The 283912-nt window shown below is 45.7% G+C and overlaps 13 protein-coding genes, 1 long non-coding RNA gene and 2 pseudogenes across 23 annotated transcripts; 6 read left to right on the top strand and 10 right to left on the bottom strand.

Annotated features, from left to right (window-relative positions):
• Window positions 1-4378: 4378 nt before the first annotated feature.
• Window positions 4379-11255, top strand: LOC101172738 (acidic repeat-containing protein). Its single transcript, XM_004072023.4, has 6 exons — window positions 4379-5349; window positions 7691-7764; window positions 7846-7914; window positions 8942-8993; window positions 9917-9953; window positions 10034-11255. The coding sequence occupies exons 1-6, from the start codon at window positions 4800-4802 to the stop codon at window positions 10092-10094; spliced, it is 843 nt and encodes a 280-aa protein (XP_004072071.1). The 5' UTR covers window positions 4379-4799; the 3' UTR covers window positions 10095-11255.
• Window positions 11256-13652: 2397 nt separating this feature from the next.
• Window positions 13653-17914, top strand: prmt1 (protein arginine methyltransferase 1). Of its 2 annotated transcripts, none has more exons than XM_004071871.4 (10): window positions 13653-13775; window positions 14674-14769; window positions 14846-15001; window positions 15078-15141; window positions 15211-15353; window positions 16429-16516; window positions 16592-16707; window positions 16780-16930; window positions 17059-17180; window positions 17254-17914. In XM_004071871.4, exons 1-10 carry the CDS (start codon window positions 13749-13751, stop codon window positions 17335-17337), a joined length of 1047 nt encoding a protein of 348 aa, XP_004071919.1. In that variant the 5' UTR covers window positions 13653-13748; the 3' UTR covers window positions 17338-17914. The 2 variants fall into 2 exon arrangements, with proteins under 2 accessions (XP_004071919.1, XP_011476959.1); XM_011478657.3 differs by having other exon boundaries at window positions 13682-13775; window positions 14683-14769.
• A 431-nt stretch (window positions 17915-18345) lies between these two features.
• LOC101155771 (protein phosphatase 1 regulatory subunit 35) lies at window positions 18346-21273 on the bottom strand. The gene is made up of 6 exons (XM_004071884.4): window positions 21000-21273; window positions 20455-20659; window positions 19989-20088; window positions 19330-19439; window positions 18886-18976; window positions 18346-18716 (listed from the first exon to the last, which is right to left on the bottom strand). The coding sequence occupies exons 2-6, from the start codon at window positions 20656-20658 to the stop codon at window positions 18412-18414; spliced, it is 810 nt and encodes a 269-aa protein (XP_004071932.1). The 5' UTR covers window position 20659; window positions 21000-21273; the 3' UTR covers window positions 18346-18411.
• A 714-nt stretch (window positions 21274-21987) lies between these two features.
• lin7b (lin-7 homolog B, crumbs cell polarity complex component) lies at window positions 21988-27760 on the bottom strand. Its single transcript, XM_004071877.3, has 6 exons — window positions 27531-27760; window positions 25769-25887; window positions 25154-25225; window positions 24694-24903; window positions 24409-24572; window positions 21988-22420 (listed from the first exon to the last, which is right to left on the bottom strand). The coding sequence occupies exons 1-6, from the start codon at window positions 27604-27606 to the stop codon at window positions 22399-22401; spliced, it is 663 nt and encodes a 220-aa protein (XP_004071925.1). The 5' UTR covers window positions 27607-27760; the 3' UTR covers window positions 21988-22398.
• A 111-nt stretch (window positions 27761-27871) lies between these two features.
• snrnp70 (small nuclear ribonucleoprotein U1 subunit 70) lies at window positions 27872-39569 on the bottom strand. Its single transcript, XM_004071876.3, has 10 exons — window positions 39365-39569; window positions 38852-39004; window positions 38715-38777; window positions 37536-37590; window positions 37389-37453; window positions 37259-37321; window positions 36953-37034; window positions 29850-29951; window positions 28997-29096; window positions 27872-28928 (listed from the first exon to the last, which is right to left on the bottom strand). Exons 2-10 carry the CDS (start codon window positions 38996-38998, stop codon window positions 28196-28198), a joined length of 1410 nt encoding a protein of 469 aa, XP_004071924.1. The 5' UTR covers window positions 38999-39004; window positions 39365-39569; the 3' UTR covers window positions 27872-28195.
• A 3871-nt stretch (window positions 39570-43440) lies between these two features.
• On the bottom strand, window positions 43441-53760 carry scaf1 (SR-related CTD associated factor 1). Its single transcript, XM_023957853.1, has 6 exons — window positions 53574-53760; window positions 48857-52288; window positions 48172-48254; window positions 47813-48088; window positions 44171-44299; window positions 43441-44084 (listed from the first exon to the last, which is right to left on the bottom strand). Exons 2-6 carry the CDS (start codon window positions 52215-52217, stop codon window positions 43926-43928), a joined length of 4008 nt encoding a protein of 1335 aa, XP_023813621.1. The 5' UTR covers window positions 52218-52288; window positions 53574-53760; the 3' UTR covers window positions 43441-43925.
• A 24002-nt stretch (window positions 53761-77762) lies between these two features.
• Window positions 77763-89443, bottom strand: orla-uha (major histocompatibility complex class I-related gene protein-like). Its single transcript, NM_001278900.1, is given in 5 exon segments — window positions 77763-77980; window positions 78662-78958; window positions 79388-79666; window positions 88817-89077; window positions 89357-89443. Coding segments are annotated over 5 exon segments (1050 nt in total). The 5' UTR covers window positions 89415-89443; the 3' UTR covers window positions 77763-77825.
• An 8352-nt stretch (window positions 89444-97795) lies between these two features.
• On the bottom strand, window positions 97796-122200 carry LOC100125501 (low-density lipoprotein receptor). Its single transcript, XM_023957852.1, is given in 9 exon segments — window positions 97796-98649; window positions 98728-99166; window positions 99169-99201; window positions 104239-104364; window positions 104560-104649; window positions 104771-104893; window positions 104974-105096; window positions 105174-105554; window positions 120651-122200. Coding segments are annotated over 9 exon segments (1575 nt in total). The 5' UTR covers window positions 120811-122200; the 3' UTR covers window positions 97796-98549.
• Window positions 122201-124542: 2342 nt separating this feature from the next.
• On the bottom strand, window positions 124543-135126 carry LOC101164031 (annotated as a pseudogene). Its single transcript, XR_002873736.1, has 5 exons — window positions 134981-135126; window positions 134778-134900; window positions 134567-134656; window positions 134246-134371; window positions 124543-129616 (listed from the first exon to the last, which is right to left on the bottom strand). The product of XR_002873736.1 is annotated as a low-density lipoprotein receptor 1-like (transcript).
• Window positions 135127-145077: 9951 nt separating this feature from the next.
• On the bottom strand, window positions 145078-146071 carry LOC110015537. Its single transcript, XR_002873735.1, has 2 exons — window positions 145672-146071; window positions 145078-145495 (listed from the first exon to the last, which is right to left on the bottom strand). It is a non-coding gene; the product is annotated as an uncharacterized LOC110015537 (long non-coding RNA).
• Window positions 146072-150854: 4783 nt separating this feature from the next.
• On the bottom strand, window positions 150855-153507 carry LOC111947808 (annotated as a pseudogene).
• A 455-nt stretch (window positions 153508-153962) lies between these two features.
• LOC101173789 (multidrug resistance-associated protein 1) lies at window positions 153963-189103 on the bottom strand. Of its 4 annotated transcripts, none has more exons than XM_020705549.1 (31): window positions 188889-189103; window positions 183785-183961; window positions 180784-180909; window positions 180397-180534; window positions 179706-179831; window positions 176480-176541; window positions 175532-175663; window positions 172810-173037; window positions 169662-169839; window positions 169421-169582; window positions 169084-169176; window positions 168797-169000; window positions 166311-166457; window positions 165986-166073; window positions 165838-165907; window positions 165628-165754; window positions 164373-164549; window positions 164083-164250; window positions 162950-163124; window positions 162556-162616; window positions 162127-162250; window positions 161852-162059; window positions 161400-161710; window positions 161128-161327; window positions 160925-161051; window positions 158931-159032; window positions 158400-158546; window positions 158177-158335; window positions 157929-158095; window positions 157233-157427; window positions 153963-155506 (listed from the first exon to the last, which is right to left on the bottom strand). In XM_020705549.1, the coding sequence occupies exons 1-31, from the start codon at window positions 189048-189050 to the stop codon at window positions 155398-155400; spliced, it is 4650 nt and encodes a 1549-aa protein (XP_020561208.1). In that variant the 5' UTR covers window positions 189051-189103; the 3' UTR covers window positions 153963-155397. The 4 variants fall into 4 exon arrangements, with proteins under 4 accessions (XP_020561208.1, XP_020561209.1, XP_011476957.1 ...); XM_020705550.1 differs by having other exon boundaries at window positions 162127-162247; XM_011478655.3 differs by lacking the exon at window positions 188889-189103 and adding an exon at window positions 184807-184968.
• Window positions 189104-189761: 658 nt separating this feature from the next.
• On the top strand, window positions 189762-211564 carry ap2a1 (adaptor related protein complex 2 alpha 1 subunit). Of its 3 annotated transcripts, XM_023957849.1 has the most exons (22): window positions 189762-189891; window positions 192184-192395; window positions 196109-196302; window positions 196394-196523; window positions 196869-196970; window positions 197115-197374; window positions 198203-198371; window positions 198476-198613; window positions 199769-199951; window positions 201936-202033; window positions 202106-202337; window positions 202421-202609; window positions 202693-202847; window positions 204221-204283; window positions 205875-205937; window positions 206428-206510; window positions 206751-206840; window positions 206937-207060; window positions 207290-207406; window positions 209451-209520; window positions 209596-209730; window positions 210134-211564. In XM_023957849.1, the coding sequence occupies exons 1-22, from the start codon at window positions 189825-189827 to the stop codon at window positions 210209-210211; spliced, it is 2952 nt and encodes a 983-aa protein (XP_023813617.1). In that variant the 5' UTR covers window positions 189762-189824; the 3' UTR covers window positions 210212-211564. The 3 variants fall into 3 exon arrangements, with proteins under 3 accessions (XP_023813617.1, XP_023813618.1, XP_023813619.1); XM_023957850.1 differs by lacking the exon at window positions 204221-204283; XM_023957851.1 differs by lacking the exons at window positions 204221-204283; window positions 205875-205937.
• Window positions 211565-213806: 2242 nt separating this feature from the next.
• On the top strand, window positions 213807-225896 carry LOC101171748 (rab11 family-interacting protein 4A). The gene is made up of 15 exons (XM_023957847.1): window positions 213807-214116; window positions 215987-216074; window positions 216226-216311; window positions 218288-218415; window positions 218499-218654; window positions 218757-218891; window positions 220456-220491; window positions 220584-220692; window positions 220779-220882; window positions 221505-221645; window positions 221732-221813; window positions 223210-223347; window positions 223417-223557; window positions 223646-223789; window positions 224784-225896. The coding sequence occupies exons 1-15, from the start codon at window positions 213964-213966 to the stop codon at window positions 224898-224900; spliced, it is 1758 nt and encodes a 585-aa protein (XP_023813615.1). The 5' UTR covers window positions 213807-213963; the 3' UTR covers window positions 224901-225896.
• A 2253-nt stretch (window positions 225897-228149) lies between these two features.
• Window positions 228150-239855, top strand: LOC105354666 (zinc finger protein 358). Of its 2 annotated transcripts, XM_023957845.1 has the most exons (7): window positions 228150-228496; window positions 231012-231289; window positions 231380-231626; window positions 236346-236435; window positions 237996-238184; window positions 238656-238835; window positions 238922-239855. In XM_023957845.1, the coding sequence occupies exons 1-7, from the start codon at window positions 228365-228367 to the stop codon at window positions 239087-239089; spliced, it is 1284 nt and encodes a 427-aa protein (XP_023813613.1). In that variant the 5' UTR covers window positions 228150-228364; the 3' UTR covers window positions 239090-239855. The 2 variants fall into 2 exon arrangements, with proteins under 2 accessions (XP_023813613.1, XP_023813614.1); XM_023957846.1 differs by lacking the exon at window positions 236346-236435 and having other exon boundaries at window positions 228154-228496.
• Window positions 239856-247796: 7941 nt separating this feature from the next.
• On the top strand, window positions 247797-283341 carry igf2bp1 (insulin like growth factor 2 mRNA binding protein 1). Of its 2 annotated transcripts, none has more exons than XM_023957844.1 (15): window positions 247797-248373; window positions 248976-249036; window positions 270886-270934; window positions 272988-273039; window positions 274072-274135; window positions 275405-275698; window positions 276451-276585; window positions 276723-276845; window positions 277912-278047; window positions 278142-278261; window positions 278374-278490; window positions 278573-278647; window positions 282637-282768; window positions 282923-283036; window positions 283123-283341. In XM_023957844.1, the coding sequence occupies exons 1-15, from the start codon at window positions 248184-248186 to the stop codon at window positions 283276-283278; spliced, it is 1818 nt and encodes a 605-aa protein (XP_023813612.1). In that variant the 5' UTR covers window positions 247797-248183; the 3' UTR covers window positions 283279-283341. The 2 variants fall into 2 exon arrangements, with proteins under 2 accessions (XP_023813612.1, XP_023813611.1); XM_023957843.1 differs by having other exon boundaries at window positions 247800-248373; window positions 278139-278261.
• Window positions 283342-283912: the final 571 nt, after the last annotated feature.

Genomic DNA, 283912 nt, shown 5'->3' with positions numbered 1-283912 from the left:
CAACTGTTTCTTGGCCATTTGGGTGAAGAGAGTGGCAGTGCTGTAATCTCCTATTGGTGAGCTCGTTTGCAAAGATATACGTCTACAGAATCTACTCAATTCCGCTGGCGTGTTGATGAAGTAGGGGTTAGGGGACCTAAGAATGGGCTGGTCAACTGAAGTCCTCTGGGTGGTCAAGAGCTTCTCACTCGCTAGGCATCAAGATGTCCACCCTGAGACAACCCCAGGTTGCTGGATGCAGTTTATTCTTTTTTCGATTGAGTAGCAGTCAAAAAAAGTAAGCTAGATCAAGACTGGCGGTCCTTTTTCAAGAAAATGAGGACACAATTCCCAGGGAAGCTTATTGGTTCTGTTCATAGATTTTTGGGACAGAATTCCAAGGCAAAACAAGGGACCTGAGGATATCCCGATGGAGAACCACAGGCATTCATTGCTGTTCATGGTGGCACGCTGTTCTACTGGTTTCCTCAAACTGCCTGCACTGGGCGGTTAGCAGTTGAATGGAAAGTGTTTGAATGGAGAGTTTTAGTCCATGGCATTTCACTGGTAAGGGTGGTTGAAGAGAATATATTGTTTGCTCTCTTAGGCTTAATGGGTTATCCAGAGCCCCCCGCTAGAAGACAGGCCGCGGGAGGGTCCTCCTACTACTATCCAGGAAAAAAGTTTCCTTCATGTTCCTGTCAAACTACGTCACCAGTCTACTACTCATTCATGTCAGGCCCTTATTGACTCAGGAGCCGAACAGAGTTTCATTGACAGTTTTTTGGTTGCAAAGCTCAGTCTCCCCACAGAACCGTTGGACCACCCTGTCAAAGCGGCTGGCCTGGGTGGTCAATTACTCACCCGTATCACTCATCGCACCAAGCCTATTCAACTGATCACCTCCGGTAACCACCACGAAATTATTCAATTTTACATCACTCAAACTCTTCAGTCTCCTGCCATCCTAGATTTTCCTTGGCTCCACAGTCACAATCCCCAGTTCGATTGGGTTAACCACCACATAACCAACCAATCTATCTGTGCTAGGTCCAAGTCCTCCAATTCACCTCCAGCCGGACTCCTCCATCCTCTACCCATCGCTGAACGCCCCTGGTCCCACGTTTCCATGGACTTTGTTACTGGGTTACCCCCATCCGAAGGTAACACAGTCATACTGACATTGTTGACCGTTTCTCTAAGGCAACTCAGTTCATCCCCCTGTCCAAGCTCCCCACGGCCGCTGAAATGGCTGACGTCCTGGTCCACCAAGTCTTCAGACATCATGGGATACCTAAAGACATCGTGTCCGACAGGGGTCCCCAATTTGTATCCCAGGTCTGGAGGTCCTTTTGCTCCGCCCTGGGTGCAAACGTCAGTCTCACCTCAGGTTATCACCCCCAGTCAAACGGCCAAGCTGAACGTGCCAACCAGGAGCTGGAAGACGCCCTCCGATGCCTGGCCGCTCATAATCCCCCAAGTTGGTCTAAATTCCTGGTCTGGATCGAGTACACCCATAATAACCATCCCTCTTCTGCAACCGGTATTTCACCTTTTGAGGCTTCGCTCGGCTATTCACCTCCTCTGTTCCCCTCTCACGAAATAGATCTGACTGTCCCCTCGGTTCAACATCACCTCCAACGCATCCAACGCATTTGGCGCCAGACCAAAGCCGCTCTCCTTCGCACCCGGGAAGGCAACTGCCGGATGGCTAACCGTCGCAGGAGAGCGGGGCCGGATTACCAATCTGGGCAAAAGTTTTGGTTGTCCTCCAAGAATGTTCCCCTCCAGGTCACCTCCCGTAAGCTAGCACCCCGTTACATTGGCCCGTACATCATTGACAAAATCATCAACCCAACCTGTGTTAAGCCACGGCTCGCAGCTGCATTGAAGATCCATCCCTCTTTCCACGTTTCCCAAATCAAACCCTTTCAGGAAAGCCCCTTGTGCCTGCCGTCCGCTTCCCCACCACCCGCCCGGCTTTACGGTCAGTCGGGTTCTGGACATTCGCCGCTGGGGCCGCGGTCACCAGTACCGGGTGGACTGGGAGGGTTACGGTCCAGAGGAGCGCTCTGGGATCTCGCGCTCCATGATTCTGGACCGTTCCCTCCTAGATGACTTTTTCAGGGCTCACCTAGATCACCGTCCTGGACCGCCTGGAGGCGGTCATTGAGGGGGGGGGGGGGGGGGTAACTGTCACGGTTCCTGTCAGTTCACCTCCCCCTCCCACAGCTCTCCTGCTCTTCTGATTGGAACCAGCTGACCTGCATCTTCTCATCACCCTGCCGGTCTTCATAAGGGAGCGTCTCACCAGAATTCAACACCAGTTCGTTATACTCACACCGGTGCTTATGCCTGGCCTTTTAGTCTCAGCTAAGTTTACCTAGTTCCTGCTACTCACCACGTCTTGTATTCACCTTCAGGTTCCTTCCACTGGTCACGCTGGTTCTGCCATCCTGGGCACTCACGTTTCGCTCCAAGCTGGTCCCGCCGTCCTCGGCGTCCACGCCTCGCCTCAAGTTGGTCCCGCCGTCCTCGGCGTCCACGCCTCGCCTCAAGCTGGTCCTGCTGTCCTCAGCGCCCAAGCCTCGCTCCCTCTGGCTCCACGGTCCGACGCGTCCTCGCGTCGCCCCCCTCACCTTCATCAGCTCTAAGGGACATCAAGATCATCCCACGGAGGAAATAACTTCCACGTTCCCTCAGAAACTTTATTTACCGTTGGCAAAATAAACCTTTTTTAAGTTCATCCTTGTTGTGAGTTACTTCTGGGTTTCAGCATCTGGGTCTGCTACATCTACGACGTCATGACAGTAAGACCAGTAAGACTACTTCTGGTCTTCACAAACCAAGGGCCGTGGCTCTCAACTTACCTGGGAGCTAGGGGTCCCCTTGGAAGACCTGAAGTCTCCATGGAAAATGAGGTTTGGGTATCTTTGTTTAGATTTGAACAGTTTAAATAAAAGTGTGCTTGTAGACAATTATCAGTAGAAAAATGTGACATCATAAACCAAAACAACTTGTGTTGTCATAGGAACATCCAACAAAAGCCTTGAGTGTCTTCTCCTCTGACTGAGACTAAATTCTAGTCTTTGTGTTCAATCAGTTTGTCTTTTTGGCAAATATGTTTTTCACTTGATGTGTCTAAATTAAATCCTGACACCCAACAAGGAAATTGGCTTCAGTACAAAACATTAACCTTTGTGGAAACACGACATTTTAAATGGAATAAATCATGCTTTCTTTTGTGTTTTGTAAAAGCAACGTCCGCATGGTGAGTTTAAAGTACCACAACACTGTGCAGATAAACTACTCAATAGCTGTGATCAATTGAATAACAGACTGACTCTGGAGGACTTTCAGATGTTCCTAGCATCAGAGGTGTGAAGGAGGGTGGGGGTGCAGAGCTGGTCCAGCAGCAGAGCCAGTGAGGCTCACATTACACTGACTCTGACAGTGTGCTGCTTTAAATAGGGTGGTTTCAACTCCTCCCAAATCCATCTATTTCAGGCACAGCATGGAGGGGGAGGGAAAGAAAGTTAGACATTCTGCAGACAGATCACTGTGGTTTTGGCCACATCAGCATAATTGGGGAACTGGGTTTATAGGACTTGTTTCGTAAAAGCAAGTTCAGAAAATGCTCCATTGTTGCCTGTATGGCAGAAACCTTCATCGCACTTCCCCATATGACTATGTTACACATTGAGTCACGGTACAGACGTTTGTGAGCTAACATTGCTCGTCCTGTGGAATGCAATCAGATCACAGGTCATTAAATGGATTTACAGCAACCGCCCATCCAATCTTTGAACCCTTTCAGCTGCAGGATTGCCAGGACTTTGAGGCCCATCAGCCAACCAATGTGGTCAGGAGGCCTACTGAAGGGGAACAATCCTTTACAAACAACGTTGGGTACGGTAGGGCCAGTTTGACACTTAAAGTGAAAAATGGTAATAGTAACAAACACGTAAGACCACAGTCACCTTTCAAAACTGCATGACTACTGATTTCCACCATCAATCCCTTGAAATAGGGGGATTCCTGGAAAACCAAACAGGTAGCCCGCCATCTAAACTCATTAATATCAATGGCAAATGTTGAGGAACTGTGTTCTGATCTTGTCAAGAACAAGACAGAGCAAACTATTTCTAACTCAACTCCTCCATGTTCAGCCAGAGAAACAAATGATGAGCCTGGTGGTGTTCACATTTCTTTTTCCTGAAGTGTGACTTTCTGAAGTAAATGTCTGAAGAGGATGAGAGAACAAGTTCCACCACCTCCTTCCCACCCCTCAACTATGCTCTTCTTCTCCTGGTAACTTAACTTATGGGTAGGACTGGCCTGCCCACCAGCATTTGCCCCTGTCAGTCAGCCCTGCTGCCCCCCTCCTTCTCGACTTACCCCATAGGTTGGTGTCACTCTTTTTCTGTCCCTCTTACATTAGTTGAGTCTGTGCCTTTAGCATTGACCAGTTAGTGACAACTGCCTCTTCTCAGCTTATTGCCACTGACTAAACTGACTGTACAAGGGCAGTTCTGGACTATCACAAGCTCCTGCTTTAACCAGGCCCCAGATTCAAGGCAAGGACATCTGCCAGTGTGAGGATATAGTTTTTCTAGAACTTGGAGGTTTCAGTCCGGACTACCTTTGGAGCCCGGGACCTTGCCTATCGGATGCTGATTCAGCAGTGGTATTAGGGGGCGCTTGCACTTCCGTGTGGCTTTCTTCAGGTGTGTGTGTGTGTCGCCAACGGCTGCAGTGCTGGACTCCTGCAGTGAATCCAGGTCATTTCCTCTTTGAGCGGCTCTATTCTGACTGTGAACATGGCATCGTTGAGAAGTTTCATTCTTGCACTGCTGCTGGCACTGCTCTGCTCCTTCCACACCCCGCTGGCCCCCACCGCCAAGGCGCAGGATCTGCCATTCCGTTACGAGCAGGGTCTGATGGCTGACGACGACGATGATGACGATGATGATGATGACGATGATGACGACGATGATGATGATGATGATGACGAAGATGATGATGATGATGATGACGATGACGACGATGACGACGATGACGATGATGACGATGACGACGATGATGATGATGACGACGACGACGATGATGACGATGATGATGACGACGATGATGATGATGATGATGATGATGATGACGACGACGATGATGATGACGACGATGATGATGACGATGATGATGACGACGATGATGATGATGATGATGATGATGACGACGACGACGATGATGACGACGACGACGACGATGATGATGACGATGACGACGATGATGATGACGATGATGATGACGACGATGACGACGATGACGATGATGATGATGATGACGATGATGATGACGACGATGATCATGGAGGTGAGTGGAATTGAATGCAGCTGTTGTCTGTCTGGCTCTGTGTCAGGAGAAATGGTTCTGCTGGTCCACTGCAGGTTCTCAGCCAGTTCTCAGCCAACGTTGTTCCAGGTCCCAGAGAGGATAGGAAACGCCGATGGCTGAAAGCTGGCTGAGAGAGGCTTATGTTACATAGGTCTATCTATCTGCTGATGTTAGGACCTGTAGCATAGTGGAACCAGATGAAAGTCCAAGTATCAGCTGTTGCTGACCACTGAACCCCTTTTGACTGGTTGTCCAAAGTGCCGTGTTTTACTTCAATCCAACAGCATTCTGTGCGTTCAGTGTCAGTGTTGGCTGATGTTGGAGGTTTTGGTGTTCAGATTTAAAATCAGAACAAACACCTATTAAATTTTGGTAAATGGGAGGGGCTAATCCAAACTATTGGCCCCTTCCCTTTCACCAACAGTGGTACAACCTCACCATCTCTGTCAGTGTCTTGTGTTAAAGAGCCCATTGGTAACTTGAGTCCCTCCTCCACCCCTTTCCAGCTGTTCATTTCCCTTGCTGTCTCTGACACTCTGTTCTTTTCCCTGCCTAACTAGAGTTATGAGCTCTCTGGGGAAATTGAACTGGCCCGTCTGAAGTCCAACTGTCCGAAGTCCTTCGTACAGTGCACTAGATTTGAACTCAAGGACTGCAGAAGCATTGATTTGAGAGAGAGAAAGAACCAAAATGCAATTTCACTCAAGCCAAGCCTGACTTGGGAATCAGTCGCCCGGGTCAATAGCCTGATTTCTTTTGATTTGTGTTTCATTTGATAAATATGGTTCCTCCTGTCTCATTTGTTTTGGATCAGACTGACATGTACTTGTGTCTTCATGTGAACCCGCAGAGAAAGAAAGAGAGACAGTTGATATTGAGAGTAACCAGGGCGGTGGGGGTGCTACGGGAACAGACAGGGGACAAATGAAGCTTGAGGGGAGGTGCAGGAGGGCCACCACCTACATTTATCCATTTCAAAGCTTTTAGTACCACCAGATTCAACGTTTCTCTCTTTCTCCATATCTCTTGATCTCTTTCTTTCTCTGTGGAGCATTGATGCCACTGACTGAGGAGGCGTGTGATGTACTGAAAACAGAATCTATCATGTTTCTATGAAGCCTGTTCTTTCATACCTCACTTCTTGAACCGCTAAGTGCAGACGTTCTTAAACACTAGACATACTTTTGCTGCGGCCAATAGGCTTTTGCCCATTGTTAGTCCCTGTTTGTTGAAAGCTGATTTAGCTGAAAATAGACATTTTGATCTTTTGTAAAGCTAAGCCAATCACATGTAAAGCACCTCAGATGTCAGAAGATGTTACCTCAGAGGATTTGCTGATGATTTTCAAAGCTTCAGGGAAAGAGTGTTTGGGAAAAGAGAGAAACATCTCTTCGTTAATCAGCTTGTCAAGAGATGAAAAGGTTGTCGGCTTTTCCTGTGTTTTGCTCAAACTGTGATGTGTGAACCATTGTGTGCAAAATTGAACTGTCCATGTATCTTCAACATCACATTCATTAAAGAATCAAATGATCACAAACTGCTTAAGTGCACGTGTTTGATGTTACCTGTCTGAGGCCCAGAGCTGCAGTCCTGACTGGGTGAGTATCTGCTTCTCTCTGTTAATGCAAACCCAGAGGACTCACGTAAATTCTTTCTTTCAAAGCTTTTAGCTGGTTTGGCAACCTGGTGCCAAATTTCAATCGTGAGCTAAAATTGTTCTGAAATGGTCTCCAATGACATTTTTTGTGTAATAGTTTATAGAATTGAGCAGTAACATTTATGTTATCACTTTGAATGACTCATCATACCGAAATAGTTTTTGTTAACACGGATGAAAATGGTCCCTTTCACTATTATTATAGAAGATCCACATCATTTAATATGAAAACAAATAAATAAAGTCAAACACTGAAGATAGACTACTGTGAGTAGAACACAAATCCTGGAAGAGTTTAAGTTTTAAGATTAGTTTGATGCACAGAAAAACAGAAGATTTGACACCAACGTTTAACCCTTGTGCTATCTTAGATGACCCCCCCCCCCTTCCATTGAGGTGTTCTCCCTACCATGACAAAGGTGGATAAAGGTGGAAAGATTTTATGTAATCCATGGACACCAGTGAAGATCACAAATCATAGAAGAAAAAAGGTTCAGAGCACTGTCTAGTGGGTCTACATGACCCAACTCCCAATGTTAAAGTGCCTAGGATAGCACAAGGGTTAAGATCAGAATTCCGAAATCCTTGTTTTGTTTTTACGAGTGAAAACGATAATTGAAGTTGCTTACAGGTTGACCTTTTTGTCTAATGTATTTGATGCAGATGATGCTGATGAAGAGAAGGAGGACGGTGCCTACCACAAAGGCTCTCTGTGCTCTTATTGTGAATTCTGTGAGGTAAATCTTCCAAAAGCTCTTTTTTTTGCCAGAAACAGCGGTTTTCCAGGTTTTCTCCAAATCTCTTGTGGTTTCTTCCAGCACTGCGACAGCTGTGACAAATGTCCCTGCGAGGAAGGAGACGAGTCCGAACACTGTGATGACTGCAAGGTGAGAGCCTTCACATGATCGCCCCCGCATGCAGAGGCTTGTTCAGTGGCTCTCCGTGCATGTCCTTCCAGCATGTGCGCTTATGAAAATGAGAGGATAAATATGGACAACCGGTCATTTCATAAAATCCTCAACTCCACAAATGTCTGTTTCTGCGAGTCACGTTAAGACGGTGATAGATATCGGTTCATCCATTTGCTGGAACTTGTGAGAATCTTCCAGACCTTCAGGTTGACCCCTGACCCCTGCTTGAACAATATCCAAGAAAAGGAAAAACATTTGTTCTGTCATGTTCATTCCAGTGCAACACCAAGGTCTCACTGTTACTGTATATGAGAACTGGACTGAATGACTCCTCCCCCCCTGGCGTTCCAAACAGGAAGTACCTCCCGGCTCCAAGAAGCCAAAATCCCACAGACTTAAAAGAAAGAAAGAAAATAAAGAAATAAACAGCTGTTAGTCAGTCATTCTATTGGTCAGAACAACCATTCTGGATCTGATTCCTTTTTTTAAAGTCTTTTTGATAATTCTTTATGATATTATTGTTATTCAAGTTATAAACTGACCAGACGCGTCAACAGAAGAAAATGATCCTTCTGGCCCCACATCCAACGTTCAAAACATTTGACAGATTTCAGGTAGCCTGCTTTCAATTGTTAGGGGTGTGGCCTTCCAACAAGCTCAATCGTGATTGGTGAGAGTGGTTGCCATAAATTCGCTGACCCGGACTCGGACCAATCACTGCTTACTTATGTCATCTGGCTCCAACATGGCGGTGTCCTCATCGCAAAAAAATGGTGACTAAAGTGACTTCAATTGTAGAAATTAAATCATTTTCTATGCATGACATCACAATCACTCAGTCCAGTTCTCAGATACAATCAATGGTTCTCCCAGAACAGACAATCATCCAAATGAAAAATGAACAGCTAGAAACTGCTCTAAATGGAGGAAAAACAATCAAATTCAAGTTCACATCAAGAAAACAGCTCCTCAACTTTAAATTTGTGTTTCTTTTTCCCCTCAGATGTGCACTTACTGCCACGTGTGTCCTCTCTGTGAAACTGCTTGCAAGCCTGGTGAGTGGACGTGGAGCCGCAGAGCAGGAACGACCACGTGTTGACCTCAGAGAGGACAGATTAGTGTGGGACACAGCTGTGTCAAAAACAACGTTTATGACTTTTTCTAAGTGGAAAAAGTGAGAAAAGTTGTGATCTGTCCGGGACGTTATCACAGATGTATCAGGAATGAACCACGCAAAGAAGACGTAAACCAACATAAAGCCAAATTTGGCCCAAAATGTGTGCGTCAGTTACGTAACTTTAACGTAAAATGTGCGCCGTAATTGCGATATAAAAGTTTTGGTTTCATGCGTGAAAAATCCGTTAGACATACGTGGAACAGACGTGGACAGACACACATTAGTGTATGGATCTCGAAAAAAATCACATACAACGGTGTAAGATTTACGTAATAATTGCGTATAAACTATGTGAAATATGCATACACTGCGTAGTTCTCAAAACCGAATTCACGTAAAAAGACTCGTCGGACGAAACCCTCAACGGACATCTGCGCACGATTGTCGAATGACGAACGCAAGAAACTCTTATGAATGACGTTTATCACGCATGGATCACGAAAGGCCGACATTTCATACGTTACATACATTTTAGTTCAAGTCAAAGGAAACACTCAACGTTCTTGCAAATGTATTCTTGGTGTTCTTCCTTCATATCAGCCTCCTTTCATGAAGAACAGAAAGTTCCGGCCTCTGCAGCCGGTCCGTCAGTAGTCAACACGTTTTCCCACAGCAGGGAAACATGGAGTCAGGCAGCAGCTGCGGTTTAACGCTCCACAGAAGCAGATCAATGCCTTCCTCCTATATTTCATTTGTGCATCAAAGAGAAGGCAGGAAAAGTCCAACCAAACGGCGGGTTTCTTTTGCAACAGGAACAGGTGGTTCTGGCTTGTTTGGTTCATCTTTTGTCTTTTTCTGCAGGAGGTTTTGTGGATGAAGTGACTGGATCCATCTACAAGTACGTCTGAATCCATCCTACTTACGTCCTGAGAGAATTTCAAACTGCAGCCTGTGACCTCTGCTTGTCTTCATCCGCAGGACTGTAGCTGACATCTTTGATGATGATGATGATGATGATGATGACAAGGATGCCAACTGAAGCCGAACATTTGTTGCCACCATGTGGCCAGACTGAGGAAGATCAGCTTCCTCTCTATTTTCTGGATACCTTTGTAACTGTCTTTCAGATTCGTGAACAAGTCTTCAGTAATATTGTACGATGGAGTTTTAGGGCCAATTTACAAACAAATGTTTTTTTAATTACGACTTTAAAGTCTTAAATTTACAAGAAAAAGTCATAAATTTACAGGGAAAAACACCAACGTTGTCTGTTTATCGGAGCCATGCTTGAAGATGAAAGATGTTGAGCCTTTTGGGCAGCTTTATTTCCTGATAGGTTTCAGAAACAAAGAAATGTTTAACCTTTTGCCGACTCAAAATCAGATCATTGTCAGTGTAGCCGTCTTTCCGGGCTTCGGTGTCGGTAAAGCAGAGTTTCATCTGTAAAATAAGGAGCTCAGAGACACGTTTGGATGTAAATGACCACTACTTTATTGTCCTTTTTATTCACATACCCAGAAGTCCATTTTGTCCCATTACGTCATGAACCTGTCATGCACACAAGACCAGAGAGGAATGAAAACTGTTCCATACGCCCCCTCCTCCAGATGAAACGTCCCGTTTCAACATAAAACAACAAATATGAATGAAAATTGTCTGTTATATTAGCATTAGAATGTTGAAAATGCTGAAAAGTGCTCCTCCTCAGATGGAAGCATCACACAAACGTAGAGATCTGGTCTTTGGTGGAGGAAGAAAGGATTGAAGTGGACGTCTGCAGGGACACCGATCTCTTCTTCAACGGCTGCAGAGATCCTGCAAACCACCCATCAATGAATAAAACATGAATAAATCATAAATCAAACAAAGGAGCTTCCCAACATTTGGAACGTTATCAATAAACATTCAGCTCACCTTTTCTACTAAGTTTAGACGCTCTGCTCTGCTGCTGCGTTGCGTTCACCTGCTGCTCTGTAAACTCACTTTCACTTTAATCTCGTCTCGTAAATTTATGAGTTTAAATCTCTTAATTGTACTTTTTTTTTTGGGGCCCTAAAACTCCGTCATAATATTAAACACAGATTGTCAACAGGAACGTATTTGTGTACTGCTCTTATCTGACAAGTTGCACTTTTAAGGAGAATAAGATTTCACTTGTACTCGGTTGTCTTAACTAAAACAGACAGACTGTTTTCACTGATCTGAGTCTTGGAGTTTGTCTGGACATACAGTTTTCCCAGCAGCCATTAAAGGCCTCACACAGATACAGAGCCTCCACGATTTTGAGTGACAACCTCACAAAAACATAAGTAATTTTACCATCTTCTCTCATTTTGTTTGTAAAAGCAAAGCTGGCGTTAATGCCAACCAGAGGCTCACACCGTTACACACTTTAGGGTTTCGGGTGTCCGGGGAACAGCGAGGACTTTTTCAAGGACCGTTTTTCATTTAAGTTTGTCACATGCCTGGAGATTGAGTGAGAGTAAAAGTAGCTTTCTGCAAAAAAATAGAGTTCTCTAACTGAAAAAGAGCTCAGCCATGCTGGTCCGGTCAAAAGGAGCACCTGTCGGGGGTGGGTTGTGTTCTTCGGGGAACCGGACTTCTTGAAAACGTTTGGTTGCTCGTCTGAGGAGATTCTTCAACTCTAACAGCTGATGGAGAATTCAGGTTCCTGTGGATGTGACTGCATCAGAGCTGTGCTACTAGTTCAGTGAGTAAACTAAGAAGTTGCAACAGTCAATGATCCAGAACGTATTAACTTATGTGGTTGACGAACAGGTCCATTCTTAGAGGAAGAAGGTGGGTCAGAAGCCCAAGGAGGAGTTTCAGTTTGTAAAAAGTACACTAGTGGGGATTTTTTAGGGAAATTTTAAGAGGACAGCCCTTTTATCTCAAGGTCAAAGGTCAAAAACACTTTGGGTCTGGCAGACTTAACCTGGTGGCATGCGTTTTGTAATAGAGTTTTTCTCAGTCGCTTCAGTTTCAATTCTCAGATCAGAATTGAAGTTTGCAAATACGTGTGTGCATTTCTCAAAACTATTTGTACAAACAGCAAAACACTATGGATTTCTTGCAAAAGCCTGTAACTTGCTCAAAATCTTTAGTTCATCTCTCCAAACTAAGTCTTTATGTCATTGAACATGTCAGTGCCATCAGAATGTCAAGTCCTTGTGTCATTGTCTACGAACAAGACAGTCAAATGACTTAGTCATGTTGTCAATATAACTGTGTACTTTAAAGGGAGGTTCTGATGGAAACTATGGCTAAAGTTTGGATGACAATTATTGTAAAATGGAAGTTACACCTTTTTTTTTTGATTGCAAGAGACTGGACAAGATTCACATTTACACTTTTATTGTTCATATTGTAATTTGTAGACAGACCATGTCATACCAACATAGAAAAAACCCACTGCAAACAGTAACACAAAGGGGAAAAAAGATAGGACAATATTCTGTCCAACAGTCCAGGCAGTGCAGTAGGAATTGGTGTGGTCTTCCTACACCTCTTGTCGTTCCTGTATGTTAGGCCACAAATTCTCATCCACATCACAGCGAATATCCTCTCTTGCAATGCAGCGAAATATGATTGTCACATTATGACAACTTGGTCAACCATTTTGCAGTTAATGACTTATACGATGAACTAATGACTAGGAGTTTTGAGGAGTAAGACTATTGCACAGTGAACTATATAATACATTTTGATCAACATGACATAAACAATTGATAATGTAGCAAAGAGCAGAGAATTGTACATAATCATTTGCATGGATGTACCAAAGCAATTGCAACTTGTTCAAAGAAGTGAGAAACTGCTTATATGATGTGCACAAGTGACATCATGATGTGAAGATTGAACAAATAGTTTTGGGAATTTCATTCTGATCTGACAATTGTACTAAAGCGACTGAAAAAAACTGTAATTGCTTAAACAAAAGTTTTCTTTTGCCAAATTGTGTGAAAGTGAGAAAATCGTTGAGTCCAAATCCCTTCACTATATAGTGCGTCTACAAATCTACATTTCAAAATCCAGGGCCCTAGAAATATCCCAGAAGTCTCTACGAAAAACCAGTGAGCATGGATAGATAGATAGAAAGATAGAAAGAAAGATAGATAGACAGACAGACAGACAGACAGACAGACAGACAGAGAGACAGACAGACAGACAGACAGACAGACAGACAGACAGACAGACAGACAGACAGACAGACAGACAGATAGATAGATAGATAGATAGATAGATAGATAGATAGATAGATAGATAGATAGATAGACTTTATTTAACAGTTTTTAATATTTTAACACATTTTGTTAAAATATTTTTATTTCATTTTTTTTATAAACCAGCAGTTTCATTATCATTACCCAGTGGATTCATAAATTGTCTTTTTAAAGTGTTTGTAGCATTTTTTTATAGTTTATTTTGGGAAAACGTTGGTAAATGTATAGTGAACAGGTCCTGTGGAGCCCATAAAATAGCCCTCACCCTCAGGAAGGTTAGTGATTCCTGCCCCAGATGGTGGTAAAAGGGGCAAAATGCAGAAAAAATGTCTCACGGGTAAAGCGGTATTTCCACCGTCTGTACAGTAGGTGGCGGTGTAGGCCTTCAACGCAGATTCAGATTAAATGTACGGAGGAAGAGAAGGAAGGACGGAGTAGAAGAAGAAACGGACTCTTCGCTGTAGATCGAAATGGCGGCGCCAGCAGAGAGGATGGAGGTGAGGTCTTTGAGCGGGAAAAACGCTCATTTGTGTTCGAGGAAACGTCCGCGAGTTTTCCCGCAGGCTCCGGAGCGGCGCTTCGCCGGTGTAGAGGGGGTGTTAGCGCTGGAGTTTCCGGATGCTGCCGCCGCTCATTCATCACAGTGTCGCATTTACGAGAAAAACAGGGGAAACGGTTAAACTCTTCAAACTGGCTTTTGTTTACGGTGGGGTCTGGTGTGTATTTTCGGTTCGACGCTGAAGCGACGGTGGGGGGGCGGCAGGCACGCAGCTGGCGGTGGAACCGGCAGAGCCTTCGGACCGCATGGAGACTAACGTGCTAGCTGCCGGGCTAATTAGCAGCTCGTGCTAACACGCTGATGCTGAGCTCGGATCCGCCGGACGTTAGTCTGCCAGAGTTTACGTTAAAACTCTCGATCAACGTGATCCACTACGGAGCTCCACGTGGGTCACTCCACCCGCGCGGTGCCGGTTTACCGGAAACCTGAACTAGCTTTTCTGTCGAGCCTGGAGTGGAAAACCGGCGAGCGGGTAGTCCCACTGTTTCATCCCGGACTAGACTAGAATCTTCGGTACCGGTTCTGCCGTCCTCTTGAGTGTCCCGGTCTCTGAGCTGGTCCAACAACAGAACCTTGTTCTGGAAGTTGGTCGTCACGTGTGGCTTTGTTACGACCGAACCGACGTTACCGGGTGGGGGTGGGGGGTAGGATAACTCTAACTTCCGGTGGTCTCATGGGGCATCGGGTCCACGTCCTTTGTTCCTCTGAGGCAGCGTTAACGGATCGGTTGTTTCTCTGTCTTCTGTGTTGCCTGGAACCGGACCGGCTCCTCGGCGGTTCCAGATCACGTGACTCCTTTGATCTGCAGACATTCATGGGGTTTTTCCTCCTTTGAGGTTTCTCAGGGAGAGAGCTCAGCCAAGCCTGCAGCTGAAGACATGACATCCAAGGACTACTACTTCGACTCCTACGCCCACTTTGGGATCCACGAGGTACGCCTTCGTGTCCCGTTAAACCTGCGGCCCCCGGTGCCCGCGTCCTCAATCGCCCTCTGCTCTGTTCCTGCAGGAGATGCTGAAGGACGAGGTCCGGACCCTGACCTACCGCAACTCCATGTTCTACAACAAGCACCTGTTCAAGGACAAGGTGGTGCTGGATGTGGGCAGCGGGACGGGCATCCTCTGCATGTTCGCGGCTAAAGCCGGAGCCAAGAAAGTCATCGGGGTAGGAAGGCGTGGACTCGGCTTGGCGGCGCCCGGTTGCGGCGCCTTGTCTCATCCGTGTGCTTCTGCCGTTACAGATAGAATGCAGCAGCATTTCTGACTACGCCGTCAAAATAGTGAAGGCCAACAACATGGATGACGGTGAGTCCACCGCCGTCCGGTGTTGACCGCTGAATGTGGAGGGAAGGTCCTGACCTCTTCTGTCTCTAGTTGTGACCATCATCAAGGGGAAGGTGGAGGAGGTGGAGCTGCCGGTGGACAAGGTCGACATCATCATATCGGAGTGGATGGGCTACTGTCTGTTCTACGAGTCCATGCTCAACACAGTCATCTACGCCCGCGACAAGTGGCTGGTGGGTGTCTCCTTCTGGACGTCAGCGCTTCCTCCAAACTAGTAACTGTAACCACTGACTGTATGTGAGACCTGGACTGAGGGAGCGGGACATGGAGCTGCATGGCATGAAGAAAATTAGCCACCAATATTGCAACAGACAAACAACAACAACAATATAATTGATATAATAATGAGATTTTTTAAAATAAGTCAACAAACTGTACTGCCAGTTCTGTCAATAGGAGATGGGTAAGCGGGTAAATGCCCCCATCTACCCGGTCAAGAACAGACTAGATAATTTGTGGTTGGGTGTGTTTTAAACATTTGTCTGACTGTGCATATGTGTCAACGTTTACGCCCTCTTTGCAATGCGGGATTGCTCAAGTTGATATGGCCATGTTGATTGTTTTTTGATTTTTTTTTTTGTGCAGGCCTAGAATTACGTCAAACGATAGAAAAGTTCAAAATTAAATTTTTTACGCTGCCATGTTGAAGCCAGACAATGTCAGTGAGCAATGATTGGTCTAAGTTGTTTCTATGACAACCAATCAGAAGAGAGCATGTTGGAAGGCCACACCCCTACCACTTAAAGTGGGCTACACGAAAATCTGTCAAACGTTTCTAACACAACCTACTTTTGAGGCTTCTGATTGGTCAGTTTATTGTTTGAACTACAGAAAAAATATTTAAATTATCAATAGATTGTTAGGAAAAGGCATCAGATCCAGAACGGTTCTTCTGACCAATAGAACACAGGACGAACAGCTGTCTGTTTCTCTATAGACGTCTATGGGACATTGGCTTCTTGGAGTCACTTCCTGTTTGGAATGCCAGAAGGGAGGGGTTACTCAGTCCAGTTCTCTGAAACAGTCAATGGTCTTAACAAAAGTACGACATTTCAATGATAAAAGTTTCTACCAAAGCTGAGCTGACGGCAAAGGTTGGCGGCTGGAATTCTGGGAATCCCTCAAAGATCCTCCTGGTGGCTCTAGAAAGGAGCTTCTGCTGTGAACACAGTCATGATCGGTTCATTGAAGATGTTTAAATGTAACCCCTGAGTGTGTTCCTAACACTCATGTCCCCCTCCCTCACAGAAGCCGGACGGACTCATTTTCCCTGACAGAGCTACTCTATACGTCACGGCCATTGAAGACCGGCAGTACAAGGACTACAAAATCCACTGTGAGTAGGTCACATGACCGGGGCGGGGCTGGCTCCGTCTCGGTGGGGGAGTCACGTTTGCGCGGTCTGTTTCAGGGTGGGAGAACGTGTACGGCTTCGACATGTCCTGTATCAAGGAGGTGGCCATTAAGGAACCGCTGGTAGACGTGGTGGATCCCAAACAGCTGGTCAGCAACTCCTGCCTGATCCGGGTGAGTCCTGTGGGCGGGGCTTCTTCCGTCACACGTCTGCACGCTCCGCTAACGCTCCGTTTGCCCTTTCAGGAGGTGGACATCTACACGGTGAAGGCCGAGGACCTGACCTTCACCTCGCCCTTCTGCCTGCAGGTGAAGAGGAACGACTACATCCACGCGCTGGTCACTTACTTCAACATCGAGTTCACTCGCTGCCACAAGAGGATCGGCTTCTCCACCAGTCAGTGTGCCACGCCTCCGCCACGCCTTCTGACTCACTCAAGCAGAGCTTTTCAGTTTGAAGGCAGCAGGGCGGCGGTCCTGATGAACAGCGGTGTTCTGGTCTCACCTCCCTGTCCGTCCCTCCAGGTCCAGAGTCCCCCTACACTCACTGGAAGCAGACGGTCTTCTACCTGGAGGACTACCTGACGGTGAAGAGCGGAGAGGAGATCTTCGGCACCATCAGCATGAAGCCAAACGTCAAAAACAACGTAAGCGGCGCGGACAGACTGACCGCCACTCGTCTCCGTGTTCTCTGTGTGACCTCTTCCTGTCGCTTTGCAGAGAGACCTGGACTTCACCGTGGACGTGGACTTCACGGGTCAGCTGTGCACGATGACCAAGTCCCTGGAGTACCGGATGCGTTAGGTGTTTGTCTTCATTATGGACAGATCATGATGTGAAAGTGGGGGCCTCTGTTAGGTCACGGCTCCTCGCAGCAACGTTTCAGACTTTTTTCCTCGTTTTCTTATTCCGACGTTAACAGTATTTAAAGCATTTCACGTCTTTGAGTTCAAACGTGATTCTGTGCCGTAGTTCCTTGAGGCGTTTGCTAAACATCTTCATGGTTTTGGGTCTTTTGCATGTGTGGGTTTGTCTCCATGGAAACGTGGTGGGACCCCCCCCCCTCTCTCTGGTTCCTCTGCTGTAGCCTCGTTTGGTTCAGTGTTGGTTTACATGTTCTGCGACCCAAAAGGCCGTTCTAGTCCGGTTCCATAAAAACTAAAAGGTTTTCTGTTTGTTCTGTTTTTTTGCTGCTTTTTTTAAAAAAATAAAGCGTAAAGCGTCTTCATTTTAACAACTGTACATTCTGAGCTTTGACCATCCATTGGGTCCGGGGCGGGCTGCAGTTTGGTCCTGAAGCTTCTGTCAGCTGTGTGACCATGAACGTACGTCTGCAGTTGATCTGATCATGTGACTGTAAATAAACGCATCTTTAACGCCACCGGAGAGGTCGAACAACCTGATTCATGGAATCTCACACACTTGAGTTTGGAAAAGGTTTGACCCGTCATTAAAATAAACTCCAGTTCACCTGAGGAAGCCTGACCCCCCCCCAAGTGAGTTTAGGGAACAATCAGCTGTTTGTTTGGAAGCTTCTTTCCAGAAAAGTTCCAATTTTGTTTTGTAACCCTAGTGGGGTCCAGATGACCCACTCCCAGCGTTGAGCACATCCAATTTGGATTTTAAATTGAAACAAATCACGACAGGTTTGGATGGAAATCTGGCTCCAAGACATTGACTGTAAATGAGACCTGGACTGAGAGACCACGCCCCTCCTGGCGTGGAAATGCCCTCGGAAGGGTTAATGTGATAAAACTGCTAAAACATGAAGCCCCTCCCAATCATTTTAATGAACTTAGTCAAACTGGAACCTTTAAATTTTAAAAACTTTATTGAAAATGACAAGACTTAAAAAACGGTGTGCAGACGTCCTGTGCGTCACGGCGCCGCCTCCCAGCATCTCTGCCGTCTGTACAGATCAAAGGCGAACCGGGGGGGGCATGGTGAGGGAAGTGCTTTACTGTCAAGAAGCCCCTCCTCTTGTGGGAGGGGCTTCTGGTGAACAAGGCTGCTGGTCTTGAAGAAGAGTAGTGTGGGCCCCTCGGCTGTGGGGGTGGGGGGACAGCTGGCCGTGGGGGGGAGGTGCAGCCGCTCCTTCAGGACCCGACTGAGGAGCTGCTCCTGCTGCACGTCCACGCTCACCAGCGAGTGGAAGAGGAGCTGAGAGCGGGAGATGTTCACCACTGGACGGACGGACGGAGACGCAGACGTCAAACACCATCAAACAGCAAGAGGCCGGTCTCTGCAGGCGGCCCGCTCTGTGTTCTGGGTCGGTGTGCAGAGACCGTGTCCTCCTGGAGTGGGGGTGCACTTTGAAGCACTTTCAGGTGCATTGTGGGAGCTCCGCCTTACCTTCAGTGGCTCTGGCATTGATCAGGTTCTTGGTCCTCTCGGACTTCTGCAGAGTCTCGTGAAGAGCCTTCTCAGAGTCAAACTCCGCCTCCTGCAGGGCGACAGTCACCATGGTAACCAGCTCAGTCATGATGGTGTAACAGCATGAAAGCCTTTGGAAGCAGAACTTCACTGTGGCTGCAGCATCAACAGATGTTTAGTTAATGTGAAACACAAAACCGGCAGGAAGTGGGGCTGGCTCCTCCCACTTCCTGTCACAAACAGGTGATTAGGCGGGACACGGCGAACGTTAAGTCCTGCCTCTACTAACCCCCATCCCCCCAACATATGTCATTAACAGGACAGAGAAGAGACTGGACTACACTCATTTTTGGAGGGAAATCAGAACCAAGTCCATAGAGCATTGCTCCCCTTTGCAGCCAGCATTCAGTGGAACATGCAGACCTGCAATGACTGAAGCTCCGCCTTCAGAGCCAGAGTGGTGTTTAGCTCCGCCCTCTCCAGACAGCTTGGGTCTTGGTTGGATGCAGAAGGTTCTGGTGAAGCTCTGTGGGCTCCAAGCAGAAACAGAACATGTTTAAACTCTGAAGTGGAGACGGCAAAGCTCTGCAAACGGAAACATGCATGAAGCCAGTTTGTGACTCAGAGTTGGCGGCGTGAGGCGCTGAGGTCGTCCTGGAACTGTTCTGGCAGTAAAAGCCATCATCATTCAGCTGTAGCCCCTTTCTTCTACCATCTAATGTGCTTTTACACACTTCCTATGTGTGCAGATGTGCAAACACCTGCCATGTGACAGCTATAGAACCACCAACCCTTTAGCTGGGGGAGGATGCTCAGCCCCCCCCGTTCCTTCACTTCTACGAGTCTTCATAACTCTGCTTCCTTTCCTTTGTGCACTAACTCTGTTTCAGGAGGAAATCTAGCAGCAAGTTCAGAGACGAGCCTCAGATGTGAGCCGGTCCAGAATGTGTTTCCATTTGTGATCAGTAAAAGCAGAAAGCCTCTTAGAGAAGCTCTCAGGAACGTCTTCTCAGCGTGAAGTCCTTCAGAACGTGTTTCATGAAGGTCTGTGATGTGTTTCCAAATGAAGCTGTGCAGGTTACCATGCTGACGGCCTTTGCTCCGCCCCCTCCCTGGCTGCAGGGCAGCAGCGACAGACGGCTGTTGCGCTCCTGCGACGACGTCCAGCTCTGCAAACGTCACCTTCAGCAGAAGAGGAACGAGTCAGAACTTTGTGGCTCGGTGGTTTTCCAGGCGTTGAACGGTTTTTCTGTAGGAGTGAGGCTCCGTCTGATGATGCTCACCTTTTCCTAAAAGCCTCACCTGTTCTCTCTGGGACAGGTGAGCACATCCTAATACTCATTAGTGCTACAGTTATTGCCTGTTCTTCTCTACTGACGGATCATCTTGTTCTCAAAGATGTTTTTGTTCAGGTGAACTTTGCTAAAAGGCACAACAACCAGTGATGACGTTGGGCTTTTAGTATTTAGGAACTGGAACCTGCAGAAACTGATTTTCTGTTTTCCTTCTCATTCCAAACCGAAGCACAGGTGATGATGAGGTCGTTACCTTTGAGTTTTTCCTCCTTCCAGGTGCTCCTTGTGGGCGTGCGCTCTTTGTCTGTGGCTTCACCTCTGTGTGGAGAGGGTTGGGGGCGGGGCTAGACGTGACCGACAGGTCAAGCTCAGGGCAGCAAATGACTGAGGAGGATGGAAGTGGAAGGGGAGCAGGTGAAGGAGACTGAGGAGGAGAAAGGAGGTCCGGGAAGCTCATCCTGATGGGAAAAGCAAACGTTGGAACCGCTTATCCCAACTGAGCATGCTCAGACAGACGTGCTTCATAAACATCTCGGTAAAGGAAGCGGTGGACCAGGGAATAAGTTATTCCACTGACATTTTAGCCAACAGGGAAGATTTATTTTTATGATTAATACCACCACTGCAGAGGGGCCCCATGTGTTTGTTCGCCCGTGGCCCCCAAACGGCTAAGTCCGCCACTGCCCGGATCTGTCCATCACGGTCTGTTCATCTAAACCCTTTAGGCTGTTTATTCAATGTCTTTTCCAGACTAAAGAGGAAATAAAAGAAAAAACACAAAAGTGACCTGCAGCTTACCTGTGAGGACGGATGATGGCGTGTTTAGAAGAACTTCTAGTTTCCACGCAGCTTTGCGGTTTTTCCCGTTGGTGTTCACGCTGGTCGCGAGCGCACAGAACCCGCAAAAACCGGCCAACACCGTTTCGTTCGTGTGACGTCACGGCCCAGAGCTCACGGTTTCCCTCCTGCGTCACTCTGTCCGGATCATTTCACCCTCTGGGAAGCTAGCGACACTTTGCCGCTACTCGTTCAACCTTCTCTGACGTCAGATCCCATTTCCGCTTCCGGTTCGCATCTACTTTTTTTTTCTTCTCTCAAACTTTATTTAAAAACTGAGTCCGACATCGGCAACACTTCAAATGTCAGCATTACAAAAGTTTCACACATTAACAGTGACAATGGTAGATTTTCAAAGAATAAAATAATTCGTTATTGCTATAAAATTTCCCACAATGCATTTTGACACACCACAGAGCTTCCAGTAGATTGTCCTTTGGACAAACGAGACAACAGTGGAGACATCAGTTCTTTGTCCAGCTGTAGAAATGGTTGGAAGGGAAGATTGTTCAGCTGAGAAACACGGAGGTGGTTCTGTTATGGTCTGGGCTGCATCTGACACACAGTGTCTTAAATCTGTACTCAGCAAAAAGTAATCTATTTAAGTGTACTACAACTACACTTAATCTGTCCTAAAAGTGAGGATGTATACTTGAAGTTTACTTTTATATACTATCTATTTTATATACTATCTGAAGTACAGGAAACGTTTTTTTAACCCAAATCATCTTTTAAATGATTCCGTTGAACTAAAATTCAAATCTGTGTCATCTGTGGATTGTCAGTCCACGTTTTTCTCTTTGTATTTGTGTTGTCATTGTCTCATTAACCACAACGTTTGCTCTTTTATTGTTTCCTGGTGTCAAATATCTGTTGTGCTGTTGAGGAAGGATTGTTGGGGTGGGGGCTGCAGACCAGGATGGGGGCTCTGAAAAACCGGACTCTGATGTGACGCAGAAGATTTGAAATGAACGTTTATTTTATGGAGAGTTATGCAAACACATGATTACAGGAATAAATACAAAACCATCTCAAAGGTAACTGTTGAGGTAACTGTAGCTCTTGAACTATTAGCCCTCTAGCTCAGGTTGGTGTTGGAGTGATAAAGGCTGAAGGCTTCGCTCCTCTGCTGAGAAACAAACAAACACACAGCTGAGCCACACGCACAGAAGAAGATGTGTGGCCAGAGCATGACAGATGCTGACAACGTCACAATGTCCAGGTAATTTTACAGGAATCATCTGACAGCACTTTCTGAGGAGCAGGAAGGAAGGAGGGAGAGATCCTGAACTGTTTGGGTGGAGACGGTTTTCTGTTCTTTCCCACCTTCTGGAGGCAGAAACAGGAGGGTGGAGATGGATTAGCCTCTGGACTCCAGAGACCTGGAAAGAGAGACCGAGTCATGAAGAAGCATCCATCCATCCATTCAGACACGCAGATCTCCAGAAGACAGAAGCTAGATCATGCAGAGCGGTGTAGAGGTCTGTGTAAATGCGTGTAAATGTGCATTTCGGGCTTCCACACTCAAAACTCTTGCATTCACACGTAACTACGCCAGTTTCTATGCCAGTTTTTGAGTTCTGCGTGCAAAAACATGCAGCTATTGAACGAATGCGTGTTGAAGGGTAAACAAGGTCAAACTTTGACCAATCAGGGACACAGGCTAAACTTGGGTTCACACGCGTCACACACCCGATGCCAAGCCTAACTCTTGTTCTATCCAAGACACATTACCATCCTCTCCACCTTTATCCACCTGTGTCATGGTAGGGATAACACGTCAGTGAAAGGGTGGGGTCATTTTGACCCCACAATATAACACAAGGGTTATGGGGGGGAAGACAATTCAATGCAGCCTACTCAGCGACCATAGAAGATCTTGAAGTTAAAAAAAAAAGCTTCTCCAAAGTTTCAGTTTACCTGTACCGGACCTCCTCAGATACAGATGGGTTGACCCAACCCTTAGAGCAGTGTTTTTCAACCAGTGTGCCGCGGCACACTAGTGTGCCGTGGGAAATTGTCCTCATTAACTGATCTAAAAACATTTCCCATCTCCAGGATTTCAGCTCTCTGTTCATCCAAACAGGCCCTGATAAAACACTGAGGAGTTAGGAATATAAAAGATGTAAAATACATTTTCTTTGCGTTTATTTTATTTTATTAAAGACATTTTGATAAGAATGACTGTACAGTACCGCGATTCAGCTGCACCTTCGGCTGTATTTTGGAAAAGTCCCGTCCCTTTAACTGTCTCCACCAATCATTCTTGGGGAGCTTAATCACATGTCATCGGTCTGACCAATCAGAAGTGGTTAAAGTCTTCACTTCCTTGTCCCGATTTAGCTCGTAAAGTCGCTCAGTTCTAACAAAAATACCAGCTAAAGCTCGTCTTTAGCGGTGTAGCTTTGCACAGAATCCGGTATCAGACCGTGGAACAAGTGAACAAAACACTGAAGCTCCGAAAACCGATCTCCAGCCGTTTTATGCACTACATCTCCCATGATGCATTGGGTCATGAGATTGACAGCGCACAAGGAGATCTGTTGTTAAACGTCTTGAAACAACGAACACGCATCAATCTGTTTTTAAATCTTCTAACTTAACTTTTATTGCATTTTTTAGGGAAAAAAACAGCTGCAGTTTCCAGCTTTTTCTGACACAATAATATCAAAAATGCATGTGAGATTGTGGAGGGACTGTAGATCAATACAGACCATGAGTTTCTCCTTTTTTTTTTTTTTTTTTTGGATGCTGGTGTGCCGCGGGATTTTTTTTAAGGTTAAAGTGTGCCGCGGCTCAGAAAAGGTTGAAAAACACTGCCTTAGAGAACCAAAGGGCTCCTCAAGACTAGTCCACAAAAACGCAGGTAAGCTGCTCATGCCAGCAGAGCGACCTGAGGACTTCATGTTGCCCTGTAACCGTATGGCATGCTACTTATTTGATGACCAAATCAGCTGATCAGGTAGTCTCCTGGGTGATACGGTACGACCGCCAAAGTAATGGAGGACCAACTACAGGAGGACTGGGATGAGGACAAACCCTACCCCTGTGTGGACGAAAAACAGGAAGGCGTGTTTCAGATGCAGCAGAGAGCTGCAGCCGCTGCCAACACCAGGTTCTAACTGAGGAGCAGCTGCCGAAAAACGCGTCTGGCACCTGCAGACCTGTGGCTCCTCCTTAAAAACGGACATTTTCAGGTGTATGTGAACCTCAGCGACCTCGATAAACGCCAGTGGAGCACATTTCTCCACAACCCTGGGCTGAGCGCAGTTTTCACTCCCCTGGTGGGTCAGTGATCCACCTGGTCCGATGAAGGTGGATGTCTTCATCAGACCAGGGGGGGGGGGTGTGGACTGACAAGCAGGCTCACGAGTAGCTGGTGTGCTGCTGACGTCTCCGGGCGCTCCTCATCTTCTCAAAGCGAGCCTCCATCTCCTCCAGAACCTTCGGGGTGTAGCGGACAACCAGCTTGACCGACCCCTGAGCAGCTTTGAGCAGCTCCACGGCCTTCTCGTGCTGCTCCCCCTCCACGCTCTGCAGGGACACGGCACAGTTCAGATCCCACCGGGGGTCTCCGTGGACCCACAGACACTTCCCCCCGTGCTCCTGAAGCTCACAAATTCAGAAGGGAGAATCGAACATCACACATACATACCACTCCATTGACAGACAGCAGCTGGTCTCCTCTCTTCAGCCCCCCCTGGCGATCGGCCACCCCTCCAGGTATGACTCTGGAGATGTAAATGGGGGAGTTCTGCTCTTTTCCTCCCATGATGTTAAAGCCCAGCCCTTCATCTGTCTTTGGCAGTTCCACCACTCTGGGGTGGGCGTGACCCTCGCTGGCTGCAAACGCCGCCACAGTGGCCTGGGAGGGGGGGAGAACAGTTCATTTGAATGGCGGAAGTGTCTCCTCCACCTCTGTGACAGTTGAGGAGTCCTTCAGCCTCCTTCCTGTTCTCTGGAACGCGCTAAAACAGTGGAGCTAGAAGATCTGCAGTGGCTGGAAGTGACTGAGTCTGACCACGCCCGTTTGGAGAACATTCGTGACCTTATGAACGGAGCGCCAACATATGCACAGGGGAAATGAGCTGCAGGTACTTTGTGGTTTCTTCTACCTTTGCCGTGGCTTGAGCTCGGACTTCTGGTCCCCCGACAATGTCCAGAGTGTCGTAGAGCTGCTCGTACACCTGAAAGACAGCAGAGCAGCTGCAGAGGAGCAGCTCAGGGGTCCTGAGAGACCGGCTGCATGGCAAGCAGCCGGAACACCACATGATCTTAAAGACCCACTCCAATGGAAATGCCGTTTCTAACATGTTCTTGTAGCATTTTCTGATGACATATGTAAAAGAATTTAAGCTTCAGTTTGCATTTCTGAGTTTCTTTATTCAAATCATTGTGGATGAGGAGCAGATGAAAAAATGCTGTGATGTAGAGAATGTGCAGCGTGAACCACGAGCTTCCTGCTCCGCCCCTTTCTGATGGATCCACCTGCAGACCTATAGATCCATGAAGGTCTTTGTTTTCCTGGTCTGAGCTGGAATCTGGGTCAGAACTGGACAACTGGAAAGCTACGATGTTGCTGCCATTTTTGTTGTTTTTGGATTTTAGCTAAGAACTGCATCATCAGAATAAAAAAAACACTGGGAACGCTTTGGAAACAGACGATGATCAGAGTGGGACTTTAAGGTGACTTTGATGAAAAGTGAAGTGCAACAACGAACACTCAGTACCTCTCTGATGGCGGCGCAGAATTTGCTCTGCAGGACTCTCTGCAGGGCTTGGAGTTTGGGAGGGGGGAGCTCACCGGTCCTCTGGAGTCGGTCCAACAGTTCGATCACTCTGCACACATCTGCCACAACACAAACAGGTGTCAGAGGCGACCCCTACACCACAGCGGGTTTCACGGGTCACGCTGCTCTGCTCCTGAGCTCAGACTTCCTGTCCTCAGATGTAGAGGCAGGCTTGGATCAGGTCACCAAGAAATGTCCTGGTCTCACCTGGTCATTTCCACCACGTTCCTGCTGAGGTGTGTTTTAGAAACTTGGAATGATTGACTGGACATACCTGATCCAGGTTATCAGCTGTGAGTAGGTCAAAGGTCACACCTGCCCTTGAAAACTCCACCCAATATATGAGAACTGGAGGCAGTGAGTGTGACGTCACCCATAGAAAATGTCTTCTTTCCGGCTCCAACCAAGTGAAGCCAATTCAGTTGCCATGTTTTTGCGATACGGACGGCGCCATGTTGGAACCAGACATCGGTAAGCAGTGATTGGTCCAAACCAGTCTAAGTCAACATTTCTACGACGACCACTCTGACCAATCAGGAAAAGCTGTCAATTATAGGTTCATGATTTTTGAGGCATCTGATTGGTCAGTTTGTAACTTGAATAACTTGAACCAAAGAAAAAAATTAAAAGCAAGGATTATCAAGAAGATGTTAGAAAATGGTATCAGATCCGGAACGGTTCTTCTGACCTCTACAATGACTGAGCAACAGCTGTCTCTACAGAAGTCAATGGGATTTTAGTTTCCTGGAGCCACTTCCTGTTTGGAACGCCAGGGGGAGGAGTCAGTCAGTCTAGTTGTCATATACAGTCAATCATGTTGCTTTGTAATTTTAGCGATTTCTTGACAAGTCAAGCTCATTTTTGGATCATGTCGTTTGTTCAGCCTTTTATTGTTGTGGATAGTTGGAGTGGGAGCTATTAAAGATAAACTATATATATATATTTTTAATCTGTCAGCGAGTCATCTTCTTCAACGTGAAATACATCACATGATTGACATGCAGAACAGCAAATCAAACATCCTCTGAAACACTTCACCATTTAACTACACTGAGTGGACTTTTTTTCTTCTCAAAGCTATCTCCTTACAAATATTTGTGTACTCTTACTGTGTAGTTTTTGAGTTATTAGTTCATAAACAGTATTTATGACCGAAGATATAAAAGTTGTCAACTTAGAAGTTGAATTAAAAGTGACTTTGTATGTATATGTGTATATATATATATGTATACACGTATATGTATGTATACGCACACACACACCTAAGTGTGTACACACATGTATAGGTTGATCTTTTGGAGCGTGTCACCTCAAATGTAGCTCACACACCATAAAATGTGCACTCATGTCGTAGATTCTCCAGAGAACTGCAATAATAATATTGTTGGAAAATTAAACAGGTGAAAGGGGAGCTGGGGGTCTGGGGATGTTCGCCCCCGTCCTCAAAAACACCCAACCAGGCCCTGGACCCCACAAGGTGTTTCCTCAAACATGCCTGTGGTTTCTGTCGCTTAGCGGTCCTCACGCCGGCGCTCGCGGGCCTCTCAGCACCAAACACGCACGGAACGCTCACACACATCAGCGCGGTGCGGGGCTCTTCAGCGCGGCATGGCGAAGGACTGCACCTTACCCCGCACGAAGCAAGGCAGGCCTCAGCATCAGCTGATCTGTGACCGCACGGCGGACACGCAGAGACCGTTACCTCTCTCCAGGCACAGCGGCTCCGCCATGGCCGCCATGTCCGCCTCCTTCCCGGGGTGGTAGAAAGACGACATCATCCTGAGCTGCTCCGCATCCACGGATCCGCCTCACAGCGCCGACTGCTGCTGCTGCTGCGGCCCCGCAGACATGATGAGCAGACGGAAGGAGCGCGCGTCTGCGGAGGCGCGTGCAGCGCGGCCTGACGCAGCCGCTGCAGCGCAGCTGCTCCCGGATGGACCCGCCTCTGATTTCTGCAGAACGGCCAATGACGTTCCAGCAGCTGATCCACCGTGTCAGGATCAGAACCGAACCGAACCGAGTGAAGACATGAAGCAGACAGGCTGTGCCGTCAAGTCACATCTTTATTAAAATGACCCTGAAAATCTACTGACAGCAGATATTCAAAAAACATGAAAAACAAAACGAGCAACACACACTAACGTCTTACAGAGACATGTTGCTGCTTCATTGATGCCCCCCCCCTCTGTAAATGAGTCAAACTGACAGGTTTTTGATGTTTTAACAAAACTGCAGAGTTCCAATGAGAGACCCCCCACCCCCCACTGCAGGAGCAATGATACAAACGGGCTGACAGGAGCATTTAGGGGCCGGAAACCCTGAAGGTCTGAGGCTTGAGGCATGCGGGGGGCGGAGTTTACCCCCGCCTCAGTACTCCTCTCCTACTGGCTCCATCTTGAAGCCGTTCTCGGAGCCGTAGCCGTCCACCGACGGGACCATCTGCTGGTCCATCATGGCCTCCTGGCCGTACTCCTCCATGTGTGTTGGGCCTCCATCCTCCTCGTTGGCGCCGTCTCCTTGAGGAGCCACCTCCTCCCGTGCAGAAGCATGCCGCTCCTCTCTCCGCTCCCCTCGGTCTCTGTCTCCACGATCTCTCTTGTGCTCCCTGTCTCTGTCCCGCTCCCCCCGACGCCTGTCCCTGTCCCTGTGGCTGCGCCTCCTGTCCCTGTCTCGCTCCCTGTCCCTTCGTTCCTCTCCTCCTTCAGCCACTTCTCCTTCCTGCTCCTCTGGAATGCGCTCACCAGGTTCTGGAACGCCGTCTCCCTGACCGGCCTCCTCTCCATCCAGCCCTTTGCCTCGCTCCCGCTCTCGCTTGCGATCTCGGCTCCTGCTCCGCCGTTTCCTGTCTCGACTCCTCTCCCTGCTTCTACTGCTCCCCCCCGCAGCGGCCCCCACCCCTGCAGCCGCTCCGCGATCCCGTTCTCGCTCGCGGCGACGGCTGCTAGCGCCGTCTTCTGCGATTGGTTTCTCTCTGTCCCTGTCCCGGTCTTGGGAGCGTATGTGGCGCCGCCTATCTCGGGATCTGGACCGGCGCCGCTCCCTTTCCTTGTCCCGATCGCGGTCGCGGCTGCGCTCCTTGCGCTCTCCACGGTCACGGTCACTGCGGAAACACAACCCGTCAGGTAAGAACAGTCTTCAGGAAGACAGCCCTGCTTAGCCGGAACTCACCCCCCCAGGGGACGGTCGTCGTAGCGCGACGCATCATCTCGTCCAGAGTGCTTGATGTTGACGTCAGCTCCGCCTCTCCTCGTACCTCCCAACCCCCCTCCTGCATAAACCAAGAGGGCGCCGTGAACAACAAACAGGGTTAGACAACCATCGTCGTCTTCCGGTTTTTGGGACGTCAGCAGCTAATCAGCAGAGAACACCAGTCAAATGCGACACAGGGCTCCGTTCTCCAATGCTGTGTTCACACCCGGCTCGGAAACATGCGTTCCAGCGACCGCTACCAGTGAAACGTCTATGGGAACGCTCACATATTAGCGTGTCAGGGGTTCGTGTCCAAAACCCTGGCGTTTGCACTCCGTTACTCAAGTTTTCCAGACTGTTTTCAGACCAGAAATGTTACAGGACAAGGACACGCGTGTTGAAAGTTAAACCTGTTGAACTTTGACCAATTGGGACCTCAGATTTGGTAGTGACGTTTGGGTTTTCAAAACACAGAAGTTCCAGTTGCAGTTTGCGTGGGTCTGGAATTCTACGACACCATTGGAATAGAGCTGTGAGAAAAAACTGGAGCAAGATTCACCAGATTTACACTGCTTTGTCATTTCACACTAACTGTGAGTACATGCGCTAGTATCGACCTGTGTGAACATTATTTGCTAAAAAGGCGTTGAAGGACCCGCATTCTGCACCCTTCTTGAACACGCCACACATCCCTGGTGGGCTCGTATCATAAAATGTTCTCACCAAAGGATCCCAGTCATTTCCCCACATCTACCGATCTTTAGCATCACCCAGGAAACAAACATCAACACGCTAATGATGCTTCCTTTGCATCCGTGTCAGAGCGGCTCACCTAGCCTTCGGGGCAGCCAGCCTTTGACGGTGCGCCCCCGCTCCACATCCACCAGCACCCTTCTGCCGTCGATCTTCTTCCCATCGGCATGCTTGTAAGCAGCTGGAGGAGAGGATGGGAGAGAAGGAATGAAGAGGTGAGCCGGGAGGGACCAGCTTCAATGTGGCCAAGGGAAAAAAACAAAAACGGTACATTATACTGACCAGGAGCAGGTGAAGCCGAGATGGCTGCTCTCTGGGCAAAAGCCGAGGAATAATGGAGTAGACTTCCTTCCACCCGTTGAGGGGTTGTTATGTTTTAACTTCTTCATACTTAGTCTATTTTTGAATCATCAGTATTTTAACTGTAAAGACCTACATCCATTCATTCTGCTGTACAGGCGGAGGGATGCGAGCCTTTCAGGCTTGCATCCACAGACACTTCGCCAGGTTCTGTGTTGATCAGAACCTGGCGATGGTACTTTCCCTGGACCCGCGGCTAGAAAACCGCCTTAAAGACATCTCAAGATCCATTTCTGGAGTGTTCTTCTGTTGGATCTTTTATTACACACAGAGGATCAGAAAACATTAGAACCAGATTTGGGTTTTTCTGAGATCCGGTTCTGTGAGACCAGCACCACCCGGTTTAAGACACCAAACTCCAGTTACCTGTTAGACTTCAACAGGTGGTTTGTCAGACATGGAGCTAAGCAGATATCTAAATTTGTGACGTGACTGCTTGTTGCTGCTCAGATTCTTCCAACGCAAAACATGCAAGTGAAGCGTTCTGTCTGCAGAGGAGACGGCTTCACGCTGAAGTAATGCACGTTCTACGCATTAGAGAGCAGAAACCAGATCTGGACTAGGTCTGCACGATACATCGGGAATGTATCCCCATCGCTCTATCAGTCTGTGCAACATGCAATGAAAAGTTATCCTCAATGTTTACATCCATGCTAAAAGGATCCCAAGAAAGTATTGAAGGCTCTGTGCATTTGATCAGATTGAGGCGGAGCCCATCACGTTGTTGACCAATCGGATGGAGCCCTTTAATGTTAGAGCCCCGCATCCTATGTAGGCGGGGTCATTTGGGGAATAATTTAACCCATAGGAACCCATGGTGACATTGGTGCAAAAGATAACATCAGAAATGGATTCTGTGGTCCACTTGGTTTGAGTTGGGTAACTCCTACGCTGATCTTAAGGTGGGCCCTAGCTATTCAGTCTCATCCTCCACCTGCGACTGGCTCAGGGACTTTCTAACCAACAGACTCCAGCATTTGATACTCGGCTCCCAGCTCTCCTCCACTCTTACCCCCAGTACTGCGTCCTGAGCCCACTCCTCTGCTCACTGCCCACCCCGAGAACATGAAATATGCAGATGACACAACGGTGGTGGCAAGGATAACAGGTGAGGGTGAGACGGCCTACTGGGATGAGTTCCTGCATCAGGAAGACCGAGCCTCAGCCAACAACCTGACACTGAACACGGCAGCAGCGGTGAAGAAGGCTCAGCAGCACGTCCCCTTTTTGAGGGTACTGAGAATGGAGAACTTCTGCTGGTGACTAACAGAGAGCCTACCAACATACACCATTACTGTGTGGTTCTCCTGATGCACAGAAGACGAGAAGAGGCTGAAAAAAATACCATTGGCCGCTCTCTGCCCCCTAGCGTCCCCCTAACCCATAGTGTCGCCAAAGACAGATTCCACCCTGGACTCCACCTCTTGGAGCTGTTGACCTTGGAGGCAATACAGGTCAATACAATCAGGCTAAGAGGCCGCTTCTATCCAAGTCTCAGCCCTGAATGCAGACAGAAAAATGCACCACATTTCTAACTGTTTACATTCTTACACCTCATGCATGTTTTCTTTGTCATTCCTTGCCCAAGGAAGCTGCTGCTAAATGTCGCTGTGTTCTGTATAATAACAATAAATCTATTCTGTTCTATGCTATAATTAAGAAGAAATGGGTCTGGGTTCTTATGGGTTAAGTTATTGGGACTTTTACTTAAACCTGTTGCAGTGAAATGAAAATGTTTTGCTATTGCCATACTGATTAATAATATTTTCAGTTTTCCCACATATAATCTGGATTATAACCAACATGGTGGTCAGTTGAAGAAAAAAAAAAACTTCAAACATGTTTTACAGACTTTTATTTCTAACTTTTTTTTGTTCATTTCTGAAGCAGTCCATGGTTCCATGTATTAAATTGACCCTGAATTAGCATTTACTATGAATCTGTTACTGCAGAACAAATCAGAAGCTGGGACTAGAGTCCAAACAAGTGTTTCCAGGCTATTCCCCGCAGCAGAATGGAAGTCATAAGTGCACTTTAACCATCAGCAAAGCGGTTTTCTGCCTGTGAAGAGGTACAGTTTCACAGAACTCCATGACCATCTTCAGGCTGATTTTGTGCAAGGCAGTCCCATCTGGTTCCTCGTGTCTGCAACCAGGAAGTGATGCAGCGAGGAGGACACTCACATCCTGGCGTACAGAGGGTCTTACCACATCCCTTCATTCACACAGAACTCTTCCCATAATCTCCCAATGATGTCCGCACGACAGTCTCTACCCCAGTGTATAACAGCTCCACCGGGGGCCTTACCAAAACCCCCCCCGCTACCTGATTGATACAACCCAGGGCCTTACCAAACCCACACAATGCTGGCAAAACCCACCAGACAAAATAAATCTTTTGCTGGAGGAAAATAAAGCACACATAAAGTGAGCTGGATATTGACAGGATCAGCCACCTGAGGAACGGCTATGAAGTCTGTTATGTACCTGAATAGTGACACTGATCCAGCCAGGCTGCACTGACTTCTCTAAGCTGCAGCTTGACCCGGCTCCAACTCATTTGAAGGCTACATTAATGGGTGCCTACCTAAACATGTAGGAGATGAGGCATGGAAAACCCATTGGACTGTATTACCAAGAAATTCCCCTCATCTGCCTTTTCTGTTAAAGCCAGCTCAGGCTTCTGGGATCCTTTGGAACAAAAACGGCTTCTGAACAGAAGCAGACACGTATCTCTGTCTGGTTTTCCTGTATTTAACAGAGCATCGTACTACAGCACGACAGTGGAAGTCAATCCAGCAGATGACCACAATCGTACCCACCGTGTGAAGCTAATCCTCTACGTTCTCTAGAACTTCTCTGAACTCAATCTTGTGATACTACCCCCCCCCGCACGGCATTGGTCCCTAACCTTCGTCCACATTTCTCCATTACGAGCTAAAACCACCAAGCACCTTTGAACTAATCCTGTAACCTGGTTTTGATCTCCATCATCAGTGACGGAACGGTTTCTGGCTTTGAACAAACAGGACCTAGACTTTAGTGGGGACATTTTTTAGGTGTGTTGGCCTTTACATTTTTACCATAGGAGACTCAAAGTTGCAAATATACAGACCTTTGGCTGCCTGGAGGTGGCTTTAACATAAAAGGCAAAGTCCCTGGGGAATGTTGACTAAGCTAGTTAGCAGGGGTGCGTTCAATGGTTAAAGCCTACAATCCAGTTTGCTGTACTTGCACCAAAAGGTTATTACAGAAGCACTTAAAGAAGATGCTTTAGCCACTGAACGTAGCCCATGTTCCCTATGTAGGAGATGGAGGGTGGAAAGAAATCTTACCCATCATACAAACCCATTATACCAACCATATACTGAGCTGTGGTAGTAGGGTGTAGATGTATCATAACCATCATCATCTGCCAGCCAGCTTTGGCCAATAGCCATCACAGATTGGCGGCTGCAGTGGCAATGAGAACAACACACAGTTAATATGCTGTTTAGTCCCCCGCCCCCCCACCAGTACACCCCCTGCTGTTTGCTACGATGCTGTGATTCAGCAACTCTGGTCTTGAAGAGCTTGTTGTACCGAAACAAAGACGGTGCCACTAAAGTTTCATTTCTGCTTCCACAGCAGGTCTCTGCAGGTCTGCCCGGTGCCTGAGCTCCCTACAAGAACCCCCCCACCCCGGACTCTGAGTCTGCTTCCTGCAGTGTCATCCTGGCTGGAACAGAACCAGCTGTGAAGGTTCTGTGAGGCCCAGTGGGGCCGCCTTTCTTTGAAAGGACTAAAGCTGGATTAAACAGGCCTTAACTTAACTGAAACATCACTGAATCAAAACAAAGAAAAACATTTTCTTAAAGTCAGTTTCTTTCCAAAAACAAATGTCTTAATTTCAAAACTTAATTTAATGAAATTCCCCATTTTCTGGCTAATTATGTCACAGATTTCAGAAACATTCAAAACTCAAAATGGCCTTAGATTGAAATGAAAGAATGAATCCATTTAACAAAATCTCAGATCGTAATTTGAGTTGAGTATTTGGACGCCACAGACGGCTGATCTGGGACGTGGTCTCAGTTTCTTGCAGACGTGTTCTAGAGGTTCTACCTTCAGACTTAAGTTGTATTCACATTGAACGCGATTTGCACATCAAGTTGGCTAGATTCAATGTACAGGCAAGGTACATGTACAACATTATGTACAACAGCAAATTTGACACGCGTTGATAGAGGCGCCAGATGCACAATTAGGGATGGGTATCGTTAAGGTTTTAACGATACTACTACTCTTATCGATACTGCTTATCGATCCGGTATTTTAACGGTACTCTTATCGATACTTTTTGAGGACGAAAAATAAATAAATAAATAACAAATTAAGAACAGTTTTATTTGTTTTATTTCCTCATTGTGCAACAACACTGTTTTTTAACAAAACATTTTACCTTATACATGAGAATGTTCCAGACAGGATATTTATTTAATCTAATTATTTTTATTCTTTATGAGCGTGATGTTTCCTTTGATCTTTTGTCCATTTTCCACAACCTTGAACAGACTTTTCTGTCTGTCAAACACCAGGGTTAGGATTGAGTGAGACGATGGAAACAAATTCACTTTGATGCAGCCCCCTTTCTATTTATTTTTGTTTAAATCCAGTAAACGCAATAAATTATATTAATTTTACGGATGACAACTATCATTAGTCGTTAATTATTATTAAGTATTAGGAAGCAGCTGATAGTTTGTCACGGGTCTGGCATCATAAGCGGTGAATCTAAGCCCCGCCTCTCTACCTGTTTGTTTTGTGTAGAAAACGCCGCTACAGCGTGTTCTACACAAACAGCGCAACATACGGTCATCGTAGCAGCTAGGTGACAGCATGGTAGGGGCTCCTTGACGCAAACTTCATTAATTTTACGCAGAAACGGGTGTTCTTACTCTAGGGTCGCTCACGTCTACCTTACGAGACTGTGTGTACGCTGCCTTGTCTTGTGTGTGTGTGCGCGCGCGGCGCGTGCTGTCTTAACAACAGCCCCGCCCCCCTTGCACACACATAGACAGACAGAGCTCTCCGCTTCAACGAGAATACCGAAATTAATATCATCATTAATTAACGGAAAATTGACTGACGTTTGCTGTCTTCTATTAGACTGCTTAAAATGTGCATTGGCTTTTTTTTTTTTTTTTTACTTTTTTCTGGTTTTGTTTGGCAAAAATTATTTTAATCCCTTCTTAGTTACAGAATAATGCACTTTATGATTTTTTTTGGTCGTTTTTAGGTTTTACCATGGCTAGTTTTAGTGCATGGGTGTTTCACAGACCAGGAAGCACCTTTGGAATTTCATTGTACTCGTGACAATGACTATAAAGATCTATCTCGATATTAAATCCAGAAGCAGGAACCTGTTCAGTGACTAGAGTTCAGTTCACTGTGAAGGCCTCCCACGAATCTGTTGGTCCCGCTTCATTCACATGGAATCTTGCAGCCCCCAACCAGGGAGCATCTTTCCCGACCCAGAGAGCACGTTCACAGAGAAGCCGGTCAGACTCCTGCTGGTTCCAGCAGCGATGCAAAAGACGCTGATGGAACTAAGCTCTGGAAAGAGCTCAATAAGTTATTGAACGTCGTGGCACACATCTACTTAAGACAGACTGGAGATTCAACCTGCAGGTCCTTTTCTCTTTGCTTGCCTCGCTGATGTTTTGTGTTTGGTAGGAAAGGAAATATCTGCTGTTTTGTTGTTTTTTTAAGCTGTTAACTTCGCACGTGAATGGCATCATTTTTAAAAAGTCGCAGTTGAACATAGACGGCATGAAAAAGCACCTCGTCAGCAAAACCAAAGACTGAACTGTTGCTTAACAGTCACAGCTAGGCAGAAGTGAAAGCCCTGAAGAGGTTCCAAATTTCACAGAATTTGCCGGATCCAATCATGACAGTTTTTATCATTGAAGCTCCAAAAACATAAGACTATTCATGCATGTGTGAAAACTCAGCAGCCTTCTTCCAAACACAGTTCCAAACTACCACAGAACTTTCTGCTCTGAATACCAATAAAACCATTTTGCCTTTTGACTGCTGCCCCATGAGCAGAATCTAGAACCTCCAGTTTTCCCCTCAGTCTAGTCTTTTGCTGTTCTGGTCTAAAGCAGAACAGGATCTGGGCTGACCTTTGGTGCAGACGATGTCTCGCCTGCACCAAAGGTCAGCATAGGTCACCAGGTCAGACCTGCAGGCTCTGTGTGAACCAGACCAGGAAGCAAAACTCAAGCATTGGGTCGAGTCTGGACTATGTTTACATTTGGTGGCATCCGGATCAGGAGAATTCTTATTCCAACATGACCAGGGTTGAAGACCACCACTCAAACTGACAGACAAACTCAAGACTGAATGATTAAAGGTGACGAGTGATTGGCAGAAAGCCTGCTCCGTGTTTGGTGTCCACCTTGAGCTTACCATCACAGTCCCACCGGGAGAGCGGCTCTTCCACTGAACTACAACTCCTCACACTTAAAGACAATGTGCCCTTTGACAAGCAAACATGTTCAGGTTCACAGATCAAACATTTCTGTTACTCCACCCCGACGCCTCCAATAAATGACTCCTCCCCCCTTTAAACGCAACTGTTAGTCCACCGGCGACACATCGAGCAGACCCCCCCCCCCACACACACACACACACACGTCAGACGAGCAGCAGACATGGATCTGGTGAGCAGAGCTCAGTTTGCTGGTCTCCTTACAGAAGCATCAGTGACGAGCAGTGCTCTGATCCACACACACCAACACAGACTGGCTTTGGTGGCCGATGCCTCAGCCGTACTCACAGTGCATGTCTCGCTCGTGCTCATACTCTATGAAGGCGTAGCCGCGGGGCTTCCCTGTTCCCTTGTTGTAGACGATGTAAATCTGAAAAGAAAAACTCCTGGTGAGACTCGGCAGAGCGGAGGCAGCAGACATGCAGTCAGCGCACGACGACACGCACAAAGCGGCGCCAAAACGCTTCACGCACGGCTCTTTACTTTTTTTTATAGTATTTTGAAGAGCCAGGAGAATTTTCTCACATTGTAAAGACAAAAGGGTTCATGTTTTGAAGAAAATCTGGACACAGAAAAATAATAATCAATAGCTACCCGTTTAATGGGGCCATAGACTTCAAACTCACGGCGAAGTTTGGACTCTGTCGTATCATAATTCTGAAACAAAAAGGTTTTAATTACCAGATGTGAACAAGGAGTGAGAAGAACCAAGACAAATACTCACCACTCGTGCCACAAACAGAGTCTTGAAGGCATCCCCCTGAGCATTGGGGTCATTATGGGGGTCCCCTGACATGGAACAAACAGGAAGGATGAGCACAAAGCTTTTCACCGTTTGAGGAGAACGGCGTGAAGAAAGTGACAAACTCACAGAGCTTCAGTTCTGTCTCCACTTCTCCCTGTCGCCTCTCAATCTTCTCTCTCCTCTGGAAACAGAAAAGAAAATGGTGACGGCCAACCGCAGAGCCTCCAACAGCAGAGCATCAGCACAGAGCTGACATAATCCCGCACTTGGTTTCTTGTCTGCTGCCAGCATGCACCTGTGCTGGGCTCCTGCCTGGTATAATATTTCTATAGACTTGAGAGGTTTTCACCGAGGCAGAAAATGCTGAATGAAGGAGTTAGGACTGTAATTCAACTACCCCTCCTTTGAGAATCTGCATTCATTAGGTCTGTGCTTCACAGCCAAACTCCTGCTTCAGTCAATTCACAAGTTCACAAATAAATTTCCTTTATGGCTCAAGACGCTCAACTGAAACGTTACAACCCCAACATAACATTATCTGTGCAACAAAAATGGCGAGCGATAAAGGAGCTATCCAGGCGTTGAGTTTCTCAAACAACAATACTAACAAATGCAATTTTAATCCTAATTTTCTGTATACATGCCTTCCATCGTTATCTACGCAGCACAATCAGAGATCCAAACAGTAACGACTGGTGGACGCTGCAGCACAGACAGGATCAGGTTAGAGGTTTATATAGTAAAGAGATGGTTGAGTGTGCCATGAGAAATTACTCAATTTCACCTATTTGTTCTAAAAAAAAAAACATTTTCCATCGCCAGAATATTAGCTCTACGTTCATCGAAATACGCCCAGGTTTCAGTTGGGAGTACTACAGATCACAGAAGACTTTTACTTCCTATTTAAGACACTTTGATTAAAAAAAATGTCTGCACCACTACTGTGCAGCAACTTAGGCCAATGGCTCTTATTTTGGAAAAAGTTTGTAAAACACCCCCAGTTCCTCACCCTGACAAAATACCAGCTAACAATGGTGGAAGTGTAGCTTCAAGCAGGATCCGGTGTCAGACCGTGTAAAAAGTGCATCCAATAATGAAGCCCGGAGATTTGCATCAGTGTCACAGAGTTTACTACATCTCCCATGATTCATTGGGTTGATGTGACAGAATCTGTGCTACTGCCAGCTGCCATAAAGCAAAACAAACGCAAATATGAAATCTTCTGGATGAAAGCAGAGATAAACCGTTTATTTATCCATCAGGTTCTGTATTTGAGCACATGTGCAAAGGGGGGAGGAAACTCACCTTTCTCTCCAGGCGTTCCTCGCGGGTCTCGGCTCTGGTTGGTGGGGGGGCATCTCTAGGATCCTGGTGGGAAACAGTAGGAAGGTGAGACAGAGGCATCGGGGGGACGGAGGCTCGCACGTGACAGCGACGCTCACCTCGAAGTGTCTGATGAAGGGGGCGATGCCGCTGTACGGCTGGTTGTGATGCTTCTCGTGGGGCAGCTTCTCCAGCTGAGGCAGGAACGGAATCGGGTCCCGGGGGGCGAACAGGGCCAACAGGTTCGGCGGGAGGAACTGCGTCATCTTTCACTTGATCGATAAGGAAAACATGCATGATATCAGACACGGATCTGCCGCAACACAATGAAGCAGCGAAACTAGCTGTCAGGGCAGCTAGCTAGCTAGCTAGCTAGCCGTAATACCCGTACTAGCTAGCTAGCTTCACGCGCTTATTGTTCACTTCCCCACAGGACGGGGGACGCGTTCAACGCATTTCATGCATCCAGAAGTAGAACATCAGGAACCCCCTCCCACAGTAGTACACGTTATGGTCTGCGTACAAGTTAAGAGTTTGGCCGTCCGGAGGCAGCCGGAGGCGTCTGCTCCGCTCGTGGGATGTAGCGCTCCCGTTAGCATGGAGCTAACCACTAACTGCGCCCTTACACTCACCTTCTCTCCTCCAGAGTCCAGCAGCTTTTAGTTCATGGACCTGAAGGAGGAGCGGGACTGTCCGCGGGTTCGGTGGCTCAACGTAGAACCGCCAAAAAGAGACTCCGTGAAGATAAAAATGCTGGAAATGGAGCTGAAAACAACGTGGAGATAGCTGGCTGCGTACTGCGGCTGCTCGGCCTGTTGAAAATATAAAATGGCGGGGGGGACCGCCGCGTGAACGTACGTCTTTTGACGTAACTTACGTGATGACGTCAGGACGCCGTCCAATGAGTTTATTATTGACAATGTGATTTCCATGTGATTTTTCCCATTTTGCTCTGAATTTTATTGAAATAAATATAAGTTTCCTTTGACATTGTTAAAAGTTTATTTTTTTGTTAAAAAAATAAATAACTTGTTAAGTGAGAATCACTATGGGTTTGGTTCTAATAGGTCTACAGGTTTTGCTACAATGAAAGTAGTTGAAGAAATTTCAACAGCAATTGACAAAAAGAAAAATACATTAAAAGTTATCATTGATTTAAAGAAGGAATTTGACACCATAGATCATTCTATCTCGATTTCTAAACTGCATGCGTATGGGGTTAGAGCAATCGCCCACCAGTTATTTACAAAACAGACAATACAGTATGTGCAGTTTGGAGGTAATAAGTCTGATCTCATGAATATTATTTGTGGACTTCCACAAGGTTCAATTATAAATGTTTGGGGTATTTCTAAGTTGTTGCAGTTTGTTTTATTTGGACATGAAGACAAATTTCTCTGTTCAGGGATAATCTAAAACCCTAACTTAAAAGTGTTAAAAAGGAAATGAAACTTAAAATGTGGTTTGATTATAATTAACAAAAACAAAGTTTATGGTATTTGGTAATAAAGAAAAAACAGAAGTGGCTTTATCCATTGACAACATAAATATAGAGCAGGTGTCTGAATTTAAATTTTAGGGGTTATGTTGGATGACAAATGAACATGGAAATCTCATATTTTATGTAAAAAATAAAGTAACCAAGACCCTTTTTGTTTTGAACAAATCCAAGTATATTTTACCATGTCAGAGTGTGCATGTGTTATATTGCTCTTTGGTTTTACCGTACTTTACATTTTGTATTGAAGTGTGGGGGAACACAGATTAAACTAATATAATACCCTTAATTTTATTACAAAAGAGTCTCTGCTTCAGCTGGTCCCAGACCTGCTCTATGGGGTTCAGGTCAAGGGTCATTGCTGGTCAGACCATATGAGCCTAGAGACTGGTTGTGATCATTCTGGCAGCATGTGGTGGAGCGTTATCATCCAAAACTGCAAAACTCTCACACAAAATAACTCAATAGGAGTGAGATTATATGAATTTGCTTTTTCCAACTCCTTTTTTTCCTAGCACTAAATCACTTTCTACTTGACTATTTAGTTAATAATCACTATATTTAAATGTGTCTTAAGTGTGTCTTTGTTTCTGTTTGTTTGTTTGTTTGAATCTATGCAGTTGATTATCTCTGTAAGGAGTTTGATACATCCGTGTGATTTTTCTCTTGTATTGACTACAATTAATACTTGAAAGAAACCAAACCAAATCAATCAATCAACCAACCAACCTATCTACCTATGAACAACTGACTGTATGAAAACTGGACTGAGTGACTCGTCCCCCTGCGGTTCCAAACAAGAGTTACCTGCTGGTTCAAAGAAGCCAAATCTGATAGACATCTACAGAGAAATGGTTTGTGTGGATTTGTCTACTTTGTGCTATTCTATGTTTCATGTCTTAATCTGTAATGTTTACTCTTCAATGAGGTCAGTGGTTTGGACGGATCTCCTTCACCTGCCTTTCGAATACAGAAATAAATGAGCTCTTTTGCTAATTCTAGCATCTATATGTTGTAGTCCTGCTAAAACATTGATGAATTTGTTTTAACCTAAATAAATTATAAAACAGCTATAACTCTGTCATTAAAATCGTCAGGATAACCATTCTCGTTACCTTTTTTAACATAAAATGCCATTTGTTTCACTATATTCTTACTTTATCGCATGCTGGATGGCTCAGTTGGTTTAGCCCAGGACGGCACATGGGAGAGCAGGGTTTGATTCCCATGAGCTTCATCCACTATTGCCTAACAGAACGTCCTCCTGTGCCGGTCCCTAGCCCAATAAAACACAGGGTTGTGTCAGGAAGGTCGTCCGGTTGAAAAATCTCTGCTTAACCATTTGTGCAAACCATTGAAAGATGATTCGCTGTGGTGACGCCTGACAAGAGATGCTCAAAGGTGAACATGATTTGTTCTGATTTTCTTACACAATGTCAAATTCATTCATTTTAAACAGCTTAACCTCATGTTGTTCAATTGCAGACATCTTAATGTCATTTATTCTTTAAATTTGTGTAAACTTAACATTGAAATGCTTTTATATATATATCTTTCCATGAAAGGGCTGCATGGTTGTATGCGTGTAGGCGTCTGCCTTCAACAGTAGCTGGACGGCTCCAGCTGCCCCATGGCCCCGATTCAGTGGGTTCTGAAGATGGATGGATGGATATTATGTGGAATATTTACTTTTAGAGAGGTTACATTTTAATTCCAGCAGTTGAAATGTTTGTAAAAACAATGTCTGTTTCTCATTTCAGATCAATTCTAGTTCAAAAGGGAGAAATTTTCTAACGTCTGTATAAAGTATTTTCATCATTAGCGTCTTAAATGAGGAAGTCCCAAATGAATATAGTGACGCGCTATTAATGCTAATAATAATAATAATGCATTGGATTTATCTGTGCTTTCCCAGACGCTCAAAGCGCATACATTGCCTCTATTATTCATTCACTCTTGGAGATGGTAGAGGCGTGGCTGCCGGTTCGCGCCTGCGGCCCCTCTGACCGTCACCGGGATCATCCATGCACATTCATGCTGGTAGGCAGTAGAGTTAAGGGCCTTGCCCAAGGGGCAATGATGGGTGATGTTAATTGCTCCACATTTTGGTCGCCATGGTAATTGCCCCATCCCCATTGTTACCATTTTTCATGGAACCCTGGATGGTAGCCCTTCACCTTACCAACTGAGCTACCCAGCCGCTACCAGATGATGAGCTTGTTACTTTAAAATCTTTGTAGTAGCTTCACAAATCCATGTCTCCTACTTTTTCGTGTGGATTCCTGATGAAAACCCGGATTAACAAAACAAATGTATTTTTCAAACTGACTCCTTAACATGAAGGGTGGAGGGACACGCACCCCAGTCAGTACTAGGGATATAAAGGACAGAGATACTGAAGACCCGTCTAGTACTGACAGTAACCGCAGTATTGCTTCAAAATAAAAAACAAGATCATGTTGGTAAAAAGGTATAATACCATTTAGGTCAGTAATCTCTTCCTGTTGGGTCTCTACTGTCTTTGCCTTTTCAAGTACAGGTACATAGGATGTTAAATAAAATAAAAAAGTCCAATCTATTCGATGTATGTTGGCTGTGGTACAGAGGTAGAGTGGTTGACCTCTGATCAAAAATATCACAGGTTTGCTTCCTACCGAAGTGTCCTTGGGCAAGACACTGAACCTCACGTTGCTCTGGGTGGTTGTCGGTTGGCATCGGTGTTCAGCATCAGTGTGTGCGTGTGTGTGTGCTGTAAAGCACTTTGGGCCATAAGTCAAGGTAAAACAACAACAACCACCAAATAAGTTTTTACCCCCATTTTACCAATGTGGGCCAATTATAAATGCGGTGAACTAACACACACAACTAACTACAGTGCGTTGTGTGTTTACTAAACAATAACAATAACAATAACCCTTTTTTCACAGCAACACAATACCTGAATAACACTTTATTTAACCTTAAAAAAGAACATAAAAAGACCCAAAAGCCGCTTTGTCCTTTAGTGCCAATAAGAGAAAACGTTTCAGTTTTCATTTATAGCTTTAAATACCGTATAAAGAATAAATATCTAGATTGTATCCATTTAGATGAAAGGATTGGACTGCATGGTATGGCCGCTGAGCTGAATGTTACGTATCGACCATGGACCATGTCCAGGATCACGCGTGACACGCTTTCATCCGGAACCGAAACAGAAATCCACAGATCGACTTTCCAGACACATTTATATTTGTAGGTCGTTATTTAATAAAGACATCTGCCACCTTCCTCAGCCGCGGTAACACATGCACACCGTACACAGACAGAATAAGAAACTCAGAGGGTTAACTGGTTTGAGCGTCTCTGCGGCTCCCGGACAGCAGGGGGGGTCGGCCCCTGCCTCCTCACAGACTGACAGGTTAGTGTTCGGCTTCATTTCTGCGCTGGCGGCGGTGGGTTTGAACACCCACGGCCCGCGTGTGCCTGACGTGTGTCGGCACCGTATGACCTTAAGCACATGTGGATCTTCGCTGGGGGGCTGTGGGCATGCAGCTCACCTGCGCCTCCCTTCCCGAAGGCTGCATTCATGTTGTGGTTTCTACATCAGACATATTTACAGCAGACAGAGGAGATCAGACTATGGACAGAGTAAACTTTAAGGACAGAGAAGGAGAGCTGTGAGTGGAGGTCTGAACCACGACACGCCGTTTGTCTCAGGTAGACGGATGCAACCCCCCCGATTCCCGTTCCTCTCTTTCTTCGTCATCCATCCTGCGTCCGTGTTTCCGGAAGTACTTGTAGCGTTGGACGTAAAGCTTGACCAGGTTGCTGACTTTGACCGGATTGATTTCTCCGGTGCGGCTGTGACAGATCTGCACAGACAAACCCGGTTACACGGGAAGATTCACACAGACGAAGGCGGGGCGCGTCCACGCCGCCGGGACGAGCCCAGACTGACCTTATGCACGGCTTTACGGAGGATGTCCTTGTACTCGTCCTTGTTGATGTCCTTGCGCTGATAGTAAGGTTTGATGGCCAGCTTGACCTCCTCGACCGCGCGCTCCTGCGTGTGCAGCTTCTTCAGATACTGAGGAAAGCAAAAACAACTTCATCAGGAGGAAGAGCTGGTGGTTGGGTGAACACGGGTGCAGTTCATCCCTGGGGTGTGCAGGAGAAGGGTCAACCATGAGAACACCGTGATAGTCAACGGTGGACATTGTTGTTGTAATAAAACACACAATGAGACTTTTCTTTAGTGTTCTGGATCCAGCAGAACTTGCAATGAGCAGGAAGTCGGTCAGAGCCCCGTCCTGGTGAATGGCCTTCATACTGAAACTAACTCGGTGTGCGTGTTACACCCAATGATCCGATCCGAACACGGAACATGTATCCGCATCTAAAGGTGAAGACCTTCCTTTTCCTCTTGTGTGGAGTCCGTTTACAAACAGAACTGGTTCTGATCCACAGGAGCCTCAAAGCTAAAGGAGTCTCTGGGGACCCCCCTCCTCTCAGGCTGAAGTGGACTTTATATGAACCCCCCGTTCTCCATCCAGCACCCCCATGGCCTACATCAGCTGTGCTGTTAGGGCTTCACTGGTGGGGAGGGAAACATTTCTGTTCATAATGAAACACAGCTCCTAATTTTTTTATAAACTTGCCTCAGTAAAAGCATGTGGAGCCCGCTGGCCCCCACCTCATACATTTGATTGACAGATTCTCTCGAGCCTCTTTCAGCAGAAGGGGTGTGACTTCCAGCAAGCCAACACATTTAGTTGCCATAGAAACGTCAACTCAGACTAACCAATCACTGTCAACTGGCTCCAAATGGCGGCGCTGTAGCGCGGCAAATGGTGACTGAACTGGCGATGATGGCTGGAGCCGGAGGTGAGGCCTTTTCTGTGGGTGACGTCACACCCGCTCAGTCCAGGTCTGCATCCAGTCCATGAAGCAGAAGCTGCTCCGTCTGAAGACACTCCTTCTATTATACGGTCCAATCGGGTCAATGTAGTCCAGGACCTGGGGCATCATTTCTAAACGTTGCGTACGCACAAAAGAAGGCGTACGCCACTCTCTACACAATAGTTGAGATTTATAAAAAGCAAACTTGACGGGAAAATGTGCGGTCCTTCACGCAAGCTCTGACCCAGGCGTACGCACAAAAACGGGTGAAATGAGAAACGGCGACGCCGTCGGCAGATGGAAGAAACACGTGAAAGTGAAAATGACAATCCTGCCTCTCAGAAATAACATGAAGACTTCACAAAGCAAGTCTTACAATTAACAGCTACACCAACACCCGTTTGATCGATCAGCAGTGAAACAAACAAAAAAATCAAACGAAAATTACAACAGAAATTCAAATGAACACTTATTTGCAAAAAGAAAAGTGAAATATGTTCTGCAATATTGGCATGTTGTGCAATTCATCCTCATAAATAATATAGTTAACAGAACGAAATAATGTACAAAACTGATATTCCCGTCAATGTGTCCGTCTGGAGGAGCAGATATAGGAGCAGACAGACAGACAAACGTATTAATTGTCCACTGGGGAAAGTTGTTTTCATAAAACATTTCTTCATAAGCTATGGAATTATGGTATTCATGCATATGCCTTTAGTTTGTTTTAATTCTGATAAAGCAATGTATGGCGTATGTCTCAACCATTCAGAAAGCCACAAGAAATTACATTTGCTGATCAATTTCCCATTTCCACGTGGATTATTACCGACATCTGCAGCTTGTCAGATGTAATTAAATGGAGGGAAATAAAATGCCCCATCACAATGCGTAATGACGCACAATGGCTGATCTTACGCTCTTAGAAGATGTGGCAAATGGAAGAATTCGGAGTGAACGCATCTGTAGACAGCAAGGAGACTTGCTGGCAAACGAGGACGAGTGGCTTATGAGCCGGTTCAGACTTCCTCCAGCCGTCCTGTTGGAGCTTTTGGGGGGGTGTCACCCGGTGCATCTGGCGCGACGGTGTTCCCCCTCCGCCTCAGTCACCACTCCACTTAAAAGGGATTCCCCAATAATAGCCGCCAGTCTCTCATCAAGAGGGGTCAGCTCCGGGGTCCCCCCCCATGGCAGACACACTCTGGCGATGCAGCGCCAGACGTTTTTTTGCCTCGACTTTGATGTCCGACCTTTTCTTTTTTATTTCGGCCACGGTCCGAGGTTGTGAGGCTACAGCCGTCTGCCGCCGTCTGCCACTCACGTGCCTTTTTGGCATTAGTAATGCCCACACTGTGCCCTCCAAACAACATTATTCTCCTCTTCTCCACCTCGCCAACGATAACTTCTACTTCACATTGAGTGAAGTTACGTTTTTTTGATTTTCTCTCTGTGTGCCATGATTTCGCAATCAATGAATATTCATTTGTGTTTCACGGACTATTTATGGGCAACTATGGGCGTGTCATGAAGCCGCAAAAACTGCGCTACATTTAGAATTGGTTGTGATTTATTAAGATGCGTAGGATGTGCGTGCGCACGGTTTTATAAATCCGAATATTTCTGTGCGTACGCACGTCCTATGTTTCATCTGTACGCCACTTCTGACGCAAATCCTACGCAAAGTTTTAGAAATGAGGCCCCTGACCTTTGGCACTGCCACAAAATCAAAAACTCACCAAAATTTGTACACACATAGTGAATGCTGAAAATGCCCCCCCCATGATGACATCACAGCGGATGAAAGTGCCAAAAAAGACGTCTGTTTTCTTTATTTAATTTCACACACGCCACCAGTTTGAGTCCATGGCTGTGTCTCAATTCCCAGCCTTACGACTAAAAAACTAGAAAGTGCTGGAATATTTAGGCCCCTGGATTTGAAAAGCAATAAAAAACGCCGTATATGACGTCATTGATTTCATGAAGTTAAAATCCAAATAATATGAGCGTTTTGAGACGTTTATTTATGAGTCGACTGTCTTCTAAAGATAAAAACATTGATCATCTATTTAAAGAATACATTTAAATACATTTTATTGGCAAAGATTGCTCAGACGCAATGCATTGTGGTCTATATTTGCTGATCTAGTGAGCATCATAGTGCACTTTGTAGAGAGTAGGGAAGGAATTTGGACGAAGCGTATAACCACAACCGGAGTTTTGTTGATCTTTGACCTCAGGAAAAGGTCGCCATCTTGAATTTAAAAAGTCTAAAACTCTTCCTAGGAAATTTTGATCCATCGTGTCCTAACTCCTCGAGTGTCATTGCGAGCCAGGGGGAGGGGGTAGCCGTTGCTCAGCCAGGAAGGGGGCAGTGAAGACGGGGGTGGCTGACGCTCCTGCAGACTCACTTTGTGGACTGAGACCCGTAATCATTCCATGGCTGAATAACGGGGTGAGCTTGTGGAAGCGGCGGGGACGCCGTCGCTCACCAACACACTACTGTGCTGCGGTTGTATCTATTAGGTTTGTGGTGATCAAATGCTTTGAGATCCAATGAAAAGGGTGGATTGTTGTTTCCACAAGGTCCAGCAAATGTTGCAGCTGTGAACGTGTAGGCGGCGTGCACTTCTCCCACTAATATCAGTTTGAAACCTTAAAGAGAGAAAGAAAGAAATGTAGCTTCTGCTACGACTCGTCTCACCTTGTCAGGGTCTTTGGACTCATTTTCCCATGCTGCATCACTGGAGCCCCCCGTCACCCCCAACAGCCCTCCAGGCATGATAGAGGGGGGGGTCTGCGCACACCCGGCTGTTATGGAGGCGTGGAGATGAGGGGGTGGCGTCTTGGTGCATCCAGCCAAAGGACGAGAGCTGTGGAGAATGAACTGGGTGGGGCTTAGACCAGGAGGGGGAGGGATTTGTGCAGAGGGGGGAGGAGCAAGCTGCTGTGCCTGGCTCTGATTGGCCTGTGAGAGGATCTGCAGGGGGACATGTTTGTTAGTTTGCGCTCTGCCTCAGAGAGGAGGAAGAGGAGAAGAGGCAGGTGGGCCTCCCAACTCACCTGGCTGGTGGCCTGGATGAACTCCTGAGCCTTTGCTCTGCTGGCCAGGTTGGCTTCTTCCATTTTGAAGAGGAGGGCGGTCACTGAGGGGGGAGCAGATGAAACATCAGCACAACAACCTGCAGCTGAGATCTTTTTTGTTTTTTTTAAATAGAGGCCAGGCTTTCCCGCAGACGCTAAGCTCCGCCTCCATCATGACCGTGTCAGCTGCCTGATCCTCCCCGGTTCCTTTTCAGACCTAACCTCAGAGTTTTTCAGCTTTGATGTTCTTCCAAACAGGCGACTCCTGCCTTCAACCACTCTGACGGGGATTTCTTTAAACGTCACTGCTTTTCACGGCGGTCCATCCGTGCTGAGCTTTCTGGGTAATGTGAGATAACATCAGCTAAATCTGCCTGGACGACCGAGTCACGAGTCATCGGATCAGGACCGAGTACATTTGGAAGAACGGTCCCAAACTCTTTACACTGATAAAAAAAGAAAAACTTGGAATTTTCATCATTAAATGATAAATTCTTCTATTTAAAAGTATTTTTTCCTGAAATACAGGAATAAACAATACTTCAATCAATGCTTCTAAGTGAAATTCAGTCTCAGTTTTTAAACCTACCCCTACAGGGGGTATTTATGCAGCCCCCCCACATGTTTCTATGAAGGCAGAGCTGCTGGTTACCAGAGGACTTACATGCCAGGACCCCCCCCGTCGTGCAGTCCACCCCGGTCTGCAGGCTCCAGGGGAGGCTGGATGCCGTCAGGGGAGGCGGGGGTGGAGGAGGAGGAGGTTTGCTGGCAGAGGAGGACGACACCGAAGACGAGGAGGAGGGATCAGACGAAGACAGGGGCAGAGAGAGAGAGTTGAGGCCCCCGCCTGCTGACGAAGACGAGGAAGGAGGAGACGCCACAGACTTCGGGGTGTCATCTGGAGGTTGGTGCTTTGCGGTGGGTGTGGTCAAGACATTGGTGATGCCGGCGCCCTGCGGCGTGGACAGGCTGGAGGGACTGGCAGGGGCCGGTGTGGGGCTGCTCCGGGCTGGACCGTCCTCCCCCAAGAAGGACGGTTCTGGGGTCTTGCAGCTACTGTCCACGGTCTGAGAGTCGGGCGACGACTCCCGGGTGTCCCTCAGAGGAGCGGCAGATGAAGGAGGACTGTGTGGGGGGGAGGAGGAGGGCGGGAGCACGCTGGTGGATGAGGACGTGGAGGAGGAGGAGGAGGGCGCCGGCCCGGTATGGCCAGTGTGAGGGCTGACCGTCTTACTCCCGCTCTCTTTAGCGACAGACTGACCATCAAAGGAGGCTCCGCCCCAGCCTTCAGGCGGAGGTTTTGATTGGCTACCGTCCTCTGCAGTCGAGCCAATGGCTCCGCTTTTCTCTTTTACCTTTTTGGCGAGGCGGCGGCGGCGCTTGGTTGCCAGAGAGGATGAGGGGGAGGACGCTGAGGAGGAGGTGGATGTAATGGAGCTGGGTTTGGTCTTTTTGGGTTTAAGCCCCGCGGGGCCGGTTAAGGACGATGGTGGTCCAGCCAAACCGCTTCGCTTGGCCAAGCCGGTCAGGTCCTTACTGCGGCCCCCCAGCGACAGCGGCTCGGAGCAGGGCTTGAGGAAGGGCGATCTGCTTTCATTGTCCCTGCAGAAGACCACAGCAATGGATCCTCCCACCACTGAGCCTCCAGCTCCGCCTCCTGCCCCTCCAGGACCAAGAAGGTCCATGCTCAGCTTCCCGGAGCCAACTCCGGCCCCCGTGGTGCTGCTCACCCCCTCCCGGACCAGCACGGACACCTTGGACTGAAGCTTGCCCTTCCGACTGCCGCCTGTCTCCTTCTTGGATTTCCCCGGCCGACTCGGGTCCTTCCTGCTGTTGTCCCGCCCCTTTTCCTTCCCGAGTTTTCTGGGTCGCTTCACTGAGGGGAGGGCTGGCGAGGCGGAGGCGGAGCCCGAAGTGACCGTCAGCGAGGACAGACATTTGCCGGTGGTTCTACTGGAGGAGGATTCAGACTTCTTCAGGATGCGGGACTTCTTTTTGGAGCGGTTCTGTCCAGTCTTGGGGGCCGACTTGGGTTTGGGGCTGGGAATATGAGGTTCTGGAGGCAGAGCAGCAGGAGGCGTGTCCTCTAAAGACGGGTAGTCCGAGTCTAGAGCTTCCCCGTCCAAAGACAAAACGTCGATCTCTAGTTTGTCGGAGTAGCGGTCTGAGCCGTAGCCATGGTATCTTGGCGGCGAGAGTGGCGGCGAGCAGCTGCGACTCCTTCGGTGATCCTCCACATCCACAGACGAGCGCCACTTTCTCTTCTTCCTCTTGTGGGGATCGGCAACCTCTGCGATGCGGCAGGGGGATGGGGGGGCGTGTCTGGGGGAGCCGGGCACCGTGGTGGTGGTGGTGGTGACCGTGATGGTTCGTTTGATGGCAAAGAGGTCGGCCCCGTTGAGGTCCTGGATGGAGGGCGGAACCACAGGGCGGCCATCGCAGCGACGCTCCCGGTCGTGGTGGCGGTCTCGGTTGCCGTCCCTCCTCTCCCTGCTCCTTTTGGCGCTCTGCGCTGCGGGCCGCTCTCTGCTGCTTGAATGTGGTTTCTCCTTCTTGTCTCTCTTTCTGGGACGACTGTCACGCGTTCCGTCGTTTCGTCTGCGGCTGCTGCTGCTCCGGTGCTCTCGCTCTCCTCTTTCCCGCCCTTTATCTCGGTCTCTAGACCTGTCCTTGTCTCTGGATCTGTCTCTGGATCGGTCTCTGCCTTTGTCTCGGGCTTTGTCCTTGTCTCTTTCCCTCTCTCGGTGTCTGTCCTCTGACAGGCTGGAGAAGGATCGCCTGGAGTGACCTCCCTTTCGTGAGGAGTTGCAGGAGTGGGAGGCCTCCGGGGTGCTCTGCCGTCTTCTCTTTCTCTTACGGCTGCTGCTCCTGCTGCTCCTCCTTGCTTTGACCTCCTTTCCAGCCTTGCCTCCTTGCTCTTTGTCTTTGCTCCTGTTCCGATCTCCCTCTTTGCCTTTCCTTCTCTTCTTCCTCTTCGTCTCCTTATCTCCGGTTTTGCGTTCTTTGCTTTTCTGCCGGTCGGGCTCCTTGGCGCTCTTGGAGGCCTTGTGGCTCTTGCTGGGCTGCTCAGCGGGGGGAGTGGCAGGAGAAGGGGGAGGTCTCGGCTGCTGAGGCGAAGGGGGCGATGAGGCGGGAAAGGAGAGATACCGCTCCTTCCTCCTGCTCACCAGCTTCCTCCTCAGATCTTCCACCCCGACCACAGGCTCGTCCTCCCGCTCTTCCTCCCAGTTTCCTTCGGCGCAGACCGACACAAACCCGTCTCCGTCCAGAACCCGGAGGATCCTCTCTGGCTTTGAAGCAAAGAAGGAGATCTTGGGGGAGCCAGGAGGCGGGGCTTCTTCGTTCAGTCTTTTTTTGAGCCCGTCTCTGTCAACGACTCCAACTATTTCTCCTTCCTCGATCTCAGAATTATCAGAGTCAACGGCGCCCGCCGGCCGCCCGGCTCTGAGGGGGCCACGCTCCACCCTCCTCCTCAGAGGGAGCTTGGTGGTCAGCTGGGGGCTCGGCAGGTCCGTCAGTGTGTCTGTAGAATCTGGAGGTTCTTCATCTTTCTCCTCCTCTTCATCGTCATCCCCCTTTGAAATCCATTCTTTGTCGCTCCTGTTGTCCTCATCTGATGCCGGGGAGCCGGTGGGGTCAAAGGGGTCGTACTTCTCTCCTTCTCCCCCCTCCACCTCCCCCCTCCTCTCCTTGTCTCCATCAGTGGGACTGAAGGGATCGTACATCTTCCTCCGACCATCTTCGGCACGGTCTCCACCGGACTGCATGGATGCGCGAGGGAAGTCCAGGGAGGTGGGAGGAGTGGTGAGCGTGGCAGATGTGGAGAACCCCGCCCTCTGATTTTTCACATGGTTTTGATAAGCCCCCACCGACGAAGATGAAGACAGGGGGGAGGACGGGTAAGATGAAGGTGAAAGGGACGAGGAGGGAGAGCGACGAAGAGTCCTGGCGGGCTCCCCAACTCCAGCGGGGGACGAGGGGGAGGCGAGCCTCCTCTTCAAACCAAGAGTTGGAGTCAAGTCCATGAGGGGGGGCACAGAGATCTCCCTGTGGGGCTGGGGGGGCGGCGGTCACACAAGGACAAGCAGGAGCGAATCTAGAGGAAAGAACAACAGAAGGATTAGAGTTCAGACCTGATGATGGGACCATGTGACCAAAGCTGGTTCTCCCTCAAAAGTAAAACTCCACCGCTAGCAAGCGCCGCCACACCCGCCACCGCCTGCGTTTTACCGACCAACAAAGTTTCCTTTGGGACCACGCACCGATAATCTGTGTATGATGTGATAATAACAAATATTCCGTTGTCGTTTACTTCGTGAGCACAGCCACTGTGGTTTCAGTGTGCACCGACAGAGCATCTGTGATTGGTCGATACACCAGCGAGGCTGCAAGCCTCCTTCACGCCATCCTCAGCCTCATGCTACGTTCACACCGGGCCTGTGCTGCGCGTTTGGGACGCACTAAGCTATCTTGGGCGTGCTTTTAGCCCATGCTGTTCACACTGGACAGCCGCTAGCGGATCCTAGTGCACGCACCTGGTGTGAACGGTCAAAGCGGTGCAAACCTGGTGAATCTGGCTCCAGGCCTTTTATTTTACAGACTTGGTGTCGTAGAAGCCAGGGACAAACCGCTAAAATAAGATTTCCCTTTCATGATCAGTGCGTCAGTGAATAATAAAGAATGCTACCCATTCATCAGCACCAAAGTTGAGTCTCTGACTGGACACTTGATGGTGCGTTTCTGGGACTAGAGACGTGACTCCATCCACATCTACAGATGGTCATGGATGTTTCTAGAGATGGATGGAGTCACATCTCTAGTCCTGGTTCTAGAAGTGTGACTCCATCCATTCATCCATCCATCCATCTAAGATTAGGAGCTTTACTTTGGTTCCAGCATCTGTTTCCAGGGCAACCAGGGTGCCGTCCTTGCACGTGCCTGCAGTCTCCTGCGGACTCAAACGTTCTGCAGCCCCGTTCTTGGATCGCACCGGGTTTTTTCGGAACCACCATGCGTGTTCTAGTCATTCCCGAGTCCGGACTGGTTCCCCGCACGCTTCGTGGGTGTCTTCATAAGGCGGCTGGCCTGTTCTGGGGGGGGCTGTGGCTTCCCTGCACCCCCGCTGCCTGATGTCAGCCGGACTGTTGACCGTGACGCCGGACGCTCCCCGACGCTGCCTCGTCTGTCCGCTTCCAGGCTGGAAGACGCACGTCGCTGTGCGCGTGTACGTACGGTGTGTGTGTGTGGGGGGGGGGGGGGGAGTCAGCAATAAAATGCGCGTGCCGCATTTCACGCACTTCACTGCTCAGCAGTAGACAGTCGGCTAATATAGCCGCCGTGCTTAGGAGGCAGACAGACAGACAAGCGCGTTCACGACTCACCGTCCGCGCTCCCGTTTCCCCTCCGAGGCCGCAGCATCCGCCCCGGGATCACCGACAAGCCGTCTAAGACACCGACTCGCTTCTCCAAGCCCCGCGCGGTCCGCTTTAGTCGTTTTTTAGAAACGCAGCGGCAGCCTTGTTCCACTTAGCGCCGCCATCTTCCCTCTGGTGAAACCGGATCGCTAAGGACGATGGGAAATTGAGTTTGTTATGTCATTCTTCCCTGTGTGGCTCTGAAAGATTGATATGGAGGGAAAAAATAAAATAAAATTTAAAAAAGACTGATATGGTGGGTACTTTTTACGTAATACTTTCTGAGTTCAAAGCCTACAAACAAACACGAAGCAAAAACGGAATTCACAATAAAAACGTTGTTTAAAAAACCTCAAAATATTTCAGTCTTTAAAGTTGATAATGTCTACATGTACTCATATATAAATTCTTCTGAATTATGGTGCTGACATTTGGACCTCAAGTCTTAAATAAAAAACAGATTCCATTCTTTTTAACCGCTATTAAAAACCCACTCCAATGAAATTTAGAAGTGTTTTTTTTTACAGCATTTTTCTAACGATGGAGGACATTAATAAAGAAAATTAAGATTTAAACCTCATTTCTGAGTATTTCTTTATTCAAATGGTGGTAAATCAGACGCAAATGGAAAAAATGCTGTTAGGAAAAGCTTGTAGTTTACCGTTTGTAAAGCTGCTGTCAAATATTAATAGCTAAAATATTGGTAATTTAGTCTGTTTTTGGAGAAAAACAGGTTTAATTTTTCAAATGCACATTTTCACTTTTTAATTCATGTATTTATAAATGTTACACTTACTTAATATGTAGTCAGCAAGCTAAATATTTAATTTAAAGTTAAATGTTTTTTTTAAATAATTACCGGTACATGTTAAGTTTACAGAATAAAAATTTTAGTTTGTTAATTAACTATTTAATTTAATAAAATAAATCATTTGCAAATGAAATATTAAGATCTAGCCTTAAAATTAATTTTCTAAACTAAATATTTAATATTTTTAACTAAATCTTCATTTGTCGTAATCCTGCTGGCAGCCGACTGTGCTTTGATGAAGAGGAGCATCACTGAAGCAGCTGTTCTTTCTACACCTGTGGAACAGACCCAACACCTGAACAGCAGGGAAGAACTTCAACCGGCAACCTCCGTCTCTGCCTGCTCATATGTTGAAGTGTCCTTGAGCAAAACCAACGCGTACGACACCGTTAGAAAACCAGAAGACGGGGGTGCAGCTGACAGCTGGACTGAGAATCTGAGCTGTGGGTGTTTGTGTTTCAGAGGGTCGGGTGTCATGCGGGGTGGAGCTGATGGAGGCGACCAGAGCTCACCTGAGTTTAGGCTGCAGCACGAGAAGGATGAAGGGTGGTGGGTAAATGTGAAGGTCAAAAGGTCAAGGAGATGTGTAAAAGACTGTGAGATATTCCCCATCATAAAACCAGAGAGCAGGAAGCTCCACATTCTTGCTTTTAGTTCACCAAAATGAAAACCGTCTGCTGTTCCGTTAGCTTTATTTAAAATGAAAAACAGAAACACCAGAGAAAAAAAATTCTTCAAAAACAATGTAAACCACAACACAAGTTCCAACGTACGGAAGCTCTGAGCCGCCACCGCGAAAAATATTTTTTGGAAAAGCTTTTCGTAATAACGAGAAACGTATCACGTTATAACGAGATACTGTTCTCGTTATTACGAGAAACTGTTCCAAAAAATATTTTTCGCGGTGGCAGCTCAGAGCTTCCGTAAGAAGACATCTGCCGACTCTCCGAGGAATTGCGACATAAGGAAGGATTCCTTGTTGCAGAACTACATGGATCTAGCGGGTAGTCAATCCCAGCGGCTAGCCACGCTAAACCAAACCCTCCAGGACTCACTGCCTTGGAATCCAGAGAAACTGCCGTCCTGCTCAACACCAAATGCGGGTCAACATGGTCGGAGGTGGTCGTACGTGGCTATCAAAAAGGTCCAAGCCGTTCGCTCTCAACTCAGGCTCCTGGATTGAACCTTGCCAATCGTTTTGCTGCTCTGGCGGATGACAACCAGGCTGGGGAATCCCCACAGCGTCCTCCCCTGAATCCAAAGCTGTCAGTGTCAGCTATGACGCATGAGGCCGAGCCCTCAGCAGCCCCACAAAAACCGGATCTGAATTCCTCGGCATCTGTGATCCCCCGCCGGCCTGGAGTGGAGAGGCAAATCAAGATGGATACAGAAATCAACATTTCCATAAGGTCTCCCGTAACTTTCTAAACGCAGCTCCACCTCTTCCTCATGGCGGAGGATCCTCCTAAAAAACGCCGTACTACATCGTCGCCCCGGGGGGCTCCAGTCCCTGGAGTCACAGAGGAGCGTTTCCCCGACGCAGCAGCAAGACAAGAAGGAAGCATCACCTGTCCAGCCAAGTGATGTGGACTCAGCAAACTCTGAGCCCCACATGCCTCCACCTCGCCCACTATTTTTTTTTTTCGTATACTTTATTTATCCCTCAATGGGGACATTCTTCTCTCCATTTGACCCATCCCCTGGGGGAGCAGTGAGCTGCAACTGAACTGCGCTCGGGAGGCAGTAGCGTTAAGGGTCTTGCCTAAGGACCCTCACTGAGTGATGTTAACTGCTCTGGTAATTGGTAATTGCCCCCAGTACCATTGTTTCTTCCCCTCCGGGAATCGAACCCTGGATTCCTGCATGGTAGCCGCTCACCTTACCAACCGAGCTACTCAGCCGAATTTGCTCCCACTACCCTGATAGTGGGCGACAGCATCAGACATGTCCCATTTTTCAACGCTGTCACTCGCTGTTTTCCTGGATCTACAGTTCGGGATATTTTGGAAAAACTTCCGGGCATACTAAACTCACTTCCAACAACTGTTTTCCGTCTGATAGTGCATGTGGGCTGTAATGACACCTCCCGCCGGGAATCTCAAGAAACCAAAGCGGATTTCATGGACCTGTTTAATTTTTTAAAAAACTGTGGAAAGTCGGTTTTCATCAGCGGTCCTCTGCCAGGATTCTCCCGGAGCACAGAACGCTTCAGTCGTCTTCTAGGATGAACACCTGGCTACAAGCTGCATGCATGACACAAAAGTGCAGTTTTATTGACAATTTTAATCTTTTCTGGAAACGCACTTCTTTTTATTGTCTGGATGGAACTCACCCAAACAGGATGGGTAGTTATCAAATATCAGATATGCCGTTCAGATGAGACCACGTGACTGACTGTTTTCACAACAAAGCACTCCTCCAGCTTCTTCTTCTGCTATGAGCTGGTAATGAAGCTGCGCGGTTGTCTCACCAGCTCCCCCTGCTGCTCAATTACCTCACAGAATCCCAACTGTTGTGCAATTAATTCCCAAAGGAAATCCCCTTTGTCAGTATACTATTGTTCATCACAATCTCAACCCATTTGTAATATAACTGTAATATAACTGTCATCTTAAAACCAGCTAAAGAACCATTATCCTCTTAAATATAGGAGATCTAGAAATCCTCATAACATGATCACTATTTACCCGTCATCAAACCCTGTGTCATATCTGACAAACTTTGGACTTCTGAATATTAGATCCCTGGCTAACAAATCGTTTACTTGCCAGGACCTCATTTAACTGTACTTCAGCCACTTTTGGTGATTTTAAATCTTTTGAGTCTTTATATTTTTATATAAGTGGTTTGAGTAAAGTTCTATGTATTCTTATTTATAGGCCCCCCAAATCAACCTCTGGTTTTATTGAGGAGTTTGCTGAACTTCTCTCCCTGGTTATGACAACACATAATAAAGTTATTATTGCTGGAGATTTCAACATCCATGTGTGCTGCTCAGATAATCAACTAGCAAGGGAATTTTTAAACATCATTGATTCTTTTAACCTTGATCGAGCTTTCACTGGATCAACCCATATCAAAGGTCACACACTAGATATTATTTTAACATGTGGGATCTCAGTCCTCAATGTGACATGTATGGATTTTGTCATGTCTGACCATAAGTGCATTTTGTTTTCTCCAGAACTAAATGGTAATCCTAAATGGTAATGAGTCTAAGCCTAATGTCATTTACTCACGTGTCTTCAACTCATCTACTGCAGCAAATTTTGGAAATGTTTTCTCGGCCCCTTTGGTTTTAAATTCTGATGCAAACAGTATTTTATCAAATTTTAACTCAGCAACTGCACGCATCCTGGACCAAATTGCCCCTTTCAGGTTGAGAAAAGTCCAAAATAAAAATCTGCCTTGGATAACTGATAGTATTCACAACTCGAAAAGAATCTGTCGCAGAGCCGAGCGCAAATGGAAAGCTTCTAAATCAACTGTGGACTTGGAAACCTTGAAAAATCACATGAATAATTTTAACCGTCAAATGAAAAAGGCAAGATCAGACTCTCGCAATTAATTGATGCCAATAGAAATAATCCCAGGGTACTTTCTAAGGTCATAAATCAGCTAAGTGAAGCCCCACATACTAGCAATTTACCGACTTCCCCAGTAATCTGTGAGCAATTTGCAAATCATTTTATTAACAAAATTTCTAACATTAGGTCCCAGATATCCATTACCAGATCTTCGTCACCTCCTATTCTGTCAACTCCACCTGCGAGGCCCACAGTGGTCTTTGAAGCCTTTCAGTCAGTCTCCCTCAACACTCTTTCTGAGATAGTTCATAAAATGAAACCATGCCATTGCTCTCTGGACATTATGCCAGTTAGATTTTTTCCAGAAATATATGGATCGGTTAGCTCCCACATACTGTTCCTAATGAACACCTCTCTTTCAACTGGCACAGTCCAGATGATTTTAAGGCTGCCATGAATCAGCCACTATTGAAAAAACCCTCCCTGGACCCAAGTTGCTTGGAGCACTACAGACCAATCTCAAAACTGCCTTTCTTGGCTAAGATCCTGGAAAAGTTAGTGGCTGAGCAGGTAATTTCCTTTTTAAATAAAAATAAATTATTTGAGACCCTTCAATCTGGGTTTAAGGCCAACCACAGCACAGAGACTGCGTTGCTGAGAGTGATGAATGACCTTTTAATGGCTGCAGACTCAGGAAAAATATCCATTTTAGTTCTTTTAGATCTCAGTGCAGCATTTGATACAGTTGACCACTCCATCTTATTACAACGTCTAAAATCTTGGATTGGTTTTTCTGGCACAGTTTTTAACTGGTTTTATTCTTATTTATCGGTCAGGTTTTTTAATGTTTTCATCTGCAATTCTTGCTCATCTAAGGTGAAAATGACATGTGGCGTTCCCCAGGGTTCGGTACTGGGACCTCTGTTATTTTCCATTTACATGTTACCACTGGGGGAGATAATACGCCAACATAACCTTAATTTTCATTTTTATGCAGATGATACTCAACTTTACTTATCATTTAAACCTGGTGACCTTGGTCTTTTAAAGAATCTCAATAGCTGTATTGCTGATATTAAAACCTGGATGGCCCAAAATCTTCTGCAGTTGAATATGGACAAAACTGATGTGATTATTTTTGGTTCAGTTGAGGCCCGAAATGGTGTGGCTTTGAAATTGGAGTCTCTGTCTAACAATGTTTCTTCAAGCTGCAGAAATCTGAGGGTGATATTTGATACCGATATGAATCTGGAGACACATGTTAAATCATTGGTCAAATCCTGTTTCTGGCAACTACATAGTTTATACAGGATAACCCCTCTCCTATCAAAAAAATGTCTTGAGATGGTGATTCACGCTTTTATTTTTCCCGTTTGGACTATTGTAATGCACTCTACACATGCCTTTCACAGCAGAGTGTGTATCAACTCCAGTTAGTCCAAAATTCTGCCGCCAGACTATTAACCGGTACCAGAATGAGAGACCATATCACTCCAGTTTTAGCGTCTTTGGACTGGCTCCCAGTCCGTTTTAGAATAGATTTTAAGATTTCAATGATTGCTTTTAAAGCACTCTGTGGTCTGGCCCCTAAATATATAGCTGATCTCCTCATTCCCTACGTATCTGGTCGCGATCTTAGATCTTCGGCAAGAGGCCTTTTAACAATTGTACAATCTAGATTAAAGACCGGGGGAGACAGGGCCTTTGCTGTAAGAGCCCCAACACTCTGGAACAGCCTCCTTAAAGAGATCAGGCTCGCTGGGTCCATGCCAGTATTTAAATCTCTTTTAAAAACGTACCTCTACAGGTGTGTTTTAATGATTTTACTGGTTCTTAAATCTAAATATTTGATTTTATTGATTTCATCAATTTCCTTGGTTTTTCTTGATTTTCTTGATTTTACTGATTTAACGATTGTATTGATTTTAACCACTATCACCATTTCATATGTGTGCTGGGTTTTATTACTCCATACTGGAAACTGTTTTTAATACTGACTTTGTCTCATATTAATTGTACAGCACTTTTTAATCTGGATTTCGAAAAGTGCTATATAAATAAAGTTTATTATTATTTATTTTAATGGAACAAGGGGGTTAGGTTAGAGGAGGGGGGGGGGTTGTCAATCCATCAGAGTGCAGGACTCAGAAGATTTGATGAAGTTTGAAAGATCTAAACAGTTTTGGACTTCTGGTCTCTATAACTCTTCTGATAAACGATAAAAGTTTGACAAAAGTATTGCAATCATTTTGTATTAACACAGAGAGTGAACTAAAAATGTAGTTCTAAAGAAAAAAGATGCTTTTTTCTGCCTCTTAACCCTTGTGTTATCTTAGATGACCCCCCCCTTCCATTGAGGTGTTCTCCCTACCATGACAAAGGTGGATAAAGGTGGAAAGATTTCATGTAATCCATGGACACCAGTGAAGATGACAAATCATTGAAGAAAAAAGGTTCAGAGCACTATGTAGTGGGTCTAGATGACCCCACTCCCAATGTTAAAGTGCCTAGGATAGAACAAGGGTTACTGAGAAATGATCTCTTCCAGCTGTAAATGCAGACATGCAACACGGCTGCTAAGGGACCGTAAACAAATTGCAAGTGTGAAACGACCATTCTGTAAAAATCAATAATAAGAAAATTCTCAATAATGAATAATTGTCTACATTTATATGAGCTGGTAATGAAGACTCGTCAGCATATTTAGGCTACAATAAATATTTTATAAGAAAGTCCATCTTTATTTTATTGTATCGATATATTTATTTTCAAGTTTGAATAGAGATATGCATCATAATACAGGTGCTCAATAGCTCTAAAAATACTGAGGCTATTATCACTAAACTTTCTGTACTAATCATGACCTTATTGTCCCAAAGATTATTCATAAATTCACTTTGTTTATGTTGAGAATTATTTTTACATGTAAATATGGATCATATTTGGTCGAAAATGCTCAATATCTCTAAAGATACTGAAGCCAACAAAGTAATGTTCTGACATAATCTCTGTTGTAGTAGAACAATAGGTTTGTGATCAGTCAGTACAGAAAGTTTAATGCAGTGGTTTCAGGTTTTATTGCTACTTTCATTGCAGTTGATTGCGATTTTGTTGCTTGCTTTCTTTGCAGTCATACTAGTGAGAAACAACATCTCGTCCCATTTCTCTGCAAATAAAATGTGTGAAATGACAATAAAACACATTTTGAAATCTTGAAAAACAACCACAGTGCAAGTTTTCTCTGTTCCGTTACATTCAAGAGTCTTTTATCTCTGAGTTTTGTTCTAATAGGATGAATTTAGTCAGTTTCTCATTAGATTCAGATTATATTCATCTTTCTTCTTGAAATGAGTCCCAGGAGTCTCAGAGTTTAGAGGAAAAAATGTAGAAACCAGAAATAAATGGAGCAAAGACTGTTCTGATATTGAAGGTATAGAGATGTATTCAGCAGTTAAAGAAGAGCTGGATAGGCTCCAGCATCCCTGGATGGATGGATGGAGTCAGTTATCCAACAGCATTTAGAAACCTTCTTGGGTTATCCCTGCGTTTGAAGAATAAATGACTGAAAATGTGAAATTAAAACCGGTTTTCTGGAGTCGATGAAGGTTCTCAGTCCTCCAGGTGACGTTTAGCTGAATCCTGCTGTCTGGACTGAAATTCTTCTTTCTGGAAACATTTCACCAAATTCATCTGTCTGGTTTTATTAAGGCAAAAGTTTACAAAGAAAAATGCATGCTTTACTTACAATGAAAGTTTTAGGTGAGCAGAGACGAGTAAATGGCGTATACTTATTTAGCGCTTTTTTTTTTTTTTTTTTTTTTTTAACTTGTCCTGTCCAACAGCTAGGCAAACAGATGAGAGCTGAGGGCCTCTTGTGTTGGACATATTTTATTTTAACAAGAGGGGTTATTCATCTTAAGACAAACCAAAGGTATGTCTGAATAAACCCCTTTTGTAATTGAGGCCAAACTTTATTAATTTCAATCATGTTTGAAAATCTTTGGTGTTGGACCGGACGGAAAAGGAAAGAGGGGAAGAAGAGAGAGGGACGTTAGAGAGAGGGGGGGGGTAGGAGGGTGATAATAGGAGGGGAAGGGGGGTAAGACCATGAAGCAGCATAGAGCAGACAGGTTTACTGGTTGTTTATCGTCACGGTACGGTTCAAATGTAGTACAAAAAGGGCGGGGCCTGTTCACACACACTCAAATATTATCAACACACCTGCTAGCCGCAAAAATGTCCACATGTCAACATGCACACAAAACAGATAGTGTTCACGAACGCATACCTATGCCTTTAAACCAACTAGTGTGAAATCTTTCATTCATTCAATCATGCAAACTATTAGTGCAAAGGTGAGCTAACACCTGTGCTCAAGTGAGTATTTATGTTCTTCTAAAATGGATGGTGGAATGTGAAAAGAAGGAGGAGGAGCGCCCAGCCACCCCCACACCCAGACCCCCGCCGCAGCAGCAGCGGCAGCCGGAATCCCCCCAACGCCACACGGGAACAGGCAGGGAACAACCGCCCCCCGGGCGACCAAGACCGCCACCCAGGCCAGGGCCAGCAGGACCGCCGCGAGGCCCCCAGAGCCAGAGAGCAGGGAGGCGCAGAGGGAAAGAGAGTGCCGCCCCAGCCCAGCCAGGAAAGCAGCCCCCCGCCGCGCCGGAAGAGCCCAACGCAGGGCCCCACCGGAGAGGGACGCCCACAGCCCCAGACGAGCACCCCACCACCACCCAGGAGTTCCGGGCATCCCCCCGCCCCGACCCCAGGTACGAGCCAGGACCCCCCAAGGGAGACCCGCTCCGCACTCCAGGCAGCCACCCACCCGGCCCACGGTTGGTCCAGGTAGGAGCAAGGCAGGGGCCCGCCGCCCCCGCCCAGGAGGGGGGAACCCTGGGGAAAAAAGGGCGGCCCACAAGGGGTGTTATAAATATGGCCCGACCAGGCTCGGCCATGTTGGAAGTTTGGCGGGGCCCAGCGCCCAGGGGCAAGGACCAGGACCCACCCCCCAGGGACACGAACACCCCCGGCTCAGGTGTAATATGAACCCCCCCACCGCGCGGAGAGAGCACCGCCGGGCCCAGGGAGCCGGCACCCAAGGGACACGGCCGCCATCGCCAAGGGGCCCGCACCCCCCACCAGGGAAGGGGTAGGGGACAGATGGACCCAGGTCCCACCTTCCTTGTAAAATGTGTGTGCGTGTATGGGTGTTTGAGAGGGTGTTTGTGTGCATGTGTGTGTGTTTATGTTTGAATGTATATATTGAAGGGGGAGGGGTGTGTGTACTAAGGGGGGTGCAGTTAAAATTGGCGAGTAGGGCACTAAGGGGACATCTCCTGATTACTCACAGTGATGTCCCCTCACCCTCCACACCAAGGGGCCCTAAATGTCTAAGGTGCGGTTAAAATTGGCGGGTAGGGTGCCAGGAGGACATCTGCTGCTTGCTTGCAGTGATGTCCAAGCACCCCCCCTACCAAGGACCCTACATGTCTAAGGTGCAAATAAAACCGAAAGAGGGGGGGCCCACTCCATACGGCAACCATAGGAGGGGGGCCACTCCCAAGTAGCCCCCCCCCAAGGCGCATCGCAGGCTAGACCCCCCACCCCCTCACCCTAATATGAGGTTATATAAGGAAGGGGGTAAGTTGGGGACAGCTGGTAGACTGTCCCCCGGTGGTCAAACAGCCGTCCCCCAGCCCACCCCCAGCAAAGGGGCCAGGGCCACCCGGCCCAGGGGCCCCACCCCCGGAGGCGCCGACACCCCAGGCCCGGCACCACCCACCCCACACAGAGAGAGAGGAGCCAGAAAGCGTCGCCCCCCCCGGAGCAAGCCCAGGCCCCCACCCCCAGACGCCGGCCCTAGAAGAGCTCTGGTCAGGCCTCGACGGGACCGAGGAGGCCAACCGGCCGAGGCAACCACTGATTGCCTCAGCGGAGACCCCGACCCGTTAGCCCCCCCGACCCGTACTAATAATGGGCCCCCCCTCCCCCCCAGAACGCCCCCCCACAGGACAGGGCCGACAAGCCCCCCACCCCACCCCAGACCCCGCAGCCGAAGCGGGTGACACCCAGAGCGACCGGGGGCCCCGAGAGGGTTGTCCCGTCCCGTCCCAGAGCCAGGGAAGGGCCGATCCCAGCCCCAGGTGCAGATGGGCAGCCCATCCGGCGCCGCTGGGCCCCCCCACCCGAGCAGGGCCCCCCGCCAACCCCCCCCAGCACAGGCAAAGGGACCACCCCCCAAGCCAAGCCAGACCACCACCCCACCCCCCCACCACGCACCCCCACACCCAAGCCCAGAGGACCACGCAGCGCCCCAGCCCGCCCCACCCAGGCACCGGACCCGACCCCCCGACCAACGGAGCCCCCCACCGCCCCCGCCAGGCACTGGAGGCCCCGACCCCCACCCCAAACCACGGCAGAAGGGCAAGGAGCAGCGACGACCAAGCCCTCCACCCCCTAAGTCATGGAGTCAACCACAGGAGACCAGAGAGACTGAATTCTTTCAAAGTTACTTGGGCTGACATTTTTTCCAAGCTGATATGATCAAACAGCAGATTTCTGTGTTGACTTATGTTTATATTTTTCTTGTTTTTCCAATTTATTAAAATAGTTTTTTTGGCAATACAAAGAGTTATGAAAATGATAGATGCTAATCCTTCTTCTATATCGATGGCACTCATGTCACCAAGCACACAAAGTGACGGTGAGGCAGTGATTGAAACCTTAAGCCAGACTGATAAATCGGCACATACCTGCTGCCAGAGAGCCTGGACAGGCGTGCAGAACCACAGTGCGTGCATGTAGCTGTCGGGTAGATTATTATCACAGTGCTCGCAAATGTCTGAGTTACTGAGACCCATCTTGAACATCCTCTGTCCAGTGTAGTAAATTCTGTGAAGAGTTTTGAGATGGATTAGCTGCAGATTTGGACTTTTTGTCAGTTTCAAGGTGTTTAGACAGAGTTCTGACCAGAAGCTTTCATCTGTGCTGATGCTCAAATCTGCATCCCATTTTTTTGTTGGAAGGGCAATATTGTTATCTAAATTACATAAAAGTTTGTATATTTTGGAGAGAGTTCTATTCATTGAAAAATTAATCAGAGTGGTAACTACATCTGGTAGCTTTAAATCGTCGTCTTTAATTTTATACTTTTTAGTAATACTTGATTTAAGTTGCTGATATTCCAAGAAGTTATATATTCCATGTTTGTCTTGAAGTTCCTGGGGAGTTATGAATCTTCTATCAATAATTACGTGCTCTAGTTGTTTTATGCCCCCTGTTTGCCAAGCTGGGAAGTGAATCATTTTTTTGTAAATAAGGATGTCCGGGTTGTTCCAGATGGGTGTCATTTTGCACGGTTGAATTGATGATTTTGATATTTTGAGAAATTCCCACCAGGCTGTTAAGGTGGCATTTATATTAATGCTTTTGAAACAATCCTGTTTTTTAACTGTTTGGCTAATAAATGGAAGATCTGACAGGTTGATCTTTCCACATAACGCCTGTTCCAAGTCTAACCATGAGTTGGTTTCTGGATTATTTTTTAACCATTTTAAGATATATTGTAATCTATTTGCAAGAAAGTATTTGTGGAAATTAGGTAATTCTAATCCTCCACAGCTTTTTGCAGATTTTAAAGTTTTTAGACTAATTCTTGCAGGTTTGTTGTTCCATAGAAAGCTTGATATGGATGAGTCTAATGTTTTGAACCATTTTAATGGCGGTTGTGTGGGAATCATTGAGAAGAGATAATTAACTTTGGGTACGATTTTCATTTTAACCGTGGCTACCTTGCCCATAAGGGACAGAGGCAGGTTGGTCCAGCGTGTTAGATCGTCCTGTATGCTTTTCAGTAATGGGGTGTGGTTTAGCTGCACCAGTTCTGATAGTTTGGGGGAAAAGTAGATACCCAGATATTTGATATTTCCTGTTTTAACTGGAATTGTGAGTCTTTGTTCCATATTCCTGTTGAGTGGTAATAAAACAGACTTATTCCAATTAATGGAATAGTCTGATATGGAGGAGAATTCATTTATGATCATTGCTGTTTCATTTACAGAATGTAAATTCCTTAAAAACAGTAATATGTCATCTGCATAGAGACTAATTTTATGATGGCTGTGTTTGGTTTTAATTCCTTTAATGCTCTCATTCTGTCTTATTGCTGCAGCTAAAGGCTCAATGAATATAGCAAAAAGAGAAGGAGAGAGTGGGCAGCCCTGTCTGGTTCCTCTTCCAAGAAAAAACCTGTTTGAAGTCTGTTTATTAGTTCTAACTGATGCATTGGGGTTGTGATATAATATTTTGATCCAATTGATGAATGCTTCTCCAAAACCAAACTTATGGAAGGCAGCAATAAGGAACTTCCAATTAACTCTGTCAAAGGCTTTTTCAGCATCCAGCGATAGTACCGTCATTTCCTGGTTTTCAATGGTGGCAAAGTCTATTATATTAACTAGTCTACGGACATTATCATCCGAGTGTCTGCCTTTGATGAATCCAGTCTGGTCGAAGTGAATTATGTGAGGAGTGATTTTTTCTATTCTCTGTGCTAGTGCTTTGCAGATAATTTTTACATCTGCATTGATTAGAGAAATAGGGCGATAGCTTGAAGGACTAGTGGGATCTTTGTCTGGTTTTAGAAGAAGAATTATGTTGGCTGAGTTCATGTTAGGTGGCATTGATTGGCTCTCATTAATAGATGTGACAGTTTTATAAAATGTTGGTGCCAGTTGTTCCCAGAATTCTTTATAAAACTCTGCAGGAAAGCCGTCAGGCCCTGGTGCTTTGCTGTTAGGCATAAGTAACAGAGCTTCATGAAGCTCAGACAACAAGAGCGGGGAGTCTAAGTTTGTGATTTGATCCTCATTTAGCCTGGGTAGGTTTACATTATTAAGAAATGAGTCAATACTTTGCTCTGACGGATTGATCTGCGGTGTGTACAAGTTTTTATAAAAGTTTTCAAATGCGTTATTAATTTTGACCGGGTCATGGGTGACCTTTCCTGTTTGGTCCATAATAGAGGTGATTGATGATTTTTCTCTATTAATTTTAAGCTGATTAGCCAGAAATTTGCCAGATTTATTAGAGTTTTCAAATCTTTCAAGTCGTAGCCTTTGTATTTGAAATTGTGTTTGTTTATTAATGATGTCATTTAACTGCAGCTTTAAATTTTTCAGGTCGCCCAGTATGTGTTCCTGTGCAGAAGCAGCATAAGCAGTCTCCAGGGTTTTGATTTTATTTTCTAATTCTAATAAATCTGCTTTCTCTTTGCGTTTTTTGTGCGTTGAATAAGAAATGATTTTCCCTCTCATGACTGCCTTTGCTGTTTCCCAAAGAACGCACGGTGGGATGTCTGGAGTATTGTTGAAGTCTAAGAAGGTTGCCCACTCTTTTTTAAAGAATTCAAGAAATTCCTGGTCCTTTAACAGAGACGTATTAAACCTCCAGGTTGTACCAGAGGGTGTGGATTTTTCCCTAGAAATGTTTACAGAGACTGGTGCATGATCACTGATAATAATTGGATGGATATTGGAGCTTTGAATATTTTTTAAAAGAGAGTTACTGATTAATAAATAGTCTAAACGGGAGTGTGAATAGTGAACTGGAGAAAAAAAGGTGAACCCTTTAGTGCTTGGGTGATATGAGCGCCACGCGTCGCAGAGACCCAGATCATTCATGTACTGCTTTAGAATACTTGCAGACCGCCATGTACGCTGATTTGCTGCTGTGCTGAGTCTGTCAAGTTCAGGGTCCAAAACAAGGTTGACGTCTCCTCCTATAATGATTGTGGAGTCAGAGTGAACTGAGAGTGAGGTGAAGAGTCTGTGAAAGAAGGAAGAGTCGTCAACATTAGGACCATATACACTCACTATACAAAAGTCCTTATTCTGAATGGATATATTAGTGATTACAAATCTGCCTTCTGGGTCAGTAACTGTATCCTTATGAGTAAAATTAAGATTTTTATTAATTAAAACAGCAACTCCTCGTTGTTTGGAGTTGTAACTGGCAGAGTATATAACTGGAAATTGTAAGCAGCACATAAGGTGATTCAAAGAATTTGATAAATGGGTCTCCTGCAGTAGAGCTATATCTGCTTTTAGACCATCCAGGTGATTTAACACTTTCAATCTCTTCACAGCCCCGGGAGAGTCCTCAGGCCGTTCACGCTTCGCGGAGGGGGTGGTGGTGGCGGTTCTGGGCTTCACCATGTTGCAGGTATTAAAACACTCGTCAATGAAATTCTCCAGGTCCTCCAGGCTGACAGAAGCTTAATACTCTTAACAGGTTATGTTAGTTAGCAGGAAATATTTTAATATGGCGGAAAAATGAAACAAGATCGAAAATGTTTGTTCAAATGCTTACGCGCCGCCAAGTCGACTCACCACACTCGTCTCGCTGGGTCTCGCGATACTACAGCATTACACTCTGCTCATCTGTCTCTCCATATTTAGCGCTTTTCTACCTTCACACACTGGTGGTGGCTCCGCTGCTGAACACTGGCGTGTTCCACCAGAGGCAGGGTGGGGTTCAGTGTCAGTAGCCGCCCTACTGCTGCACCACGGCCAGTGAACTTTTAATGAACTTTCTGTTGAGGGCACTCACCACCACTGACTGGTTGAATAGTTTGTGCTGCATAAATGAAAGGATCTGAGAACAGAAACCCAGATTAAGATGCCAGAGGAAGATTCCATTGGTAAATTATAGGGGTGCAGGTCCACAGCTCATCCATCCCCCAGCATCTCTCCATCACATCCACATCAACGCCATCACCTTTTCTTCTTACCAATTAGTGCCTTTCTGTCCAAATCAATTCAAATGACATGAACTTCCATCAGGCTTTTCAACTTTGGTTAAGGTCCCAGCGGATTGACAATCCTGTGCAGACATTCACACTGTGTTCCCCCTGTGAGCAACGTGGGACTGTCTTTCCCACCAACGTTAGACGCTAAGGCAGGCGAGGCGAGAATCAAACCTGCGGCCTTCTGACTAGTGGTTGACTGCTTCACTGCACCACAGTCTAAAGGCAGAAATGGAAACTCTGATTGAGTAAAAGGATGAAGCTGCTCTGCTGATGCTCCTGCTGGGTTCAGATCAGAGCACACAGTTGGTCTGTCCTACCACACAATGATGACACTCAGATGGCTTCAATCTTCTCTGCAATGTTCTTCTTCAGATTTCAATATCCAAAGCGAGTGTTGAGATCATGTTAGCAATAAACTAGGAATAAGTAAATATGTTAATTAGATGCAAAAGGAAGTTCAGAGACTATTACTGCTGTCACAACTTTGAAACCTTCACCAGCCCTTTACTCTATTTTGAAGCAGAATAATTTTTCTCTGAATAATTAAAGAAAGGATTGAAGTGGACGTCTGCAGGGACACCGACGTCTTCATCAACGGCTGCAGAGATCCTGCAAACCCCCCCATCAATGAAAAAAACATGAATAAATCGTAAATCAAACAAATGAGCTTCCAAACATTTGGAACGTCATCAATAAACATTCAGCTCACCTGTTCAGGTAAGTCTACTGCTCTGGATGCTCACTTCCACTTTAATCTGGTACTTTTTGGTTTTTGGTGATTTCTCAAATATCAGAGAAACAAGCAGCTGCACTGATGACAGTAACACAGAAGACAGCTCAGACTATCATGATCACACACATAAACACATGTGCACACAATGCAGACAGCAGCAACAACCATGAATGAGCGTCTTCTTCACTGGAAGAGATGGAAAAACACAAATGTTCACGAGTCACTCTAAAAGCTCTTTTGTGGAGCCTTTGGTGCAGTGGATCGCTCCAGATAGCCCGGACAACCATGGATAACCAGAACAAATGGACTAAAAATGAGATTTTATCCTATTGTAGTAAAACAGGAAACACCACTTCCTTCCTCTGTCTGCATCTGATTTGACCTCTAATGCACACAAATCACTGTCAACAGTAATTATTCTCTCAAGTGTTTTTTAAGGTCTATATCCTAAGAAAAAGTGTTAACTTGTATCCAGCATGTATTTCCAAACAGACTTCCATCTGTTTAAACCTGCTTCACCCTGTAACCAGCCACTGTACATCCTGGACGGTTCAGTTTCTATTGCAGGGTCACACAGAGACCATCTGCTCACATTCATACTCAAACATAAATCTGTTTGTCTGTAATCTAGCCTTAACTGTCAGGTAAAAGCTGGCATGACTGTCTTACGGCCAGGGCGAGTGTGGACGGGCTGCAGGTGAGTCGGGGGTCCGTCAGTCATCCTGCACACCTGTGGAGACAAAAACAGACCACCGGCCAGAGGACGCAATACCAGAAGCAACCACAAGAGGGAGGCAGAGATACAGGGACCTGCCAATCAACAACAACACATTTGAACATTGAGACCTTTCAACAGTCACCAGAAAAATGCCACAAATTCATCAATATGTAATTTTTAACTCTTTCAAAGCATTTGGGGTTGAAGAACTTCTTTGTTAAAGACACACACACACAAAAGAATGCATTTTTATTTTTTTCTTTACACACCAATGTAAAAAAAGGAAAAGTTTATTAATTAACATTAGAATTTACTTTGAAAAATATGACTAAGAATTAAAAAAACACAAAGTTTGTGATTCTTATCTTCAGGCCAGTCAGTGGAAAACTGACTTATTTGTGGAATCTACTGGTCTGTGGATAAAACTGTAGGTCAGTCGTGGTTCTAGATGTTCTAGACTCACAGTCCTGCAGTCTGTGGCTCCACATAGAATCACTCTGAGGGTTTTTGAAAGTGTTTGTTTCTTCAGTCACGTTGTTGACCTTCACAATAATCCTGTAAAACCTCCATAAAACAGGAAAAGCTGCTCTGGAACATTGGACCTGATATTTGATGCTGCAGAACTTCCCTGTTCTGGAAATGTTGTTGACCTTGATGATCCTGTTTCAAGGGGGAGGAGCCTGTCAGAGTCTGGGATGACGGTTTGAATGCTGAGGGGGAAATAATATGAAATAGTCTTTAACATGTTCAGAAAATGTGGAGTTTAATCAAACAGGAAACACCAGCAGATGGATTCCTGCAGCATTTCTAAACATAAAATGATAAAACAAGCTATTTTTCTAGATTCCTTGAACTGAGAAACTACTTTGACAGACATTAAGTCCACTAAAAAGAAAAAAATGAAATGGATCCCAACAGAATCTTTCTTAACTCAAGTAAAGGTAACATCATAAAATCATATCTGGACTATTTTCTTCTTCTTTAATGCCCTGAACCTTAAAATACAGCAAACTCTTTCCATTTAGACGTGTAAACCAGTTATAACAGCAGCTGAGCTGGAGGGTTTGTTCATTTGTTTACTGTTGTGAAGAAGACATGAGAGTTGCTGCTGCAACTTCCAATGATTTCAGAAAAGTACTTTTCCCTTGTCCTGCATGAGATTTGGTTGTAGGTGTACACCCCCCCCATGATGAACCTGGAGGTTTGACTTGTACCACTTCCACTCAGCTCTGCCTCTTGTGTCCCTGACCAAATCATCGTCCATCCAGGGAGATTTCTGTCTACTGTTTCTGATTGTCATCTTCATGGGGTGATGGCATCCAGAACATTCAAAATGCTGGAAGTTACAGAGTTCACTAATTCATTGACATCTGCACCAGAGGCCTTTTCAAAGTTGATCATTTCTGTCATTTATGTGTCTCCTTCAGACACAACTGACAGCATTTCAGTGAAATCATCAATGAAACTGTGGCTGCTGAGGAGGCTTGGACAGAACTATGCAGAGAAAGGAAGGAGTTTATTTGAAATCTATTTTAAAGGAAATGTCCTCAAATGATGAAAACAATATTATCTGTAAACAGAGCAGAAACGCCTCCAAAATACTCAACACAACCACAGAGGTATCTCAACACTAAACAAAATAAACCAACACTTCAACTGCAGGATCTGAACCATCCTCATGGATTTCTGTCACATTCTCCCTCCATTTGATCTCATCTATACATGCAAGATTGATTATTAACTATGGTATGTATGTGTTTATTAATATTATATCCTAAAATGCAAATATAGGATAAGATTTATTAATTATTATTTATCATTACTTCAGCAGAGTCCTTCCTTTTGTTGACACCGTCAGCAGAGCTGCTGCTTCAGACCACAGACATGGTTTTCACTCACAGATGCAGCCGTCATTTCATTCTCTAAAGATTCTTCTGGCATTCAGCCTTTTTCCCGCTCTGTGACAGGCTGGCCACCCGTCCACAGTGGATCCTGCGGCCTTCGCCCAACAGTAACCGGGACAGTCTATGGAAACCCAGCGGGTTAAGAAAATGGATAGAAGCTCAAGACAAAAGTCCTTGCATTGAGCCGCCATATTGGCTTAATGTTTCTATCCTTTGATCGAATCACTGAAAACATCAAGTTCTCAAGGTTGAGTCCCTGATTGGCTGAAAAATAAAAAGCAATAAAGCAGAATCCGGTTATTTTAATAGTTTTTCCTAAAAGGACGGAGGGTCTAAGGGCAGAGATGTCCAGTGTAGTTTAGTCTGTTTAGTTAGTTCAGTTTAGTATTTTCCTATTGAATTCTATGTATTTATGATCCTTTTGATTGTATGTTTACCTTACTATTTCCGGTATGTGGTGTTGTTATGGAGTGTCATTACACCTTTTGACACAACAGTATTTTAGATTTGCAGCAGTATTGTCATACTGGAATGGAACTGGAAAACGAGTTGTTTTGATATACTCATGTTTAGACATTTTATTTGATTAATTATATTATTGTGTTTGCAGCTTTACTCTTTGTTGAATGCCGTACATAAATGGAGCTTGGAAGCTACTCCCTGCTCGACGTCTTTCAGCAAGAGTTACGCTTACTGCTAAATCATATTAGAAACCCATGAGGAGAGCAGGAAACACAAAAACACAGAGGTCCCACTCTGAAACTCTGATGAAAAATTAGAGAGATTGTTTACTGGGTATAATCTCTGTTGCTCTCCTCGTAAAGGTACCTTAGTCGGTTTGTCTTTCTTTCCTTTTTAAATTGTTATGATGTTTCAGGTTGTTTAAACCCAACACTTAGTTTTAGGTAGAGGACCACCACAATCTAGGACAAGATGTTCAAGGGGTTCCCCGATCACAGGAATGGGGTTCAGGGGAGCGGGAGGAATGATTTGATTTGGTTTTTCACTCATGTGACACACATGTCATGACCGGTAATATGCAGATACACCAGACTTCAAACCGGGCCAAAAGAAATGTAGAAGAATAAGATTCTACGTTTTTTTTTATAACTGAATGACCTGCAGAACTATCATGAGCTAAACTAAGGATTTGGCACCAAAATTTCTGTGGAACTACCACTTGCTCAACAACTTTCCAGTCTAGGTCACCAAGTGCAGGGGGGGGGACCAGGTCCGCACCAACAGATCATATGAATGTTGTATGGCAACTTCCTCCTGCCAGAGTCAACAGCAGTTACAGTTTGCTAACAGCTTGAGCTTGAATAAATTCCCTCTCGTCTGCAGCAAAGGTTAGAGTAGAATCCACAAATGACAAATGATCATTCACACCCTTCTCAGATTTTCCCCTTCAGATTTAACCTTTTCATTTTTCACAACATCATTGCACAACAACAGATAGATTAAGAACAACAACCATCTTTCGTGCTTGTGCACGCATGACAACACAAGAAGGGAAAACAATGGAGGAGTTGTCAGCAACAGAATAAAAAGAAAAAGGAAAGTAATGCAGCCACCGCTGTAACACCCCCTACCCAAGTTAAGACTTCCTTTCCAAAGGAGTTTTTACATTTGGCATTTAATTTACTCTGAGCTGCGTTCAGGTGAAAGGGCATAAGCCAACACCTTTTCAGACCCTTTTTTATGAAGGATTTTAATGTTGAAATCTTGCACCAACAAAGACCATCGCATAAAACGTTAGTTTGCATTTTGCTTTCTGGACAGGAAAACTAAAGGGTTGTGGTCGGTGTAAACGGCAACAGGAGGTGAACTGGAACCAAGATATACCTCCAAATATTAAAGCACTAACAGCAGAGACAGTGCTTCCTTCTCAGTGGTGCAGCAAGGAACCCGGAGTTTGTTGAAGTTGGATGGTCAATAGCTATATTGTCTTCTTAGAACAGAACAGCTCCTGCTCCAAAGGCGCTGGCATCCACCATCCAAGAAACATGTTAAACGTCCAAGAAAGGTTCTTTGTGATTTTGGGGGACAGGAAAACTAACAATGGCGTGAATCTTGTCTGTGAGAGCGCAGGCGTGTCCATGACCAACCTCTTTACCAAGTTAAGACACTGTAGCTGTTCCAAACTCACATTTAGCCAAGTTAAGGGTTAGCGAGGCTTTACACAAGCAATCAAAAACTTCCCTCAAGGTGGCCATGTGAGATTCCCATGTAGATGAATACACAACGATGTCATCCAGATACACCTCACACGTACCTGTACCTGAGAGAACAGTGTGCATGAGGCACTGAAACCTTACAGGGGCTTTTTTAAGACCAAATGGCATAACTGTATATTGTTAAAACTGATCTGGGGTGACAAATGCAGAGATCTCAGAGACGCGAGAAGTTCACGGAACTTCCCAATGACCTTTTAACAATTCTAACTTTGTGGCATATTTGTCAGAACCAACCCAGTCAAGACAATCTTTCATGCCTAGTTATGGATACAAATCAGTTTTAGTGACCTTGTTCATTTTTTGAAAGTCTGTGCAAAAGTGGAAATTGTTGTCAGGTCAGGGTAAAAGCAGACTTGGAGAACTCCATGAGCTGGAGCTACGAGCAAATCATCCTTCAGAAGGTAGCTGACCTCCTGTTGAAGCTGGTAGTGCTTGACATGTTTAACATAGTACAAAAATATTACTTTCAATAACTTAAGCGTACCTCGAACAGCATGACCAAAAAGAAGCTCTGAAGGCCTGAATCTAGTGGATTCATGTTTGTTCTCACGTGATGCCAGCATTAGAAAATGAAGCCCCTCATCCTAGTCCTTTCTGGATTCTAGACAGAATTTTCTAATCATAGACTTCAGGGTTTGATGACATTCTAGGTCACCTTGACTGGGGATGATATGCACTTGACATTGGATGTGTAATGGAGAGTGTTTTGAGGACTTTACTGAAGATGCGAGACATGAAGTTTGAGCTCTGGTCCGTTTGGATAAACTTTGGCCAGACAAAGTTAGTTAGAAACCTTGGGGTTTTATTTGACCAGGATTTATCATTTAAGGCTCACATATCTCAGGCGTGCAGAACTTCCTTTTTTCACCTGCGGAATATTGCTAAGATCAGAAATATACTTTCTAAGAGTGATGCTGAAAAACTCATCCATGCATTTGTTACGTCTAGACTGGATTACTGTAACTCCTTGTTAGCAGCGTGTCCTAAGAGTTCCTTAAGAAGTCTCCAGCTTGTTCAGAACGCAGCAGCTAGATTGTTAGCAGGAACTAGCAGAAGAGATCACATCACTCCTGTGTTAGTTTCACTTCACTGGATCCCAGTTGATTCCAGAATCAAGTTCAAGATCCTCCTGTTAACCTATAAAGCCTTACATGGAATGGCCCCGTCCTATATTAAGGACCTCATAGTCCCTTACCATCCAATGAGAACACTTCACTCACTAAATGCAGGACTGCTTGTGGTTCCTAGAATTAGTCAAAGTACGGTTGGAGGTAGAGCGTTTAGCCACCAAGCCCCTGTTTTATGGAATAAACTCCCAGCTCATATAAGAGAGGCCGACTCAGTTTCTACATTCAAAGCTAGACTGAAAACATTCCTCTTTGGACAGGCTTATTGTCAGACTAGTTAGTATTCAGAGATTATTTAACTTAATGTTAGTTTGTTTAAATTAAACTTAATAATAACTATTTCTTTTAAAAGGCTGCTAGAAGTTGAAGCTGGGGTAACTATGGTGCACTGGGGTTCTGTCCTCTTTCCTTTTTTACTTCTACCCTTCCTCTCCTCTATTCTTGATCATTATTCATCATTTAGTTCTCCATGCCTCTGTTTGGTGCAGTGATTCATGTATTGTCCCTCTTTCCCTCTTTCCCCTCCTGGGGAGTGGGAGTGCTTCCAGATTCCAGTTGGCTCATCCGTGCTCCAGTTCCTGACCGAGTACCTCGTCTCTGCTCCTGCTCCTACACCTGGCTGTGGTTCCTGTCTCCGGCTCGACTCGCGCCCCCGACTGTCCCCACAACCACGGCTGGATGAAGCTCGTCTGCTGGACTTTATATATGTAGTTGTAGATTTAGATAAGTTAATTCTTCTTTAAGAGTTCTGGTAAATCGCCTGCCCGTCCTGGGGGAGGATCCCTCCTTCATGTGGACACCCCTGAGGTTTCTTCGTTTTTTCCGGAATCCGTTTTTTTGGGGAGTTTTTCCTTACCGTGAAGGGGGGTCTAAGGGCAGGGATGCCAGTATAGCTTAGTCAGTTTGTTAGTTCATTTTAGTATTTTCCTATTGAACTATTTGTATTCGTGATCCTTTTGAGTTCATGTTTTACTTCGAGGCCCATCGAGACGACTGTTGTTCTGATTTTGGGCTATACAAATAAAATTGAATTGAATTGAATTGAATTGAACAAATGTAGAAAAGAAATTCACAAGGACTTGTTTTTTGCCTTGAGTGTGCGCAAAGGTATTGCCTCAGGATAGCGTGTTGCAGCTCACATTAGAGTTAAGACGTACTGCTGTCCTGACTTAGTTTTAGGTAGAGGACCACCACAATCTAGGACAAGATGTTCAAGGGGTTCCCCGATCACAGGAATGGGGTTCAGGGGAGCGGGAGGAATGATTTGATTTGGTTTTCCACTCATGTGACACACATGTCATGACCGGTAATATGCACATACACCAGACTTCAAACCGGGCCAAAAGAAATGTAGAAGAATAAGATTCTACGTTTTTTTTTTAAATTTCTGTGGAACTACCACTTGCTCAACAACTTTCCAGTCTAGGTCACCAGGTGCAGGGGGGGGAACCAGGTCCGCACCAACAGATCATATGAATGTTGTATGGCAACTTCCTCCTGCCAGAGTCAACAGCAGTTACAGTTTGCTAACAGCTTGAGCTTGAATAAATTCCCTCTCGTCTGCAGCAAAGGTTAGAGTAGAATCCACAAATGACAAATGATCATTCACACCCTTCTCAGATTTTCCCCTTCAGATTTAACCTTTTCATTTTTCACAACATCATTGCACAACAACAGATAGATTAAGAACAACAACCATCTTTCGCGCTTGTGCACGCATGACAACACAAGAAGGGAAAACAATGGAGGAGTTGTCAGCAACAGAAGCATCAGTATTTGGAACTACAGGACTATTGAGTATTTTTGATCTCTGAGTGCAACCATGACTGGTCCAGCAACAAGTGGAGACTGTAAGACAACTTTATCCATAGAGGCTCTGACAACACTCACTTTGAGTCCTCATACTAAAGTATCATAACCACAGGAGGAATCAGATGAAAAAGGTAACACACTGCTTAGAAACACAAACTGATTTGCACCAGAATCCAATAAAATGGTGTTTGGTAAACTGCTGTCCTCAGGTCCTGTTAAAGACACTGAACCTTGAGAGGAAAGGATGAAACCCTTCATCAGTTTGGTCTTTCCTACCAATGGTGTCATGACATGAATGTTCACAACAAGACTGAACAAAATACACACTTCTTGTTTGTCTTTTGGGACTTTTATTTTGTTCTTTCTTTGCCAATGTAGGGCAAATTGCAACAAGATGGTCTTTTAAATAGCAACAGTAAAATTCTTGTTCACTCAATGGAAACGTAAAAATTGGTAAAAATCTCTGCCATTTACTAGTAAATCATACTTTCAATTTAGTTAAACTGCATCTGGGGTAAAGATAACTTGAGATAAATGTAACTAAGCAGACATTTGAGTTAGTTCTACTTCTGTTCTGGATCTGGGACTCTGACCCTTCTTTCTATAGTAAACAATGATTGCAACCACAGCGACAACATCAACAACAACAGCAACAACAACACCAGTGATGATCTTCCAACTGGGAGGCTTCAAACCTGTAAGCAGAAAACAACATGAACACATGAAAAAAACATGCATGAGTCCAACTAAAAACACTGTTGTGGAGGTGAAGTTACAGCCTGTAATGCTCTGCTATCTGGTCTTTTCAGAAGGAGGCTATCAAACCTTCAACTACTTCAGAACTCAGCCGCATGTTTGCTGACAAGGACCAGAGAGAGTGGTAACACATTACTTTTGGAAAACAGCAACAATCAAAGAAGCAGATAGAAGAAAAGAGAACTTTCTGAGCTGGAAAACACTAAAAACCATCACTTCACTCCTCTAGATCAAGGGTCAGCAACCCAACTTTTTATGTTCTAAGATTGTCGTGGTGCCTTGTAGGAAGAGAGCAGCATGAACCCACGGAGGGGGGGTGTCTGCAGCTATGAACGCGGACTAGAGTCTATTATGGGATTCTTCTAAAAAGACCTGCAAAAGCAACTTGGAGCTGAACAGCACGTGAACGGATAGAAAGGCGGCAGCAGGACGAGTGAAAACTTAAATAACGAGTGAAATGATGCCGTTCACTGAAAACACCAGGTTTTCCAAAGGCTGATGCTGCTCCCTGTGTTTTATTTCTGTAGGAAACTGATCCAAACGGCTCTTTGGTAAAGGTTCTAGAACATAAAAAGACAAAGAGGTTTAGTTTGAATTCCTCCAACTTGAATTAGTTATACCTTCATTGGTATTGATCTGTTCTTTCTCCAGTTCAGTGATGACGTCTTCTTTGACTCCAGAGAGCTGAAACACACATTCATATCTATGCGTTTCTGCTTCTGGTGGAAGTTGGAGATCAACGCTCATCTGGAAAGTTCCATCATTGTTGGGGAGGATCTGTCCTTTCTTTACTCCTTCATGGATCTCCTCTCCATCTCTCCTCCAGAACAGGTCGGCTCTGTCCGGATAGAAACCTGTAGCATGACAGCTGACTGGAGAGGAGGAGGACTTCTGGAGGAGAGACACTGATGGAAGAACTGGAAGAAGGAGGAAGTTGAAATGTTTCTGTTTCATTTAGATTTGAACAATATTTAACAAGGTCACTCATTATGTCAACTTCTAACATGCTTCATGTTAATATTCTTTGTTCTGGATATGTTAATGACAATAATGTACAATATAGGTGTCATTCTAAGATTACAAAGCAGAGAAAGGACATAAAAAACACCTAAGACTAAAATAAAGCCTAAAATACCAAATCTGTAGGTCCTGTGGCCATCCCATAATCATTGCAAAACTTTTTGGACATCCCCGACAACTGTAGTTTGGATTTGTTTATGGATTTTTGTGAATCCTTTTCAGTGGGTACTAGGTACATGCAGACTTATTAATTCAGCTGTAAAATATGTCCAGAGATGAATCTATTCTCAGGTTTCCAAAACACTAAGAACATCATGAGAGTTTACCTGTTCTCATCAGAAATCTCCTTCCTAAGTTCACAAATTCCTTCAGCCATTTAGGAAAAATCTCATCTAGGTCGTTTTTCCATCCTGCATTGAAAGGTTTGTTATTGTCCCACTGATGTTTCATGATTTCAGCAAACTGGTTTGCAGCAGTCCATGATTCTGTCTTCAGGTCAAAAGAAAGGAAGTCTTCTCCATCATAACCTAGTTGACTATAACCTTTGACCTCTCCAGTTTCTTCATCCCACTCACATCCACACATCAACTGCACCACAAGAACACCTGAGAGACAAGAACACAGAACCTCAGTCAATCTGAACACAATGACAGTTTAGAATCAGAGACACAGAAACTCCTTCAGGATGTTTGTTCTACAATAAATCAACTGTTTCAGACATGAAGACTCTGAAGTCACTGATCCAAACACTGATTCTTTTCTCCACAGCCTCCTGAGGAACAAAACACTTCATATCAGAGACAAAGAGACATTTAAGGCTTAAAAACATTTAAACATTTGAATTTTTCTGGTTTTTAAAACCTCAAACCTCTTTGCAATGTTCTCATAGAGGTTTAACATAAAGTCCTGATCCAAACTAAACACTTTGACTAAAAAGTTTGATCGAAATCTCTCCAACATTAGTTTTAAGACTCAGAAATGCAGCAGAAATTAAGAAAATTCCACCAAAACATTTTTGACCTGATTATTTTATGAAAACTGAATCCATAAAAAAACAAAAACAAATGAAAGATTATTGCTCTAATTGAGACAGGAAATGATAGAAATTGTTTATATTTTAAACTAAATGAGTGAGATATTTATATAAAAATGATATTGAAATAATTATAGACATTATGATCCAAACATTTCAGTTATTACAGGTTTTATAGAAAAATTATATTTAAAAAAAGGTTTGACATAAAAAAAGATCTAAACTTTTTTACAAGACCCTCAAGATTTTGATGATGATGATGATAATGATGATGATGATAATGAATGTTATTGATGTAGCTGAGAGACTAAAGAAGAGTTTGTATCAAAGTGAAGCTTCTGTTTTCACAGCTTTGCAGCTTCGTCTCATCGTTTTGACAACAAATGTTTTTTTTTCAGACAATCAGGAAAAAATGAAAAAACTCCACAGCCTGCCTGTCTTTCTTTCTATCGCCCTGTCTCTCAATTTTTAAAAAATTTTTTGCCTTCAAAATTTTGATTTTTGCTTTCCAAAAATGTTTTTGCGTTTGCAAAAAATGTTTTTCTCCTGCGTTGTGTCTCATCTCGCTTTTTCCTATCTTTGATTTTGCTCTCATAGGTTTCGGTTCAGCGTGACAAAGCTGCCATCAAACAGCTGCTGATTGGTCCAGATTCTGACCAATCAGGAGTCTCTGTCTTATATTGACGTGTTTGGAGGCAGACATGGACTTTGGGTCGGTTCTGTTCGTAGGGATTCTGCCGTCTTCAACCATTCGGGTCCGTTTTTCTCTGCGTAAAACCCAGAAGGAGCAGCAGATCAAATCAAACGGTTTTTGTATTTATTCATGTTAGTGTAGCGACCAGCGTGACGCAGCAGAAAAACAACATCCGAGCTCCGTCTCCGTTACATTTGATTACGATTAAAATTAGTATCTGAACTATTGTTTTATTTTCATCAATAAAAGTTGAAATATAAGAGAAAATAGCATTTTTTTCATGAGTAAATTTTTTTCTTTCACTTTAGACAAAATAAAACGAGTTCTTAAAAAATAAGACGCTTATAAAATAAACATAAAAGTTAAAAAAGCTTCTTCTGTTAAATACATTGAGTCTGCTTTGGTGAGCCGTCATTCTTTAGCCTATTGATGCTGTTATTCTATTCCAAAACACGTGTGGAGCATAAAATATGTGCTTTAAATCTCTCTCTCTCTTAAAGAAAATCAAACTTTAAAATAATATTTTGCTACGGAAGATCACAGATCACAAACAGCATGTAAACTTTACAGTTTGTTTTTACAGTTTTAGGAGATCCTCAGCCATGGATTCACATAACTGACTACATAAAAAGAAAGTATGAATTATTGTTAAAATGACAAAAAATGAAATTTTCTTCTTCCAAAGAGACAAGCATGCGCTTTTATTATGACATTCAAAGCATTGTACATCGCATAGGTGTCATCATCCACTCCCCTTCCCACACTCGTGTTGCTAAAAAGAAGTAAACACAACAGGAAGAAATAACTAAGGTTGAAACAACATAACTGCCAGATGAAAGGACACGTAGGCAAAAAGAAACACCCCGGCTCAACCCTATTTTGACCAAAGCAGTGAGACAGAGTCTGAAATTTGAATGACGGCGTACGAAGATTATACGCCCATCAAAAAAGTAATACGGCTGCATCATCAGCAAAAGAAAGATTTTCTACTTGGAGGAAAAGGACGAACAAAGTAAACGCACAGCATGTATTTATATGTATACATACATAAAAAAATAAATTAAAAAACGCCCCTCTTACCCTCCACGGGTGGTTTCTCCTCCAAGCTGGGGTCCTCTACCAGAAGCCTGGGAGCTTGAGGGTCCTGCGCAGTATCTTAGCTGTTCCTAGCACTGCACTTTTCTGGACTGAGAGGTCTGAGGTCTTTCCAGGTATCTGTTGTAGCCACTCCTCCAGCTTGGGGGATACTGCCCCGAGTGCTCCAATTACCACAGGCACCACTGTCACCTTCACTTTCCAGGTTTTCGCCAGTTCTTGTCTGAGTCCCTGGTATTTCTCCAGTTTGTCATGTTCCTTCTTCCTGATGTTCCCATCGCTTGGCACTGCCACATCCACCACAACGGCTTTCCTCTGTTCTTTATCCACCACTACAATGTCTGGTTGGTTCTCCATTACCATCCTATCAGTCTGGATCTGGAAGTCCCACAGGATCTTTGCCCTCTCATTCTCTACTACCTTCAGAGGTGTTTCTCATTTTGACCTTGGGGTTTCCAGTTCATATTCTGCACACATGTTCCTCTATATTATTCCAGCCACTTGATTGTGGCGCTCCATGTATGCTTTCCCTGCCAGCATCTTACATCCTGCAGTTATGTGCTGGATTGTTTCAGGCGCCTCTTTGCACAGCCTACACATTGGGTCTTGTCTGGTGTGGTAGAACTCTACACCTTGGGTCTCGTCTGGTGTGGTAGATCTACACCTTGGGTCTTGTCTGGTGTGGTAGAACTCTACACCTTGGGTCTCGTCTGGTGTGGTAGATCTACACCTTGGGTCTTGTCTGGTGTGGTAGATCTGAGCCTCTATGGCTCTGGTGCTCAGGGCTTGTTCCTGAGCTGCCAGGATGAGCGCTTCGGTGCTGTCCTGTAGGCCAGCCTTTTCTAGCCATTGGTAGGACTTCTTGATATCAGCCACTTCAGTTATGGTCCGGTGGTACGTCCCATGCAGGGGTTTGTCCTCCCATGAGGATCTGTCCTCCAGCACTGTGTCCTCTGCTCTCCATTGCCTGAGACATTCACTGAGCACACTGTCAGTTGTGGGCTTGAGCTTGTGTATCTTGGATGTTTCATCCTGGATAGTGGCTTCTACGCTCACTAGTCCTCGGCCTCCTTCCTTGCGGCTAGCATACAGTCTCAGGGTGCTGGATTTGGGATGGAACCCTCCATCCATGGTGAGGAGCTTTCGTGTTTTAACATCCGTGGTCTGTATCTCTTCCTTTGGCCATCTTATGATTCCTGCAGGGTATCTGATAACTGGCAGTGCGTAGCTGTTTATTGCCCGGGTCTTGTTCTTGCCATTGAGCTGGCTTCTCAGGACTTGCCTTACTCGTTGGAGGTATATAGCTGTTGCAGCTTTCCTTGTTGCCTGCTCCAGGTTGCCATTTGCCTGTGGAATTCCAAGGTACTTGTAACTGTCCTCGATGTCTGCTATTGTTCCTTCTGGGAGTAAGACCCCTCCTGTCTGGACTACCTTGCCTCTCTTAGTCACCATCCGGCAGCATTTCTCGAGGCCGAATGACATCCCAATGTCAGTACTGTAGATCCTGGTGGTGTGGATCAGGGAGTCAATGTCACGCTCGCTCTTAGCATATAGCCTGATGTCATCCATGTAGAGGAGGTGACTGATGTTGGCCCCATTTCTGAGTCGGTATCCATAGCCAGTCTTGTTGATTATTTGGCTGAGGGGGTTCAGACCTATGCAGAACAGCAGTGGGGACAGAGCATCACCTTGGTATATCCCACATTTGATGGACACTTGTGCAAGTGGCTTCCCATTGGCTTCAAGGGTGGTTTTCCACAGCTTCATTGAGTTTCCTATGAAGGCTCTTAGAGTCCTGTTGATGTTGTACATATAAATATATATATATATATATATATATATATATATATATATATATATATATATATATATATATATATATATATATATATATATATCAGAATCAGAATCAGAATCAGAATCAGAAATACTTTATTGATCCCACACGTGGGAAATTTGTTCGTTACCATAACAACTGACAGGAAAAAAAGAGTAAGAATAATATAAATAAAAATAAAAAAGAGAACAAGGAAAATGTGGTATAATTTAAAGAGCTATTTACATAACAGTGCAGGTAAAGAGATGTGCAAAAGAAATGTGCAAAATAAAGAAAAGAGAAAAAAAAAAAAAGGGGAAAAGGTTATCTTCTGCATTGTGAATTATTGAACAGGGTTATAGTATTTGGCAGGAAGGATTTCTGGTACCGGGCAGTTTTGGAGCGGAGCTGTCTGAGCCTTCTAGAGAAGGAGCTCCGCTGTTTGTCCAGAACAGGGTGGAGAGGATGCTCTGGGTTGTCCATGATGGATAAGAGCTTGTTCAGTGACCTCCTCTCCATCACTGCTTCAAAGGTTTCCTGTTTGCAGCCAATGACAGAACCCGCCTTCCTGATCAGCTTGTTCAGTCTGTTGGTGTCACTGACTGCAATGCTGCTTCCCCAGGAGACCACAGAGGAGAACAAGGTGCTGGCCACCACAGACTGGTAAAAGATCCCCAGCATCTTGCTGCACACATCAAATGACCTCAGCTTCCTCAGGAAGTAGAGTCTGCTGCAGGCCTTTTTGTACACAGCAGTACTGTGGCTCCTCCAGCTCAGTCTGCTGTCGATAGTCACACCCAGATATTTGTACTCCTCCACCGCTTCCACATCCCTGCCCAGGATGCAGAGGGGTTGTAAGACAGTCCTTTTCCTCCGGAAGTCGATCACCATCTCCCTGGTCTTGTCCACATTGAGCAGCAGGTGATTCTCTCCAGCCCACTCCACAAATCCGTCCACCAGCCTCCTGTACTCCTCCTCCCGTCCACCGCTTATACACCCCACAACCACAGAGTCATCAGAGAATTTCTGTAGGTGACATGACTCTGAGTTGTGCTGGAAATCTGAGGTGTATAAGGTGAACAGGAATGGAGAGAGCACAGTGCCCTGTGGGGCTCCCACACCACTCAGCACCACGTCTGACAGGACGCCGCCCAGTCGGACAAACTGTGGCCTGTCTGTCAGGTAGTCAGTGATCCAGGAGACGGTGGACGCACCAGCACCCATCAGCCGCAGCTTATCACCCAGTAAAGAAGGCCGGATGGTGTTAAAGGCACTGGAGAAATCAAAGAAGGTGATTCTCACCATGCCTCCGCCACCATCCAGGTGTGAGTGAGCTCGCTGCAGCAGATGGATGACAGCATCATCCACCCCCAGGCGCGGCCGGTAGGCAAACTGCAGGGGGTCCAGAGAAGAGCTCACCACCGGTCTCACTTGAGCCAACACCAGCCTCTCCAGCACCTTCATCACATGGGAGGTGAGGGCAACTGGACGGAAATCCCCGAGGTGAGATGGAGACGTCTTCTTAGGAACGGGGACCAGGCAGGAGGTCTTCCAGAGGAGCGGCACCTTCTCCAGTCTGAGGCTCAGGTTGAAGAGATGCTGGAGAACCGCAGACAGCTGGTGGGCACAGGTCCTCAGGGTACGAGGGCTGACGCCATCCGGGCCGGCTGCTTTGTGCTGGTTAAGTTTCTCCAGCTGTTTCTTCACCTGGCAGGCTGTTACAGTCAGACAGGGAGGGAGGGGGGTGGTGGTTGGACTGGGGGGAGGGGTGATGGACTGTGGGCCCAGTAGGTGTGGTGTGTTAGAGGGGGAAGGAAGGTGAGGAGGTGTGGGGGGTTCATGAGGGGGGAGGTCAGTCAGCTGAGAGGCAGCAGGAGCAGGGGGGTGGTGTGGTGGAGTTGGGGGGGAGGAGGTTGAGGCATTCAGAGAGCTAAACCTGTTGAAAAAGGTGTTAAGCTCGTCAGCTCTCTCTTTGCTGCCTCTGATGGGTCTGCTTCTCCCCCCACATCCTGTGATCTTCTTCATTCCAGACCACACCGCCCTCATGTTGTCCTGCTGGAGTTTGGATTCCAGCTTCCTCCTGTAGGAATCTCTCCCGTTCCTCAGCTGATCCCTAAGTTGGTGCTGCACCCTCTTCAGCTCCTCACGGTCTCCAGACCTGAAGGCTCTCTTCTTCCTGTTCAGGAGGTTCTTCAGGTCACAGCTGATCCAGGGTTTGTTGTTGGGGAAGCATCGAACAGTTCGAGTAGGCATAACAGACTCCTCACAGAATTTAATATATTCTGTGATGCAGTCCGTCATGCCATCAATGTCCTCCCCATGAGGCGTGCAAAGAGCGTCCCAGTCCGTGGACCCAAGACAGTCCTGCAGGGCCTGCTCCGTTTCTGGGGTCCACCTCCTCACAGCCTTTTTGTGGACACGTTCCCGCATGGCAATAGGGACATAGTTTGGGATGAGGTGAACCAGGTTATGGTCAGACCTGCCGAGGGGGGGGAGGGCTGTGGCTCTGTATGCCTTCTTTGCATTTGCATACAGCAGATCCAGAGTTTTATTTTCCCGGGTGGGACAGTTCACATATTGAGTGAAGTCCCCAAGCGTTCTGTCCATGGTGATGTGGTTGAAGTCCCCAGTGATGATGCAGAAAGAGTTAGGCTGCTGTGTCTGCAGGCGGGAAACGGTGGTAGTGATGACGTCAGCGGCGGCCTCAGCATCGGCGGATGGAGGAACATACACATTCACCACCACAACCGATGTGAATTCCCTCGGCAGATAATAGGGCCGGAGTCCCACCGCCAGCAGCTCCACATGCGGCGTGCAGAGTCGCTCCTTCACGCAGACGTGTCCGGGGTTACACCACCGCTCACTCACGTAAAGAGCGATCCCGCCTCCCCTCTTCTTACCGCAGCTGGCTGCATCTCTGTCCGCTCTCACAGTCGTAAAACCAGGAACCGCGACGCTGCTGTCCGGGATGTGGGAGTGCAGCCACGTCTCGGTGAAGCTCAGTAGGCTGCATTCCCGATACTCCGTCTGGGTGTTCATTAGCGTCGTTAGCTCCTCGGTCTTGTTGGCCAGTGAGCGCACATTCCCCATAATGACTGCAGGCACGACAGGCTTAAATCTCCTTCTGTTCATCTTAACGTGAGTCCCGGCTCTGCGACCCCGACGTCTCCTCCGTATCTCCTTCGGAATCTCATGCCGAGCTCCATGAAACAGGCTAGGCTCTCTCAGGGCCAGCAGCTGGTCGCGCGTGTAAACAATGGCCATGCTTTCCATTGTTATTCCCTCCGATGTGAGAATATCAACGAGAGAAAAAAGTAAATAAAAAGCACAAAAATGGAAAAAAGACAGAAATAATAAAAGAACAACAACAACAAAAAAAATTTGAGAAAAAAAGGAAAGGAGACGATGATTACAGACTTGAGTAAAAGAGTGATTACAGGAGCTATGGCAACAGGCGTCCGTTCACGGCGCCATCTTTTTAGAAGAAGTATATATATATATATATACACATATATTTAATGTAATAAGATCAGAAACTCTTGTGTGCTGGGCCTCGCCAAATTTCCAACTGTGGGTGAGCCTGGTCGGGCCATGTTTACAATATCTCTTGTGGACCCCCTTTTCTCCTGTGTGCCCTCCTCCTGGGCAGAGGGCGGCTGGCCCCTGCCCTACACCTTTCCGTACCCAACGTGGGCCGAGTGGGTGGCTGCCTGGAGCGCAGAGCGGGTCTCCCTTGGGGGGTCCTGGCCCGTACCTGGGGTTGGGCGGGAGGATGCCCAGACCTCCTGGGTGGTGATGATGCGGTCGCCTGGGGCTGCGGGCAATCTTCACGGGTGGGGCCCGGCGCTGGGCCCTCCTGGCGCAGTGGGGAGCTGCTCTCCTGGTTTTGCCGGGGCTGCGCTCTCTTTCCCTCCATGCCTCCCTGCTCTCTGGCTCTGGGGGCTCGTAGCAGTCCTGCTGGTCCTGGCCTGGGTGGCGGATGTGGTCACCTGGGGGGCGGTTGTTCTCTGCCTACTGCCGAGTGGCGTTGGGGTTTCTGGCTGCCGCTGCTGCGGCGGCGGGGGTCTGGGTTATGTTCATCCATTTTAGAAGAACATAAACACTCACCTGAGCACAGGTGTTAGCTCATCTTTGCACAAACATTTTGCGTGATTGAATTAAATATTTTACACTGTTTGGTTTGAAGGCATAAGACATATGCGCGCGTGAACACTATTGGTTTTGTGTACATGTTGACATGTGGATATGTTTGCAGCCAACAGGTGTGTTTATAACATTTGAGTGTGTGTGTGGACAGGCCCCGCCCCTTCTAGAGTTGTATTACATCTGAACCCGACCGTATTGATAAACACCCAGCAACTTGTTGCTTTATGCTGCTTCATGGTTTTACACCCCCCCCCTATAATCACCCTTCTACCCCCCCCTCTCTCTAACATCCCTCTCTCTTCTTCCCTTCTTCCCTTTTCCGTCCAGTCCAACATAAAAAATCTTCAAATACGATTCAGATACGAAAATGAATAAAGTTTGGCCTGAATTACAAAAGGGGTTTATTCAGACATACCTCTGGTTTGTCTGAAGATTAATAACCCCTGTTGTTAAAGTAAAATATGTCCAACACAAGAGGCCGTCAGCTCTCATCTGTTTGCCCAGCTGTTGGACAGGACAAGTTAAAAAAAAAAAAAAGAAGCTTGTGCGTTTACTATGTCTGTTCTTTTTCTCCAAGCAGAATCTCTTTCTTTTACTGATGATGCAGCTGTATTACGTTTTTGATGGACGTATAATCTTCATTTGCCATCATTAAAATCTCAGACTCCGTCCCACTGACGCATAGCGCTCTCTTTCCATGGTGACTCTGGAAATCGGCGATCTATTGAGAATGTCTTTATGTACCGTGCATTAACCCAGGGTTACCAAGTGGAGCGTAATTACGCCAACTCATATCCGGTCTTTTGGAACCGACATACCCAGAGTAAGCAAGTTCAGGCGGATTTCAGCCAGAGTTCAGGGTTAAAGTCAGGCTAGTTTAAAGGGACCTTCTGGAATACCCCTCGTGATCTGAGTCTCTGAACATAATCATTTCAAAACAGAATCAGTGAATAAAGTCCAAACCAGCTCACCTTCAGTTTGGTTGTAAAGTTGCTTTGCTCTTTCTATGTCGCCAATGAAGGTCTGCTGGGCATACAGACTGATTTTAGTGTAACTTTTCCAGAACTCTTCATCTACTACCTCCTTCAACCAGTCCTGTCTAGGAACCATTGTTGTTATGTTGCTGTCATAGTAAGTCATCAGAACATCATCAACCAAAACAAGAATTATGAACCCTGGGAGGTTCTGGACTGGAAAGGGACCAATGAATAAAATCTTCAGAGAATGACTCACTGAAAAAGAAAAAAAAAACATAAATTCAGTTTACAGAATTTAAACTTTAAAAATACGTTTCTGTAAATGCAGAAGCATCAACTGTTAAAGTTAATGTTAAAAACAGAGATTTACTAAATAAAAACAGAGACTTTTGGTTTAAACTCTTTCATTTTACCATAAATCATCAGTTTAATTATATAAAAGAAGAAACAAAAGGTTTTCTTTTGACAAATGATAGATAAAAACACACAAACAGTTCAAAATAAAGTCCAAAAGGTAAAAAACTGGTGACTGACCTGCAGCAGCGCCGTGAAAACTCAGTCCCAGAAAACACAGAAACATCTGGATCTTCATTCTGGATCTTCTGAGGATCTCAGTCTGAAACCGTCTGATGCAGAATCTGGTTCTGGGTCAAACATCAGAGCAGAAATGAAAGAGAAACTTCAGAGTCGGATGATATAAATGAATGGAAATGATCTCAGAGTAAACGTCACAGAGCTGATATCTGGATTGAACTGACAAAGGATGACAACGAAAGTGAAAATTAGAGCATAGCATGAATACATTATTTAGTCTTTATATTTTTTTTGTTTGAATGTTTTGTTCTTGTCCTCTCAAAGCTGCTTGAAATCATTAAAAATCAGATTGTGTTTTCACGTGTGTTTGGTGTTATTCTGTAGTCAGCAGCGCCCCCTGGTGGTTAAAAACTCAATGCTCTGTATGTTCAGTTTCTATAATACAAACAAATCCTCTGCTTTAGTGCAAAATAAAAAATAAAAAATTTTTTGGTCCCTGAATAAGAATAATTGTGAGAAATTGAACATTTTTGTAAGAAGGTAATGTATTAAGGTAATAATGTTCTAAAATGAACGAGCTTACAATATAGCAATAAGAAACTGAAGCTAACAAAGTGAATTACTGAACAATCTTTGCTGTACGGGACAATAGGGTCATGATTAGTACAGAAAGTTTAGTGACAATAGCTTCAGTATCTGTAGAGATATTAAGCACCGTTATTATGATTCACATCTCTATTCAATTTTGAAAAAATAAAAATACCTGCCAGGGTCGTGGGGTCAAGGCAGGCTGGTTGGCCCTGTTGGGGGGGCTGGGAGAGGGGGAGGGTCAACTAATAATTCAGCTCAATCAGCTTAAATCATTCAAATCTCAGCCTTCCTCTGTCTCTTCCGGTGTCCCCCAAGGTTCTGTCCTTGGTCCTCTTCTTTTCATTACTTATCTTCTACCCCTTGGCAATATCTTCCGCAAATTTAATGTTAATTTCCACTGTTTTGCCGATGACACCCAGCTCTATGTATCAAGCAAACCTGACTCCTCTCTTCCACCCTCCTCCCTCCAATCCTGTCTATCTGAAATCAAAAACTGGTTCACCTCAAACTTTTTCAAACTCAATAGTGATAAAACCGAGCTACTTCTAGTTGGATTCTAGTAGAATCTTGTCTTTTATATTTATATTTATTGTGCTTTTAATGTCTATTTTTAATATTTGTCTGTACAGTGTCCTTGAGTATCATGAAAGGCGCTTTAAACAAAAAGTATTATTATTATTATTATTATTAACAGTGCGGGACCTGGAAGGTTTCGTGGGCTGGGGTCTCCACTGAGGCATCGTTGGTTGCCTCGGCTGGTCGGCGACCTCGGTCCCATCGAGGCCTGAGCAGAGTTCTCCCAGGGGCGGGGGCTTGGGCATGGGCTTACTGCAGGGGGTGGTGCTTCCTTGGCTCTACTCTCTTTTTGTGGGGTGGGGGGCGGGGCCCCTGGGCTAAGGAGACCTGGGCCAAATGTTGGGGGGGGTAAGTTAGTGACTCACCCTCTTCCTCAGATAGCGCAGGTGCAATCTCACCTTCACACAAACAGTTTGTGTGACTAAATGAAATGTTTCACATGTGTTGGTTTGATTGCATAAGTATGCGTGTGTGAACATCAGTTGCATTGTGTACATGTTGACATGTAAGCAGTGATGCGGTTATCGTCACACCCCTATGTGTGAATGGGACTGTGACTGTAAAGGGCTTTGGGCCTTTAAAGAAGGTAGTAAAGCGCTATATAATTATATGCCATTTACCATTTTATGCCATGTTCGCATGTGAACATTTTTTGGAGCCAACAGGTATGTTTGTGACATGTGTGTGTGGACAGGCCCCGCCCCCTCTAGTTTTGCATTACTTATAAACCTGACTGTAAAGATTATAACCATCCAGCAACTTGTTTTTTGCTGCTTCATGGTTTTAACGCCCCCTTCTATTATCACCCTCTTACCCCCCCCCCCCCCCTCTCTAACATCCCTCTCTCTTCTTCCCCTCTTTCCTTTTCCGTCAGGTCCAACACCAAAGATCTTCAAATATGATTAAAATGAATAAAGTTTGGCCTGGATTACAAAAGGGGTTTATTCAGACATACCTCTGGTTTGTCTTTAGATTAATAACCCCTTTTGTTAAAGTAAAATATGTCCAACACAAGAGGCCCTCAGCTCTCATCTGCCTGCCCAGCTGTTGGACAGGACAAGTTAAAAAATAAGGAATTTCAGTTTTTCCTATTTTTATTTTTTTTGTTAACAATAAAATCTTAAACTAAATCAAAGCAGACAAACAATAATTGATTGAAAGTCGTGTGAAGAAAGAATGCAGACAGCAGCAACAACCATGAATGAGCGTCTTCTTCACTGGAAGAGATGGAAAAACACAAACGTTCACGAGTCACTCTAAAAGCTCTTTTGTGGAGGTGAAGTTTGGATTGTTTAGATGTAGTTGATATCATTTTGTTGTCACGGGCAAAACGTTCAGGCTTTGGTGCAGTGGACCGCTCCAGATAGCCCGGACTTGAACATCCTAAACATCTCAAAAACAGCAGAGGCAGAAGTCTCATCAACGTCTACAAAGCAGCAGAAAGCATTCAGACCTGTTACTGCAGTGAGTCGTAATGACAGCAGCTTTGGCTCTCCTGATCTCACATTTACAGCCGCTTCCTTCAAAAAAGGTCAAAGTTCACACCTCCCTGGACAGAATCTGTACTCACCACCACCTTCCAAAAAGATGCAGATTCATGAAAACCAGAACAAATGGACTAAAAATGAGATTTTATCCTATTGTAGTAAAACAGGAAACACCACTTCCTTCCTCTGTCTGCATCTGATTTGACATCTAATGCACACAAATCACTGTCAACAGTAATTATTCTCTCAAGTGTTTTTTAAGGTCTATATCCTAAGAAAACGTGTTAACTTGTATCCAGCATGTATTTCCAAACAGACTTCCATCTGTTTAAACCTGCTTCACCCTGTAACCAGCCACTGTACATCCTGGACGGTTCAGTTTCTATTGCAGGGTCACACAGAGACCATCTGCTCACATTCACACCCAAACATAAATCTGTTTGTCTGTAATCTAACCTTAACTGTCAGGTAAAAGCTGGCATGACTGTCTTACGGCCAGGGCGAGTGTGGACGGGCTGCAGGTGAGTCGGGGGTCCGTCAGTCATCCTGCACACCTGTGGAGACAAAAACAGACCACAGGCCAGAGGACGCAATACCAGAAGCAACCACAAGAGGGAGGCAGAGACACAGGGACCTGCCAATCAACAACAAGACATTTGAACATTGAGACCTTTCAACAGTCACCAGAAAAATGCCACAAATTCATCAATATGTAATTTTTAACTCTTTCAAAGCATTTGGGGTTGAAGAACTTCTTTGTTAAAGACACACACACACACAAAATAATGCATTTTTATTTTTTTCTTTACACACCAATGTAAAAAAAGGAAAAGTTTATTAATTAACATTAGAATTTACTTTGAAAAATATGACTAAGAATTAAAAAAACACAAAGTTTGTGATTCTTATCTTCAGGCCAGTCAGTGGAAAACTGACTTATTTGTGGAATCTACTGGTCTGTGGATAAAACTGTAGGTCAGTCGTGGTTCTAGATGTTCTAGACTCACAGTCCTGCAGTCTGTGGCTCCACATAGAATCACTCTGAGGGTTTTTGAAAGTGTTTGTTTCTTCAGTCACGTTGTTGACCTTCACAATAATCCTGTAAAACCTCCATAAAACAGGAAAAGCTGCTCTGGAACATTGGACCTGATATTTGATGCTGCAGAACTTCCCTGTTCTGGAAATGTTGTTGACCTTGATGATCCTGTTTCAAGGGGGAGGAGCCTGTCAGAGTCTGGGATGACGGTTTGAATGATGAGGGGGAAATAATATGAAATATTCTTTAACATGTTCAGAAAATGTGGAGTTTAATCAAAGAGGAAACACCAGCAGATGGATTCCTGCAGCATTTCTAAACATAAAATGATAAAACAAGCTATTTTTCTAGATTCCTTGAACTGAGAAACTACTTTGACAGACATTAAGTCCACTAAAAAGAAAAAAATGAAATGGATCCCAACAGAATCTTTCTTAACTCAAGTAAAGGTAACATCATAAAATCTTATCTGGACTATTTTCTTCTTCTTTAATGCCCTGAACCTTAAAATACAGCAAACTCTTTCCATTTAGACGTGTAAACCAGTTATAACAGCAGCTGAGCTGGAGGGTTTGTTCATTTGTTTACTGTTGTGAAGAAGACATGAGAGTTGCTGCTGCAACTTCCAATGATTTCAGAAAAGTACTTTTCCCTTGTCCTGCATGAGATTTGGTTGTAGGTGTACACCCCCCCCCCATGATGAACCTGGAGGTTTGACTTGTACCACTTCCACTCAGCTCTGCCTCTTGTGTCCCTGACCAAATCATCGTCCATCCAGGGAGATTTCTGTCTACTGTTTCTGATTGTCATCTTCATGGGGTGATGGCATCCAGAACATTCAAAATGCTGGAAGTTACAGAGTTCACTAATTCATTGACATCTGCACCAGAGGCGTTTTCAAAGTTGATCATTTCTGTCATTTATGTGTCTCCTTCAGACACAACTGACAGCATTTCAGTGAAATCATCAATGAAACTGTGGCTGCTGAGGAGGCTTGGACAGAACTATGCAGAGAAAGGAAGGAGTTTATTTGAAATCTATTTTAAAGGAAATGTCCTCAAATGATGAAAACAATATTATCTGTAAACAGAGCAGAAACGCCTCCAAACTACACAACACAACCACAGAGGTATCTCAACACTAAACAAAATAAACCAACACTTTGAAATGAATAATGAATAATAAACAAATTAACCAAAAAAAAAAAACAATAAGAAACAAGAGTATCCAAGTTATTTAAAAAATATGATATTCATATCAGAAACCCAACGCTTATTGCAAATGAATTAAATGAATACTTTGCTAATGTTGGAAATAAACTTGCAATGGAAATAAAAGAGCCAATAAAGAAGATGAAAGAACTTAGTATCCAACCAATCAAGTTCTCAATGTTTCTGTCTGAGGTTAGTACAAATGAAATAATAGAAATTGTAAGAACATTTCAAAATAAAAGATCCAAAGATTGGAATGACATTGATATGTCATTAATTAAAAACACAATTGAGTTCATTGTTGAACCACTAACTCATATATTTAGCATGTCTTTTACGGAGGTCATTTTTCCAAATAACATGAAAACAGCAAAAATTATTGTCATTTTTAAAAATGGAGATCGTCATATATTTATAGATTACAGACCAATTTCACTATTATCCCAATTCTCCAAGATATTAGAAAAACTTTTTGTTAAAAGAATGAACAATTTTATTGGAAAGTTTAATTTATTGCATGAGGATCAAAATGGTTTTAGGGCTGGTAGATCTACTTCAATGGCGATAATGCAGCTGGTTGATCATATTTCTTCCTCCATAGGGAAGAAGAAATTTACGGTAGGCGTTTTTGTTGATCTTCAAAAAGCGTTTGATACATTAAATCACACTATGTTACTTAGTAGTTTACAGAAATATGGTTTTAGATGAATAGCATATTCCTGGTTAGAAAGTTATCTTACTAACAGATGTCAGTATGTTTATTTCAATGAAAAATCTGATATGTGTCCTGTAACGTGGAGTACCTCAGGGGTCCCTATTGGGTCCTATATTATTTATTTTATACATAAACAACCTATGTAAAGTTTCTGATTTGTTAAATTGTGTTTTATATGCTGACGACACTACTTTGTATTTATCAGGAGATAATCTGGAAAAGCTTCTTTCAGACATAACAAAAGAATTATCCATAATCAAACAATGGTTCGATTCAAACAAACTGTCTTATAAAAATAAAACCAAGTACATTATATTTGGCTAAAGAAAACTGGAAAACATCTCTGAGTTAAAAATTGAGGATTCTGTTCTTGAAAGAGTAAATGAAATAAAATTTATGGGAGTCCTTTTGAATCATACATTATCATGGAAACCACACATAACTTATATTCTCTTTAAATTGTCCAAATCATTAGCCATCCTACATAAAGTCAAGTATTTTTTAAACACAGCTACATTGTATATTCTATATTGTTCCCTCATAATTCCTTATTTGACCTATTGTTTAGAAATCTGGGGGCATAGTTACAAGTCAAACACAAAACCTGTTTTTATTCTGCAAAAAAAAGCAATTGGAATTTTAAATCACTCTTCATACAATCAATCCACAAAACAAATACTTCCTAAATTAAGGGCAATTACATTTTTTGATTTAGTTGATCTTAGTACTGGAATTTTTATGTTTAAAGTTAAAAAACTATGTGTACCTGCCAAAATACTGAGTTTTTACATAAACAATTCTAAACTGACAAAACCCCAAGACAGAGGACATGGGTAAGACACTTCTTGTTTGTGGAAGATGATAGTCTGTTTCTGTACTTGTATGTGGGTCTAAATCAGTGCTGGGGGGCGCGAAGCGATGCCAGGGGGAGCGTGCGGTGGTGGCGGTTTTAGGCTTAGGTAATACGGGCAATTGTCCGGTGCGCAAAATTAACGTGGGGGGGCGGTGACAGTGGCTCATGTCACGTATTTATATTCCTGCTGATAAGGTTTATAAGAGTCATTGATGAGACGAGGGAGTCGTTCAGATGACGTACTTTAATACACTGCTTTGCTAAAGTCGTAAATCAGTACTACGGACAGCGCAGGGACATTACTAAAGCAATAGCTTGATTCACCAAACATTACATCCGCTTTTCTCAGTAATAAAATAACATAAATAAAATGATCAACATTAACAAAATAAAGGCTGTCCTGGTGCTCTAACATGGAGCTCAAATGTTCTGAAATAACCCAACAAATCATAAATAATAATCATAAACCAGATCCACTCCTGGATCTGGTTTTAACTCTGGGTTTACATGGAGAGGTCAAGGAGATTGTTGATGCCTGTTTTTCGGATCATTTGCCCGTATTATTTGAATTTGAGCTTTCAACGCTGCCGCCTGACTCACGCGCCCTCGCACGCCCCCGCCGCCTGATGAACGCGCAGACAGCCCTACAGTTTTCAGCGGCTTTCTCAGCCTCTGAGCTTTCCTACGTGGACGCCTACAATGGAAACGTTGATGAGCTCCTGGACAATTTTAACTCTGTTTGTGGGGGCATTTTAGATGTTATTGCTCCATTTAAGGCTAAATGCTGTTATCCGCCCCCGGAGCCTTGGATCAACGAGCGCTCAGACGCTCCTGACAGACACGTGAGTATGAAAAAAATGACATCTAGATTTTTGTCTTTCAGGGAACAACTCACAACATATGGGAGCTCCTCCAGGGGGGCCAGGCCCCGTCAAAGAGGAAGGACCACTCAAGGACCAACAGGCCCATGACCAGAAAGGCAACCTCGAAGGGAGTCAAGCGCAAGGGCCTGGTCAGTCGAGGTGGTCCTTCACCATCCAGTAAGTAGGCTTCACGCCTGACTTTCTTCTCATTGAACTTGGTTAACAAGATGATCTGGATTTTTAACGGTTGCTGTTATTTGTCATACTGTATTGTAATACTCAGCATTAAATGAGAGTATTTACAAAATCAATCAGGGTTCTACTTTCTTTCTCAAATGTGTGTGCTTTTCCGCGTTCAGATGGACAATGGCTTCTAACCAGATTAGTTGAGTCTGATATCGTAACACTTTCCAAAAATAGGGAAGACCTTTTGAAATTCCGGAATATCCATCAAATTGTATCCAGAGAAACATCCCTCGTTTTTTTTTATCCATTCCTCCAAGCGGCAGTGATTACGTCAAACAGAAAGTTTGTTTCTGTCCTCCCTTCTTGCTTGGCTCCGCCTCCCCCTCTTTGTGCAGTCATTAGCTGTAATCAGCCACACACCTGAGTAACCGGAAGTCACCCGCAGGGTCTTGGCCGCCATATTTGTAGTCCTCAAATACATTATTTACCACATAAACGTAGTGTAAAACCAAATACATACAAATCAAACTATTATAATGTGCTCACCTGGAAACATAACAATGAAATACTGGACCATTAATATTGGTGTCTAATTTGGAAGCACTTACTGTCTTGTATCCCAACAGTGAAATGTCAATCCTATTTTTGTGTTGCAATGCTACAGTATATTAAAAAAAAGTAATGTTTATCACCTTTTTTAAAGTAATGTTGTTATTTGACTTTTAACTTTATTTGCCTTCTTTACTTATTGTTTTCTATAATCTATACAAACATATTACATAACTATTTTGTATTAACTGATAACTTCATTGTCTACTTTGTTTAGAGGAACCTATGAGCGTTATGAAGAACCCCCCCCCCCCCCCCCCCACACAGCCAGCAGCCGCAAATGTAAGGGTCTAGCAGTAGTCAGTCATCTTCTGCTATTAAAATTGATGCCTGATTGCTTTTTTTTTTTTTTTTTTGTCTTTAGGAGGCCCTCCGACCAAGGACGGTGCCTTTTTTTGTTAGGTCGGGTGCTGTTTGTGGGGGCCATCCTGTCCCGTCGGTTTGGCCGCCGCCGCGGCCCATTTATTTAATTTTATTATTTACCTTTAAAAATAAATTGGCCCGTGTTCCTCTGTAGAGGTTTGGGCCGCCCTGTACGCGGCCGATTCTTTTAATTTTTATTTTTGTAAAATGTCAACGTAGTTTTAGATTTTAAAAACTAGTTTTTTAAGAAATAAAAGCATTCATTCTTCTATTCATTGATACATTCTTCTAATCCGTTTTGTCCCTTTCGGGGTCACGGCTGGAGTTTCTGACTGCGATGGTCCTGCAAGTGTTGGTGCCTCTAAAATGCAAATACATTAAATAAATTCATTTTTTAAATCATCTACCATATTTTCTATAAGGATCATAAAGTGCGCCGTCAATGAAGGGCCTATTTTTTTAGTCTTATGTCATGTATAAGGCATACCGAACTATAAGGCGCATTAAGCGAGGCAGGAGTCAGATATGTCCATCAGTCAGTCCAACATTATAAACTGCGCTCACAGTAACCCTAGAACACGCTACAGGTTAGCCTTATTAGAAGTGACAGTTGTGTTATTCACAATTCCTGTAACTTCCAACCCTGTGTGCAACATGTAAAAAACAGACTAATACCGCTAAAACAAACGTTACTGTGACAATGCTAACTCCCAAACCCTGTGACCAGAGTGGAGCGGTCTCCTCCATTAAGACCTCCCTTCTCGATCTTAGCCGGATTTCCCCAATCAGTCCAGTATAGAAAGCTGTGAAATGTTGAAAAATGGCAGTAAAAAAAAAGTTTGAACCATGAGAAACGCATGTAAATGAAACCATGATCTCACTTGCTATGGGGGTCGAACACTATCGCCCGAGGCTTCGACAAGCCTTGGTGGAAAAGAGTTTTGCGATGGCTGCCATCAGCAGTTGCCACAGAGATAGTGCTACGAATACCGTCAGTGCAATAGAGGTTTTTATGGACCCAGTCGTAGGCGATTCCTTCAGGGGCATCAACGTCGCTGTCGATGATGGTTTGGTGCTGAGCAGAGTCGTCAGCTGAGTCTATGTTTGTTCTGCATGGAACATCCAAACTGGTTTCAAACATCAGGGAATGAAACCAACGTCCTCTCCGCTCTGGTTTTAGTCAGTTTCGTCTGTAGATTTTCTTCAGAGAAATGTCGGACCAGTAGATCTCTTTAGTGGCTACGTCAATGTCCAGCGCCACCACATTCTTTAGGCGGGGAATTACTAGAGTGTACTCGCTTTTGTCAAGAGTCATCTTTCGTGACGATTGGTGAAGAAGAGGTAGGCTATTGTACCTGCAAAATCACAGAACAGAGGTGGGGCGGTTTTACAAATAGCCTCATGCTCAAAGTAATCATGTGAAATCAAAGAGAGTTGGTGAGTTTAGCTTTGGTCAACACAACTGACAAAGTATAAAACAGCTAAGAGTTGTGTCTTAAAACTTGCAACTATATAGTAAACTGGGTGGAAATTTGTAAACTACAGTTCCTTGTGGAATAACTGGTGCTGAAAATTGTGGCTTTGGGCTTTTTAACCGCTTAACACCTGAGCTTATACAAAACCGTTGACGTTCTTTGAATTGAACCTTATTATGCAAACTACTGTTTGTATAATAACGTAATTCCTGCGCAGAAAAGCATCTCTGCACTGATATGCAGCACCTTACATTAGTGAATTTACACAATCAACGTAAATCAGCTGAAAATAGCACAGAAAGAGGCACGCCTCGTTTCTCTGTGCTGAACAGAACCTGTTAGAATTACATTCATTGCGTAAACGGTTGAAGATCTGCGACAGGTCGAAGAGCGTGTGTCTATTTTCCTGTCGCCGGTGACAGCTCTGGTTTTAAAGGGTAAGAGCCAGATTTGACCCTCAATTCTGAGCACAGAGTGTGTGCAAAAAGTAATCTCCACATAAAACAGTCCATTTCAGACTCAAATACCATGTTTTTCTGTAACAATCAGCAGACATCACAGGAGAGCATCAGGTCGAATGGATTGGAGGATTTTGTTTAATCATACCTCCATGTTTCTGTTTCAAAGATTTGGAAAAAATGCACAAAATTGTATTACAACAATCTCAAGACTGGGTATGGATCATTGACTGTATATGAGAACTGGACTAGGTGACCCCTCCCCCGGTGTTCCAAACAGGAAGTACTCGCTGGTGTCAAGATTCCAAAATCCCATAGACTTCTATAGAGAAATCAACAGCTGTTAGTCATTCTATTGGTCAGAATAACCATTCTTTCTCTGCTACCTTTTTTTAACATGTTCTTGATTAGAGCTGCACGGTATGAGGAAAACTCGTGATATGCGATATTAGAGATTAAAATTGCGATAACGATATAATTTGTGGTAAATAAACAAATAGCAAAATAACCAAATAACCATTCCCATTTCATTGCAACAGTTTAAAAATTATACTCCAAATGACATTCGTCGACATAGGTGACAAACATCTTACATAATAGGGCTCCATCAGATTGGTCAACAAAGTGAAGGCGTCCACCCGATTGGTCAAATGCATAAAGGGATTTATTTGATTTGTTAAATGGTTCAAGCTGCCATTAGATTTAACACATTTAAGGTTTACGATTTATTGCGATAATTACCGTCTTTTGCGATGTGCATATTGCAGCGCTGGATTTTGCGATAAGGATAAATTTGCGGTATATTGTGCTGGCCTATTCTTGATCCTCTTATTTTCTTTTTTCATGCTATTTTTTTCCATACTGCAAGTTATTCAAGTAATAAAATAAACTAAAAGTAAAAAATAATCAGATGCCTCTATAAAAATATGTGGTGCCTGCTAGCCCCCACGCCCAAAATTCAACACATTTGATTGACAGAGTTTGAGTAGCCCTTTTCAAATGGTAGGGGTGTGGAGTAACAAAGAGCTCCCTTCTGAATGGCAAGAGTAGCTGCCATAGAAATGTTGACTCAGACTGACACGGACCAATCACTGCTGACTGACGAAGTCTGGCTCCAATATGGCGGCATCCGTAGTGCAAAAAATTTGCGACTGAATTGACTTCCCTGCGTTGGAGCCGGAAGTAAAGAACTTTCTATGGGTGACGTAGGCCTGGGCGATAAATCGATCAAATGAATTAATTCGAATTTTTTGTTACGGGCGATTTCAAAAATAACTAAATCGAGTTTTTATGTGGCGCATTTTTGGCTCCCCAGAGCTTCCGTAGCTTTAGTATCACACGGCGAAACGCGAAAATCGACGCACGAAGCAGCTAACGACAGCATGGCTACCGCTGACAGTGGGAAGTTTGTTCCCAAGAAAGGAATCAAATCATCTGTTGTTTGGAACTGGTCTGGGTTTACTGCCACAGACGTGGAGGAAGAGAGAGACCCCACGCTGCCTAAAGCCCATCGGAGTCAAAGGCTCTCACGCGCCCTCGCGTGGGAGACGCTCAGTCCTCTTACACACGCACGCGCCCTGACACAGAAACACATACTCATTCTACAACGCCTGTATAGTTAGTTATTAGTTAGTTAGTTGTTACTGTTATTTGTTAATAAAGAATACTGCGTTGTAATTATTACTTGTACCGATATATTCATTTGCGACGCGGCCACCGTAGGATTTTGTTAGAACCAAGATATGAGAGTACAGGGCTCCAGACTGCGAGCAATTGGTCGCATTTTGCGACCAAAATTTGAGAGCGTGCGACTGAATTTTACATCCATTCGCACATGTGCGACCAGTAAATCCTTCCCTTCCTGCGACCACCCTTCGTATTTTTTTATACATTAAACGTGGAAGGGGCACGTCAATGATCAATGAAATAATCAATGAGACGCAAACGCACACGCACGCAGGCAGACACACACACTCGCGCACATACTCATGAAACGCGAGCACACACTCGCGTGATGCCTGTGTATGAGGCGGCCACTGCGTGTGAGAAGAATAGGGAAAGCCACTGTGAGTGGCTAAAATGCGTGTAGGGGGAGGGGCCTAGAGCTGACCAACCAATCACAGTGGGGTATATGACTCTTGGGGGCGTGGCAATGACAGGGTTTGAAAGCAGGAAACCTGACAGCCCCCTCCCTCCCCGGACCACATGAAGGAGTTCCTTACTTTCCTTTAGAACGTATCTTTTCGTTCGTAATTTTCTACATACATGCAGTCCGTGCTGTACTTTTTCTGGGCCGCACAGACCCGGAGGAAGGTTTAGGTTTTGGTTAGGGTTACGGCGGCGCATCAAACGGGTTACGGGAGCACACCGCTCCCGTCCCGCGGGAGTCGGGTCAGCTGAGGAGAATAAATGTCCCACACCTACATGCGTGACAGTTAACGGGGCTTGAACTTTAAACACGCTCGAGCAAAAATAACATTAGTTTTAGACACACTGAAAATACTTGGGGAAAATGCAACGATAGACGTGTTTGAGATGAACCAGCACCTCGCCTGGAAATGGAGTTGTCCTTAACATTCAGTTTAGTTTTAATATTCTTCTCCCCCTTAGTATGATCTGTGATATTATATATTTTATGATTATTTAAGGTTTTGTAATGTATGTAGCCTTTTTTAATGAATTGGTATTTTAAATTATTTTGATTAATCCCTCCACTACAAAAACCATCAGGACACATGTCCCATAATGCATTGTTTTGTAGCCTGTAGGGCAGCTTTCAGTCAGTTCAGTTTCCAGCTGTGTCCGGGTAGGTTTGCCCCTTGCTCCCACCCCTTTCTTGCGATATTTTTGTGATGATTGACAGGTGATGTTGGAGCAAAAACAAAAATATATGTCACACACCAGGTGATCTGCGCAGCGTTGAGTTCACCTGGGTGATCTCAAACACGCTTATTGTGCATCTTGGCTGCACTTATTTGGTGTCACAAAGATAAATTTCCATCAGTTTTCTTAACTATTTGTACTGTCATGACAGCGATGGTTCTGTCAGTTTACCTTCTTGGTGCATCTTCAAAAGTGCAGATTAAAATGTGACACTGAAATTGAAACAGCACATTGTAATTTCTGCATCTATTATTAATGTATTTATTAGTAATACAGTGGAAATTAGTAGATTTGGTTAGAATTTTGATTTACGGTATGCGCCCCTAAATTTTCTAGTTGTGCCCCTAAAATTTTCAGTTAGGGGCCACAGTGCTCCTAGTGAAAAAAGTTAGTCTGGAGCCCTGGAGTAATGTTAATCCTTTAGAAAATGGTGCTACTCTCAAGGTAAATGTTTGTCTCCTTTTAGTTTAGACTACAAAGTGCGACTTAAAACACAGCCGGGACTTTAAGTAAGGAATTAAACTTTTTATTTTGGATAAGTGAAAACAAGTTTAGAATAACGAAATTAGACAAAAACGAGACAAAAGTTTTATAAAACAAGACACAATTATTTAAACACAAGTCCAAAAAAGGAGTAAGAAGAAGAAAAATCTTATACTTAACTTCGATTCCAAGAGCGTGTTCATTTATTTATTATTCATCCCAGAAATGGGGGTTACATTTGTCTTTGGTTTGATTAAATAACAGCAACATTTGCTTGAACTTGTCTGCCATTTGTACTTATTGCTTTCCTTAAGTGGGGGGTGGGGGGTGGGGGGAATCGGGGAAAAAAATCGGAAATCGAATTAAAAAAAATAAAATCGGAGATTTTATTTCTAGGCCATATTGCCCAGCCCTAGGGTGACGTCACACTCCCTCACTCCAGTTCTCATTTACAGTTAATAGTTTTGAAGACAGATTCCTGAATTTATTTAAATTGAATTACCAAGCACACCAGTCATTTTGATATGAAGTTTGACAGTTGACAATAACTTAAGAGAAGCATTCCAAGAAGTGTTCAATCTTAGATATTAGAGGGAAAAAGATTCTCAAACTCTGAATTTGATATTTTTGTAGCTACCTAAAACGTGGAAAATGTGAATAACTCATCTGTTGTAGCGGGCAATGCTAACTAGCTTCTAGGGGTTCAGTAAAAAAAAAACATTCAAATCTAAGATGTTGATCCACATCTGTAGTGATCACTGACATAACAAGAAAAGGGACTAATTCACCTGCTACGGTCAAGTCTTAACTTTCCCTGGAGCAAAAAAACTGTGTTTATTGATATTGATTACAAATCAATCAAATGGATCCTTTTGTATCAAACAAACATTGATGTGTTTTTTTCTACCAGAGCCAAAATTGAACTTTAAAAGTGCCAAAAGTAGATTAGATCCGGCACAAATGTGTGAATTATAACATTTTTCTCACACTACTAACACCCTTGACTCTTTCTCAATTTCTGTGTAAAAGCAAATTAACTTGATATTTTTCTGTTAAACTTAGCAGAATAAAACGGAAGGGTCTGGATGCTTACCAATAGATTTGCACGCTTTGGTTACTGGGTCAACCTGCTAACCCTCCTCACACTCACATTTGTAGCTGCCCATCGTGTTAATGCAGGTCTGGCTGCAGGTGTCTGGACTGGCGCACTCATCAATATCTGATGAAGGGAGACATTTTAAAAAATGTATTTCTTGTCACTTCAGCTCAGTTGTGAGTTAACTGTTAATGAAAAAGAACACTGAGTGAATGACGGTTAACAGCAGAGTAAATACAGATTTGTACATTATTGCAAAAATGAGTAAAGGTAATTTTAAAATGACGACATAGAGCAGACGTCAGGGCATGGGCTCACCTTCGCACCGTCTTTTGTCTCTGAGGCTATATCCACACTGACACAAGCACTCGCGGCCGATTTTCAGGTCATTGCAAATGTGAGAGCAGCCTGCAAAGAAAAAGAAGAGGCCTTTTTATGAGGATATAATTACAACTCTAAGGACACGCAGGACCCGAGGTAGATGCATAAACTAGTAATTAACCAGAAAGTTGTGAAAAGCTGCACCCACCACATTCCCGAAGAGGCTCATCTGACCAATCCCTGCAGTCCCTTTTGTTGTCACACACTCTCTCCATGGTTATGCACTCCCCACTGCGACACTTGAACTTGTCCGGGCCCTCACAGTGGGTCACTGTGCGAGCCAAATGATAACATGAGTTAAAAAGGTACAGCTTTTCAGTGTGACTATGGAGCATAGAAGGGTCCTCTTACCGTTGACACAGCTGGATTCGTCAGTCGTGTCTCTGCAGTCCTTCTGCTGGTTGCACTGGCAACTGCCGTGGATGCAGGTTCCATCACCACATTCAAACTCATCTGGATGGCAGGTGGAGCGAGCTAACGGCAAAGCAACTGTAGTAAGTAATGGCGTAGTGAAGAAATGCAGGACATGACGTTTGGAACCACAAACTTACTGCAGCCAGCTTCATCAGATCCATCCAAGCAGCCAGCATCTCCATCACACTTCCAGCTGCCGTGGATGCACTCTCCGCTGCCACAGCGGAACTCCATCGAGTGGCACTGATGAGAGGCGAGCGTCACGGGGGCTTCGGCGTGGCAGCTCTGGGGCCACTCATCAGAGCCATCAAGACAGTCGCTTTAACCGTCGCAGGCCCACTGGGGAGGGACGCAGATGCTGTTGTTGCACTCGAAGGATGCAGAGCTTCAGGTGATGGGAGGGCAGGAGACCTCATCACCCCCATCATCGCAATCCTCATCTCCGTCACACACAAAGAAGGCTGAGACGCACTGGCCATTCTCGCAGCGGAAGTCTGAGGCTAAACACTGTTTGGCAGCTAGCAAAGAGGAGACATGAGAGGTCAGACAGAGGCAGACGAGCGCAGATGTCCATAAAATAAGAACCTCAGTCTTAGCGTAGTTCTTGCAGAAAACAACAGATGCATTTTCAAATATCAGTATCTCTAGCTGCTTATCTTAGTATCTGCAGGGCTCGACAAACTTAGCCATTTGTTCGCTGGCCCGGTCCAGCTCGCTCGGGCAGCAAGGACCACAAGACTTTATTTTTGACTTGTCCGCTCGGGCCACTAAAATATTTAACGGTTAATATATTTTTCACCTTTTTCAATAAAGTATATTTTGCGAAAACGTGTAGATTTACCTCGTCTTCATCACTTTGAAAGTTTGACGTCCGCCACGATTGTTTTGGTCACGTGGTGCGCACCGTGCTCGCCACGTGACCAACAGCGAACTGTGTTCGCTCACGGCATCCGTCGGACCAACTTAATGCCGCGAAAATAGATATGGAAGGAGTAGATGGTGAGGCTACTGAAGATGCTGAAGAGAGACTGAAGCGTGTCAGAGATACAACACAACTTCTGCACTGTTTTATACACAGATTACATAACTTTTAAGAGTAAACAAAAATTCCAAAATGCATTTTATTCCATTAGCAGACACTTCAACTCCTAACATAAGAACTTGTGTTTTTTTTCTCCACACAATTAAAACGACCGTAAGCATATTACAAAATCTTGTGATAAATTCAAACTCCTGTACCTGCTCAGTGACTGACTTAACACCGGTATAACTCCGCATACGCTGACGTGAGCTTTAGCTTAGCTTAGCTCTGGACCTAAGAGCTTATTATGATAAACACTTTAATTCTTGTTTACATGCCTGTTCCATAAATTCACACTTCTGCAAGGCTTTTATGCATCTCTCATCAGATAGTTTATCACCTTTAGCTCACACTGGACTTAAACATCTCTAATGTGTGTGAAACTGCTCGCCACCGATTCACGTCCGCCATCTTGGCAACAAACCGCGGCGTCCGAGTCATCCTAACTTGCTTAAACTACAAGTAAACGTCACTTAAGTTCACTCTAAAGCCCTCAAAACACATCATTACTTTAAAAAAAACATTTGTGTGTTAATTTCAGCCACCTTACCTGCAAAATATACAAAATCACAGTCAAAAAGAGCGCACTTCTTCATGATAAATTCTGCTGACTCATTCATCCAGTCCTGACTTGGCTTCTTCTGCTGGTCAGCTACTGACGTGTAGAGCACCAAGCGCCCTCTGCTGACGAAACTAGGTATTGGCCAAAACCGTTTTTAAATACAAACTGAAAGTTTAAGTAGTTCTAACAGTGATGTTACTGATTATTTCCGAGATCAAAATGAAATTAAATGGGGGGCATCTGTTTTAATGAATTCTTAAATCACACAGTGCCACACATTGAAGATGAAACTGTAATCACTAAGCTTTAAGCTGAATTTCAAAGAATCAAAGGCAACTCCAAATACCTGAATCTCACACTCAAATGCAGTATAATGCCAACGTACTTCATTTTGTTTTTCTTTACAACACTTTAAGCAGTAAGTATTTCTAGTCAAAAGCTGAAGGATCTCAGTAATTTCATTTTATTTAATTTTTCAATTATTTGATTTTATTAAGTAACTAAAGTAACTAAAAAGTAAATGTAACTTTGCAACTTTAAACAAGTAACTCTGCAAATTTGAACCACATAACAGTAATTAAGGATCTAAAAAGTAAATGTAATTTTGGAACAGTATCAAAAAGCAGAACCTCAAGGCAGTCAGAACTCTTCTTCTTTCTCTTTCGGCTTTTCCCATCAGGGGTCGCCACAGCGAATCATCCTTTTCCACCTCACTCTATCATGGACATCTTCTACCCTAACATTAGCCAACTTCATGTCCTCTGTTAAGACATCCATGTATCTCCTCTTTGGCCGTCCTCTTGCCCTCCTGCCAGGCAGCTCCATCTCCAACATCCTTCTACCAATATATCCACTATCCCTCCTCTGAACATGTCCAAACCATCTCAGTCTGGCTTCTCTGACTTTGTCCCTAACACAGGCAACATGAGCCGTCCCTCTGATGTACTCGTTCCTTATCCTGTCTAACCTGGTCACTCCTAAGGAGAACCTCAACATCTTCATCTCCGCTACCTCCATCTCAGCCTCTTGTCTCTGTCTCACTGCTACCGTCTCTAACCCATAGAGCAGAGCTGGTCTCACCACTGTCTTGTACACCTTTCCTTTGAGTCTTGCTGGCACTCTTCTGTCACACAACACTCCTGACACTTTCCTCCACCCGCTCCAACCTGCCTGCACTCGCCTCTTCACCTCTTTTCCACAATCCCCATCACACTGAACTGTTGACCCCAAGTACTTAAACTCCTGCACCTTCTTCACCTCAGCCCCCTGTAACCTAACGCTTCTACCTTGATCCCTCTCGTTCAGACACATGTATTCTGTCTTACTACGACTGACCTTCATGCCTCTTCTTTCCAGAGCAAACCTCCACCTCTCTAGCTGTTCCTCCACCTGCTCTCTACTCTCACTGCAAATTACAATGTCATCCGCAAACATCATTGTCCAGGGAGATTCCTGTCTTACCTCGTCTGTCAGCCTGTCCATCAGCATAGCAAACAAAAAAGGACTCAAAGCTGATCCTTGGTGTAGTCCCACCTCCACCTTGAACTCCTCTGTCTGACCTACAGCACATCTCACCACCGTCATACTTCTCTCATACATGTCCTGAACTACTCTGACATACTTCTCTGCCACTCCAGACGACCTCATACAGTACCACAGCTCCTCCCTCGGCACCCTGTCATACGCCTTCTCTAAATCTACGAACACACAATGCAGCTCCTTCTGACCATCTCTGTACTTTTCCATCAACATTCTCAAAACCAAAAATGGCATCAGTGGTGCTCTTACGGGGCATGAAACCATACTGCTGCTCACAAATCTCCACCTTCTTCCTAAGCCTGGCTTCCACTACTCTTTCCCACAGCTTCATTGTGTGGCTCATCAACTTTATTCCTCTATAGTTGCTGCAGTTCTGCGTGTCACCCTTGTTCTTAAAGATCGGGACCAGAACGCTTCTCCTCCATTCCTCAGGCATCTTCTCACTCTCTAAAATCCTATTGAACAACCTCGTTAGAAATTCCACTGCTGTCTCTCCTAAGCACTTCCATACCTCCACAGGTACGTCATCAGGACCAACGGCCTTTCCGCTCTTCATCCTTTTCAGAGCCTTCCTAACCTCATCCTTTCCAATCTCTGCTACCTCCTGCTCCACAACGACCACATCTTCCTCCCTTCTTTCCCTGTCATTTTCCTCGTTCATCAGCTCCTCAAAATACTCCTTCCATCTTTTCTGTACACTCTCTTGGGTTGTTAGCAACTTTCCATCTCTGTCCTTAATCACCCTTATCTGTTGCACGTCCTTCCCATCTCTGTCTCTCTGTCTGGCTAGCCTGTACAAGTCCTTCTCTCCTTCCTTTGTGTCTAACCTGTCATATAGCTCATCGTAAGCTTTCTGTTTGGCCTTTGCCACCTCTCTCTTCACTCTACGCTGCGCTTCCTTGTACTCCTGTCTACCTTCCTCAGTCCTTTCTACATCCCACTTCCTTTTAGCCAACCTCTTCCTCTGGACGCATTCCTGTACTTCCTCATTCCACCACCAAGTCTCTTTACCGTCTTTCCTCTTTCCAGATGACACACCTAGCACCTTCCTACCCGTTTCCCTGATAATCTCTGCTGTAGTTTCCCAGTCCTCTGGAAGCTCATCCTGACCACCCAGAACCTGTCTCAACTTCTGCCTAAATTCCTCACAAGTTTCTTCATTCTGTAGCTTCCACCACTTGGTCTTCTTTTCTGTTTTCCCTCTCTTTTTCTTCCTGACCTCCAGAGTCATCTTACACACCACCATGCGGTGCTGTCTGGCTACACTCTCTCCTACCACCACTTTGCAGTCATTAACCTCTCTCAAATGACCTCGTCTACATAGGATGTAGTCCACCTGAGTACTCCTACCTCCACTTCTGTATGTCACTCTATGTTCCTCTCTCTTCTGGAAGTAAGTGTTGACTACAGCCATTTCCATCCTCTTCGCAAAGTCCACCACCATCTGTCCCTCCAGATTCCTTTCCTTCACACCAAACCTGCCCATCACCTCCTCATCACCTCTGTTGCCCTCACCAACATGCCCATTAAAGTCTGCTCCAATAACAACTCTCTCTCCTCTGGGGATACTCTCTATGACCTCATCCAACTCACTCCAGAATCTCTCCTTCACTTCTAACTCACAGCCAACCTGTGGCGCATACCCACTGACTACATTCACCATCACCCCTTCAATTTCTAACTTTAGGCTCATCATCCTGTCTGAGACTCTTTTCACCTCTAGAACACTGTTTACAAACTCCCCCTTCAGAATCACTCCTACCCCGTTCCTCTTCCTATCAACACCATGATAGAACAGTTTGTATCCTCCTCCAATACTACGTGCCTTGCTGCCCTTCCACCTTGTCTCCTGCACACACAGTACATCTACCTTCCTTCTCTCCATCATGTCTGCCAGCTCTCTGCCTTTCCCTGTCATTGTGCCAACGTTAAGAGTCCCTATTCTCAAACCTATGTTCCTGCCTTTTCCCTTCTCTCTCTGGTCACGGACCCTTCTGCCTCCCCTCTTTCTTCCACCAACAGTAGTCAAATTTCCACCGACACCCTGTAGGTTAACAGCATCGGTGGCGGTCGTTGTTAACCCGGGCCTCGACCGATCCGGTATGTCTAAAGTGTTGTGGATGATTCGCATGGTTATTTTGGCAATTTTTTACGCCGGATGCCCTTCCTGACGCAACCCTCTCTATTTATCCGGGCTTGGGACCGGCACAGAAGTAACTGGCTTGCAACCCCTGTGGCTAGATTTCAAGGCAGTCAGAACAAAAAAGTAAATAAAACTTCTGAACTATTGATTAGGAACAAATGTGAAATAGCAGTGATTAGAAGCAGCATGAAAACTTCTTAACTAGTGTTACCTACTACACTGCAGTGCTCTCTTCAAAAAATCTGAAACAGACTAGAGCAGATGTAAGTTTGATATGGTCTATTTTCTTTTTTTTTTGTTACTTTATTTTTATTAATTTTTGTTAAATGTAAACAAAATCCAAACCACAACTACAATCAAAAACAAGGGTCAATACTAGGTGCTTGTTGTCTATTTGCTGTAAAGTGTCCATTTTTCCCATTTTCGGTGTAATAGTGCCTCTTGCAGTCTCAGCCTGTATGTTATTTTTTCCCTTGAATGGATGTCGTTAATTGTTGAAGTCCATTGCTCCTTTGATGGGATCGATGTAGTGCCCCAGTTCCTGGTCAATGATTTTTTAGCGGCTAGTGACATAACTTTAAATAAGTGTTCATCACTTTGGTGGACGGAGTTTCCTGAGAACATGTCCAAATAAAACTGTTTGTTCTTCAGTTTCGGTGTTATAAAAAATCTTATAAGGTTCTTCCAGGCGAATTCTCTCCATGTTCGTGATCCAGTGGAAGTATTGTGGTGTCTCCACATGTCTAACCAGTCCTGCTCAGTTATCTGTATGTTTAATTCTTTTTCCCAGTTACATTCATCTTTTATAGTTGAGTTTTTGTCATACTCCATTAGAGCTTTATATAGTGTACTAATCACTTTAGAATTGCTGTCTTTATATGCCTTTATTATTGTTTGAATGATCCCACCCTCGTCCCCAGTAGAGCCTCTTTGTATTTTAGTCTTATAATAATTTTTCATTTGTAAGTTTCTAAAAAAATTCAGATTTTCAAGGTGAAATTGTTTAGCCAAACTCTCAAAACTCTCCAGCTGTCCGTCTGATACGGTCTATTTTCAGTAATTGAAAAGTGTATAAATAAGTGGTAGATGTCACCAAAATGCACCATATTAAAATTCTTTTAATGGTTTATAAATGTTTTTTATGGTCTTGGGCCTTCTTATTTAAATGATGCTATTTTAAATTACAAACCCTCGCGGACCCTGAGGTCCTCTGGCACTGGCCTCTTGGTTGTCCCTAAGGTGAGGACCAGGACACACGGTGAGGCTTCATTCTGCCATTACGGCCCTCGCCTGTGAAACGGCCTGCCAGAGAACCTCAGGGCTGCAGAGACTATAGAGGTTTTTAAGAAGAGGCTCAAGACCCACCTTTTTAGTCTGGCTTTTACATGACTTTGATCATTTCCTATGTCTTTTTTATTTTTTATCTATCTATTTATTAATTTATTAATTTATTTATTTATTTACGTATTTATTCATTTATTTATTTGTAAGGACTATTATTATCTGTTTTTAATATGCTATTCTTTTTATTGTTATTTTACCAATGATACGTAGGTTATGTTTTAATCAGTTTACGTATTTTATTTTTTAAATACTAAAATATTTAAATCTTATTTTATTTTTTATCTTTTTTCTATTTTTATTGTTGTTATTTTATGATCATTTTTATTCTGATGTTTTTAGCTCCAGTGTTTCCTCTTGGGGATCCATTTTTCTGGGGCACCACCAGCTTGACCTGTAGTGGGTGCTGTTGCTGCGGTGCCCGTTCTGGTTGGGCGGGCTGGGGTTCCGCTCTGTGGTCTAATAGCCATGGAGTGGGCCCTGGGCTGCTCTGTGCTGGGCGGGCGCTGTGGTAGTGACCCCTGTGGTCTGGCTGGGCCTTGGAATAAATGGATCCCCATCATATCGTTTCCTCACAGCAGTACCAAGCCAGAGCTTCTTTTAGCTGCAGTTCTTTGTTTCTGTCCAGGGTTCTACTGGGGGAACTGGGTGGGTGGGTGGGGTGTGGGTGTGGGTGGCGTGGGGGGGTGGTGAGGGAGGGGTCCCATCTTTGTGTGATTGTCCTTTGTTTGCTGTTTTTAACAATTTTCGTTTTTTTTTTACCTTTTTATCTGCTTTTATGTTAAGCGCTTTGTGTTTTTAACTGAAATGAAAGGCGCTATATAAATAAATAAAGTTTGAGTTTGAGTTTGAGTCATAGTTCGACTGTTCCCGATGCTGACGTTGTACGACACTGGACCTGATGAGTCCAACACCACTGCTGGTATCCATTTTGGACCATAGGAATAGTTTCGGATGAACACCTCGTCTCCTGATCCAAAACTTCTCAATGTTTTCTTTGTGTCATGTTGGTCTTTCTGTTTCAGTTGTTTTTTCTGAACTCTTGTTTTTACATCCGGCATGAGCAGGTCAAAAGCTGATCCAAGTCTCCGTGACATCATCACTTCTGCTGGGGACAAACCTGTTGTTGCATGCGGTGTAATACGATAACTGAACAGAAATCTTGACAGTTTTGTTTGGAGGGTGTCACCTTGTATCTTCTTCATCCCCTCCTTAAAAGTCTGCACTGCTCTTTCAGCCAGACCGTTAGAAGATGGGTGGAAAGGTGCAGATCTTACATGGTCCAGGGCTCCAGACTAACTTTTTTCACTGTTGCCCCCAACTGAACATTTTAGGGGCACAACCAGAAAATTTAGGGGCGCAAACCGTAAATCAACATGCTAACCAAATCTACTAATTTCCACTGTATTACTAATAAATACTTTAATAATAGATGCAGAAATTACAATGTGCTGTTTCAAATTCAGTGTCACATTTTATTCTGCACTTTTGAAGATGCAACAACAGGTAAACTGACAGCACCATCGCTATCATGACAGTACAGATAGTAAAGAAAATACCATACATTCAGAATAAAAAAAGTGCTTAGTAACAAAGGGATTACCGTAGTAACCTTTCAGTCATTTCACAGTTACAAACAATACTTAAATGTATGTAAACATTAGGGGCACTGGCCAATTACATTCCACTAAAACATGGAGGTCTAAACAACTTGAGCCTTTACTCACCCCCCCTTAGAGCAGATCCTCCTGTGTTCCTCTAGGAGGCTCAGAAGGCCAGCCCTTGTAATTTGGCCTCCTAGACCTTTTATCCTGACTGGACCATGTTTGTACAGCTTCCTTTGTTACGGGAACCAAGGGAGGAACCCAGGTGCAGGAACGACAACAAGTCGGCGTAACGTGGAAACAGGCTTTTAATGCCAAGAGCACACTCGAACATGGAGCATGAACGAAAACGCTACGACAACCACAGAACAAACAGAGCAGGATAAGAAGGGAACCTAATCAGAGAGAACATGAGCACCAGCTGTGAAAACACCGGGGACAGGTGAGGGAGGAGGAGCGAGCAGGAGGGTTGCGGCTAAGCAGCAGGGCCATCCATGACAGAACCCCCGTCCCTAAGTCCGGCTACCAGACGGACCCCGACGAGGCTGATCCGGATGGAGGCGATGGAAACGGGTGATCATCGAGGGGTCGCAGATGTGACGTTCGGGCACCCACTGCCGACCTGCCGTACTGTAACCCTCCCAGTCGATTAGGTACAGAATACCCCGTCCGACCCTCCTGGAGGCAAGAATCTCCCGGATAGTGTAAACCGGACCCCCGTCCACCATCCGTGGAGCAGGAGGAGGAGTGGGAGCGGGCTGCAGGGGGGAGTCCTGGGCAGGCTTCAACTTGCTGACGTGGAACACGGGATGCACCTTCATGGAGCGAGGCAGGTCCAGTCTTACAGCCACAGGATTGATGACACGGGTGATGGGAAATGGACCAATGTATCTGGGGTGCAGTTTCCTAGGACCACCCCGCAAACGGATGTCAGACGTGGACAGCCACACCCTGTCTCCCACCTTGTAGTCAGGAGCGGCAGATCTCCTACGGTTGGCCACCGTAGTGAAACGCTCCTGGTTCCTTAGGAGCTCCAGCCGGAACCTGCTCCAGGTGCGACAACACCGTCTCACGAACGCCGCCGGTCCCGAGGAGGATGCCAATTGCTCCCGGTGTGGAAACAAGGGTGGCTGAAAACCATAGGCGGCCTGAAAGGGAGAGTACCCCGTAGAGTTAACCAGGGAGTTATGGGCGTACTCAACCCATGGGAGTTGCGAAGACCAGGTTCTGGGGTTCCTCCCGCACATGGCACGCAGCGACGTCTCCAGGTCCTGATTGTACCTCTCTACCTGGCCTGAGGATGGTCTGAGGATGGAATCCAGAACTCAGACTGACCTTGATCCCTAGGAGGTTGCAGAACTCCTTCCAAAAGGCGGCGATGAATTGTGGGCCCCGGTCCGACGTGATGTTCTGAGGAAGTCCATGAAGGCGAAACAGGTGGCACGAAACCAGGATAGCCAGTTCCTTGGCTGAAGGGAGTCTCTGCAGGGGTATGGCGTGGGCCAACTTAGAAAACCGGTCAATGATTGTGAGAATAACCGTACTACCTTGTGAGTTAGGTAATCCGGTAATGAAGTCCATGGAAACGTGGGACCAAGGTCTGGACGGCACAGGTAGAGGGTGAAGTAGCCCAGCTGGGGGGGTCCTGGGGGTCTTGACACTGGCACACACATGACAGGCTGACACAAAAGCCCGTATGTCAGAGGACATAGAGGGCCACCAGAAACGCTGGGCAATAAGGAACCCAGTCCTCGTAACACCAGGGTGGCAGGCCAGTCTGGAAGAGTGCCCCCACTTTAACACCATGGTGCGAAGAGTTGAAGGCACATAGAGTCGGCCCTCCGGACAGCCCGCGGGGATGGAGGAAGGATCTGGGACGAATGCCTGTACCTTTTGCTCCAGCGACCAGCGGGTGGTCCCTAGCACCATGCGCGAGGGAAGTACAGGTGCGCCTTCAGCAGGTCTCTCCTCCTCCTCCAGTTGGTACTGACGGGAGAGTGCGTCCGGTTTGACGTTCTTACTCCCCGGTCGATAGGAGAGGGTGACATCAAACCTGTCGAAGAACAGAGTCCACCTCGCCTGGCGGGGAGAGAGGCGTTTAGCAGACCGGATGTATTCAAGGTTCTTGTGGTCCGTCCAAACCAGAAATGGCTGCTCAGCCCCCTCCAACCAGTGGCGCCACTCCTCCAGGGCCACCTTCACAGCCAGCAGTTCTCTGTTCCCTATATCGTAATTTCTCTCCGCAGGAGTGAGCTTGCGGGAGAAATACGCGCAGGGATGAACTTTATTATCGGACGCCCTCTGTGACAACACAGCCCCCACACCTGACTCAGACGCATCCACCTCCACAATGAACTGTTTGGAGGGGTCAGGCTGAGTCAGTATAGGGGCTGCAGAGAAACGTCTCTTCAGCTCACAAAAAGCTTTCTCAGCTTCTTCGTCCCAAACAAAATGCATTTTATCAGACGTAATCCTATGAAGGGGTGCAGCAACGCCACTGAAACCTCTGATCAAACGCCTATAAAAATTGGCGAACCCCAAGAAGCGCTGAAGTTGCTTCCTACCAGAGGGAACCGGCCACTCCAGAACGGCCTGAACCTTGGAGTTATCCATCTGGACCTGGCCCGGAGAAACCACATACCCCAAGAACCGAGTCCGCGTAGTGTGGAATTCGCATTTCTCGGCCTTGCAGTAGAGGTGGTTCTCCAGGAGGCGCTGGAGGACAGCTCTGACGTGCTGCACATGTGAATCTAGGTCAGGAGAAAAAAATCAAAATATCGTCCAAGTACACAAACACAAATTTGTTCAGCATATCCTTCAGAACATCATTAATCAAGCATTGAAACACTGCCGGAGCATTTGTTAGCCCAAAGGGCATGACTAAATATTCAAAATGTCCGCTAGGCGTGTTAAACGCAGTCTTCCACTCATCGCCCTCTCTCACACAAACCAGATGATATGCGTTCCTGAGATCCAGCCTAGAAAAAATACGTGCTCCGCTTAACAGGTCAAACGCAGTGTCCATTTGAGGTAAGGGGTAGGTGTTACGCACAGTGATCTTGTTCAAACCCCTGTGGTCAATGCAGGGGCCGCAGGCACCCATCCCTCTAATGAGCCCCGCCTGTAAACTCTCCCGCAGATACGTGTCCATGGCCTCTCTTTCAGGCGGTGATAAGGGGTATATATGACCCTTTGGGGGTTGGGTCCCTGGCAGAAGGTTGATGGCACAGTCATAGGGGCGATGGGGAGGTAGAGATTTGGTACGTACCTTACAGAACACAGAACTTAAATTATGATAGGCGGAAGGAACATTACTAAGGTCTGGGGGATCCGGAGGCCACTGTACCTCAACAGAAACTCGGGCTGCAGCCGTAGAAAGGCAGTTTAGTAGACAAAAGGGGCTCCAAGATAGAAACTGCCCCGTAGCCCAATCAATGTGCGGTTGATGCCTGCATAACCAAGGGAACCCTAGAATTACAGGGGGTGATAGAGCCTCAACAACATGAAATGTCATAGTCTCCGTGTTGTTTCCCGAGACAGTCACAGAAACCATAACGGTGCGGTTAGAAACCTCGTGTATTACAGACCCGTTTATGGCATGGATCTCCAATGCTGGAGACAAAGGTTCGAGGGGTATCATAAGTCTCTCCACCACCTCCAGGGAGATCAGATCCCCATCCGAACCCGAGTCTATGAGAGTCTCAAACTCCTCCTGGGCCCCGGCAAATGCTACTAAGACTCTGGTTGATGGACGAGAGGACGAGGAAAAAACAGTATTGAGGCTCACCAGTCTCCTCATTGCTGGGGAGCCTCTGGCGTTTCCCGGGCAATGATGCACCATGTGTCCAGACTGTCCACGTGTCCAGACTGTCCGCAGTAGAAACATAAACCCTCTCGCTGGCGACGCCGACGTTCAGCCGTGGAGAACCGGCCTGCTCCTAGCTGCATGGGCTCCGGGGGAGGGATGGAAAACCGACGTGGAGGGCTGGAAAGAGGCGGAGACGGCTCCTCCGGAAGCGATGGGCGGAGCTTGGGGTGACCGCGTCGCTCCCAACCCCGTTCCCTCATCCTCCGGTCGATGCGACCCGCCAAGTCGATCAGCTCCTCCAGGTCCTCCGGAAGCTCCCTCGCCGCCAGCTCATCCTTCAGAGCGTCGGACAGCCCCCGAAGGAAAACGTCAGTAAGAGCCTCCTCCGGCCAGCGGGTACTGGCAGCCAAGGTCCGGAACTCCACCGCGTAGTCCGAGACGCTGCGGGAACCCTGCTGGAGGCTGAGAAGTTCCGAAGCGGCGGCTCGGTGAGGTGTGGTGGGGTCGAACACCGTTAGTAGCCGGGCGGAAAAGTCACGAAAGGAGCGTCTCAGCTCCGAGCTGCGTTCCCACTCCGCCAGTCCCCATCGTTTGGCTCTTCCGGTGAGGTAGCTCAGAGCAAACGCCACCTTGCTCTGTTCGGAGGGGAATTCACATGGATTAAATTCAAAGTGAAGACGACAGGAGGTGAGAAAAGCCAGACAGTCCTCAGCCGAGCCGTCAAAAGACTCAGGATGACCCAGTCTGATCTGCCGAGTCGGGGATGAAGGTGTATGCTCCAGCTGAGAAAGGCGTGCGTGGAGCTGCTGCATACCAGACATGACCTCCCGCATCTCCTTTCCGAAGACAGAGCCAGCCTCGGCGGAGGACCCAGGTAAGTCCCTCGAATCAGAAGTTCCTGCTGGGTTGGACATGGTCGTAGCGTAATTTTACGGGAACCAAGGGAGGAACCCAGGTGCAGGAACGACAACAAGTCGGCGTAACGTGGAAACAGGCTTTTAATGCCAAGATCACACTCGAACATGGAGCATGAACGAAAACGCTACGACAAACACAGAACAAACAGAGCAGCTTAAGAAGGGAACCTAATCAGAGAGAACATGAGCACCAGCTGTGAAAACACCGGGGACAGCTGAGGGAGGAGGAGCCAGCAGGAGGGTTGCGGCTGAGCAGCAGGGCCATCCATGACATCCTTGGCATCAACTCTTGTCTAGCCGCAGGTCGGAAGAACGAATCAATAGTTGGCTTGCTCATAGCTCAGACACACAAATCAGGTTGTGATGATATTTGTCTCTGTTTCCTTCCCACAGATGTTTAAACGCGCGCGATTGTCTCTAGGCCCCTCCACGCATTTTAGCCACTTACAGCGGCCATTGCCTATTCTTCTCACACGCATTGGCCGCCTCAGGCATCACTCAATGAAACGCGAGTGTGCGCTCGCGTTTCATGAGTATGTGTTTGCGTGCGTGTGCGCTCGCGTCTTAATGCTCATTTCATCGATCATTGACGTGCCCCTTCCACGTTTAATGTATAAAAAATACGGAGGGTGGGGGAGGCATATTTACTGGTAGCACATGTGCGACTGGATGTAAAATTCAGTCGCACACTCTCAAATTTTGGTCGCAGTCTGGAGCCCTGTGGTCAATTCCATTTTGTTTCATGAATGTCTCAAATTCTGCACTTGTGACACATGTCTTATTGTCTGATGCCAACATCTTTGGAAGACCAAACACACTGAAACTCTGTCTCAGTTTTTCAAAGGTGATTTGTGAAGTAGCTGATTTCACCGGATAAATGTCCATCCACTTTGAATGAGCATCTACCACCAACAAAAACATCTCACCTAGGAACGGTCCTGCATAGTCCACATGGATTCTGGACCAGGGTGTTTCTGGCCATTCCCAGGGGTGTAATGGTGCAGCGGGTGGTGATTTGTGGTGTTTTGACATTCTTCACATAACCGCACCTCCCTTTTGAAGATATGACCTTGCTAGACCTTTCATCTTTGACATGCCTGTGTGAATCTGATGCAGGAGCTTCAGGATTTTGTCTCTGCCTTTGGTGGGAATCCCCACTCTAGCTCCCCAGAGCACACATCCATCCCTCACACATCACCTCATTTTCCTTTGTTGATATGGCTTTAGGCGGCCGTCCGGTTTCGCCGGCCATCCTTTTAGTATGTACTCATGGACTTGGGACAATAGAACATCTGTAGATGTCCATCGCTTGATCTGTCTGGTGTCCAGCAGTGTGTCATCCAAAACATCCATCATCAAAACTTGTTCAACAGACTCTGATGTTGTTTCTGGCAGCGGCAATCTACTGAGTGCATAGGCGTTAGCATGGCTTTTGCCTGGTTTGTAGACAATGTAAACTGTGAAGCTTCGGATCGCGGGGCTCCTTCGCCCTCCGCTATGCGAAGGCGGCTGCCGGTTCGTAGACAAAGGTTGTCTGGGGGGGGTCCGACGAACCGCGGTGTGACTGAAGGAGGCGTAAATGCTAGTACGTAGTCCTGAGAAGCTGTGTAAAATCATCAGATGTTCACAACCATCAAAAAAGCCCTCTCCTCTGCCGCTAACACAAAGCTGCTCCTAGCATGTCTGTGTCTCTTAGCAGCCGGACAGACGGAGAAAGCACTGACGTCATCGCCCCCCCTCCCCTCTGGAAATGCTACGTCGAATTGAATTATAAACACTATTCGCAGGGTGGATTTTAAAACGAAAATGCAATCCCCCCTTTGCATTTTCGTTTTAATTATGACACAGAATAATAGGTTTTTATGTAGAAAATGAAAAAGCATTTCTGTTAATCCATCTTAATTGTCAAATTAGACATTTCTAAATGTGTTTTGCTACACATTTACCAGAGAACTTTTTGTAGACGATGTCATACTCATATGCACTTAACATTACAGCCCATCTTTGTACTCTCGGTGAGCCCATTTGAGGTATGGGCTTCTTCATGTTAAAAAGATAAATCAGTGGCTTATGATCTGTGTAAGTCGTGAAAACTCTGCCATACAAATATTTATGGAACTTCTTCAGACCAAATATTACGGCTAATGCTTCTTTGTCCAGCTGTGAATATCTCTTTTCAGCGGGTGAGAGAGTGTGTGACATGAAGCCTAGTGGTTTCTCACTGCCATCCTCCATTCTGTGTGACAACACAGCTCCAACACCATAAGATGATGCATCACATGACCAAACTAACTCTTTATCTGCTGAATAGTGGATTGATACATCATCGGAGTTCAGCAACCTTTTAGACTTTTCAAATGCTTCAACATGCCTCTGTTGCCATGACCACTTTACATTTTACCTCAAAAGTTCACGAGGGGGGGCCAACAGGGTTGCTAAGTTTGGGAGAAAATTGTTATAATAGTTTAACAAACCCAAGTAGGATTTAAGTTCAGTTACATTGGTGGGAGGGGAGCCGGAGCATTTAAGATGGCTTCCACTTTCTTTCTGGGTGGAGCCCTTGTGCATCAACTTTATGCCCCAAATATTCCACCTCATTTTGCATAAACTCACACTTACTTCTGTTCAGCCACAGTCCTGCTTCCTCCAGCCTGCCCAGCAGCTCAGTCAAGTTTTTTAGGTGGTCTGCCTCATCCTTGCCATTCACCAAGATGTCATCTAAGTAGACCACCACCAATGGTGTACCTTTCAAAAGGTTTTCCCTCGTCCTCTGGAACATGGCTGGTGCTGATGCTACTCCAAATGGCAGTCTGTTGTACGTGAACAGTCCTCTGGGTGTTCACCGTCACATTTTTCTTTGATTCTTCATCCAGCAGTATTTGTTGGTAAGCATGGCTCATCTCTACTTTAGAAAACTGTTGCTCCAATGAAGCCACTGTATTTACAGTCATCTTAGAATCTCCACAAAGTCTTACAGTCCCTGTAGGCTTAAGAATGGGTCCCACCGGCGCTGGCCATTCAGCATATTTGACTAGAGAGAAGAAAAACAGCAATGAAAAAGCAATAACTAACATTCAAAAGAGAGATTCTAGAAGAACCCAGGTGGGATGGGGATTGGAAGCTTCTAAATACACAATAATGCACACAAACAACAAATTGCTTTACTTATAATGAAAGTTTTAGGTGAGCAGAGACGAGTAAATGGCGTATACTTATTTAGCGCTTTTCTACCTTCACACACTGGTGGCGGCTCCGCTGCTGAACACTGGCGTGTTCCACCAGAGGCAGGGTGGGGTTCAGTGTCTTGCCCAAGGACACTTTGACAAATGGGTGGGAAAGGCAGGAAATGAATTGGAGGTCAACCGCCCCACTGCTGCACCACGACCAGTCAACTTTTAATGAACTTTCTGTTGATTAATCTGTTCTCCAGATTAAGATGCCAGAGGAAGATTCCATTGGTAAATTATAGGGGTGCAGGTCCACAGCTCATCCATCCCCCAGCATCTCTCCATCACATCCACATCAACGCCATCACCTTTCTTCTTACCAATTAGTGCCTTTCTGTCCAAATCAATTCAAATGACATGAACTTCCATCAGGCTTTTCAACTTTGGTTAAGGTCCCAGCGGATTGACAATCCTGTGCAGACATTCACACTGTGTTCCCCCTGTGAGCAACGTGGGACTGTCTTTTCCACCAACGTTAGACGCTAAGGCAGGCGAGGCGAGAATCAAACCTGCGGCCTTCTGACTAGTGGTTGACTGCTTCACTGCACCACAGTCTAAAGGCAGAAATGGAAACTCTGATTGAGTAAAAGGATGAAGCTGCTCTGCTGATGCTCCTGCTGGGTTCAGATCAGAGCACACAGTTGGTCTGTCCTACCACACAATGATGACACTCAGATGGCTTCAATCTTCTCTGCAATGTTCTTCAGATTTCAATATCCAAAGCGAGTGTTGAGATCATGTTAGCAATAAACTAGGAATAAGTAAATATGTTAATTAGATGCAAAAGGAAGTTCAGAGACTATTCCTGCTGTCACAACTTTGAAACCTTCACCAGCCCTTTACTCTATTTTGAAGCAGAGGAATTTTTCTCTGAATAATTAAAGAAAGGATCTAAGTGGACGTCTGCAGGGACACCAACGTCTTCATCAACGGCTGCAGAGATCCTGCAAACCCCCCCATCAATGAAAAAAACATGAATAAATCGTAAATCAAACAAATGAGCTTCCAAACATTTGGAACGTCATCAATAAACATTCAGCTCACCTGTTCAGGTAAGTCTACTGCTCTGGATGCTCACTTCCACTTTAATCTGGTACTTTTTGGTTTTTGGTGATTTCTCAAATATCAGAGAAACAAGCAGCTGCACTGATGACAGTAACACAGAAGACAGCTCAGACTATCATGATCACACACATAAACACATGTGCACACAATGCAGACAGCAGCAACAACCAGGAATGAGCGTCTTCTTCACTGGAAGAGATGGAAAAACACAAATGTTCACGAGTCACTCTAAAAGCTCTTTTGTGGAGCCTTTGGTGCAGTGGATCGCTCCAGATAGCCCGGACAACCATGGATAACCAGAACAAATGGACTAAAAATGAGATTTTATCCTATTGTAGTAAAACAGGAAACACCACTTCCTTCCTCTGTCTGCATCTGATTTGACCTCTAATGCACACAAAACACTGTCAACAGTAATTATTCTCTCAAGTGTTTTTTAAGGTCTATATCCTAAGAAAAAGTGTTAACTTGTATCCAGCATGTATTTCCAAACAGACTTCTATCTGTTTAAACCTGCTTCACCCTGTAACCAGCCACTGTACATCCTGGACGGTTCAGTTTCTATTGCAGGGTCACACAGAGACCATCTGCTCACATTCACACCCAAACATAAATCTGTTTGTCTGTAATCTAACCTTAACTGTCAGGTAAAAGCTGGCATGACTGTCTTACGGCCAGGGCGAGTGTGGACGGGCTGCAGGTGAGTCGGGGGTCCGTCAGTCATCCTGCACACCTGTGGAGACAAAAACAGACCACCGGCCAGAGGACGCAATACCAGAAACAACCACAAGAGGGAGGCAGAGATACAGGGACCTGCCAATCAACAACAACACATTTGAACATTGAGACCTTTCAACAGTCACCAGAAAAATGCCACAAATTCATCAATATGTAATTTTTAACTCTTTCAAAGCATTTGGGGTTGAAGAACTTCTTTGTTAAAGACACACACACACAAAAGAATGCATTTTTATTTTTTTCTTTACACACCAATGTAAAAAAAGGAAAAGTTTATTAATTAACATTAGAATTTACTTTGAAAAATATGACTAAGAATTAAAAAAGCAACAAAGTTTGTGATTCTTATCTTCAGGCCAATCAGTGGAAAACTGACTTACTTGTGGAATCTACTGGTCTGTGGATAAAACTGTAGGTCAGTCGTGGTTCTAGATGTTCTAGACTCACAGTCCTGCAGTCTGTGGCTCCACATAGAATCACTCTGAGGGTTTTTGAAAGTGTTTGTTTCTTCAGTCACGTTGTTGACCTTCACAATAATCCTGTAAAACCTCCATAAAACAGGAAAAGCTGCTCTGGAACATTGGACCTGATATTTGATGCTGCAGAACTTCCCTGTTCTGGAAATGTTGTTGACCTTGATGATCCTGTTTCAAGGGGGAGGAGCCTGTCAGAGTCTGGGATGACGGTTTGAATGCTGAGGGGGAAATAATATGAAATAGTCTTTAACATGTTCAGAAAATGTGGAGTTTAATCAAACAGGAAACACCAGCAGATGGATTCCTGCAGCATTTCTAAACATAAAATGATAAAACAAGCTATTTTTCTAGATTCCTTGAACTGAGAAACTACTTTGACAGACATTAAGTCCACTAAAAAGAAAAAAATGAAATGGATCCCAACAGAATCTTTCTTAACTCAAGTAAAGGTAACATCATAAAATCATATCTGGACTATTTTCTTCTTCTTTAATGCCCTGAACCTTAAAATACAGCAAACTCTTTCCATTTAGACGTGTAAACCAGTTATAACAGCAGCTGAGCTGGAGGGTTTGTTCATTTGTTTACTGTTGTGAAGAAGACATGAGAGTTGCTGCTGCAACTTCCAATGATTTCAGAAAAGTACTTTTCCCTTGTCCTGCATGAGATTTGGTTGTAGGTGTAACCCCCCCCCATGATGAACCTGGAGGTTTGACTTGTACCACTTCCACTCAGCTCTGCCTCTTGTGTCCCTGACCAAATCATCGTCCATCCAGGGAGATTTCTGTCTACTGTTTCTGATTGTCATCTTCATGGGGTGATGGCATCCAGAACATTCAAAATGCTGGAAGTTACAGAGTTCACTAATTCATTGACATCTGCACCAGAGGCCTTTTCAAAGTTGATCATTTCTGTCATTTATGTGTCTCCTTCAGACACAACTGACAGCATTTCAGTGAAATCATCAATGAAACTGTGGCTGCTGAGGAGGCTTGGACAGAACTATGCAGAGAAAGGAAGGAGTTTATTTGAAATCTATTTTAAAGGAAATGTCCTCAAATGATGAAAACAATATTATCTGTAAACAGAGCAGAAACGCCTCCAAAATACTCAACACAACCACAGAGGTATCTCAACACTAAACAAAATAAACCAACACTTTGAAATGAATAATGAATAATAAACAAATTAACCAAAAAAAACAAAACAATAAGAAACAAGAGTATCCAAGTTATTTAAAAAATGTGATATTTATATCAGAAACCCAACGCTTATTGCAAATGAATTAAATGAATACTTTGCTAATGTTGGAAATAAACTTGCAATGGAAATAAAAGAGCCAATAAAGAAGATGAAAGAACTTAGTATCCAACCAATCAAGTTCTCAATGTTTCTGTCTGAGGTTAGTACAAATGAAATAATAGAAATTGTAAGAACATTTCAAAATAAAAGATCCAAAGATTGGAATGACATTGATATGTCATTAATTAAAAACACAATTGAGTTCATTGTTGAAGCACTAACTCATATATTTAACATGTCTTTTAGGGAGGGCATTTTTCCAAATAACATGAAAACAGCAAAAATTATTGTCATTTTTAAAAATGGAGATCGTCATATATTTATAGATTACAGACCAATTTCACTATTATCCCAATTCTCCAAGATATTAGAAAAACTTTTTGTTAAAAGAATGAACAATTTTATTGGAAAGTTTAATTTATTGCATGAGGATCAATATGGTTTTAGGGCTGGCAGATCTACTTCAATGGCGATAATGCAGCTGGTTGATCATATTTCTTCCTCCATAGGGAAGGAAAATTTTACGGTAGGCGTTTTTGTTGATCTTCAAAAAGCGTTTGATACATTAAATCACACTATGTTACTTAGTAGTTTACAGAAATATGGTTTTAGATGAACAGCATATTCCTGGTTAGAAAGTTATCTTACTAACAGATGTCAGTATGTTTATTTCAACGAAAAATCTGATATGTGTCCTGTAACGTGGAGTACCTCAGGGGTCCCTATTGGGTCCTATATTACTTATTTTATACATAAACAACCTTTGTAAAGTTTCTGATTTGTTAAATTGTGTTTTATATGCTGACGACACTACTTTGTATTTATCAGGATATAATCTGGAAAAGCTTCTTTCAGACATAACAAAAGAATTATCCATAATCAAAGAATGGTTCGATTCAAACAAACTGTCTTATAAAAATAAAACCAAGTACATTATATTTGGCTAAAGAAAACTGGAAAACATCTCTGAGTTAAAAATTGAGGATTCTGTTCTTGAAAGAGTAAATGAAATAACATTTCTGGGAGTCCTTTTGAATCATACATTATCATGGAAACCACACATAACGCATGTTCTCTTTAAATTGTCCAAATCATTAGCCATCCTACATAAAGTCAAGTATTTTTTAAACACAGCTACATTGTATATTCTATATTGTTCCCTCATAGTTCCTTATTTGACCTATTGTTTAGAAATCTGGGGGCATAGTTACAAGTCAAACACAAAACCTGTTTTTATTCTGCAAAAAAAAGCAATTAGAATTTTAAATCACTCTTCATACAATCAATCCACAAAACAAATACTTCCTAAATTAAGGGCAATTACATTTTTTGATTTAGTTGATCTTAGTACTGGAGTTTTTATGTTTAAAGTTAAAAAACTATGTGTACCTGCCAAAATACTGAGTTTTTACATAAACAATTCTAAACTGACAAAACCCCAAGACAGAGGACATGGGTAAGACACTTCTTGTTTGTGGAAGATGATAGTCTGTTTCTGTACTTGTATGTGGGTCTAAATCAGTGCTGGGGGGCGCGAAGCGATGCCAGGGGGAGCGTGCGGTGGTGGCGGTTTTAGGCTCAGGTAATACGGGCAATTGTCCGGTGCGCAAAATTAACGTGGGGGGGCGGTGACAGTGGCTCATGTCACGTATTTATATTCCTGCTGATAAGGTTTATAAGAGTCATTGATGAGACGAGGGAGTCGTTCAGATGACGTACTTTAATACACTGCTTTGCTAAAGTCGTAAATCAGTACTACGGACAGCGCAGGGACATTACTAAAGCAATAGCTTGATTCACCAAACATTACATCCGCTTTTCTCAGTAATAAAATAACATAAATAAAATGATCAACATTAACAAAATAAAGGCTGTCCTGGTGCTCTAACATGGAGCTCAAATGTTCTGAAATAACCCAACAAATCATAAATAATAATCATAAACCAGATCCACTCCTGGATCTGGTTTTAACTCTGGGTTTACATGGAGAGGTCAAGGAGATTGTTGATGCCTGTTTTTCGGATCATTTGCCCGTATTATTTGAATTTAAGCCTTTAACGCTGCCGCCTGACTCACGCGCCCTCGCGCGCCCCGGCCGCCTGATGAACGCGCAGACAGCCCTACAGTTTTCAGCGGCTTTCTCAGCCTCTGAGCTTTCCTACGTGGACGCCTACAATGGAAACGTTGATGAGCTCCTGGACAATTTTAACTCTGTTTGTGGGGGCATTTTAGTTGTTATTGCTCCATTTAAGGCTAAATGCTGTTATCCGCCCCCGGAGCCTTGGATCAACGAGCGCTCAGACGCTCCTGACAGACACGTGAGTATGAAAAAAATGACATCTAGATTTTTGTCTTTCAGGGAACAACTCACAACATATGGGAGCTCCTCCAGGGGGGCCAGGCCCCGTCAAAGAGGAAGGACCACTCAAGGACCAACAGGCCCATGACCAGAAAGGCAACCTCGAAGGGAGTCAAGCGCAAGGGCCTGGTCAGTCGAGGTGGTCCTTCACCATCCAGTAAGTAGGCTTCACGCCTGACTTTCTTCTCATTGAACTTGGTTAACAAGATGATCTGGATTTTTAACGGTTGCTGTTATTTGTCATACTGTATTGTAATACTCAGCATTAAATGAGAGTATTTACAAAATCAATCAGGGTTCTACTTTCTTTCTCAAATGTGTGCGTTTGTCCGCGTTCAGATGGACAACGGCTTCTAACCAGATTAGTTGAGTCTGATATCGTAACACTTTCCAAGACTAGGGAAGACCTTTTGAAATTCCAGAATATCCGTCAAATTGTATCCAGAGAAACATCCCTCGTTTTTTTTTATCCATTCCTCCAAGCGGCAGTGATTACGTCAAACAGAAAGTTTGTTTCTGTCCTCCCTTCTTGCTTGGCTCCGCCTCCCCCTCTTTGTGCAGTCATTAGCTGTAATCAGCCACACACCTGAGTAACCGGAAGTCACCCGCAGGAACTCTTGGCCGCCATATTTGTAGTCCTCAAATACATTATTTACCACATAAACGTAGTGTAAAACCAAATACATACAAATCAAACTATTATAATGTGCTCACCTGGAAACATAACAATGAAATACTGGACCATTAATATTGGTGTCTAATTTGGAAGCATTTACTGTCTTGTATCCCAACAGTGAAATGTCAATCCTATTTTTGTGTTGCAATGCTACAGTATATTAAAAAAAAGTAATGTTTATCACCTTTTTTAAAGTAATGTTGTTATTTGACTTTTAACTTTATTTGCCTTCTTTACTTATTGTTTTCTATAATCTATACAAACATATTACATAACTATTTTGTATTAACTGATAACTTCATTGTCTACTTTGTTTAGAGGAACCTATGAGCGTTATGAAGAACCCCCCCCGACCCACACAGCCGATGCCTGATTGCTTTTTTTTTTTTGTCTTTAGGAGTCCCTCCGACCAACGAGGGTGCCTTTTTTTGTTAGGTCGGGTGCTGTTTGTGGGGGCAATCCTGTCCCGTCGGTTTGGCCGCCGCCGCGGCCCATTTATTTAATTTTATTATTTACCTTTAAAAATAAATTGGCCCGTGTTCCTCTGTAGAGGTTTGGGCCTCCCTGTACGCGGCCGATTCTTTTAATTTTTATTTTTGTAAAATGTTTTAGATTTTAAAAACTAGTTTTTTAAGAAATAAAAGCATTCATTCTTCTATTCATTGATACATTCTTCTAATCCGTTTTGTCCCTTTCGGGGTCACGGCTGGAGTTTCTGACTGCGATGGTCCTGCAAGTGTTGGTGCCTCTAAAATGCAAATACATTAAATAAATTCATTTTTTAAATCATCTACCATATTTTCTATAAGGATCATAAAGTGCGCCGTCAATGAAGGGCCTATTTTTTTAGTCTTATGTCATGTATAAGGCATACCGAACTATAAGGCGCATTAAGCGAGGCAGGAGTCAGATATGTCCATCAGTCAGTCCAACATTATAAACTGCGCTCACAGTAACCCTAGAACACGCTACAGGTTAGCCTTATTAGAAGTGACAGTTGTGTTATTCACAATTCCTGTAACTTCCAACCCTGTGTGCAACATGTAAAAAACAGACTAATACCGCTAAAACAAACGTTACTGTGACAATGCTAACTCCCAAACCCTGTGACCAGAGTGGAGCGGTCTCCTCCATTAAGACCTCCCTTCTCGATCTTAGCCGGATTTCCCCAATCAGTCCAGTATAGAAAGCTGTGAAATGTTGAAAAATGGCAGTAAAAAAATAGTTTGAACCATGAGAAACGCATGTAAATGCAACCATGATCTCACTTGCTATGGGGGTCGAACACTATCGCCCGAGGCTTCGACAAGCCTTGGTGGAAGAGAGTTTTGCGATGGCTGCCATCAGCAGTTGCCACAGAGATAGTGCTACGAATACCGTCAGTGCAATAGAGGTTTTTATGGACCCAGTCGTAGGCGATTCCTTCAGGGGCATCAACGTCGCTGTCGATGATGGTTTGGTGCTGAGCAGAGTCGTCAGCTGAGTCTATGTTTGTTCTGCATGGAACATCCAAACTGGTTTCAAACATCAGGGAATGAAACCAACGTCCTCTCCGCTCTGGTTTTAGTCAGTTTCGTCTGTAGATTTTCTTCAGAGAAATGTCGGACCAGTAGATCTCTTTAGTGGCTACGTCAATGTCCAGCGCCACCACATTCTTTAGGCGGGGAATTACTAGAGTGTACTCGCTTTTGTCAAGAGTCATCTTTCGTGACGATTGGTGAAGAAGAGGTAGGCTATTGTACCTGCAAAATCACAGAACAGAGGTGGGGCGGTTTTACAAATAGCCTCATGCTCAAAGTAATCATGTGAAATCAAAGAGAGTTGGTGAGTTTAGCTTTGGTCAACACAACTGACAAAGTATAAAACAGCTAAGAGTTGTGTCTTAAAACTTGCAACTAGATAGTAAACTGGGTGGAAATTTGTAAACTACAGTTCCTTGTGGAATAACTGGTGCTGAAAATTGTGGCTTTGGGCTTTTTAACCGCTTAACACCTGAGCTTATACAAAACCGTTGACATTCTTTGAATTGAACCTTATTATGCAAACTACTGTTTGTATAATAACGTAATTCCTGCGCAGAAAAGCATCTCTGCACTGATATGCAGCACCTTACATTACTGAAGAGTTTACACAATCAACGTAAATCAGCTGAAAATAGCACAGGAAGAGGCACGCCTCGTTTCTCTCTGTGCCGAACAGAACCTGTTAGAATTACATTCATTGCGTAAACGGTTGAAGATCTGCGACAGGTCGAAGAGCGTGTGTCTATTTTCCTGTCGCCGGTGACAGCTCTGGTTTTAAAGGGTAAGAGCCAGATTTGACCCTCAATTCTGAGCACAGAGTGTGTGCAAAAAGTAATCTCCACATGAAACAGTCCATTTCAGACTCAAATACCATGTTTTTCTGTAACAATCAGCAGACATCACAGGAGAGCATCAGGTCGAATAGATTGGAGGATTTTGTTTAATCATACCTCCATGTTTCTGTTTCAAAGATTTGGAAAAAATGCAAAAAACTGTATTACAACAATCTCAAGACTGGGTATGGATCATTGACTGTATATGAGAACTGGACTAGGTGACCCCTCCCCCGGTGTTCCAAACAGGAAGTACTCGCTGGTGTCAAGATTCCAAAATCCCATAGACTTCTATAGAGAAATCAACAGCTGTTAGTCATTCTATTGGTCAGAATAACCATTCTTTCTCTGCTACCTTTTTTTAACATGTTCTTGATTAGAGCTGCACGGTATGAGGAAAACTCGTGATATGCGGTATTAGAGATTAAAATTGCGATAACGATATAATTTGCGGTAAATAAACAAATAGCAAAATAACCAAATAACCATTCCCATTTCATTGCAACAGTTTAAAAATTATACTCCAAATGACATTCGTCGACATAGGTGACAAACATCTTACATAATAGGGCTCCATCAGATTGGTCAACAAAGTGAAGGCGTCCACCCGATTGGTGAAATGCATAAAGGGATTTATTTGATTTGTTAAATGGTTCAAGCTGCCATTAGATTTTTTTTAACACATTTAAGGTTTACGATTTATTGCGATAATTGCCGTCTATTGCGATGTGCATATTGCAGCGCTGGATTTTGCGATAAGGATAAATTTGCGGTATATTGTGCTGACCTATTCTTGATCCTCTTATTTTCTTTTTTCATGCTATTTTTTTCCATACTGCAAGTTATTCAAGTAATAAAATAAACTAAAAGTAAAAAATAATCAGATGCCTCTATAAAAATATGTGGTGCCTGCTAGCCCCCACGCCCAAAATTCAACACATTTGATTGACAGAGTTTGAGTAGCCCTTTTCAAATGGTAGGGGTGTGGAGTAACAAAAACCTCCCTTCTGAATGGCAAGAGTAGCTGCCATAGAAATGTTGACTCAGACTGACACGGACCAATCACTGCTGACTGACGAAGTCTGGCTCCAATATGGCGGCATCCGTAGTGCAAAAAAAATTGCGACTGAATTGACTTCACTTCGTTGGAGCCGGAAGTAAAGAACTTTCTATGGGTGACGTAGGCCTGGGCGATAAATCGATCAAATGAATAAATTCGAATTTTTTGTTACGGGCGATTTCAAAAATAACTAAATAGAGTTTTCATGTGGCTAGGCCTGCACAATATACCGCAAATTTATCGTTATCGCAATATCCAGCTCTGCAATATGCATATCGCAAAAGACGGCGAATTCGCAATAAATCGCAAACCCAAAATGTGTTAAAACAATCTTCTAGCAGCTTGAAGCATTTAACGAATCAAATAAATCCCTTTATGCTTTGACCAATCAGATGGAGGCCTACTATGTTAACCCTGGTCCTGAAGAGCCTCAACCCTGCCTGTTTTCCAGCTCTCCTTAACCAGCTTGCTGTTGATTGGCTGACTCAAGTGATTTCACATCCTGATTGACTGAACACACCTGATTTTGGTTATCATTATGGAGCAGTCTAGGGAGAATTGGAAAACAGGGTTGAGGCTCTTGAGGACCAGGGTTAGCCACCTTGACGTTTGTCCCCCATGCCGATGAGGGTCATTTGGAGTATAATTTTTAAACTGTTGCAATGAAATGGGAATGATGTTTTTGTTTATTTTTCTATTTGTTTATTTACCGCAAATTTATCGTTATCGCAATATTGATCACTAATATCGCATATCGCAAGTTTTCCTCATATCGTGCAGCCCTACATGTGGCGCATTTTTGGCTCCCCAGAGCTTCCGTAGCTTTAGTATCACACGGCGAAACGCGACAATCGACGCACGAAGCAGCTAACGACAGCATGGCTACCGCTGACAGTGGGAAGTTTGTTCCCAAGAAAGGAATCAAATCATCTGTTGTTTGGAACTGGTCTGGGTTTACTGCCACAGACGTGGAGGAAGAGAGAGACCCCACGCTGCCTAAAGCAGTGTTTTTCAACCTTTTCTGAGCCACGGCACACTTTAACCTTAAAAAAAATCCCGCGGCACACCAGCATCCAAAAATTTTAAAAAAAGGAGAAACTCAGTCTGTATTGATCTACAGCCCCTCCCTACACAGTCTCACATGCATTTTTGAGATAATCTTTGCAGAAAAAGCTGGAAACTGCAGCTGTTTTTTTCTAAAAGATGCAATAAAAGTTAAGTCGGAAGATCTTTAAACAGATTAATGTGTGTTCGTTGGTTTCAAGACGTTTAACAACAGATCTCCTTGTGCGCTGTCACTCTCACAACCCAATGCATCATGGGAGATGTAGTGCATAAAATGGCAAAAGATCGCTTTTCGGAGCTTCATGGTTTTGTACACTTGTTCCACGGTCTGATACCGGATTCTGTGGAAAGCTACATCGCTAAAGATGAGCTTTAGCTGGTATTTTTGTTAGAACTGAGCGACTTTACGAGCTAAATCGGGACAAGGAAGTGAAGACTTTAACCACTTCTGATTGGTCAGACTGATGACATGTGATTAAGCTCCCCAAGAATGATTGGTGGAGACAGTAAAAGGGGCGGGACTTTTCCAAAATACAGCCGGAGCTGCAGCTGAATCGTGGTAACGTCATTCTTATCAAAATGTCTTTAATAAAATAAAATAAACGCAAAGAAAAAGTATTTTACGATCTTTTATATTCCTAACTCCTCAGTGTTTTATCAGGGCCTGTCTGGATGAACAGAGAGCTGAAATCCTGGAGATGGGAAATGTTGTTAAATCAGTTAATGAGGGCAATTTTCCACGGCACACTTGACCATCTCCCACGGCACACTAGTGTGCCGCGGCACACTGGTTGAAAAACACTGGCCTAAAGCCCATCGGAGTCAAAGGCTCTCACGCGCCCTCGCGTGGCACACGCACCCGCCCTGACACAGAAACACATACTCATTCTACAACGCCTGTATAGTTAGTTATTAGTTAGTTAGTTGTTACTGTTATTTGTTAATAAAGAATACTGCGTTGTAATTATTACTTGTACCGATATATTCATTTGCGACGCGGCCACTGTAGGATTTTGTTAGAGCCAAGATATGAGTGTAATGTTAATCCTTTAGAAAATGGTGCTACTCTCAAGGTAAATGTTTGTCTCCCTTTAGTCTAGACTACAAAGTGCGACTTAAAACACAGCTGGGACTTTAAGTAAGGAATTAAACTTTTCATTTTGGATAAGTGAAAACAAGTTTAGAATAACGAAATTAGACAAAAACAAGACAAAAGTTATAAAAATCCAGTTCTCATTTACAGTTAATAGTTTTGAAGACAGATTCCTGAATTTATTTAAATTGAATTACCAAGCACACCAGTCATTTTGATATGAAGTTTGACAGTTGACAATAACTTAAGAGAAGCATTCCAAGAAGTGTTCAATCTTAGATATTAGAGGGAAAAAGATTCTCAAACTCTGAATTGGATATTTTTGTAGCTACCTAAAATGTGGAAAATGTGAATAACACATCTGTTGTAGCGGTCAATGCTAACTAGCTTCTAGGGGTTCAGTAAAAAAAAAAAACATTCAAATCTAAGATGTTGATCCACATCTGTAGTGATCACTGACATAATATATAACAAGAAAAGGGACTAATTCACCTGCTACGGTCAAGTCTTAACTTTCCCTGGAGCAAAAAAACTGTGTTTATTGATATTGATTACAAATCAATCAAATGGATCCTTTTGTATCAAACAAACATTGATGTGTTTTTTTCTACCAGAGCCAAAATTGAACTTTAAAAGTGCCAAAAGTAGATTAGATCCGGCACAAATGTGTGAATTATAACATTTTTCTCACACTACTAACATCCTTGACTCTTTCTCAATTTCTGTGTAAAAGCAAATTAACTTGATATTTTTCTGTTAAACTTAGCAGAATAAAACGGAAGGGTCTGGATGCTTACCAATAGATTTGCACGCTTTGGTTACTGGGTCAACCTGGTAACCCTCCTCACACTCACATTTGTAGCTGCCCATCGTGTTAATGCAGGTCTGGCTGCAGGTGTCTGGACTGGCGCACTCATCAATATCTGATGAAGGGAGACATTTTAAAAAATGTATTTCTTGTCACTTCAGCTCAGTTGTGAGTTAACTGTTAATGAAAAAGAACACTGAGTGAATGACGGTTAACAGCAGAGTAAATACAGATTTGTACATTATTGCAAAAATGAGTAAAGGTAATTTTAAAATGACGACATAGAGCAGACGTCAGGGCATGGGCTCACCTTCGCACCGTCTTTTGTCTCTGAGGCTATATCCACACTGACACAAGCACTCGCGGCCGATTTTCAGGTCATTGCAAATGTGAGAGCAGCCTGCAAAGAAAAAGAAGAGGCCTTTTTATGAGGATATAATTACAACTCTAAGGACACGCAGGACCCGAGGTAGATGCATAAACTAGTAATTAACCAGAAAGTTGTGAAAAGCTGCACCCACCACATTCCCGAAGAGGCTCATCTGACCAATCCCTGCAGTCCCTTTTGTTGTCACACACTCTCTCCATGGTTATGCACTCCCCACTGCGGCACTTGAACTTGTCCGGGCCCTCACAGTGGGTCACTGTGCGAGCCAAATGATAACATGAGTGAAAAAGGTACAGCTTTTCAGTGTGACTATGGAGCGTAGAAGGGTCCTCTTACCGTTGACACAGCTGGATTCGTCAGTCATGTCTCTGCAGTCGTTCTGCTGGTTGGACTGGCGACTGCCGTGGATGCAGGTTCGAGGCCCGGGTTAACAACGACCGCCACCGATGCTGTTAACCTACAGGGTGTCGGTGGAAATTTGACTACTGTTGGTGGAAGAAAGAGGGGAGGCAGAAGGGCCCGTGGCCAGAGAGAGAAGGGAAAAGGCAGGAACATAGGTTTGAGAATAGGGACTCTTAACGTTGGCACAATGACAGGGAAAGGCAGAGAGCTGGCAGACATGATGGAGAGAAGGAAGGTAGATGTACTGTGTGTGCAGGAGACAAGGTGGAAGGGCAGCAAGGCACGTAGTATTGGAGGAGGATACAAACTGTTCTATCATGGTGTTGATAGGAAGAGAAATGGGGTAGGAGTGATTCTGAAGGGGGAGTTTGTAAACAGTGTTCTAGAGGTGAAAAGAGTCTCAGACAGGATGATGAGCCTAAAGTTAGAAATTGAAGGGGTGATGGTGAATGTAGTCAGTGGGTATGCGCCACAGGTTGGCTGTGAGTTGGAAGTGAAGGAGAAATTCTGGAGATGAAGATGTTGAGGTTCTCCTTAGGAGTGACCAGGTTAGACAGGATAAGGAACGAGTACATCAGAAGGACGGCTCATGTTGCCTGTGTTAGCGACAAAGTCAGAGAAGCCAGACTGAGATGGTTTGGACATGTACAGAGGAGGGACAGTGGATTTATTGGTAGAAGGATGTTGGAGATGGAGCTGCCTGGCCGGAGGGCAAGAGGACGGCCAAAGAGGAGATATATGGATGTCTTAACAGAGGACATGAAGTTGGCTAATGTTAGGGTAGAAGATGTCCATGATAGAGTGAGGTGGAAGAGGATGATTCGCTGTGGCGTCCCCTGATGGGAAAAGCCGAAAGAGAAAGAAGAAGCAGACACTTCAACTCCTAACATAAGAACTTGTGTTTTTTTCTCCACACAATTAAAACGACCGTAAGCATATTACAAAATCTTGTGATAAATGCAAACTCCTGTACCTGCTCAGTGACTGACTTAACACTGGTATAACTCGCATACGCGTGACGTGAGCTTTAGCTTAGCTTAGCTCTGGACCTAAGAGCTTAATATGATCAACACTTTAATTATTGTTCACATGCCTGTTCCATAAATTCACACTTCTGCAAGGCTTTTATGCATCTCTCATCAGATAGTTTATCACCTTTTAGCTTACACTGGACTTAAACATCTCTAATGTGTGTGAAACTGCTCGCCACCGATTCACGTCCGCCATCTTGGGAACAAACCGCGGCGTCCGAGTCATGCTAACTTGCTTAAATTAAAATACAAGTAAACGTCACTTAAGTTCCCTCTAAAGCCCTCAAAACACATCATTACTTTAAAAAAAACATTTGTGTGTTGATTTCAGCCACCTTACCTGCAAAATATACAAAATCACAGTCAAAAAGAGCGCACTTCTTCATGATAAATTCTGCTGACTCATTAATCCAGTCCTGACTTGGCTTCTTCTGCTGGTCAGCTACTGACGTATAGAGCACCGAGCGCCCTCTGCTGGCGAAACTAGGTATTGGCCAAAACCGTTTTTAAACACAAACTGACAGTTTAAGTAGTTCTAACAGTGATGTTACTGATTATTTCCGAGATCAAAATGAAATTAAATGGGTGGCATCTGTTTTAATGAATTCTTAAATCACACAGTGCCACACATTGAAGATGAAACTGTAATCACTAAGCTTTAAGCTGAATTTCAAAGAATCAAAGGCAACTCCAAATACCTGAATCTCACACTCAAATGCAGTATAATGTCAACGTACTTCATTTTGTTTTTCTTTACAACACTTTAAGCAGTAAGTATTTCTAGTCAAAAGCTGAAGGATCTCAGTAATTTCATTTTATTTAATTTTTCAATTATTTAATTTAATTAAGTAACTAAAGTAACTAAAAAGTAAATGTTACTTTGCACCTTTAAACAAGTAACTCTGCAAATTTGAACCACATAACAGTAATTAAGGATCTAAAAAGTAAATGTAACTTTGGAACAGTATCAAAAAGCAGAACCTCAAGGCAGTCAGAACAAAAAAGTAAATAAAACTTCTGAAATATTGATTAGGAACAAATGTGAAATAGCAGTGATTAGAAGCAGCATGAAAACTTCTTAACTAGTGTTACCTACTACACTGCAGTGCTCTCTTCAAAAAATCTTAAACAGACTAGAGCAGATGTAAGTTTGATGTGGTCTATTTCCTTTTTTTTTGTTACTTTATTTTCATTAATTTTTGTTACATGTAAACAAGATAAAAACCACAACTACAATCAAAAGCAAGGGTCAATAATGCTTCTTGTCTATTTGCTGTAAAATGTCAATTTTTCCAGTTTTGGGTGTAATTGTGCCTCTTGCAGTCTCTGTATGTTATTTTTTCCCTTGAATGGATGTCGTTAATTGTTGAAGTCCATTGCTCCTTTGATGGGATCGATATAGTGCCCCAGTTCCTGGTCAATGATTTTTTAGCGGCTAGTGACATAACTTTAAATAAGTATTCATCACTTTGGTGGACAGAGTTTCCTGAGAACATGTCCAAATAAAGGCAAGTAAATTATATAAACACAAGTCCAAAAGGGAGTGAGAAGAAGAAAAATCTTATAAACTCTCACCCCCTTTACCTTAAATCCTTACTTTCCCAACTAAACCCAGTACTCCCACCATCAAAGTCCAGTGCCCTACCCAAGTGTATATGTACATAAATACATGTAATTTTCATTTACAAACATGCAAATGAATAACAAAACGTATTGTCAAAGTATGCAGATTTATAAATGCTGACATTCTGTATTTGTTTGTATTTGTACATATTTATCCATGATCATATTTCTGTATCTTTATTTAAATTATTTTATGTTTGACATTGTTTCAAGCATTTACTGGGGTGTAGTTTACTAATCACTTTAGAATTGCTGTCTTTATATGCCTTTATTATTGTTTGAATGATCCCACCCTCGTCCCCAGTAGAGCCTCTTTGTATTTTAGTCTTATAATAATTTCTCATTTGTAAGTTTCCAAAAAAAATCCAGATTTTCAAGGTGAAATTGTTTAGCTAAACTCTCAAAACTCTCCAGCTGTCTGTCCGATATGGTCTATTTTCAGTAATTGAAAAGTGTATAAATAAGTGCTAGATGTCACCAGAATGCACCAAATTGCACCATATTAAAATTTTCCGGGGGGGGGGGGGGCATGCCCCCGGACCCCCCTAAAGTTGCAAACACCTGCGGTGCGGTGTGTTGCAGGCTTGTACCTGAGCAGCCTTTCACAGCTCCCCTCTGCAGAGATGCAGGAGCAGCTCCTGTCTCATCTCAACAGTGACCATTGTTTCAACCGGGAGCCGTGGGATGAAAAGGGAAATCAGAGCGGAGAAACGGGAAGAGTGCGTGTTGCATCTTGATCCAAAAAAGAAGGTGTCAAACATAGAAGTGGGTGCAACAGTTTTAATTTGCATAACAGAACCTCTCTGTACAGTCAGACATGTCTGTTCCAACTTCTTCTTGTTCAACATACAATGCCACAACTCAACTAAACTTGCAGGTCTGCCCTCTGCTGGCCACTCAATTACAATACAATATTGAAGCACAATCTTCTCGAATTCAAGATACCACATCCCCTCCCCTTTAAGATGTTAACTAACTTTCCAACATAGAGGCTGCTCCAATAAAACATGCAATTTGAATTTAGACAGAATAACATTACACAAACCTTTTTTTTTTAAATAAATGAGAAGGTTCATCCTTCCCGTGAGATCCAGAGCTCATTGTTGCTCTATTCCCGGAAAGATCTCACTTCATATAAAAAAATCTTTGAGATGTCCTGGTAAATGTCTCTCTCTTTGTGAGCGTCGCAACACGGGTTAAACTGGTGACTCAGGAGGAACCCTAGGGAGAGTCGCTGGTGTTGGGTCATGTGACTCATTTGATGATAGTTGGGTTGTAGAATCCACACATAGATGTGCGTCATCAACTGCAGTTTCCCCATCTTCCCACAGCTCCCGGTCTGCCTCCTGTTCCCGGGGAGGCAGAGGGGTCCCGGTCTGCCCCCTGTTCCCTCCTGTTCCCGGTCTGCCTCCTGTCCCCCTGGAACAGTGTCTAGCTGGGACTTGATCCACATGCCTCTTCATGCCTTCTTCGAGTTCTGACGAGGACCAGAGGGCGGGAACACATTACACCGGTTTTAAAATCACTGCATTGGCTCCCTGTGCGTTTCAGGATTGATTTTAAAGTTCTTTTAATGGTTTATAAATGTTTTTATGGTCTTGGGCCTTCTTATCTAAATGATGTTATTTTAAATTACAAACCCTCGCGGACCCTGAGGTCCTCTGGCACTGGCCTCTTGGTTGTCCCTAAGGTGAGGACCAGGACACACGGTGAGGCTTCATTCTGCCATTACGGCCCTCGCCTGTGAAACGGCCTGCCAGAGAGCCTCAGGGCCGCAGAGACTATAGAGGTTTTTAAGAAGAGGCTCAAGACCCACCTTTTTAGTCTGGCTTTTAAATGACTTTGATCATTTCCTATGTCTTTTTTATATTTTTATCTATCTATTTATTAATTTATTTATTTATTTACATATTTATTCATTTATTTATTTGTAAGGACTATTATTATCTCTGTTTTTAATATGCTATTCTTTTTATTGTTATTTTACCAATGATACGTAGGTTATGTTTTAATCAGTTTACGTATTTTATTTTTTAAATACTAAAATATTTAAATCTTATTTTATTTTTTATCTTTTTTCTATTTTTATTGTTGTTATTTTATGATCATTTTTATTCTGACGTTTTTAGCTCCAGTGTTTTCTCTTGGGGATCCATTTTTCTGGGGCACCACCAGCTTGACCTGTAGGGGGTGCTATTGCTGCTGTGCCCGTTCTGGTTGGGCGGGCTGGGGTCCCGCTCTGTGGTCTAATAGCCATGGAGTGGGCCCTGGGCTGCTCTGTGCTGGGCGGGCGCTGTGGTAGTGACCCCTGTGGTCTGGCTGGGCCTTGGAATAAATGGATCCCCATCATATCGTTTCCTCACAGCAGTACCAAGCCAGAGCTTCTTTTAGCTGCAGTTCTTTGTTTCTGTCCAGGGTTCTACTGGGGGAACTGGGTGGGTGGGTGGGGTGTGGGTGTGGGTGGCGTGGGAGGGGTCCCATCTTTGTGTGATTGTCCTTTGTTTGCTGTTTTTAACAATTTTCGGGTTTTTTTGACTGTTTTATCTGCTTTTATGTTAAGCGCCTTGTGTTTTTAACTGAAATGAAAGGCGCTATATAAATAAATAAATAAAGTTTGAGTTTGAGTCATAGTTCGATTGTTCCCGATGCTGACGTTGTACGACACTGGACCTGATGAGTCCAACACCACTGCTGGTATCCATTTTGGACCATAGGAATAGTTTCGGATGAACACCTCGTCTCCTGATCCAAAACTTCTCAATGTTTTCTTTGTGTCATGTTGGTCTTTCTGTTTCAGTTGTTTTTTCTGAACTCTTGTTTTTACATCCGGCATGAGCGGGTCAAAAGCTGATCCAAGTCTCCGTGACATCATCACTTCTGCTGGGGACAAACCTGTTGTTGCATGCGGTGTAATACGATAACTGAACAGAAATCTTGACAGTTTTGTTTGGAGGGTGTCACCTTGTATCTTCTTCATCCCCTCCTTAAAAGTCTGCACTGCTCTTTCAGCCAGACCGTTAGAGGATGGGTGGAAAGGTGCAGGTCTTACATTGTCAATTCCATTTTGTTTCATGAATGTCTCAAATTCTGCACATGTCCCATTGTCTGATGCCAACATCTTTGGAAGACCAAACACACTGAAACTCTGTCTCAGGTTCTCAATGGTGATTTGTGAAGTAGCTGATTTCACCGGATAAATGTCCATCCACCTTAAATGAGCATCTACCACCAACAAAAACATCTCACCTAGGAACGGTCCTGCATGGTCCACATGGATTCTGGTTTCTCACCGATTCTGGTTTCTCACCGCCATCCTCCATTCTGTGTGATAACACAGCTCCAACACCATCATGTGACCAAAGCCAGTGCAGAGTGAAGCCACCAAAAAAAAAAAAAAAAATGGCTGAGACAATAACAGCTTATACAATGTTTAATTTAATTAACAATTTTAAAATCAGCCGTTGCAATTTTAATCTGATCCCCCCGCAGGCACCGGCGCCCAACTCAGACATATACAACAATTACACTTAAAAAAACTAAAAAACAAACAAAAAAAATACAACATCGCTCTAAAAACACAAGAAAAATGTATAAAAAGTGTGGGTAAAGAACACACAGTGGCTCATGACATCTGCAACACGTCCAGCCGCTTACAGCATCGGGTTAAAAGAGTAGAATATAAATGAGTAAAAGGTGATCTACATCCTCCCAACAAGAGGAGCTTCAGCCATACATACCACCATGCAGGCAGGCAGCCACTGTCTGTCCACTCACTCCCTGTTCCTTATATAGGGACAGACACAGCTGAACCAAATGCCCAACCAAGCAGGCATGCACCTGTCACAGGCAGACCTGCCGGTTACAATAAAAACACTGGACTAAACAACTCGACAAAACATGGCAAAACAGCTAAACAACTAAACACATTTGTCCAAAAACCCACACTTAAACCCAAATCCGTCCAGACAGGCAAAGGGAATGATATCCCACAACCCCTTGCGGTGATTTTTGAATCTGGACTTCCGCTTTATCTATAATGTATGGTCCTCCACCCGTCCGGATTTATTATCTTCAATGACTCTGGATGGTTCATTGATGCACGCCTCTCTCCCCATTTTATCATCTCTCGCATTTGTGCAGCAAGTCGTTTATTCATTCTTTGGTTGAATGACTGTGATTTGTCAATGATTGGGCCACCTGAAATTTGCTATGTGCTTTGGTCCCACGGTCATCCGTTCATCTTGTTTTCTTGTTCTGGCTAGTTCGATCCTGGGCCCAGTGTTCCTGTTGTTCTGGATATTCATGTCTTGCGTTTCTGGTCTTTCCTTCCTAATGCTTGGAGTAGTTTTGTTATGATGATGACTGTCGTGTCTTCGGTCTCCCTCCACTTGTTTTCTAAAGCTGCGCCCTCTGGTTTTGGAGGAGAAAGATTTATGAGGAGTTGTTTGTGAATATCCGGCTGCCAGAATTTAGGACGTTAAACCCAAATCCACAGCTCTAATGGTCCTTTAACGAATCACGTGGTTATGAGAGAATTCAGCCGTGGAGATTATATTAAGGCTGTTCCAAGAAGAGAGATGATAGTCTTACGTGTCATCGGTTGACTTGGTTTAGTGTTTAAATAACACCATGAGCAACTTACACTCCCAAGCTTTGTTCAAGAGTTAAATCTTGTGCCCACAAGCCAGTCTTCTATCTGCCCTGCTTAAGTAGATGACACTCTGCTAGATGCATCCCCATTTAGAGACTTGTTGTTCTCCGCCTCTAAATGCATGAGGTTCAGTCTAGCTATCAAAACCTATGATCCCTCATGGATCTCAAGTTCTTCTTTTGCAATATCCAGACACCCTTTGCTAATTAAAATTTCAGTAGTCTGTGCTTTGTTGTCCAGTTATTGGGAACCACTAATATCAAATGCAAAACATCAAATCCAGCCGAGCTGCAATCCTTTGCTATGTGGGATGTTGACCTTCCTCATCTACAATCTCCTTGGTCCTTGGTTACCCTTCCCATCGCCTGCTCCTCGGTGACCTTCTGAAGGTGCGTCCATCTGGAACTGACGAAGGTTACTTCTCTTACCATTGGTCTATATAAAATTGGTGTTTAGATTTCTATACTTCACTATCAATTCACTCTTGGAATTTGTGATTCTGATGGTTTCTATGGTGCGATGAATCCACAAATGGGACTTTTCCTTAACTATCTACTAAATTTCACTTTCTCAGATTTGTTCTTTAAAAGCACTGTTATTCCATTTATCTCAAGCATTTTGAAACTGATCAGTTTCTGGGTTATTTCTGTATTCTTTGCTGAGACTAATACTGCTTTTGTCTTATCTACGCATCGCATCCTGAGCCTGCGAACCCCTACTCCCCGATCAGCTTCTCCGTTTCCAGAAAATGATGTCACCCCTGCATTCCTTGATCTGGTGCTGCAACGATGACTGCTCGACGTACCTATTGCTGCACTGAAAGTGAAGGGGCGGTAGACCTCCTCTGCGTTTCAATGACACTTGTGACTGAATCAATCGATGTCAACAGCAGAATGAATGTAAATTTTTGGATTATAGATGTTAAAAGAAAATTATTTCCAGGTGGAACCTCAAATTTAGGATGTTCTAAGGTTTGTATTGTATAAAATGGAGCTCGAATTGGAGGTTTCTTAAGCTTATTATTAGTATGCCAAATGGAAGAAAAGTTATGGCCGTTAAACTCATAGTACTTTGATGGAAGCTTCGAATTGATGGATGTTACTTAAGCATGTCATAGTAGGTCATTGGAAGCGTTTGATTGGAAGTTAAATTATCATGTCATCATACAGGTTGGTTCATGGCGTTTCAAATTACAGTTCCTAACAGCACCTTGTGGACATGGGCTCCACGTTCAATTTTCTTGGCTCTTTTCTCTTCTATCTAGATAGCATGTTCCCTTTGTGGTGCTGTCCTCGGAAAGGGAGGGGCCCAACGGTCAATGGTGCCGGGTCACACATAGCAGTCATACTTGTAAACATGAATATAAAATGCCACTGAAAACACACCTCTTATTACACACCGATTATACATTTACATTCTCTTCTTGATGATCTTTGGTGTTGGTGAGTTAATAGCCAAAAGTTTTATGGAAATCTTATCTCATGGAATTACAGAGCCTTATGCCAAACAAAGAATGTGAAAATAAATATTTTGCTGCATAAGTCGTCTGACTGAAATGCATTTGTAGTTCACTCTGTTAATACAAAATGATTGAGATACTTGCTGTCACATTTGTTCGATTATCAGAGTTATTTAGACCGGAAGTCCGAATCTGTTAAGATCTAACTTTACCAAGTTCTGAGTGCCGCACTCTGACTGATTGAACCCCCCCCCCCCCTCCCTTTTTCCTTTATCGGACACAGATCCGTTGAAATAAATGTTCGCCAAGGAACATGTCAAAAGTCTGAAGCGCAGTTGTAGCACTTTGAGGTTGTAACTCTAAATGAACACATGCAAACGGGAATTTGTGATTTTGACAAGATTTTCTTTTTATTTTTTTTTTATTTTTTTTAACACAGACGCAGATTTGTTTTCACATCAAATCTACCAGGTCGGCCATTTTGACACATCTTTACCTTCATATTAAAAAAAAAAAAAAAAAAAAAAAAAAAAATCCAGCAGAGACCGTTCATAATCAGATTTATTAAAAACATTCATTGGTCTGGGTCTGATGAAAAACATCACACTGAAGTGCACAAAACCTTCCAGCAAATATGCCGCTGTGTTCGCATCAGGCCGCTGATGTTTGGTGAACAGCAGACGGCAGCTTCCAGCCGGAACCAAAGCCCAGAGGTTCTGGTTCTTCCAGCAGGACCAGCACCAGCAGATCTTAGAGTCCAGTCACAGCAACTGGACTATAACCCGTGTGCTATCTTAGATGACCCCCCCCCCCCTTCCATTGACGTGTTCTCCCTACCATGACAAAGGTGGAAAGATTTCATGTAATCCATGGACACCAATGAAGATCACAAATCATTGAAGAAAAAAGGTTCAGAGCTCTGTCTAGTGCAGGGGCCTCAAACTCGCGGCCTATCTGCGGCCCCCAAGATGACATTTTGCGGCCCTCGCCTTAACATGAAAGTTTAATGTTAATGCAGCCCGCCAGCCTGCATGAATGACACCTTTTCAATTTTGTGCGCGGAGCTGACCAACCAACCACTCTTGGGGACTCTTGGGGGTGGGACATTGACCGGGCTTGAAAGCAGGAGAACATTTAAGGCAGGAAACCTGACCGCCCCTCCCCAGACCACATTAAGGAGTTTCTTACTTTACTTTTTAGAACGCATCTAAATACGTGTGACCAAATGCCCCCTTACTTGCACCCCAAATGGAGACTGGATTTGATAGTGGTTAAAAATATACAATTTATTAAAAACTTGACACAATTTCCATAAAAAAGGTTAAAATAAACTCAGACAGTTGGACCGCACTCCAACACTGCATGAGGGCGGCTGCCTCCAGGATCGCCTCAGCCCCACTGTACCGGTGGGTAGCCCCAAACACCACCAAGGGAGATCTGATCCAAACCCTCACCAGGAGTACCTGCTCAGGGCCCAAATGCACACAAAAACACACTACAACCCAAACAGTGATTAAAAGAAAATACAAAACAGAAGAGGTGCACCTGAGCAGGTCACCACTAATTTATGGGCCGAAAACAGGGGGGGGGTCCCCCTTACACAATACTATATATGGCACCCACCAGCTACCATAAGGATAAAAGGAGAAGGCAGCCACCTTCAGCCAGGTCCAACCACCAAGATACTAAAATGAGCACAAAACAGTTTAAAAATGGATAAAAGCAAGGGTGTCAAGGTTGGTTAAAACTTTAAAAACAATGACTAAAAACACTACAAGCAAAACAGCAGTGGCAATGGAAAAAGAAAAATAAGTTAGTTCTCCCCTGGGACAAACACATGTTTTACAAACCCTAGTGTTACCTCTCATGCCCCAGGCTCAGAACTCATGCCACCACCTGTTAATATAAATAGAATTTAAAATGTTGCAAACTCAAATGCTTAAAAACTTTAGTAAAAGGACTCAAATGATTAAAAGCTTCAGTAAAAAAGGTCCACATGTCAAGCTCACCCACCAAGGCCAAACCAGGAAACCAGCATCTAGATGGAACTCCCACAGCTGCTATTTATCAGCCTTGTGAGCCAATCACAGCTCAGCAGACAGGTGCTGGCCATGAATATTTACCTATGGAACACCATGAGGGACAAACTACGACCCACAGCCCTGTCTGCCACACATGCAGTCAGTGCTGAACTTTTCTCTGGGTCGCACAGACCCGGAGGAGGGCTGAGGTTACGGTTACGCCGGTTAGGCACGCTGCGCAGACTCACCCCGTCACAAATCAGGTGATCAGCACAGTGTTTCGTCCACCTGAATGATCTCAAACACGCTTATTGTCCATCTTGGCTGCACATATTTGGTGTCGCCAACATGAATTTCCATCAGTTTTTTTATAAAAACATAGGAGTGGGAGACCGGCTGCTCTACAATAACTTGTGACCGGGGTTTAAATGTGCAAAAAGTCATAAGAAAGAAAATCCAAAAGTGGTTTCTGAATTTTGTATCTCCTTTACTGATTTGTGTTTTAAAAATTAAACTTCAAATTCAACACAGATTCAAAATTGGGAGCACATCCTCTGACTTCTCCACCTTAAATTTCAAGAAGTTCAAGTCCAGTCCAGATTTACTGTCAATCATCTTCATCCACACTGATGGTCTCAGCTGTTTGGGAGGAAGTGCTGCCAAGTGTCCAGCAGTGAGAAGAAGACAAGAGAAGCCGTGTTCAGAAGAACCATTGATGGAGCTTAAAGAACTGTAGAATTGGAGTCTGCTTTAGTGTTTAATAGTTATAATTCAACAGTGTTAACTGAACTGTGTTAATAGGGATGTTTGAATTAGAAAACAGCAGATATAGAAGACTGAATGAACAGAAATGTGTCACTGATTTGTTTACTTATTGATTTTTTTTATTTACGTATTTTATTTGAATGAGAGTTTTATGAGTATATTTTGTACAGACAACAGTTAATAATAGTGTATAGTTTCAGTCAGACAACTCTTCCAGTAAGAAATATTTATTTGACATACCGGTACTTAATTTCCACATTCTTTTTCTTTTTTTTAATTCTCTTTTTATTCAGATTTTCATACAAAAATAACATAATAACACATTTGCTTTTTTAAGTGTAATACAACAATCCAACAACAACAGAAACAACAACAACAACAACAACAACAACAACAACAACAACAAAAAAAAGAGAAAAAAGAAAGAAAAAATAAAATATTATAATAAACATTAAGTGGAAGACATCACATTTAACAATCGGTATGAAGCTCAGTTATTATTCTTTCATAATCTCAAAAAGGTCTATGAATGGTTGCCAGGTTTTGTAAAATTCTTCTTGCTTTCCTTTAAGTGTAAATCTGATATTTTCTAGTCGCAAATGTTTCATAATAACATCCGCTTCGGCTGCGGGGTCTGGCTTGGCTTGGGGGGGTGGTCCCTTTGCCTGTGCTGGGGGGGGTTGGCGGGGGGCCCTGCTCGGGGGGGCCCAGCGGCGCCGGATGGGCTGCCCATCTGCACCCGGGGCTGGGATCGGCCCTTCCCTGGCTCTGGGACGGGACGGGACAACCCACTCGGGGCCCCCGGTCGCTCTGGGTGTCATCCGCTTCGGCTGCGGGGTCTGGGGTGGGGTGGGGTGGGGGGCTTGTCGGCCCTGTCCTGTGGGGGGCGTTCTGGGGGGGAGGGGGGGCCCATTATTGGTACGGGTCGGGGGGGCTAACGGGTCGGGGTCTCCGCTGAGGCAATCAGTGGTTGCCTCGGCCGGTTGGCCTCCTCGGTCCCGTCAAGGCCTGACCAGAGATCCTCTAGGGCCGGCGTCTGGGGGTGGGGGCCTGGGCTTGCTCCGGGGGGGGCGATGCTTTCTGGCTCCTCTCTCTCTGTGTGGGGTGGGTGGTGCCGGGCCTGGGGTGTCGGCGCCTCCGGGGGTGGGGCCCCTGGGCTGGGTGGCCCTGGCCCCTTTGCTGGGGGGGGGGGGGGGCTGGGGGACAGCTGTTTGACCACCGGGGGACAGTCTACCAGCTGTCCCCAACTTACCCCCTTCCTCATATAACCTCATATTAGGGTGAGGGGGTGGGGGGTCTAGCCTGCGATGCACCTTGGGGGGGGGCTACTTGGCAGTGGCCCCCCTCCTATGGTTGCCGTATGGAGTGGGCCCCCCCTCTTTCGGTTTTATTTGCACCTTAGACATGTAGGGTCCTTGGTAGGGGGGGTGCTTGGACATCACTGCAAGCAAGCAGCAGATGTCCTCTTAGCGCTCTACCCGCCAATTTTAACCGCACCTTAGACATTTAGGGCCCCTTGGTGGGGAGGGTGAGGGGACATCACTGTGAGTAATCAGGAGATGTCCCCTTAGTGCCCTACTCGCCAATTTTAACTGCACCCCCCTTAGTACACAAACCCCTCCCCCTTCAATATATACATTCCAACATAAACACACACACATGCACACACACACCCTCTCAAACACACATACACGCACACACATTTTGCAAGGAAGGTGGGACCTGGGTCCATCTGTCCCCTACCCCTTCCCTGGTGGGGGGTGCGGGCCCCTTGGCGATGGCGGCCATGTCCCTTGGGTGCCTGCTCCCTGGGCCCGGCGGCTCTCTCTCCGCACGGTGGGGGGGTTCATATTACACCTGAGCCGGGGGTGTTCGTGTCCCTGGGGGGTGGGTCCTGGTCCTTGCCCCTGAGCGCTGGGCCCCGCCAAACTTCCAACATGGCCGAGCCTGGTCGGGCCATATTTATAACACCCCTTGTGGGCCACCCTTTTTTCCCTGGGGTTCCCCCCTCCTGGGCGGGGGCAGCGGGCCCCTGCCTTGCTCCTCCCTGGACCAACCTTGGGCCGGGTGGGTGGTTGCCTGGGGTGCGGAGCGGGTCTCCCTTGGGGGGTCCTGGCTCGTACTTGGGGTTGGGGCGGGGGGATGCCCGGAACTCCTGGGTGGTGGTGGGGTGCTCGTCTGGTGCTGTGGGCGTCTTTCTCCGGTGGGGCCCTGCGTTGGGCTCTTCCGGCGCGGCGGGGGGCTGCTTTCCTGGCTGGGCTGGGGCGGCGCTATCTTTCCCTCCGCGCCTCCCTGCTCTCTGGCTCTGGGGGCCTCGCGGCGGTCCTGCTGGCCCTGGCCTGGGTGGCGGTCTTGGTCACCCGGGGGGCGGTTGTTCCCTGCCTGTTCCCGTGTGGCGTTGGGGGAATTCCGGCTGCCGCTGCTGCTGCGGCGGGGGTCTGGGTGTGGGGGTGGCTGGGCGCTCCTCCTCCTTCTTTTCACATTCCACCATCCATTTTAGAAGAACATAAACACTCACCTGAGCACAGGTGTTAGCTCACCTTTGCACTAATAGTTTGCATGATTGAATGAATGAAAGATTTCACACTAGTTGGTTTAAAGGCATAGGTATGCGTTCGTGAACACTATCTGTTTTGTGTACATGTTGACATGTGGACATTTTTTGCAGCTAGCAGGTGTGTTGATAGTATTTGAGTGTGTGTGGACAGGCCCCGCCCTTTTTGTACTACATTTGAACCGTACCGTAATGATAAACAACCAGTAAACCTGTCTGCTCTATGCTGCTTCATGGTCTTACCCCCCCCCCCCTCACTATCACCCCCCCCCCCCCCCCCCCCCTGACATCCCTCCCTCTTCTTCCCTTCTTTCCTTTTCCGTCCGGTCCAACACCAAATCATGGTTGAAATGAATAAAGTTTGGCCTCAATTACAAAAGGGGTTTATTCAGTCATACCTTTAGTTTGTCTGAAGATTAATAACCCCTCTTGTTAAAGTAAAATATGTCCAACACAAGAGGCCCTCAGCTCTCATCTGCCTGCCTAGCTGTTGGACAGGACAAGTAAAAAAAAAAAAAAAAAAGACTGCTAAGATCTTCTTTAGCTTTGGAGTTAATTGGAAATAAAATGCTTTTAGATAGGTTTAATTTATAACCTGATATTCGTCCAAAGTTTTCCAAAATAGTCATACTAATGGGGATTGATTTTATAGGGTCAGAAACGTACAATAGAAGATCATCTGCATAAAGGGATACTTTGTGTTCTGTGTTTCCTCTATTAATCCCAGCGTATTCTTTTAATGAGCGTAGTAGAATGGCTAAAGGTTCGATGGCTAGCGCAAATAGCAGAGGTGAGAGAGGGCACCCTTGCCTTGTCGAACGGTTCAAAGCAAAGTATTCAGAATGAGTATTGTTTGTTTGTACTGAGGCTGTAGGTTGAGCATATAGAAGTTTAACCAAGGAAATAAATTTAAAACCAAATCCAAACATTGAAAGGGTCAAAAAAAGGTAATCCCACTCAACCCTGTCAAATGCTTTTTCTGCATCTAAAGAGAGTAGAATTTCTGAATTTAAATTGTTTTTATCTTGTGTATGGATGATATTTAAGATTCTTCTTATGTTAAAAAATAGTTGTCTATCTTTGATGAACCCTGTTTGGTCCTGGGATATTATTGTTGGTAGAACTTTTTCTAACCGTGTGGCTAGAATTTTTGCCAATATCTTGTTATCTACGTTGATTAAACTAATCGGCCTATATGATGCTGGATTCAATGGGTCTTTTTCAGTTTTATGGATTACAGAGATGTTTGCTTGATAAAAAGTTGGGGGTAATATTTCTTTCTCTATTACGTGTCAAGTTTTTAATTCGTTATACACTTCTAGAAGTATTGGTGAGATCTGATCTTTAAAGGCTTTGTAAAATTCTGATGTGTAGCCATCTGGGCCGGGAGCTTTAGGGTTTTGCATATTATTTATTGCTTGTTCTATTTCTTGTTCAGTTATAGGTTTTTCAAGTTGTTCTATATATTCTCGTTTTATTGTGTATTATTATAAACTTAAATAAAAGTTAACTTTTTCCTATCAATCCGGAGGCCATGGCCTACCCCCCCCCCCCCCCCCCAACTTACCTTTTAAAATCTCTCCATCTGTCATTAAGTATTTAGGCATTCAAGTGACTAAGGAATTTTCTAAACTTTTCAAAACCAACTTTATCCCATTACTGGATCAAATTAATTGTGACTTACAGCGCTGGTTTATGCTGCCGTTATCTCTTGCAAGCAGAATAAGCTTCATTAAAATGATTGTGCTGCCTAAATTTCTTTATTTTTTTCAATGCCTACCAGCATTTATTCCAAATCAATTCTTCAGGTGCCTTCACAATTCTATTTCCCCATTTCTATGGGAAAAAAGGGTATGAGAAAAAACATATTACAGAAAAGCAAAGATAATGGTGGCCTCTCCCTACCAAACTTTTTATTTTCTTATTAGGCTGAAAATATCCGAACAATATTATTTTGGTGTCATAGTCATATTGTTGACTATACAGTGATCCCTTGCTATATCACGGTTTACTTTTCACGGTTTCGCTACTTCACGGATTTGGATTGTGCATTGTGTTCTGCATTCTGATTGGCTAAAAAGTCACTCAGCGAGTAGCTCAAGAATGGGACCCTTTGATGAGCCGTTCATAACAGTTCTCCAACATAATCGATGGTGGCATGTCGGTGTATAAGGATCTTTAGCAAAGAAGAAAAAAGAGCGACAACAACTGCCTATCACTATGTTCCTCTCCCGAACAAACACACCTGCAGCTGCACCGCGGGCTTCAAAAGGAAAAAACGCTGCAGAGCAGAGTCAGGATGCAGCGGCTCAGTATGAAGAGCAGTGAAAAGACCGGAGTCACTATCTGTCCCACTGTACTTTTTTTTTTTTTCATAATCATTTTAAATTTTCCTCCGTTTAATCCACTCGGGTCGCGGTGGGCGGGGCTAATCTCCGCAATTTAAAGCCTTCTGTTCTTATCGATGATTGAAATTATTATTTGACAGCACACTACAGAAGTTATTTGTTGAAAAAACGTTTCTAAAGTACTTTTATTTGTTAAAAAAACAATTGATTTAGCCTGTTAAATGGTTTGTTCTTTCTTTTCAATGTATAATAGTGAATTTCATTGTATAATAATTGTAAAAAAATAAAGGTTTCTACTTCACGGGTTTTGCTTATCACGGGTTCTATTTGGAACGTAACCCCCGCGATAATCAAGGGATCACTGTATTGACATATTGGTGTCATTGTCATATTGATCTTGACCCAAGTGTCGTCCACATATCTGAACCAGTGGCTTGGAGTAGTACCTGGGAAAGAGTCCAGGGCTCTTCTCTCGACTTCTTCCATGTACAAATTGGCCACAATGGGTGATATTGGAGAGCCCATAGCACAGCCGTGCCTCTGCCTGTAGAAGTTTCCCCTGAATCGGAAATATGTGGAGTTGAGGCACACTTCCAACAGTTCGCAGATGTGGTCTGGTGTCAGATTTGTACTGTCTTGTAGCTGAGAATCCTGCAGTAATCTCTTCCTCACTGAAATCACTGCCTCCGTGGTGGGAATGCAGGTGAAGAGGGAAGTTACTTCGTAAGACACAATCGTCTCGTCAGAATCCAGCTGAAGATGTTTGACTTTGTTTGCAAAATCTTGTGAATTCCTAACATGATGCTCTGTGTTGCCGACTAGAGGGGCCAAAATAGTAGCCAGGTGTTTAGCCATGTTGTAAGTTATTGAGTCAATGATGCTGACAATGGGTCTCAGTGGTATTCCTTCCTTGTGGATTTTTGGGAGGCCATAAATGCATGGAGTGGTATTACCCAGGTACAGTCTGTAATAAAGAGGCTTGTCGATGACTTGATCTCTCTCCAGTCTTTGTAGGCAGTCTATAACCTTTTTCTTATAGCCGCTGGTTGGGTCTCTTCTCAGTGCTTCATATGTGGTGGTGTCACTGAGTAGGTTGGTAACTTTGGCTTCATAGTCCGCCGCATTCAGGATCACAGTACATCTCCCCTTATCCGCTGGTAAAATGTTGATACTGTGGTCCTTCTCCAGGGCTGTCAAGGCCTTTCTTTCATCTGAGGAAAGATTGGACGGTGGTGGTAAGGCACTGGACAGTGCCGCCGAAATTTTGAGTCATAATTCTTCAGCTTGAGATCCAGTCAGATTGTTCCTCTTTATGGCCGTTTCTGTAGCTGTGATGAGGTCTACCACGGGGATATGACTTGGTGTAACCGAGAAATTCAGCCCCTTGGATAATACCTCTTTCTCTGTTTGGGTCAGCTCACGGTCGGAAATATTCTTAATCCACCTCTCTCTATCAACCCGTGCCTTGGTGTGGTTTCCTCTATTCTCCCTGTTGAGCCTGTCCTTAAGGATCTGTTGTTGGTTAGTGAGAATCTGAAATTTCTTGATTTGCCGTTGCTTGCTTTTGTGGTGTTGTGCCAGTTGTGCTGTCCGGGTGAAACCGACAATCTTCTCAAGAACTTCTTCAGTAACGGTTGCGGCCAAGTTGTCCTGTAGATTCTTCATTTTACCTTCCAGGTTGTTGATGATGAAATACGTCTGTCTGATTCTGTCCTTTAAAAGTTGGGTTCTGGCTCTGTGCATGATGTTCTCAGCTCTGTGTCCTTTAACCTCTTTGCCTATCTGTAGGCTTTTGGGAATCACGTTGCTTTGTCTGCATCTCATGTTGAACCTGACGTGGTTCTTGTGGTCCGCCAATTTCCTAGCTGTCTTCTCCAATTCACGTACCAGCTGGAGGGTATCCTTCCCAAAGTTAGAAGAAACATGTCTATGAAGACTCTCATTCATCCAGGTTGGTTCCATTGTAGTAGGTTTGGGGGATGTCATCTGGACTTGGTTATTAAAGTTAGAAGACGTTTCACCTCTTATCCAAGAGGCTTTGTCAATTCTGATTTAGCTGGTCTAAGAGCTGGTATATATATGCGTCCATGGGGGAGGAGTCAGACCTGAAACTGGAGGTATTGTCCACTTAGCACTTAGCCTACATGGTTTCGGGTCGTTAATAGTCCTTTGTCCTCGGCTGGGGGTTGGGTTAAAGATTTGTCTGCGAGCCCTGCAAATCTTACATTATGTTTTTGACATGTCTGTCGCTTTCTGACTTCTGGGACTCTGTATTTGACTCTTTATCCTGTCTGTAACGTCAAAGTACACCGATCCCCAATGTCAGCCCTTTTTGGTATACCTCCGGACAATCATTCTCTCCCTCCTTGGTTAGAGGACCTTATTGCCTTTCTGACACTACTTGCCTGTCGGACTATCCTGATGCACTGGAAGGATCTTCGCCCACCCACTCACTCACAGTGGATAAAACAGTCACTTTCTTTTATTAAGCTGTAAAAAAAAATCAGACATTCTCTTAATGGTACTGGATGTAAATTCTGTGAAATGTGGTCACCTTTCTTAGAGCATGTCATTTCCTTGACCTTAGAACTGACCCAGTGAACTTTCAAATACATTAACAGGTATGAGGTGTTGAGTGTCTCTGCTGTTCATAGATTGGTAGCACAGTATACTGTTTGTATGATTTTATTCATTCATTTGTGTACTTTTTTATTCTCTTTTCTTTCTTTGTAATTGTGGTTTTGAATTGTTTTTTTTTCCTATTTTGAAAAATGAATAAATAAATCATACATAAAAAAAAGAAATTTAGATTTACTGACTTTATTTTTGGTAAAGTTAGAACCTTTCTTACTTTTATAACTTCATTCTTTTAAAATTACAACTATTTTCAAATACTTTTTTTAATCTTATTTTTCCCTCATAATTTTACAACTTAATTCTCATTAAGTTAAGACTTTTAGCAAATCATTGTATTACCGGTACTTTATTTTGATGAATTTATTTTCCTATCTATTCATTCTATGGCGGCGCTAATTCTCTGTCCTATCTGATGTCATCATGCGGTCTACTTTAGGAGTTCAGCTTTTATTTCTAAAACACTTTTCACTCCAATAAAAGTCAGAGACCTACTTTGTCCAGAGAACCAAAGTCTTTAAACGTGTTTTTAACCCTTTGAGAGCTGCAAACAATTCAAAGAAATACAAACTTGAAGAAGATGACTCCGTACCGACAGTTCTAATGTTCAAACATCAGTTTCCTGCTGCATTTTCTAAAAATTAAAGCTTTGATAATAAAACCTGAACACGGCTGTTTCCTAAAAGCGGTTTTCACTCTGAAAGCCTTCAACGCTCAACTTAAAGCTACGGAGAACCAACACAGAATAAATAAGGAGTGCTGCACGGCCAGTGAAATGTGTCTGACACATTTCACCAGAGGTTTGTGCGTTTGTGGTTTGGTTGTGTGATTGTTGGTGTTGGAGGCACCATTCCTGTAGGTATACATTCAAAAACGGGTCTGGAACCGAGCTCCGTCTGCAGACCATCCAAAGTTCCTCTGGGAGAACGTCTCACTGCATGAAATGAAGCCAGAGAAAGTCTGTCCAGAAGTCTTCATCACTCAGAAAGTGAAGAGTTTCCAAATCAAATCCGGATGAAGCAAACCACCTTCATCTTTTCAAAGGAACCAAAAGTGGAAACGGGACGCCAGCAACCGTCCCAGACGCACATGAAGGCAGTATTTGGCATGAAGACCCTCGAGTCTCAGCGACCCCCCCCCCCCATGGTCATTTCACTAAGAACTGTGGTTACAGCAGGAGGCCCAACCCCGGATCCTCAACAACCCCCCCCCTGTCAACCACCGAGTCGGACGGCTGCTTGAACAGGCGACTTCCCCCCCGTGCCTCAGATGAGCCCAGAGTCCTTCGCCATCCGGTAGAAGGCCCCCTTCTGAGCGATGAGGTTGGAGGGAGAGTCGAACTCTGCCATCTGTCCTTTGTCCAACACCAGAACCCTGCAGGACACAAAGCAGCCGAGTTCAGTTCAACCGGACCAGAGGAGAAGAACCGGACCAGAGGAGAAGAACCGCCGGCAGAAGCCTGATGGGCTTCAGGACAGACCAAGAACATCAGAAAACCGGAGCTTTTAGGAAATATGTGATCTGTCTCAGTATGAGAAGAGACTAGCTAAACCTGTGTGATAAATGATTATCTTAAATGTTTACAGCAGTGGTGGGCCGTCAGGGCCTAAAAAATATCTGAATCATGTTTTAAATATATTTTGTCCATGTACACTCATGAAATCATTCTGAATGGTCTGTCCATTCTCTTTCATTGTCTTTATGATGGTTCTGCTGCTTCCAGACAGACTTGTTTTCACATTGGAGCATTTAACCAATCACATTTCAGCTGTCCTCTGTTGCCAGGCAGGGTAAAGGTATTCACTATGAGTTCTACAGGCCTTCTAATGCAAAATCAATATCGGACATTCATTTCCTTCAACCAATCAGATTGTTAGTTGGTGTCAGCAGGGCCTTCTAGCAGGCTTAGGCAGCGTCACAGTATTCAGAGCTTCTGATTGGACAGAAGTTTCAGGAAGTCGCATGCAGCCTTGTCCAGTTTGACACAAAGACGTTTTTGATCCGTCTCCGTTAAAGACAGACTGACTGTGATGTCTCCATGTAGGATTTAGCGGGAAAATCTCCCACTGATCTCCTTGACTTCCTTCATCAGAAACATCTGAGTGAATCATGAAGCAGCCGAACAGACTTGTGTGTTTGGACGGACCGTCCCTGTGTCCACGCCGTCTGTCCAGTGGACATTTTTACCCAGAAACACAACTGGACAGACTGGGCTCTCAGCACTGGCCTTGATGGAATAGAAAAGGACTCTGGATGGAACTGAAGACCATAACCTACATGACATGGATTGTTTTTGAGAGAGAGAAGAGGATGGATTTAGTCTTCCAGCAATCCCATTTGTTGATCAGTGAAATGATGAATAATATTCCAAATGTATTTGCTGGATGTAGTTGCAGAATGAGATTTTTATTTAGTGTTTTCTTTATTCCGTTTATTTAGAGGCATTTATTGTGGCTGAAGGAATTTTCAATCTGCAATGCAAAGCTGGTTCTGCATCGTAAAACGGTTCATGAGGGATTCAGACGCAGCACTACTGAAGGCCCAGGTGTGTAACGGTCCGCCACTGGTTCACATACATCCTAAAAACATTCTCACGGCAGCCAAAATATTTAAAATCCCACTTCCATCTTCTGATCCGTTTCCAAACTTTTCCAGTGGTCTTTTAATGACGACAGTGCTGTTTTTAGCCAACAACCTGTGTCATAGTTTCTGCAGAGCGGCAGGAGTTCATTAGAAATTCACCTCTGAGTTGTGGGCGGGACCGTTGCCGGGAGCAACCCCAGTTTGCTCATAGCTTAGAGCTTGTAGCCCCGCCCAGCGTCTTTGTTGACTTTTATTTAAATAAAACGGTTGCAGTTAAACAGAAAATGACATGTTGATCGTTTTCTGTTCAAAGGTCACATTGTCGTCATCTTGATCACTAATATCGGCTCTGAACCCCCTGAACCCCCTTTGGACTGAACTAGAACCGAGTCAGAACCATCTCCATATTGCAGTTCTGCTGCATAAACAGAACATCAGCTGACGTGCTGATGAAGAGTCGCATCCTACCAGAACATACTGACCCAGTGGTGGAACAGGTAAACGGGTGGAGCGGTACCTGGTGTAGTCCATGATGGTGTTGAGGCGGTGAGCGATCGTCAGCACGGTGCAGCCTTCAAACTGTGAGCGGATGGTGGTCTGAATCAGGTCGTCCGTCTCCATGTCGATGGCGGCCGTGGCCTCGTCCAACACCAGGACCTTGGTCTTCCTCAGCAGAGCTCTGGCCAGGCACAGCAGCTGCCGCTGGCCCAGGCTGAGGACAGACAGCAGGGCGTCAACACAAGGAGACCGGATTCTGGTCTGCTTCACAGTTTTAGGACAGAGGAGCTCGTCTGCAGTCCAGGACGTATCACCGATGGACCAATCAGATTTTTGACGCATTTTTCTATCAAGGTTTGAACTTTGAGAGAAAAGTCTGCAAATGTTCATGTCTGTCTGAGCACTGTGGATAAACTGTGTAATTCTCAACCGACCAAAAATTCTGAACAGCTAAAAACTGAATTCATGTAAAGACCCGGCGGTCAAAACCTTTGATGGACATCTGAACACATCGCTGAACGCCACAATCACTCATGAATGCCGTTTATCACGTCACGAATGTGATGCGGCTGCTTCACGCCGCCACAAAGCAGCTCGTCCTCTCGGCTTCCTGCTCTGACCCCCCACCCTGCTGGACTGATCGGTGTTCTGGAGGCGGATTCACGCCGGTACCCCCTCCGTTCCCGGACACACGGTTTCCCGTCTGCGGCGGTACCTGAGGTTCTCTCCGCCTTCGCTGCACTCGTGGCCCAGTTTGTCGGGCAGGCCGGACACGAAGCTCTTGAGATGGGAGAACTCCAGAGCCTTCCAGATGTCTTCATCGGAGTAAGAGTCAAACGGGTCCAGGTTCATCCTCAGAGTCCCCGAAAACAAGACGGGGTCCTGGGGGGAGGACAGCAAAGGGAGGGGTTTTGAAACATGGAGGCGGAGCTTCAGTCGCTTCGGTTGCGCCCCGTGGCAGACCTGTGGTATGATGGTGATCCTGGAGCGCAGCTCATGCAGGCCCAGCTTGGCGATGTCCACGCCGTCGATGAAGATGTTGCCTTCAGCCGGCTCGATGATCCGGAACAGTCCCAGCGTCAGGGACGACTTCCCTGCTCCGGTGCGTCCCACGATCCCCACCTGACAGGAAGACGGTCACACAGGGCTGGACGCCCCCCCCCACCGTGCACACACACACACACACCTTCTCTCCTCCGCTGATGTCCACGTTGATGTTGCGGATGGCCAGGTCCAGGTCGCTACGGTAACGAAGGCCGAAGTTTGTGATGCGTATGCAGCCTTCCGTCGGCCAATCAGGGGGCACGGTGGGGGGCTCGTGCCTCCACTCCGCCTGTGGGTTTGACACGAGTGAGAGGGGCTGATGCTTCAGGGGTCTGCCAGCAGATCCGGAGGAAAACCAGACAAACAGACGGACTCAGCAGCTCTTTAACATTCGTGGATGTTTTTTAGGTCAAACTGCTTCAAACATTTGAGGCTTTCATCCATGCTGGTTCTGTGGATGAGACGGAGCTGCTGGGACGGTTTCAGGAACAGGTGAAACTCGTAAGATGTTCCAATTGGTCCATCTGTAGTTCTGTTTTTAGCAGCAGAATCAGCAGCTGAGTGTCTCCATCTAAAACGTGGCTCTCACGTTTATGCAGGAAATGCAGGACCCCCTCCCCCCAAACCAAGACTGGAGCATCTTAAAAAAAACCTCAACTTAGGGTTTGTGTACCTCTTTCTCTGTGTCGCTGTACTCCTTCACTCTCTCCACTGCGACGATGTTGGTCTCCACGTCAGAGGACATCCTCACCAACCAGGTCAGGGAGGCGGTCAGCTGCACAGATCAGACAGAAGACACAAACTTCTCAGGGTTCATTCACAGACGGCAACATGAAAACAGCTGCAGCAAAGCCAGCGGTCTGTAACCAACGACAGCACGGCGGTCTGTAACCAATGACAGCACGGCGGTCCGTAACCAATGACAGCACGGCGGTCTGTAACCAACGACAGCAAGGCGGTCTGTAACCAATGACAGCACGGCGGTCTGTAACCAATGACAGCACGGCTGTCTGTAACCAACGACAGCACGGCGGTCTGTAACCAATGACAGCACGGCAGTCTGTAACCAATGACAGCACGGCGGTCTGTAACCAATGACAGCACGGCGGTCTGTAACCAATGACAGCAAGGCGGTCCGTAACCAATGACAGCAAGGCAGTCTGTAACCAATGACAGCACGGCGGTCTGTAACCAATGACAGCACGGCGGTCTGTAACCAACGACAGCACGGCGGTGTGTAACCAATGACAGCACGGCGGTCTGTAACCAATGACAGCAAGGCGGTCCGTAACCAATGACAGCAAGGCAGTCTGTAACCAATGACAGCACGGCGGTCTGTAACCAACGACAGCAAGGCAGTCTGTAACCAATGACAGCACGGCGGTCTGTAACCAATGACAGCACGGCGGTCTGTAACCAACGACAGCACGGCGGTCTGTAACCAATGACAGCACGGCAGTCTGTAACCAATGACAGCACGGCGGTCTGTAACCAATGACAGCACGGCGGTCTGTAACCAACGACAGCAACGCGGTCTGTAACCAATGACAGCACGGCGGTCTGTAACCAACGACAGCACGGCGGTCTGTAACCAACGACAGCACGGCGGTCTGTAACCAACGACAGCACGGCGGTCCGTAACCAACGACAGCAAGGCGGTCTGTAACCAATGACAGCACGGCGGTCTGTAACCAATGACAGCACGGCGGTCTGTAACCAACGACAGCACGGCGGTGTGTAACCAACGACAGCACGGCGGTCTGTAACCAATGACAGCAAGGCGGTCCGTAACCAATGACAGCAAGGCAGTCTGTAACCAATGACAGCACGGCGGTCTGTAACCAACGACAGCAAGGCGGTCTGTAACCAATGACAGCACGGCAGTCTGTAACCAATGACAGCACGGCGGTCTGTAACCAATGACAGCACGGCGGTCTGTAACCAATGACAGCACGGCGGTCTGTAACCAATGACAGCACGGCGGTCTGTAACCAATGACATCACGGCGGTCTGTAACCAATGACAGCACGGCGGTCTGTAACCAATGACAGCACGGCGGTCTGTAACCAACGACAGCACGGCGGTCTGTAACCAATGACAGCACGGCGGTCTGTAACCAATGACAGCACGGCGGTCCGTAACCAATGACAGCACGGCGGTCTGTAACCAACGACAGCAAGGCGGTCTGTAACCAACGACAGCAAGGCGGTCTGTAACCAATGACAGCAAGGCAGTCTGTAACCAATGACCAACATACCGGAGCTGTTAGTTTCAGTCTCTGTTACCCCCCTATGTGGAGGATAGTTATTACTGCAATATCAATCCTATGCATTCATATTCCTACCATTGCATGTTAGGGATATGAATGCTTTAATGTTCTGTCAATATACGAGTACAACAACTGTTGAGACACACACTGCACCCTCTTCTTTGCTGCTCCCTTATGTCATTCCGTGTTGGTTGGGGGGGTTACAACAGGAGGGGACACCAGACGGCGGTTCTGCTTTGTGGCAGACAGTCGAGTTGACCACACAGATCTGCGGCAGTGCCGCTCTCCGCTTGACTCCCAAAGTGGCAGAGAGGCCGTTCACGCAGGTGCTGTGACGCAAGGGGTCCTAACGCAATGTTTGATTTCAGAACCAGTCACCACGGCAACAGGGTGCATACCTGCAGGGCATAGGAGATGGACAGGCCCATGATGCCGGGGCTCAGGCTCTCTCTGGCTAAGACGGCAAACAAAGCAGCAAACGACACGATGCAGTTCCCCACAAACTCCAGCCGGACGGCCAGCCACCTTCAGACAAAAGGAGGAGACGGAGGTCAATTCCCGCCTTAGCTGCAGGGTGTTGGCGAGTGACAAGCAGCACCACCTGTTGGCCACAATGCCGGGGTAGTACGCCTTCTGGTTGTGGTCCACTCTCTGGTCGCTCTCGTGAATGAAGCGCTCCTGCTCTCCGAAGGCCCGGATCACAGACGTGCCCAGCAGCGTCTCGCTGAAGTGGGTGTAGATGGGTGAGCGGCTGACCGACTCCAGACGCTTCAGCTGCCTCGAAGACGCCACATAAAACCTCTGAAAGGGAAACCACACAAAGGTCAGTGGATCCCAGCGCCACGCCCGCAGGCTCGCGCCGCACATACCGACCTGCACGAAGAAGTAGAGCACGCCCAGGAAGGGAATGATTAAAGCAACCATCGGCGTGGCGACCAGGATGATGATGCAGGATCCCACCACGTTGAACAGGGATCCCATGAACATCTTCAGGATCATGGGGATCACCGAGTCGATGGTGTCCATCTCTTTGGCAAAGCGGTTGACAAGGTTACCACTGGGAGTTCGCTCAAAAAAGGACATGGGGGAGCGCAGAACGTCAAACAGCATGGACTGATGGAGGAACCGGGATGCCAGGATGCCCCCGATGGACACGGACAGGGAGTAGCCACAGACCGCAACACCTGCAGAGGGACAGAGGACACACTGTACACAGGTATGCAACCAAAAGGAGGCCAGATCTGGCTCGGAGAACCACATGGGGAGTTCTGGTTAGGAGAACCATATGAAGGGCTCTGAGGAGGCTCACAGAGTTCAGTTCTTACCTTGGGACACACCGAGGGCACCGTACACCCCCAGCCTCATCAGCCTGTTCGGCTGAGTGCCGTTCACCACGGGGTCATCGGTCCACAGGCTCAGCCAGTAGTTGGCAAAGAGCGACAGCAGATTGTGGCTGAGGAAGAACAGCAGGCTGATGATGGACAGAAGCACGCCGATGGCTTTGAGATAGGAGAAGAAGACGGACAGCTTGACCTGAGGATGAGGAGAAAAGCATCAACACCTGGTGTGATCGGGCCGACCTCCTCAGGGATCTACACACCCGTCCAGTGAGGGCTTTGTCAGCATCCGTCGTCTTTCCCGCCTCAGCGTTCTTGGAATTCTTCTGCTCTACGTTCTGCTCGGATACAGAACCTTTGGAGACGTTGCTGGCACTCTGGCTGCTGCTAAGGAACACACACGTGTGTCACAGATGACTACAAACCCATCACAACAACACAACCAGCCGTCAGTGGGACAGCTCAGCCAAGAGCCCATCCTCCCACAATGCATTGCTTTGTATCATTTGAACACAGAAGAAATGACACGTTTACATCATTCCAGCCAAAATGCCTCTGAGGTTCATGTCATGCTGTGTGTGAAATCTTTATTTTACATTTCCAGACTAGTGAACAAGCTGCTCCTAGAAGATGAGGCTGGTTGTGTTCAAATTGAGGAGGATTTTACTGATTTATCTCCAGGATCGACTCACCCGGTAAATCCAGGCCCAACGCCATTCTCCATCGGCTTGGTGGGACTGTTAGGCACCGGCTCTAAACATGAGGACAGAGACTTTTCATGATAAACATAGAGCCAATTCTCAGAGGAAAAATCCAAACCAGTCCATTTTAAATGCATTTTAAGATGAATACAGTGGCAGCAAACAGATGTGGTTGGGTTTGGTCCAAACCCTAAAAGAGGTTTATCCTACTCACACAACAATTGATCACTGTGGTGCCTTCACTGTCCCTCCCAATTGTGGGACATAACGTTATCACCGCGGCAACAGGAAGGCTTTTTTTCTGCACCGTGTTTGTTCAAACATAAAGGATCTGACACATTTTTGTTTTCATAAAAGATATTCGTCTATTGGCCGTGGTTCTTACCGGTTTCCTCACTCTGTTCGTTGGCGGCGTACATCCGCAGGAACTCGGCGAAGGCTCCCTCTTTCTCCTTGAGCTGCTGGTAGGAGCCGACCTCCGTGATCTCCCCGTCCACCATGACCAGGACCAGGTGGGCCTGAGGCAGGTAGCTGAGCCCATGGGTCACCAGGATGCGAGTCTGTGCACGCGCACGCACGCACACACATGCACACACACACACGCACACACACACACATGGAAGAGGAGCTTCGGTTAGTGAATGACTCTACAGAGACAAAGATTCATCGCTCTGACAAGATGTTTGCTCAGAATCATCCTCACAATCCTTCGGCATCTGCGTTTCCATCACACACACACACACAAGAGCAAAACTTTGTTGAACTTTTCACATTTTCACAATGAAATAATAATTAAACCCTAATTATGTAAATAAACATGAACCAATTCATGCAATAAGTCATTCAAAAACACTGTGACTGATCTGACCAATAGTTTTGACAGCAGAGACATTAAACTTTCTGCCACGACTCTAGCGCTCATCATCATCTATCAAAGCAGACGTTTGCGTCTCCTTCAGGCCAGGCGAGCTCCTCACACGTGGGAGGGGCTACGGATGACACCATTGTGGGAAATGGTGGTTTTCAAGAGGAGGTGTGGATCCAACAGTTCCACATGATACAGTCAACTTTTGATGAGCTGTGTGACATTGTGGGACCTCTGGTGGCGCCCGCTGTGCAGCGCCAAGGGCCGCCAGTTACTACCGAGAAGAGCATCGCCATCCGGCTGTTGGTCACGTGACTCATTTAATCGGAAGTTTTTCCGTTAATGTTTTTTGAAAGGTGTCAATTTCGATACGCCTCAAAATCCACCTCCTCCAAGCGCAAAAACGTTTTTCTGTAAATGTGAGTTTTATTTAAATCATCGTGTTTCCATTGGGAGAATTTATGATCACAAATCAAATTTGTGCAAACTGATAGTCAATGGAGATGCAGGTGGAGTCTCCATTTCAGATGCGACAGCAGCAGTGATGCTGTGCAGCAAAAGGAACCAGTTTTTATCTGAGCCAACAGTCTTTCCCTCGGTTTGGGGGCAGCACCGGTTTGAAACACACAGATTAGGGTGGGGATCTCTCCAACCTTGTCCTTCAGCAGCCCCTGGGGGCCGATGACGTGGTCAAAGATGTGCTTCCCCACGTGAGCGTCCACGGCGGACAACGGGTCGTCCAGCAGGTAGACGGAGCGATCGCAGTACACGGCTCTGGCCAGGCTCACCCGCTGCTTCTGGCCCCCAGAAAGATTGACTCCCTGTGAGGGTGGGGGTAGAAGGAGACATCAGAACCTCAGGAGGTAGAGGAGTTGCCCTTTGAGGATCCCGCTCCTCTGAGGAGCTAAAAGCGGCAGCATGCCGGGGGGCGGAGCCTCTCTACCTTTTCTCCAATCTCAGTCTCGTCTCCAGCAGGAAGGATTTCCAGGTCCTGATGGAGAGCGCAGGCCTCCACCACGCGGTGGTACCACGCCTCCTTCCTCTTCTGCCCAAAAACGATGTTGTTTTTCAGCGTGGCGTTTAGGATCCAGGCCTGCTGGGGGACGTAGGCCACCGAGCCCTGCAGCAACAGCAAACAGCTAGATTAGATTCTGCATTTTATTTATACAAGTCGGTGAAGAAACGTCTAAATGGAGAAAAACGTAGTGCAATCTGCAGAATAAGCTTCAGAGAAGAGCTGCAGGTTAAATCCGTTTGGGTTTCTGACAACTTTTAGAACAAAACTACAACAAAACAAAAAAAAAGGAGCAGCGCTGAAGTCCAGCTGTGGGACTCTTGTGTCTGTGACAGACGCCTCACGGGATGAAAGGATTTGCAGAGTAAAGGTGTCTGATAATTCATTATTTTACACATTTAACCCTTTCATGCTGACGACTTCTAAATAACACACTGCCTTTGAACTGCCATAAATCTTTGACTGTTCACATCAATCAGCTGATTCTGACGCAGGAAAAAGCTGCTTTTCATGTCACCTTTGCACCGACATGCAACACTTTACCAACTAAAAGCCGCTTTTCTCTGACAGGATTGGCTGGTTGACGTTGATTGCGTAGACACTTTGTAAATAAAGTGTTGCATTTCAGCGTAAGGCTGCTTCTCTCTGCTTCAGTTTATTAGAATTACATAAATTATATAAACGGTTGAAGAGTTAGTCGAATGAACGTCAACACTGGAGCTAAAGCTCTGCTGTTAAAGCCGTGTCTCACAGCCACGACCAACATTTTGTGCATTTCCCTCGTATTAAATCTCCGTCTTTTATGATCCATGCCTGATAAACATAATTTATGAGCGTTTCTTGCGACCAACTTTCCTCTGTGTGTGACAACAGCCTTAAAATAGTCCAGTAAAGGCGACACGTAAACGAGCAAAGGTAACCCCGTCAGATTCTAGCCGCTAGCTTAGGCTGCTTCTATCCTCTGCGCCAATAAACATCCTATACTGTAGATGTAAAGCAGAAGATCCTCCTCCCTCCATTCACGCGTTCTCTTTATGGTCACATGGTACGATGGAGGAGCTGGAGACTCAGAGGAACTCAGAGATGCCACCGTTTTCACTGATGCACCAGCTCGTTCAGAAGAGAACCTGTGGGAGAACGTCACACACCAGGAGTTCACGCAGGCGTGTGTTTGCGACATCACCTTCACAGAAACGCTTCCTTCCATCTTGTCCATTTCTCCCAGCAGGGCGGAAAGCAGCGAGGACTTTCCTGAACCCACATGTCCAACCACAGCGACCAGAGAGCCTTCTGGGATACGGACGTTCAGCCTGCAGACATGCAGGTTTGCTGATGATTCACGCTTTTACACCAACGCTCATGATTGGGTCTGTGCATCTTAAATAACTGTAACCTCTTCAGCGTTGGTGACTCCGATCTGGACCAGCTGAAGACGCCGTCCTCGATGGAGATGCTGTATGGAGCTGCAAGCAGAGGAAGTCAGAACCAGACGTGACCTCCGGTGAACGAGGACAAGGGTCAATAAAGCAGAGAGAACGTACAGCCTCCTGCTGCTGGACGCTCCACGCTGTCCTCCTGCAGCTCCTCGTGGGACAGAAAGACCCGGAGACGCTTCAGAGACACGCTGGCCTGCAGGAAAGGGGAGGGGGAGGAGTTTACATTCCAGCACCAATCAGTGGAGCTCATTTTAAAGCTGCCAACTTTGCAGGAAATAAAAGGTCATGGTCATGCATCAATTTAAAAGACACAAAAGAGAAATGGGATGTTGTACTGTGTTTTATGTGATCTAAAACAGGGCGCGTTTGCTCTTCTGGATCATAGTTCTGGATTGACCGCCTTCAGTTCCTGCGATAGAGACACACCCACCTGCACCATGCTGCTGATGACCATCGGCAGCATGTTCAGAGGAAAGCGCAGGATGTTGAAGAGGGCCAGCGACACGAAGGCCTTCTCAGCGTCCAGAACGTTCTGATCGTCAATCAGCACGTACACAGAGAAGGTGGACAGCGCGACCTGGGAACACACAACAGACGCAGCAGTTACCATGGGAACCATGACCTTAGCCAGCAGAAATGCAGCAAATAAAGGCTAAAGTTCAGCGCCGGTACACCAGCATGCTGTCTCAGATGCTTTTCAGCTTGGTTTATACTGGAGATGCTGGTTTCTGTGGACTGGGTCGGTCAGCTGCTCTGTCCTGTTCTGCAGGATCTGCCTTCTGCGAAACGCAGGCAGCTTGAAAAGATCAATCTGTAATATTCATCGATGATAGAAACATGTCAACTGTGAGAGACAGAATGTAAACTAAAGAATCCAGGGAATGGCATTGCTCGATTTTTAAAGAACTTATTTGTATAATGGTGCAGAAAATAAAGATTTGGTCAAAACCAAAAGTACCCCTCAATAATTTATGGTTACATTATAATTATTACATTATTACAATTATTCCATTATTAATGGCAGAGGTCAAAGGTCTTTCCAGGTTTGAACACTGTTGCTGCTATTTTGGTCCATTCCTCCATGCAGATCTTCTCAAGAGCTGTGATGTTTGGGCTTGTTGCTGAGCAACAGACTTTTACTCCTCTCTTTTGGATTTAGAGACCCACTAGAACCCTCCAGAACCTTGGAAGGCTTTTCCCACGGAGGATATTTCGTTGCCCTGGGGAAGCGTTTGGGATCTTTGTCGTCCTGGAGGATCCAGACGTGTTTCATCTTCAGTCCTCTCACAGGCAGAAGGAGTTTTTTTTTTAAATAAAATCTAACCATACACTGCAGTCATCCTGTCCCCAAAGCTCCAAACCATGATGCTTCCACCTCCATGCTTTACAGTAGGTATGGTGCTCCTGTGATGCAACTCAGCATTCTTTATACCAGAGTTCCCTCTTGGTTTTATCTTATCACATGACCTTCTCCCAAGTCCTCCTCTGGATCATCCGGATGATCTCTGGAGCAGAGGGACCTTTGGTCAACTGCTGGATTTGAGTCCTTGACAACGTCACCGTTACCATAGCGACCTGTGTTCCTGTGGTCCTAGCTTTCTTCAGGTCACCGACCAGTTCCTCCGTGTCGTTCTGGATTGTTTCCTCACCGTTCTCATCATAATTTGTTCCCCACCAGGTGAGATCCAGGTGAGATCTCCAGGTGAGATCTCCAGGTAAGATCTCCGGGTGGAGGAAGCTTGTCAGTGATCTTCTCCTTTTTTCTAAGTATTCCTACAATGGTTGACCTCTTCTCATAGAGTTGCTTTCTAGTTTTGTCCCTGGTGTCCTTCGACAGCTCTTTGGTCATGGTAGGGAGGCTGTTTAGGGGTGTGGACAGGTGTCTTTTTTAACAAATAACCAGATCAAACAGGGGACATTAATACAGGTAACCAGTGAAGGACAGAAGAGCTTCTTAAAGAAAACTCAACTCCCATTTTCTGCACCATTATATAAATTCTTTAAAAAAAAACTAAAAAAACAAGCGATGTGAATTTCTGGATTCTTTTTTTTTTTAATTCTGTCTCTCACAGCTGACATGTTTCTCTGAAGAAGATTACTAAACTAATCTTTTTAAGTGAGCAAACTAGCAGATTCAATCACTGTATGGAATAAACATAAACACAGTCACGTCTCCCTCCTTCACATGTCTAAGTATGAGTGACGTCCTCACTTCACCTCCATTTATCTGTTTGAGTGCTGTTTGAGCCACAGCTGCCCCGGGGCGGACTGACAGTCGCGCCTACGGCCCCTCTGACCATCACTGGGACGTTCATACACATTCACACAACAGTGGAGCCACACTGTCTCTCCCAAGGACACACAACAGTTGTCCGGGGATCGAACCAACGACCCTTTGATCATTGGACAACTTCGTCAACCGCCTGAGCCCCTGCTGGTCAAATCAGTGACCTCTTAGAAAAGCATCCACTCCATGACCAGAAGAGGGTTCGATTCCATGGCCGGCCTATGCCACTCAAGAGGTGGACAGAGTCAAATCATCTGTCGCCGCTCACACAGGTGATTATTGCAGCAGAGTCAGAACAAAATGATTCACTGATCCACCTTCTGGAATATAAGAGCCCTCCAGGTTTCATTCTGAGGTCAGACTCTTCTACAGGTAAACGGACCCTCAGCTTCCAGCAGATTAGTTCTACAGAGCAGCTCTCAGCCGCTGGCTGGACTCTGGCGTGATCCTGTGCTGCTCTGGACACGCGGATCACCTTCATCGTCTCAGACTAAAAACACCAAAACGACCAAAAACGTTTCTCAAATACAATTAAAAAAAACAAAGTCTACCTCTTTCTCTGTCTTCTGACACAGACACCATGTGAACAGCCGTTTCCTGAGGCTGCAGCAGGCTGCGGTCAGACTTACCAGGAAGGGGGCGCAGACCCAGGTGAAGGTGGACACTGCTCCCAGGTAGGCCGCCTTCTTCAAGACCTTCAGCTCGTTCTCCCGGATCTGGGACACCTTCTCCTTGAAGGCCATCTCCCAGGCGTAGAGCTTCAGCACTTTGATGCCGTTCAGCATCTCGTTCATCAGCTTGATGCGGCTGTCCTTGTTCTTCATCTGGGCCACCTGCTCCGACACAACAGCAGCTTAGTGAGGGCGGAGCCACGGCGGCGCCGGAGGAAGAGGAGGCCAAACCTCAACAGTCCCACCTGATAGGTTTTGGTTTTCATGGCGATGACGGCGTTGATGGGAACCATCAGAATCATCACAGCCACTCCGGCCAGCACAGACGGACCCAGGTTCTGTAATCCAGACCGCTCAGAGTTTAAACCTTTGGACGCCCACTGATGCACAGCCCCATCAAACCACCTTAGCTCCAAACTTAGCTTCTGTGCAGCTAATTTAGCTTCTACATGAAAGCTAAAACACCAGGGATTCTTTTAAATAAATTCAGGATCAGGGGTAAAAAGCATCATTTTGTTTATCAGTCACATGACCAGCTGAAGCGTGCCTTTCAAAGTAAAAGCACCTCTTTGTCTTTCTCACCTCCCAAAGGAAATAAAGGGCGAGCACCACCTGCAGGGGGGCAGACCAGATCATGTTGATGTAAGTGACGAGGTCCATGAAGCGCTGAGCATCCACGGACATCAGGTTGACAATCTCCCCCACCGTGGAGGAGCGGCGAGCCGCGCTGCTGATGACCAGCGCCTGAGGAGACGCCATGACGGTTAGAGCGGCGGGTAAGTGCGGTGGGTTGCCGCTTCGCCGATCTGCATTCCTGCAATACCTTCCTGTAGATGGCTCCGATGACGGCCGTGCGCAGCCGCATGCCAGACACGAAGCACACGTGGAAGTACCTCTGCAGGATGAGCGACTGCACGCACGTGCACACGAAGAGCAGCGCGGCGTAGAAGTAGCCCTGCCAGGAGGGGGCATCGGGGTCATTGACAAACAGGATCAGCAGCCTGTGAGGGGCAAATGGGAAAAAGAAAATGACGACAAGAACAACCTGAGGAGTTACCGACACGTGCTCCACATCCAGCTCGTCCTTAACCCCTTTGGAACCGACAGACGGCGTCCGGCCCAGCGGCTGTGAAACCAGCGCCATAAAACCACGTCTGAAGTAAACCTCTGCTCAATTTAATGTTCACTCATTGAGATGTTATGAAAAGAAAGGGAGAAAATGGAAATTATTAGTAGTTTCTGGACAAAATCGATCTGTTATTTTCATAATTGAGGCAAAAGATGATCGTAGCTCAGACGGCGTGGCGTGGAGGACCAGCTGTGGGGAGGCGGAGCGGGGCTGTCAGCTTCAGAAATCCAATAACCAGCAAACTCATCATCATTATTTTATTTTGGGATGGGGAGGTTCTCATGTTTCTAGAACAATGAGAACCAGCGCCGTCTAAAACTGCTGGAAACTCTGCCGCCATGGCGAGAGGCCAACAGCTCCCCTGAATGCAGAGGAGGACCGGACACGCCTCCATTCTAGCTGAAGAGAACAGAAATCCAACTGGATCAGACTTCGCTCCAAAACACCTTTTTCTTTTCGTCTTTTGCACTGACACAGTTGGAAAAACGTGAGAAAAAAAACAAATACAAAAAGCTCCAAAAGGCCAGAATTTCAGGACAAATTTCAAATGAACAGCAGAGCGTCCAGAAGACTGATTTAAAGTTTCTGGGCTGCCTAGAAGCTGAAACCACAGTCAGACTGAAGTACAGACATGACAACATCAGAAAGGTGTGGTGAAGGCTGTGATGAGCAGAAACCATAAACTAACTTCAAAAGATGGGAGAGGCCTGTAATTTTCATCAAAAATAAACCTCAACTATGAAGACAAAATGAGAAATAAATCCAGAAAATCCCTTTGTCTGATTTTTAAAGATTTTATTTGTAAATTATGGTGGAAAATAAGTACCGTAATTTCCGGACTACAAGCCGCTACTTTTTTCCTGCGCTTACAGTCCTGCGGCTTATTCAGTGACGCGGCTAATTATTGGATTTTATTGGCGACCGCCGTGTACGTATTTTTGGACACAGTGAATAGTTTGAATTCTCTAACATCAAACACAAGTCATTTGTTTTTCAACACACCTCTAAGCAGCCAAACAGCATGGACTTGACTTCAGGTCTTAGACACTTCAGTCATGGTTCAACAAAACGAAACACGCATGTCCAGCCGCATCCCAGAATCCTTTGGTGCCATTAGACCCAACGTGCACGTGATCGCCGCTACAATATGATGAAGCTTTCAAGTTAAAAGCAATCGTTAAAAGCAGCGTGAAAAAATCACCAACGGGTTTGGAAAAGCCGGTCAGCTGCGTGACGGAGAGAACAGCGCATGCTCAGGAGTGCATTTACCTCTGAGTCATAGTGACTCGGCTGGCTGCATGTAAATATGTGGCAATAATATCAGCCTTTATTTTGTCGGGACACGACTGGAAACACAAATTGACGTGGTCGTGTTAACGGTTTCTAAGGACTGAGCAGAGATTTGCATTGAAACGCTCACAGCCTCCGTGTGAGCTGGAGACTGCGTGTCGTGTGAGCTGCGGGGCTGATGGCAGTCTGAAGGCTCCCACACGTAACAACGCATCCGCCCCCTCATACACAAAACGATCAGTATTAAGTCCGATTGCTCTGCACAGACACGATTTGCTCCGTCCACCGGCGCAATGGGGACGAAGCGCTCCTCCCTGTAGCCGCGCTGGCCAGAGCTGTCGGAGTAGATAGGAAGGGGAGACAAGGAGCGCGCGGGAGCGCGGAGGCGTCGAGCCATTCTGCAGGCTGCAGCCAGGGCTTACTCGAGGCGTCCGCGGAGCAAGTGTTTGTTGTGGAAGGAAACTTCTGACCCACGCCCCGCGAGGAGGCGCGCGTATCGCGCTGAGGCGCGCGCTTTTCAGTCGTCGCTGCTTTATTTTACTAGTGTGTTTTTTAAACAGCCCTGTTACTCCCATAACGCTGCCGCGACACAAGCGGAAGGAGAGCTGTACCCGTTCACCCCTCCATGCACTGCTGCTCATTCTTAAACACGTACAACAGTATGGCGAGCCGGGCGTTGGCCCCGCCTTTAGCCCCTAAGACTCATGGGAAATGGGGGATCGGGGATGTAAATTTCCTCATCATAACTGAGGGATGTAATGTTGATTATATGGTTACTGTTTGTAATTTTATGTGTGATACCTAGATTGTCAATAAGTTAAAAAAAAATAATAAAAATAAAAACCATAACTGAGGAACTTGTGAACAGAATAGAGGTGCATACTGTTTGGCAGATGCAGATAGACTCAAAGACATGAGCCTGAGGCAAAAATGACTCCACCCACTGTGTGCTAATAAATCACACTTACACTCTGAGTCAGGAAGTGATCCGTCAGGATGACAATGTTGCCTAATTCATGCGGCTTGTACCCCGACGCGGCTTGTGTATATATAAAATTAGTTAAACACGTGAAAATGGGTGGGTGCGGCTAAAAATCGGGTGCGCTTTGTAGTCCGGAATTTACGGTATTTTTTCACCTACAAACAAGCCAGATTTCTGACTGTCGCAGACCTGTACCTTCTTCTGTGCATGATCCTCGGTCCTCTACCTGTTTGAACTGGTTATCTATAGAAAGACACCTGTCCACAACCTCAAACAGTCTCACTCCAAACTCCACTAAATACCAAAGAGCTGTCTGAGGACACCAGAAACCAAACTGTTGACCTGCAACAAGCTGGAAGACTGAATCTGCAACAGGAAAGCAGCTTGGAGTAAAGAAATCACCTGTGGGGGCAATTATTAGGAAATGGAAGACATGCAAGACCACTGATGATCTCCCTCCATCCCCCCACTCACACAAATCACCACCACTCACATCTATCTATAAATGGTGCTGCTGCTGTGGATAAGGTCCACAGTGTCAAGTTCCAATTGGGGGGGGGGCAAACTTACCGGAGGATCTCTGGCCCCACAAACATGAGGATGTCCTGGATGAGCTTGTACAGGCAGGACACCAGGAAGTGCGGAGCAAACGTCAGACAGAGAGCCCACAGCAGGGAGGGCTCCCTGCTTTTCTTTGGAGATTTCACGATCAGGATTTCAGACTCTTCAACGGCTCGGACCTCTTTGTTTTCACCATGGGGGGGCTGCTTGGGCGAGTACAGCATTTTTTCTTCCGTCCTGGGAGAAGAGCATAGAATATTAGCTTCAACATCATCATTGCTGCTGTTATGACACATGTGTGGAAAAGGACACGTGGTTTCCACTGTGAGACCCGTCAGGGAAGCTTCAGTCGCCGCTTTGTCTGCAGAAACAGAACAAATCCTCACGTTTTCGCCGTCAGAGCATGAATGAAGGCTCCACAACAGAAGGAGAACAAAGGAAACCCGTCTTTCTGCACACAGCAGTGGACACACCTGTTCCAAGCAAACACTGGAAGCTCCGCCTCTTTTACCTGCTGATGGAAGTCTGCAGCTTTCTGCTTTCCTCATAGGAATGGGTCTGTTTGATTCATTGCTGCAGTTAAGTTGGCAACAATAATCTGACTGTGTGACGTTATTTCCATGATTCAGAAATCCTGCTGCTCATCAGGTCTTTATCACGTGACTCTTCATGTCATCTTCCTGCTCCTTTCTCCCGGTTGGTCAAAGGTTTTATAGACTTAAGGCAGAGTCCACCAAACCCGGATCAGCCTCCTGCAGCCAGAGGACATTTATTCCACTCTGGTGTCAAACTTCTGGTTAACGTTAAATGGAGGGAAATCTGGTCTGTTAAACCAACCTATGCTGGTTTAATGGGAGTTAAAAAATGTTTTTTAAAGCGCTTCTCATACGTTGCGCAACTCGAAGCACTTTAACATTTAAAACAAAACACACAATATTACAATAAAAACCCAACCTTCACCCTTCCCACTTCCCATGACCCCACACACGCATTGAATACTGATAAAAGTAACTACTCAAAGAAATGTACGGCTTGGCTCTGCTGTGAGAAACCGCTATTTGGGAATCTCCTCACCACAGTGCCCCCCCATACCCGGCCAGCAACAGGGCTTCCTTCACAGCCGTGAGGCTGCAATTTTAAACTCCAGCCGCCCCAGCAAGGGCAACAACTGCAGCAACAACAACCGACCGAGCCGGCAAGTCCTGGTAGAAAAGATCCCCACAAGAAAACACTGGGGTTGAAGGATAAGATGAATATAAAGACATAAAACTAAGAATAAGATTATATGCATAAAATAAAATTAGATACATGAAATAATATACGCTAAAAATAATACAAATAAATAAGCAGATAAGACCAACTAAAAACCAAATTAAATATTTGGGTCTTCTTCCTAAAAACCTCTACAGTCTCTGCGGTCCTGAGGTTCTCCGACAGGCTGTTCCACAGATGAGGACTGTGATGGCAGAACGAAGCCTCACCAGAAGTTTTGGTTCTCCCCTTAGTAACAACTGAATGTGGTAACAATATCATGGGATGTGTTTTTCATTTCAGAGGGGAGGATAAAAGACGGCCCGGTTGCCCACACCTGTTACAGGAGCCTGTGTCCTGTTACAGTATATATACAGGACACCTGTTACAGGACACCTGTTACTCGCTCCTGTAACAGGTGTGGGACACCTGTTACAGGAGCGAGTAACAGGTGTCCTGTATATATACAGTAACAGGACACAGGCTCCTGTAACAGGTGTCCCACACCTGTTACAGGAGCGAGTAACAGGTGTCCTGTAACAGGTGTCCTGTATATATACTGTAACAGGACACAGGCTCCTGTAACAGGTGTCCCACACCTGCCCACACCTGTTACAGGAGCCTGTGTCCTGTTACAGTATATATACAGGACACCTGTATATATACTGTTGGGACACCTGTTACAGGACCTAGTAACAGGTGTCCTGTATATATACAGTAACAGGACACAGGCTCCTGTAACAGGTGTCCCACACCTGTTACAGGAGCGAGTAACAGGTGTCCTGTAACAGGTGTCCTGTATATATACTGTAACAGGACACAGGCTCCTGTAACAGGTGTCCCACACCTGCCCACACCTGTTACAGGAGCCTGTGTCCTGTTACAGTATATATACAGGACACCTGTATATATACTGTTGGGACACCTGTTACAGGACCTAGTAACAGGTGTCCTGTAACAAGTGTCCTGTATATATACTGTAACAGGACACAGGCTCCTGTAACAGGTGTGGGACACCTGTTACAGGAGCTAGTAACAGGTGTCCTGTAACAGTATATATACAGGACACCTGTTACAGGTGTCTCACTACAGCAGCATCTGCTTCCCTCTGCACCCCGCTAACACCATGATGATGGTGCACATTCAAGCTGTTGACAGTCCCATTGAGAGGCACTCAAAGCTCTTACAGAAGCAGAATCTGTGTCTGCTGCTAAAACACAAACTACTTGAAGACTGCTGACCGATGTTGTTGGCCTTGCATGGAACCGGCCGACTGGGGGATTCGCTCCAGAGTTTCATTAAGTGCAGATCAGTATTTTTTGGAGGAGGGTACCCTCTAAGTGTCTTTCTTGAAGCACAAACACACAGCAACAAAGGAACTGAACACAAAGTTTGAAGGATGAATGCTCAAGAGCACTTCCTGAGCGTTCAACTCTCATCCATTTACAGTCTGAACCCCTTTGCTCACATTCCATCCTACCTCTTGACTTTGTGGCACTCTGCAGTCCAGCGGCGCAGCAGCTGCGGGACCACGCAGTGGGACCGGTCCTCTGGGTTCAGGGACCACAGGTCCTTCTCCTCCAGGGGACGCTTGTACCCAGACAACATCATCCTGAAAGAGACAGACCTCAGAATATGTGCGTCTCCTTTCTGTGTGTAGCTGCTGTGCAGAGTGGAGGCCTGCTGCTGGCTTCTTCTACAGCTTTACCACCAAAACACACATTTCTATGCTGCTTCTGGTGCAGAGATGCTAGAAAGATTTGGAATTTATTGAGCAACATTTCCTATTTAAAGCTATTCTACCACCCAGAAAAGGTTGTGTCTTCCTGTGACTTCAACTCGTCTCTCTCTACTTTATGATGATGAAAGGTTGTGAATTCATTTTTTATTAGAGAATAGTTATAGTTCTTCTAAATGCTGCTTCTTATGCATCCAAATGAGCTTTCGTCCCAGCTCAGGCTGTTTTTCATCTCAAACTCTGACCTGAAATGGGAACAGAACTAATCCATGGACTTATGGGCAGGCCAGCAGCCTGTGGACCCGCAGCTCTGAACCGCTGAGGCCTTCAGAAAGCTCGTCATTAGAGAAAAACAGATTTAAAAACACCTGCTTAGGTTCACTGTCTGAACCTACAGCCATCTGCTGCAGCAGATAAATGGTTAAAGTTAAAAGTCTTATCTGTCACACACCTAGGAAGAGAAGAAATATATGGATGAGCGCAGGTGTTTCAGCCCCCAACCCTCACAGGTGTGCCAAGACTGCTCAGGTACGACCGTGCAGGTGGCAAACGTAGTCAAACTGGTACAACCAGCTCCACCAATTGTTTTGAGCACAAGAAGAGACTCCCGGGGAAATCCCATCATCCTGAATGAAACCAGAACAGGAACTGGACCTTTGCTCCCACCAGGAACCCAGAGTGTGTGCTCACCCGCTGATCCACCAGAAGGTTATCCTGGACAGGAACGACGCTCCAGGCTCAGGGCAGGGGTTCTGCACACACGACCAGAGATCATCACCAACTCAGAGCTTCAGTCAGTACAGAACTTCCTCATTTATGCGACTATTCTAAAACTATCCTGCACAGGTGAAATCTGTGGAATTCTGTAAAATCACCACACTTTCACACATTTTTACCTCAAAGTTCAAACTTTGGTAGAGAAATAGGTCCAGTATTAGAGAATAAAAACAGAGATCTGATTACGATCGAGTCCTGCACAATAAATGGAAAGTTTATCGTGATCACAACATCAAGCTGTGCAATACGCATATCGCAAAAGACGGCAACAATTGCAATAAATGGTTTCCTTAAATGTGCAGAAACAATCTTGGAAGTATTTAACAAACCAAATAAATCCATTTATGCATGTGACCAATCAGATGGACGTTGTTGACCAATCGGATAAAACCCCTTCATGTCCGATGTTGGCCTCTGTGTAGACGATGTCATTTACAGTTACATTTTTAAACGGTTGCAGTGAAATGGACACTATGTTTTTGGTTGTTTTGCTATTTGTTTATGTACCTCAAATTATATCATCATCGCAATATTGATCACTAATATCGTGAGTTTTCCTCATATCGTGCATATTTAGGTCAAGATGGGAAGCTGAACGTATTCTGTACAGGATACCTAGCATGGAGGAGATTGATTGACAGGGTAAAGAGCCAATCAGGAAACCATCCATCCATCCTCCATCATTTTTTCATTTCATTTTCTATATGTTTTGTCCCTTTCGGGGTCAGGGGGTTCCGGAGCCTATCCCGGCCACTTGTGGATGCCCTGGACAGGTCGCCAGTCTGTTGCAGGGTAGAATGTCCACAATCACACATCCATTCACTCTCACACCTATGGACAATTTAGATTAACCAATTGACCTATGAAGCATGTTTATGGACGGTGGGAGGAAGCCGGATATCCCGGAGAGAACCCACGCATGCACGGGGAGAACATGCAAACTCCACACAGAAAGGCCCCCATTGATGTTGTGTTTTTCATGTCTTGACTTGAACCAGGGGCCTTCTTGCTGTGAGGCAAGAGCGCTAACTGCTGCGCCACCGTGCATATATAAAATAGATACATATATATATTTTATATTTTTTATACTACCCTATTTTATTATTATTACATTTATTATTTTTTAAGGTAATGTTTTAATCATTTGTAATGTCTTTTTTAAAATGTTTGTGTGGGTGGAGGGAGGAATTTTGTGAGGGAGGTGTTCCAACGGTTTATGACTGTCCTTTGTTTTCTGTTTTAATTAATTTTCATATTTTATGACTGTTATTTCCTTTTATTTACAGAGCTCTGTGTTTTCTACTCATATGAAAGGCACTATACAAATAAGTAAAGTTTGAGTTGTTCCGTCCCAAGCACAGAGCGTATTCAGACTAAGGAATCATTGAGCAAACCGAAGCTCGGTCCGATTGGAAACAAAGCCAGACCAACTCCAAAGCTGGGGCCTAGAGTGGTTCCTGGTCCCGGACCAGAGTCCAAATGAGTGCATTCTGACTAAACATTAGTCCTGGATTATCGGGGAAACGAACTTTAACCGGACCAGATGTGTCCAGTCTGAATGCAGCCCGAGACACTAGAGTCAATGTGGAAATGATCCCCTCTGATACCAGCCTCTAGTGGTAATTGGAGGAACTGCAACATTCTGTTTCTGTTGTCTTTAAAGGGCTTTTATCAGAGGAGCCTAACCCACCACTGCATGTGTTCCAACCATCCTGCCATTGAAGCTCTGAAAGCAGGCGTTACAGGAACACTCAGATGCGTGAACGGATCAAAATACGGCTTTGGAGTTGTTTTTATGTGAGGAATTAACATTATAATACACTTTAAGGCTGAAATGTTCCTTTCTTATGATATGGGCCCTTTAGAACCCAGGAATGGAAAGTCAGAATTTGACTAGAACCAGTGTCAAAATAATCACGATATCTCTACATTATTGAAAGATGAATAATTAGTCTGAAGTGAAAACAGTTTTTAAAGAAATATTGAAGTTTGTACAACTGAATCGCTTAGGTTTTTAAGTCTTAATGTATCATCAACATAATGGTTTTTGGACTGCAAGCCCTTTGTTCTCTGGGGAGGCCAGACGTCTTTTGGAGTGAGAAGACGGCGGTAAAGAAGGCTCAGCAGCAGCAGGTTCCCTTCCTGGGGTGGTACTGAGAGGGGAGAACCTGAACACCCAGCTGCTGGTGACCTTTGACCTCTCCAGCATAGAGAATCTGCTGACCTTTGCCGTCAGTGTGATCCTGCAGCTGCAGTGAGGCAGAGAGGTTGTGAGGACGAAGAGAAGGTCATCTGCTGCTGTATGACCCCTCAGCTCCACATCTACCCGCCTCAGCAGGAGCATCATCAAACATCCCCTCTGAGAGTTCTCTCCACCTCAGAGACGGCTTCTACCCCAGGGCTGTCCCAATTAGCAGTTGTTGTTTTTTGGTTATATATCTTGTTCTTGCAGTCTTGCTCAAGGGAATAGCTGTTGTACCTGTGCAATGACAACAAAGCTCTGCCTTTCGCTGTTTCTCAGAATTATTTAAACAGTGTTTTTTTGGGTCCTGATTGGTTGTAGACTGTTGTCAATCACTGTGCTGTGACTCCTGTAATGCAGTCAGGTTGCCAGATCTACGTAAATCTTTATTCTTGATCAGATCTTTGTTTTTAATTCTATAAACTGGTTTGAACTTTGAGAGTTTAAACTAAAGAGAAAAGGAAAATGTTTACATCTGTCACCGGTTATTTTCTTAAAACAAAAGCCTGTGATTACATCCAGGAATCTGTGTACAGAAAAACCAGTTGAGCCTGACTCAGTTGATCTAAACTCAGGCTTTGGCGCCGCTGAAGGCTCAGAGAACGGAGTAAGCCCTGAACTGTGTCTCGCAGGCGCTGAAAGCGGCCACAGGGACGTCAGAGCTCATGCTGTGGAGGAAAACGACCGGCCGGAGTCACAGAAAAGATTCAGCTGGTTTCATGTCATTGAGGCGGAGCCTTGGCTGGAGAACAGGAATCAGGATGTGAGTGAATGTTGTGCGACGCCTCATCGTGTCAGATAACGTGGGAGCTTTATGACCGGACTGGTGCTGGTTCTACAGCCAAAGAAAATGTCTGTGGCACAACCAGAGGAGAAAACAGTGTGGGGGGTTCTCACCGGGTCTTTGACAGCCTGAGAGAAGAGGGGCATCTGGTCGCTGAGGCAGGACAGGACGAGGGCAAGCAGCAGCAGGGCGTAGTAGACGTAGAAGGTGGTGTACCTCCACCCACTCACCGCCTCGGGCTGAAAGGACAAACGGGTGAGTTTCGCCCCTTTAACCCCCGACAGAAGCTTCCATGACTTCACTCAGTAAAGTTTCACCATGGACGGTATCAGAGAACTGGACTGAGCGAGCGTGACGTCACGCACAACCACACGGAGACAAGTCAGGCGCCATTTTTCATACTACACCCAGCCCATGTCACTATGCAGTGATTGGTCCACGTCGGTCATAGACGTTTCTATGGCAACCACTCAGGAGTGAGCTTGTTGGGAGGCCACGCCCCTACCACTACACGAAATCTGTCAAACGCTTCAAACTTTGGACGTGAGACCACCTACTCTTACTGAGAAATCTGATTGGTTCGCTTATAACTTGAATACCTTGAAATACAGAAATAAATATAAAAGGAGGATCATCAAAAAGATGTTAAAAAGGAATAAGAATGACGGAGTAACAGCTGTTTATTTCTCTATAGACGTCTTTGGGATTTTGGCTTCGTCGAGCCACTTCCTGTTTGGACCGCTCAGTCCAGTTCTCACGTACAGTCAATGGGTTTCACTGACTCCAACTGCTCAGGGCTCGGACCTGGTCTTGAGCCTGCAGGATCTTGGACCTGAAGGTGACGGAGGCGCACAGCAGCGCCAGCAGCCAGAAGATGAGCATGATTCCAGACGACTGCACGCCCTTCATCCTCTCATACTGGACCAGCAGGGTGGCCAGCAGCTGCAGCGCACAACAACATTTGCAGATCATTTGCAAACTGCTTAGCAAATACACACCTGTGGTTCAGCACCACACATTTCATGGAGCATTCTGACAACCGGAGCAGGTAGGAGGCAGAACGGGTCATAAAACGACCGTCTGTCTGCAGTTTAGGCACACATCCTCTGTCTTTGAATGTAGTGTTACTTAAAAGCAGGAATCATACAACAGAATCACAAATGTACTGAAACAGAGAGGAGCTGGTCTGACCATGGTGAGGCCCAGCAGGGTGGGGCTGACGAGGTGGACGGCGGCGACGTTTCTACTGTGACTCCTCTCCCAGAAGGAGTAGAAGACATCCAACCAGCAGATGATCCACAGCAGGAAACCCACAGCCTGGAGGACAAAAGGAGATTTAAATAAAAACACCAGAAACCAAAACATATTTCCTTTACTTTTTTATTTTAAAGTCCCACTCTCATCCTCTTTTGAGTGGGTTTCCTGGTTCCTGGTGGTCTCTTGATGATGAAGACGCCGCTTTTAGCCAAAATCTAAGAAATGCTGTGTTGCTTTCATGGACATAGTCTCTGCAGAGCGGCAGGAGTTCATTTGTGGGCGGGACTGTTGCCCTGGATTTGGCCTCCCCCCACCTCCCATCATCCATCCGTTCACACTGTCACGCTAGTTTACAGCCCCTCACAGCTCCAAGGTAACATGAGCAGTGGGACAAAAATGGCGAGCAGTATCACCTCTGAGCTGTGGGGCAGAGCAACCCCGCCCCCCTTCCCCTCCCTGTTTCAGAGTTTGGAGCAGGGAGCATGTGACCGGCTGATTGAGGTTTCTACAAGATGCTCCAGATTCACAAGGATTTGAATTAAAAATACTCAGAAATGCAGTTTTAAGCTTCATTTTCTTTACTTACATCTTCCATCATGAGTAAAACGCCACAAAAACATAATAAAAACACAATTTTCATCAGAGGAATATAAGAATTATAGCAGGCTGGGGAGAAGGATGACTTCATCTGCTTCCATTGTAACCGTTCTGCAGCATAAATCCAACGACAGAAAACCTACAGTTCAGTGAAGAGGCGTCTGCCTCAAACACATTACTGCTCAGTGAACAAAGATTTGCATTAACACAATAAGACGTTCGTTCATTTGATAAAACCCAGAAGGACAGCTGTCAATCAGAAGAAGGTGGACAATGGTCAGAATATGGACCCTGTTATTTCACAGCATTACATTATAATGATAATAATTACTTACCTAGTAAAGATGATTAAAGTGATTGATCTCCAATTATATCACTTCACTTGCTACAAAAATGAATTCATGATTGTTTCTAATGAAAAATAATCTGCATCTATTTTTGATATCTGATCAATTTATGCTATGGAGGTTTCTGAAACAGTGTTTTGTCTATTTATCCTGATATAGTGTTATTTTTAATCATAGTCTGGATTTTTCTGATGAACATAATCTGCATATATTTTAGATAACTGATCTATATTTACTATGGTGACTTCTAAAATATTTACATCTATTTGTACCTAATAATTAAGTAATTCATCATGTGCTTTATTGATAAATCATGTAATAAATGGTTACAGTAGAACAGAGGTGGGATTATAGAAGTTCACTTCCTTTGACTTCCTTTCAATAAATATTTGATTTAATGTCTAATTATCCTCAGTTTAATACGTCATTGAATGAATGTAGACCTGATGATTGTTTTGTTTTAATGCATTATTCTGGCTTTGACTGAAGAAAACCATTTAATTCAAATCAAAATAAATTATTTTTTGTTTAGTCTGATCCTAGTTAAGTTTTGTTTTTACTATATTTGGGTTTTATTCATTTCTCACTTTTACTTTTGTTTTCCCTGAAGTCTGTTTTGAGCCGGAGATGAAAGGAAGCTATATTTAAAAAAAACATTTTCACCTCTTTATCAAAGTAATGTGAGAGCTCGTTGGTTTAAAGCTCAATGCAGCATTAATCCAAACATTAAACTAAAATGATGCTTACGTCTACTGCAGGTGTCAAACTCGAGGCCCGGGGGCCAAATGTGGCCCTCCATGTTATTTTATATTATTTATGTGTAGCTGCTGTTGTAATTATTCAATGTTTGCAGGTCTGTGTGAATGCAGACACATTGTTGTTGTGTGCAGCCTTTTGTTGTAAAATGTTACACTATAATTCATGTTCTTTGCAGCTCCGTTTTATGTTATGTCTGTTTATTCACTTGGACAGTTTGATCCTTCATTAATGGAGTTCTGTTGGTTTTAATAAGCGGTGAAAATTTAAAAGAATTTATGTTAGAGTAACAAACAAACATATGTTTTCTATGCAACTGTAATTATCACTTAAAAAAGTTATAATAAATAATGAGTTATTTAACATTAAGGAGTTGTTACATTTATTTTCATCACATTTAGTTACATGTATAAGTTCTATCTGCCCTTTGAGGACAGACACTATGCTGATGTGGCCCCCAGTAAAAAATAAGTTTGACCCCCCTGATCTACTGTGATCCAAACATTTTGATCAGGATTCAGGAAGTTTTGTCCAAGTTAACCAAAACGGTTTAAAGGCCACAGCTCAGCATGAAGGAAAGGCTAACAGTGGAAACAATTACACTTCATTTGGGCGTTTTTGTAGATTTACAGTGAGGTTTAGTGATGAAAATGCTGTTTTTAACATGTTATTGTAACATTTTTATGATGATGGAAGACATATATATACAGATAATTAGGATTAAATTTGCATTTCTATGTATTTCTTTATTCTAATCATTGTGAATCAGGAGAAGACAAAAAAAATCCGGATTGGAAAAGATCGTATTTCAAAAATACCCCCCAGTCTCCAAGCTCCGCCCCTTTCTTATCCTCCATCTGCAGACCAACAGATCCATGAAGGTCTTTGTTTTCCTGGCTGGAATCTGGATCAGAACCGGACGGACAGATGGATCTGATTCTGCTGCTGTTTCTTTCGCTCTGCTATTGTTAGGCAGGGGGTTTAAAAAGCTAGCAGGAGACCATGTAAACAGAGAGCTCTCAGCAAAAGGGGAGTTGCTTCAGGGTTTCCCCGCCCACAACTCAGAGGGGAATTTCTGATGCCGCTCTTCAGAAACTATGTCCTAGAAAACTGCACCGATTTCTGGATTTTGCCTAAACATCAGAATCATAATGGAAAGACCACCGGGGTGATCAGAGCGGGACTTTAACAGAAGAAGGAACCGATCTGATGATAATCCTGGAAGGACGTCTTACCGTTTTTGCCTTGTTGAGGTGACTCATACAGATGTAGCCCCGGTTGTGGCTGCGCATGTACATCAGGTAGAAAGGGGCACAGAGCCACAGGTAGAGGCATGGCACCCACACCAGCACGGTGCTTTGAAAGCACGGAGTCAGGTCCGGATTAGACGTATTCCAGCTACGGTTCCAATCCTGGAGGAAAGGCGGACAAGGTCAAAAGGTCATAGTGGTCCTGCTTTTCCAACAGCTTGACAGTGAGAAAAAACTTTTCACTGAACCGTTCTATCAGTGAAAGTGGACACGGGTTCTGCAAGCAAAGGAGAACCTGCTGCTGTGTTTCTGGGTCTCTGGATGAGAGCCGTCAGCCAGAACTCCATCAGCAGGAAGCTGGACTCCCCGTGGGATCAGGACCGTCACAGAACTGGACTTTCTGCCATAAATGGCTTTAGGAACAACGTAGATATTCTCTGATTTCTGCTTTTATCACCTAAACCCGGAGAAGCGGTGGGGTCACTGGCCACAGTTTGTTTGTTTATTATTACTATTATTTTATCTAATGTATTTGTTTCTATTTCTTACTCTATTTATTTATGGTTGCAGTTAATTGCTGCTAAAGGAACAGAGAAAAAAATAATAAATGATCAAATTGACTTAAAGCCCAGAAGAGAACTGTTCTTGTTGAGTTCTCCAGGATGAGGTCGGGTTCGTTCTCTTTGTCTTTCCGGATGAAATTTTATTTTTTTATTTAATCGGCGTTACCCCCCCCCCCCCCCCCAAAAAAAAAAAAAAAAAAAAAAAGAAAAAGAAAAAAACGGGTCTGGGTTTCACACACGAGAAACCAAGTTTAAAGAAAAACGACGTTCCTGAGTCTGTCCGGCGTCACGGTACCAAGGTTCGGAACTCCGGCTTCATCGATCTGTTGTCATGATGGAGAAGCCCGAAGAGACTGAACGGAACCGGACTTGCCGGGTCCTAAGCACGCGCCGGTTCGCTAAACAACTTCTGACTAAGAGGGGATGACAGGAAAAATGACTCACCCAGAAAGGTTCCGAACTGTTCGGACTACAGAACCTGTCGAGCCCCATTCTCCGCGACGCAGCAGGTGTCTAAGCGGCCGCGGTTCGGAGAGTTTCTGCTGCTCCGCCGTTGTTTTGTAAGTGAACGAAGGTTGCCTGCTTAGCGTCTTCTTCTGTGGTGGCGGAAGGAGTTAAAGTGAAGAGCCGCAGCGCCGCCCACAGGGCAACGCGTGTACTGCATCCTGTTAGCGAAGCGCTGTCACGTGACGTTTGAGCCACCAAACAACCTCTCCCCCCACCTCCATGTTTTGCAACATTTTTTAACTTCATGCATGAAAAGGCTTTTAGACAACACTCTTGATTTACAATCTAAATAGGGATATTTTCAATGAGAGTGTATTTTTCTAGATTGCTGATGCAAAAATAAAAAATCTCCTGGGATTTCAGGAAGAATGCTTGAAATACAAACTAAATAATAATAATTTTCATCCCCTGCAGGTGGTTTCTCCTCCAAGCTCGGGTCCTCTACCAGAGGCCTGGGAGCTTGAGGGTCCTGCAGTATCTTAGCTGTTCCTGTTCTTTTCTGGACTGAGAGGTCTGAGGTCTTTCCAGGTATCTCTGGTAGCCACTCCTCCAGCTTGGGGGTTACTGCCCCCAGTGCTCCAATTACCACAGGCACCACTGTCACCTTCACTTTCCAGGCTTTCTCCAGTTTTTCTCTGAGTCCCTGGTATTTCTCCAGTTTCTCATGTTCCTTCTTCCTGATGTTCCCATCGCTTGGTACTGCCACATCCACCACAACGGCTTTCCTCTCTTCTTTATCCACCACTACAATGTCTGGTTGGTTCGCCATTACCATCCTAGTCTGGATCTGGAAGTCCCACAGGATCTTTGCCCTCTCATTGTCTACCATGTCAACCAGTGCTGTAAGCGATGGAGATGTCAATTTCCATGCAGGAACCTCCAAAAGGGATAAATAAAGTTGTCTATCTATCTATCTATCTATCTATCTATCTATCTATCTATCTATCTATCTATCTATCTATCTATCTATCTATCTATCTATCTATCTATCTATCTATCTATCTATCTATCTATCTATCTATCTATCTATCTATCTATCTATCTATCTATCTATCTATCTATCTATCTATCTATCTATCTATCTATCTATCTATCTATCACCTTCAGAGGTTTTTCCCATTTGACCTTGGGGTTTCCAGTCCATATTCTGCACACATGTTCCTGTATATTATTCCAGCCAATTGATTGTGGCTTTACCAGCCCTTTCTAGCCATTGGTAGGACTTCTTGATATCAGCCACTTCAGTTATGGTCCGGTGGTACATCCCATGCAGGGGTTTGTCCTCCCATGAAGATCTGTCCTCCAGCACTGTATCCTCTGCTCTCTATCACCTGAGACATTCACTGAGCTTGATGTATTAGCTTAGATGAGAAACCACCCGTGGAGGGTGCGCATGGAATTTTTAAATGTTTAAAATCTATAATTAATTGACCGCCCCTACACCGAGTTCACCTTGGGCAGCCGCGGTGCTACGGTAGGGGGGTTGACCCATGATCTTAAGATTGCAGGTTTGATTCCTGCCTTGCACGCCCATGGGTCAAAGTGTCTTTGGGCAAGGTACTGAACCCCTCTGGAGGTTGGCGCCAGTGTTCGGCAGCGGAGCCGCCAACAGTGTTTGAATGTGTGTGTGCATGGGTAAATGGGACTGTGAAGTGCTTTGGGCCTTCAAAAGAAGGTAGAAAATTGCTATATAAATATACGCCATTAGTTTTCTGTGTTTGACAGCATACAATCAAAATTTTGGAAAAGTAAAACCATCAATTGTTGTACCTGAGTGTATTTAGATCAGGGGTTCTCAAAGGCTGGAAAGATTTTTGGTGGCCCTCAGAAAAAGAAAGCCAGAGCAGGTTCCTTTGAGGAAAAACGTCGTGTTGGCGAGGAGAAAAGGCGCTTTCAAGCTAAGTGGACAGATGATTACTTTGTTGTACCTTGTGGCCTGGATAAAGTCATGTGCCTTATTTGTAAGCAGGTAAACGCAATTCTCAAAGAATTCAATAAGAATTGTCACTAAGCAACAATAAGCTCCAACAACTACAACGAAGCTACGCTGCACACCAGATGTTTACAAAAATGACAAAATCCAGTGAAGCTGTGACAGAAGCTAGTAGCAAAGTTGTGGCTTTGGAAACGGCCCGGCATAACAAGCCCTGACGGGGAGTGACGGGGAGTTTCTAAAAGAATGTATGCTGAAAGTAGCTGACATTGTTTGTCCAGAGCAAAAGAAAAAGTTTGAAGAAATAAGTCTGACAAATGATACAAATACTATACGAGCAGAGGATCTGCACAGCAACCTCCGACCGCAACTGGGAAAACCTCTGGAGGGCCTGGTTAACTGTACAAATGACACTTGGTCATTTAAGGTGATTAAAAACAACTTTTCTGTTTATCCATTTTTGGGGTTAGGGTTGGGTTAGGGTTAGCCTAACCCAACCCTAACCCCAAAAATGGATAAACTTTAGAAAACTTTAGAAACCCTAAGCTTTAGAAAACAAACTAGAGTCAGCTTTTACATTAGTTGCAATAAGTAAAGGATCATAGTAGTAGGTTTCGGGTCTGTCATCTGGACTTAGTTTTGTCAAGTTAAAGTTAAAGTTAGTTACCAGCTAATTCAGAATTGACAAAGCCTCTTGGATAAGAAGTGAAACATCTTCTAACTTTAAAAACTAAGTCCAGATGACAGCCCCTAAACCTACTAGTGTGATGGAATCAACCTGGATGAATGAGAGTCGTCATAGACATATAAGTTAGGGAGGATGAGAAAAACGCAGTAGATTTCATATTCGTAGTGTTTGTATCACTTCACAGATTTTCAGGATTGGGATGCAATAGTTTAGTGGTGAAAGACACACCTCATTTAGTGTTTTCCACATAATGGCCACACTGTGTTTGTCTTCCATATTGAGGCCAAAACTAAAAAAAATCTAAAAGAAAAACCTTTTCAGTGTTTCATCAAGTCAGCATTGTGTGGTCTAAACAGCTGATTTAGTCGAGTTCATCCCATGAACACGACACTGAACGGCGAGCAGCTCCACCCGACCACAGCGCCTTCAGGTTGGTGGGGGACAGGCAGGTGCTGCAGGTGGACTTGGTGAGTCTCCAAGTGTCATCAGCAGACTTGCATCAAGACTCTGAACTACTGTCAGAGTCCACCGCTTTGACTGGAATGACAGATGACCGCTGCAGGTGACTCCACCCACACCAAGACACCGCCGTCTGCAGTACAGACCATGTGACCTGGACGATACAGCAACGGTCTACCGTCCTGTTCATGGATGAGTGTCGGGTCACCTCACACACAGATGATGGTCAGCGTAGCTGGAGAAGGCGAGGTGAGCGACACGCCAAGGTCAACATGGTCTCCAGGGTTCTTTAGTTGAGGAGGAGCAACAGTCTGGTTCTTGTAGACGGTCCAGTCACTGCAGGTTCTGACCTCAGACATCATAGAATTCCACCAGAACACCCCAACATCTGTTCATGGATGATAACGCTTCACCAGAATGAACACAGCTGGTCTTTCGGAAGTGGGCGTGGCCACATGGTTTGACCAGCAATGACCCCTGACCTGAACCCCATAGAGCAGGTCTGGGACCAGCTGAAGCAGAGACTGGAAGACCGGACCCCCAAGTGACCTGCAGAACCGCATGTAGAACTTGTGGAAGAGTGGAACGCCTCAGAACGACATCATGAGGTTATTGAAGAGCGGGAGACGCCGAGGTCGAGCTGTCACTGCAGCAAGTGGAGGAAATACTCGCTGTTGATGAGGTCCGTGTTTGGTATGTGGGGCAATCTTTATTCTAGTTTAATTTTTGGACAATAAATAAACTAATGAAAATAAAGTGCTACTTGTTCATTATTAGTAATATATAGGGGGACTTTTATGCATTTCAATAAAATTGAGAGCAAATAGGAAAAGCACTCATGGAAATAACAGTATCCCTTAGAGTGAGTAGTGTAAATTGAAGCCAGTGTGTGCGTGTGTGAACAACACTGAGATTTGGTAGATTTTCTCAAGGACTCACATGTTTAACAGCAATTTTCCGATGTAGCAGAAGGTGAGGATTTCTGACTGTCACATATGTCTCCTGATAGGTTTGCGTGTGCGTGGAGAAACGTCTCCGTGTTTCCTTCCGTGCGCACTCAGCTGAAAAGCCTTTGCTTCCTCCTATTCCAAATGGCTTCATCGTCCGCAAACGGCGTGCGCGTTCACGGGAGCGTTGCGCGGTCACGCGTTACTGCTGTCACGAGCCTCCTCCGAGCCGCGAGAGGAAGCCTGAAGCTGGACAACCACAGCGGATGTCCATCAGGACGTTTGGTCTTCATTCGGGCTTCGTGGGTATAAAAGTCGCTGTCGCGCCGTCCTACCGCCGGTTGGCACTCAGACTCCGCAGAGGTTCGTCGTCGGACAGCGATGTGCTTCAGGATTTGAATGATACTGCTAGACAGCTAGCTCGCTAGCTGACCAGCTAGCTTAACGGTGCGTGACTCGGAGTAACTTAGCGACAAATTGTCAAAAGGCAGGACTTTTCGACGTTTTGTCACCTTCATCTCGGACACTTCTACACGGCGGTCGTTTGAGATCCGATGAAGTCGCGCCTGAGGTGAACAGCGTCGCTCGTTTATCCTGGATAGTTGAGGTTTGAATGAAATACTAGGGTTAGCTCGGTGTAGCAGCGGAAACGGTCCAGTTATCCGGGATAACATTAATTTATCCCGCTGCTTGATTCCCCGCCGCCAAGCGAGTCCGGTACATGCTATCGGAGCTAGCTAAGCACAAGCGCCCAGTGTCTTCAGTGGGACGAGAGCCAGCCGGTCAGAAAGTTAGGAAGTGCGAAGCAGCAGTAGCAGCTAGCTACCCCTGAACTTGGCCGTACCCCCCCTCCCGGTCCGGTGAGAAGAGCAGACCAGCTTTAGGAGGTTTCTACGAGCAAGGCCGGAGAGGACGACGACCTGCAAACATGCCGGCTGTGTCGAAAGGAGACGGAATGCGCGGGCTGGCCGTCTTCATATCGGACATCAGAAACTGTAAGTGGCTCTCCTTTGATTTTCTACCAGCTTGATGTGTTTCTGCTAACCTGGCAGCCGGCAGGCTCCTGCTGGGGGGGCTTGGTGCTCCGCATCATGTTGAGGGGGGGGCTTGGTGCCCCTCATCATGTTGAGGGGGGGCTTGGTGCCCCGCATCATCCGCATTCATGACTCCAGAGCAGCAAGAGAAGGTTTGGAGGGAGAAAAAAACCAAACATCTGTAAGATATTAGAGCTTCCCAGCAGCAGGGGATCCCCCCCCCCCCCTCCGGTGAAAACCTCTAACGGGATTTAACAGGTTTAACTACAGTTACTCTGATTGGTTTAAATTGACCAAATAACTTGACAACTCTCAAGTCTGAGCTGTGGAGCTCTGGGGAGGGCAGTACAGATTCTGACCCCTCCCAGACTGGGCGACCTGATAACCCACCAGCCAGGAACCAATGCCTAAAAGGAAAGGTTTACCATTTTTAAAAATGTGAAGAAAAACTTATGATGGTGATGACACGCGGGGACATTTTTTATGTTTTTCGTTTGGTAAATGGCTCAGTAAAGTACAATGGGAATTGGGTTGTAACCAGTCCTACAGTTGTGCCAAAACCTGTTGTGTAACCTTGGATCTTTGTTCTGGTTATTACCAAGTTACCCCTTTATGGGGCTGTTGACTCTGCTAAAGCTGTTGATTTCAGTGACTGCGTTTTAAGGTAATCCCCAGAGCTTTAACTGGGCTTGTTGTGTTGCTGCTCACAAACTTCTCACATTTCAGCTGAAACAGCCACTAAACAGACTCTGACATAGTTGTAGGTTCTGGAAGATTCACATGATAAAAGCTGAGTTTTAGTCAGCAAACGGGTAGATAAAAAATCCTTCTTAAGTGTTGGGGTTGAGATTTTCTTTTAATTTGTTATGACATCAGTATTAAATGGTGTTTTGAATAGTTTTTTGGTTTGTTTTTAATATACTTTGAACCAAAAACAGTTTTTGTTTTCTCATTATAATGGTAAGAAGTTTTCCGTGAAAGCTTCTTCTATTTTTAAAGCCGTTAAATCTTGGTATATGGTTAGATGTGTTTTAAGGTTCTCTTTGGGATCAGGAATGAATCCATCAGAGGAACAGATCGTGGTAGATGTTCTGGAGATAAATGCAGGGAAGCAGATGGAGATGTTTGAGAGGAAGAACAGTGATGATGATGATGATGATGATGGGGAAAGGATGCTGAGGTTGGAGCTACCAGGATAGAGGAGGGTCATGGATGTGGGGGAGGACGACATGAGGGTAGATGGTGTGATGGAGGTGGATGATTCACTGCAGCGCCCCCTAAAGGGAACAGCTGAAAGGAAAAGATTGTTGGACGTTTTATCAGCCTCTTACATAAAAAAAAAAATGTTTTGACTTTAAGAAGATCAAGGATATCATGAAGGATACAGACAGATTTACTGACTGGAGTCCTTGTTAATTTCAGAGAACAACACGTAAGAAGTGGGCTGAGGCAGCAGTTACTCCACTTCTGTAGCTTATCATAAACAAACTTGGTTGATTAAGGCATTTGGTTTGACATGACCGCAAATGCCTGCAGAAAAGGAGCTCCTCTTTTTGTTTGTGCTCGGCTAATGCTGAAGCATTTCACTGCATGGCTGTGCAGTCACACAGCAGAGGTGTCATCAATGAAGACTTTGTTTGTGTGCTGTCAAAAGTATTTTCATCCAACATTGTCTCATCTAAATGTTGGTTTTTGCATGATTGGGTGTAACACAGCCAGGGTGACCTTTAGTGAGTGCATTCACTGGTTCAACTTACTTCATGACCCTGAAATGCTGCTGGAGATGAGGATAGAAAGTTGAAGAAGCTGCAAGAACACAACGTTGGACAGGATGACTGCATTGTGAGGCAGGAATGTGTCATCTGGACAGAGAACCAAAACCTTCCATGGGTTCACATCATAAAGTTCTGTCTGGAAAACAGGGCTGGACCTTTCCTCTAGTTGATGTAGACATGTGGCGTTGCTGTTTATTTATGTTGGTTGAGAATATATAGAGTTCTGTGATCAAACAAACACTTTATTTGGTGTCATGTTTGTGCAATATTGTTGGTTCAACATGTTTTTTGCATCATGTACCAAAGTCTTCAACTTGTTGAATTTTTGCTGTTAACTTTTTTCCAAATGATGGAAACGAGTAATAAATGCTCCAGTTTAAGGCAGTTTATTTGATTATATCTATACATATTTATTGTATTTTTTTATTTAAAGTTAAGTAAAAAGATTCTGAAGCTGTATGCATTTCTTTTCCATCAGGCAAAAGCAAGGAGGCCGAGATAAAACGAATAAACAAAGAGCTAGCCAACATCCGCTCGAAGTTTAAAGGAGACAAGGCTCTGGACGGCTACAGCAAGAAGAAGTACGTCTGCAAGCTCCTCTTCATCTTCCTGCTCGGCCATGACATCGACTTTGGACACATGGAGGCAGTCAACCTGCTGAGCTCCAACAAGTACACAGAGAAACAGATCGTAAGTTTCATGCGGTTTCCATCGGTGTCACGTCAGCTTCATGTTTGCTGGCGTGTCTCTGGAAGCGGTGCTGCTTTAAATGCAGCCTTTTGGTTGGAGGAAGCTGTTTTGGCTAAAACCGTCTGAGCCGTCCGTCTGTACGCATTTGCCGGCCGTGAAGTCATAGTTGGAACATAACAAACTTTGCTCCCGCCTTGTTGATCATATCCAAAGTTTCTGCCTGTTGACAGAGGGAACGACCGCTGACCTGCATGTCATTAGCCGCAAATCCCACAAAGCATCAAGTGCCGTCTGGTTTCAGGGAGACTGTCGTCCAGATGGTGTAGATCACTTTGGTTTAGGGAATTTAAAGGATGACTCTGAAGCTGTGTGCATTTGTTAGATTACATATTGTCAGAAAATTATAAAATCAAAGAAATCCACAGTTCTGCCAATTGACATGTTTTAACTAACAACATTTTGAAAGCAAAGCTTTTTTAACAGGAGACACAGAGACAAGACCTGTACTTCTCTCTATTAAAGGACATTTTAGGAGCATTAAAACTGTTTACTGGAACCATAAAACATCGGTTTTATTTAAAATGATGAACTATAAGAAAGCTAGTTTGACCGGTAGTTTTGGGTGTTGGTGCTTTTGCAGGCATATGTCAGAGGGGTTCACGCGCACCGGCCGCCGTGACTGTCGCTCGCTCGCTCGCTTGGAGGGTTTCTCAGGAACAGGAAATGTTTAGTAAGCAGAACAGAGATGAGTCAGGATCCCTGTGAGATATTTGCAAATATGTCCCAGTCCTCAATTATCTGGATCTGGATTTGTTGAATATCAGGCAAACAAAAGCTACAATAAACAGAAGATGTTGAGTATTGTTGGGAAGGTTTCACCCCGAGTTGTTGGAGAGAAATGTCTTTACGATTGTAAATCTGTTAATTACCATCCTGGTGGGCAACAGCTGACAGCTACAGAGAAGCTGCTTCTGGTGATTGGTAACTTGAAAAGGACAAAGTGTCTCTAGTCTGCATGTGTTTTATTGGAAATTGTGTTTCCCGGACTACAGTCAGATGAGAAATGGACTTTAATTTAACCTGAGTTGGGGTTTTTTTTGCATAAAAAAATGATGTTTCCTATCAGAGTAATGTAGGATGTCTCTGATTGCATAACCCATCTGGTAAGATTTAACCTTCCAAACTATTCTCTGTATGTTGCGTTTTTGTTGTGATGAAGTATTTTCTGCGTCATATTTATTTAGTGTAACGTAGTTCTGGTTTCTGAAGTGTCTCGCTGGTGTTTGGACTAAATGTCTAGACTGACGTTTTGCTGCCAAATAGTCAGATAAATGCAGTAGTGATCATAAACGTCAGTTGTAAAAGCTTCTGACTTGTTCAAGGCGATGAAGGCCCGCACACACCAGACCGGCGCCGTGTGTGGCTGCACCGGGTTTTGCAAAGAGCACATGAATAAATGAAAGCTGAGCTTGTTTAGAATTTAATCATGTTTGAAAATGAAGGTCAGTTAAATAAGTGTCCAAATAAAGCGGTTAGCATAGCAGTGAGTGTGAGGCTGCTTCAGTTGGGGAGTGGCTGAGTTAGCAGCATTATCAGCTGATGGTGGCGAGGTACAGACAAGTGTCTCCATAACTCCTCAATATCTCCACAAAGCCTTTTCTGTCGAGTAGATCTGAAACATGGCGCTGCAGAGCCGCTGACTTTAAAACACGCCTACATGATCCTGAGGGTTCAAACACCTGTGCTGTGTTCAGACAGAGGAAATATGTCGGCACCACTCAATGAATTTAAGTAAAAACAGATGACCTGTTGGTGAGGATTTATTGTTGCCTTTGGAAAATCTGGCCGGACTGACCTTACTCTTTATTTTTTTTATTTTTTTACTTTAAAAAGTATGTTCTAAACTATGAGAGACTACGAAACAAATCATTTGCCTAACAATATTTAAAACCTTGTCATTTTTAAAATCCTTTGTTTTCCAATGTTAAAGCTACAATCAATGGACATCCCAGTTTAAATTGGAAAAAATGTTTCTTTGTGCACTAAAAATTGACTTCTTTTTTTGAAATAGCTAGAACACAAACTGCCTCCTCTTGTGGGTTAGATTTAATTTCACAAAATTAACATTAAAACTGCTTTTCTGCGTATTTCTTTGTTCAAATTGTGGTGAATCTAAAGCACAGCGGTGGAAAAACACCGCCTTAGCAGGGGTTGACATAGCCCAGAAATTTGCGCTGGCCCACAGGGCCAGTAGTTTTTGAAACTTACTGGCCCTGCCTGAAAGTTACTGGCCCGACACCGCGCATAGCGGGACCCGCCGCTCCGCAGGTGCTTGCAACTTTAGGGGGGTCCGGGGGCATGCCCCCACGGAAACTTTTAATATGGTGCAATTTGGTGCATTCTGGTGACATCACTTATTTCTACACTTTTCAATGACTGAAAATAGACCATATCAAACTTAAATCTGCTCTAGTCTGTTTCAGATGTTTTGAAGAGAGCACTGCAGTGTAGTAGGTAACACTAGTTCAGAAGTTTTCATGCTGCTTCTAACGGCAAATATCGCAATAAATCATAAACCTTAAATGTGTTAAAACAATCTAATGGCAGCTTGAACCATTTAACGAATCAAATAAATCCCTTAATGCATTTGACCAATCGGATGGACGCCTTCACATTGTTGACCAATCAGATGGAGCCCTGTTATGTTAGATGTTTGTAACCTATGTCAACGTGGGTCATTTGGAGTATAATTTTTAAACTGGGAATGGTTATTTGGTTATTTTGCTGTTTGTTTATATACCGCAAATTATATTGTTATCGCAATTTTAATCTCTGATATCGCATAACGCGAGTTTTCCTCATATTGTGCAGGTCTAACTGAGATCATTCAGCTAACTAGAAATACTTACTGCTCACAGTGTTGTAAAGAAAAACAAAATTAAGTAGTTTAACATTCTACTGCATTTGAGTCTGAGATTCAGGTATTTGGAGTTGCCTTTGATTCTTTGACATTCAGCTTAAAGCTCAGTGGATACAGTTTCATCTTCAATGCATTCATTAAATATCTTGCTGTCCATACTACTAATTATACCCACTACTCCATCCAACATATTCCTATCTATTCCTGCCATGTCTTCCACATCTCTGACATGCTTCAGTCTCTCTTCAGTGACGGTGTCGGATTTATAATCAAATGTAATAATAACCCACTGGCTTGTGCCTTCGTTGTTGCTGTTTAACATTGTTTTGTATTGAATTGTTACATTCAATAAAGTTTGAAAAAAAAAAGTAGTGAGCGCGTGCCGCGTGGTGCTCGGCAGTGAAAGCCGCGCGCGTGCAGGCGGGAGAGAAGGAGAAGTGATCAAAGGTTTCCCATAGAAACCCTTGAAGTCTGAACACAGGACTAGCAGAAAAACTAAATTATGAAGACGAGGTAAATCTACACGTTTTCGCAAAATTTACTTTATTGAAAAAGGTGAAGAATATATAAACCGTTAAATATTTTAGTGGCCCCAGCGGACAAGTGAAAAATAAAGTCTTGTGGTCCGCACTGCTCGAAAAACAGGACCGGGCCAGCGGACAAATGGCTATGTCGAGCCCTGCTTAGACAGATGGATCTGGTTGGATCGTAGGAATATAAAATAATGAATCTGTGTTGTTTCACTCCTAACCAAACACCTTTTATGTCTTTATTTTTTAATTTTATTTTTTAGGGTTACTTGTTTATCTCAGTGCTGGTGAACAGCAACAGTGAGCTGATCCGTCTGATCAACAACGCAATCAAAAATGACCTGTCCAGCCGCAATCCCACCTTCATGTGCCTGGCGCTTCACTGCATCGCCAACGTGGGAAGCCGGGAGATGGCCGAGGCCTTTGCTAGCGAGATTCCTCGCATCCTGGTTGCTGGGTGAGTTCTGCTGTCAGTTAAGGGCTTCATTGATGACGTTCTGTGTGTAACGATGTCTGATATAAACACCTGCTAACACAATCTACCGCAGAGACACAATGGACAGTGTGAAACAGTCTGCTGCCCTGTGCCTGCTTCGGCTGTACAAGACCTCTCCGGACTTGGTGCTGATGGGGGAGTGGACCTCTCGTGTGGTGCATCTGCTCAACGATCAGCACATGGTAAGGGCTCCCCCCAGAGATCATGCAGATGGGGGGTCTTTATGCAATCTCAACCCTTTGCTCATGATGTAAATGGGTGGAAACCTTCCTTCAGTTCTGTTTTAACTACACATATCCTTAGGGGATGCAAAGAAAAAGGACAATGACCACCTATCACTACTCCTCCACTGCCATGCTTGACATTTGGAATCTAAAGTCAGAGTTGAGGATTAAAGAAAGACAAATGGAAAATGGTCTTCTCATGCATTTTTATTCAGACATGAGCACTTGTGTGTAGCATTGTGATGTCTGGTTAAACTATACAGTTCTGAATGTGTGTGCGTTTGCCTGCGTTTGTGAGTGCAGGGAGTGGTGACGGCAGCCATTTCTCTCATCACCTGTCTGAGTCAGAAGAATCCAGATGAGTTCAAGACCTGCGTTTCCTTGGCTGTTTCCCGCCTCAGCAGAGTGAGTGTTTGCTCCGACCACACCTATTGAAGTTGATTCTTCAGTGTTGTCACACTTTCTCTATTGAAACACGTTGGACTGAAGTTGGAACTCACAATCTGTAGACTATAGCAGAAACGCTGATGACCCCGTTGGGCTTTCCAGATCGTGTCGTCGGCCTCCACCGACCTGCAGGATTACACCTACTACTTTGTGCCGGCGCCATGGCTGTCCTGCAAGCTGCTGCGCCTGCTGCAGTGCTACCCTCCGCCAGAAGATGGGGCTGTTAAGGGCCGACTGGTGGAGTGTCTGGAAACCATCCTCAATAAGGCACAGGAGCCCCCCAAGTCGAAGAAGGTGCAGCATTCCAACGCCAAGAACGCCATCCTGTTTGAGGCTATAGCTCTCATCATCCACTACGACAGGTGAGACCAGCAAACGTGCAGCTTCTCATGTTGAGTTGGAAGGCTTTGTTTGCAGGAAAGCAGATGGTCCAAAAGAATCACATTTTGATCAAAAATAGCATCAGAAAACAACAAAATCATAAGAAACAACAGAAGAACATTAATAAAAGTTGCTAAATAGAGAGTTGTTGTCGGTGTCAGCTGCAGAAGTTCACAGGAGCTGGTCTGCAGAACAGTTGTGGTCTCTGAAGCCTCGTTTCCACTGAGCGGTCCGGTCTGGTCCAGTATTTTGACCTACCCACTGAGGTGGACCGAACTGTACCATTTTTGGTCCCCCTTTGGTTGTAGGTCCATAGAAAAATGGAACGGACCGGTTAGGGCGGAGCTACTGTTGAAACCTGTTGATTGGCTGAAGGTCATTTCGACAAAAGAAAGCGCCACTAAAGCGTCTGTTTTCCTCGTCGCCGTCCGCCATCTTCCCTCAAACATGAAAGGCTTTGCATCTACCAAGAACCAGCAGCCAATGAGCTGCTGGATGAGCTCCATCACTGTTGTTAGCTTCTTTCAGCACCATGACGGTCCATGTCCCGGACCATTCTGAACCGAACTGTACCGCTCCACTGAGTGGAAACGAGGTCAACAGAAACCCAGATCAGACTAAAGATGATAAGAGATTTTGATGCTTCATTTAGATGAGACTGCAGTTTACTTCTGTTTTGTGGTCAGATGGTTTTAAATGGTTGGAGGTGATTCCTGGTCTCAGTTTTTGGCACAGGTCATGCTTGACCACGGTAGCCCGAGCAGACCGAGTCGCACGGTCACCGTTTTGCTCTTTCCTTTGTTCCTCAGTGAGCCAAACCTCCTGGTGCGAGCTTGCAACCAGCTGGGCCAGTTCCTGCAGCACAGAGAGACCAACCTGCGCTACCTGGCGCTGGAGAGCATGTGCACTCTAGCCAGCTCCGAGTTCTCCCACGAGGCCGTCAAGACGCACATCGAGACCGTGATCAATGCTCTTAAGGTGAACCAGACGCTGTCGCTCACAAAGGGTTGCACACCGTTGAGTGCATATCCGGTAACGATAGCGCAGGACAGACTTTTGTGTGACTGTTTGTGTCCCTTCAGACTGAAAGAGATGTAAGCGTCCGGCAGAGAGCAGCCGACCTGCTGTACGCCATGTGCGACCGCAGCAACGCCAAGCAGATCGTAGCAGAGATGCTCAGCTACCTGGAGACTGCAGACTATTCCATCAGAGAGGAGATGGTGGGTCCTTGGAACTCTGGACTACAATTTTAGTGTCCTTCAATGTCCAAAATGAAAAATGCAGAACTAATCGGGGCGTCACTTTCTACCAAAAGCAGTAATTCACAGATCAAACCACCGTTCTTACTATTTAATCTAATTATGTTTAAATGGGTGCTATATGTTTGGGTTTTCACTGGATGAGTTCAAATTGAAATTTGTGTTTATTCACCATCATCTATGCTTTTATATAGAGCAGGAAATCAGAATCAACAAAAACAAAGATTTAGGAAGAAAGAAATGGTATTTATCACTTTAAACAAAGTCCCTCTGAAAGGTTTTTCTGTCGACTTCCGGGTTAACTTCAGCTCCAAACCAAACATAAACGTCCCTGCTGTTTGGATCATTTAACAACAAACCCTGAAAATGTTCTCCACAGGTTTTCATCCTCAAAGTTTAGCCGACTCCAGTTCCAGTAGACCGACCGATGACCAGACAGTCACATGACCTCACATGGATCACCAGATTTTCCCAATAGTCTTAAACTAATCACGTTTGTTTTTTTCTTTTCCCAGAAACGAAGTTCAGTAAACTGAACTTCAGTTTTTTATTTCATTGATGAAAAACTCTTGACAGTTTTACTTTGAAGCTCTATTTACTTCCGGTGACAGTAGCACATTCGGTTTTAGTTTATATACTTACTAAAGTATTCTGCATGTTAGAGCGACGCTTACATTACATTACATTACATTACATTGCTTGAGTTGTATTTGTACTAAACTGTAATTTATTTAGAAAGATGGTGAATCTGTGATGTCGGACGTAAATATTTGTACTCAAGTTTTTCAGGACCCGGTCATGAATATGGGAGTATTCTGATGCTTGTTATCCCTCTAGCTCATCATAAACTCAGTCAAAGCTCCAGTTAAAGGCTGAACTCCAGTTTCAGTCACAGATTAAAAGGATTTATGATCCGTTCTTTTGTGAAGCTCCAGTTCACCATCCAGGTCGTCTTCAAGAAATATTTACAAAAAGCCCTTTTACCCAACTTCATTGGAACATTTCAGACAGGAAGTGTTCCACCCTCAGTTTTTCTTAAAGCATTAGTCATCAGGTACTTGATTTAAGGGTCTTTTGTTTCAGAGATTTAGTTTTCCCTCCCTTTTCCAAACTCAGGTGCTGAAGGTGGCCATACTTGCAGAGAAGTACGCTGTGGACTACTCCTGGTATGTAGACACCATCCTGAACCTCATCCGCATCGCTGGGGATTACGTCAGTGAGGAGGTGTGGTACCGCGTCATCCAGATCGTCATCAACCGAGACGACGTGCAAGGCTACGCCGCCAAGACCGTTTTTGAGGTAAATCAGCAAGACATTCCTCAGATTGTGGGATTATTCAAAACCGAGCTCTGTGTGGGGATATTCCTCTGAGTGACTTTGATCTAAAGCTTTTTCTTTTGAAATTCATTGATGTCGTAAAGATAATGACTAACAAATGCATACCAGACCAGCGTGAAGCCTGGATGAGGGAGGGGCTTCAGTTCTGAAGCTGCTGTTGAAGCGACTGTCGGGGTTTAAGATCTGATGGAGGAGCCACAGGAAGCCGCTGCAGATGCCTGCTTTGTGGTGGGACGTGTCCGTTTTGGTTGATTGACACTTGCTCTGTAGGACGGCGCCTCTGACTCCATAGACGCTCAGGGTCAGAATCAGCGTCAGGTCTGCATTTAGAGATGTGGATGACGGAGAAAAACCCCTTAAGCTGCATCCCCAGAACTCTGTTGGGCCTCTGCATGCTGTGCTGGATTTGCAGATGATCACAGTTGAACTCAACCCATGACACGTTGCAGTCTATGGAGCAAAACCATATTGTTGAAATGCAGCTTGATTGTCTTTGACATAAACCGTGACGGCATTCTGCGTCTGTGACATGGAAATATAGGCGGGAATCAAACCTGGAGCCTTTCAACCAGCTCTGCCGCTGCACCACAGCCATAAAGACATAAGCGGGCTCTAACACGTGACCAGAGCAGAGGCAGTTTCTGGGACTGCTGACGGATGGATGACAAACCAAAAGGGAGACATGAAGGCTGGGCTGGAAGATGGACTTAATCCAGATGGGCTGAGTGTAGTTAGAGGTGGTGATGATGAAGAGGAGGAGGAGGAAGAGCTGCAGAGAGAGGAGAGATCTCTGTCTGAAGAAGAAAATCACTAAAAAGCAGTAAAATGATCTTTCCATGCAGCCAGGCAGTTTAAATGGGAAAATAAACTAAAAAAAGTTCACTGTCGGATAAAATCACTTCAATTTAAATGTTATTCAGCTCAATAAGTATTTTTTTTGCTAGTTTTAAGCAAATGGTTTGTATCTTGACTTTTGACCTAATAAAAGTTCATTTTGATCACAGCGACAAAAAAATCTACGGTAGTTTAATAAATGGAATTGACTCATCTTAGTATAAACTGGCCCATCTCTCTAAATCCTCAATATAAAACTAGCACAGATCCTTAAGCTGCGTTGACACCGCCCTCAGTGTGTGTTCAGTGAGATGTCTGTGTAGACACGCCTAAATGCGCAGTCCAGGCTTCAAAACTCTGTCTACGACCATTTTGAGCGAGATCTACGTACAAAACACACGGCCAATGGACGCCTGTTGAAAGTCAGACTTTGACCAATCAGGGACTGGGATTCCCAGTGACGTATGCATGACATCCCTTCTTTCTCACAGAGGTGCCAATGTTTGAAAATTGATGGACGAGGAGGAATTGATGATTGCAGTTTGTGTTTGGCTGGAATTCTGACACCAAGACTTTCATTTATTAGAATAGAGCCTCTTCCAGCTGTAGGTGGAGAACATGAGCTAGTAAACAGTGGAGGAAGAAGAAGCCCCTCCCTGCTGGTCCAGTGTGAACACCATGGGCTACGTGGCGTTTAGCGTGTTTTAAATATGCGTCACTATTCTGCAGTGACGTTAGCTTTAGGACATAAATCTAAATGTTTTCAAAATGTTGATGAATGCCGGAGTAACTTAACATTTATTTAACTTTAAAATAACTTCCTGAATTGAACCGTAAATTACAGTGAAATTTGAGTTTTTTTAAATCAAGTTTTTCTATCATCAAAAGGATTTAAACTCATTTTAATAATAATCTCCTTCTTTCTCGGTCTTAGCTCTGAATGAGACAAAACATTCTCCATGATTTACAGAAAAGCTTATGAATGTGTTCAACAACTTCAGACCTGGAAATGACTTTAAATGTCGGAAAAAGGTTCTAAATCTTTGCGTTTGCAGTGACTTGTCAAATATCCCTTCAGAAGCTCTTTGGGCTAAACGGTTTCTCTCTGCAGGCCTTGCAAGCCCCCGCCTGTCATGAGAACATGGTGAAGGTTGGAGGCTACATACTGGGAGAGTTTGGAAACCTGATTGCTGGTGACCCGCGGTCCAGGTGTGCTGTTCATTTTTGATGATGATTCTGCTGATTGTGGGGCTGCTGGGTCACGCCTCGTCTCCCTTTTAGCCCCCTGGTCCAGTTCAACCTGCTCCACTCCAAGTTCCACCTGTGCTCCGTGCCCACTCGTGCGCTGCTGCTGTCGGCCTACATCAAGTTCATCAACCTGTTCCCAGAGACCAAGGCCACCATCCAGGAGGTGCTGCGCTGCGACAGCCAGATCCGGAACTCGGACGTGGAGCTGCAGCAGCGAGCCGTCGAATACCTGAAGCTCTCCTCCATCGCCAGCACCGACGTTCTGGTTGGTTCTGCTGATCAAACACACCCCAGCTGTCACTGACTGCTGTGCAGCGCCGTAACCGTAACCGCCCCGTCCCTTCTCAGGCCACCGTGTTGGAGGAGATGCCTCCCTTCCCAGAGAGAGAGTCTTCAATCCTGGCCAAGCTGAAGAAGAAGAAGGGCCCCGGAGCGGTGTCTGTGACGGAAATGGAGGACGGCAAAAGGGAGGGCGGGGAGCTGAATGGAGGCGGGGACCGGGGGCCGGACGCATCAGCCATGGCTGCCTCAAACGCTGTAAGCGCTCAACCCCCCCCAGCCATCAGAAAACAGGAGCACAGAGCGGGGGAGTCTCACGGTTGGTTTCCTGTCTGTTCCAGTCCACGCCGTCTCCGTCAGCTGACCTGCTTGGGATTCGCCCCGCTGCCCCCGTGAGCGCCGCTCCAGCCAGTGTGGGCAGTTTACTGGTGGACGTGTTTTCAGAGGCGGGGCCTGCTGCATCCTCCGCTGCCGTCAACGACGAAGGCTTCCTCAGGTGAGCGGGGGTTTCCTGATCCGTCATGGTAGTCTGAGACCTCAGATTCCAGAATGAGTGGCTGCAGCTTTGATTCTTTACAGTTTTTACATTTTTAATGAATTCTGTCAAGTTCTTAGTCTATAAAGAACGTTTGGTCCTTAACGTTTGGGCTTCAGTGAAAAGCTCACAGTCAAGACGCTCTAATCAAATATCACCACGATAATATAGCTACTGATTCAAGTTCCACTAAGAGATGACTTTTAATGCAACATTTTTGGTTATAATTGACTCGATATGAGATCTGCTTATAAAGTTATTTATAAAGTTCTAAACTGACCAATCAGATGTCTCAATAAAAACAGGTGGTCTATCCTGCCTTAAGGTGGTAGGGGTGTGGCCTGCCAACAAGCTGACTCCTGATTGGTGAGAGCGGTTGCCATAGAAACGTTGAAACGCACCAATCGCTGCGTACTCGCGGTTTATTGGCTCCAACATGGCGTCACACTCGCTCAGTCCAGTTGTCGGACACACTCGATGGTTTTTACCAAAAGAAAATGAAATTTTCCCTAAAAACTATTAATGGGTTTAAGGAAGTAATATTATATTCAAGTAAAGTTTGATTGATTATTTTAGTGAACTCAGATCTGGGATGTTCCTCTACAGAAAACCAACTATAGAGCCTTTTGGTTTAAATATCTACTGATCATTTTTTACCGTCTTTATCCAGACAGCAGGGGATTTATTAAACAAACCTGTAACCTGATCAAAGTGCATCCTTGGACAGAAGGGAATGTTGTGTTGTTGTTGATTGTAGTTGTGTTTGTGTTGAACTAGTTGTGCGTGCGTGTGTGTATCTCTGTTTGCTTTATCTGTCTTTTTCTGTGTTACACGGGCCTGTCGACCTACAGACTCAGTGTGATGATGATGTCAGGGCTGCTGTCATCCACGCTCCCTCGGCCTCATCTCTGACCCACAGGGGGTCAGAGATGAGGCTCAATGTGGGTAATGCCTTCAAAAATCCATTCTCTGGCCTTTTTTGGGGAGGGGGGAACAAATCAGCAGTAAATACCTGACTTGTGCTAGAATGACATGTGTGAGCAGACGTACCAGCTTCCAGGAGACCCCTCCTCTTCATCAGCGCTCATGCTGGGGGCCGCTCCACAGCGGTCTGAAGGTTCGACAGGTCCGCTGCACATGTCTGCTCTTTTTCTGCACTTCTTGTGACAGTCTGTCGTCTTTTTCTCTTTTTTCTATTTCCCTTTGTTTGTTTGTGTGTGTGTGTGTGTGTGTGTGTGTGTGTGTGTGTGTGTGTGTGTGTGTGTGTGTGTCTGTGTGTTCTGATCTGAATGTGTGTTCGTCTCCTGTCTTCTACCATGATTGGACATTGACAGAGATCTGGAACCGCCCACTGAGACATCTGATTCGCTATTGGTGGAGGGTTCTGGTGACTCTGAGTAAGGGCCCAGTAGCTGTAAAAGTATAAACATGGTGTCTCCACAAGGATGTGTAGCTTTTCATTTCTAGAAATGATGTTTATCTTAAACCCAACGAGCCGTCGGCGGTAAAAGCTGTAAAAACGACCGTGTTTGCCCTTCTGCTGTCTAGTGGGGTCCAGATGACCCCACTCCCAACGTTTGAGGCACGTTAACGTTGGGAGTGGGGTCATCTGGACCCCACAAGGCAGCACAAGGGTCGGTCAGGGTTTTTCTGCACTTGTAGATGAAGGTTTGGAGTTGACTGCGTCATCGCTGAGACGGTGGAACATCTTCTGTTGTGGATAAACCGACTGCTCTCAGCCTGAATGCTGTTGCTCTGTTGCTTCTCTCCCATTGGTCAGTTTCTGGCTGCTGTTGTGATGAATCCACTGGATTCCGGTGTATGAGGGAACTTCAACGCCGTCGATGTTGGTCCAAATTTGGGAATGGCTTTTTTTTAAAATGTTTGTTCCCACTGCTGTTCTTGAAAGTGTGCTCATGCTCCCAAAGGAACTGAAACACAGACGGGCCTTGGTTCTTGGGTGGGCCCGCTCTGGTTTGACGGGTCCAAAGCTGTCGGTTGACCCGTCACTGGCGTCAGTCAGCAGCAGCCGTTTGCAGCCGTTTGCAGCCTCAGACAGCAGTGAGAGCAAAGCCTCACTGAGCCACCTGCCAAATGTGGAGGGCTGGTTGTGTTGTGGCAGCTCATCACACTGTGCGTTTTTTGTGTTTCTTTTCCTGAGAGCCTGTTGGATGTGTCATCGTGTTCCCCCCGCCCCCTCCCCCAGCCGTGCATGTGCAAAGAGCTGATTTAGACCTTGAATGCACTGACCAGCGTCCTGCTGCATTCCACCAAGGGGGCAGTGAGGGGCTCATTTCCCTCCGACGGTCCAGACTCTGCTTTCTGCTGCCCCTCCAAACCTGTTTTAAAGGTTAGAGGAAAGTTTGGGTCTTTGGAGGCAAAATGAGTCATGGGGGGGACATTTGACTGGAGCGGGGTGTGAAAGCTGTCTTAGTTTGCTGTCCTGCACTTCATATAGTTTGCCTTCATTGCTTTTAATCAGTCAAGTAAGGAAGCTGCTGATGAAACGTTGACCCTCATTTCTGCTGTGAAGTTCTCTGCATGGCATCAAACCTCCACTGTCGGCCGGAGTTGAGCTTTCACCGCACGTCTTAGGACTGTGTTGGTGTGTGTGTGTTTGTGTGTGTTTGTGTGTTGTCATGGAGGATGCTTAAACAACGATGACAGTACCGGTAGATGAAACCAAAGCAGAGCTGCTCCACTGTCAGAGGTTCTGCTGGTTCGGTCCATGTAAACAGTCAGTGTGTAATAATACCAGGTTGACCTGCTTTTACTAACCACCTCTGCATTTTATCTTTGTCCTCTGTCTCCTCATGTCTTCTTGATACTTGCTGGTACTTTTTGGTTTTTCTGCTCTTTCATTCATGGCGGCGTGTTGCCTCTCCCTGTCCCGTTGTCTCTTCAATCCTCATTCCTCCTCCTCTGTCCCGTTGTGTTTTCCCTCCTCCTCCTCCATCCCGTGGTCCCCCCCATCTTGTTGCCTCTCAGCTCTGCTCCTCCCTCTGAGGATCCTGCTCCTCCTCTGTCAGAAGCTGACGAGCTGCTGAACAAGTAAGGTCCTCCTCCACTCGTTCTGTCCTCCAGCAGCCTTGATTGAATGTTTTTTTGCTTTTAACGATGATCTTTTACATGAAATCACTGATCTGAGCACGGGGGGTGGGTGGGGTGGGGGGGTTATGTCAGCTGTCACTCTGGTGTTTTTGGGGGATCAGCCGTTTCCTCCGTCGGTTTGTTGCTGGTCCAGCAGAACAGCAGCTCACCACGTTGTTGTTCTGTTTGTAACACAACAGACAACTTTAAAGAACAAAGACATTTCTATTGTAAATCTAAATCATTTCTACATGAATCCTCTTTTGTTTTTATTAATAACAATCAGGAGTAATCCACGTCTGAAGCCGTGTTTTTGGCTGAGAGGAATCAGAAAAGATGGCTTTCTGCGCGATCACGTCTGTCTGACTGTTCTGTCTGTCCAAACGTGGTTGGAGCTCAAAGCTGAGCAGGTTTTGATCTCAGAACCATCTAAATGTGGGTTTTTCTGCAGGTTTGTGTGCAAGAACAACGGCGTTCTGTTTGAGAACCAGCTGCTTCAGATCGGCATCAAGTCGGAGTATCGTCAGAATCTGGGTGAGGTTTTCTTCAGTCTATTTGGGAATGGATCTGAGGACGAGCAGGACGAAGAGCAGATGAGCTCCAGCAGGTTTCATGTCTACGGTCCAGAAAGGATCTCTCCATTTAAAGGAGACGTTTTGGTTGAAGAGTTTTCTGCTGCTGAGACAGCCGGCGTGCACCAAAACACGCCTGCAGAGAGCTGCAGGCGTGTTTTGGTGCAGAGGAACACCGCTTTCATCGCCGTCTCTCCCACAGGGAGGATGTACTTGTTCTACGGCAACAAGACCTCGGTGCAGTTTGCCAGCTTCACCACCACCGTCAGCTATCCTGGAGAGCTGCAGTCTCATATCCTTTCTGTTCGACCTTGAGGCTCAGCCGAGGCGGACGCCGATTGAGTTCTCAGCCCGTCTCCCCGCCCCATGACCCTTAACAGCCGCTCACAGCTGAATGTTCAGTCCAAGCCCGTGGAGCCGCTGGTGGAGGGGGGGGCCCAGATCCAGCAGGTCCTCAACATCGAGTGTCTGACCGACTTTTCCGAGGCCCCACTGCTAAACATCAAGTTCAGGTGAGTGTCGTGGTGAGACTCACTGGCGTACGGTGATGTCACCAAACGGCTTGGCGCCGTCGATGAAAGCTTTTGAGCCGCTCTTTAATTCTGCTGGAAGGTTGGGCTGAAGGCAGAGTTGCTAGTGAGCCACCGGTGGTTACCTGCTGGGCTGTCTCCATGGTTAACCACCAGTTACCCGGTGAGACGGAGTGCTGCGGGTTTGCAAACTGGTTTTCTGTTCCGGCAGATATGGGGGGGCTCTGCAGAACCTGACCCTCAAGCTGCCCGTCACCATCAACAAGTTCTTCCAGCCGACCGAGATGGCGTCGCAAGACTTCTTCCAGCGCTGGAAACAGCTCAGCCAGTAAGTGTGGGGGGGGCAGCCGAGAATTCAGCTTACCGGGCAACGGGGGAACCCATCCACCGGCGGAACCCGTTCACCGGGAAACGGGGGAACCCATCCACCGGTGGAACCCGTCCACCAGGGTAACAAGTAAACAGGGGGAACCCATTCACAAACGTCGATGGCAGTCAATTGCGGGACATAAATATATTTAGAAAAACTGCCGTCAGCTAATCCTCCTCCTTACTGTGATGTCACTTGATTGACATGCAGAACGGCCTATCACAGATCCTCTTATAGCTACAAGTCACTGCACTTGTATGTGTAGGTACACTGAGCGGCCGATCGACTGGTACATTCTTCCTGTCATAGGAGAGCCTTTGTTAGCCCGGCTGCGCACCGGAGGATCACTCCGGCCTACAGGACCGTTTATTGAGGTCCCGGCCGGCCTGCATGCCTCTTTGATTGGAAGCAAGACCGAGACCCAGCCGTCCTGGCTGAGCGGTGTGGCGTGCGCTCGGTGGGGGAGTCCCTGGTTGATCCTCCCGATAGCAAATGATCGTTTCAAAGGTTAAGCCCTAAATAAGTAAATATATGATCAAACCTGAGCCAGATGTGAAGGTTTTCTTCCTCCTCATCTTCAGAACGGTGTGAGCGTCCAGCATTAAGGCCTGTACACACCGGGACGAATTTCGCCCGCGATATTTGCAGACATTTTTTAAAAAACGCCTCGGGTTCGTTTTTTTGGTTTGACGCGCAGCGTCGAAATCTATACGACCAATGAGAACGGCGCTTTTGCACACGTGTCTGGAGCTCTTGAAGTTACAGTAAAACACAACTTGGGGGCGCTCAAACACAAAACTGCCTTGCTGAGCACACATACCAGCGAAGAAGATAGACGCCAAGTAGCGTCTACACTGCCGCGAAGAAATAATGACGGACATTCTTAAATATCCCCGAACCAAGCACCAGTTGGAGCTACTGGTGCTTGAAATATTCATGTTTTCTTTGTATGATTCTGACAAGCGCGTAAATACTTGCTCTCTTCTTCTGAGTGAAAAGCGACTTTAAGAAGCCTAAAGTTGAGCAGCGCCACCTTGTGTACAGGAGTATTTCTGTTTACATTAAGCGCCATCTAATGTCAGGGATTTAAATTGCATGTTCACTCGGCTCGTCAGTGAAAATCGCCTGGTTGTGAACACAAAAAACGTGGCGAAAAACGCTGGCAAATATTCGTCCCGGTGTGTACGGGCCTTTACACTCCTAAACGTGGATGTAGCTTCTATCACGCCTTATTTATCTCTACTGTCCCACGCACCGTTATTTGTCCGCGAGCTGCAGTGCCGCTGACGCTGCAACCAGGAACACGCGGATCCAGAGGAGGTTGAAAGGAAGATGACAGAAACTTGTGATCGTGTTTAAGTCCCACATATTTATCTACATTTATCCATTTAACATAATTCTGAGTCTTTTCCTGTTTCAGCATCGTTAGCTACACGTTTGTTTAGTGCAGAGTTAGTGTATCAGTTTTTGATTCATTATTATTAATAATAACAATAAATGCAGCGGTTTGTCTGATACACTTTTTTCCATTATCAACCTCCTGACTTTTCTTTTCAAGAAGATCTGTTCCGAATATTTGTTGATGTGTGGCTTCTTTGAAAACTAGGAATGTTTACATCCACATCCGCGCCTCACTAGCAGAGGTTTGGGGACCGCCGTCTGCAAAACAAAACACAGCTGGAATGGCGACAGAACTTTATTTATTTCAAAAGAGTTACGTGAACAAATGAATTTCCGTGTAATTTAAATAAATGAGCTTCAGTACACGTGCATATGTTTTGTCACTAGATATAAACGCCCGTGACGTATTTTTGTCAGTACTACACCAGGGGAAACTTTGTTTTAACAGCAATTAAACAAAGTCTTAATATTTTTTGCAAAGGTGTGCATGTTTGTCTTTGAGCGTCCGTTTTGTTTTGACACTTATCTAACCCCATAGGAAGCGGTTTACCAGATAAACTGATGTTTGTTAGCTGGTAACGCTGCTGCTGTTTCTTCTCAGGCCTCAGCAAGAAGCCCAGAAGATCTTCAAGGCCAACAACAGCATGGACACGGAGGTTCTGAAGGCCAAGGTGAGACGCGTTGGACCCGGGCTGGCGGAGCCTGAAGCCTGCTTTTTGTTCACCCTGTGTGGCGTCTGAATGCAGCTGCTGGGACTGGGGATGGCCCTGCTGGACAACGTGGACCCCAACCCGGAGAACTACGTGTGCGCCGGCGTGATCCAGACCAAGGGCCAGCAGGTGGGCTGCCTGCTGAGGCTGGAGCCCAACGCACAGGCGCAGGTAGGAGGAGTCATCCAAATGCTGCTTCTGAAGCGGGTGTTTCTACTGGACTTCATCCTTAGTTTGTCCAGATGATGAAGATGAAGTTTGTTTTAAAGAAGCCAGCGCAGGGATACAGAAGATTTAGGCTATATGACCGGAACTACTTTTTTAGGTGTGCTTCATCCCTGTGGATCATCACTTTTTAATGCCACACAGCAGCCAATCAGAATGAGGATGAGTATCATTAAAAGATGACCCAGTTGGAGCTTTCTGAAGAATTTATCAGTGAAGCTCGTCAGGTGTTTGCTTCTTGGTTTTCTCATGTAGATGTAGATCCTCTGCAGTACATTTTATGGCAGCGGTTCCTGATTGTGCAGCCCCGGAACCTGTTTGTCCTCATAAGTCCGTCCTGTGTTTGCAGATGTACCGTCTGACTCTGCGCTGCAGCAAAGATTCTGTGTCCCGGCGTCTCTGCGAGCTGCTGGCAGAGCAGTTCTGAAGAACGGACCCCCCCACCATGACCAGTACTCCCAGCCCCCCCACCAGCACCCCGTTTCCCCGGCCCTCCTGCCACACCTCTCCTCCCTCCAGCAGAGAATCTCTGGAAAAAAAAAAGGTTTAACCTACAGAAGGGAAGCAGCCGCTGCGAGCAGCAGCAATATTTTGTCATTTTTCTTGTCCCGGATTCTGATTCCTGTTCATCCTCTACTCGTTTATTAACATGATGCTACAATCTGGTTCTGTTGGTTTACCTGTGTAGCTGGTGTGCACGTGGCGAAGAGTGTGAGTGAGCGTCTGGGGGGGGCCTGTCCCGTGGTTGTGCCGGGTTCTGCTCTGTGCTCCCGACACGCATTCGTTCGTCACAACATTCCTTCAGGCTCAGTGGGAGGGGCTTATAGCGGCGCACACGCTAATCCCGTCTCACCTGCTCACAGGTACAGGTTCTCCGCTTCCCCCGTGGGTTGGTCGAGCATTCCAGATCTAAGCGCTCTTGGAGCGCCGGATCCACTTTCAGAGCCCCAAATCTCAGCCCTCGCTCCTTAAGAAGCCCTGCAGGGGGGCACAGCCCCTCCACGTCCCAGCGGGGAGCGCCGTCACATTCCCGTGAGGGTTCGGGCTGCCGGGGCGGAGGTCCCTCAGCAGCTGTGAGCTCTGCTCCGTCCACACGCCTCTGAGCGTGGCAGGTTCCCATGAGTTGCTCTTCATCGCAGCGTGAAACCCCCGACGGCCTCCTCCCCCTCCTCTGCCCGCTGGAGGCGCCCCCCCCCTCTGCTCCTCCCGGTTCCTCCTCCATCACGTCCGACTGGAGGCGGCTGCAGCGCACAGCTCTGTCCTGCTCTCTGAGGTTTCTGTCGTGTTTTAAGGGGGGGGGGGCAGCCCCACCCTGACATAAAGTAGTCCCTGCAGCTCCAGGTCACCACCTACCTGACGATGACACTAAAACGACATCACTCCGCTGCAGCTCCGCCTCTTTTCAGCGGGCTTCCCGTCACAAGCGAGCGCCTGTAGGGGGGGGGGGGGGCATCCGTCACAACTACAGGGACAATGTTCACGTGTGCGAGTGTAAGCGTGACTGGAAACAGGTGAGGAAAAAAGCCTACAGACATTTCTAATACACGGTCACATCCTGCGGCGGCTTCGCCATGGCAGGGATTTCGTAGTGGAAAACGTAGTCGATTTGTCATTTTGTGAGTGCGTACGTGAGTTTGTGTGTGCGTGTGCGTGCAGTATCCACTAGCTAATGCAGCCTCATGTATCGGTGTTAAGAAACTGTCCTATACCTGTGTTAGAATTAAGATTTACTCTGTAATGAAAAGAAATGTGAAAGTAAAATTATGCCATATATATCTGACCTGCTGGCTCCTGCCTCCTCTGTCGCACCTGCAGCCGACACGGACGGTCGGCGGCGGGATCCCTGCACAGCTCGTCCACGCGGCGTCCCGTGCTTTTACGGTCCCGCTCCGATCCTCTTCTGATCCGTTTTCAAACCGCTCCCACTGGTCTCTATTCTGATGAAGCCCTTCTAGCCCCAATTAAAACCGTCAACGTTTTCTAGGCCAGTGTTTTTTAACCAGTGTTGAGATGGTCAAGTGTGCCGTGGGAAATTGCCCTCATTAACTGATCTAAAGTCCCGCCCCTTTAACTGTCTCCACCAATCATTGGTGTCAGACCAATCAGAAGTGGTTAAAGTCTTCACTTCCTTGTCCCGATTTAGCTCGTAAAGTCGCTCAGGTCTAACAAAAATACCAGCTAAAGCTCGTCTTTAGCGGTGTAGCTTTCCACAGAATCCGGTATCAGACCGTGGAGCAAGTGAACAAAACCATGAGGCTCAGAGACGCAATATTTTGTGCACTACATCTACCATGATGCATTGGGTTGTGAGAGTGACGGCGCACAAGGAGATCTGTTGTTAAACGTCTTGAAACCAACGAACACACTTCAAACTGTTTTTAAATCTTCTAACTTAACTTTTATTGCATCTTTTAGAAAAAAACAGCTGCAACTTCCAGCTTTTTCTGACACAATTATCTCAAAAATGCATGTGAGATTATGGAGGGAGGGGCTGTAGATCAATACAGACTATGAGTTTCTCCTTATTTTTAAATTTTTGGATGCTGGTGTGCCGCGGGATTTTTTTTAAGGTTAAAGTGTGCCGTGGCTCAGAAAAGGTTGAAAAACACTGGTCTAGGACATGGTCTCTGCAGAGCGGCACGGCTTCATTAGAAATTCCCCTCTGAGTTATGGGCAGGGAGTAAGTCTGCACTCATTTCCCATCATCCATCTGTGTGCTGTCTCTCCCACTAGCTTACAACCCCAAAAATAGCAAGATCCAATCTATCCAACTGTCCAGTTCTGATCCAGATTCCAGCTCAGACCAGGAGAACAGACGTCCATGGATCTGTTGGTCTGCAGGTGGATAACCAGAAAGGGGCGGAGCATAGAGCTTTTGACTCGCCAATTGTGGCTTTGACGTCACAACTAATCTCTTTCAAACTGCTCTTTAGTTGTCTGCTCCTGATTCACAACAATTGGAGTAAAAACTAAATCTGAATTTCCTTTATCAATGTCATGTTAAAGCTTGGAGTGGAACTCCTTCAACGTCTTTACTAGCAGAGAAACGTTCAGCTGCTGTGTAGAACACAAGATGATTGACATAAAAGATATAAACATGAGTTAAAACTAGTCAGAAAAGACAAACTTGTCACTGTATAGATTAAAACATGAAAGGGTAAAAAATGTTTAATAAAATATAAAATACTTAAAAGACAAATAAGTGAATAAAGTTAAAGAGGCTCTATTCCTTGTTAAAACCTGCAGCTGTAATCTGATGACCGTCTGCATCACAACAGTCTATCTGCACATTTAGAAAGCATGAAAGTCTGTTTCTAGTGACAAAAGGTCTACTCTAGATTCATGTTTTTCATCTGTAATTAGGGGGGTTACTTATTTAACAACGTAATTGATTTGTATTCCTAAGATCCAACTGTATGATGGATCCGCCTAAACCTTTAGGAAATAGTTTAAAGTGCAACAAATGGATAATTCTTGATAAATATAATTTGGATCGAGTTACTGTAGGTACATGTTATTATAATGTAAAACCGACCAATCACAGCAGACGACACACGCGTGATGACATCAGAGAACACGGATCCGTCCATCATTCCAGTCCAATGTGTGGACAGACTGTGAATAAAGTCATGTGACCATCCAGTGTCTAGAATGTTCTAAGAATGTTCCCTTTGGATTCTCTGGATGTGGAAAAACAACAGTGGTGAACTTTAGGAAACTAACATGTGAATGGATTTGACATTCATTCTAGTTTACTTGTTGGTTTGGACACAGATTTCATTAACTTGATGATCTGGAAGAAATCCAAGAATCTGGAAAACTGTTCAGTAGCAGGAATTTCTGATAAACATTTAGGTTAATATATATGTTTGAATTTAAACTAAGTTGGATTTTTAAGGACCAGCATTAATATTTAAATGTGTCAGAAAAATTACATTTATATTTAAAGACACTAAGATTTGTTCAAATCCACGTTTGGAACGGAGTCACGTGACGCGTCCTCTGGGTTGAAATCAGACTCGCGTTCTGTTCGGTAATCATCGGGTTTTTCCGGAGCTGATGTCAGAGCAGCACAGATCGGTCCGGCGGAGCTCCGGATGATGATGATGATGGCGTCGCCAAAGCGGACCCGTTCGGCCTAACGCGAGCAAGGACAGCGGGCGTCGGTGCGGTCCGGACATGGAGGACCACGTCTGCTCCGAACCGGACCAGCTGCTGCAGTTCCTGCGGAGACTCAAGGAGGTCTTCGACGTCTGCGACGAGCACGCGGACGGCTTCATCCGGGTGGAGCACCTGCTGGAACTGGGTCTTCAGTTCGGTCAGCCAGACGAGGTGAGGGGGTAACTGGGATGGACCGCTTCTCTGTGTGGGGCAGGGGGGTGCTGCAGACCCCCCCCCCCGGCGGTCGGTCACGCGGACCTGGCGCGCGCAGGTGTCAGTTAGCACGAGGTCTCGCGCTGCTTCAGCAGGTGGACATCAGGAGGATGATGAAGGTCAGCGCGAAGCTTCCAGCCGCCATCAGGTGAGGCGGATCTGTGGAGCTTTGGAGGCTGGTCCACGTGATCAGAACAGGTGTGCCGCACGTGACAAACAACTGTGGCGGTGGGACGTCTGTCTGCGGAAAATCACGGCCTCCCTGTGGGCGGTAAACCTGCGGTGCATGCTGGGAGTGATTAAAACCTCCACTGCTTTGTCTCATTAGAACGTTTATCAGATCGTGAAATCCCGTCTCTCCTTCCATCAGTCACGTGATGCTCTCACTCAGGTGTTGCTCGTTTCAGGTGAGCCTCAGTAGGACCCCACATCCCATCATGCTGTGTCTCTGTGTGGGTTTAAACCCCCCACCCATCAGAGGGACATGAGAGTTAGGGTCTGCACGGTGGTGTAGTGGTTAGCCATGGTTCGAATCCTGGCTGTGGAGCATGCATGCCCCCCCCCCCGTGCAAGCGTAGGGCTTGTTCAGCCTCTCCGGTTTAAAAAAACTGTGTTTATTCAGTGAGTCTGAATGGCCCATACATGTGCATGTGAGTGTGTATGTGAGTGTGTATCTGCAACAGGCGGGGGGAACAGGGGGAACCCCGTCAAGGGGATCAAGCCGGTTCAGAGAGCGATGACTCCAAATGAAGCAGCTTGATGCTCAGACACGGCTGTGAGGAGGAAACATCTGGAGGGTTTCCCCACATTTTTGGTGATGTGAATATAAACCAGTTAGTCTCTTCTTTGAACTGATCACCTGTGGAAAAGACACCTGTCCATCAGTCACACTCCAAACTGTCCAACATGGACAGACCAAAGAGCTTTCAGTGGATTGAAGGGAGAAGATTGCAGACCTGCACCAGACAGGAATGGACTTGAAAACCATCAGCAAGAAACTGGAGGTTACCATGACAACCGCTGGTGCAGCACGACCATCAGTCCACCTTTAGGTCTGGGACTCCAAACCAGATCTGACCTGGTGGGGTTTCTGTGATCATGAGAACAGAAATGGGTCTAAAACAACATAGCATGACTTATGAACACGGAGGTGGAAACATTATGGTTTGGGGGGGTTTTTCTGCACCGTGTGGATGGGAGGATAGGCGGGGCCATGTTATATCAAACCCTGAGGGAGAACCTCCGTCAAACGGGGGGGGGGGGGGGGGGGGGGGGGGGGGGTCATGACCCAAAACCTTCAGCCAAGACGACCAAGGACAGCCTGAAGAAGAAGCAGATCAGAGTCATGGAACGGTCCATCCAGTCTCTGGACCTCCATCCTATAGAAAACCTCTGCGTTGCTAAGCAACAGCCACCAAATCTGAATGATTTAGACGTCGTTTGTAAAGAAGAGAGGAGCAGAATTCCTCCAGATCTGTGCAGAAACCTGATCAGGTTCATCATTCCAGTGGTTATCTCTGTAAATATTATTTTCTTGTATCATCTTGTCGTGTTGTCGTCCTGAGTGCTGAGCACCCAGAACACGGCTAAAAATAATCTGTGCACCAAAAACTGTGCCACCTCACCGTCTTCCTGCTCTGCATCAGCGTCACGCCGTTGAACCGTGTGTCTGCATCACGGGGAACTCACCAATGATGCTCTGGACCAGAGGTTCCTCCGTGCCTTGATGCCCCTCCAGCCCCCTCCAGCTTGTATCTGCAGAGGTCACATGGTGGAGGAAGTACGCCGTTTAGCAAAACTGAATTTGTTTTTTTGGTGTGTCCTGCAGGTGAAAAAGCTGACCCGGCATCTGTATCCCAACGCTCACGGGAAAATCAACTTCAAAGACTTCTGCCACGCCGTTTTTGCCATCAAAGGTGAGGAGTCTTGAAAGGGGGCGTGGTCAGAGGTTTGCTTAGGCTTCGGTTCTTAGTGGACCCGGTGTCCCATACGTCCTTGTCCTCATCGTGAGGCTCCATTATCTCTGCCTGTGGGTTTGGACTCATGGCTGCCGTTTTCTTGCTGCAGGCTGTGAGGGCCTCCTGAAGGCGGCTGTGGGCCCCCGCCTCGCTTCCCGCCATCCGTCTGTCACGGACAACGGCCACGTGTACCAGGTTTGATTCCCCTTCCTTCTGTCTCAGGGTGGAAACTCTGGCTTCTGACATGAAGGTTGTCTTCAGACTCAGATGCCCCCCCCCTTCCCATCACCCATCTGTTTACACGCTCTCCTGCTAGCTTACAGCCCCTCACAACATTAGCGGTTCAACAAAAACGGCGTGAAATGTCGTAGCTATCCGTCCGTACAGGTTAGATCCAGATTCCAGCCGAGTCAAGGACAACAAAGACGTTCATGGATCCGTTTGTCTGTTGGTGGATGAATCACAACTACAAGCTTTCTCCACGGGCTTTTTTTCACCCGCTCCTGATTCACAGTGATTTGAATGAAGAACTACTCAGAAATGCAGTTGAAATCTTAATTTCCTTTATAAATGTCATCAGAAAAAATGCAAAAAGACCATGATATAAACACCAAAACCCTTCAACCATCTGCTGAAGGCTGACGACACAGACCATTGACTGTATAAGAGAACTGGACTGAGTGACTCCGCCCCCAGACATTCCAAACAGGAAGTGGCTCCAAGAAGCCAAAATTCCATAGACATCTATAGAGAAACAAACAGCTGCTAGTCAGTCATTCTGTTGGTCGGAAGAACCGTTCTGGATCTGATACTTTTTTATAAACATGCTCTAGGTCAGTGTTTTTCAACCTTTTCTGAGCCACGGCACACTTTAACCTTAAAAAAAATCCCGCGGCACACCAGCATCAAAAAATTTAAAAATAAGGAGAAACTCATAGTCTGTATTGATCTACAGCCCCTCCCTCCATAATCTCACATGCATTTTTGAGATAATTGTGTCAGAAAAAGCTGGAAGTTGCAGCTTTTTTTTTCTAAAAGATGCAATAAAAGTTAAGTTAGAAGATTTAAAAACAGTTTGAAGTGTGTTTGTTGGTTTCAAGACGTTTAATAACAGATCTCCTTGTGTGCTGTCACTCGCACAACCCAATGCATCATGGGAGATGTAAACAGCCGCCAAACGCAAAAAGACTAGCGTCTCTGAGCTTCATTGTTTTGTTCACTTGTTCCACGGTCTGATACCGGATTCTGTGGAAAGCTACACCGCTAAAGACGAGCTTTAGCTGGTATTTTTGTTAGAACTGAGTGACTTTACGAGCTAAATCGGGACAAGGAAGTGAAGACTTTAACCACTTCTGATTGGTCAGACCGATGACATGTGATTAAGCCCCCCAACAATGATTGGTGGAGACAGATAAAGGGACGGGACTTTTCCAAAATACAGCCGAAGGTGCAGCTGAATCGCGGTACCGTCATTCTTATCAAAATGTCTTTAATAAAATAAAATAAACGCAAAGAAAAAGTATTTTACGATCTTTTATATTCCTAACTACTCAGTGTTTTATGTTTGGATGAACAGAGCTGATCTCCTGGAGATGGGAAATGTTTTTAGATCAGTTAATGAGGGTAATTTCCCATGGCACACTTGACCATCTCCCACGGCACACCGGTTGAAAAACACTGAGCTAGGTAATCCTAAAGTTTTTTTTTTAGAATATTTTTTTCTGTAATTTAAGTTATTCCAGTTCTAAACGGACCAATCAGATGTTGAACGTTCAAAACGATTGACAGATTTTGTGTAGCCTCTTTTCAAGTGGTAGGGGCGTGGCCTTCTGACAAGCTCACTCCTGACTGACAAGCGGGTTGCCATAGAAACAGTGTCTCAGACCGACTTGGACCAATCCCCGCTTACTGTCGACATCTGGCTCCGACATGGCGGCGTCCGTGTCATGAAAAATGGCGGTTGGATGGGCTTCATTGGGTTGGAGCCGCAGGTCAACCGTCTTCAGTGGATGAGGTCACGCTCGCCTGCTCCAGGTCTCAGATACAGTCGATGACCTTCATCAGGAGACCAGCGGATCCGGACTCAGGGGGGGGGTGTTGCCCCTCCGACACACCTGAGAGGATAAGCCCCGCCCCCTCACACTTGCACTTTCTGCCCGATCTTTCCGCAGGCTGCAGAGGCAAACCCAGCCCCCCCCATCATCATGTGCACTCGGCCTTACCCAGAGTGCAGTGCGTCGAGCGAGGAGTGCGACATGGACAGCAGCGCTGACGCACGGGGCCCGCCCCAGCGGCACAGGTCAGTTCGACGCCGCTCCTTCAGGGAGGAGAAACTCCAGAAGGTTCTCCCGCCACTCCATCACTCCTTTGTTTCTGGCTCAGCCTCCTGAACGGATCTGCATCCGTCATCTCCGGGGAGGAGCAGTTTGAGGACTACGGCGAGGGCGTGGACGTGGACTTTACTCCCAGCAGTCCTTGTCCTGAAGAGGACTCCCACACCAACGGCTTCTCAGACCTGGGCTCCTCGCTGCCGTCCAGGTCAGCCTTTGCTTCTGAGCCCCGGTTCTCCTCATCATCCTGCGTCTTTTTGAGTTTGGGAATTTTCAAGTTTCTTGTCTTGTTCCCTTTGTTTTTCTGCAGCGGGGGTCAGACCCCTCAGAAGATGGGGCAGCTGTACAACAGCGACCTGCTGGACATCTACTGCTCTCAGTGCTGCAAGAAGGTCAACCTCCTCAACGACCTGGAGGCGCGGCTGAAAAACCTCAAGGCCAGCAGGTGGCGCTCACACCCGCAGTACAGATTTTAGAGCTGAAGACCAACAGCTTCATGAAGGGAAACCGTGACGCAAATAAGTCCACAAACACGTCTGACTGGTTTCCAGTTAACCTAGATAAGACACGATAAGCGAAAGCTAGTATTTCACTGACACAAAAGTACTTCTTTGAAGAAATATTACATTTTGATGAAATGAATGAAGGCAAAGCTGTAAGAAGCAAATCTACACGACTCACAGTACGTTAAGGATATTTTTATTTCCATGAGTGCGTTTCCTTTTTGCTCTGAATTTTAATGAAATACATAAAAGTCCTCCTATATATTACGAATAATGAATGAGTAGGAACATTATTGTCATTAGTTTATTTATCATCCAAAAATTGAACTAGAATAAAGATTGCCCCACATACCAGACATGGACCGTGTCGATCCAATGACAGTGACCTCGGCGTCTCCCGCTCCTCAATAACCTCATGATGTCGTTCTGAGGCGGTCCACTCTTCCACAAGTTCTACATGCGGTTCTGCAGGTCACTTGGGGGTCCAATCATCCAGTCTCTGCTTCAGCTGCTCCCAGACCTGCTCTATGGGGTTCAGGTCAGGGGTCATTGCTGGTCAAACCATGTGGCCACGCCCACTTCCTAAAGACCAGCTGTGTTCATTCTGGTGAAGCGTTATCATCCATAAACAGACGTTGGGGTGTTCTGGTGGAATTCTATGATGTCTGAGGTCAGAACCTGCAGTGACTGGACCGTCTACAAGAACCAGACTGTTGCTCCTCCTCCACCAAAGAACCCTGGAGACCATGTTGACCTTGGCGTGTCGCTCACCTCGCCTTCTCCAGCTACGCTGACCATCATCTGTGTGTGAGGTGGCCCTCATCATCCGTGAACAGGACGGTAGACCGTTGCTGCATGGTCCAGGTCACATGGTCTGTACTGCAGACGGCGGTGTCTTGGTGTGGGTGGAGTCCCCCCCCCCCCCCCCCAACCTGAAGGCGCTGTGGTGGGGTGGAGCTGCTCGCCGTTCAGCGGCGTGTTCATGGCTGTTAGGAGGAGGAGCTTGGAAGGACTTGGTGACTAAATCAGCTGTTTAGACCCACACAATGCTGACTTGATGAAACACTGAGACGCTTTTTCTCCTGGAAGCTTTTGGCTCCAATCAACAACCTGAAGACAGTGAGACCATCATGTCTGTCTGTCACCACAAACAATCAGCTCACTGTCCAGTGAAACAAACACTGTTTATGACATTCATTGAGTTTTTCACAATATCTCAAATGATTGTGAGTTGTGTAAATTCTGGAGCGGTAGAGTTGGAACCCTGTCAGTTTTGACGTTTATCGTGTTAAACTCCTGTCAGGAGTTTAGCGATTGTGTTTTTATGGAGTTTATTCCGTTAAAGGACACAGATGTAAGAGTTCTGCCGTGTCGGCCATTGAGAACGGGGATGTTTTGGCGTCTGAAGCGTCACCCTGCGGTGGGATGACCGTGACCTCTGTTTGCCGACCTCAGAATGTTTTTGGCGGGAAAACCCTGTTTCTGAACAGTTTTCCTCTGTTTCAGCCCGAACAGGAAGATCTCCAGCACCGCCTTTGGACGGTGAGTTTCCGGTTCTCCCCGCTGCAGAGCGTCATGGAGACGGGTGTGGTGAGGAACTTGCTTTGTGTTCTGGTGGCTCCTCCCCCCTGCAGGCAGCTGTTCCAGGCCAACCACAGCGTGTTCGGGTCCAGTCAGGGCAGCAGCACCGAGGACCTGTTTGCAGACAGCTATGACCCCTGCGACCTTGACATCACAGAGAAGGTACATGCAGGAAACGTTCCGCTCCTGTTTTTTTTTTCTCTATGGCGTCGAGCGGCGTGGCTGAAGAAGCCGGTTTTCCGTCTCAGGTGGGGTTCCTGGAGAGGAAGGTGACGGAGCTGGAGAGTGACAGTTTGGCCAACAGTGACCTCAAGTCCAAACTGAAGCAGGAGAACACTCACCTGGTTCACAGGTGAGGCGCGCTCCTCCTACAGACTTCTGCAGATGTTAAAGGTTCCATTTCATCCCACGGCGTCGTGGTTTTATGTTCAGGTGTGTTCTGACCTGCAGGTGAGAGATCACGGATAATTTCACTGAACGTACAAATTACTAAACATAAAGTACAAGTATTTACGTGATGGTAGTAATGACACAAACACTAAAAGTGGCATAAATGTAATCGTTTCTAAAAAGTCTTTGTCAGTCTGGGATTCTGCAACTCAACGTCTCGCTCCGATCGTCTTCGGATCCGAACATCATCTGTCGTTTTCCAGGACATAGTTTCTGCAGAGCGGCGGGCGTTCATCAGAAATTCACCTCTGAGTTGTGGGAGGGGCTGCTGGTGCAGAGTAAGCCCGCCTCCACTTCCCTTCATCCATCTATTCACTCTCTCTCCCCTGCTGGCTAAAAACAAAAGTTCCCCTGAATACCTGATGTGACCCTAGTGGGTCATGGTGAAGGTCAAAGGTTTCCTGTCGATCTGTAGCTGCGGTTCCGGTCCATTCATCCATTCAGATCTTCTCCAGAGCTGCGGGGACGGTCCCCCGTCCACCCCCGCGGGGCTGCTCCTCCTCACGCAGACTCTGTCTCCTCAGGGTGCACGAGCTGGAGGAGCAGGTGAAGGACTCGGAAACGAAGACTGCAGAGAGTCTGAAGGAGGAGATGAAGCGGCACCGCGAGGCCTTCAGCAAGATGGAGAGAGACAGGAACAGCGAGATCGATCTTCTCTTCAACCGGTAAAGGCGGTGCGCCGGAGAAGAGAAGCTCTTTTTGTGTCTGTAAAGACGGCGTCAGATTCCCTGAACACAGCGGTTGTCTGCAGGGTGCAGCAGCTGGAGGATGAGAATGGAGAGATGACTTTAAATGTCTGCAGACTCAAGTCTCAGACGGAGAAACTGGATCAGGTGAGTGCGCCTCTTTCAGGTTCTTCAGGTTCTGCATGGACTCCTGATGGCAGCAGGAACCACCTTCATGAACACAGATGTTAGTTAGTAGCCACAGGGATCACCTGAAACTGGGTTAAATTAGTAAAATAATTATACAATTTATTATAAAAATACGTCAAATGAAAGCCCTGAGACTCCTTTCCACCCCCCCTTCACCGGTTTGTCGGCTGCTTCACCCTCAGAGCTTTTCTGCTGGTTTTATCTCCATAGCAACCGTTGTATTTTTTGGTCGCCTGGGGATGACGGACAGGTCGGTGTCATTTTTAGGAGAATCTGCAAAAGTAAACTTTTTGATTTCCTCGTCAACTGAGGTTTTTTGTTAACCACGCCCACATTCCTAACATGGTCACCCGTTCTGGCGAGCTAGAGGAGGGGCAGAATTGTGAAAACAGGACCGTCCGTTTGGTCCTCAGTCCAGGACGGAAACTGTTCAGAAACCAGATGAAGAATTTCTTCTGAATTAGAACAATAACATCTGATTTTTTACATTTTTTCCAGTAAATGTCTTTTTGTGTTAACTAATTAAATGATCTTTACAGGATTTTTTGCTTCTTTAGAATCTTTGCCATTTTGGTATCAAAACGTTAAACCTATTAAAGAGATTCATGCCGGTAATTTTCAATTATTTTATAGTTTTTGAAATATTAGGCAAAACATGTCAGCCTCACAGGAATGAATGGGAAACAACTTTAAAAGCTTTAAACTCCTCTAAACGTTCAGCTGGAAAAACGATTTAAGCTTCAAACTGTCCGACCTTTTTTTCAGCTTTTTAAGATACTTTATGGTTTTTAAACAGTCATAGTTTATGTTTTGTAGACATTTCAGATCATTTCTGGATGCAGAATCCAATGGAGCTGAATGTTCATAACTCCAATGCAGTTTGCCACAAACTCATGATTCTTTTCAGCAAAATGTAAGAAAATGTGTTTCAGTTTCCTAAAATCCTTCTCCTAGAGCCCCAAATCTGAGACAAAGCTTAGTAGATTCTGCAATAGCTGGACATTTCCCCAGAGGTTGCTGTCTTCTCCCCTGTTCTTGTTTGAGCTGAAGCTTGTTGGATCAACCGGAGACATGAAACCAGAACATGTTGTGGTTCCTACAAGGGATGAATGGTTCTGAATGGTTCACTAAATGGTTTCTGGTTTAGTCCCGGTCATTTGTCAGCCTCCTCGTGAAACGACGACGAAGCAATGAAGGGATTCAGACTGAGATCCTTACAGGAGATGCCTTAGAAGGAGATGTGAGAGAAGAAAGGCTTTCTGGAGGTTATTGATCGATGCGAGCTGTGATTGGCTTGAGAGGGAGGAGCCTGGAGGCGCCGCTGAGTCTGACGGAGGGAGACGTTTGTCTGCAGGAGAAGCAGAAGATTTCAGACAAGCTGGAGGACACGAGTCTGAGGCTGAAGGATGAGCTGGATCTGTACAGGAAGATCATGGACAAGGTTTGGCAAAACCGCCGCGACTTCCAGAAGGAGAAGGAGTCCACGCAGGAGGTGAGCTCCCGCCGCCGCTCTGACCCGCACACGGCCGGCTGTCGCTCACACCGCGTCTCCTCTTTGCAGCTGGTGGACGATCTGCGGCGCGAGCTGGACTACCTCCAGATATTCAAGTCAGAAATGGAGCATCCTGGGAAAGGAAGAGGCCTGTCTGAGTTCAGCGCCAAGACCATGGAGATGGAGCACGAAGTCCGGAGGCTGAAGCAGGTGTGTGAGCTCCAGGTTTCCACGGCGACCAGGGAAAACCCCATCAGTGAAGGGTCTTCTGGTGAAACTGTCCCTCTGTGCTCCTCAGGAGAACTTCAAGCTGCACGACCAAAACGACGACCTGAACGCTCAGATCCTCAGTCTGAGTTTGTACGAGGCCAGGAACCTGTTCTCCTGCAACACCAAGGCGCAGTGCCTCGCCGCTGAGATCGACAACGCGTCCAGAGACGAGGTCAGTCGCTCAGCGTGGGGGGGGGGGGTGCTCTGTCGTGCTGCGTTCACGGCTCAAACGTAGCATTCGGCGTTCACACGGGACAGCCGCGCGTGTTCCTACAGCTGGAAGCGGCTCCTAGGAAAACAGTGGTGCAAATCTGGGTCCCTGATTGGTCAACATTCAACTGCTTTAACTTTCAGCACCTTCAATGGCCGTCCGATTTGTACGTGCAGCCCGAAAACGGACTTTTAAGCTTGAGTAGCGACACGTGAACGCGGGTTTTAGCCCCAGAAGCCTCAAACGGCGTTTACAGAGGTCGTGTCTGAATTCCTTCCCTACTCGCTACATGGTTCACACTACAGCGCGGTCGCCATTTCCCAGTGCTGTCTGCATCTGCAATAACAAGATCCAGTGCCCTAGAAATTTCCCAGAAGTCTCTGCAGAAAACCAGAGTGCATCGATGCTCACTAGATTGGCGAATATAGACCACAATGCATTGGGTCGGAACAATTTTTGCCAAAATAAAGTATTGAAATGTATTTTTTTAATAAACCATCAATGTTTTTATGTTCAGAAGAAAAAAAAAGTAGTACATAGGGCTGCACGATATGCGATATTAGTGATCAATATTCTGATGACGATGTAACTTGCGATACATAAACAAATAGCCAATCAGCCAAAAACATAATTTCCTTTTCACTGCAACAGTTTAATGTATATAAGAGTTAACATAAGTTATACTCCTCATCTACAGGCCAACATCTGACATAAAAGAACTCCATCTTTTATGTCACAGCTGGATATCGCTATAATGATACATTTGCGATTCATTGTGCAGGACTAGCAGTGAGCGTGGCGTCCGGATTGCTTTTAAAATCCAGGCACTAGATCGTTTTTTAGTAGTTAGGGTTACGGCGGGACTTCGGACACAGCTACAGACTTGACATGGGCGGCGGTCGCTTAAATGCGCGGTGTGAACGCAGCATCACCTCCGTCATTTGTATCTCCTCAGCTGGTGGACGCCCTGAAGGAGCAGGAGGAGATCAACCTGCGCCTGAAGCAGTACATGGACAAGATCATCCTGGCCATCCTGGACCACAACCCCTCCATCCTGGAGATCAAGAACTGATGCGACGCACAGATGGTGTGGCTGTTCTGATGTTCTGTTCACTGTAGGTTTGTGTTTCCGTCTGCTTCTGCTCTCACCGTCACTGAGCGCCAGCGCCGTGGCGTCTGCTGCACCCTCACATCGTGACGTCCTCACGTTCGGCCTCCATCCACTGAAATGCTCCGTTGTCAGATTGAATTTACAGGCAGGAATGCTGGAAACGGTTCTGAATGGCAGGAAGTGCTGCTCCCCTTCACAATAAAAGTTGCACTTTTCACCATTTTAACGTGTTTCTTCAGCTGCAGCAGAATTCAGGTGGAGGTTTGGGGGTTTGTTTTTGGGTATGTGCTCCCAAAAAGTGGAGTGGGAGGGGGGCCAGCTCTTCAATGAAGGCTGAAGGAGCAAAAAATGCGCTAAAGGGAAACTGATGCTGTCTGCAGTCTGGCTTCAAAACATCTGAATGTTTTCTGTGATGAGAGATGGAGTCTCCCTTCGCCCTGTTCCCGCCTCTGAATGAGATTATTCCTGCAAACGGCTTTGGAAGCTCAGAAGCAAAAAGAATGGGATCGACCGCATGGTCTAGTGCCAAAACACCAACAAACGTGAGCGAGCGAGGCGGGGAACGTTCTGGAGCTGGTCCAGACCTTTCAGCCCGACTCTGTTCAAACGCCAAAAACCAAACGTGGTGCTGTGGAGCAGAAAAGCCAACCCGTTTGGGTTTTCTGCTCCAATGCGCGGTGCCTCCGTGCAAACATGGAGTTTCTGTCGTCTGTGACAGGAAGGAGGTCCTCCTCAGTGAGCGCGTGCAGACACAGCGGCCCAGACGCCACAAAACCATCAAGACAGATTTTCTTCATGGTGTCGCCGTTTGATTCTGATTTGATCACCAAGTTTGTGATTTCATTGTAAATGTTGTAAAAAGTCACTTTTCATGAAAGTCACTTGGTAAACAGACTGAATGTGTAGATGAGTTCACTGTAAATGTCTGAGCTGATATTAAAGACATGAATGTGTCGACGTCTGCGTCTCAGCTTCTGGTGTGGGAAAAAGGCCACTGATGTGAGTTTTGACGGTTTTCATGTTGAACTGGACGAAAACCTCGTCCTGGTTTTCTTCACCATCGTTTCCAGCAGATCCGCTGTGGTCCTGAAAGGACGTCTGCTGTTTCTGAGATCGTTTTTCTACGTTTCCCCCCGTCTGAGCTCCACAGACGATGAAAGCAGAATTCACTTTGGTCTCAAACACCACCCCAGTTCCAGCTATGAACACTGGATTTACAAAAATGGCTTCCTCCGTTCATTATCTGCCACTTTTGGGAGTGTGAAAACGTAGACCTCCGTCTGAAGACGTCCCTGCATGGATGCCTGAACATTCCCCAAAACGCCTCACTGAGACGAAAGAATAGGGAAGGAAAGGATGCAGGTAGAAAAATCAATGTAGTCCTGTTGGAACAGCAGACATACAAACAAGATCATGTTGGGAGAAAATCAGTCAGGAAGTTAAAGAATCTGTCAGTTTGTGCCTCTCCTGTCTTTAAGGGACATGTGATGCAAACAACAAGAAGCTGCTTCTACCAAATCCAGTCAATAGTCGGCTGAAGGTGAACCGAAGTGACAGACGTTTTTTTGGGGTTCTTTCTCTCTAACAGCAAACAACGCCTGAATAAATTACCGTAATACCATAAACGTTTTAATTCACCACAAAAACAAAAAAAAAACAGTCTAAAGGTTTTTATATTTGAAGCTATTTTTCCTTGAGACAACATTAAAAAGTGCCAATAAAGGAAAAAAAAGTTTCTGTTCAATTCATTGTCATTTATAGTTTTTAATCCAAATAAAAATCTAGATTCTGTCCATATAGGTAAAGAATTGGACTGTGTTGCTTTTGCATCGCCGCTTCGTTAGTAAAATCCTTTATGTGGTGATTTATGAACCACGTATGGAAATGAACCATGTGTGAAGGAAACCCCCCCCCCCAATAAAGAACCTAACCTGGCTTCATCGCTCTAGACAGAGCTGGAAGTCATGACACATGGACGCCACGATTCTGCCTTTGAACCCAACGGTGGGGAACTGTACCGCTGCATGTCTCCTACATAACACCAGCTGTAATCCTTGTTCTATCCTAGGCACTTTAACGTTGGGAGTGGGTCATCTAGACCCACTAGACAGTGCTCTGAACCTTTTTTCTTCAGTGATTTGTGATCTTCACTGGTGTCCATGGATTACATGAAATCCTTCCACCTTTATCCACCTTTATCATGGTAGGAAGAACACGTCGATGGAAGGGGGGGGTCGTTTAAGATAGAACAAGGGTTAAGGCGTCAAACCTTTGTGCTGAATTCAAGAAGGATTTAGAATGTATTGTTTCATTGCATACACCAGGCCTAAGCCAGCTGAGAGGTTTCTCTTCATTGTTACAAGTTGAAATAAGAGGTTATTCTTTTTTGTAATAAGCTAAACAAATCCTACATTGAACCGAAAGAAACCCCCAAATGACCCAAAAATCCCAGTTTGAACTGAATTGTGTACCGCTGCATCTGGAAGCTTCAAGGACCGTCCCGCCAGCAGGAATGTCCTCAGGTGCTCTAAGACCGCCGTACTGAGGCATTCTGCTCAAAACGCAGAGAATCTGCAGCAAAAGTCCCTCTGGCTTCGTCCAACCCTCACCTGAAACAGTCAGTGCTCTAACCGAGCTCCTTCTGTGTTTGTGCAGGGATGGAATGACAGATCACGTGTCGTCCCCCCCCCCCCCCCCCCCCCACACACACACAAAGACTCTCTTCATCAATCCATTCAAAGCTGCTCTGCAGAATTAAAGACAAAATAATGAGGCCAACTGTTGCCTCAGTCCTTCAGTCACATGTCATGGTTGCTTTCTTGCAGCAACTTTGTTTTTCTCCGTGGCAACAATTGACTAATTTTAGTTAATGCATCATCTCAGAAATAAAATATTAAATCAGATAAATATATTAAGAAGCTTTTAAAGTGTGTAAATCGAATTATTCATTTCATTCAAACATGTTGGAATCTAGGTTTGGAGTTAGACCATTTGGCTTTATGAATATGGAATTTTGCTAATAATAAAAATAACTGTGTAATAAAGATACAATATTTGTCTACTTCGTTTTTAAGGCACACCTAGAAAAATTTCTTGATCCAAAAATTTGACTTTCTTTTAGTTATATCTCAAATCTAATTTCCCACTTCCATCCAAAACATCTCTGCGTGTCTGCGGTCTTTCTGTGCGGTTTTGAAAGCAAGCAGATGTGAACCAGAGTACCAGTCCTATTCATTTTAGACCCCTGCTGTTACACTCCGGTCCTGTAGGTGGCAGAACTACGCGGAGCGCCTCGGCGCGCCCGCCGCCAAAATGCATATTTCACAGAAGAAATATTTTGCTTTTCGGAAGAAGATCCCGACAAAGCGGCCCTGTTTTTCTTTTTAGACCCCAATAATAAAAGTTGAATACATTTAAAACCGACTATGTACGCCAGGACGAACGCGGGCAGCGCGCATGGAGACTTCCAGGACAGAAACGGAGTGAATTACTCATCGACAGAGTCTTTCGGCCACTGCTCGCAGTTGTTCTGGAAAAAAGACCCCAGCGAGTCCGGAGTAAGAAAGACCGTTGTTCCCCCGCCGCTAGCTAGCGACCACCGCCGACAAACGAGTGCAGCAGGCGGCCGACAGAGGACGACTCTGCGCGTGAACGCTGAGTGGAGCCTCTTTTGTTATTCATGGGGGTGTATTCGACTGGTGCGCCGCCCGCTGCTCGGCAGCTTTGTGCCGCTGCAGCCGTGAGCGGCGGCGGAGCGTCCGGCTAACCGTCCTGCTGAGCGGCGCTCGGCCTACTTAGCAGCCGCGGTAGCTGGGAAGCTAGTGTGTCTTCTCCGGGGGTTTGTGTCCTCCTCCTGCCCGCTCTGAGGGCGCCGGTGTCCCTGCTGAGCGCCGAACCGAACGATGGAGAAGCGCAGCTCCGAGCGGCTCCTGCTAACTCTGGACAGCAGCTGCTGCTCGGTGAAACTGACACCCCGGTCCGCAGAAACCGGAGGAAGGAAGCCGCTCCACGGTCGCTCTTTCAGCCGCGGTCCTGCGTGATTCTGTTCCCAGACGAGTCTTTTTTTTTTTTTAGTATGAAGGTTTCCTGGAACGGAGAAAAGCACCCGAGGCCTCGCATATCGTTAGCCGCAAAGTAAACACGGCCAGGGGGGGTCCGGCAGGAAGCGCTAGCGGAAGACGCCCCGCAGCGGACCTCAAGCCCCCTCCCTGCCCGCGGCTTCATTCATTCCCTCAGTCCGTCCCGGCCCACCCAGCATCTTCTCACGCTCTTTGTGTTTCCGTTTGGGTCCTCGCGCGGAGCAGGCACGCGCTCCTGCAGCGCTGCTCTGTGATACAACACAATAAAACTTTATTGATCCCACAAAGGGGACATTGCCTCTTTACGATAGCTCCTTTAAATACCGCCGATGGGTCATACATAAAACTGAAAATACACTTAAAAATGAACAATAATAGTGATTGTTCAGTGTGTCTGCAGCATCGTTTCATCTGACTGGAGGAAAGATCAGTGCAGCCTCATGCAGAGGACGGGGGTGGGTTAGGGGTTGTCCATTCCAGCCTCCTCACAGACTCTAGTGTCTCCCCAACGCTGGTCACCGTGTTTTCCATGTTGTTTTGGCCATGCACGCCTGTTTCAGCTCGTCATCAGGCTCTGCAGAAGTCTGACAATGCCAGGCATCAAAGGCAGGAGTGTTTTTAGCAGGGCTGGGTGGAAAAACGGGTTCCCCAGGGGCCACACTGCTCTAGGGGACATCCCAGAACGGAGCCGGATCTCTGCACCGGGTCATCCGCCCCTGCAGCAGCTCACTCTGGAGAAGAGGGCAGATCTTTGCGTGGCGAGAACGCCATCATAAAAACTTTTTGTTGAAGTCCTGCAAACTCAGAGTGACTTCAGGCCTCTCAGCCTCTCCTGGGGTCATCTTGTGTTGTTGTTGCCGAGCGACAACAGCTGACTGCGTGAACGATGCCGTCTCAGACGCGGTGGAAAAAGAATCCAAAAAGGAGCAGCAGGCATAAAACGGCACTCATGTCGGTCAAAGATGGGAGAAAACCAAAACCAAACTGAAGAACAAGTAAACTAACACAGAGCTATGGTAACCCAACCCCACTGGGGGGGTGGGGGTGTAAATGATGCTGAGTTCTTTGTCCCCCATTAACCTGAACACTGAAGGTGATAACACTGAGTCCACTTTAAGGCGTGATTCAGAATAAAAGAAATAACATTTGGATGTACATCACTGAAAAGGGGGTTTGTCTGTTTGGACAGAACTCTCCTGCATCCATGAAGTAAAGACTCTGCTGATGGGAGGAGGGAGAATCTGACCTGCTGTTGCCATGGTTTCCACTTTTCAAACTGATTCACACGTTCACTGAAGGCTTGGGCAGCTGATCTCTGGAAAGGCGCATTGCTGGGTGGAGTTGTGTTCCTGGAGCTGTAGCTGTGCCGCATCCACCCGTCTGTGGGGTTTACTGTCTCTGGATTTCTGAGAACACTTGGTTCCACCTGGTCTGCCGTGTGTTCATGAGCAGGTCACACACGGGGGGGGTGTTCAGTGTCCTCATGGCGTTTTGATGAGCTTGTAGTGCAGCTTTCTGCATTCTTGCACAGACTCTCCGATGTGTATTTTGAAGTTCCTTGATAGTTTTTCCGGTCTCAGTGGGTGTGAGCGTCAGCGTTCGCAGCCATGGAAGACCTTCCTGTTGAAAACGCTGCATCCAGGAAAAGAAACTGATGTTCTGAGAAACAAAGGACTCCCGTAGACGACGAACGCTGATCACTAGAAGGAGTTCCACCGCTTCAGAGTGGAGAAAGTCGACTTTTCTATGCGCAGCGTTTCAGAGAGGCTCTAAAGTCTGCTTTTGATGTGGATGTGGATGCTGTAGATGCAGCTCCAGTCCCTGACAGACCCTCGGTCAGATCTGTGTCCAGCTGGTACCGGAGCTTGGGTCTTATGTGCCCCGGACCTGACGTGGGAGCGCGGCGTGCTGTGTGTGTGTGTGTGTGTTGTGATAGACATTTGTTTCCTCTGTGGCCGTCCTGCAGCTCTAACAGCTCTCTCCTCTGTCTCAGCCGAGTTCCACCATCAGCTGGTGCGACCAGCTCCCCTCGTCGTCTGCATCTCTGTCCGGCTCCAGCCTCTCCACAGCGTCCCTCTCCAGCGCCGCTCTCTCCATGGAGTCCCAGGCGCCGGCGCCACAGCCGCCGCCGCCGTCCACGCCTGCCACCGCGGCGGCGGACGACACGGAATCGGACGAGCGGCCGTACGTCTGCGACCTGTGCAACTGCGCCTACAAGCACGCCAGTTCGCTGCTGAACCACAAGCTCACCCACAAGACGGGCGACTTCAAGTGAGCGCGCCGCCGTGATCCGTCCCAAACGGCGAGCTTCTGGCTCGTTCCCGCTCTGACCTCCTCACGATTCGTCTGCTCTGCTCTCAGGTGTGACTTCTGCAGCAAACCCTACACCAACTACATGTCTCTGCGCAACCACATGCGGATTCACGGGCAGAAACGCTACATGTGCGACCTGTGCGGCAAGGCCTTCCGGCTGGCGCGGTACCTACGGAACCACCAGAGGATCCACGACGACGGGCCCAACCGCTTCGACTGTCCGTCCTGCTGCAAGAGCTACAGAACCATGCTGGAGCTGGCTCAGCACCGCTGCACGGCCGCCGCCTCCAACCAGGTATGCCGGGGGGGCCACGGACTGCTGGGTGTTTGATGGGAAGCTTCACGATGAAGAGTTTCCAGAACGGAGAAGGGATCCGTGTGTTTAGGGATGTCCCGGTCCGATACCTTGTATACAGATGCAGGTTTTTATTTCAATGAACCTTCTTTTATCTTTCAGCCCTAAAGCAGACGTCAACTATCAGGTGGAAACAGTAAAACTAGAGAAAAATAGGTGATAATTAGTCCCATGATGCAGTTTGGTGACTGAAGAACCTTTTTGATCAGGTTCAGATCTCCATTAAAATGACTGATGACTTTCCTTTAAAATCATTGTTGTAGCATGAATAGGACTTTTTCTGAATGGCTCACATCAGTGTAAACATTTGCTCTTTTTGGATCATTTCAACCCCATTTTCCTGGAGTTTGCACTTTGTAGACGGTCCCTTAGCAGCCGTCTGCCGCTCTCATGCAGAAGAAACAAAAACCGCATCTTAGGTCTTAGTTTGACTGAGACAGACCAACATGTGTTCGGCTGCGTTTTACTGACGGGACGCCATCCGGTCCTGACAAACTGGACTTAAAGAGAACCAAAAACCAGATTGTAAATTAGAAAAACAGACATTGGAATAAACAGAAATGAAACGTTTGAAAGCTGTTTTAAACACAAAAGTACAATTTTATTAATTAAAATTTATGACTAAAAATGTGAAAAAAATTGAAAAAGTATATTTTTAAAACTTGAAATATTAAAAAACTTGAACAATAAAAAAATACCGTAAACCTAAAACTCATCCGGAATAAAAAAATCGTGTTTATTTGTAACAGCTGCTATTTTTTTGTTTTTCCGTCTTTACTTCCAGAGCTCAGTTCAACGTTTCAATTCCGACTTTTCAAGTTTTCCCTGCTAGGTTTATGTGGGGGCGGGGCTACTGTGGTGACATCACTTAGCTCCAGAAAAAGACTTTCTGCACATTTCTCAGACACAAATGAAGATTTTCTCTCATTTAAAGTTCATAGAAAAACAAGTGGAGGATTTTAGAATGAATACAAAGATCGGATCAGGATGAAGAATTATGTAATTGACCAGATTAACAGCCAATCAGGAAGCAGAACACAGCGCGCCGTTAAGAAGAAGGAAAAAAAGAACAAACAGCGATAAAGCGAGGGAGCGCGGCACAATAGTGAGGGTTTCTCCCAGAGTTTGGTTCACCGGAGGAGGGGGGACGCGGGCAGCGCCGTAAACGGACGCCAATCGGGAGCAGAAACCGCCATAGTCATGTCCTGATAGCCAATGAGCTCAGAGCTCCGCCCCCACGTAAAGCTCGTCTCAAAAGTCTGACTTGAAACTGAAAGGACGTCTGAAGGGAAATAGAAAAGAGCAGCTGTTTGGTTTCAAGGTTTTTTTACTTTCAAGTTTTGAATTTACTATTTTTTAAAACTTCAAAATTTCTTTTAAGTTCAAAATATTTGTTTCCCAAATGTTAAAATTGTCAATCATTCTTTCAAGTTTACAAAGAATACTGTTGAGTTTAAAACGGATTCTTCTGTTGTTTTGTCAGATCTGGTTTTTCCGTGGCTTTAAGGTGACCCTAACTTGACCCTAACTTGACCCCATAGATTTCTAGTAGAATATTATCTGTAATAAATACTTGGAAACGGTAAAACAAACATCCGATCCCTGATCTGGATGCGACTTTGATGGAGTCTTGGGGATCCGGTCAGATTTCCGATCATGTGATCAGATCAGGACATCCCTAAACGCCGCTGCGCCGGCGTGACGCTTCCTCGCGTGTGCAGAGGATGCTGCATGCTTCCGTGGATGCCGTGACACTGCAGTTCCATTTGTGTTTCCTCTTGTTCGTGCCAAACGCTCCGATCGCCGTGCATCTTTCATCGCCGTCGTTTCGTCTTCTGCTCTTGGAGGGAAACGGCAGCAGCTCTGAGGTTGAGTGGCAGGTCAGAGCCGCAGTCCGGGACGTCTCCGTCCCGCTGGATGGGCGGCCGGCCGGCCGGGCTTTCCCTCTCGTAGGATTCTCTTTCTCCTGCAGGATCTGCCCAGCGTCACGTGTGTGGCGAGCTGTCGCTGCGGCGGTTCGGACCGCTCGAATCCAGAGTTGTGTCGCAGGCAGAGGCACAAAACCGATCATGACAAAAAGTTTGGATCCCTGCTGAGAAAAAGCCATAAAAACGGAGTTCTAGGCCAGCAGTGTGTCGACCAATCAGTGACCAGCAGACCTTGAGAGTCAGGCTGTGTCTGAATTCCCGCCCTAACCACTAAAAAACCACATAGTGCCGCACTATATTAGCAATTTTAAAGGCAATTCAGACTCTACGCTCACTGGTTTTGTTTTAACGCCGGATATGACGTCATCGATTTCACAAAGTTAAAATCTAATTAATGAGCGTTTTGCAACGATTCTTTATGAATCCACCGTCTTCTGAAGATAAAAACGTTGATGGTTTATCAAAAAAAATATTTTTAAATACATTTTGTTGGCAAAAAGTGTTGAACTACAATGTATTTTGGTCGATATTCACCGATCTAGTGAGCATCGATGCACACTGGGAAGGAACACAACCTCAAAGTTCAACCGGTTGAACTCTCAACGTGCGTTCGATGGCGGCGCGTTCTGAACGTAGCGACGCATGAGGGCGAAGCTCGAAACGCGCGTTTCCATAGACTATCGGTCGAAAGTGGAGCCTGCGTTGCCGAGGGCGACGTGAACGCAGCTTCGCCGTGTTCATGGTTACCTCCCCCGACTTTTCACGTCTGAAATCTGCAGCTCTGATGGATCAAATCAGGAGGATTTTCTGTCAATAGAAAAAGGAGGAAAAAGAATAAAAACCTCCTCAGCAGCGTCTGCAGAACACATGACGTCATGAATTACTCTGCAGAGTCAACCAATCGCAGAGAGTTCCTGATCCTCCGTGGCTAAATGTGCAGAAAGGCCAGTCTTCCCGGACCACATTATGACATCACCACCGCCAGCTGAGATTTTGGGTCGGGCCTTTGTTCAGCTGACACTTTAAAAGGCGGGCTTCGGTGGAGAAGAGGAGGGACGATGAAGAGCTTGTTCTAGTTCAGACCCCCTTTAAGAGCAGCTCGGAAGGTTTCCCGCTTTGCTCCTTTACTGTGAGCAAACGCCAAGCGCGGCGTGACGGAATCCATTTTCAGACCAGCGATGGCGGCGTTCACCGCAGGACAGACGCAAAAACATTTTCAGAATTTTCTCTCTCGCTATGAAACCTTCGTAGGAAAATACAACCAGGATTATAGAACGAAAACAGAGATTTATGGAGAAACGGAACGGCACAGAGGAGATTGATTGACAGGCTCAATAGTGACGGCAAAAGAGGAACCGCCACATAGCGAGGGATGGCTGTCGTTTCGGTTTACTGCAGACTGACAGGTGATGCTCTCGGGATAGCTGTAAATCCGGACGTCCCGTGTTTTGGCCGACAGTCCTTTGGATCCTCCAGCTCAGTGCTGGTGACATGTTTTTTGGGGGCGGGGTTTGTTCTGTAACCCTCAGGATCTTTTTAAAATAAGGTCAGAATCCCAGAGTCTCTGCGTCCCGCCTCAGCAGGAGGCCGTCCTCGTGCCGCCACCGTCTGAGACAGATCACCTAAACCCCTAAATGATTGTGACAGCAGCATTTGTCCGGAAAATGCTCTTTCAGATGGTTTCTGTCAGTCATTCCAGCCTCTGGCTGCAGCAGCTGAACCGCTTTTTGAAGAAGATTAGCTTTTAGAAACTAGCAGGGAGTGCAGGTTCAGTCCTTTAAATGTGGTGGTCTTAAACGTTTGAACAGTTAGTTTCACTTGAGTTGTATTTTTTAATAAACTGCCTCTCTTCCCGCTGGGATGAAAGCAGATTTTTGATTTTAGCATTCCGACGTTAACAGCCGTGTGTGTGTTCTGTCTGCAGAGCAGCCTCTGCTCCTTCAGAACCCTCCTTTGCTATCAGAACCGTCCATTTGACCCGTTTTCCTCAGCAGCTCAGTTTCTGCCAGGATCCAGACATGAGCAGAACTTCGTCTTTGAAAAGGATTTCAGCCAACGTCGTTCCATCAACACAGTCAGTGGATTTTGGTCCGTTGGTGAATAAACGCATGGATTCCTCCTCCGTCTTTGTGTCGTCGCCTTCCTTTCCATCGGTTCTGATGGTTCAGACACCAACCGGGTCTGTTTGTGAGAATGAAGGGAGGCCGAGTGGACCGAAGGTTTCAGTGAAGGTTTCTGAACCAGCAGGACCTTTAAGATGAACACGGGGAACACCTTCGTCAGAGTCTTCATCAGTGATGCGGCCGGTTTTGGCGCTGCAGATGTTCGAGGGAGGGGTTGTGTGGACCTGCCGGCAGACGCTCACCTCCTCCAGGAAGAGCTGGAGGACCGGAGCCGGTCCAGAACCAGAGCCGGTCCTCCAACCGCCCCCGGCCTGCAGCGAACGCTCGTGCACGTGTGGGAGCGGATGTGCATGTTTGCCAGATGTGTGCATGTCACGTGACTCCGCATGCTTGCCTCGACTGTCGGTTTGTGTTCCACGCCGCGTCGGAGGAGAACTTCCTCCTGACCTGACACGGGCTGCGCAGTCAGGGACAGTTCCGGGTCCGGACCGGTCCAGGGAAAGGCTCAGGGTCTCACGATGCTATGCACAAGTGTAGTAATCCAAACTTATGTGTGTGTGTTTGTTTGTTTTTGTGTGTGTGTGTGTGTGTGTGGGTTGGTTCAAAAGAACCGGTTCAACTGCCCGTCCTGCTTTAAGAGCTACAGAACCATGCTGGACCTGGCCCAGCACCGCTGCAGCGCCGCCGCCAAAAACCAGGTTGGTGTGTGCGTCAGTGAGCGTGTGTGAGGCCCCGTCAGCGAAGTGCAGTGAAGCCTCCGAACCGTGTTGGGGGGGGGTCCGTGCGGGTTCGGGCCGCTCCCTGGCTCCGCCCTGCCTGCTCTGTCTGAGCCCCAATGCATGCTGGGATTTAGAACCGGTCCCGGTTCAGGCTTAACGAACACGGCGAAGGCTCTGCGGGATCTGCAGGTCTGTCAGAAACATCCGGTTTTCCTTCATGTCAGGAAAGAAAGAGACGGAATCTCAGGAAAAATTCTGAATCTGGTTCTGATCCGAACTGTGATCCACTTCTGATGGCTTTTCTCAGCGTCTCTTCGTGATGTTTTCAGATCCAAGATAAAAACCTGTGTCGTTTCCTTAGGACATAGTTTCTGCAGAGCGGCAGGAGTTCTGTCGAACTTTACCTCTAACTTGTGGGCGGAGCAACCCCTCCCCCAGGGAGCTTGTGGCCCCGCCCAGCATCACAAAAAAGGTTCTTTTTCCAGCCGCATCTTTCAGTCCCGATTTGAAGAAAGACTCGGTGTCCTTCATCGTAAGTAAAACGCGGGATCATCATCTTCATCAGAGGGGGTTCGGATACTCGACCTGCTGTCGTTTCGCCGTTCCTTTAGCTCCGCCCTCCTCTGTCTGAGCTCCACGCTGCGTTCTGGTCCACATCAGTCCTGTTGCTGGTTCAGCTGTGGATCCAGATCGGTGTCAGCGCCACGACCGGGTCCAATACACATAGATGCTCATCAATACTATGATCAGAACCGGTACGGGTTCAAAGCGATTGTGTTCCTGTAAGACCAGCAGAGGCCCCGCCTCCTCCCCTCCGCCTGACGTTCTCATTGGTTCAAACCTGCAGGCCCCCTGACATGAGCCGTGCCCCTTCCTCTACGTCCGCTGGGCGTTCTGGACCCGCCCCTTGTTTGGGGGCTCCTCCCACATCAGACCGGATGAAACCGTGATAGGGGGCAGAAAGACGCGAGCGGCTGTCCGAGCAGAACCCTCAGGTTCTGGTCTCCAAAGTCTTTAGGGGGATCGGCAAACCCGCTCAGCCGCGGTTTGACCCAACCAGAGACAGAAACCCGCGCAGAGGTCATGTGACCACACGTGTCCCAGACGGTGGCGTCCGCGGGGATCTCCGGGTCTGTCCTCGTCAGGTGGAGTTGTCTGTAGCTCAGGGAGGTCCGGCGTCGCTCGTCGGCGCGTCGGTTCTCATCCTGGACAACGGTCGTGTCCTTGAGCAAGGCACTGAAGCAGATGGTTGTGATGAGAGTGCGACGGTTGTTGACGGACTGGAACCGTCCTCACGTCCAGCTCTGATGGTTCTTCCGTTCCAGAATCCGTTCTGATCCGCACCGAGAGGCTGTGAAGGCTTCAGCCGTTTCCATGGTTACGGCAGATGTTAGGGAATGTCTGAGAGTGTGAGTGCGGCCATCGTCACACCTGCATGAAGAGAGGAAGAGAATGCAGCTCCACGCGTCTCCCCTCCTCACCCTCGGTGTGGGGGCAGACCTCTAACCCCACCCCCCGTCTGTCCCCGCCCCTCTCCAGACTGCAGGCCGGCGCTCCAACTTCTCGACGGCTCCTCGCCGTCAGCAGCAGCAGCAGCAGCAGCAGAATAACGCCATGATGCCGCCACAGCACGCAGGACACCCCCAGCAAGAAGCTTTGCCCCCCCACTGCGTCTCACCCATGTCCCAGGGGGGGCAGGGAGGCCAGCCTCTGCCAGACCCCCACCAGGTAGGAACAGTGGCGGTTCTACACTTACTTCAATCTCAGTCGCACAGTGGACCTAAATCCAAAACCCGCTTTAGGTTTCAGAACAAGATGAACATTTAAAACCTTTAAAACTGAACTTTTTGAACACAAATATGAATAAAAACAGGAATATTAATCCAGAATAAATCAAGTTCAACCTTAAACAATGTATAATATTTTGTTCTCCATAAAAACAATACAAATATGAACAAGCCTGGAAATATTAATAATTAGAAATAAAAAATCAACTATTTGAAAAAACAGAAAATAGAAAACCGACAGAGGCACAGATTATATTTCCTCCAAGCACGGGGATGGCGCCCCCCTTTACGTTTGCACCCGGGGCAATCGCCCGTACCACCCTAAAACCGCTACTGGGTAGGAAGCAGGAGTCTCCTGTCAGGTCTGTGGGGTTGTTGCTGATGCTTTGTTTGTGTGTGGGGGGGGTTGCAGGTCCGTCCCAGCTCCGTGTCCTCTCAGAGCGGCCAGCAGAGCATGAGAGGCTCCGCCTCCAACAAGCACGTCTCCCCCGGCGGCGGCGCGCCGTCTTCCTCCTACTCCCTGCTGCAGCCCCTGGTGTCTGAGGTGAAGGAGATGAGCCCGGGGTACACCCGACTGAGCGCCAACCCCATGGTAGGAGACCCCCCTCCCACTACACCGTTACAGATGCCCCCCCAAAGCTCCTCTGACCTTTCCCGGTTCTCCTCCTCTCTCTGCAGCCGAAGCACCAGGACGCTTTCTCCCTGGCCCCCCAGCGGCCCCTCACGACCATCAACCCCATCGGCCACGCCCTCCATCCCAACGGAGCCCCCTCGCTCAAGCCCCCCCCCGTGCCACGGACCATCCAGGCCATGCCCTGGGAGCAGCGCTCCCTCTACAATCAATGAGACTGCCGTTGACCCCGCCCCTGCCCCCCACCCGCCACTCATTTGGGAGGACTCCTGGACCCCCCCCCCCTCGTTAGCTTGCTCCGGCCTGTGGCGTGGCGGCAGATGAGGGGGGGGGGGGGGGCGCTGAACCAGCAGACTTTGATTTTTAAGTAGTTAGGTTAAAAACAATGTGCCCCCCCCCCCCACGTATGATCATGTACTGATATAAGTTAAACTGTCTGTGCCCTTAACTGACCCCCCCAGGTAACAATCTATCAGCACCCCCACCCTGTGCTAGTTATGAAAATATTTACCCCCCCCCCAGACCTTTTCATTGTGTTGAATGAAAAACCTATTTTTACTCAAAGTGTTTTAAATCCAGGTTCAAAGGTCAATGTGACCCCCCTCCCCCCCTTCAGGAACCTTCAGGGTCCAGAACCGGAGCGGGTTCTGTTGGGGGGAGCAGCGTGGTCCTGTGTTTAGAGTGCTGCTTCCTGAGGACCCCCCCCACGCCCGCTGCAGCCCCCCCACAGTGTTACACCTTCGTCAGCAGCACTTTCATCAGCAGCCCGACTGCTGACCCGACGGTTCCTTTGAGCGGGACCAGCTGATGGACGGATCCAGTACGTAGTTAGATTCTGTTGATCCATTACCCACAATCCCTCTGGCCTCGTCGTCTCTCTTTTTAAACGTGTATTTTTATTCCTTTCATGTTTCTTTTCTTGTAAAGTGTCTTTGAGTATTTAGAGAAGTGCTATACAAATAAAATGTTTTATTATCACCACCACTGCTGCCCTTCCTGGACCCGGAAACCGGATCAGAACCCCAACCAGATCTACCCAGGACCTCCTGCGGCCCGGCCCATCAGTGGAGGTGTTCTGCCGTGGCAGAACCTGGGAACGTGGGCTGCGGGGCCGGTCCAGCTCAACAGGACTGGACCGAGCACAGAACCTGGTGGTACCGCCGTCTGAGAAAGACTCGTCTACAGAACGGATCGGCTTAAGGCCGGTTCTGTACCGACTCTGATTCAGCTTCTGCAGTAACATGTCCAAATGCAGCACCGAGGTCCAATAGAACCGGTCCAGACTCTGGTCCGCTGCACTGAGGTCCAATAGAACCGGTCCAGACTCTGGTCTGCTGCACTGAGGTCCAAAAGAACCGGTCCAGACTCTGGTGGGTCCGCTGCACCGAGGTCCAAAAAAACCGGTCCAGACTCTGGTCCGCTGCACTGAGGTCCAATAGAACCGGTCCAGACTCTGGTCTGCTGCACTGAGGTCCAAAAGAACCGGTCCAGACTCTGGTCTGCTGCACTGAGGTCCAAAAGAACCGGTCCAGACTCTGGTCCGCTGCACTGAGGTCCAATAGAACCGGTCCAGACTCTGGTCTGCTGCACTGAGGTCCAAAAGAACCGGTCCAGACTCTGGTTGGTCCGCTGCACTGAGGTCCAATAGAACCGGTCCAGACTCTGGTTGGTCCGCTGCACCGAAGTCCAAAAGAACCGGTCCAGACTCTGGTCCGCTGCACCGAGGTCCAAAAGAACCGGTCCAGACTCTGGTCCGCTGTCTCTCCCATCTGCATTCAGAAATGCAGATTTCTGCCGTTTTAAACAAAAACTAAAAAAATTCTTGAATTCCTGAGAAATTTTTCTTTTTGATGAGAAAATATTCCAGTTGAACAGAAATATGACATTCCTTAAAGCTGAATCTGAAAACCTGAACGGTATTTTCAAGCTGGGAGAGCTGAAGGGGACTAAAGTGATCTGGGCCAGAGGTCAGGAAACGTCGGTTCTGGGAGGATCGCGGCTCCTCTGGTCCCGAGTCCAAACATCTCAGCTGTGCTTCAACCGCAGCAGAACCTTCAGAAACCCTCCAGTCATGATGGTTCTGATAAAACCTGAAAAAAAAAAAAACCTAAACTAAAAAAAAAGACTTCTGGATAGAAGATTTCAGGTCTGCGGCCTTCAGTTCAGGAGGCGTTGGTTCTGGTTCTGCACAGAAGCCGAACTAAAGTCTAACAAAACGGTTAAGTCGAACAAACTAAATCCTGAACCAGGTTCTGGTGTGATGTGATGTAAACGGACATCAATACATGTAGGAATATTTAAACATTCAATGGAAAAAACGCTGAAATTGTTGCTTTTGGATGAAACCTCAAACCCACTTCCTGCTGTTTTAATTTGAAATTCAAAAACGGAAACTCTCCGGGAGACGCGGGTTCGAGGATGTTTTCCCTTCAGGGATGCGACTCTGGTTCCTTCCGGCAACAACCAGAGTTTTCAGCGTTTTGGTCAAATGTTTGGATCAAACTGGATTCGTTTGAGTTTCATCTTTTCTATATTTGAAGCAAATTAATCGTTTTCAGATTGAAGCTGCAGAAACAAACCGCAGAATTGGTTCCGATTCTTAAGGTTCTGCTTCAGCAAAGAAGGACCCAAAGAAAAGGGGTTCCGGTTTCTGTGAGGATCCAGAACTGTTCTGGTTCTTGAGGCTTCAGTCAGTTCTGATCCAGTCGGACTTTCTGCTGATTCCTGATTATAGGCAAGAAGAATTGATGGAATTAGAAAACAGTAGAATAAAATAAATTCGTGTTTGAGATGAAATTTGCTGAAACCGTCAGAAAAGTGAAAATTACCTTATTTGGAACAAATATTATAAAAGCAATGAAAATAATCAAATTAGAGCAACAATAATTGTTTCAATAATTTATTTGCTTTTTTTCTTTGTACTTCGGGCTACCGGGAGCGTGCGTGTGGTGCACGCGCGTCCCGCAGTTGTTCCTGCTCACGCGCCCCTTTCGGGGTCTCTAAAAGCGGTGAGCCTTTTTGTGCGCGCGACGGCGTTGCAGATCGCCGTGCACACGCGCGCAGGTGGTTGTGGGCGGGGCCTTGCCCCGGAGCACGCGGTGGATTTTTGTGGAAAATCGTTGGGCTTGTTGGAGGCCGCGCGCCGTTTTGTTTCTCTTTATTTAATTATTTAACCAATTTCTTCAATTGTTTTTGTGGATGGGAGGGGGGAGGAGTGGCGTGACCCTCCCCAGTTCCAGAATTTGTCTCAAACGACGCCGTTAATCCCAGCGCGCGCGCTGATCAATTAAAATCGCCCTTAACCTAAAAAAAAGTCCCGCGGATCTTTAAAAAAACGACACCCCCCCACCTCCGCTTTATTGATCGTTTGGAATATTCGAAAAACGATAATTGCAGATGAGAGTTGATGGCGGCGCGTGCTTTTATGTTTTACCTGCCGCGTGCGCGTGCCGACTCCTCGTGGGGGTGTGAGGTCTGTGGGGGCAACAGCAGTCCAGACAGCTCGTTCTGCTCCGCGGGTGCATTTGTGCGGACACAGAAGGCAAACGCCGCGTGCGTTAAGACGGGAGGCTCCTCTGTGGCCCCCCAGGCCCGCTCCAACACCAGGGGCCCGGTGGTGAAGGCCCGGCTGCAGTGGCGGGGCGCTGCCGCCAGGGGGCAGCGGCGCGCCGGACAGAAGGACCACAAACTGATTAAAAGTTAGAAAAACGGAGAAAAGAGACGGTTTGACGGAGAAGTTTGGGTTTCTGGAGGAAGCAGAACACTGTTGGGTCGGACAGGTTCTGGTTCTGCAAATGTGTTCGTGAAACTATCCCGTCTTTGTTTTGGGGCATCACGTTGTTTTTGTTTTCTTCTCTTCTGTCTCCTCCCCCTCTCTCTTCCCTTCCCTCTCCATTTTGTGCGCGTGCTCCCCGAGCAGCGAAGGCTGCCGCGCGACTGTTTCTGGCCCGACGGTCGGGCTCGGTTCGGTGAGTCTGGTATCTTCTCTTTGATGGAAAAAGAAGTAGCGCGGAAAAACGGGCGTAGCATCAGCGGAAGCGGGGCGGCGCGAGCGCACCTCCGCGAGCCCTACCCCACGGCTCTTTAAAGACGCGGGTTCGGTTCTGGTTCTGCTGGTCTGTTTTCTCCCTGAGTCTTCGATCCGAAGCTGGTTCCTTACTTCTCTCCATGGTCCGCTGAACTTCGGAAGCTGGAGGAACATCCGACCGAACCGGAGCAGAAACCCGCGGCAGGTTCTGGTGTCGGTTCCGTAAACTTTCCGCAACTGCGGGTCGTTTTTACGCAGAAAAAGTCCAGAGAGTTTCCGGAAGGTTCTGGTCGGGTTTTTTCATCTGTTACAGATCCAAAGGGATCTTCTCTTCAGAACACGCCGGCCTCCAGATTTGGATCCAGAAACAAGAAAATGCGTTTGGAATTCAATTAATCAATTAAACAATTTTTTAATTAATCAATTAAAAAATCAAATTGATTCCAAAATACAGAATTTATATTTGATTTAGATTTCACTTCATTTCAATAGCAATTTATTTATCAGGTAAATTTAGGAAAAAAATCTAAATTATAATTAAAAATGAACAAACGTGGAAAATACATAATAAAATATATAAATACATTTTTTCCAATTACTTTCTATCCTTCTAAATAAAACAGTAAATTGCTTTAAAGAAATGATTTATGCATTTGAAGAGTTGACTTTAACTTTGTGAAAATAATCTGATGAATTTAATTTACAATGAAATCCTGTAAAGACTTTTTAAACATTAAATGTTTTAGTATTTAGTTTCTCTGCTGTTTGGAGGAATTTTCTATAAAAAAACAAAACATAATTAAACCTTTGATGTTAGGATTATTATTATAGGATCCAAATCTGCAAAAATATAATCTTAAAAGTGTTTAAGTAGTCAGAATGTGTTTGATTTAACTTTAAGTCTGTCAGAAGTTCAGATAAAATAATATAAATAACAAGAAAAACTGATTATGGGAATCATTTAATGATAAAAACAGGAGAATCTGTTTGACTTTAATGAAATAAACATTTAGTGTTTTTGATTTTCACGCCTCACTGCGACGGCAGCCGTCAGCAGGAAGGAAAAAATCCTCCTAAACAGATTTTTAAAAGAACAAATTGATTTTAAATGAATGGGGGGGGGGGGGGGGGGCAGCGATGAATCCATTTGTCCAATCAGATCGATTGCTAGTTGTTAATCGAGTCGACCTGAACCACTAAAAAATCATTTCATAAACAGATATGGTAGAGTAAAACCGACCAATCACAGCGGACGACATGTGATGTCATCAAAATGGATCAGTCCATCATTCTAGTCACATTTGATTATTTATTTGAATTAGGAAAGTGCATATTAAAGAATGTTTCAGCATAGATATGCTAAAGTTATTAGAACAGGAGCTACATTTCCAACAGGATAAAAGGTTCAACAGTTACGTTTACAACACATGACAAAAGTACAACATTAGTGGTAAAAATATTTACAGAGGTTATTTACAATAAAAAGTCCAGTCCAATGTGACCATCCAGTGTCTAGAATGTTCTAAGAATGTTCCCTTTGGATTCTTTGGATGTGGAAAAACAACAGTGGTGAACTTTAGGAAACTAACATGTGAATGGATTTGACATTCATTCTAGTTTACTTGTTGGTTTGGACACAGATTTCATTAACTTGATGATCTGGAAGAAATCCAAGAATCTGGAAAACTGTTCAGGAGCAGGAATTTCTGTCTGGATCCGGTTTGGGTCAATCGGATTGTTTTCCACGAACAAATGTCCATTTTGAATGGAATTATTGTTAAACGAGTCGCTTGAGGTTTGCTGCAAATGTTCCACGGCTGATTGAAACTGAGATGACCGGGACCGGTTCTGCAGCAGTTCCCTCCGTTCTCCATCGTGGAGGGAACCCGGGTGGATCTGAACCGTGTCGGGTCTCCGTGTGGCTTTTTGATTCAAACCGCTTCATTAGAGAGAAAACACGCTGACGGAGACGGGATCCACCTGGAACGGTTAGAACTCAGTTCTGAGGGTTTTGGTCCGGAAAGATGGTTCTGCCTCAACCAGAGGTGGATCTAAAGGGGGTTGGGTCGGGTTCTGCCGGGTTTCCTGCAGCGCCGCTCCGTTCACCGTGTGAAATGACGCCAGGTGAGGTTCCGATCAGCATCATGACTGCATGTTATGTGATGTCACCCAGGTGAGGGGGGGGGGGGGGGGGGGTCGTGTGGGTCCGGTTCGTTCTGCTGTGAAACCAGGACCAAAGCGGCAGAACCTCAAGGTGGGCTCTGTGGGGTCCCAGAGCAGACGTTTCCGGGCCGCTGGTGTCAGACGCAGGTGAGCCGCCCCCCCCCCCCCCAATGCAGGTCAGACGGGGTCCACCCCCCGCTCTTTGTTCTCCTCTGGACCTTCCTGCTTTTCCCGCCTTACAGGGTTCCTCTGGATCCAGAGTCCTGGGATCTTCCCACGCGTCCCATGAGGTCGGCCTCCGCGGGGACGGAGGGGGAGATTCTGGGATGGAAGGCACGAACCGAGGATCCAACATTTCACACAGAAGAGCTGTGGAGGTTTTTGCAGACGTCTGTTTTCTCATTTCTCCTCTGAATCCCTTTGAAGTTCTGTCACATTTGACTGACAGAAGGAAACTGGTTTCTCTGCAAACGATGCTGCTGTCTTCACCAGATTCCATTTGGTCGACTTTCTGCAGGGATCCGATTCACCGAGATCTTATCCATTGAGTTTAGACTGGTAACCGTGACAACAGCCTCCTGAGCACCGGGGAATGCAGCAGAGTGGGAGCCGGTTCATGGTGGGGGGGGGGGGGGGGGGGGCGGCGTCGGTCATCAGACCGAACACCCAGGAGACCCTCCTCTCTGCTCTCGCTAAGGATGTCAGAATCAAGCCGGGTTCAGAAAACCTGAAAACCGCAGTCTGGTGTCAACGGGAGCCGAAGAAGGAGCCAGTCTGGCTCTGTGAGGAAGAGGAGGGGGGGTTCTGGAGCCAGTCTGGCTCTGTGATGAAGAGGAGGGGGGGTTCTGGAGCCAGTCTGGCTCTGTGATGAAGAGGAGGGGGTTCTGGAGCCAGTCTGGCTCTGTGATGAAGAGGAGGGGGTTCTGGAGCCAGTCTGGCTCTGTGATGAAGAGGAGGGGGGTTCTGGAGCCAGTCTGGCTCTGTGATGAAGAGGAGGGGGGGTTCTGGAGCCAGTCTGGCTCTGTGATGAAGAGGAGGGGGTTCTGGAGCCAGTCTGGCTCTGTGATGAAGGTGGTTTCTGCTCTGTAGGAAACACCACCCCTGTTCTGAAGAACACCTGAACATTTTCCACAGACGCTCTGGTTCTGAAAGTCGGTTCTCCTGCAGAACCACAACATGGACTGGGTTTCATTGGAATCGTGTTCGCCAACTGAACAGTCACACCTGCCCACAGGTAACTCAGGAGTGCGTCTCAGTGAACAGCTTTACCTGCTGACAAGTGAACCAATAAAAACGCTGCCTCTCCGTGGTGTCATGACTTCATGTGTGTCTGAGACGTCTGTCACATTCTTCTGTTCTGTTTATTAACCACTAAAAACATCAGAAAACTCAAGATGGTCAAAAGAAAAAACTCCATATACTCTACATTAGGATGCAGTTTTACTTCTATAATAGATGAATAAACATTTCACCCTGATGAACTTAGTATGTATTATCATTAAACAACCCTTTTTAAAAGTAATAAACTTTTAACAAACAACTAATGCTAAATGTATCAATATATATATGGGCGTTTTATGTTAACTGATTTAAATACATCCTTTTAGGTGTTGGCTTTCTTTCATCATAGCCTGCATTTAGTTTATTAAGCTAGTTTAGCATGTATGACGTAACTGGAAATGCGTTCGTCATGGATTTGTCAGGTTCCCCATTCAGTTTAAGGCGTTTTTCAGTGAGGAAAACCTCTTTTCTGTCTCGTTTTCTCTACTTTTTGACTTCAATGAACAGCCAAACCACGTGACCTCCTCTGAAATTACGTCACTGGCTCCTTTCATCCAGGCGCGAGGCTCCTCCGCCGCCATGTTAACGCGTTGGTTCCATTTTGTGTTTTGGGGCCATTTTCAAAGCAGCCACGGCCGTGCGGCGCGTGGGCTGCGTGTACGCCGTGATGGCGTGACATGGTAGAAGGCCGCCTCACTCCCGTGAACCTGTCCATGGGGCGTGTTACGGCGCCAAACTCCCTGTACGCTGCACGCGGGGAAGGAAAAGGCCCAAAACCACCCTGAGGAGCGGTTACCTCCTCATCAGGGGGTTAACGGGCTTTCCTTCGCGTGCATTAGGTGGTTCCGGCTCCGGCGTAAACCCAAACGGACCCGGTTCTCCCACCGTGACCTCCAGGATCCACCAGGCCCGAGTTTCAATCACAAAGCGGGAACTGTCGTAACACCGCCATGTTTGTTTGGGGGGACAGCGGGGCGAGGACGGCTCGAGCACCTGTAACCTGCCGACCTCTTCCTCCAAAGGCGTTTCAGAACACCTGGGTCAAGTGTGACGGAACCGTCTGCGACAGTAGAGTGTTTGGGAGTGATACGGCTGACCTTTTGGCTCAGCGGCTTCAAATTTGGGCCTGAAGATCCAAAACTGTGACGTGAATCTACGCGGAGGTGTAATGGAAACATTTGCACCTCCACGAGGATGGTCTCTCCTCGCTTCTGAAAAAAACTGTTACCTGAAAAGAAGGTTCTCGCTCTGAGCTTTAAACCGCTCGAGAGTCTAATCCCGTTTGTGCACGCGCAGCTACCAAAGGGAACGCAATCAAAATACCCATTTATGTTTCAATGACTAACACGCACGCGCCTGTCGGTCACGGGCGGTTGCCCCTCCCCTTCCGGTTCTCTTTACTCCAGATGGACCACGTGGTTTCCTTGCAGGGGAAAAAAACCGATGAAGTCGGCGGAGGGGCGGCGTCAGCCCTCTGCCGACAGATCGCCGAAAGAGGCAGGGAGAGGCGGAGAAAGAGAGGAAAACATCCCCGCCGACCCGCTCCCGCCATACTTCCCCCACTCCTCCACCGTAGAGCCATCATCACCGGCAGGCTGCAGCGCGGCTCCGTTTGTCCTCACCGGATCTACACCCAGCTCCACCTGTTCACGACCACCGTCTCTCTGCTGCGAGGAGACGGAACTTTTTCCGCGCCGGGGTTTCTACTTTTGATTGACAGCAGTCTGACAGGATTTTGACGTTATCACGATTTTTAACAAAGATATTCTCCGTAGTTTAGAATTTTTAGTGTTACCGGACTTGTTTTTCCCTTTTTTTTTCCTTTTCTTTTGGACTTTATGAATTCTTCCGCCATGCATAAGCTGTACATCGGGAATCTAAGCGACGGCGTGACCGCCGAGGACCTGGGGAGGACCTTCGACGAGCACAAGATCCCCTACACCGGACAGTTCCTCATGAAGAACGGCTACGCCTTCGTGGACTGTCCCGACGACCAGTGGGCCATGAAAGCGATCGAGACCTTCTCCGGTGAGTGACCGTGCGTGGAGCGCCTCCGTTCGTCCGGTCAGTGGGAGCCGCGGGCCCCCTGTCCTCGCGGGTTGTGCGTGAACCAACTGAACATAATCCTTCAACTTTTTTGCGGCGGGAGGGTCTGCAGAGCCGTGCGTGCACCGCCGCTGCAATCACACGGGGACCCACGACACCAGGGCTGCACCCACGGAGCGGCGTGGTGACCCCCCCCCTCCCCCTCCCTGAGCTGCCAGATGACCCGCAGAACTGAACTTACTTGCGTGTTTGCAACCAACAGGCCCCACGCAGACCCACACACGCATGCGTCCCTGAGCCGCATTCTCTGCTGGTGTGAAGCGTGCAGAAACACCCGGATTCCACGCACGAGCCCTTCAAATCTAACCCGTTTTTCCTGCGTGGGAGCCCTTTCAGAACGCGCTGCACACCCACGAGCCCCCAGCTTTCCTGCCGATCGGTTTCTACAGACGTGATGAGAAAGTGCCCCCTCCCCCCCACCTCCACGCAGGCCTTCACGGCAGAGGGGGGCTAGCACGCTGCAGCCCGGTTCTAGCACGCTGCAGCCCGGTTCTAACGGCCGCCTCTGGTTCTGTCTGTTCCAGGTAAAGTGGAACTTCAAGGGAAACGTATCGAGGTGGAGCACTCCGTCCCCAAGAAGCAAAGGTAGGGCAGACCCCCCACCCCCCTGTCATGTGTTATGAGGCCCCTGACCCGCCTGCTGAAGGGGGGGTTCCGGTGTCACAGTGACGGTGAGGTCACCAGCGTGACCACTGCCTGTTTTGAATTAGCAGTGATTACGTAAACACGTCTTTTCCACGCTGCCCGCGTGAGGGCAAGTGTGGACCCCAAACTTTTAATTTTACATTTTATTTTAAATTTGTATCTTTCTTTGAAAATAGTGCTTAAGGTACCGTGGAATTTCTCCGGTTCCACGGTGTTGAGACCCACGCTCTGGCGTGAAATAGAAACTGTGGGTTCCTGCTTTCTCTTGGGCCACAGTAGCCGTGGACCGGACCGAGCCCGTTCCAGAACCTCAGCATTCTCGTGGAGGCCGTTCCTTCTGCTCGTAACCTTTGGCACAGATTCGAGATGAGCACCGCGCGCTGCACCGCCATTTGTGCTTCACCGCCGCGCGCGCGGTCTTTCCGCGAGCCCGTTGAGGCTTTTATGTGCTTGTACATTTTTTGGTGAATAAAGGTTGGTTTGAATATTATGTGTGCGCGCGCCCGTGAGCACAGAAAGCGGTGCTAAACGTGAATGCTCGCGTGAAGCATGGGGGGACCGACGTGGCAGTGGGTCACGTGTTACATCTGCTGTGACTTGTTGTGATGGCGCCGGGTCACGCGGGAGGCCCACACCTGCCCCGCACCATTAATACGTTTTAAAGTTCCCCGCGTGCGTGGGGTCAAAAACGCACGTGGAGCTTAACGTATGAAAATGTCAGTCAACGTCAGTCTGGAGAAGCAAAATGGCGAAGCTCGACCCCTCCGAGCGGCGGGGCTTTGTCTGTGAAGATGGCCCCCGCGCTTTGACTCGCGAGGTCGTGGTAGCCGCGTGGGCAGCCCCGCAGGAGACATTACTCCGGAATATTTGGGGTTTTTGTTCAGGCAGAACTGAACTGCGTCCCCGTTGTCTCACGCGAGGAAAACGTTTCCTTTCCATGGTGGCGTTGGCTACTGCTGCAATGCATTGTGGGGCCCACGGTGACACACCCTTTTATTTAGAAGGTAAATTTAAATAAATTTAAAAAACTGAATTGTGTTTGGATTTTTCCGGGTGTAATACAGCTGCGTGGCTTTCAGGTTGTGTGGATTTTTTTCCTGTGGATTTGAGGTTTTTGCTGCAGGGATCCACCTGAGACGCTGGTCGACCCGCTGTGAACGGTCCTGTCCCTCAGCTGATCCTGCAGTGTTTGTAGTTGTTGTCTTTTTGTGCACACATTCCTACATTGAGTGAGTGAATTTCCTGAGCCGTTGTCGGTGTCATTAGCGGTTCTGGTTCTGTGTGTAAATGGAGGATTCGGTCCGTGTTTGGACCAGAGCTCCAGGCTCGGGTCAGGGATCCAGAACTGCTGTTTCTGTTGAGCAGTTCCTGAAAATGGAGCCGAGTGTGTGTGCACGTTGTGTGTGTGTGTGTGTTACTGGTGGGGGCGTTTCAGAGGAGCCAGCCTCGCCGATGGGGGAGGGGTCGTTTTCTCTTTCTGCAGAATAAAGGTTGAATCTGCTCTTTCTGCCATCAGGACTCCACACTATCAGCTTCAAGTGGGCGGGGCCAACCCCGACCTTTGACCCCTGGCCATGCTTTCTGCCTGCCGTTGGGGGTGGGGGTAGTTGGCTTATTGTGTGGAAAACTGCATGCAGGAATGTGGATGTAGAATGAGGGAAGGGGTCTGTGTGTGGAAAGGGGGCGGAGCCTCAGAGGAGAAGCATATAGGATCCATAGTGGCGCTTAGGAACGTTTCATTCTTAAATAACCTTTGAGGTATTATTATTTTTTTCAATGAAGCACATACGTGTGATGCTTTTCGTCCACTGACATGTTCTATAGCACGTTTAACACAAAAGATAAATACGGGGAAGCTCCAGCAGGTCCAGACGTGAGGAAACGCGTGAAGAGCTCGGCTGTTTGGGTTCAGGAGGTGACGGTTTTAACGGAGATGGAAGGGCGCCACGCGTGGTCGTGGTCCACCACGCCCCCACAGCGTAGGTCAATAGATCAGAACGGCGAGGAGGACATTGATGTTCCCACCTGTGGCGGTGAAAACATCAGAGGAATTTAAAAACACACCGTGGAAAAATAAAACTAAACTAAAGATTACAAATGGAGCCTTTGACAGATTATATATTTATTTTCAGAATTCCTCATAATTATTTCCACTTTGTGATGCAAAGGTTTGAAATTATTAGATAAATCTGTTGAGAAATTATAAAAATAATAAAAGCTGAAAGTTTTTTTTGGTGTTTCATTGGTTCAGGCTGGTTTACATCTGAGCCAGATTTAGAACCGGGTCAGTCGATCCAGCGGTTCTGCTGTCCTGTTCTTCAGCGTTCTGTGAGGAATAGAAACTGCTTTTATTTTTCTGTTTTTCATGGCTTTGGAGTTCTTACACACTAAGTCTGGGTCATTGTCAAAGTGTCTTTAATATAGACGGACCCGTGTTCGTGGTTCTGATGTGTTGGTGCCGGATCGCCTCTTATCCCTGTAAACCGCCGTGGGTCCGATGTTTGGTTCTGCTGGCAGGTCCGGCTCTGCCTGGATCTCCTCAGTGGCTGAGCGGGGTGGGGGGAGGGGCGTGGACACCCAGGGGGTGTGACCAATCCTGTGGCAGCGGCGCCTGTGACTGGTTGCTGGGCGCTGCCTCGAAGCAGCCGATTGGTCCTCTCTCTCTTGCTCCCAGCAGGCCCCGCCCCCCTCTGTGGTGGTGTGTGTCCTTTTCTGGAACACAGCCTCCGTTTCTCCTGCTCTCTTCCCTCCCTTGGCGAGCCGCCACCCTCCCCACACCGACCCAGCATTTCCACGGAGCGCGGCGGCGTGCTCAGATTACTCCAGGACTGAAGCAGAAGAGCTGAGCACAATGGAGAACTCCTGTTGGACTAAGACTCAGGATCTTCGGACAGCGACTGAAAAAGCTGATTCCTCTCTGATCCGCTGTTTGCGGACGGCGTGGGCGACCGGCGGACGGCGTGGGCGACTCGCGTCTGCCTCTTAGGCTTCAACCGTTTTCTGGTTGGGATGGATGTTCCGCCTGCGGCACGTCGGCGGTCCTGACAGTCCCATGGAAGTGACGTTTTATAGAAGACATAAAGAGTTGATGCGTCCTACAGACGTTTGACGTTTCCTTAGTAAATTCTGAAGGAATCTCTTTTCTGTTTTACTAAAATTGTCCAAAATAATTCTGGAGTTGGAGTTTAACTCTTCCCCTCCTGTTGCGGCTTTTAATGCAAACAGCTGTTTTAACAAAAACCAAATTAAACCTAAATTAAAGTTGGATATTATACTAAGGAATAAAAGTTTAATAGTTTTGTTTTTTAGCAAAATATTCCATTTTTTTGTTCCTTAACCGTTTTTTCTGTTTCATTGGGTGGTGGGTGTTGGTTTTGGGTGGAAGCGTCCTCCTCCTGGGAGTGTGGTTCTGGCAGACAGAACCAGGAGTGGGTCAAAGCCCGGCCCAGGTGCTGATCGGAACAGCTTAACCGGTTTGGGTCCTGGTGAATGTGAACATGGTGTAAATTCTGGCGTTCGGATGGGCCGTTAAGGTTTCCTGCGGGTGAACGCGCCTGCTGCAGGCCAGAGGGGTCTGCTCTGACTCCGCCCACTTTTACAGAATTTAATCCAGTCAGTGGTGAGAATAAACAGTCAGCATCTTTTAAGAAAAAACCTCTGTTTTGGGAAGTGGGGAGAAAATGTCCTTGCAGACGGAAATCTTTCCATTTCCGGCGTTCAGCGGCGGAATTTGGCTTTTCAAACTTTAGGTTTGGTGGAATGTGAGTAAAACCGGATTAGCCGTCCGAACATGCGAGCATATCGCTGCAGGGATGCTTAGAGTTCTCTGTTCTGGCTGTTGTTGAACGTTTCCCCCTGATCCTGGAGCTTGGATCTCTGGGGTTCTTGGTTTAAGCTAGCTGGGCTCAAACCGGTCTTCCAGAGTCCAAAGAAAGCCGGCGGCGCCGAGAACTGCAGAAGTCATGAAGACGAGCAGCGTGGGAGGAGAGATTTGGAGGAAGGAAGTGATGACAAAGAGCCATTGTTCCCGAGAGGAAGGAAGACGAGGAGGACGGGAAGCGAGCATGGTTGGATGGGTGGCAGAAACGGGGGCCTGTCTCTTTAAGAAGCCCTCCTGGGCGCCCCTCCTCCACCGCGCCGCTCCGATTGTTCCTCTGAAGCGGCCGTCCGTCGACTGCTCTTACCCTCAACACAAACACGGCGTGCACGCGCACATCTGGGGGTGTGCGAGGCGCACACACAGGCTTGGGGGGGGGGGAGGGGCGTGGCAGCAATGGGATGAAGACAAAGAGAGGAGGGTGGAGGCTTGTTGGTTGGGGCCCAAGAGTTCCTGTGTGTGCGTGCGCACACGGCCATGGAGATCTCGTTAAAATGTGATTTTAGTCATGTAGAAACACCCCCCCCCCACACACACACACACACACATGGCCCACGGTATTGGGTTGGGGGGTCAACAGGACCCCCCTCCTGCCTGGCTGCACTTCCTGTCTGTCCCTCATCATCATCATGTTTGAGTTTCAGTCCTTCTCTCTCAGAAGCGCTGCTGGTTAGTTGCCCTGCTGCCGTCTCCATGGCAACAGCTGTTGAGCGTGGCGCTGCTCCTGACAAGGTGATGGAAACAGAAATCTTTATTTTCCTGCCCTGTAAAAAAATCAACAAGGCGATCAACTCCCCGCCTTTCCGGCGCTGAGGTCCGGTCCAGCAAAGCAAGCGAACCCGAACCCGAACTTTAGAGGGATTCCTTCAGGGGACAATCGAGTCCGAATTCCCTCCATAACCCTTAAATAAAATTATGATCCAGTGTCCTGGGTTTTAAATGCAATTCAGGCGCCATGATGACTTTTTTTTTTTTTGTAAACGGGCAAAATGTCACAAATTTGGAAACTGATTAAATATGAAATGAATTATTGTTGGATCTGCTGTTCTGATGATGGAAATCTTAATGGTCTAAAACACGCGTGTCAAACTCGAGGCCCGGGGGCCAAATGTGCCCCTCCATGTCATTTTATGTGGCCCACGAGAGCATATAAGTGTTTAATTTCTTAAAATAAAAAATAGAAATTGGTGTGCATTTATTCAAGTCTAGGGGGAATTGGATTTGAAATATGGGATTGGGCAGCTATGCATTAAACACTGTCCATAGAACCTAACATAACAGAATCAAGTTTAAAAGGATTTAAACATAGGATTAAACATATGTTTTCTATGCACTTTAAAAAGTTATAATAAATAAATGAGTTATGTAACATTAAAGAGTAGTTTTGTTTATTTTTCATCACATTTAGTTACATGTTTAAGTTCTATCTGGCCCTTTGAGGACAACCACTGATGTGGCCCTCTGTGAAAATGAGTTTCACACCCCTGCTTTAAAAGAATAAACAAAAATTTAAAGATATTTTCTTTGACAAAAACTGTGAGAGTAGTTTAGAAGTAGTGGAGTATGGAAGTAACTGGAATCCAGCCTTGGATTGTAGACTCTAGCTCTAGAAAACGGTGAATGGACTATTCGATGCACCTCTTGGCGAGCAGTGAAGGACTTGGGACATGGTGTTAGAGTTTGGGTTAATTCTGGAAAAAATATGTTTTATGATAAACTCTAAATTCTTTGAGTAAAAATATTTGATCTGTAAAAATAGATAATTTTACTGTTTAAAAAATCAAATATTTGCCCGCAGGGAAAAAGCTAATTAACAAAATAATGAGGAGCCACCGTTGGGAGTAACCATAGGGATACCTGTACATGCAAACGATTACTCCCTTAAAGTACTGATTACTAATTGATAAATGGGAAAACCAAAGTTTAGGTGTCATTTGCACGTCAAAGTTGTTACCTGGCCAGGTGTTTTTAGGATAACAAATAAGAAAATCACCGATAAGAAATGACGAGTAACGAGTATCTGCATTGAAAAGTGTATTATTATGGGATTGAATGGAGGAGGAGCCTTAAGGAGCTAACGGCTGATGCAGTGTATCGTGGGAAATTGGTGAAAACCATTGAGTGTCAGGATATCAGCTGTGTTCATCCAGACAGGTGGAAAGACTTTTTATATTTGTCTTTATTTAATTCTTATTTAGGACCATCATAAAAAAAAGACTTTATTAATGTTTACTTTTGCTTTTGTGGTGAAAATAGTGTATCTGGGTTTTAAAAAATGCGGTGAAACAGTCAGACATGCTTTTCTGTTAGATAGAAAGCCAGTCTCCTCTGATGGTATTGATCATAGGATATTGATGGCATGGATGACAATCTAAAGTAGAAATCTGCAAACTTTATGGTCCAGAGAATTTTTTTTGGCTTTGTTCCTTTGCTTACAGGAAATGTGGAGATTAAAGTCGAAATACATTTAACGCGCAAAGTTCACTGTTTATTGGAGCCTAGCTTGAACATTTGAATGTTCGACTTTAGTCTCGTAGATTTTAAAGTTTTTTTTCTCGTAAATGTACAAACATGAAATATGGTAATTTAGCTTACTTTTTTTAAGGCTCTTATGGTATCGATGATAATGATGGTAATTTTTTTATGCTTTTGGGTTTAAACTTATTTAGCCATTTCAAGGAAGCATTTAGCATAAAACAAGATTTTAAACTCCCTTATAAATAAGTACAAACACCACATACTACAATTAATTTTTTAGGAAATTGAAAGATGAAATACATTATATTATATTTATATGCTTTATGTATATATATATATATATATATATATATATAGATATATATATCTTTAAAAATTGTCCATAGTTCATGGTGGGTAAACCCAATAAAAATATTTGTGTTTTTTCACAAATCTTATTTTTCTGTTTTAAAACAAATCTGTTTATAAATATAAATAAAATTCAAACCCCTAGAAAAATCCTTCCTGGGGGGGCTCTTTGGTACTAAAACCTTTATGAGGCCCTAAAACTCCATTGTTCGTGGAAGATGCAAAGAGATCAGGTGTTTTACCTTGAAGAGCTCCACAAAGGTGTCGTCAAACTACACAGAGCTGGTCTTCTGGTGATGATAAATGTTTTATATTTGAGAAAATAAATCAAGCACACCCGACCGTTTCTCGTGGGACACAGGTCTAAAACAGAGATTTTCAACCAGTGTGTGGTGGGAAATGAACATTTTCCATCTCCAGGATTTCAGCTCTGTGTTCATCCAGACAGGCTCTGATAAAACACTGAGTAGTTAGGAATAGAAAAGAACATAAAATACTTTTGTCTTTGTGTTTATTTGATTCTATTAAAGACTCTTTAATAAGAATGACAGTACCCTGATTTAGCTGCAGCTTCAGCTCTGTTTTAGGAAAAGTCCCCGCCCCTTTAACTGTCTCCACCAATCATTCTTGGAGGATTAATCACATGTCATCAGTCTGACCAATCAAAAGTGGTTAAAGTCTTCACTTCCTTGTTCTGATTCTGCTCATAAAGTCGCTCAGTTCTAACAGAAATACCAGCTAAAGCTCGTCTTTAGCGGTGTAGCTTTCCACAGAATCCGGTGTCAGACCGTGGAACAAGAGAACAAAACAATGAAGATCGGAGAAGAGAGTCTGTCTGCCATCACGACATATCCCATGATGCATTGTGTTAAAGTGAAAGCATTTCTGCGCTATACTGAGTCTTCCCTGTGAAAACCTCTGTGAAACGTCTTAAACCACAACGAATAAACATCCAACAGTTTTTCAATCTTCTTGATGAAATCAGAGGTCAGAGGTCAACAGTTTAGTTCTCCTTCCAGGTTTGTGTTTCTTAACAGCCAAACATCCCAGAGTTTGGTCCAAGTCGTCTTTACAACTATAACACTTTTCTAAGAACCTCTGGATTATTTTAGATGTTAAATTTAAGAAGAAGAAATAATAACATTTAAGAAACAGGATAAGGGTGAAACAGACACATAGTATATTGAAACAATTTCATCATCTAAAAAGAAAACATTTTTGTTAAAGTTTTCATAGAATTCATTTTTGATTAAGACAAAAAAAAACTGATAAAACTTCAACATGTTCACTTTTAGTGTCGCTACAGAAAACAAATATAATGTTAGTTTTTCTGTGTCAAATTTATCAAACATGTTGTGATCATATTGTTCAAAAATTCGTTTCCTTAGCACCATCATAAAAAAAATTTAGAAAGATTTTTTTGTTTTTTGTGAGGTTACATAAAGTTGAATGTTAATAAACTGGAAAAACAACTACCAGCGTAAAATGTTAAATAATTTAGTTGAAAATTATTACAGAAAACTAACTCAACTTTATTACATCTTTTAGAAAGAACAGCTGCGACTTCCAGCTTTTTCTGTCACAACTATCACCAAAATGCAGGTGAGATTGGAGGGACTGTCCTTCAGTACAGACTATGAGTTTCTCCTTTGTTCATTTTTGGATGCCGGTGTGCCGCGGCAGTTTGGTCAAGGAGAAAGTGTTCCTTGGCTCAAAAAAGGGTTAAAAAACACTGGTCTAATAGACGATGTAGTTCGGTCCAGTGTCCTGGATTTTAACGTAATCTTGTTCAAACGCAATGCATTATGGTCTATATGCGCAATTCTAGTGAGTATTGATGCAAACTTGTTTGTTTTTTTGTGTGGAGATTTTGGAATTGGAAATTCAGAAACCCCCCCCAAAGTTGGCAAACACCTGAGGTCTGGAACCTGAGGCTTCAGGGCTCGGACCGTATATAGAGACGGACGCAGCCGGACGTGACGTCACCCGTAGAAAACGCCTTACGTCCGGCTCCAGCCAATGGACCCTGTGGTCTGCATCCAACCAAGCGATTGGTCTGACAGAGAAAAAAAGAGGATTATCAAGAAGATTTAAATAAAAAAAGGACCAGATCCAGAATGAGTAACAGCTGTTTATGTCTCTCCAGAAGTCTGCGGGATTTTGGCTTCTTGGAGCCACTTCCTGTTTGGAACGCCAGGAGGGCGGAGTCACTCAGTCTAGTTAATATTTGCAGTCGAGGCCTCAGAGCCACAGACGGCTCCATGGTGACTCTGGTAAAAGACAAATTAAAAGGTTTTAACTTTAAAGATCAACTGTAAAGTAAAGTAAACTTTATTCCGGTCATTCCTGCGTCACACCATCAGTTTTTATGACCGGTCGCCGTAATTCTGCGACATCAGTCCTCTGTAGTTTAACAAAGTCGTATCTAAAACAGAAAAATCATTTGAGGCCTGTACCAGAATTTAGACAAATGGATTTTCTATTTTGGAACCAATTCTTAGGATTTAAAAAACACCTTATGGTTTGAAAAATATGTTGGAGGTCACTTAAATAGTTTGGTTTTAATTGTATTAAATTTAACTTAAATTTTTTTTCAACTGTGTTGTAAAAAATGCGCCACAAATGATATATTTTTATTATCACTGCTCACGACCTCCTAGGACGAGGACCACTGGGTGTCTTTTATTTTGAAAGGAAGTCATTTGTTAACAGTTATAAACTATTTCATAGTTTGAAACTGTTAACATTTTCTTTTTACGTCTTATTAAAGCAAACAGAGAGGGCTCATTTCAATGTGTCCTGACAGGAACATGAATGCAGAGCAGCATTTTCCAGACTTTGTGGTTCCTTCTGGCTCGTCGGTGAGAATAGACCCGGAGGAGCAGATCTGCTGTGGTTCTGCTCAGACGGGTTCTGGTGTGGCTCTTCTGGGTTCCTCTGGTAGAACCTGAACAGAGGGTTTCCTCTTGAAACGCGATGACGGTGCAGGTTTAAATCTCCTTCACGCTTTCAGGAGAACTCTGGTGTTTCTATCGTCTCTCCTTCGACCGCCGAAGATCCTCGCCGCTTTCAGATGAAGTCATTGCAGCGTTGTGTTTTCCAAGGCCTGCTGTTCATCTGTGCGTGTGTGTGCATGTGTGTGTGTGTGTGTGGAGCGGCCAGCAGACCTGAATTCTTGACATTTTTTCAGCAGAGCTCAGACTGAAGCTGAGGGAACCTTGAGGACGCCCTGGCGTCTCATTGGCCGGCGGCGGCTTCACGCTGCGCTCTGATTTGCTGTCGGGACGCTGTTGTTTCTGTTTCACGTGTGGATCCGGTCTTGTTGCACGCCGTCTGTGTCATCGTGGTGCTCCTCCTCGAGGACCTTTGCGCCGTTGACCGTGAACGTGCCCCCAGCGGCATGCTGGGTAATTCCCACGTAGACCTGTCAGTCAAAGGTGTGACGGTATGCAGCTGCTTTAAGGTGAAAAAAATACATTCAAGTCTAAAAACCTCCAACTAGAAAATCACTAAATAGTAGTAAAATAATTTTATTAGATTATTATAAAATAACATCGTTAAAACAAAAATTACAGTGAAATTTGAGGGTTTTTTAAATCCTTAAATCGAGTATTTTTTTATTGTTTAAAGTAATGAGCTAATAGAGTTGGACTCATTTTAATCCTATTTTCCTTGTTTCTAGATCCTCTGAAAGAGGATTATAAAGGTGTAGAACAAAGAAGTTCAAACTACTTAAATATTGATGGTTAAATAGTGTATTTTATGTATTTTTGTTATATATTTTATTTTCCTGAAGACCAAAAAGTAATGCAGACAAAATGAAATAAATCCTTGTAGCAGCTTTCATTTGCTAAAATTGATTTTAATGTCTTTATCTTAAATCTATCTTATGTTCTGTAAATAAAAATTCATGTCTGCATTAGTTTATTATTTTAAGTTAAAATATTTATGAAAATATAAACTCTTGTTTTTTTTAAATGAAACTATTTCTGTTGTTCTGATGTCACGCTGTGTGCTAGAACCAAACTATAGAGATTCATTTTTCATTCTTTAAGCCTCAAATCTGACAATCAAGCAACAAAAATGTATGTTTATTTATTAATTTAATTTTTTATGCTTTTTGTTGTATTTAAGCTTCTGTTTTAAGGAGGCAAAAAGCTTAAAACAAGATTTTAAATATAAATGCAAACACCAAAAAAATACTTTACAGGAATTTCCAGGAAATTGAAAGATGAATTACATTATTTATATGTATGTATATGTATATATATATATATATATATATATTTAAATATCTGTAAATATATTTAAATATCTGTAAATATATATTTGTATTTTTTCATGACTCTTATTTTTCTGTTTAAAAAAAATTGCTGTAGCGGTTTAAATGTATTTTTTTATTTATCAATATAAATACAATTAAAACCCCTAGAAAAATAAAAATCCTTCCTGGGGGGCTCTTTGGTCCCAAAAACTTTTGTGAGTCCCTAAAACATGAGGGAAGGCGGGTCTTTCTAGGGCGGGGGCGTGTCTTAAGCTATTAAATGAACTGTTTATTAATCATTTTATTGCAATGGAATAGAAAACAAAGACGTTTTTACCAAAGTTCTGTCCGTTTTAAGTACCTTTCATTCCCGGCTAGCTTGCGGTCGTTAGCGCGTGTCGTCTGGTGGTTCCACGCTTCATGTTTTACTCAAAATGTCAATGTCTTCTTGTCGTGGCTTTTCTTTTTCATTTACTGTTGACATTTTAACATTGAACTAGAAAGCATCACAGGAGGATTGTGCGACTGTGTTGCCCCTTGCACAACGGTTTAAAACACAACTTGTCCAACAACAATCCACATATCGAACATGCAGTTTGTGGAAAATGCTGGGGGCCGCGTATGACAGGAGCCTGCGGGCTGGTAGAAGTCTGACCACGGGCCGGACTTTGGACGTGCTTGTCGTAGAAAATCTGTGTGGGCATAAAGAAATGAAACATCCCTAATTTAAAAACTTAATTTATTTGTTTTTGGTTTTGTTTGGGTCACAGAAACATTTGTTTTGTCGAGGCTCGTGATGCCGGCTTCCATCAGAGGAATTTTCCGAAGGAAACGCTAAAATGTTCCTCGGGGTTCTCCGTACAGCAGTGGTTGGTTCTCCTACGGTGGGTCAGGAAGCTCAAAAAAGTATTTAACGTCAAACACAAGTTTGTTTGGAGATGAATCTGGTTGGTGTTTGTTGACGGATGGAGCCAAAATGTTTAAACTTTTTATGATTTTACTAATGAAGTAACGACAAACGTTTATCTATTTTGAAAGTTTTCGCTCGAAGCTTTTTGGAAAATTGGGACATTTTTGGTTTGAATAAATGTAAAAGTTTTGAACTTTAATCCAAAGCGGCACATCATCTGCAAAAGAGAAACACTTAAGAACGGAGCTTCAGATTGAAAAGTTCGGACTCATAATTGTTTTTCTGAGTATTTCTACTTTCCAAATGGTTTTGATTAAGAAAGAGAAAAAAGTTTTTAGTTGTTTTACGTACAAACCACAATCTTTGGGGCTGATGTTGCTACCATTTTTGTTGCACCGCTAATGTTAGCTTGAGGGTTGGAGAAGGGCTTGAAGCTAGAAGTAGAGACCCAAAGCGATGACGGGAAGTGCGGCCGGGCTTACTGCGCACCAACAGTCTCGTCCACAACTCAGAGGTGAATTTCTAATATGCTCCAGCCGCTTTGCAGAAACTGTCCTGGAAAACGACTGCGGCTTTTAGATTTTAGCTCAAAACGGCGTCATCCTAATGAAAAGAGCAGCGGGAACGCCGTGGAAACGGGTCAGAAGATGATCGGAGCGGGACTTTGAATTCACCATGATCATGGGAGAGGGACTCGGCGGGTTTTGGGGTCAGAACCTGAGACGGTGCGACACTTTTGGAACCACCGAGTCCATCAAAACGGCCTGCAGGACGCCTGTGTGTTGATTGTGTGTGTGCGTGCACGAGGCCTGTTGCTCGCATCAGGAATGCAGCTTTCCGGACCTGGAATGTTGGGAAAAGCGGCGTTCTGGTGCTGCGGTCAGCATGTGGTCATCTCTGCGGAACACGGACAAGGGCGCCGCCCCTCACGCCTGTAAGCAGGAGCTCTCTGAAGCCGGGTTCGGGTTTCAGGTCCAGACGCTCCTTCCTCCTCCTCCTCCTCCTCCAGCTGAGCGGCTCTCCATGTCGGCCCCCGTGACTCCGCCGAGGAGTCAAAATGGAGGCCGGGCCTGCTGGTCACATGTCTGCTCACAGGCGTGTGTGCACGAGCAAACATGCATGAGAAGGGGCCCCCTCCCCCAGCTGGAAAGTGTGTCAGTTCTCCCTCCCCCTCTGAAGGGGGTGTGCCGTATCACAGCCTGGCTCCCATGATGGGGGGGGGGTGTCACCTGAAGGAGGAGAAGAGCTCCTGGAGCTGGGGGAGGATCTGTGAAGGCAGTCTGGGATTTGAACCCTTCACCTCCAAACCGGCCTTTTGGGTCACGCTTTTGTGTTTTTAAACGACGACAACAAATACAAAGTTTCTGCCAACGAACACGTAGGAATGAGGAAAAACACTGTGGTCATGTGACAAAACACAATAAATCCCAACACGTTACCGTAAACACGCTGCACGGGTGCAACCATTTGGTTTATTATCCATCACAGAGTATAGTAAGTAAGTTAAAAATACTACATAAAACATGACCATCCATACGTTATGCTGTTGAATCTTGGACTTTTTAAAAAAAATGTATAAACTTTGAAGAAAGTGAAATAAACTTGTTTATTTTAGCAATAGAAGTTTTTTATTTCCTTGTTTTTAGAATTTTCATTAGTCAAAAACACTTGATGTGTCTTAAACTATTAAAATGACTTAACCGTTTAGTAAAGATTATTTAAATCTCACAAAACTAAAGAGGTTCACTCCCCTGTTTTCCCTGTAATTATAAGTAGTTTCAAAGTTTTTTTTTTTTAAAAAAATTACTTAATTTAAAATGTAGACTTGATAAAAATGTAAATGTACATACTTCCATGGAAAATGGTCACACAGCTGATGAATTATCTGAAAAACAGGAAGTTGAAATGAAAGAACCTTTTCTTTCTTTTTAAAGTGTTTTTTGTCTTTAACTCTAATAGATCTTTTTTTCTTTCCCTCCTGCTTCCACTGCTGAACATGTGAGAACTGCAGGCAGCTTTGTCTACATGTCTGGAAATTTCCACACGTCATGCAATCATTTCAGTCTGAAGTCTGAATCATAATTAAATATTTTTGCTGACATTTTAACTGATGTTGCTCCGTTTTCCTTTATTAAATAATTATTATATTAAATAATTGTTAATAAAAATACATAACAATGTTTTTGAAGTCCCAGTTAAAGCTGTGGATGTGAATGGATTTAGAAAACTGTTTTTGTCTCAGTTTCACAAAGTGAACGTGCAGAGAATCAGATCGGCCGCGGATCCCCCGAATCCGTCCGCGGCGGTGGTTCGGTCCGCCGTGGAGCCGCGCGCTCCTTCAGCCCCGCGGCCCTCTGCTGTTCAAACGGCGCAGCCGCAGTGCATCTCGCTGATTGGCTGCAGATGTGGGCAGAAGAGACGGGCCCCTCCGCACGCTGCGCCTCCATTGGCTGCCGCTGCCCCCACCCCCTTCCACACCGACTGCTCTGGGAGCGAGTGCTGACGTCACTCCTCCATTCACTCAAACACACGCGCTCGGTGTGGCGCGGCCCAGACAGGAAGTCCCTCCTTTCTCCTGCTCAGGAGGAGCTTCCCTCCGTGCACGTCCTCCTCATACGCAGGCAGACGGAGCTCCAGAGCGCTGCCGTCGTGGATGACTGGATAAGATCCACGCAGAGTTCACGAGGCTCCGTGGATTTTAGTTCTGTCGAAAAGGGAGAAAATGACTTCGATTTGTTTGCGGCAAAACTCCACGTTTAAACTTAAACGGATGTGATTTACGTTTGTGTTGCAGTGAAATAGTTTTTCCTGCGGTTTGAAGACAAAAAGTCAAGTTTGGACACTTTCGTGAATATTCCACGCATTTTTACCGTTTAGATCAGCTGCTTTGCGGTGGGATTAGTTTTTCTTCCAATAGTCTGACATCATTCTATTATTAAAATGTTGCTGTAAAATTATTTTTAAATCCTGTCCACGGCTGTGAACGAAAGTTCTCGGTGTTCATAAATCTGATTTGCATAATTATATATGGACCCGTCGATGAATTTCTATTTAAAAAATCCCCCCTTTATTCTGATTTTTGACTTTTTTATTTCAAACAAAACATGTAAAATAAAAATCTTTTTTAAATCGGGACTCATTCATAAATTAGTTTCTGTGCTTTTATTTTATTTTTTGTTGCTATATTGTGATCATCTTCGATCTGCGTTTCATGCGTGAACGCCCCGCGTCCTAAAACCCCCCTCCCCCCCGGGGTTCCTGGTCTTTTACTATTTTTTTTTTTTGGGTGGTGTTGTTTTCATCTGTTTCTTTCATTCACCCGCGCGGCTGACTGTTTCTTTTCTCTTTTTAAAACGAAATCTCGGCGCGTGTCACACGTGGGTCTCCCTTTTCATGTTATCCCTGTCTAAACAGGAATGCGCGCCCGGGGACTTCGGCTTTGCGCGTGCATAGCTCGCGTTGTCATCGGTGACGGTTAACTGTACGGTTCAAATCCGCTCGGTTTGCGCGCGCACACCCTTTTTCTCTTGTGCACGTGCAATCTCCCAACTACACATTCTGTGACTGCTTTACACTTTTGGCTGCAACAGCCTCTCCGGCGCGGCCACGCGCGCGGCATAACCGACAAGACCGCAGCTGCAGAAGAGGGCAGGTGGCTATGATGACGTCCTCCTTCAATCAGCCAATAAGCCGCGTGGCAGCACGCGTGCTTGCGCCTCACGTGACTCCTTGTTCATTGTAGTAAATGGGCGTTGTCTGCTCTAACATGGCTGCTCACATGGACGCAGGCGGTCGAGCCTTAATGGCGTCAAGCTACACCAGTTTCAGCCTGAAAACACTACTCGTTCTGGTTTAGTCCGCTAAACAAAATGTCCACCTACGTCTTTGATTATTAAAAGAAACAGGTTTACCACAAATGACCCAAAATAGGCACTTTAACTGCCACGTAGGGTTTTAGTGGCTCAGGGCGGCCTAAGCCTCAGACCGGATCTGACCGCCTCGCTACTGCTTGTTTTAGTTAGTTTGAAATTATATTTACGTCATAAATATTCGTATCTGCCATGGCGCAGAGATCGCGAGGTTTTTGTTCTCGCTCCATCCACGGCTATTGCCTCCCCGCCGCACGACTACAGGATGCGGCGAGGCGGGCGAATCGTCGCCGGCAGAGGAGCACCTATGGACGGCAGCTGTCTCAGATATTCACGTTTTAACCGTTTTTATCGTCACGAAACAGAAAACTACGCCAAACAGCGCGGCTGGGGTCATTCTGAGCAGAACCCGGGCCCGGTTTCCGCAGAGCTGCGGGCGGGGCGTCAAAACCCAACATGTCGGCTTTTCTGACATGGTTCCCTGCACCGACGGCGGTGAGGCGTGAGCACGAGGCCTCGCGGCGCAGCGCCCGTGCCTCTCGGAGCTCCCGCCTCAGCCTGAGCCGCGAGGCCGCCTCGGTCCTCCCCCGTTTCAAAATGGAGACCCTCGTTTCTCCAAAATGGAGGCTGGCCTCAGCGCCCGCGCGCCAGTGGGGTCACGATGGAGAGCTGAACCCGCATCCATGTGACCTCCCCCCTTCACGAAAGAGCCCCCCCATGAAGATCAGCCGTTCTGAGGAAAACTGGCGAGGATACTTAATGAAAACGGAAAATATCATCAAAATAAAACATTCTGAAAATATTACAGAAACACGTTTTGTTTGAGTGAAATTACGTTTTTGTCATTTAGATGGAAACAGGATTTCAGAAAAATACAGCTTTGATATTTTACGTTTTATTACATTTTTATGTTCGTTTTTTGTATTCTGTTTTAACACTTTTGCCCACGCGTTGATCATTATTTTACATTTTTTTTGTTTTTTTTACAAAAACATATTTTTAATTGCTTTTCCCCTCAGAAAAACAAGCATCAGATGATATTTATCAGTCATATTTGTTTGTCAAAATAAAGTTCTTTCCAACTTTTGAAAGAAATTCTACTTTTCCTGTTAAATATTTGTCCTGTGTGGATTAAATAGAACCCAAAAAGAAGCGTTTAATAAAGGATAGTGTTTGGTTTAATTGATTAAAAAAATGAATCTTTTTTCTACATAAATGTATTTATTTTTAGTTTATCTGTCGACTTTTATATAACAAGAAAGCAGAAGTATTTATAGCAGATGTTCTCTGACGGACATGAAATTAAAAATTAAACGTATAAAATATGTAATAATGAAAAAAAAAGTGATGGATTAATAAAAAACAATATTTTACAGGAAATAAATATTATTTACATTTTCGGTGCTCCTTCCTTTACAGATAGATGACAGTATTTCAGCCTAAATTCTTTAATTTTTCAGTCCCTATGACTCCAGAAGAGTGTCTTCTGTTTTGTGTAGATCATATGGAGCTGCTCCGTGTTGGCAGCTCTAACCGGGCTGGTTCTGCCGCCCGTTGGACCGGGACTCCACGGACACTGACTGTGTGCAGATCCTGAGGCGTTCAGGTCCTGCTTCTGATGGGTCGGCTCCTGCGTTTCTCTGACGTTCTGATTTTCCTGCGTTGGAGGGTTTTTTCAGGCGTCAGCTGCGCCTCCTGTCCTCCTCTCGCCATCACCTGATGGGTCAGAGACGGAGCGCATGGCGGTGGCGTTTAGGGGACGGTCGCTCTGATGCTAACACGCCGGCGTTTGGTCGCCTTCATCCGCTTGCTCTTCGCCGTCTCCAATAAAATATTAATCTGTTGGTTTTCTGCTTTTGCTGGCCACATGAAATATTAACCGTGTGCTCCTCTGTTCTCCTCCGCCAGATGTTGGAGGTGTAGCTGGATGTAGTTTGGTGGTTCTTCAGGTGGTCCTCACCTGTCAGTCACCTCCTCCAGAATTCAGCCAGGTTTCTTTTTTCTGAGCTGATTCTCTCCTCGGTGGTGTTAAGAACGGTTCTGGTGACCCGGTTCCACGGCACGAGCGGCGCCGCTCTGTCTTTTTATTGGCTTATGGAGCATCAAGCTGCTGTCATTCAGAGCTCCTCTGTGAAGACTCCTCCACCCAGGATGAAGAAATGTGCTAATTTCCCATCATCCATCTGTTTACAGTCTCTCCCACTAGCTTAAAGCCCCTCTCCAACAACAAGCTAACGTTAGCGGTGCAGCAAGAATGGCAGCAGCATCAGATCCATCCATCCGTCCAGTTCTGATCCAGATTCCAGCTCAGACCAGGAAAACCTTCATGACCTTCATGGATCTGTTGGTCTATGGAGGATCAGAAAGGAGCCATAACGGTTTCCACTCATGCTAAAAGACTCTTGTGGCAGCTTGAAGTATTTAACGAATCAAATCGAGCCCTTTTCGCATTTCATCAACTGGGTGGACCGTTGACCAATCAAGCAGGGCCTTTTTATGTGAGATCTCCGCCTCCTATGGTCATTTGAAGCATAATTTAAGTTCTGTTGACTTAAATAGAACTGCTGCAGTGAAATGGAAATGACCTCGTCGCGATATTGATCACGAATCACAAGTTTTCCTCTGAATAGTTTATTTTCCCGACAGAACCGAGTTCTTGGGACTTCCCTCGTGTGAAATCCAGATGAAACGGTTCCAGAGACTCTGTTAAAATGAGCAGAAAGCTGGTAGATGTTGTCTTGGGAGAAAACCCAAGTGAACCAAAGTCATGTGGTTCCATCTGGGGGCGCCGTTGTCTGAAATGAACTCTAACCAGGATGGAAACAAAGCCGCAAGAAGAAGAGCAGCGAGTCCCGTTCGTCCTCTGACTGTCATGCTTAAAGAAGCTCCTCACGACACCACGTTTACCCAGCATGCATTTCCAAAGGTCTTCGTGATTCCTGCTTCTTCAGATCCCCTCAGTGGCTGCTTCATTCTCCTCCAGACTCACAGAGTTTACTGCACCGCCTGGTCTCTTTGGTCCGTCTGCATTCACACTGAAGTGAACCGCACCCGAGTTCACCTGCAACAAACCAGAGGTTCCCCTGTGACCGCAGAGACCAGAGCTCAGGTGAGCGTTCACACCTGGAAACCATCTGGACCTCTTAGGCGTTTGCATGAATACCCGCGAGTGAGGGAGGGGTCACTTCCCCCCCAGTTTTGTGGATGGCTGTAAAGTTTCTGCTGAAGTCCATGGGGGTCCTCAGCTGGCTCCAGAAGGAGGTCCTGATGGTGCACCTGATAAGACGGGGGACACCCTGACAGGATTTGCACGTCTTTCTCTCTGTGATGGATCGCTGAAGTCTGGGGGGTGGGGGTCCGACCCTTGGCCTTTAGGGTTTTTCTGCTCTCCCTCCTCCTCCTCTGTGCTCCTTTGTCCTCCTGGTAGCTGCAGCAGCAAACGCCTCCACAGATAAAGACATTCCCGTGTTTCTCTCAAACATCTGCTTCAGCCTACAGCTGAGCTCACGCCGGTCCTTGATGGCCGATAACCTGCAGCGGGAAGTCAACCCTGTTTCTACTCAAGCATTCTGTGTCTGTAGATCTGGATGGTTATTATTTCTGACGTCGATGTGAACAAAAACCGCCTTAAAAGACCACCACAGCGCCTGCTTGTCCTCTGAGGAGTGATGGGATCAGACGTGGAGTCAAACAGACTTTAAAAAGTCACAGCTGGGGCTTTAAAATGAGGCAAACTTGCAGTGTGATCAGTATCTTGATGACGATGTCCTTTTTATGGCTTTCAACCATTGTTTTCCTCTTTTTCTTTCTTTATCTTCCATCGTTTTTTACCTCTTAACTTCTCCAATTTTTCATCTATTTCAACCATTCAACTATTCAAATGTTCAGCTCCTTCAGCTTTTTCCATCCATGACTTCTGGTCCTTCAAATCCTTGACATTTTCCAGATATTCCAGGATTTCTGCCTCCATTAAATCCATGGGAAATCCTTGGTGCAGAAGCTCGCTGGTTCGATACCCGGCTCTGGCATTTTTCACAAACATATATTTTTTGTTATTGTGCTGTTTTCACTTTATTTAAGGTCAACGTTGATCATTTCTTTATTTTATTTATTTTTGCCAGTTCTTATCCTTTCAGTTTCATTTTCATTCAGCAACACAGCATCAACCCAATACTATGTAGACGCTAGGCAGGCATCCAACATTTAATGACATAAATGAAACCAAACCAAACACAAATACCGTTAGTTCTCTGTGAAGGCGTCCATCCTGTTGGTCAGATGTCTAAAGGAGTTTATTTCATTCACTTTAGCTGCCATTGATTCCTTTAGCGGCGCGTAAAGTTGCCTCTGTCCTCCTGACCGATGCCCACCGATGCCAAACTCCTCCGGTGCTTCTGGAGGCCCCTGCAGAGCTGAGGGTCCTCACCGGGTTAAGGTTTGGGGAAACCCGTGGAGACGGTTGAAACCACCAGTCCAGCTCCACCAGGCAGACATGTCCAAAGTCCGGCCCGTGAGCCAAACTCCAAATTTGTGTGTGTATAGAGTTTGTGATCGGCTACATTTCGTTGCAAACCTGTGGCAACAACCTGGTCTTCAAATCAGAAATTCCCAGTACTTTGGGTAAAAATGTATTTGAATGTATTTCTCTACTTTGTGAAGACACGAAAATACTTCATTTGCGTTTAGTGCCATTCTAGGGATGCAGGCGGACGGCGAGGGGGGAAGGCTCACCTTTGCAGGTGCAGACCGCCCACTCGTCCGCTGAAGAACCCAGATCCCATCAGCTCCTTTGTAAACCATCCATCCCACCCCCACAACCGCTCATACCCAACCCCCATCCGGTCAAAGAACTTAACCCACCCCCGACCACCGCCACCTGCTCACTGGCTGAAACCATGGCAACAGCTTAGGGATGGGCGGGAAAGGAAAGGACGGATGGGTGGGCAGAAGTAGAAGAAGAGTCCCTTCATCCGCGTTGGTGCTGCTAAGCCCCGCCCCTCGGATCAGGGCGCTTCACCTGTCGGAGGAAAACGCCAAGAACTTTTTTATCCCACAGAGGTGGGATGTATAACCATCGTCTCTCCGTCATCCATCCGTCCAGGACGAAACATCAACCAACATGTGTCGTCCGATGGATTCATCCAACACACTGTGGTCTGTTGATGGTAGTGAAGACAGGAAATGCAGTCATGAAAGGGCTTTATCAATAAAGGTTCATTCAGTTTGAATGAAGGAAACACTCAGCAGCTCAAGTTTTTTATTAATATCAATGAAATATTTCAAATGGAAAAAATGCTTCATGTTAAAAATCAATTTGTAAAAACTCTAAAACCTGTTTTCTCGTGAAGTCGTCTGTTTTTACAGAATCAACTTTATTAAAAACATACATTTCACAATAAACAACAAGGAAAAACTTTTTATTTTGCTTCAAAGAATAAACGGCTTAAATAAATGGATCTAATGACTTGAGAGTCTGTGCTGCAGTGGTCTTCCAACGCTGAAGGCCGTGTCTCACATTTAGAGCACAGAAGGAAACTAGTCATACGTGAACATATGTGGAAAAGTTGTGGTCTTCACGTGAAGTTTTCACAGAAGAGTTTAAACCACAGATGTACGAATAAACCACGCATGAAGCGTGTGATTATTGTGCTGTTTATATGTAATTCATTAGTGATTCTTGCATCGTTACGTCATCCTAACGTGATCTGTGCGCCGGATGCGTGATGTATAACTTATGCATTAGCGGTCGTGGAAAGACGGGTCCGGCTGTGGTGGAGCGTCTGTCACTGCAGTTTAGTGTTTGGGTTGAGGCTGAGGTGCTTCTGAATCCCAGAGGGAGACGACGCTCCATATCGATGTGTCTTTGGGCAAGGCATTAGGTCAGGCGGTAGCATAAAGGCAGAAAATGAGTCCGCTTCAGCTGGTGGTGTATGTTGCTACACGCGTGTCCGCTACACGCGTGTCCGCTCCTTCTAGGTCACGTGTCATGATGTCTCTGCTGTTTGGAGGATACGTTTCTCACGTTTCCCATCTTCCCTTTCAGGACCAGGAAACTGCAGATCCGAAACATCCCGCCTCACCTGCAGTGGGAGGTGAGTGACGTTTTCCAACCGTCCACGCAGCTTTGAGGTCACGCGGCCTTGAGGTCACGCTCGTTCCTCAGCGGATTCCAGTTCTTCTGATGAATCCCTCAGTCATGAAGGAAAACTGGACAGATATTGACGTCACCACGCTGCATAGAAACCCTTCTAACGTGCAAATGAAAATATGAAATATTTGCTTTCATTTGTTTTGCTTTCAATTTTTCTAAACTTTCAGTTTAAAATGTTTTTTTTTGCTTTCCAAATATATTTTTGGGTGTGAAAAAAGGAAGTTTTCGCCTGCGTTGTGTCTCATCTCACTTTTTCCTATCTTTGATTTTGCTCCGTAAGTTTCGGTTCAGCGTGACAAAGCTGCCATCACACAGCTGCTGATTGGCCCAGATTCTGACCAATCAGGAGTCTCTGTCTCATATTGACGTGTTTGGAGGCAGACATGGACTTTGGGTCGGTTCTGTTCGTAGGGATTCTGCCGTCTTCAACCATTCTGGTCCGTTTTTCTCTGCGTAAAACCCAGAAGGAGCAGGAAAGCTGATAAAATCAAATCAAACGTTTTTTGTATTTATTCATGTTAGTGTAGCGACCAACGTGACGCAGCAGAAAAACATCCGAGCTCCGTCTCCGTTACATCTGATTACGATTAAGATTAGTATCTGAAATATTGTTTTATTTTCATCAATAAAGGTTGAAATATGAAGAGAAAATAGCATTTGTTGTCCTGAGTAACTTTTTTTTAAAACTTTGGACAAAAGAATACGAGTTCTTAAAAATAAGACGCTGTGAAAATAAACAAAAAAGTTAAAAAAGCTTCTTCTGTTAAATACATTGAGTCTGCTTTGCTGAGCCGTCATTCTTTAGCTTATTAATGCTGTTATTTTATTCCAAAACACGTGTGCAGCATAAAATAGAAATGTCTCTCTTTTCTTCTTAAAGAAAATCAAACTTTTTACTAATAATTTGCTCCGCAGGATTCACAGATCATCACTCAGACCTGTTGATTTAATGTCAGCAGATAAACTTTACAGTTTCAGGAGATCCTCAGCAATAAATTCACAAATCTGACAACAACAAAAAAAAATATTGAATGCAAAAGAAAGAAAGAAAAGAACGAAAGTATGAATTATTATTAAAATGATAAAAAAGGAAACTTTCTTCATCCAAAGAGACAAATCGAGGGTAAAAAGAGCTGGTTCGGTTTCTCTGCCTCTCTATCAGACACCATGTTAGACAAATGCAGCGATTTGATTGGTTGGAATCTGGACCAATCAGCAGCTGTTTGATGGCAGCTTTGTCACGCTAAACTGAAACTTATAAGAAAAAAAATCAAAGATAGGAAAAAAACGAGATGAGACACAACGCATGAGAAAACATTTGTGTTGAAAAAAGAATTTTTTTTGAAAGCAAAAAAAGAAAATTAAAATCAAATAAATACAAAATAAAATTTATGAAAGCAAAATAAATGGAAGCTAAAAAAAAGTATTTAAAGGCAAGAATTTTATATTTTTATTTGCAACTTAGAAAGTTTTGTTTGCAATGTGGTGGCATAAATATCACTCCATCGAAAACATCTGACTGCAGAGATAAAGTGTCTCCAGAGTTTGTGGAAATGTTCCTTTCTACACCTGAGAGCAGATGTGCAGCTAAAGGGCTCCCCCTGGCGGCCAACGGCTGCTAGTTCACCTGGAAGGAAACTGAGCTGCAGCGGAAATCGAGCTTTTCATAAGCTTATAAGCTTTCTGATGGAATAAGATCACTGCATTATAGTTGGAGCCCACGTGATATTATATTTAAAATAGTCAGTGGAAGGAAAGTTGCGCTCCATTATTATTTCCTATAGATCACAGAAACAATCCATAAACACCTTTCAAGAATTTAATGTTTGACCTAACCTAACCCTTGTCCAAGTGAAGTTTGTGAAGGTTGCATGCCTCTGAGTCGTTTGCACAGGTTGGTTGCATGCATGCATGCATGGCTGCATCCAACCTGTGCAGACACCTCAGAGGCCACTCCCGCCTGCAGCGTTAGTGACTGTGTGTCTGTGCGTCAGGTGCTGGACGGTCTGCTGGCTCAGTGTGGGACCGTAGAAAACTGTGAACAAGGTGAGTGGGGTCCTCCTCTTCTGCCTCACGGTCTGACCCCGCCCAGAGTACGAGGGGTAACAGAAAAGACTACAAACATGTCCGACTCCACGCCTAAAGTTATGAAAAGGAAAATTATTATAGAGACGGGAAATTATGAAGAACAGTCAGCATTTTATCAGAATTTAGTCGAAGAATTATAGGAAAAAAAGACTAAATTGGACCAAAATAAAGTTTTTTAAAATTATAAGAAAAAAGACTAAATTCTAATTTCCATAACATTATGTATTGTATTTGATCAAAAAAAGTGTTTTTTATGATATTTTTCTGTTTTCGTTTACAGAACTACAAAAGCAATGAAGCGCTAACAGGATGTCTAAAAACCTTTAAAATTATAAAAAATATTCCAATTTTATAACCAAAAAATTGAATATTTATAAGAAAACCATCCAGTTTTTACGGAAATAAACTTGTACAATTATGAGAAAAAGGTCAAAAACTTGTAAAAGTTGTTACATGTACAGAAAAAACGTTCATATTTAATGAAAACAAATTCATAAAATTATCAGAAAAAAGTTGAAATTTTAAGAAAATAAAGTCTTAAAATTATAGCAAAAGAAGTGAACATTTTAATAAAATAGAATTCTAAGAAATAAAGTCAAACATTTTTTACCTTCCACTTTCGGCTTCTCCCATCAGGGGTCGCCACGGCGAACAAGTCGCATGGTAAACTTGGCAATGTTTTACGCCGGATCGGGCTTGGAACCGGCAGAGGTAGAGAAGGGAACAGGGAGCAGCCCGGAGTCGAACCCGGGTTTCACGGACGGAAGGCGCCGCAAACCAGCACGAGCTAAACTGGCTCCCTAAAATAAAGTCAAACATTTACAAGCAGGGAATCATAAAACTACAAAAGAAGCTGAAATTTGAATTATATAAAGTCGTATATTATAAAAAAAATGGACAAGAATTTAGTTGTAAATGCTGCAAAAGTCTCAATATTTTAAAGGAAAAAGTCTTTTTTTTAAATAAAATGTGATATCTTTTGTCCTTCAGTCAACACGGACGGCGAGACGGCGGTGGTTAACGTGACATATGCAACCAGAGAGCACGCCCGGCAGTGAGTCCCTCTTCCTCCCTCCTCTTCCTCAGTTATCCCCTCACCTTCAGTCCACTGTGTGCCTTACTGTCATGCAGTCAGAGCGCCATCTGCTGGGCGCTCTGGGGCGCCGCTCTCTGTCCTGATGGGCCGACCCCCCCATGGAGTAAATTCAGTCTCAATAATAACAAATTTATATTATATGTCATATAAACTCACAAATCCACAGGAAGTGTTTCACAAACATCATTTTGAGGTATTTTCAGCTTTTTGACCAATTATGATCCATACTTGAATATAATGTGGTGTTTATTTTAAAGAATTGTTTAAATAAAAATATGAATCCTAATTGGTCAAAAATGCTCAAAGCTCTGAAGATACAGAATCTATCGTCACCAAACTGTCTGTACTGACTGATGGCGGGGCCTCCTCTCTCTGAGGCGCCGCTGTGCAGCCCTGCTTCAAAACGACCGCAGAGGAACTTTTCATTAGGGTTTAATGCCTGAAGACGATAAAAAAATCTTAAAAATATCTTAAATTCTCTTTGAAGACCAGCATCATTTACATTTAATTAGAGAACTTTATCGATAAATGTTTTTTAACTGGTCTGAAAATAGGGGCTGTTGGGATGGGGTGGGGGTGGGGGTCACATATATAAATGTTCATTAAATATACACTGGAAAAAGTAAAATCTCACCAAGTAATTTTTTCTGGTTTGGCTTTAAATATCACTAACTTTAAGACCAAACTAGCATTAGTATTAACTAAAGTGTATCTGGGGGGGGGTAGCTTTGATTGAACTCTTAACAGAAATGCTTTTAACAACAGTTTGTAAGTAAACAAATCTGCCTTAAAAAGTGTAACTGTTCATCATGGTTTAGAATAAAGACTCAAAATAGGACTTTGGGGGTGGGGGGGTGGGGGTAAAAATCATTTTTGGAACAATAAACACTGATTTTGATTTTGATTGACTGATTTTGATATTTGGAGCCAATTTCAAGATTTACTTTTGACTTTGCAGGATTTAAAATGTATTTAAAAACAAGTTTTACCAAAAATGTTTTCTTTTTTAACTTGTTTTGACGAAACCATTTTTTCTAGTGTAGAAACCTTTGACACGACAGAATATTTAGTCTAAATTGAATTCATTTTTCTCAGATGTGGAAAACGTTTTAGAGTTTTTTGCAGTGTGCTCTGGCGCCCCCTCCTGCAGACCGTCTGCAGGGGTTTTCCCGCCTCTGCTCTGTCTGTGGGGAGGGGCTTGACCTTGTGCCGTGTGCCCCCCCGCAGAGCCATCCAGAAGCTGAACGGGTACCAGTTTGAGAACAACGCCCTGCGGATCACCTACATCCCCGACGAAACCTCAGAGGCGGACGGGGGCCAGCGGGGGCCCGACAACGGCCGGCGGCCCGGCTACGGCCCCCGCGGCAGCCTGCGCGGCAGCTCCCCCAGCTCAGGGATGCCCCCCAAAACGCCGCACGCCGACATCCCCCTCAGACTGCTGGTGCCCACGCAGTACGTGGGGGCCATCATCGGCAAGGAGGGGGCCACCATTCGCAACATCACCAAGCAGACGCAGAGCAAGTGGGTACTCTCAGGACCGCCACCCCCCGTCAGGGCCGTTGGGTTGAATCCCGTCATGGCCGTGTCGCACAGCCGCCACGGAGATTTTTCACACTTCCCACGTCTGAAAACGTGTTTCTTGCGTTTGTCGATGTTTACATGAATTCAGTTTTGGGAATTTTTTGTCGTTTGTATGTAATTCTTACGTAAATCTTACACGATTGTGTGTGTTTTATGCGTGATGCAAACTTGTGTCTTTCCACGACCGTTCTGTGTTTGTCTGACAGACTTGAACCACCGATGGATAACGTTTAGATCACGTTCTGACGCACGAACTACGACTACACAGTGCGATCATCACTTGGCGTCGTTTGTTCGTCCTCTTAACCTGGTTCATTTCTGAGACATCTGTGAAAATTTCCCTTAACCTTTGTGCTGTCTAGTGGGTCTAGATGACCCAGCGTTAACGTTGGGTCATCTAGACCCACTAGACAGTGCTCTGAACCATTTTTCTTCAATGATTTGTGATCTTCACTGGTGTCCATGGATTACATGAAATCTTTCCACCTTTATCCACCTTTGTCAATGTAAGGGGGGTCATCTGGACCCCACAAGATAGCACGAGGGGTAAAGACTAAAACTAAAGTTCGCAGAAGGCGCTAAATGTACGCAGCGTCTGTGGGACACGGCCTGTACTGCAACGTGTGGCAGAACATGAGGGAAACGTATCCCCCTGTCATCGAAGGCTGATGACATCACTGCTGTCACCACAGGATCGACGTTCACCGCAAAGAGAACGCCGGCGCCGCCGAGAAGCCCATCAGCATCCACTCCACCCCCGAGGGCTGCTCCGCCGCCTGCCGCATGATCCTGGACATCATGCACCAGGAAGCCAAAGACACCAAAACGTAGGTTTTGTTTTTTCCCATTCTAAACCTCCCTGGAACCTTCAGGGTTCCAGAACCTGAGCGCCGGTTCTCCGGCGTCACAAACGGCGGGAGAACCGGCGCTGACGTTCTCTCTCTCTCTCTGCTCGTGTCCTCAGAGCCGACGAGGTTCCGCTCAAGATTCTGGCCCACAACAACTTCGTGGGTCGCCTCATCGGGAAGGAAGGACGCAACCTGAAAAAAGTGGAGCAGGACACGGACACCAAGATCACCATCTCCCCGTAAGGGTCCACTTTCAGGGTCCGCACCGGCACCGGGGGGGTTTGGACCGGGAGGAGACGGGAGGGAACCCCTCCTGGAGATCTGTCCCCACAGAACAGACACTTAATAATAATCAGTAGTTTCATGACGACAAAATGTGTCTTGGTAGCTGCGTCTCCGTTGATTAGGAAATCGCACAAATTGGATTTGCGATAAAAATTCGCTTCGTGGAAACGCGATGATGTGGAAAAACTTTGGTGACGAAGTGTTTGGAGGTTTCTGAGGCGTTTTGACAGATTTTACAAAACAGCAGCAGAAAAACGTTCTTCAAACTAAATGAGTCACGTGACCAACAACCGGATGGCGATGCGCTTCTTGGTAGGAGCTGGCGGCCTTGGCCGCTGCACGGCGGCGCCACCAGAGGTCCCACAGCGACAGCTCATCCAAAGGTGGGCGTGTCATGAGGAATTGTTGGATCCACAGCTCCCACGGGAAACCACGTCATTGTGAAAATGGTGTTTTCTTCGACGTTTCTCCAAGTTGGAAAAGGTTTTGCGCAGACGTGTGATGGAAAGAAACGCAGCTAGAACTTTTTCTTAAAGTCAGAATTCTTGGTACGAGCATTTTTCTCACGCCATGGACGGTTTTTATGCCGATGGGGAGAGAAGACTAAATTCTGAGGGGCGATTTTCTTTACATCTGTCAATCTGCTGTCAGAAAAATGGTCTTTAGGAAAAACATTTTAGGTTTAGGACAGAAAATAAGATATTTTTTAATGAAACAAGAGTCTTTTCAATGTACCATTCTGTTTTTGCAGAAGCTTTTTTTTCTCTCTTGCCTCCAGTGTAATGATCACATGACACCCCCCCCCCCTGGTCTGAGGGGAGGGGGGGGGTCACGCTGCAGACCTGCTCCTGTGTCTGTCTGAACGTCTTTAATCTGGATTAATAATCTGTTTTTGCTGAGTTCGGCGGTCTGAGGTCATACTGTCTGAAGGAGTGTTATAAGGGGGGGGTCGTTTAAGAACGGCTGAATGAGAGATGACATCTTGTCCTTATGTGTGGCCCCTCCCCCCGGCGCCTGCAGGCTCCAGGACCTGACGCTGTACAACCCGGAGAGGACCATCACGGTGAAAGGCTCCATCGAGGACTGCTGCCGGGCCGAGGTGGAGGTCATGAAGAAGGTCAGAGAGGCCTACGAGAACGACATCGCCGCCATGAACGTGAGTGGCCACGCCCCCTGTCAGCTGGGACCGCTTTGGACCGGCCCTGAGAGTGTGAACGGAACCAACGTTTGGGTTTCTGTCTCTGCAGCAGCAGACTCACCTGATCCCCGGACTCAACCTGGGCGCCCTGGGCCTCTTCCCCTCCTCCTCCAACATGCCCCCCCCACCCCCTGGAAACGCCGGCAGTGGAGCCCCCTACGGATGCTTCGGGGTAAAAATCCACTCCACTGTCAAACACTGGTGTTTGATGGGGGTTCTGGGACTCACGAACTGCTGTGTGTGTGTGTGTGTGTGCGTGCGTGCGTGTACGTGCACACTCCTAGGCCCCGGAGCAGGAGACCGTCCACGTGTACATCCCAGCTCAGGCCGTGGGCGCCATCATCGGGAAGAAAGGGCAACACATCAAACAGCTGAGCCGCTTCGCTGGAGCCTCCATCAAGGTGAGTCCAGGACGTCGACGTCCGTCTGAGGCGGGCTGAGCCGGAGCGCCAACCACTCTGCTTCTGGTTCTGGTTCCTCCAGATCGCGCCGGCGGAGAGTCCGGACTCAAAGATGAGGATGGTGATCGTGACGGGACCCCCTGAGGCTCAGTTTAAGGTAATCAGACTGTGACGTCATCCCACCAGCTCCAAACACATCAGGTCAGTCCGGCCCCGTTTTCTCCTGATCCGGACGCCGGCGTGTTGGACGGCGTCAATAAGCAGTGATTGGTCCAGTTCTCATATACACAGTGATGAAAGTCTTCCGGGAATTCCCGGAAATCCGGGTTTTTGAGCAAACCGAACGTACTTTCCGGGAAATAAAGACCTGATCTCTACGGACAAATCGCTTTCCGGATTAGAAAATGGTCTGAAATCAGCTAATTTTAGCTTTATTTTCTATATTTCTCCGCAGATCGCTTCCTCTATGGTCGTGGCCATCTCTCGTCTTCCCGGCCTAATTGACCAATGACGGGACGTTTTAGTTGCTTTCGGATGCGTCGACGGGTCTGATTGGCTCTGTCTGCACCACGTGGTCAGCGTGACTTGCTTCCCTAGAGACCAAAACTGGCGGACCCACGCTAAACTTTCACAAACACATCTGAAGAGTTTGCGATCAAATTTGTGTTAAAATAATGGCAGGCATCGTCATTATTGAGCGTGGTCACGACCTCAGTTGTGAGAAGACGATAAAAAACAAATTGAAGTGGTCTTGGCTGGAAAAAAAAGATTTTTAAGGTAGTGTAGGTCAAATACTTTTTTGTGTAAAATAATCTCAAAACCACATTTTGAAATAATTTCAATTTTAGTTTTGAGTTTCAGTTTTTTTTTTGAATACATTTCTCTATCTAATTTATTTGTATTTCCTAATTACCATGATTTAGTTCAGTATAGTTAACATTAATTATAAGTATTTGATGGTTTGGACCCGCACTCCCTTAAAAAATAATGTTTACAATGTTTAGCTTAGTTTGTATGTTTGTTTTGATATTTCCCAGATTACTTAGTATTGGTGTTAAAGAATTGATGTATTATGTTATAGAATTATAGTTTAAAGCAGATCCCATATTTTGATGTAATTATAGTTTGAGAAAACAGTGCAAGTGGATGTTGTACATCAGTCATTTCTAAAGCAGAAATAATGTATAAATAACTGAGGTATTTTCATAGAATATCATAGTTACTGGTGTTCTTTTTGCCATTTGGGGCTTTGATGTTACTATATTTTAGCAATTGTATGTTTTGCAGCTTTAAGGAAAAGCGTAGATTGTAGGATTGTGTTACTTTGAGCAATTTTCCAAATTCTTTTTTGGGACCAGCAAGTCCTTAATGGAGAGTCAAACTAGGGGTTTGAATGACAAATCATGATGCTCCAATTAGTCTTAGTTTCTTGATAAAGAAGTGAATAACTAGCTGCCAGAATGCACCAGAATGCATCTAAGACCACGTATTTTTCCAAAATTTCGCTCTGTGCCCGCCATATCGCTCAAAGAACAGTTCAGGGATTTTTTCCTTGCCTGACTCTCATCACTGTATACAGTCAGGGGTCTCCACCTTAAAGTCCAGAGGACAGTGGTGGTCCAGGACAGATTTCAGGATTTTAACCTCAACCCCAGATGAAGGCACTAAACCAGGAAGTGATCAGAACCTCTTTTCATTAACAGTAGATTTAAAAACTCAGGAAGGAAAATGCATCTCTAGATGAATTTAGAAGTGGTGCCTGTTAAATCTGGGGAGGGAAATGGTTCCCGGCTCTAAGACCAGCACAAGTCTTTCAGTCTGCAGTGGGTTCTGGAGACAACAGCAATGGATGGATAATGGATGGATAATGGATGGATGATGGATGGATGGATGAAGGATGGATGGATGGATGAAGGATGGATGGATGGATGAAGGATGGATGATGGATGGATGGATGATGGATGGATGGATGATGGTTGGATGGATGATGAATGGATGATTGATGGATGGATGAAGGATGGATGATGGATGAAGGATGGATGGATGGATGATGAATGGATGATTGATGGATGGATGAAGGATGGATGATGGATGAAGGATGGATGGATGATGGATGGATGGATGATGGATGGATGATTGATGGATGGATGGATGGATGATGGATGGATGATGGATGGATGGATGATGGATGGATGATTGATGGATGGATGGATGATGGATGGATGATTGATGGATGGATGGATGGATGATGGATGGATGATTGATGGATGGATGAAGGATGGATAGATGGATGAAGGATGGATGATGGATGGATGGATGATGGATGAAGGATGGATGGATGATTGATGGATGGATGAAGGATGGATGGATGGATGATGGATGGATGGATGATTGATGGATGGATGGATGATGGATGGATGGATGGATGATGGATGGATGGATGATTGATGGATGGATGGATGATGGATGGATAGATGGATTGATGATTGATGGATGGATGGATGGATGATTGATGGATGAATGGATGATGGATGGATGGATGATTGATGGATGGATGAAGGATGGATGATTGATGGATGGATGATGGATGGATGATGGATGGATGATTGATGGATGGATGGATGATGGATGGATGGATGATGGATGGATGGATAGATGGCTGGATGATTGATGGATGGATGAAGGATGGATGATTGATGGATGGATGGATGATTGATGGATGGATGGATGATGGATGGATGATTGATGGATGGATGGATGGATGATGGATGGATGATTGATGGATGATGGATGGATGGATGATGGATGATTAATGGATGGATGATGGATGAAGGATGGATGATTGATGGATGGATGATGGATGGATGGAAGAAGGATGGATAGATGGATGGATGATTGATGGATGGATGGTTGATGGATGGATGATGAATGGGTGGATGGATGGATGGATGATGGATGGATGGATGATTGATGGATGGATGATTGATGGATGATGGATGGATGATTGATGGATGGATGGATGGATGGATAGATGATGGATGGATGATTGATGGATGGATGGATGATGGATGGATGGATGGATGATGGATGGATGATGGATGGATGGATGATTGATGGATGGATGATGGATGGATGATTGATGGATGGATGGATGGATGGATGGATAGATGATGGATGGATGATTGATGGATGGATGGATGGATGGATGGATGGATGGATGGATGGATGGATGGATGGATGATGGATGGATGGATGGATGGATGATGGATGGATGGATGATGGATGGATGGATGGATAATGGATGGATGGATAATGGATGGATGGATGATGGATGGATGGATAGATGGATGGCTGATGGATGGATGATGAATGGGTGGATGGATAGATAGATGGATGATGGATGGATGATGAATGGATGGATGATTGATGGATGGATGATTGATGGATGGATGGATGATTGATGGATGGATGGATGGATGGATAGATGATGGATGGATTAATAGATGATGGGTGGATGGATAGATGGATGGATGATGGATGGATGATGGATGGATGGATGATGAATGGATGATGGATGGATGGATGATTGATGGATGGATGATTGATGGATGGATGGATGATTGATGGATGATGAATGGATGATGGATGATGGATGGATGGAACTATAGCAGAGCGGGTAACCTGTGGTCGATCCACATCCACGTGGATTTCTGAACATTGCTGGACTTTAGACCGTCACTAACATCAGCATGGCCCCAGATGATCCCACACTAGATAGCTTTGTTAGTAGTTAGCAGGGAGGGAGTTCAGACAGAGGCTTGGTGTCAAAGGTCAAAGGGCTGCAGATCCAGTGAATCTGGCTCCAGGCTTGTTCCTTCACCGCTCCTTTCAGATGTACGACTGAATTCCAGCCAGACACAAACCAGAATTATTCTTTCTGCTCCATGATCCATTTGAACCCTCATGCCTCCAGGCATGTTAATGTTGGGAGTGGGGTCATCTGGACCCCACAATATAGCACAAGGGGTTAACACATACCCCATCCATACGACAACCCAACCCCAGTCCCTGGTTGGTGGTGGAGTTCAGGGTTCTCCTTCAGATTTCTAGATGAGAAAACTGGACCTTCTGTTGTCCCACATTCAGGCCCAGGGCCGAATCTACGGAAAACTCAAGGAGGAGAACTTCTTTGGGCCCAAAGAGGAGGTGAAGCTGGAGACCCACATCAAGATGGCCGCTGCAGCAGCTGGGAGGGTCATCGGAAAAGGAGGCAAGACGGTGAGACACCCACTCATGGACATGTAGCTCAGCATCCTGACGTGGGGTTGTTGTAGAATGAAGGGAGTCGGGCGTAGAGGAAAGCTTAGCCAGGTTCTGGGGTGAGGGGGCGGAGCTCTGCTACCTGTCGGTAACCTGCAGCCGCTCTCTCCAGGTGAACGAGCTGCAGAACCTGACGGCGGCGGAGGTGGTGGTGCCCAGAGAGCAGACGCCCGATGAGAATGACCAGGTCATCGTCAAGATCAACGGACATTTCTATGCAAGCCAGGTACTCAGGGGGGGGGGTTTCCTGTCTGCACACGTTCAGCTTTCCCCTCCGGCCCCCCCCAACGTTGTGTTTTCTCTGTGCTCCAGCTGGCCCAGAGGAAGATCCGGGACATCCTGACACAGGTTAAACAGGCACAGAAGGGGGGGATGGGGGGCATGAGCCCCGGCCCCCACCCTCAGGGCTTCACAGAGATGGGCAGCCCCCAGGGCCTGGCTCAGGACCACCAGCCACGCCGGAAGTGAGGGCCCCGAGCGTCCCGACATGCTGAGGCCCCCCCCCCCCTGCCTGACGGACACATGCACGGACAGATAGACGGACGGACACAGAAGAGCAACACGCGGACCTGCCGACGGGTGGGGAGGGACGAGGAGGGAGGGGGGCGCGTCCCAGAGGGATGATGAAATCAAAACACAGAAAATGAGATGAAACTTGAATACGGAGAGACCTGATGCCAGGGGAGGGGCTGAGTGCAGACGGGGGGGGGGGGGGGGGGGGGTGGAAAGAAGGGGAAATTTAAGGTGGGGGGGTGCTCCTGCTGGCAGCCTGGTTTGTATGCAGCTACCTGTCAATCCCACCAGGGGGCGATGTAAGAGCACAGCTGGCTTCACTCTCTGTGAGCGGGGAGGGCAGCTGCGCCCCCTGTAATCACACATTTACCCCCTCCCCCTCTTCTTTGCTGCCCCCCGCCCTTCATCTGTCTGAACTCGGCCCCTCCGGGTGGTTTTTTTTGAGAACAGAGATATATGTATAGAAATGTTTTATTCAGAGCTATTAACGGTAGAATGCAGTGAAACGGAGCTGGGTGGGGGCCGGGGTGCTGCTGGGGGGCTCTGGAGGTCCGGGCTCTAGCATTGAGTCTGGAGGAGGGGGCCTGAG

The sequence above is a fragment of the Oryzias latipes genome, chromosome 8 (genome assembly GCF_002234675.1).
Source record: "Oryzias latipes chromosome 8, ASM223467v1".
NCBI classification, from domain to species: domain Eukaryota; kingdom Metazoa; phylum Chordata; class Actinopteri; order Beloniformes; family Adrianichthyidae; genus Oryzias; species Oryzias latipes.
Note: the sequence above shows the minus strand (reverse complement) of the source record. Positions and strands in the feature narration are given on the sequence as shown.

What these genes read in the sequence shown, in the direction of transcription:
- lin7b (XM_004071877.3), bottom strand. Translation starts at nt 27,606, where the DNA reads ATGATGTCGTCTTTCTACCACCCCGGGAAGGAGGCGGACATGGCGGCC. An exon ending in GCCGCTGTGCCTGGAGAGAG is followed by an intron (nt 25,888 to 27,530) that starts GTAACGGTCTCT and finishes GTGTTGTGGCAG; the next exon opens with ATGTGTGCAGAGTGATCGAA. An exon ending in TGCTGTCTGTCAATGGAGTG is followed by an intron (nt 24,573 to 24,693) that starts GTATGTATGTGT and finishes GTGTCCCTGCAG; the next exon opens with AGCGTGGAGGGGGAGCAGCA.
- scaf1 (XM_023957853.1), bottom strand. Translation starts at nt 52,217, where the DNA reads ATGGACTTGACTCCAACTCTTGGTTTGAAGAGGAGGCTCGCCTCCCCC. An exon ending in TCATCCAGGCCACCAGCCAG is followed by an intron (nt 48,089 to 48,171) that starts GTGAGTTGGGAG and finishes GTCCCCCTGCAG; the next exon opens with ATCCTCTCACAGGCCAATCA. An exon ending in TCCGTAAAGCCGTGCATAAG is followed by an intron (nt 44,085 to 44,170) that starts GTCAGTCTGGGC and finishes TTGTCTGTGCAG; the next exon opens with ATCTGTCACAGCCGCACCGG.
- LOC101173789 (XM_020705549.1), bottom strand. Translation starts at nt 189,050, where the DNA reads ATGAAGCCATTTGGAATAGGAGGAAGCAAAGGCTTTTCAGCTGAGTGC. An exon ending in CCCTGCTGGGCCTCACCATG is followed by an intron (nt 180,535 to 180,783) that starts GTCAGACCAGCT and finishes TGTGCGCTGCAG; the next exon opens with CTGCTGGCCACCCTGCTGGT. An exon ending in GCGTCCAGCAGCAGGAGGCT is followed by an intron (nt 165,908 to 165,985) that starts GTACGTTCTCTC and finishes CTCTGCTTGCAG; the next exon opens with CTCCATACAGCATCTCCATC.
- snrnp70 (XM_004071876.3), bottom strand. Translation starts at nt 38,998, where the DNA reads ATGACGCAGTTCCTCCCGCCGAACCTGTTGGCCCTGTTCGCCCCCCGG. An exon ending in GGAGACAGAACTGAAGCTCT is followed by an intron (nt 37,454 to 37,535) that starts GTGAGTTTGTCA and finishes GTTCCATGTCAG; the next exon opens with GGGACCCCCATAATGACCCC. An exon ending in GCACGAGCGAGACATGCACT is followed by an intron (nt 29,952 to 36,952) that starts GTGAGTACGGCT and finishes CCTCTCCTCCAG; the next exon opens with CTGCTTACAAGCATGCCGAT.
- LOC105354666 (XM_023957845.1), top strand. Translation starts at nt 228,365, where the DNA reads ATGTACGCCAGGACGAACGCGGGCAGCGCGCATGGAGACTTCCAGGAC. An exon ending in AAGACCCCAGCGAGTCCGGA is followed by an intron (nt 228,497 to 231,011) that starts GTAAGAAAGACC and finishes CCTCTGTCTCAG; the next exon opens with CCGAGTTCCACCATCAGCTG. An exon ending in CACAAGACGGGCGACTTCAA is followed by an intron (nt 231,290 to 231,379) that starts GTGAGCGCGCCG and finishes CTCTGCTCTCAG; the next exon opens with GTGTGACTTCTGCAGCAAAC.
- LOC101155771 (XM_004071884.4), bottom strand. Translation starts at nt 20,658, where the DNA reads ATGAGCTTCCCGGACCTCCTTTCTCCTCCTCAGTCTCCTTCACCTGCT. An exon ending in GAAGGAGGAAAAACTCAAAG is followed by an intron (nt 20,089 to 20,454) that starts GTAACGACCTCA and finishes CTTCTGCTGAAG; the next exon opens with GTGACGTTTGCAGAGCTGGA. An exon ending in CAATGCCAGAGCCACTGAAG is followed by an intron (nt 18,717 to 18,885) that starts GTAAGGCGGAGC and finishes CCGTCCGTCCAG; the next exon opens with TGGTGAACATCTCCCGCTCT.
- ap2a1 (XM_023957849.1), top strand. Translation starts at nt 189,825, where the DNA reads ATGCCGGCTGTGTCGAAAGGAGACGGAATGCGCGGGCTGGCCGTCTTC. An exon ending in CATATCGGACATCAGAAACT is followed by an intron (nt 189,892 to 192,183) that starts GTAAGTGGCTCT and finishes CTTTTCCATCAG; the next exon opens with GCAAAAGCAAGGAGGCCGAG. An exon ending in GCTGGTGACCCGCGGTCCAG is followed by an intron (nt 202,034 to 202,105) that starts GTGTGCTGTTCA and finishes TCTCCCTTTTAG; the next exon opens with CCCCCTGGTCCAGTTCAACC.
- LOC101172738 (XM_004072023.4), top strand. Translation starts at nt 4,800, where the DNA reads ATGGCATCGTTGAGAAGTTTCATTCTTGCACTGCTGCTGGCACTGCTC. An exon ending in TGAAACTGCTTGCAAGCCTG is followed by an intron (nt 8,994 to 9,916) that starts GTGAGTGGACGT and finishes CTTTTTCTGCAG; the next exon opens with GAGGTTTTGTGGATGAAGTG. An exon ending in GTGACTGGATCCATCTACAA is followed by an intron (nt 9,954 to 10,033) that starts GTACGTCTGAAT and finishes CTTCATCCGCAG; the next exon opens with GACTGTAGCTGACATCTTTG.
- LOC101171748 (XM_023957847.1), top strand. Translation starts at nt 213,964, where the DNA reads ATGGAGGACCACGTCTGCTCCGAACCGGACCAGCTGCTGCAGTTCCTG. An exon ending in GGCCCGCCCCAGCGGCACAG is followed by an intron (nt 218,416 to 218,498) that starts GTCAGTTCGACG and finishes TTTCTGGCTCAG; the next exon opens with CCTCCTGAACGGATCTGCAT. An exon ending in AAGTCCGGAGGCTGAAGCAG is followed by an intron (nt 223,558 to 223,645) that starts GTGTGTGAGCTC and finishes TGTGCTCCTCAG; the next exon opens with GAGAACTTCAAGCTGCACGA.
- prmt1 (XM_004071871.4), top strand. Translation starts at nt 13,749, where the DNA reads ATGGCGGCGCCAGCAGAGAGGATGGAG. An exon ending in GAGCCAAGAAAGTCATCGGG is followed by an intron (nt 15,002 to 15,077) that starts GTAGGAAGGCGT and finishes CTGCCGTTACAG; the next exon opens with ATAGAATGCAGCAGCATTTC. An exon ending in GCAACTCCTGCCTGATCCGG is followed by an intron (nt 16,708 to 16,779) that starts GTGAGTCCTGTG and finishes TTGCCCTTTCAG; the next exon opens with GAGGTGGACATCTACACGGT.
- igf2bp1 (XM_023957843.1), top strand. Translation starts at nt 248,184, where the DNA reads ATGAATTCTTCCGCCATGCATAAGCTGTACATCGGGAATCTAAGCGAC. An exon ending in ACCAGAGAGCACGCCCGGCA is followed by an intron (nt 274,136 to 275,404) that starts GTGAGTCCCTCT and finishes GCCCCCCCGCAG; the next exon opens with AGCCATCCAGAAGCTGAACG. An exon ending in ACCAAGATCACCATCTCCCC is followed by an intron (nt 276,846 to 277,911) that starts GTAAGGGTCCAC and finishes CGGCGCCTGCAG; the next exon opens with GCTCCAGGACCTGACGCTGT.